Source organism: Astatotilapia calliptera, chromosome 15, assembly GCF_964374335.1.
Source record: "Astatotilapia calliptera chromosome 15, fAstCal68.1, whole genome shotgun sequence".
NCBI lineage: Eukaryota > Metazoa > Chordata > Actinopteri > Cichliformes > Cichlidae > Astatotilapia > Astatotilapia calliptera.
The window spans coordinates 13,445,524-13,733,881 of record NC_137436.1 but is presented as its reverse complement, the minus strand read 5'-3'; the positions used below and the strand labels follow the sequence as shown (position 1 = coordinate 13,733,881).

General features: G+C 40.8%; 9 protein-coding genes across 16 annotated transcripts; 5 read left to right on the top strand and 4 right to left on the bottom strand.

Moving 5' to 3' along the window:
- The first annotated feature begins 1,405 nt into the window (after nucleotides 1-1,405).
- Nucleotides 1,406-65,884, top strand: LOC113037170 (glutamate receptor ionotropic, kainate 2-like). Of its 2 annotated transcripts, none has more exons than XM_026193930.2 (16): nucleotides 1,406-2,062; nucleotides 19,367-19,534; nucleotides 20,513-20,776; nucleotides 23,202-23,383; nucleotides 24,318-24,371; nucleotides 25,827-26,000; nucleotides 42,605-42,748; nucleotides 43,605-43,712; nucleotides 46,611-46,724; nucleotides 46,848-47,054; nucleotides 49,332-49,555; nucleotides 52,947-53,065; nucleotides 54,015-54,232; nucleotides 55,956-56,181; nucleotides 59,448-59,698; nucleotides 64,520-65,884. In XM_026193930.2, the coding sequence occupies exons 1-16, from the start codon at nucleotides 1,939-1,941 to the stop codon at nucleotides 64,682-64,684; spliced, it is 2,742 nt and encodes a 913-aa protein (XP_026049715.1). In that variant the 5' UTR covers nucleotides 1,406-1,938; the 3' UTR covers nucleotides 64,685-65,884. The 2 variants fall into 2 exon arrangements, with proteins under 2 accessions (XP_026049715.1, XP_026049716.1); XM_026193931.2 differs by having other exon boundaries at nucleotides 1,515-2,062; nucleotides 20,513-20,770.
- A 16,998-nt stretch (nucleotides 65,885-82,882) lies between these two features.
- On the bottom strand, nucleotides 82,883-105,602 carry lin28b (lin-28 homolog B (C. elegans)). 2 transcript variants are annotated; one of them, XM_080289635.1, is made up of 4 exons: nucleotides 105,314-105,602; nucleotides 98,055-98,248; nucleotides 87,771-87,958; nucleotides 82,883-83,780 (listed from the first exon to the last, which is right to left on the bottom strand). In XM_080289635.1, exons 1-4 carry the CDS (start codon nucleotides 105,468-105,470, stop codon nucleotides 83,468-83,470), a joined length of 852 nt encoding a protein of 283 aa, XP_080145761.1. In that variant the 5' UTR covers nucleotides 105,471-105,602; the 3' UTR covers nucleotides 82,883-83,467. The 2 variants fall into 2 exon arrangements, with proteins under 2 accessions (XP_080145761.1, XP_025998761.2); XM_026142976.2 differs by lacking the exon at nucleotides 105,314-105,602 and adding an exon at nucleotides 99,018-99,211.
- A 2,884-nt stretch (nucleotides 105,603-108,486) lies between these two features.
- Nucleotides 108,487-118,837, bottom strand: prep (prolyl endopeptidase). The gene is made up of 14 exons (XM_026142737.2): nucleotides 118,615-118,837; nucleotides 118,215-118,289; nucleotides 116,746-116,879; nucleotides 116,499-116,629; nucleotides 116,024-116,233; nucleotides 114,330-114,451; nucleotides 114,105-114,210; nucleotides 113,789-113,980; nucleotides 113,470-113,667; nucleotides 113,079-113,182; nucleotides 111,641-111,872; nucleotides 111,114-111,245; nucleotides 110,855-111,011; nucleotides 108,487-109,523 (listed from the first exon to the last, which is right to left on the bottom strand). Exons 1-14 carry the CDS (start codon nucleotides 118,750-118,752, stop codon nucleotides 109,229-109,231), a joined length of 2,226 nt encoding a protein of 741 aa, XP_025998522.1. The 5' UTR covers nucleotides 118,753-118,837; the 3' UTR covers nucleotides 108,487-109,228.
- prdm1c (PR domain containing 1c, with ZNF domain) lies at nucleotides 118,304-140,419 on the top strand. Of its 5 annotated transcripts, none has more exons than XM_080289634.1 (8): nucleotides 131,862-132,087; nucleotides 133,691-133,942; nucleotides 135,244-135,363; nucleotides 136,351-136,603; nucleotides 138,020-138,118; nucleotides 138,593-139,035; nucleotides 139,196-139,324; nucleotides 139,512-140,419. In XM_080289634.1, exons 1-8 carry the CDS (start codon nucleotides 132,061-132,063, stop codon nucleotides 140,067-140,069), a joined length of 1,881 nt encoding a protein of 626 aa, XP_080145760.1. In that variant the 5' UTR covers nucleotides 131,862-132,060; the 3' UTR covers nucleotides 140,070-140,419. The 5 variants fall into 5 exon arrangements, with proteins under 5 accessions (XP_025998520.2, XP_080145760.1, XP_025998521.2 ...); XM_026142736.2 differs by having other exon boundaries at nucleotides 138,020-139,035; nucleotides 139,512-139,572; nucleotides 139,712-140,419; XM_026142735.2 differs by lacking the exon at nucleotides 131,862-132,087 and adding an exon at nucleotides 118,304-118,320 and having other exon boundaries at nucleotides 138,020-139,035.
- Nucleotides 140,420-142,023: 1,604 nt separating this feature from the next.
- On the top strand, nucleotides 142,024-147,626 carry xkr5a (XK related 5a). Its single transcript, XM_026143383.2, has 7 exons — nucleotides 142,024-142,297; nucleotides 143,236-143,419; nucleotides 143,615-143,799; nucleotides 143,897-144,109; nucleotides 144,444-144,613; nucleotides 144,841-144,952; nucleotides 145,449-147,626. The coding sequence occupies exons 1-7, from the start codon at nucleotides 142,165-142,167 to the stop codon at nucleotides 146,390-146,392; spliced, it is 1,941 nt and encodes a 646-aa protein (XP_025999168.1). The 5' UTR covers nucleotides 142,024-142,164; the 3' UTR covers nucleotides 146,393-147,626.
- Nucleotides 147,627-150,552: 2,926 nt separating this feature from the next.
- Nucleotides 150,553-157,974, top strand: tram2 (translocation associated membrane protein 2). Of its 2 annotated transcripts, none has more exons than XM_026142933.2 (11): nucleotides 150,553-150,776; nucleotides 152,619-152,682; nucleotides 152,882-152,991; nucleotides 153,961-154,077; nucleotides 154,212-154,270; nucleotides 155,240-155,324; nucleotides 155,504-155,574; nucleotides 155,994-156,098; nucleotides 156,399-156,539; nucleotides 156,866-157,023; nucleotides 157,226-157,974. In XM_026142933.2, exons 1-11 carry the CDS (start codon nucleotides 150,657-150,659, stop codon nucleotides 157,300-157,302), a joined length of 1,107 nt encoding a protein of 368 aa, XP_025998718.2. In that variant the 5' UTR covers nucleotides 150,553-150,656; the 3' UTR covers nucleotides 157,303-157,974. The 2 variants fall into 2 exon arrangements, with proteins under 2 accessions (XP_025998718.2, XP_080145758.1); XM_080289632.1 differs by lacking the exon at nucleotides 150,553-150,776 and adding an exon at nucleotides 151,973-152,104.
- A 233-nt stretch (nucleotides 157,975-158,207) lies between these two features.
- efhc1 (EF-hand domain (C-terminal) containing 1) lies at nucleotides 158,208-163,713 on the bottom strand. The gene is made up of 10 exons (XM_026142932.2): nucleotides 163,496-163,713; nucleotides 161,546-161,767; nucleotides 161,175-161,462; nucleotides 160,920-161,069; nucleotides 160,499-160,685; nucleotides 159,981-160,207; nucleotides 159,304-159,444; nucleotides 158,833-159,046; nucleotides 158,421-158,630; nucleotides 158,208-158,336 (listed from the first exon to the last, which is right to left on the bottom strand). The coding sequence occupies exons 1-9, from the start codon at nucleotides 163,559-163,561 to the stop codon at nucleotides 158,449-158,451; spliced, it is 1,677 nt and encodes a 558-aa protein (XP_025998717.1). The 5' UTR covers nucleotides 163,562-163,713; the 3' UTR covers nucleotides 158,208-158,336; nucleotides 158,421-158,448.
- Nucleotides 163,714-165,773: 2,060 nt separating this feature from the next.
- eva1aa (eva-1 homolog A, regulator of programmed cell death a) lies at nucleotides 165,774-235,934 on the bottom strand. Its single transcript, XM_026194528.2, has 8 exons — nucleotides 235,608-235,934; nucleotides 215,693-215,916; nucleotides 213,515-213,638; nucleotides 211,124-211,276; nucleotides 203,527-203,670; nucleotides 170,580-170,714; nucleotides 167,630-167,812; nucleotides 165,774-166,379 (listed from the first exon to the last, which is right to left on the bottom strand). The coding sequence occupies exons 1-8, from the start codon at nucleotides 235,714-235,716 to the stop codon at nucleotides 166,000-166,002; spliced, it is 1,452 nt and encodes a 483-aa protein (XP_026050313.1). The 5' UTR covers nucleotides 235,717-235,934; the 3' UTR covers nucleotides 165,774-165,999.
- Nucleotides 235,935-236,613: 679 nt separating this feature from the next.
- mrpl19 (mitochondrial ribosomal protein L19) lies at nucleotides 236,614-239,250 on the top strand. The gene is made up of 6 exons (XM_026194531.2): nucleotides 236,614-236,769; nucleotides 236,984-237,104; nucleotides 237,226-237,344; nucleotides 237,444-237,578; nucleotides 238,253-238,434; nucleotides 238,735-239,250. The coding sequence occupies exons 1-6, from the start codon at nucleotides 236,691-236,693 to the stop codon at nucleotides 238,954-238,956; spliced, it is 858 nt and encodes a 285-aa protein (XP_026050316.2). The 5' UTR covers nucleotides 236,614-236,690; the 3' UTR covers nucleotides 238,957-239,250.
- The last annotated feature ends 49,108 nt before the right edge of the window (nucleotides 239,251-288,358 follow it).

The following is a 288,358-nucleotide window of genomic DNA, read 5'->3' as shown; positions in this document are numbered from 1 at the left end:
ACAGGCCAGCCATTCACTCACTCGAGCCACACAATAACTGTGTTCATCCAGGCTTGGACTCTGGTGGCGCCCATCAAAGAGCTCCTTTCACATCTCCGTGGGGATTAAATGGGACCTCCACCCTTTCTGGGCGGCTGTGCGCCGTTCTACCTATACCTCCAGCTGATGCACTGGCCCATGAAGAACTGCCCATTTAGGGCGGATGCTGATAAGGTGCATGTAGTGTTAAATCAATAGCACAGGCCTATACGCAAGAGCGGCAGATATCCATCTTCTCGGTGCAATGCATAGCATAGGATAGAGGCTGTTTTTGAACCCGTTAATCAGATAGAAACGCGATATGCTCAGCAGATATTGGATGTCTTTCCCCGTGAAATTTAACCAGCGGTGGAGTCTTTGTGTGTATGACGCACACACCTTCACTTCGGAGGATGGCTCGCACTTGAGAACAGTCTGTTGCTGGAAGGCTTTCAAGTCTAAAGTGGAGTTATTTGCATAGGTTAAATATTCGTGCCTTTCAGCAGCTTCTGTCGATATTACGGATTTGCTGTTCTGCCAATTTTAATTCCTTTCATTCCACTCCTCCCACATTTCTGGAATGATGGTGAAAATTGTCGGAAGGTTGATGCTTGAAATCCCGTAAAAGAGCTTCTGAAAGGGAAGTCACGAATGACAAAACACAAAGTGGGCCCACATATCCCACTGGGGTGCAAAGGGGGAGGTGGGGGGGGGGGGGGGATCAGTGCAAAGCTATCCTGCTGACATCACATCGCTTGTGCACGGTGCATGGCCATTTAGAGCGGTGTATAAGCTTTACAGTGTTTTCTTTATCTGCCGAATTCAGCAAAAATACCTGAAGTGCTAAATCACTGCTGGTTGTTTGAACCCTGAGTGAGATTGCTGCTTATTTCTTTGACTAGACTGTCTCTGGCCGTGGTGCTGAAGAGAGATCAAGCGGAAACGTACTAATCGAGTGTTAAATAGAGTTAACATTTGCCCTTTATCACATGCCACTTCGGTTACAAGATAATTTAATTTGATCAGTGGCATAACTTTGTTTGATAATTATATAGTCCAGAGCCTCCTGTCTCAGATTTACTTTGCCTTCATGGGTGCATTCAAACCTGGTAGTGATTTGAACTGGTTGCAAAAGTTAGCTACCATTACCGTGTGCACTTTAACGATTGCACATTTATAGACACACCTATAAATGCCTGCGAACTTGGTGGGCAAGTTATGAGAGGAAACTGGGAAACAGCTTCCTAGAAACGTGGTACGAAGAGAGAATTAAAGTTTTACACTGCTAGCTTTCAATTATTTTTCTCCCTTATTCCGCCATTCCATCCCTCGCTCTATTTCTCTCCTCCCTGCTCGGCATGTCTCTCCGTCTTTCTATCTGTAGTCTATCTCCATCTCCCCTTTCTCCCCTTCTCTCTCAGTCGCGCTCACTCTCTCTCGCTCTCTGTTGCGCGTTCACAATACTAACCTTGGCTCGACGTCAGAGCCTGTGCAGCAGTGCAGTATAATGGGAGCGCAAGGAACCCAGAGCGCCTCATAGGGGGGTGCATATCGCTGCTGTATCCTCTGCTTGGCGCTGTCTAGCTCCTTTCCAACCCACTCCAGTTCCTCACCTATAGCCCATGCTTGGGCTCCCTCCTCCCCACTGGATCCGTACCCTTCGACATGGATGTCCCGCCGTCCCGCGACCCCGAGGATTGCTGTTTCTTGGCGCAGTGAAGAAGGAAGAGGAGAACGGGAAGGGGAAGGAATCATGCCGGGACTGCTAATGGATTTAGGGAAAGCGCAAGTGACCATGCCGTGATCTTGCGCATCCAGGGCCGCCGTTACCCTGCCTTGCCCAACAACCGTAGAAGAATTACGAGGGAATCGAACCCGCGCACCGAGGGGAATAACCACTGTGCATTTTTTTAAAACAACATGAAGATTACCTCCCATCATCTGATGATAACCAGTCTTGCTTTCAGGTCCAACCTCAGGCTGATCCCGCTTCTGCTGCTGTTTCTTGGTTACTCTCGCGGGATGCCACACGTTTTAAGATTTGGTAAGTAATCTGTTTATAACAATGTATCATCGACGTTACGATGTCTAATCACAACAACTACTCATAAGATTGGCCACAGCGGCACGACACATTGGCGGGATGCAGGCTGTGGAGATATTTTTGTCCCACTTTTGTCACGTTTTCCGTTAAGAGTTTGCAAATAATATCGTCTGCACTTTTAAAATAGCGTTTAGCCCGGCGAATATTTCATAGTGTGCCTTTATAATGTCACTGTATTTCGTAACAGTGTCTTCGTGGGGTTTTACTTAGTGCTTCATACGATCAGCGACGAATGACGCTTTCCAGTGAACTTGAAATCACCGTTACAGTAACTCTGGACGCTTAAAGGCAGGAGTAGTCTATGCAACAGTTCACGGCTATGAAGCTCACCACCAGAGCCGCCGCTTAAATCTCCTCACCCTGCATCCTGAATCATCCCGTAGGTCTTTTAAACTGCTGACTCTCCAGCACATCCTCTGCAGTGAATGTTTACATGTAACCATTAGCTTGCTTTCCGAGAGTGGATCAATTATTGATCTGTGAAAAGTGTCGATCAATGCGCCGGGCAACGGGCTGCTTTATATCCGAAATCAGAGCGAAGAGCTTCCCATCAGGGAATTCCCATGATTTTGCTTAATTCACACGGTTGTTGCCGTTTAAACAGATACTTGCTTGTTTCCAGTGCTCACTGGATGTGCCCTTACCCAACACTGTGTCTCAGATTAGCTGTGTAATTCGGTAGTCTAAAAGTTGAGGCACTCCTTTAAAAAATATCCTGGTGAGTTAATTAGACACTTTAAAAGGATTAAAGAAGTAATTCTTCAACACTTGCCACTACGGCGAATTTTCCCCGGTACATAACTTCAAAACAGTGCCATTAACGCCCGTGTTCCTGTCTGAAAGTCACTAAATCGCAGCCTCCCGTGGCTTCCTCTGATGCTTAATTAGATCCGTCTCAGGGTGGCTCTTTCTGCCGCTCTCTGTTGCATTTACAGAGAACATCTTGGAGTGACAGGGGAGCCGCCACGACAGCGGATGTCATCAAGTGTTGACAACACATCCTTACAATCCCCAGTTCTCCTGAGGGTCCTGTTTAAGAGTCAGGCCGCGTCCGCAAGAGCCGCCGCTATGGCAACGGGATGTGCTTGTCTTCCTGCTTCTTCCTCAGCAAGACGCGCGATTTCCCGTCTCGCGTGTTCCCTGACAGACGCCGGGCGTCTATTCAGTAATCCTCGGAGGACGGTAAAGTCCTTGCACTGGCTAATAGCAAAGTTTTCAAGGCGGCAAATGATATCGAACATTCCCAAGAGACAAAATCCAGATATCATTCTGACCATGGTTACCGCTTTATGCATATTTATTGTTCGTGTGTGCGTGTTTTATCAGTGCAAAGGTTAGACGTGTACCTCCCCATACCAAAGATGTCGCCTGTGCTAACAAGCTGGATCTGTAAGGCATCTGGTATCAGCAAGACAGACAGAACCATGTAAGATAAGAGGTGTTTCGTGTCACTGAGATCTTTTGCCCTGGGTGAACCCATGCTTGATATTTTCTCCTTCTTCTGGTGGAAGTGACAGTCAGAGCGCCTGGCACGCGTCTACGAGCCGGGGCTCTGTCCGTGGTCCTGAACAAGCGCTTGTTTAGTCGCACGGACTTGGCAGCACGGCCGCCTGTTGCTGAACAACTCTTCCTTTTCACAACACACTGATACACCTTCTATAAACGACTTAGTCTTTGTTTTTTGTTTTTTTGTTTGTTTTTTTATGCACTATAATATCTGTCATTCAAGCGCCACACACGCTCTATTGTAAAATGGCTCCATTTTCTGCACTGTAATTCATTCTCCTTAGAAAAATAAGTTCATGTGTCTGTATTTGCTTCTGAAAGAGCCGAGTTTCCTAAAGAGAAATATAGTTAAATTAGAGATTTATGTATCAGCTTATATAAAAAATAACACAACATGTCAGTCATGCATGCACACGGGAGAATTACAAATCCCTTTAAAGACATTAGAGTCCATCCAGTACATTTCTTGTCCTGGAGGATGTGCTTACTCAGCAGATAATCCCAGCTGCTCCTGCAGAAGGCTGGCTAAATGAGGAGGTCAGCTCCCCTGGGTCCGTCTGTTCCTTTCCTGCCCCAAGATCCCTTTTGCCCAGACAGGCGGCTCACATTGTAAAAACCACTGTTCTCCTGTCAGGCTGAGACCTCTACACAAAGACACACTGTAACACTACGGCATAGTCAACCTTTTGCATTCATAGCTCCAGTCTCACCATGTAGAGCGACAAGTGTCGGAGGAGAAAGGAAAAGAAAAACAGTGTTCAGGCCACCAGCTGCAGGCAAATATGCTGAGCCCATTCCCATACTGAGTTGAGTTATTATGTTCAGTGTTCCTCATTTATAAATCTTACAGGTAATTTATTTAGTTAGATGCAGAAAATAGAGCCAGCCCATACAAGTTGTAATAAAAAACCTCTTGAGAAAAGATTCTCTCTTCATTACTACTTCACATTTGCCTTCTGGGAGCACTGAATTACACTTTTTTTAGCTACTGATGTTGCTAAGGGTCTTTGGGATAGAGAACAAAATGTTTCTGTCGTTTAATTTTCTTTTCCCACCCTTACAATGAAGGCTGCACACATAAATATGCAAAATGCCCGTTTTGAATATAATCTGAAACACAACTGCTTAAAATACATAAAATTCCAATTGTGTAGAAACATCTGAACTAGCTTCCTGAAATAATTAAATAGCTTAGTGTCAGACGCTTCTAAAGCTCAGTTTTTCTCACTCACAGATGGCCTGTTAAAATTCAGTGAAGTGGAAATTCAATGTTTTCTTTCAAATCTGTCCCATAACCTGAAGGATCTCATTTTATTTTTTTATTTTTTCCATGCAAATAACATTTTGTGCATGATCCTATTTAGCTGCCCCCAAATGTTCTGTCACACAAGCAGTGAGTCATCACATCTGCTATTCCAACCCAGATGACTTTGACTTACAGACCCGCATGTTACTCTAAAAATAAAGAAATTCAGTTGGAGAAATATCAACAGTGAAACTGAGACCGCCTTTTAATTCTGATGTCCGTAGTCGGTCTGTGACTGTGAGGTTGAGTGATAACCTTATCACTGCCATTTGGAAGCAGCGCTGGCAGATGCAGTGTGTCCCTGGGCTGTCAACTCCTGCTGAAAGCATTGTTGACTCAGAGATACTCATTTCATTTGTTTATTTCCTGCTTATACTTATATTTCCCCAGTACAGACGTGTGGGAATATTTATGACTAAAACACAACATTCTTTTTCATTTTGGAAAGGAAATCAAGCTTTTTTTTCTCAGTCCACTGGCAAAAGACACAATCCCCTCGGGTAGAAGAGAAGTTTATCTAACTCCTTCCACAATGCTGTGCCAGAATATAGGCTCTCTTTTGGGTGTCTAATATTTAAACCGCTTTATCCCCTCGTGGTGGTAAAATTAGAAGGTTGTTGAAAACGAGCAAGGATAGAGGGAACACATTCAATGGGAGTTTGTGGTTAATTGACTTTATTTGCTTTTGCTTTCTGCCAGCCTGAATTATCAGCATGCTGGAGTTTAGTTTAGGATTGCAGGAATTATGGCTAACACCCTGTGCCCTGGCCCACTGCCAGCATGTTCACAGCAAACATATTTAAAATGGGCACAAAGCTGCTTAAAATATTCACGTGTCACTTGACCCAATCAAAGCTTATAGAAATATGAAACTATCTCTGCTCGCAAATGATTTCCATGGTATAAAAATACCCACCGTGGGTTTCAAGAACAAAGAGGAGATCTGTCTTACATTAGCATGCAGCACCACACATGGGCTTGAAGCAGAGAACTATCTAGATGGATTTCTAAAACATGTTTACAGTCCAGAGTCTTTGAAGGTCTTGCTGTCATGCCTCAGTTACAAAAGGCTCAATGGTGATTAATTCAGGGTACATATTTCTTGCCATTTTGAAATGGCAAATATCTTTGAGGTATGAAATTAGTTTTTTTTTTCTTAGCATTAAGTCTTTTTCTTTTCTTTTTTTCTTTTCTTTTTTTTTTTTTTTGAGGTTTACCAGCAACTTTTGAAAAGATTATTTACATTGAAGGAGGCTTTAGCTGATTGACCTTGTTTGCAATGTAATCCTTTCTTGCATAACAGACTCTTTTAACACAGTCTGCTTTTATTTATTTATTTTTTTGTTGAAAATCAAACAGAATAAATCTGAGACCTGTGCTCCTTTACTTCCCAGCGCAAGGCTTGCCTTATGTATCGGCTTTCATTATTCACAGTCTGTCACTCTTTGTCGTTGTCACTCAGGGATTTTGCCGGGTATCAAAAGGGTTAGAGGTTATATGTGCAATTGCTCTGTGAAACTGTCCCTTGAGAAGAGCCTACAGCACGTCTTGCTGCGTTGCTGCTGTGGCTCGGAGCCGACTGAAGGTCGGAGCTGAAAGCACTCACAGGGAATAATTTTTTTCTTTTCCTTTTTTCTTTTGCATCTTTTAATACATGTGGGACTGTCCTTCTCGCTATCTCACCAAGGGAGCTGGAAGTAAATTTGAAGTCACTGAGAGGTGTAAGAAAAACAAGAGTGTTTGTTAGAGAGGAAAAGAGAGAGAAAGAGAGAGTATGTGTAAAGTGTGAGTGAGATGAAAAAACAGTGAGTGTTGAGGCGTATACAGAGTAAAGATAGATTAGTTTGCCTCAGAGCGGTCCACTCTCAGCCCACTCTCAGTTGTGGTCTTTTATTACGGTTTTTTGATGGCTTCTATGAAGAGAGACGGAAAGGACAGTAGAGTATGTGGAAATGTAGTGGGAGGCCAGGAGTCATGCACTGCATCTCTGAATAAATGTCAGCAGTATCATATTAGCAAGTTGAAAATTTGCCTGGGACTGCAGATATGCATGAAATAGCTTTTATAGGAGTGAAAAACTGAAAATAGGTTGGTAACACAAATGTCCTTGTAGTTCCTTAGAAGAACTAAAACCCAAAATGTGTTTTCATTAGCCAGTCGTGTGGACATGTTGGGTTTGTCTCCACTTCAAATAGACTATAAAATAGTGTGAATCAATAAAAATCAGCATGCTGGGTTGCTTCGTTGAATATTGATAAAGGAAGGAAAACTGGCAGCATAGCAAATAAGGAGTGCCAAATCCCGGATGTCCCCTTTCCGTGTATCACAGGTTACCATCTGTGAGAATACAAACATGAATATTACAAAATAAAAAGCAAATGTGTGCTCAAAGCAGAATATGAGGGATTGTGCTAATATTGCATTGTGCTGTGAATTAATGACTTAAACAGCCACAAGCAGCAGCAGCTTGAGCAGGACCACATGGTTTTGAAGTGTTCCACACTTCTGAACTGGCTGTACTTCCAGTGTTGTCACAGGAGACCACTCAGGAGCAGGAACAACATGTCATGTTTTGTGTTTTACTGTAACAGGAGGTAAAAGGTGCAAGATCTTTAACTTTATACTAGCTCAAGTGCACTAATTGCCTTTTAAGTGATTGCTTAATAGAAAGAAAATAAAACCTGGCTTGTCACCTGTTTATTACGGTAAGATGGCAACGGGGCTAATTGTTAGTAAATGTTTACAGTGTATTTGTTGTATGATTAATGCATTAAGACAGTCTCTGATTGCTTTTGTTGGTCGTGGGTTGTTTTTTTTGTTTTTGTTTTTTGCTGAAGGGCTTGTTTACCAATATGTACTCATAGTTTTAGTGTTTTAAAGATGTGCCTTAAGTTGAGGCAGTCAGATGTGAATTTCAAACACACAGATCAGGTAAACATTTCTGAAGGCATATATGCCATAAACGATAGCATTGATGTCCAAACTACATGGGATTCTGAAGTCAATTGATTGCAGAAAGCCCTCCGGCTGTGTTGGCTATGATGCAAGGCACCGAACAGGTCAGGATGTGGTGATTCACCTTCATTTCCAGCCAGCTGAATAAAGGAATAAAAGAAGGAGCAGAGCTATGGGTTGAAGGAGAGAAAGCAAAATTCGGGCTCCCATTGACAGCATAGAATGTCAGATGTATGAACATTTCTCTGTGTGAACCAAGGACACAGGGGGAAATGGGCTCTGTGGGAGGACATATTGAGGCAGGCTTACTTAAAATCATGTTCTTTGAACCAGCATGACGCTCCATTGTCAAGGCTGCACAAGGGCTATGCAAAATGCCTCCCCCTGCAATGTTGAATTTATTTTTTCTCTGCTTTCACTCAGAGGGTTTGTAAGTGTTTGGGTAGCTTTCTGATGTTGTTTTGATGACAGTTTTGAATGAAAAGATGAGATTAGACATATGTGAGGGGGGGAAAAAACCGCAACAGTATAGGAAAGCCTAAGAATTATTAAATAAAGCAAAATAAACCACAGAGTTTGCAAAAGCATTTTTTGAAGCTTTAATAAGATAAGATAAGGCTTTAATGCTACCTGGCTTGGCTGCAGTAGGTTTTGATTGTGTTCTGCTGTTTGTCATCCACGCTCAGAGACAATCCAATTGAAATGACCTACTAAATCTGGCCCTTCTCCAAACATAACAGTGGACTGGAATAGGCTTGGTTTGATATTCCCATCTTGCACAATTTATTTTAAGAGCCTGAAGAGACATAATGAAGCCAATTGCTTCCATTTCTCTTACACAGCTTCCCATGAGATATACCCACAGCTTTTTAAAAATGACAAAGAACCCTGAATTTGCTACCCAACAGAGTTCGATTGAATGTGGGAAATGGTGAAATTACCTTAAAAAATAAGAAGCAGCAGATCAGGAGAAAGATTAAAGCAGGAGCCTTCATTTTTCACCCATTTCACCTCTTTAGCCTTTTTGCTTTTATCCTGAAAAGATGTTTTCTTATTTAGTTTGAAAAACTACACAACTGCACATATTGGAGGAGCTTTGCTTTTTAATCTGCTTTTTTTTATCACTTGCCCTCTGGCTATTTTCCTGCTAAAGTCAGTGTGCGAGTCTCTTTCATTTCTTTCTCTCTTTGCTACTGCGCAGCTGCCTGTGTTTGCAGAACAAGCAAGACAAATTGACACACCTTTGCAGCAAAGTGTACCTGTAGCTCTGATTATCAGCTAGCTTGTGTACAACAGTGGCTGATGGGAGGCTGATGAACCCAAACTAGGAGCTGACATTTTCCTGCCCTGTGGCTGAGGGAGAGAGGAGGGGTGCAGGTGTCCGTTCGGGTCTAATGCACCATCCATTCAGTCGTTTAATTGAGTGTCTTTTATCTGCCTCCGGTGACCTCTTTTATTCTCAATTTCTCCCTCTTCGTTTCCTTCCCTCATCTATTTTTTCTGTGCCCCACCCAGCTCTCTCTTCTTCTGTCTCTCTCTTTTCTTCCCAAGTCAAAATTCCTCTTTTTGCTTGTTTGACAGCACACCCATCTACCTGCATCTAGCTCTGACTTTAGACATAATGGCCTGCTGTTTTCTAAACCAATCTGATGGGCTGTGAGGAGACAGTATCATGCTGAGGTGCACTTTCAGCATCGAATTAATATCCAGAAAATAGACTTTTCTGTCCATTTTCCTCTTATTTTCTCCATTTCTTTGCCTTTGTCCTTCACTGCCCTTCCTCTCCATGTCGTCTTTGTTTCCCCTTTGGCTTTCAGCTTGTCTGCTTGTCATTCCTCTACTTTGTTCTGTCTCACTGCGATCAAACCTTACTTCTCCCTGTCTCCTGATCTCAGCGTCCTTGCACACAATGATGAAAATCCCCGTACTTTGGCATACAAAGTCGAAATCTCAATTTCAAAGCAAGGAATACCTTTTCAGTCGAATATTTTCATTTTCGTACACCCAGTCTGGAAAAGGAACATTGTATTTGGGCTTTTATCACCATTTAAATTGTGCCCAACATATAGAGCATATGCTATCATTATTACCTCTACACTCTCCATTTCATTTTCACAGCAGAAATAGCTCTGGTTAACTAATATAGATTTACTGCAGAGGAAAAACACTCTTGTTTTAACGCATTGCAACCCACTAGCTGTTAGTGCTGTTAATGCAATCTTATCCACTTATCCACTGCACATATGTTTTTCTTTCTTTTTTTCCCTCAATATCTTTTTGGCTTGTTAAAGTTTCCAGGCATCCATGTCATTATCTCCCTGAAAACAATAATGCCCTTCTTTGCAAAGATCTCTAAATTTATGAAGATTAAAAATTATTATAATTAGATTCAGTAAATCCAGCGAACGGGCTCATTTTTCTACCCTTCTCCATCGCCCTGTGAAAGCCCAACTGTTAGAATTAAAGAGCTGCCTCCTGAATTAATTCTTGACCTTTGCCTCTAACGGGAGATAACATCTGCCCTTCTACAAGAAAGAAAGTCTAATTTACTAGCCATTTTGTTCAAAATTACATTGGTAAGGGTGTAATACAGGGCCATTTTGATGAACAAGAGAACAGTGCGAATTAGAATGAGTGCAGCAAAAGGAGCAAGGAGGACAATAGACTCTCATATAATTTGCCGAGACTTAATTGCAGCATTATAAATTGAACTTCTTTTTGGCTCTGCACCAGGGCTGGATACATATGATAAATGTTATATGTGTTGTAAGTTAAGGCTATCCTGTTAAAATATTCTCCCTATATCGGAGTGTTTTTAGCGCCTGAAATGAAATGTTAAGAAATGGTGCGATAGTGAGATGAGTGTCTTAACACCCTGCTTTTTGGCAAGTATGCTGGAGACAGTTAGAAATCCCTATGCTTAACTTTTAAGACTGTGAGATTACTGTTAGTCAAGTTCTTATCTATATTTATTTTGTTGAGTGATACAGCTTGAGGGCTGAAGTATCCAGGGATGCTCAACACACCAAATCCATCCTGCATTACGCTTCCCAGTTGCGATGCCGTAAATGGCGATATTATCACAGTGGGGAAAATTAATATAAACCAAGGATGCACATGCATGGTCACAATGTTCTCCAGGCTGGACTCCTTTAGCCTGCAGTGGATAATTAGCATCTCTCACACGTGCTTAGGCTTGATTAAAACTCAGTTTACAGTGAGCAGTGCTGTGAGGTCGCCATCTGTCACCTGCCGAGGCCACCATGAGATGTACTCTAGTCTGAGGGAGTGAGAAAGACCCTGTGTGTGTGTTTGTGTGGGTTTGTTTCATAGAGTAGAGAAAAAGATGAGGCATACGAAGAGAAATGGCAAAGACAGGTGAGGCATGAAGCAGCAGGAAACATTCTATTAAATAAGTTGCGCTGCTCAGTCCCTATGGCCTGTATATTAGACACAAATCACATATTTTCTGTGTGGGCAGAAAAAGTGTCTGACTGCACTTTTGAGATTTGTATTATTTACGTGAACTGCATAACCTTGTGACTGCAGTTTTAGGAATGCTCATGTTTATACATGGAATTCAGATGGGAAGTCTGAGAGCTCTAAGGCTCATAAAACCTACAGTGTGTGAAAGCCACTGTATTTTTCCCCAAATGCATGTGCATTAGTCAAATAAGACTTTTTGTTTTACCCCCCTCTAAAATACAGAATAAAAATACAATGCTGCAGCTGTAATATAAAGTACATCACAACTGCAAAGTGTATATTTGTTCTGATGATGATGAACCAAAGACATTTACATACCTCACCACAAAATGTGGAAACAATGCACATAGACTTTTTTTTCCCCACAAATAAATAAATAAATCTTATTTCCATAGTATCGTGAATATTTCATGGTATACCCTGGAACAGTTGGGCAGGTGGGAAGAATGCATTAAAAAATCATGCTGCAGCAATGAGGGGGCCAAGCACCTCACCGAGACATAGTTTTCACAACCTTGGTAAGGGTTGCCGAGTCTGTACACCAAGTTTGGTGTTAACACACTTGCTGAGATATGATCTTCTTTCTTGGGATGTACTGCTCCGATTTTTTCCATTTCTGATACGATACAGAAACCTTGGCTTCAGGTAGCTGCTGATACCACGTACTGCTCCGGAACCAGTGTTAAATTAGTAAGCTTTTCTCCTCACTGTGAGGCCGGGAATCTTTTATATGTAAGGCAGCATCCGAGCTCAACGTGAAGATTGCTTTGCAAACTTTATAAAATATAATAAAATAAAATACGACAAATAAGTACGTCAAAGAATGTAAATTTACTGAATTGGTATTCATTAGTGAAATGCTAAATTACACAAGCCAATGAAAAGTTACAAAAGAAAATTACCAGTGTAATTAAAGCTTCTCATTGGTGCATCCCTACATATCTTTACAGATTTTGATTGGCTGTAATGCTTTGGTAATGTAATGTTTAAATCCAGATACTCCATTTAAAAAAAAAAAGGATTTGAAAAAAAAATCCTCTACTTGATCCAAGGAGACCAGTGACCATATTTTGTCAATTTAGCATAGGTAACCAAAGTTATGTGCATAAGTGCACCTCCAACTTTGGCTTGTTCATGGCCCTCAAAGCACAGACGTTAAGATAGTAGACAGTTCCCAGTCAGGATGGTGAGTTTCACAATGTTTTGCCATGACAGAACTGACTCCAATGGCAGAAAAAGAGGAAGATGTGATCATGTACATAAGAAAACGTAGAAGCCCAATTTAATCCAAAGCACTGTTGCCTGTCACCCAATAAACTCCCAGTTTCTGTATCTGTCACAGAGGCGAGAAAAAAAAAAGCCTTTCAATGTTCCCCACAGAGAAACAACATAAAGACAACTGAAAGCTATTTGCCTGCGAAGAGTGAAAATGACTCCTCTTCCCGAGGCACCACTGAATGATGCCTCAGCAAGAGCTCAAAGGTGTTACCACCTGTGTACATCTCATATTACAACAACCATAATGTCTTTTGTTGTGTACCTCTGATGATTTGTGTGTAGCAGAAGTGTCAGCAGATATTTTCTAAAATACCTCTCATCTAACCACCCCCATGGAAAATAGGGAATTGTCATTAGATTGTTTTAAACCATTTTTAATACGTTCTAATATACATACAGTTCTGATAATATATAAAATATTAATGTAGCCCAAAATGTAATTATCTCCACTTCTTCTGTAATGTTAATAAATCATTTTGGGGTAAAAAATGATTTCTCTGCATGCCTGTTTGGGAAGAGATTCTCACTGGGGGTGTGCAGTGTGCAATGTGGGAAACAGATTTGTGATACTAACTGAAATTTTAAAGCAATTTTAAAAAAATAAAGTAACCCTTATTAGTATTAAACTCCTTTGTGACCTTTTTATGGGTTTATAAGGAGCTTTTTAACAAGCTTTGTAGCATGTATCTATGTGAGCGTGTTTGGTCATACAGCAAAACAACCACAGAACGTGTTTCTTTAGGGAGGTTGTGCAATCTCAAGTGCAGGCACATATTTTCTGTGAATAGTCAGAATGTGTGTGTGCACCCTTATATGCCTATGTGTGCAGGCGAGTGTGAGCACTTAGTGCTTATACATCTTATTTTCACAGTAGTTGGTATTTCTTTTCAGTTGCTTTCACAATTCGAGAGCAGTGAAGAGGCTGGAAACCGCTAGCAGACAGAAGTCATTTAGGAATTCAGCAATTCAAGGCCTGTGGAAGTGTACTCACAGTTTGGCACAATTAGTACCAAAAGGGGTCCCTGCTTGACAAATTAGCACACAAAATGTCAGCCGGTAGTTTAGCACATCCACAATAAGCCCTTGCAAATTAGCACATACTTTGAGGAGGGAGCTGGCACATTATTATGAATAGAGAGAGCCTAGCAAATTAGCACATCTGTTGCCAGCGCCTGGAATTAATACATGTTATATGATCACTGGTTTCCCACTTGGAGCCGGGTCAGGGATGAGGGCCATGGCACACATTCTAATTGAAGACAGTATGTGCTCATTATAAGAGATTGATGAAATTGATCTTTTTGCAATGGATAAGCTCATTATTACTCTGAGTTCAGCTCAAGTTAGGCATCTTTAAATGCTGCAGGCGGGAGCTATAAATTCTCTCATCAGCCACATTTTCCTTGTACTCAGTGGATTCTTGCATGACAGCTTTGTTTAGTTTCAATCTTCGAAGTGCGTGATTGTGTCTGTTTGCACTTGTATGTTCAAGTGTGTGACTCACTCTGAGTCTTAGCATCCAGCAGTGGCAGGTGACAGTCCAGCCCAGTGTCAAGAGGCTTTAAGGTGACAGGAGTGATTCTATTCTGGAGAAAACAGCAACAAGCCAGACAAGCTAGATAAAAACTGTTGTTCACACACAATAGCTCCTATGGGTTTCATCTTCAGCTTCGAACGGGTTAGCTGATTATAGATTTGTTTTTTATTGATTGGTAGTACTTGTTTTTTTCCCTTATTTTTCATGCTGCATATCATATTCTGTTTTAACTATGCTTGGTACTTTTGCAGCAAATGTGCATTCCTGATTTTGTGCCACCAGTGACGAACGTCGCAGTTATTTTGATTCACCTAAACGTATTGACTTATCAATCTCTGGCAACCCCTCATCATCCAGTCCTTGATTCGGAGTTATATTTAGGAGCTGCTCATTAACAGCCCGTTAATTATCAGGTCGCTGCTGATTCCTTCCTCATTTGTTCCTCAGCTACATTTCACATGTTGCCTGCATCACACTCTAAAGTGCTACTCTTGGGCTCACTAGACACAACCAAAAATGTATTGAGCATCTTTCTAAACACAATATTGTTTTATTTGCTAGTTTTACAGTTTCCTCTGTCTTGCTCTTTCAGTATTAATGCTCATCAAGATAATAAGACCATAAAGGATGTAGTTGCCAAACAATGCATTGGCATGTATAGTCTTGGCTACAAAATGTTTAAACACAGCATGCATGTCTTATCGTGCACACAGACTAAAATAGTGAAGAATGTCACACCTCCAAAAGCAATGAATATTTACAAGAAGTATTTGACAAATAAGCCAACATCCTGCAGTGATCCAAATAGTTATAATTTTTGTACAGACTGCAGAAGATTTTTTGTATGATTGGCTGTCATAACACGAGAGCGCTTCCAGCAGAGTTTGAGCATCCTGTGTGCTGGTCAGATTTTCAGGGATCTTCAGGTCGAGATAGAATTGGCTCTTGTGTGGCATAGGAAGGTCAGTCATCAGCTCTAAGAAGGGGAGCTTCAGATTAACGACCAGGGGCGGCGAATCTCTGCAGGCCTTCATGCATCATGTCCCATTCACCGCCAAACATGTCAGGGTGCGCTCCCACTGGGAATTTCAGGGATATTTATGGAGCGTTTCCATCACTTTTGCCTCCTGCCTGTTGCACTGATCCTCTCTGGCTGAAAGATGGAGGAAGGAAGAAACGGGCCAGCGGGTTAGGGTGTGGTAGATGTTGGGGTGTGGTGGGTGGAGGTCTTGCAGCCAGACTGAAGGCTTTCATGCGCATACCTGGGCCATTTGCCTTAGCAACGCGGTTGCTCGCATGTTGCCATGGCAGCCACCCGACTGCCCACTGCCATCCTGCAGCTGCACTGCTGGTCATTAGTCACAGAGACAGGTCGTACACACTATCACAATGCCCTTCCTCCACCAATCAGCTCCTCACATGCCAAAAGTGCCGGTGCCTCTCAGCCATAGCATAGCTGCATGAGTCGCCATGGCAACATATCTAACTCCCATCTCTCATTGTACAAGAGCATCCTTCAGTAGAGAGAGCTAATTGTGCTAAATGTATTTTCATTCACAGTTTGCAATGCTTCGCAAGTGTTCACAATTCAACAAAGTAATAAAAAAAAAAGTCTTAGCTTTAATCTTTGTTCCAAACAGCATGTGATCAGCAGATAGACTTTACTGAATGTGATTTTCAAGGTTGTCTGTTACTAGTGTTTTTCAAGTATGCCCTTCAGAGATGTACTTTTTCTGTGTACAGAAGTTAATTTAGAACAAACTTAACTTCTGAGAGATATTAAGCCAGTGAGAAAGTTATTGCATGAATTGTAATCCAAAATACACTTCATTAACAGTGATAAAACATTAAAAGGGAGGAAAGTATACAGACACCCTCCCGCATTACGCTTTGGTCTTGACTTTCCGCTCAGTCTTTCTCTCTTTCTTTCAGTGACACACAGGCACACACATATCCAGGCACACTGAAACACTCCGATCAGCGGGCCCTGTTTTCTCGTCAGAGTGATTATCCAGCTCATAACTCACTCAGAGCTTTCATTTGCACCATAATTCAAACCAATCCCAGTGATGGAAGCTCTATAATTCTTACATGCACACACACACGCACACACACAGGCTGATTATCTCAGCTGCAACTCACACACCTGCAGTCACACGGACCACAAAAACAAGAGAAAGGAGAAGATAAATGCAAATATAATAGGTAGAGTGTTATTAGACTTTAAACAAGGTAAATATACATTAACTCGTATGGGTTTTAATGTCACTTATGTCTCTTGAAAGATGCATAACATCTACTTTGGGAAGGAGCACGAGATGGATTAGTCTCTATAATCAATAGTGCAAATGAAAACCAAGGATTCATGTAGCACATTAGATTCAAAGGAGCACTAACGCAAACGATAACCACTGCTATTCCATTTATTAGCATTTTGAAATTTAACTGTAAATATTTTATGTTATCCTCTGCAGACTTTTATTTAATGTTTCTTCTCTGAGTTCTTAAGGTACATGATTTCTATCAAACCAGCATGCCCAAGACATACAGCTTGCCAGGGAAATCAGATGTGCATAACCTAAAGTCCTTATGCTAATTTTCAACAGCCCAGTGGAGCTCAGCCTGCTCCCTCAGGGCTATACTGTAATAATTATCTATTAGGTCAGACTGACATGATTTCTATCATCTTTAATGGTGATTTTTGGGTATTCGCTCCTTTGAAGATTAATGTGTCATTTCAGTAAAATGAAAAGCCATGAATAGCAACATGTTCGCATCACATCGCTGTATAGGAGGAGGATTTACACATGAAAAAATCATTAACTCAGCTCACTGAGTGACACAGTGACGCTCAGAATGTGTGCTTCATTGCCTTCTTAACTTTGTACATATCTCTTATCACAAACTGCAATGCTGGACTGGGCTATATATAAATGAAAATTCCATAAAATAAAGTAAGAACCCCCAATATACGGCTGTACTGTGGTGACAGTGACAAAGCTCCCTTCCCCGGGTTAATGACATCTTCTTTGCCCTCCTGCTCTCATTTTCTATCACTGGCTGCCATGGCCAGATGCTATTTATAGCCGCTATCTGTTACTGTAAAGCCCTCTTTCTTTCTGTACTCTTTCAAAAAATGTGCCACTCTTTCAGTTTTACTTCCCCCTTTGCTCCGTATAATTGAATCAATAAACAGGCTTTAAAGTTTTTCATTTTGGATTCAGTCAAACTGACTCTCTGTCCTCCAAGAGGATGGGATCCATAGAAGGACTCGTGAACTCTGCTCTCGTCTTCTGGAGTGTTTCTCAGAGCTCCTTTCACAACACCCTTTCATCTTTCCCCCCTCATGCATTCTCTTTTAAGTTTGATTTTTGTATAGCCTTCATGGGATTTAGACCACTTTCAAAGGTGTATCAGCTGTTGAAATGTGTTGTCTTCCTATGTTTTTATTTTCATAGCTGAAAGTGGCTGATTAACTCCAAAGCTGTTTCACATTCAAATATTGTTGGTGTGATTTAATATATTAAGAAGAATAATAACTGTATATGTATAGCACTTAAAAAAACAACACACAGTGACAAAGTGCTTTGCAGTTGGGATAAAAACACATTAAAAGCAAGTGTCCATATTTATACATGCAAACACAGAGTAATATGCTACATAATGCTGCATATCAGACCCCCTTTCACGCGGTTTTACCTCATCCTGTTGATGGATGTGTGAAAATTCTCTCTGACCCCAGTTACACCTGAAATTGCATATGTGCTGAGTGGCTGGCTTGTGGATTAGATGATGTGAACACTGATATATTTTCATAAATGTTCCTAAAACCCATTAAAAACAAAACAAAACAGAACATGCAAATTTGGTGCAATTTTTTATACCCAATTCCAGGAAAACATTTTAAAACTTCCTATGATTCAAAGTTCAAAATGATCCTTTTTTATTCTCCTCTTTGGTGCATTCCCTTAGTTTATCCACTTTGTGAATCAAGCTCCTCTTCCTTTAAGCCAGCGTTCCTCGAAATGGCTTGCAAACAGAAGGTTGGGTCAAAGCCAGAGCAACTACTGTAGGGATAGCTGCTCTAATTGACATCCTAAAGATCCAAGACTTGTGTGAGATGGGTGTTTATAGCAGACTTGCATCACCTGTGGGACCATCTACAATTTCAAAAGGATCCCAAAGACAGAAAATAGGAGAAAGCATACCAAGTCCAGTGTAAATACATGCAGATAAATTATGCTTGACATAATCAGAAAACAAGACACATTTGTAGTGGCTCACTTTAAACATTGATATTCTTTGTCTCGGATCCTGAAGTGCATAAATAGACCAGCTGGAGCATTAATTGTCCCTGTTGTGCTCAGAATAACTGACAGTTCTGAAGGATGCTATTTTAAACTGACAACACCTTTCTTTGCAGCAGTAATTATAGTGTCTGGTTATGTAAAAGTTTTTATTTCATCAGTTACAGACACCAAAAAGGTAACAAGATTTGCCAGACAGCAACAGAACCAACCGAGTAAACAGTGAGATATACAGTTAGGTTCATATGTTTTTAATTAGTATTGTTAAAAATGCCCCAATGGCATCTTAATTTCTGATTTGATTGACCTTCTCGTTATCTGTCTTTCTGACTTGCCTCTATTTATACCCACTTTAAATATGTTTCTGATTTCCCCCGTGGCTCTTATTCTCTCGTCTACCTTTTCACTTTAATTTCCCTCTGCTCTTGCCCGGCTTTCTTTGCTCGCATCTCATTTGAGAATCATTTAAATCAATGGGACAACTGGTAGAGTGAACCTTTCTGTCAAGGCTGAGCGAGGGAGTTAAAGAAGGGCAACCACCCCTGAACTCACCTCCCAATGCAACTAATTGCCTATAATTACGCCGACGACTGCCACAGAATGCAAATCAGCAGGGATCCAAATGCCTACTCCGCATTGTAAATCTGTTTCATGTCAGCATGAAACTGAGCTGTGAAAAGCATTGAACACAGCAGCATCAATAATATGAGTACAAATACTTAAAAAATGATGCACTGCTTGAGCTGTAATTGCCTGCATCATATCCATCATTTACTTGAAGGTTTCTTGTGTTAAGGAATCTATGGCAATTATAGGAGGCTGGACTCGCCATTCAAACGTCTTGTTCTCTCCTGCTTTTTATCCCTCAGGAGGAATATTTGAATCCATTGAGAGCGGCCCCTCGGGAGCAGAGGAACTAGCCTTTAAATTTGCCTTGAACACAATCAACAGGAACCGCACATTGCTCCCCAACACCACGCTGACCTATGACATCCAGAGAATAAACATCTTTGACAGCTTTGAGGCTTCCCGGAAAGGTGAGTCAAGAGGAATGGAAAGGACGTTTAGCTGAATCTCACTGTGAGTGCTTTTTGTTCTTACATGAATTAGTATTTTACAGGTAGCCATTCAGACAAACGCTGCACACTTTACTTTCCTATTTGAGTGTCAAATCGATTCATGTTTTATCAGTTAAAAGGATAAAAGTAATGTCCATGTATAGCTTGTATTTTTATGCTGTAAAGCCCATGTGTAATGCATTAACCTTTTGTAAAGGAAACCTAAAACCTGCCCTGTTGGTCGCTGATGATGGACAAGCATTTGTGTTCATGGTGTCTGAAATCTCAATTTACTGCTCACAGTAAAGAAGATTATTGCATCATTATTATTATTATGAACGTGTAAACCGGGCAGTGATTCGAGATAAAACCACAGAGTACATCGTAGAATATTTTCTGTTATTCGCCCCATCTAACCACTAATGCAGTTTACATCCACAAACGACTTGACATTTATTTGTTAAAATGGGCTACTAATTGACAGAGTTTAAAGAGAGTTGAGCTAACGAAGGGGAGAAAAATGACCAAAGATACCTTGTGAAGTCCTCACAGTTGCGAGGCTTATTAATTTGCTTTTTTTTTCCCCGAGTGTTCCCATCTTATTTTTTCCCCCTCTCTTTGTTTGCCCACATCAATCACAACCACAGTGGAACAGTGTGAAAGATGTTCTCCTTCCTACTCAAACAGAGGTCCAGCTTGTATAAACAACGCTCCGAACCGCTAGCGGCTATAAAAGAAAATTCCACAGTCGGAATTAAGATTATCCGCTGGGCTGAGGAAATTATTAAGCACCGGTTCTGTTTATGTTTTGGTTGCTTCAGGTGACATGTGGACAAAAAAAAGAAAAAAATTGAGCAGAGAATATGAGATATAGTGAAACTTAAAAGCATAACCGAAACATGAAACTAACTGTCTTTTTGTTTTCTTTTGTTTTATTTTTCCTTGCTACCCCGTCAGCATGTGACCAGCTTTCCTTAGGTGTGGCGGCCATTTTTGGCCCCTCACACAGCTCGTCAGCTAACGCGGTCCAGTCCATCTGCAATGCTTTGGGAGTGCCCCACATCCAGACCAAGTGGAAGCATCAGGTGTCAGACAACAGGGACTCGTACTATGTCAGCCTATACCCTGACTTCTCCTCCCTTAGCAGAGCCATTCTCGACCTGGTGCACTTCTTCAAGTGGAGAACAGTCACCGTGGTCTATGACGACAGCACAGGTACAGGTACAGTCGGTGTCTGTCTTCATTTTCCACTGGTGCATGTTTTGTGTGATGATGGATGTGACAATTCTTAAAACCAACCAAAAAACAATGTCCAGTAAGAAAGAAGTACCAGGTGATCTACAAAAAGCAGCAGTGCTGCTCAGAGTTCAGAGAGTGCTTTGTAACCTGTCAAGTTAATTCAGAAATCAATAGCTTACTGTTCTGCCTTAGTCCTCCAGGTGCTGCCCATGTCAGTCTTCCAGGAGAGTGAGCAGCAGCACAGAAAAAAAACGAGAACCACATTACCCAGAATGACCCTGTGTCTCTTCAGATTAATGCAATGCAGAATTGTAGTATGTGGGCGCTGACAACAGCCATTAATAACACACAGAGACACTTGATCTCTGAGGGTGGCAATCAAATGAGTCTCTGAGCCATTTTGTCTATCCTGTGACTTTGCGGAGTGCCTCGTAACGTGCTTTTTAAAAGGCGAGTCGTATTTTAGCTGGAGTACAGTGAGAGTTTTACAAGGTAAAGTATAATCACTCTAGAGAAGATAACAATATTCAAATGCGTATTCACAAGTTATGAGCTTTTTGGCATGACGTGGTTGACAAGTAAATGTAAGTAAATTACAGAGCAGAGAGGAGGATTAAATTTTCAGGTTGCCTAATGAATTCAATTTCTTCTCTCCACCAGTCTATATAGTCTTGTAGTTGACATCCTATGCAGCGCCTCTAAATAGATACGAGAGCCCTTTTGTTCCTTTTGAAAGCATCACCTTTACAGCCATTTGACTTCTTCAAGTGTCTCTTCTTCCACATCTGTGATATATTGTAAATAGCCAATCCTGCAGCGTTCTAGCACTCATACATTAACCTCAGCTGATATCCCATTGGCTCGTCCCGCTTGCCACATTATTTTGACTCATCTCCTTGACCTCCCCTCTCTTCCTACCTTGGAGCTCAGTATGTTAACACCCTCACTCTCCTGCAAACTGTCCCGGAGAGATGCCAAACGGGGTGATCTCTCACCTCTCTCTGCATCAGATAGGAGCTGCTTGGGCCTCCTCTGTGGTACGTATAGGCTGTAACGCACCTGACGCCCTGAAAAGTGTGACAGCTGCACAGCCATGTTGTTTACCCCCTCCGTTTCCACCCGGTCTCAGGCTGTAATCACACAGCTTCATGCTCCAGAGCCCCGCGCTGCTGATTGGAGCCTATCTGACGGCTGACAGGAAAAACTATCAGAGGGGATAAAATATTCACACACAGCCGTTAGAAGATCCAGGGGGAAAGTCTGAAGGAATTAGCCAGAGCCCACAAACATCTACAATGACAGTGTTTCCCAAACGTTGAGCTCCCTTGACAGATTTTTTTTCCTAGCTTAACACCTCCCAAAGTGTCAGTTCGAACAAAAACAGGGAGACGCAGACATGCCCTAGAGTAGGGATCTATTGGGATTACCTGAGGAAAGCTGTATAGGTTCAGTATTCCTCCCTACAATGGTACTTTTCAAGGCGAGACCTGCATGTTCCTATTTCACACCAATCTTTCTATAGGCCTCAGGGAGACCCAGCCCCACTCACAGTAAGACCATTAAACTGCTCACACAGCACTTCATTTCAAAATAAAAAATAGGCTGAGCTATCTTAAAGTGGTTGAAAAAAAAATCCTATCTCTCTCCAGTTCCCTCTCAAACTATCCTTGCTGCTCCATCCATTTTTATACCCATGACAAGTAATCATCTCTCCCATCAATCCAGCCTCTTTCATCCCTGGACTCTGAAGTTCTTTACTGAGGGAGAAACTCATTGTAATCTCATCACAGTATCTCCCGGAGAGCTTTCTACCTGAGCGTGTGGTCGAGAAATGAAAGGTGAAGATTGTAGCTCAATGTGTGACGAAGGCGCCGGGCTCCCTGGGGGCAAGTACAAGCTGGGCAAACAGAGCCTCTCTCATCAGAACACGTCTGAAGTGTATGTGAGAGAGGCAGAAGAGGCAGGATTGACCACGGCTTTCCATCTGGATAAAAATTGAACCTATTCCGCGCTATTCTATGGTATCATGGAAGACAAGAGCAAATCACCATTTGGGAAGCTTCTTTCAGGATGGGACTTTCTGTAGGAGGTTGCAAAATGAGGCGCTCTCTGTATTGTGGTTTTTGTTATGAAAGAGTGCAATGTGCTGGCTTGGTGTAACATTCTCTTGATAAGTCTGTAGCTGTCTGTTTGCTTGCCAAGCATGAGTAGGAGGATCAATAGACTGCGGATTAGGAAGACATGCATATGAGCATATTTTTTCTGCTGAGAATACATGACTCCAATTGGTCTTCGTGGCCTCCTTCGAATCAGTGTTACTTCAAAATGGTGGCACATCAAACACACCATATTGCTGCATCTTTAAAATGGTCCTTTCACACTATATATGTATCCTCTTTGTCTGCAGGTCTCATTCGACTGCAGGAGCTGATCAAGGCACCTTCACGATACAACATTCGTTTGAAGATCCGACAGCTGCCCACAGAGACCAAGGACGCCAAGCCACTTCTGAAGGAGATGAAGAAGGCAAAGGAGTTCCATGTCATATTTGATTGTGGACATGAGATGGCTGCCTGGATCCTGAAACAGGTATCAACTCACCTTAATGAGCCCTGATACTCTCTTAGACTCACGGATGTCTGCAGCATTTGTGAACAGCATAAGTAATTTTATCACACTGTTTCCTGAATTTAGTTAAAAGTAAGTTAGCTACTGTATAAAATTTACATAATTTCCCCTTAAAGAAATTTTCACATGTTACTGAGTACCCAGACTCATATATATACACATATATGTGTGCTAAATAATCAACATAAGTCCATTCGTGATCCCTATCTTATTCTTTCTCTCTTTAAGAACTGCTGCAGATCTGTACATCTTTAATCCTTGTGTGTTAGATATCTACTCGTGGCCCGTCATAATGGATGCTTTCCATTGTACATATTTTTTTTCTTTTAAATTATAAAGTCTAATTCTGCTCACAGGCATGTTCAATTCATTTAGCAGAGGCGCATTATTAATGAGAACCGTGGGGGTTGTTGTTGAGCTCAAGTCTTCTCACAAGCATATTGCACAGTTGGAGTTCTCTCTATAGCTGTGTGTCAAAACTAATGATTCTTTATTGTGGCGCATATTTTGTTTGTTATTTATCGTTGCATGCACAATGCAGTGCCGAGCCCGCATGGACTTAGGATATAATGTACAACGTATTGGGAGAAACGTGAGCAATGTGGACGCATAGACTGATTTTTTCAAGCAAAATTACTGTCAGTGTCATGATACCGTCTCGGCTCTGAGTGTAATAATAACCGAATAAGTCTGTTCATCAGTCATCAGGACAATTAAAAATGCCTTGGCAGGCCCCCGCTTTCACATTTTTTCCAGTCTCAGGTGCCTTTCTGACAGGTGTCAGGGTGGCAATATGTATTAAATAACAGGTCAATTAGTAATTCTAATACCACAATTCATTAAGCTATTTGTAATTGACTTTTAGTTACTGCTTGCTTTTTATTTCTCCCTGTAGGCCCTGGCAATGGGTATGATGACGGAGTACTATCATTATATATTTACAACCCTGGTGAGTACCCTGGGACTTTTTTGTTGTTGACAAGATGTGATGATAGACTGTGTTTTGTTACTTTTTTTCTTTTTGCACAGCCCCGTCCACTTGATAACATGCTGTTTGGAGATATTTCGTCTTCTGAGCCTATTGTAGTGCAAACATTAATCTGTTTTTTTTTTTCCTTGTTGCAATGAAAAATTACCTGTCACTTTTTCATTTCTGAGAATACAATTTAATACCGCTAACCGAGAACTAGTCAAAGAAAAACATCCCATTATTTTCATTTTATGTGAGGCGTTTTGAACCCGAAGTGCAAGTTGACTTTGCGATCACAGAAACCGATGCCCTTGAAAGGCTGAGTCATTGTTATGCAGTCTATTATAAATATACCCTTTGCATTCCACTGCGTCTGCTGAGAAAGTTTAACTTGAATTTATTTTCTAAATTCTGAACAACCTTCTCACCTCACCTGGCTGACCACTACCCAGAGTTTAGGAAACAAAAGCAGTTGGAGGTATTTTATTCTCACTCCAGCAGCGATTGAAGTTTGCTAAATTTCTTTGATCTAGCCGCTACAAAGATTGCTTCTCACACTCCAGATGAAAAGCAGCACATCTTCACTGAGCCCAGAGAACAGAAGACTGAGAGCTTAGATAATAGCCCTGAGCAGATGAGACTGTCACCCATTTGGTCCATTATAGCTCTAACAAACAAATAGCCCGCTGTGTTGTTTGGAACACAGTTGGAAAGGGTGAAGAAAAGGTTAGAGAAAACTGACCTGAAAAGACATTTACCATTGCAGAGGACATGTAACTATCCCTAGTGCATCCACATACAGTAAGAACCTGACTAGATGAAAGGGGAGTGAGTGACAGCAGGTATGTCATTGGGAAAGGGAAGAGAATAGTGATTATAGGCCTCTTTCGGTGGCATGCTGTTTCTTGCCGGGATGGAAGCATGCCTACTTTAACATCAGTCAGTGTTTGGCAGAATTGGAAGCCAGTGTGCTGGCCCGAGATGCTGCACACTGGTACCAAGCCATTCATGCTGCTCTCGGAATAGGACAGCAAACATTGACCACGGCAGCCCCATTCTGCGTCCATCACCCGCTGTTTCTCTGTCAACTGTGTTGTTGCATCCCAGAGACATCTGCCTGGTGAGATGCCAGACATGCTGCATGCGGGACAATTGGGTCGTCCTTTTCCGTCCACATGATAGATGGCAGTCCACCAAAAGCATGCCGGTAACCTTGAAAGGCTTGCCTTTATCAAGGCTACTGTCTCAGCGTAAGATGAAATAGCTCCTGAAATCCCTTCAACTGCACCCTTTTGCGCTCCCTCATTTGGCAGTGGCTGCCGCTCAAACGTCGACTTGTAATTATGAAAATGAGCGATGTATAGCAGTGGAGGAGGGAAGATGAGGAAATCATGATTTTTTTTTTCAGTTACATTTTGATCTTTGTGCCTCTAGGACCTTTTCGCCCTTAACATGGAACCATATCGCTACAGTGGAGTCAACATGACCGGTTTCCGCATACTCAACACAGAAAACTCTCAGGTGTCGTCGATCATCGAGAAGTGGTCAATGGAGAGATTACAAGCCCCACCCAAGCCAGACTCGGGCCTGCTGGATGGATTCATGACGGTAGGCCCAAACCTTTTTATCTAAGATGTGTACATCTTACTGTCCACATAAAAATAAAAACTGCCCAAATAATTTGGATGCCATACATAAAGTTTTTTGTTTTTGTTTTTTGTTGGTTTTTTTTGATTGATGAAACAAAATGAGTGTTTTGAAATAGAGCGTAGCTGTGGAGGAAAAGAACTGTAACTGAGTACCAGTTGTCAATCACAAACTCAATTGTGAGGGGCTCCTGGGGTGGGTACCGCGTGGAGCTTTTGAGTTGGTGCTCCTGGGTCTAAATGCTCCGTAATGAGCTGGTGTGAATGGTAATAGCCGTTTATCTGCCCTCCTGCCTCTCACAACTCTCCTCTGGGAGCGTGGCCAAAATATGACAATCTGTCAGTGTTCATGCAGAGAGAGGGAGCAAATTGGATGGAAATTATGGCCCTGGTTTTTTAGGATGGCATCCAAAAAAGCATGGGATAAGGTGATTTGAAAGTGAAAACGGGAATGGAGCTCGTCATGGACATTCAAGGTCCCTTTCTGGGTCTGTTGTTGTAAACAGTCAATTTACTCCACCTCCCTCACAACACCTTCCTTTGAGACAAACACCTTTTTTTTTCTTCTTTTAGCCTGCCTCTCTTTGTTCTTGGCAGACTTAAGATATGGTTTCTAAAATCTGTGCAATGAAAGAAGAATCTTTTCATTAGAGACTTTAAAGACAAGCCTTTGAATTAGCCACAGTGCATGGTGTCTATTCATATCAATCACAGCCTTAATTCAAGCTTACACATGATCAAATATGAACACACACAGTTTGTGATGAATTTAAATGTGTGGGGTTTTTTTATGTATCTACATATATTACAGCCTAAGTTGTGTCAGAAACATTCAGCATGCACGGCTTTAAAACAGAAATGTAATATTCTATTTCCCTCAAGCATCGGCATGATGCACTTGATTTTTTTTTTGTTTTTTTACATCAATGGAAATTAATTGATTTCAGTGGAGATGGCTGAAGTGATTAATTAGCATTGCATGAATCATTTTGTCAGATTCTATCCTATGTATTGACGTATCTCATTGGATTAGAATCACTGGGCTGAATAATAAATAATGCATCCAATAGCATGCTTGACGGAGTGCATGCTAGTCTTGGGTATTTTCGTTTCACCTTAAGACAGGTCTTTGTAATGAGCGAATGCAGAGAGTGCAGCCTGAATGTACAAACACTGCCATTTTGATGTTATATTAAATACATAATGGAGAAACGGTTTTGCTGCTCATATAAAATGATTCTGTACTTAGACGGAATATGAACGCGTTTTAAATAACAATCTGCTTTTCCGTAACGCAAATACAATTCTTTTTTTCTTTTTTTTAAGTCATTCCATAGATTTTCCTGATACTTCAGCTATACCGCCTCGGGTTAAAGGTGACACCTATAAGGGTGTCATTAAATAAAGCGGTAGAGTGCTGCAGCGGCCAGCGTGTGACCTTCCACCCCCGACCTTGCCTCTAGCCTTTTATTTCTCCTCTCTGGTGCCGTGTTCCTTTTCTGTGCAGTACAGAAGCCTTGCTGGGCTCTGGGCTTGTTTGTGCTCGGTGACCAGGCAACAGTTGTGTAGAGATGGTTACCAGGACAACGCCATCTGTGTCACCTTGTGATTGACTGAGATGAGAGGAGGTAGGGAAGGGGAGGGGTGAGGTGAAATGGGTTGCGGCAAAAGGGGGTGGTGGTGGTGGGGGGGGGTTGATGAGGAGGAGGGGCGAGAGAAGATTGGACAGGAAAGATGGGGGAGAGGGTGTTACAAATATTGAGAGGTGCATCTGATGTTTGCTTACGCCACTAGCCCGGTGTTGCAGGGTAGTGAATAATCACACAGACACTTGGTGCTTTGGGTGAGGCCAAGTGTCTGAGGAAAGGACGCATAATGAGAAGCCCTTCCTCAGACTAGGCAAGCTCGAAGCCGCAGACACACTGAGCCCCTGCCTCCTAACCCTGTTTGGCAGAGGTATCTCTGACATGGAAGGACACATAATCAAAGTAGCAGGGCTAATTAGTCCAGTTATTTTTGCGTGCGTGTGTGCGTGCGCTGTTGATCTTGCTTGTTTGTGTTGACTCTTTGACAATATCCCCCAAGTAAAGTGAAGCTCAAGTTGTTTTAACCCTGCGTCGTGAGGTGAATTTACAGCAACTAAAGACCCGCAGCCCGTGTACTGAGAAATGCACCCAGCAGATTTATTAGATATCTCGTGTCTAATCTGATTATTATTTTGTCCCATCTGTTTCTAATTATTGCCTTCAGCTAATGAGATATTTGCTTTTAATGCTTTGTTTTAATTTGAATTATTTTAAATCCCCGATCGCTGAGCTAAGTATATACCAGGATTTAACTAAGGAGAAGGAAAAGAGGGAAAAAAAAGATCTTCCCAGTTGTACGCCTCGCTGAGGTTTTAGGCCTGGATATTTTCTGCATCTCCACCATTTCATTTATGTCTGCATTTCATTGAGCTATAATTACCACCACAGAGAGCTGGATGTTCTCCAGTGTCATCAAAACAATTGAAAATTCTGGTGTAATAGCTCATAATTATCACTCTCTTATTAGTAGAGAGCAGTTGTTTGGATAATATGTTGGCTATGACATGGGTGTTGCTGCTCCTTTCGATCACATGGGACAAAAATAAGACACATGGGTGAAATTAATTGAAAACAACAAACACTACACAGAAATGCTCCTCAACAAAGGCCACTGTAACCATTATAATAATAATAATAATAAGGATAAAGGTGTTAGAGTTAGATTTGTAATTAATATGCACAGAGTTGTTGGATAGCTACCTTTTAGGTAGGTAGTACACAAGAAAGTGCTAAATCTTTGGAAATCCTGAAGCTGTTCATATTTAACAGTGTATATGGTGATCATTTTTAGCTATTCAGTGTAATTGCATTGCATTACTGCTTTGATGTGTAATTGTTAGTGGCAGCCTGGTGTTCCCCCGTGGGATAAAAATTACACGCCTAACAGAAAACGTTACATGCATATACCGGGTCCCATTTGCCAGATTTGCAACTTGCAAGCTGTGATTTGCAATATGAGATGATCTCCTGCATCCTAATTTTAACACATTTCATTAGGCTAAACAAACGGCTCGCACGTCGTGCCTGAGCATGTGAGAGCCCTTTAGCACTCGCACATGTACTAGTGAGTAAAATTGACTTGTGAAACGCGGCGCTGCCAAGTGCACACACCAGTTGTTTTTGTAACACGTGCCTCTGGATGCTATTCTGAAAAGCAAATCTGGAGCACGCATGCGTTTAAACAATGCGAAATGCAACATTTAATCGTTTTCTTCATTAGACTTCTCTCTTAATGCCGCATGACACGATGAATCCTCTGTGCCCCAGTTCCAGTCGAGACGTGTTTGCTTTCTCCGGTGGTTAACGCGTTTAAACGAAATAATTGCATGCGTATTATTGGAATGATCTCGTCATTACCACCAGTAACTACCAGATCAACAACGACTCAAATTCTATCAGCGGATTTAAATGCAGTGTTTGTGTGTGTCACAGATTGTGCCTTTTAAAATAATTTGTGATAAGTATACTTCATTTCTGTTTGGGTTCAAATTAGGGATAATGGGAGCAGAAAATGAATTAGGAAGAGAAAGAGGAGGAAGCAGTTTTGCCCAGAAATGGTGCACAGGGGGTAAAGAGCAGCAGGGAGAGAGATGAGAACAGATACCTAGCTGCATTAACGAGCACTGCTGGGAGTAAAGTGGGAGACACCCACACAGCGAGAGCAGAATGAAGGAGCTTGCTAGGTGGCTGCTACATGCCATTAACAATGGGTTTACCATGGATGTTTACATTTAAATGTGTGTTTGTGGCGCACAGCATGTATGTTCGAAACACCTACAGGAGGATTCGGTTGCCTGTTCCAAGAGGGGAGGACTTGGCTCAGATTTGGCATCACTACTGGGTTTGATACAGAGCATGACTGCCTGGAAACTGACAATAGGAAGACAATATTGACACACGAATCCCTCTCCCAGTGAGCTTCATTCATACAATATTCCAGCCAAATGAAGGTCCTTGGTGTGGGTGTTGAGCCAAATGTGGTGCTCCCCAGTGAGAATACTATTGAATGCATACTGTAATTTTGCTTGATATGAGTCACACACAAAAAAAACTTGCTTGAAATTAAACTGAGCAGTTGAGGGAATCCTTTTATTTGTTCAAACTGACTTCTACCCCACAGCTGAAAGTTCAGCAGTAGCATAAATATTCACATATTTGTTTCATCATTTATTATTTAGTGGGATTTTTTTTAGAATTCTGTTTTGTACAGAATTCAGCTGATACATATTATTTTGAAATGTAAAATATCTCCTTCTTACCATCTCTGATAACAGCATTTATAGATTTTCTCAAACCACCTCCAGTATCAGTCATTTTCTAATCAGTCGTCATTACAACCTGGTCTGCTTTATATCGACAAACCGCTTTTCTTTGCGCGGAATCACAAGGCGCTTAGTTATTGTATTTGATATAGTACAGACAGAGCTAGCAGAACAAACGCCACATAGGTTCGCAGGTTGGTTGCGTCCATTAGAGCAATGTGATCCCCCTTCCTCTGATCCCGGTTGGCAGAGGAGAGAGCCTTTTAAAGACAGCGACTGTGGAGAGCAGACACTCGATGCCCTGTGCCGGGCACCACCAGCTGGGCTTGGCACAGTATCAACATTATTAGCACCAGTGCTCCCTTGGTCCATAGAAGCCTTTTGTGAGTGAGAACAGCCAGGGGGAATTAAAAGGCAGATTTATTATCCTGCTTTCCTTTGGTTTTACTTTCTCAAACACATTTTACTTCACTGTCTTGTTTGCTTGTTGTGTTTACCTTTGTGTTAATAAAGCAAATCAAATTAAGCACAGTACGGACACGTTTTTACCTTTATATACATGCGTAAAGATTAAACGCAGACCACACTACACATGCAAGGCAGAGATTCCTCTGCAGTAATGTAAGCACACCCCCGCTGGTGTTATGTATAGGACAATAAGGGAATTTGCAATCAGAGACTGCAACCATCATCAGATCCCTATCATCCAAATAGCCCCTGGAGGCCAGTGCAAGCAAAAGAAGCTGTGTATTATGGTTGCACTTAAGCTCAGGAATATTGGGTGGCCTTGGGATCACTTGGCAAGCTATCATCTTTCAAGAAGCCATCCCACCCACCTACACTCACAATCACAATCACATGGATACTCAATATACATATATACATAATTCTTTTGCAAAAATGTATAAATTGCCATTTCTTACTAATAACTATATTAAGGTAAAAATAAATATCCTAAAAAATAAGAGAGGAATCCAGTAATCTTCTATAAGCAAGAGCTTTCAGACACATAAACACACAAACATACACAGATGTATACAAATGAGATATTAAAGAAAAAAACTAAAGAAAAAACATCGACCACAGGTCACTGTAGCGTCAGCAATGATTCTGACACATAGCTGTTTATTTGGTTGACTACTAACAAAGAATATGATTCAGATCATTTTCATTCTAATCATAACATTCAAAGACCTCCTCAGGATAAAGCTGATCACTCAGATTTCGTATTGATTTGCAGTGACGCGAGAAAAATAACCCACAGCATTCTGGCAACCCCGAGTGCAGGGTAAGAACCTGAAAAAGGCTCAGGTTTTTTCTTTCATTAAATATGAACATATTTTGGATGTTGTGCTGTTTACTTCTACTTTACTTTATTTCCAAATACCAGTTACTAATTTAGTTTCTAATTTCCAATGTGCATAATTGGACAACTTTTAATGTTTGTCCAGACAATTAAAATTCTTGTGTAAATATAATGCGTGTGAAAACTTTTGATAAAAGTATGTCTCTCGTATGCACCCATGAAAACCAAGGAGTATTTCATGTCATTCTGCAAACCAGTTATTGCAGTTCATACACAAAAAAACTGCATCGCATAAACAACAGAGTTTCTTGTTGTTGTTGTTTTTTTTTAATTGATACCATCTTGCTACTCTGGTAATCTGGGGAAAGACCCCCTAACAGTAAAATGGCCACTGTTAGCATTAACCCAGATGTAATTAACACTGCCTGTGTTGTTTAGACAGTGGATCAAGTGTGGACTCCTACATCCTCCATTTTCACTCTTCTCTCCTCTCTGGGCATGCGAGTCCAACAGATGGTAGGGAATTAAGAAGGACTGTTCAGTCCTTTAACAACCCTCCTCTCCTCCTTCACCACACTGCCGTTTAGATCTAGCATTCTGTCATAGCTGAAGCGCAGCTTTAAATGACCCCCTCATTTAATCATAAAACATGTTTTTTCTTCTTTCCGAGAGGTTGAATAGTAAAAGCTTTGTCACTCTGGAAATTTTGGAAGGCATTTGACATGAACTGAGGGAGATAAAAATCTTCAGAACAGGCACCTACTAGCCTCTTTAGCAAAACCTGGCTGGATGCTGATTAAATACGAGAAAAGGCCATCATATTAAACAGGCACTTAATCAGGTGAGGGTTAGGCTGCATGGTGTTAATTAAGGCGGACTCTGAAATGGACCGTGCTGCCAGAAGCATGCTGTTGCCTGAAGGGTCTGGTGGGACACCACTGCTCTGAGCAATCACGGTCTCTTTTTGTCAGACTTGATAAAGTAGTCAGGCACGGCATCATATTTGATATTTCGTGCAGTCGCAAGCTGTGATATTTTTAACCATGCTCGTATCTTGGCTCCAGAGATGGCGGGCAGTGTGTCACTTGGCTGGTATGTCGCGTTGTGGTTTTGAGTGAACATTTTTTTGGATGGGACTGTCAGACATTTTTTGCTACAGTCATTTCCAATTTAGGTTCTTGGTCTTGTTATGTGCTGAATTTTTAAAAATGGAGGGGAAAGTAAAACAAATCTTTGTAGGTAAACCCTAGCATTCTGGCAGCAACACCAGTAGTTTGTTTGGAGCAAACAGAAGATGGACTAGATAGTTGGCACGCGCTGCCTGGGCATATTTGAACTGCTTCACCAATTTAGCTGTGTAAACCAACTGTTTACAAAATCTGACTGAGATATAAACCTCTTGCTCTCTCCCCTTCTGCCTTGAGATTACAATTCATCAGCATTAAAGGGTTAAACAAGAAAATAGCATGAGCGGAGGTTAGCAATAAAAGAAGTATTTGAAGCGAAAAGATCACTTAGACATTAATAAAAGCACTATGTAAGGTCAAAATGGAGGTTTTGTCAACATTAAAGCATCTGTCAATGTATGATAAGGGCACCTTAATAATTTTACATCAGTACTAAATCAATATATATAGACATCAAACAGAGTTCTGCTCGCATTCTCATGATTCCCAGTGGACCCTCTCTTTCAAACCAAAAACCTCTGCAGTGTAGTCCTTTATTCCCCTTTAAAGTGTGCTTAAATCTACAATAAAACCATGAATGTGCTTTCACATAAATCCAGCCACCATCAATGAATCAGTTACCCAGGGGTCCTTGTTGGAAGAAGCGAGTTTTACTTCCCTGTGACAAAAACCTCATTTAAAAAAAAAAAATTCCACACGGCTGCTGCTCTGTTGCTTCAGCATGTGGAAATGCAATGTGAGAAAGGGATTAAACCTCTAATGCACAAAAGAAAAAGGGGGAAAAAAATAGCAGTGACGGCACTGGCAAAGCCCTCATACATTCATACTCTGAGCAATACTCACACACGGCTCTGTGAAATACTTAAGAGAGCAACTGGGGAAGGCAGAGGGACGACAAAGGGGATGAAAGGGAGGAAGAGCCAGGCTGAAGGGGGGAGGGATCGGGGCAGAGAACAGGCAGGCAGAAAGCGAGGAAGAGACACGGAGTGGAAAAGTTACGGACGGAGAGAGCGACGGCAGTACACTGAGTCGCAGTCACCCAAGGGTTTTTTTTCCTTCCCAAAATGATGTGAATGCCTGCTCTTCCCTCTCTGCTAGGAAACCCAGAAAAGCCATAATATGCCCCATAAATCACATATGTCACATTTCTGTGTTTTTTCCACTCTAGTCTTTTTCTTTCAAGAACCGAACATTTGCACAATTCTCAGTGCAGTGACTTTCATCACCCAGGGTCTCATGTAAGACGCCACTGCAAGAAATACAGCACAGTGCAAAAGTTTTTGGCACCAACTTTTGGAAAGCTGGTTTCAAATGCTACTGGGATTTTTTCATATTCAAAAACACTAAACACTTACTCAGTGTTTTAGTGGCCACTGTTTCACAGGATCACCTTTCTCAAGTACACTTGCTGAGAATTTCTCACTGAACTTGGCATTTAGGTTGTTAATAGCAACTTACCACAGTTTCTTGTGGATTTAGGCAGCATTAGTGTCTTTTTTCCTCACTTCATGCAGTCTCACGCTGACTCAAAGATGCTGAAATCTGGGCTCTGTGGGACCCATACCATCTGCTCTGGGATTCCTTGTTATTCTTATTGCTGAAAATACTCCCATCAAGTCTGGCTGCATGTTTAGTGTTATAATATTAAATTAATATCAGGCGTCTACCTAATGGTAGCGCATGATGAATGAGAGCAGAACTGCAGCACATGCTATATTGCAATTTATTTGTCAGTGTACTAAAACTAGCAAAAACATGACAATGTAGACAGATTTTCTTAGGCATCAGAAACATCTGTAAACTGTTTTCTTCTTGGAAATGTTGGAATCGTCTGTTATTTGTCACTTGTTGGAATACATTTGCATTATTTTAACTCCAAAATCTGGCTAATGTGTCTCTGCTTTTGTGCAAAAACACAGAAAAAGAATTTGTAAAAACAAAAAAGTTTCTAATATGAAACTTTAGCTTTAACAGGGAGATCTAGTTAGCCCGTCTCCAGCATTATCTTCACACCAGCTCGTCAAAATATGACCAGTTGGTTATTTTTGTGCAAAACCACAGTTTTTATTACCTCTTCTATCTGCTAGCTGAATGCATCATAGGTGTTGGTGCCAGACGGGCTGGTCTGACTATTTTAGAAACTAATGATCTACTGGAATTTTCTCATACAACCATTTCTAGGAATGATAGAATAGTCTGAAAAAGAAAAAAATCCAGTAAGTGCCAGTTCTCTGGGCAAACATGAAAGCATGGATCCATTCTGCCTTGCCTCAGTGCTTCAGTCTGCTGCTGCTGCTGGTGGGGGGTATTTTCTTGGCAGAGTTTGGGCCCTTTAATACCAACTGAACAGTGGTTAAATGCCACAGCCTACCTGGGTGTTGTTGCTGACCACGTGCATCCCTTTACGACCACAGTGTACCCATCTTCAGATGACCGCTACCAGAAGGATAAAACGGCATGTCACAATGCTCGGATCATCTCAAACTGTGGCAGTGAGTTGACTGTACTCAAATGGCCTCCACAGTCACCAGATTTAAATCCAATAGGGCAGCTTTAGGTTGTGGTGGACCCACAATTCAATTCATGGATGTGCAGCTGACAAATCTGCAACAACTCTGTGATGCTGTCATATCAATATGGACAAGATTTCTTAGTAGCACCTTGCTGAATTTATGCCATGAAGAATTAATCTCCTCTGAAGGCACAAGAGGGATCAATCCAGTACAAAGTGTACCTTAAAAAAGCGCTTTGTATGTTTAAGCCACTAAGCATGAACATGTTGAAAGATTGTGGCTACGGGGTTTAACTGTGTGGTTCTGAGTAAACATGCCTAGAGGAGTCTCCTTTTGTGTCTTGTTTTCGAAAAGGAAAAGTGCTTGCTCCAGTGTTTCAATCAACAAACGGTGGAAAGTGGTATTGATCTTCTGAGTCTCATCAAGTAATTAAACATCGAGCAATTAAGTATATTTTTCTAAATTGTTATTCTAAGTAATGGAGCTGGAAGTGACAGAGATGCTCAGCCATTGTCAGTGAGCTCATATTTGTCTGAGCAGGCAGCTCGCTTTTGTTTTCCACACTGGTTGGAATTCAACGAACAATTATGTACAGACATTTCCCATCAGTGTCCATACTTTACACGAGAATTTAAATCTCGGCAGATTAAAAATAAATGCAATATCTCTGTGAGCGGGCCTGTGAGTGAGATCGCACGCCCTGATTGAAGTTTAAATTATAAACCATTCCGGGGATTTTTTTAATAACAAAAGAAAAATCAAGAGACGATGTGGAGACGTAATTGTTAAAAAGTTTAGAAATGCCGCCATTTATCTGACAGCAGAATCTGAGACTCTAATGCTTCCACAGACGGTGCAGTCAAGCAGCACAAATACATATAAAAAAATGAAAGAAATGAATAATTACCTCCTTCTTCTATCAAATCATCAAACCCCATGGGTCCGCGTGTGATCCGAGGGCAGAGTGACTTCAGCTCCAAGAAAACAAAGAGCTTCCCTCTCTCCTGCTGACATTGTGACTCTGATGCTGACGGCAATGCTGTGGGGATGTGTGTTTGTTGGGGTGCATATTTTTACATGTTGTGTGCGTGTGTGTTGTTGATCTGTACCTGGCATCTGCAGTGCAGTGATGCATGATAAATAACAGGTCATTCCAAATCTCATTAAGCCTAATCAGATGTATATGATATATATAAATAGTGGAGTTTCACTGTCCATAAGCAGCCGTGGTGATTGTGAGCACGTGTGTGTGTGTTTATGTGTGTTTTGTTTATAGGAATGCTGCAAAGAGGATAGCTGATAGCTGAGGTGAGAAGAGAAAGAGAGATGTCGTTTTTCATGGCGCTACATTATCAGAGGAATTATGGCATTATGCACAGGTGGAGAGCCGGTGTGAATACTGATGCAGCGAAAATGAATATATTTGTATAAACACACACACAGAGACAGACATGCACTCAGCAGCTTGCTCGGTGGAGTTTGCAGTCCACCTGATTGAAATGAGGAAACTGCATGAAACTACGGCAAACCAGGCTTGCCTGTAGGAAGCTTGCACATTGAGGTCGGTCACTGTCTGAGAGCGATCTCCTTCATGTGCGTGTATTCAGTGTCCGCACGTCTCACTAATTGGTTCTCACATGCATCTTAATATATTTGCATGTTACTCACGTATCAAGTTTATGAGAGGGGGGGATATGCAGAGATGAATTAAGATATAAAGGACTGGAAAGGAAGATGTACTGTGCAGAGGTAAAATGCAAGTTGTAAATTGAAAGACAATTGTTTCTGGACTGGTACATTTAGTGATGGTAATGAGCAGTGTTTGATTTCAAATGGTTATGTGGGTGTTTGAGTGAAAGAGAGCGAGAGAGAGAGGAGTGGGGAGAGAAAAGAGAAGGAGAAGGAAACAAAGGTTTTGGGCATCTTCTTTGAAACCCTTTCTCTGCTGTATCTGAGTGTCCCAGGGGTTTGAGATTGGTTCCACTTAAAGCACTTAAAACACCCCACAGGACCTGTGCTTGGCTCTGTAATAAATATCAAGATCGCTCTTGGATTGTTTTTAAATTGAATGCAATCTGCCAGAACTATGAGCCATCATTTCATATTTTTTCCTCCTTGATCTTTGCTTCCACTTGATGCCAGCCTCGTTTTGCTTCCATCATAAAGGGATTTTCAGGAATAGTTCTGTTTCAGAGTCAGAAAAAGATCTTTGACTTATAAATCATTTGAGCCAGAAAATATCTGATATATCACAGAGATCAAAAGTTAAGAGATGTGGGAAATATCTCCACAAATGATTTTAAGAATGCTACCCATTCATTAGGTACACCTATTCAACTGCTCATTAGTGCAAATACCTAATTAGCCAATCATCTGGCAGCAACTAAATACACTGAGGATTGTAGACATGGTCAAGATGACCTGTTAAAGTCCAAGCTAAAATAAAAAAGAGGAGGGGGCGATTAAAGTGACTTTGAACATGGCATAGTTGATGGTGCCAGATGGGCTTATCTGAGTATCTGCAGAACTACTGATCTAGTGGATTTTTTTCCCACACAACTATCTCCGGGGTTAACAGAGAATGGTCTAAAAAATAGAAGATATCCTGGAAGCAGCAGTTCTCACTGCTTGAAGGCAACAGCAACTTAAATAACCACTCATTACAACCAAGGTATGCAGAAGAGTTGAAGCACTGAAGCATTAATGGGCTACAGCAGCAGAAGATCACACTTAGGTGTCACTCTGGGCATTTAGGAGCTTTAAACTAAGGCTTCACACGGACCAAAACTAGATAACATGGGAAAAGAAATGTTGCCTGGTCTCAGTTTCTGCTGCAGCATTCGGATAGTAGCGTCAGAATTTGGTCTAAACAACATGAAAGCATCAATCCATCTTGAATCAACACTTCAGGCTGCTGGAGGTGGTGTAATAGTATGTTGAATATTTCCTTGGCTCAGGCCAATTGAGCACTGTTTAAACACCACAGCCTACATGAGTGTTGTTGCTTACTGTGTCCACCCCTTTATAACCACAGTGTATCTATATGTTGATGGCTGCCTGCAGCAGGATAATGTACCATGGCACAAAACTCTAATCATCTCAAACTGGTTTCTCGAACATGACAATGACTTCACTGTACTCAAATAGCCTCCACAGTCACCAGACCTAAATCCAACAGGGAAGAAGAACAAAAGATTCACGACACGGGTGTGCAGGGGACAAATCTGCAGCAACTGTGTGATGCTATCATGGCACTGACTGTTTCAAGCATTCTGTTGCCACAAAGAATTAAGGGAGTTCTGAAAGCAAAGGGGATCCAACTGGTACTAGAAAAAATCTACCTAATAAAGTGGTTCAAATAAAAGGGGTGGATGGAGAAGTCAAAAGTGCAAACACAGCAGTATGCAGAACTGTGTTTATACTATAATACATGAAATATCCCATTGTTACTTAAACAATACCTCATGTAGACAAACCTGTCTTCTGTGACCACAAATAAATACATGTTGCCGATAATGGGTTTTTTTTTTAATCTAATTTTGCCATGGATGTGTACAGACAGCTCATCATAAAGTAGTCTGGCATTTATTCTACTATCCTAGCTGCTGTTTGTCAATTGTACTCATACTACATGGATTTCACCGTAGCATGTCTTCCTTGCCACTCTATTATCACATTTACTTGTAAAGCAGACATAATAACATCACAAATAACAATCAAAAGCCCTATGTAAATTCAGAGGTCAGTCATAGTAATTATCATGTGAATGTGCGACTCCACTCGGCTGTGCGGAGCTTTATAGAGAGTTTCAGCTCAGTAAAACAGCAAAACAGAGCAACTGTACTCTTTTGGTTCAGTCTCACCCCCCTCGTCGCAGCATTGACTGACACTGCTGCTCTGTATCAGCAGGAGGTATAAAATGCAACTGTTTACTAAAGGTTTATGATATCAACTGGAAATGGGGCACAATTTCACAGCTCATTTCAGCTGCCCCGTAAGTCAGCAAAGAGTCTTTTACTGTTTATGCAGGTTTAAAACCTTTCATATTTCAAAGCTTAGAAAATATTTGCCGCTGAGGAAGATACCCTGCTTGTCTCCAGTGCATATTTATGTATTTGTGCTTAAGAAACTCTCCATATTTTTTTAAAAGGAAATAAATAATTTGGACGAGAATAAAATCTTTATGGGTAGCGCTTTCTAAGACAGCTTGGTAATCAGATGGACAGAAGGTAATAATAATGAAATAATGTGTTATTACCACTTAGTTACAAAGTACTAATAACCAAGTACTGTAATAGCTTGTATCGACAGTGGCTATTGTGGTTATATATGTCTAGCTGGGGGTTTTCTTGCGTGTTTGTTTGTTTGTTTGTTTGTTGGCTTGTTTTTAAATATACTGATTTTCAAGTGGTCGTAACCTGATGTGCTGCGATAGGTCTAGGCTGCTGAGGGCCTTCCCATGATGCATTGAGTGTTTCTTCTTCACTCACCTTTTGTAATCACTGTGTGCTTACACACCACTCTGCATTTAATCATTAGTTACTATTAATCTCTGGCTCTCTTCCAGGTCTGTTTTCCTTCCTTCCGTCACCCCCAACCGGTCATGGCAGATGGCTGCTTCTGCCAGAGGTTTCTTCCTGTTAAATGAGCCTTTTTTTTTCTTCCTATTGTCATCAAGTGCTTCCGCAAAGTTTAATTGTTGAAATGTTCTTTGTATAATTGTGGGATCTTTGCCTTACAATATAAAGCACCTTGAGGTAATTGCTGTTGTGATTTGGTGCTATTTAAATAAAATTTAATTAAATTGAATTTTATTGATCATTATTAAGCCTACTTTCTGGCCCTTATTGCACAGTTAAATATAGTCCAATGTTACTTAGCTATAACCATTGTTGAGTCAAGATGTCATTTGGTAATTATTTAGATATTACTTCATAATTTAGTGTTATAACATTCTGTTTCCATATAGTACCTTCTTGTGTCCTTAATTCAATATTACCACATTATTACCAAGCTCTAATAGAAAAGTCTTACTCTTTATGCTACAAATAGCTTAGGAATAAACAAACAGCTCAAAATCTGGCATTTCTTGAAGGTAAAGGCACAAGTTCATCTGTTAAGCTTTTCTAAAAATGAATCATCACTCTCCTGTCACACATCAAGCTTGTGCTTAAGCACTCCAATTTCACTTCACATGCAAAGCTATGAAAAGTGAACTAAAAATAGACTTCCAAGTAGAGAATTTTGATAGATTTTCGAAAACAAGATGTAAGGCTGTTATTCCCAGAAGTGTATTTCACAGAACATCTTTGTAGCCAAGACGATTAACTGAAAAGACAGTGCACACCGCAGTTTGACCCAAAAGAATAAAGAGTTTGTCAATGGAGGAGTTGGAATGTGATATTGACTGATTTTGGAATGGGGGAAAAAATCAAGTAGTTTAGAGGAAAGTTAAAAGGTCAGTGGCAAAATTTAAATGAAAAGGTATTTAAAAAAGAAATAGCAGGCTCGGAGATTTAATTTGAATTTCATAAATTCTGCAATGCCACAGCCAAACTAAAATCAATCAAAGAATATTATCCATGGAATAAATGCATTCAGAATGTGTTACATACTTTTGAAATTCAGTGCAGTGGACGGGGATTGAATGTGAATAATACTTATATAACTTCTTTTTATTTTTTACATAAATTGCTAAAATAACTTGATTCAGTCCAACAGCAAGTCTTAGTCGGCCAGCAAACGAATGATTGGACGTGACAAACTTTCCGTTCAAAGGAAAGAAAATAGTACTGACTGTGTTTAAAACTCCTCCTCGCTATTCAAGAAATAGAGTAGTGCAGTGACAGAGTCTTTTCCTAGTGAGTATTTGTCACGAACACCACACACACACACACACACACACACACACACACACACACACACACACACACGCACACTGCTGCCACTGGGAGAGCAGATATGGCCCTAGCTGTTCCCTTTTCCAGGAAAGCATTGGGGATGAAAGAGCGCAGAGATAGGTCTCCCATTCTCTGATCTACTGCTGCCTTTGACATCAGCAGTCATCAACTCCAAAAGAAGAGGAGAAAAGGGGGGAAAGAAAAAAATCATCAATCTTCCCTTCACTGCAACCACACATGAACTCCATCAACTCTGTCTATTTTTCATTCCGTTTCTGCTACCAGGAAACTCTCTCTCTCTTTTTTTTTTCTTTGCTGTTAGAAGTAAGATGCATTCCTTTACCTGACCTCTCATCATTTATAAGGCTTGGTATAAAGTGCACAGAGAGCACACGCTTTCTCCTGCTTCTTGCCCTCATGTATGAAGTGGATGCTTCACAGCGCCTATAGAGCAAATATAGGGAACCAGCAGCTCGGCAGCCTCCTGCTACGTGTCGAGCTGCACTGAAGGCCAGCTCATTTTCTCTGGCAGCAAGCACATTCACAAAGATTCTATAGCTGCAAATACTTTGCGGTCTCAGAGTAACTCCTCTCACTTCCTTGCAGTTTGGTCATCCACGACTTGTCAAATAAGATCACCATAGTGTATTTCAGCCTGTGTGGGACCGTGGAAAGTGGATCTGCGATGAGCTGAGCGTGGAGTGTGTCAAACTGTGTGGACTGACGGCATGAAAAGAATTCATGTGTGCCAACTGGAGCGGTGGAGATAAATCACAGCTTGTCAGTGTGTGAGAAATTTCAGCTCCAGCGTTTACGCCCTTTGATGACTTATTATGAGGGTTATATGCATAGCTGTCTTAGGTGTTTTTCAGTGCAACCCTTTGTCCTTTGTACTTAGCATGTTACACTGAGTGTGCCAGAGAGAGAGTCGTCCTGTCTGCACCGGTGCCCGTTTTGCGCTCCCTCTCTCTGGGGGAACAGGCACACCCATCAGCAACCATTAGTCTTCACACTGACGTGGCGCCCTTCCACTGAGAGACTTTCCCTGGCAGAGCTTTCTGATTGCCTCAGACAGTGGTTGGATATTTTTACTAACAAGCTGAGACACTGTGCCATTTGTGTGGGGCATTTACTGCTGGCTCTACTCCTAATTCATGTTGTAGTGACTTATGACTAAAGCAAGTCATCTGAGACTTCACACAGTTTCTTATGTCCCTGCACAGGTGAATTAATGGGGAGATGAAAGGTTGTGTGGACAGAAGTATCAAGTGGTCTTATAAAATGTCTAATAGTATTACCCTCCTGTTTGCAGACCGATGCAGCCCTGATGTATGATGCCGTGCATGTGGTGGCGGTGGCAGTGCAGCAGTCGCAGCAGATCACTGTGAGCTCTCTGCAGTGTAATCGCCACAAGCCGTGGCGCTTTGGAGGGCGTTTCATCAACCTTATCAAAGAGGTATAAGGTCACTGTTTTCAGTGTGCACTCCAGCTTGACCTTTGACCTGTGGGATCTACTGAACATTGTACCTTTCTTATTGTGTTATATGGATTAGCGCAGTCATGTTTGCAAGCATTTTATGTGTGCATCTCTGGAATTATTTAGTTAACACATGTGATACAGTTTCAGTGCAGCTTTCCAATCAGCCTTTATTGGTCCAGAAAGCTGTGGTCATTTATCACAGAAACCATATAAGCATCTTAAATAAGTTTATTATCTAATCATTAATTCTAAATAATCTTTATAAAAAAAATGAATCCGCAGCATTATCCACAGTAACTACATTTTTTGTTGTTTGTGCCATTGTCTTTCAACCACACTTTCTCAGTGCATATCTCCACCCGTGTTTATATCAAAGGCTCTGCATGCCTCCTTAACTCTAGTCAGGGTCAGCCATTTGCTTTGTTCTACAAAGCTCTTTCATTCTCTGGATGGTATCATTGCAGGTAATTTTCAGAATGAGCCATTGTAGTAGCTGGTGCTTCCTCCCCCTCCTGTGTCTGCTATCACTCCCCATGCCCGTCTGTTCCTCCAATGGCTTTGAAGTGAAACTTCAAGCACAATGAACCACATGCATAATGAACTCTTACCTGTCAAACCTGCTTCTGTTCTCGCTGCTTCATTGTTTCTTGTTATGTTGTTGAGATAGACAGTAAGGGGAGAGCCAGATGGAATTCATAATTGGGAAAGAAAAACTTTTATGGTTAGGGGTTGGATTGATATTGCTGAGAAAGGCAATGTCTTAAGGTTAATGGAATGACTGCGTTCAGAGCTGAGGATTTTAGTTCATCGTGCTGTGTATTTCTATCTTTAGGCACACTGGGATGGTTTGACAGGACGTGTCCTTTTTAACAAGACCAATGGACTGAGAACTGATTTTGACCTAGATGTCATCAGTCTGAAGGAGGAGGGGCTGGAAAAGGTGTGTCACTCGTTGGTGTAGCTCATGCTTGCAGTCATGGCAAAAATTAAGTAAGCCCTCTTTCGATTCTAAGGAATCGCGTTACAAAAAAATAACTTAAAAGTCTTAAAATGATACAACATCAGATGATCTACAAAACATTAAATATTACACAGTGTCATTATTTATTTTTAAAATTAAGCCAAAATGCAAAGGTGGTGTGTGAAAAACTAAGTACATTGTTACTGCTTCCACAGGGATTAAAAGGGTAAGGAGCAGCCAAGTGCTGATAATCAAATGGACTTGATTGATTGATCATCAGTAAGTGTGAGCACCTCTATAAAAGAAGAAGTTTTGGCTGTTTGCTGTTCTGGAGCTTTCGCCGTGAAGAAAAGACATTAGGAATAATCCTAACGAAGCAGTTGGTGCTGCCCATCAATCTGGGCCATTTCCAAACGATTTGGAGTCTATCATTCTTGAATGAGAGAGATTATTTGCAAGTGGAAAACATTCAAAACAGTTGCCAGTCTTCCCAGGAGTGAACGTTCCAACAAATCCACACAGAGAGATCGCGCCATGCAATGCTCAGAGAAAATAAAAAAACCCAAGAGCTACATCTCAGACTCTACACACCACAGTTATCATGTTAAATCCTAAAGTTCGTGACGTTACAATTAGAGAAAGACTAAACGGACTAAATGGCTTGGTTTAAAGGGATTTCAGGGGAAAGTCTCCTCTTTCTAAAATTAACATGGCAGCACAGCTTAGGTTTACAAAGTTGCATCTGAACAAACTGCAAGGTTTTTGGAGCGATGTCCTTCGGACGGATAAGATAAAAGTGGAGATGTCTGGCCATAATGTAGATCTCCATGTTTGTTGAAAACCAAACACAGCATATCAGCACAAACACCTCACACCAGCTGTCGAGTCCAGTAGCGGAGGGGTGATGATTTGGGCTTGTTTTGCAGCCACGGGACCTGGGCACTTTGCAGTCACTTAGTCGACCATGAGTTCCCTTGTGTATCAAATTATTCTAGAGTCAAATGTGAGGCCATCTGTCCAACAGCTAAAGCTTGGTTGAAATTGGGTCATCCAACAGGCCAATATCCCAAGCACAGCTGCAGATCTACACCAGAGTGGCTAAAAAAGAGAAGAACTGAGGTTTTGCAATAGCTCGGTCCTTTTTATATACAGGGAGTGCAGAATTATTAGGCAACTTGTATTTTTGAGGAATAATTTTATTATTGAACAACAACCATGTTCTCAATGAACCCAAAAAACTCATTAATATCAAAGCTGAATGTTTTTGGAAGTAGTTTTTAGTTTGTTTTTAGTTTTAGCTATTTTAGGGGGATATCTGTGTGTGCAGGTGACTATTACTGTGCATAATTATTAGGCAACTTAACAAAAAGCAAATATATACCCATTTCAATTACTTATTTTTACCAGTGAAACCAATATAACATCTCCACATTCACAAATATACATTTCTGTCATTCAAAAACAAAACAAAAACAAATCAGCGACCAATATAGCCACCTTTCTTTGCAAGGACACTCAAAAGCCTGCCATCCATGGATTCTGTCAGTGTTTTGATCTGTTCACCATCAACATTGCGTGCAGCAGCAACCACAGCCTCCCAGACACTGTTCAGAGAGGTGTACTGTTTTCCCTCCTTGTAAATCTCACATTTGATGATGGACCACAGGTTCTCAATGGGGTTCAGATCAGGTGAACAAGGAGGCCATGTCATTAGTTTTTCTTCTTTTATACCCTTTCTTGCCAGCCACGCTGTGGAGTACTTGGACGCGTGTGATGGAGCATTGTCCTGCATGAAAATCATGTTTTTCTTGAAGGATGCAGACTTCTTCTTGTACCACTGCTTGAAGAAGGTGTCTTCCAGAAACTGGCAGTAGGACTGGGAGTTGAGCTTGACTCCATCCTCAACCCGAAAAGGCCCCACAAGCTCATCTTTGATGATACCAGCCCAAACCAGTACTCCACCTCCACCTTGCTGGCGTCTGAGTCGGACTGGAGCTCTCTGCCCTTTACCAATCCAGCCACGGGCCCATCCATCTGGCCCATCAAGACTCTCTCTCATTTCATCAGTCCATAAAACCTTAGAAAAACCAGTCTTGAGATATTTCTTGGCCCAGTCTTGACGTTTCAGCTTGTGCGTCTTGTTCAGTGGTGGTCGTCTTTCAGCCTTTCTTACCTTGGCCATGTCTCTGAGTATTGCACACCTTGTGCTCTTGGGCACTCCAGTGATGTTGCAGCTCTGAAATATGGCCAAACTGGTGGCAAGTGGCATCTTGGCGGCTGCACGCTTGACTTTTCTCAGTTCATGGGCAGTTATTTTGCGCCTTGGTTTTTCCACACGCTTCTTGTGACCCTGTTGACTATTTTGAATGAAACGCTTGATTGTTCGATGATCACGCTTCAGAAGCTTTGCAATTTTGAGACTGCTGCATCCCTCTGCAAGATATCTCACTATTTTTGACTTTTCTGAGCCTGTCAAGTCCTTCTTTTGACCCATTTTGCCAAAGGAAAGGACATTGCCTAATAATTATGCACACCTGATATAGCGTGTTGATGTCATTAGACCACACCCCTTCTCATTACAGAGATGCACATCACCTAATATGCTTAATTGGTAGTAGGTTTTCGAGCCTATACAGCTTGGAGTAAGACAACATGCATGAAGAGGATGATGTGGACAAAATACTCATTTGCCTAATAATTCTGCACTCCCTGTATATATATATATATATATATTTTTTTAAAGTTAGAACTGAAAGAGGGTGTACTTTCTTTTTAGTATGACCTTAAGTATCAAATGTAAGTGGGGGTGATTTGAAGTGTTTCATTTCCCATCTGTAGACAAGAGGATATAAACTTGACTCTGAATTGTTTCAACAGATTGGAACATGGGATCCTCCCAGCGGTTTAAATATGACAGAGACTCACAAAAGCAAGACGTCCAACATCACTGATTCTCTGGCTAACAAATCCCTGCGTGTATCCACCATACTGGTAGACACGGCCGAATGAAAACACTAACAGCAGACATTCACAGTCTCAATTGCACCTGAAAAATATATAATACAAAAATCACAGACTTCTGCACTCCTACAGCAGTTTGTTTTCCCTGTACAGGAGGAGCCATATGTGATGTTTAAGAAGTCAGACAAGCCTCTATATGGGAACGATCGCTTTGAGGGCTACTGTATCGACCTGCTGAGGGAACTCTCCTCCATCCTAGGCTTCCGCTATGAGGTTCGATTAGTTGAAGATGGGAAGTACGGTGCGCTGGATGAGAGCACAGGCCAGTGGAACGGCATGGTGCGGGAGCTCATGGACCACGTGAGTCGGCACTCACCAGGGAGAAGACAACACTCAGTCATTAGAATAAAAAACTATTATAATAATTAAAGCGAAACACTTTCTGCTTTCTATTAATCATATTTTATAATGGTCCACTATTTTTTCTTTATGTATTTTAATAAAGCTACTCTACATTGCAAGCTGATTCAAAACAATAAGAATTGCATCTCTAAATGCTCAAATGGGACTTTTTTTTTTTTTTAATCTTCTCATTATTAAGTCATTTGTGTCTTCATCTGCTGGTACAGTCGGAATATTTTATTTCTAAAAGCCAAAATTTATTTTCCACTTAGGCAGAGCAGTCTGCCATATTCCTTCTTGTCCTTCTTTGTCTGAATGAATAAATCTTTGAAATTCTTCAATACCGAACTGAAATGGAAACAGGCTGAAATATTGCTACTGAACAAGCAAATGTCTTTAATATGAGATTACAGTGTTAACAAAAAAGGACCTCTTACTGTGTCGAGTTTCTTTGTGGCATCTGAAACTTTGAGAAACCAAATTATGTAGTCTTTCAGTTTCAAATATAAGGGTAAAAAAAAGGTTAACTCCTGGGTTTTGCTGGTGCTACAGCCTCAAGATTGATTTATACTTTTGCATCAAAGCTACAGCACAGCTTAAAATGCTTCTCCTCAGAAATGCAACTACGTGTTGCGTCGACACAGACCTCGACAACCGTGCTTGGTCTGCTTAGTGGAAAGACAGGATATTGATCAGATAAAGGCTCTGTGAAACAAAATGTAATAGGCTGTAAAAGCAAGTAACCTGCCAATGTAGCTATGTGCCGTTTTCTCGTTTTCGGAGTGCTGCCAATCCTTTTATAGACTCAGTTCGTATATCTTCTTTCCTTCCTGCCTTTCAGTAACTATCAATATTTATTAGCTCTAAGTTAAACATACTTAGAGCTGTTTAAGCACACAAAGTAGCTCAGCACAGTAAAAAGAAATGTCAGAGAAGCGAAGACGCACCAGCACACAAGTATGCTTCCAATGCTGTCTGCTCTTTGTGTAGGCTAGACAGTGGGAGTATAAAAAGATAAAGTTTTACTTGGCCTGATATGACCAGTAGCCTACAGTGGCTACCCTTAGGTCATATTCACAAGTTAACTGCTATTGTTTGATGAATAAACTTCTGGGTCCAGTGATCAATGTTTGCCGGCTTCCACTGCAGCCTGCAATAATTAGGAAAAGGGATAACTGATACCAGGGAATGTGCATTTTAATGCATTTTTAAAATCCAGCAATAGACTATGTCATTATCACCAGTGAGTTTAACATTTTATCAGGCAAGTCCTTTTGTTTGCCTTCATGCAGCCAAAGCAGGCTGGCTACAGCCAAAGCTGTGATTGGTCAGCGCTAATCGAACTACAAATGAACTACAAATGGAAACCAGAAGCCTTTTAGCGCCAAAAATTGTGCCTCTCACTTGTAGATTCTTTGTCCTCATATGCAAATATATCTGTGTTTACAGAGAAGCAATTTAGCAGTTGTTGGGGTTTAATTGACTTGCTTGATTTTCATTGTTTATTACGGTTTATTTATTTATTGTGACCGTTTGTATTATTTATTACAGTTCTGCTTCCACACTGTGTATTACCATAGAAAGCTATCTGACAATTATGACATTTGGTGCTGTATAGGAAGCTTTTCTAAGCCTCAGATATATAGATGACTTCTTATGAGGAAAAATTATAGCAAAAAGCCCTGAAATCTTTCCCCCTGCTGAGATTGGTCGCTTGCTAGTTTGCAAAAGCGACTTTGGCTGCTTGAAACAGAATCTTCAAAAAATCTAGAAACTGTAAAAAAAAAAAATATATATATATATATATATATATATATTTTTTTTTTTTTTTTTTTTTTTTTTTTACATCAAGTTACGGCTTGGAGCAATTATGCAAAAATACTACAGAGCAAGTGCTGAACTGTGCAGAAGGCTAATTTTCTATTCTGAGGCAACTTGAGGTTGAATTGTTGAAAATTAATCTAATCCTAAGATTGTTGCCCCTTATAAAAAAGGATCAGACATATAACCTGTAATTTCCAGTCCAACTCAGCCTCCCACCTAATAATCTAGTCGAAGTAATGATCCTAGCTACGTTTTTTTCCCTCATGTCATGTCTCTGCCTCCTGTACATATTGAGCAGAGCAGCTGCTGACAGAAATCAGATCTTAATTGAATTGGCTGGGATTTTTTTTTTCTACTGGTGAACAAACACCCATCCCCCTATTTGGCGTCGCCGCTGTTTTCTCATTGCAGAAAGCAGACCTTGCAGTTGCTCCTCTGGCCATCACTTACGTCAGAGAGAAGGTCATCGACTTCTCCAAGCCCTTCATGACGCTGGGGATAAGTATCCTGTACCGCAAGCCCAACGGCACCAATCCTGGGGTCTTCTCCTTCCTCAACCCCCTCTCGCCTGATATCTGGATGTATATTCTGCTGGCTTGCTTGGGTGTCAGTTGTGTACTGTTTGTCATAGCCAGGTAACATGTCAACCCCCCTGTTTGCTTCCGTTGCTTGACTTCACTCTCCCCCTCCTGCTTGCCTCCTTTGACTAACATGCAGCAGTTGATGACTTCTGTGATATGAAGATGTGTGCTGAAACAAAAGGATATGAAATCTGCAGTAAACATATAAGAAAGGACCATGGCAGCATTTTTGCCAACATTCGAATGTTTTGGAAAAGTTCACATTTTACCAAAATATAATTGCAATAATGGATTTAAACATGGTCCACATCCTACTATGGTCCTGATAAGTATAGAGCAATATTTCAGGCATATTTGCACAAGCATCAGCAACTGTAAAACCAGCAAACTGATATTTATTGTAAGAAATGTGCAGTAATCTAAGGTACACTGCTGATACTGTACAAATACATTTCCTACAATATTTTAATCGACCTATCCCCCGAAGAAAAAAAAAACCCAGATGCATGACCAACGCATTATGATGTGTGTGTGGGCTTTTCTTCTTCTTCTTTGATCCTGAGAGGTTTTGGTTTAACACACATTTCATCAAATGTTACTGGCAAAATGATCACATGAGAGGAAAGCAGCAACTGTCACCTAAGTTAGTTCAGAATATGCAAATTAAACCCATAGTTATTTGCTCCCACATTTATTCATGGTAAGTAAAAAGCATGCAATCCTATTGATATTATTCTGGTTGCGATAAAAATGACCTTGAGATCTGATATTTCTAATTTTGCTTCTATGAAATTATAATGCGTATATCTGCATCATGCCATTTTTGCACACAATAGCAATACAGAGTCCTTTGCGTCACTCTATGTGACAAAAATATCCAGCAAAGTTTAAATCTTAAGCACGGTGTTCTCTACAGCTTGCTGATCTGGTTCCCTCATAATTACAGTATTGATTGCGCGGCCACCGGATGATTGGCCGATCCTCCAAATGCAGAGTATATTATTTTCTTTCTCAAATATAGCAGGAGTTGTGAGCTTATGAAGTCCAAGTTTGCACAATAAAACACTAAACAGTACATCGTTGAACTGCATCCCACACGTTAACACACTTTTTTCTTTTTCCTAAATAAGCTATCGGATTTCAGGCTCCAGAGAAATACATATCACTCAGTGCATCCTCCCAGCTCTGTTTGCGGTTGAATTGATTTCTCCCTTTATTAACAAAACAAATGGTATTATTTCAGCTCGCAAAACCCTTTTTCATGGTAGAAAATGTCCACTTGCAAACAAGAATAGATTATATAAATTGTATTAGACCGTGTTTACATGAATTGCAGGCTCTTGTAATTTTACATTCCAACTTCCAGATGTCTGTGATTTTTTAAGACACCAAACACAACCTCTTCACTTGGCCTGAGACAAGAAAGGCAACAGATCTATAAAGCCGGGCAAAGTAATTGAATTGAACAGACAGCTAATGGAGGGCGTGCGTTTTGTGTTATTGTGGCCAGGGACAAGCGAAGGGGAAGAGGGACAGGAGTAGGGGAACGGAGAGGGAGAGAGAGGGAAAGCGTCTTTTTAGAATTCCGTGTGCAATTCGACATGTCCCCTGTGCTGGATGTGAGGAGGTGACCTTACGTCCTCGTGTTCCACATCCTCTTCCTCCTGCTGATCGGTGTGCAGAACACGGCCTGCAGGAATACGGGCCAGCTGCAGACAAAGGTCATACAGAGGAGCCATCAAACCTGGTACATACAGAATACACATGTAGACACTGGGAGAAACAAACACTGTCCAATCAAATCTGCACCAGCAACCTACATACATCTGTTGTGTTCTACGATCGGCTGCGGGCTACAGCAATTACGTGCATTGTCTGTGTACAAAAACATAACGAAATAATCAGAAAACACGTTTGACTTTGAGATGCAATCGGTGCAGCCAATGCAAATACCCAGTTGCTACCACATGAAAAACTCACCCACACAGATGTAAAGGCATATTTATGCGCCAGACGCTTGATGCACGCAGGCATAAGTGCATGCGACCACATAAAAACATGCGAGCGCGCTCACTGCATTCTGAACAGCTCTGCAAGGCCATTGTGTTGTTTCAGTTGCCTGTGATACCAAGGAGACAGAGCTCGTTGACATTCCAATAAATCAGGCATCCTGATGGTGTTGACATGAAGAATTATAGCGTGCCATCACAGCCATGTCCACACAGATGATTTTCACTGAACGGAAAATAACTGTAAAGGAAGGGCATTGTGACAAAAATGTTGCCATGTTCCCAGTGCTTGTAAAATAAGAACAGTAATTAGCGTGCTCCAAATGGCACTCATATGTACAGACGGAAAGCAAATTGTAGGAAAACCAAAGTCTTTGGCTGTTACAGTGGGATATTTTTTTGGCACAGTTTGGGTCCCCTGAGAGCATATGGTCACTTTAAATCTATACAAATCTGTTCTGACACATATACGATATATGCTATATAAACACATTTATTCCCTTTCTGTGTCTAAGAGGCACAGCTGACAAATGGCGTCACATGTTCACACAGTATAAAACCTTAAGACTCTGCCTACAGGCTTATTAGCATGCAGTATATCTGGGAAAGGCTTCTCAACACCATTACCTGTCAGGCCCCTCAACTCTGCATAAGCAATGTTCCCTCTATCAGCCACTTCAGCACAAACTCAATCAGTTCCTGATGCTTAACACTAACCCAATCACCTTGTGCTAATGCCATGCCACTTTTGCTTAGGATAATAAATGAGAAATGTCCACAAGTGACCCGAAGACACTGACAATCAGCCAAGGCGGGCAGCGTGTTCAGCAGGAGGAGGTTCATGGGGGAAGCAAAACAATCTGGAGGAAAAAAAATGAAGCGTGGGTTGCTGGGAAGAGAATGGTATAGGAGGATGTGAGGGGATGTGATGTGGGGGATTGCGAGAAAAAGGGAAAAGGAGAAGAACAGAGATTGCTGTTGGGAAACCAGAAGAAAAAAAGGAGAGCACAAGTCCCACGTTGGGGTGTTAAAATAAAATGGTATCCGCAGAGTAACGATAATTGTAGCTGCTGGGGGAAACACTTAAAGGCTCCTGACTAAGTGAATTGAAATGAGCTCCAAAGATCATTACACACAGGGACATTATCACCAGTGACAGTGTTATTCCAGTCTATTGATCCATTCTTACAATAAACTGATACCACTTGAATATGCCAATAAGTCTCAGCAAAATCTCAGCAAAAGCTGAAACGATTTGCTTTCGTCTCCGCAGAAGCGCTGATCCACAAAACAGGTTTTCTACACATTCACACTCCTTCTTCCTGCTGATAATGTTTTCAGATTCATGTCTTATCAGCCATTTAATCTGTACCACTGAAAACACTGTTCTGTCCTTTTGTGCTGACATGTGTGTCTTTCTGCTCTTTCCCTTATAGGTTTAGTCCTTATGAGTGGTACAACCCGCATCCATGCAACCCTGACTCAGATGTAGTGGAAAACAATTTTACGCTGCTCAATAGTTTCTGGTTTGGAGTTGGGGCACTCATGCAGCAAGGTAGTTGCCTCAGCCTGTGGCTACAGTTGCTTTGTGGAGCTGGAGCTCTCTACACCCCACTGTCCCTAAGGGTTGGGTTTGTTTTTTTTTAACTAAGCCAGAGGCAATAGAGAGAGACCTCTAAAAGACCACACAGAAATTAGAATAAATGTGCATATATTTTAAAATAAATGTAACAGACTTAGGCTCATGGGAGCATGGGCTAAACCCGAATATGTAAACTAGGAACATGTTTCTAAAAACAACAGTTTTACAGCCTTTAGTCCACTTGAGTTAAATTAATGAGAGTGAGAGTGATTCTTGTATAAAATGCATAAAGCGATTCTGTTTGCGAACAGACGTGTTGTTGAGCTCATTAGCTGAAAAAGACTTAAAAATAACATTCGCTTAAAAGTAAAGCTATTTTTGTTACTGTAGCAATGCCACTAATATCCGAGTGTCCTCTTCTCTTGCCTCTGGCCTATCAGCACCTAGAGATCAGTGGGGTGTGGAGTCAGGATGTGAGGTTACCTTGGGTACATGACTCTCTGGCCTAACCAGCCTGTTACCTCTCCACACAGTACTGCACCATCGATGTTGATGTGTTTAATTTGATATATGAGATTTATGCAAACACCTTGTTCTCTTTGAATGGCACTTTCCGGTAACTCTTGCATTATTTAAAGCACTCCCTTGTGACTGAGACGAGATAATTTCACTTGTTTGAGATCCAACAATCTGCTTGTTTTGAGAGCTCTCTCGAGTGATTTAATCTTGATGCGAGTGGCACATCTGCCTGCGCTGAGAACTTGATGAGTTCTCGAAACAAGCCCGTTTCTAAAGGCGTTAGTCCTCTCTGGTTTTTGCATGTTAAAAATAAACGTAATGAGAAGATTGGAATGATAATGACTTGTTGAAATGAATGCATCTTGCTGTTTAACTTTCATTCTTGCCGCCTCCTTCACCCCAGGGTCAGAGCTCATGCCCAAGGCCCTGTCGACTCGAATAGTGGGAGGCATCTGGTGGTTCTTCACCCTCATCATCATTTCCTCCTATACAGCCAATTTGGCTGCTTTTCTCACTGTGGAGAGGATGGAATCGCCCATAGATTCAGCCGATGACCTGGCCAAACAAACTAAAATCCCATATGGGGTGGTGGAGGACGGTGCCACAATGACATTCTTCAAGGTAGCTGGATCTACGACGATGTTTGTGCAGTGGCTCTGTGAATAATGTTATTTTCTCACACATCAAATTTATAATCCTTTTAAGATTTCTCTCCTGGTTGATTTTCCAACACCTGTGTTTGCTGTGCAAATAGCAAACACTCCATGTGCAGTTAATTTGTCAGAAAAATGCAGAAGAGCAACTGGTGTTGAAAGTGCAGCCATTTTTTTTTTTAAAGTAGTCAAAGTAATCCACTGAATATTGCACCTGCAAACATCATGCATGGGTTGCAACTGCAGAGAACAGTGGAGTTTATTGTCTTCCTAAGAAGTAGTGCCACATTTATAACTGATTTGCTGGTAAAAATGCAGGAAAATTACTTTCCTAGCCATACAGTTTGTCGTTGCAAACATTTGTGAAAGAATGGTCCGTTCTAAGAGCTCACTGAATTCGACTGTGGTAGTGTAATAGGATGTCACCTTTAGTAGCCTTTGTGAAATTTCTTTTCTCCTAGACATTCAGCATTCAACTGTAAGTGGCATTATTGCAAAGTGGAAGCACTCTGGAACCACAGCAACTCAGCCACAAAGTGTTAGACCACATAAAGTTACAGCTCGCAGAGTGCTAAGACGCATAGTGCTTAAAAGTTGCCAACACCCTGCTGACTCAGTAATGGCAGAGCTCCATACCTCCTGTGGCAATAACATCAGTACAAAAACTGTGTGCCGGTAGCTTCTTGACATGGGTTTCCAAGGCTGAGCCATTGCAGTAGGTAACATGTAGTTGGCCCAGTCCTTGTGCCCATTTCGTACATATATCTGTTTTAAATTATAAATGCAACATTCATCAAAAAGATGTGACTGCTTCACAGCAAAAAAACATACAGTAATTCCCTGGTTGAAAGCGCCTGATGCAGCAGCATTAGGAAGTGTCTGGTAACAATAAATTAAACATAAACCAGATTATATGAATTGCCTCCAGTGAATCATTTGTGCAAAGCTAGGCAATTTCAATTTAGCATGAAGAGCCTCCACCATTAAAAAAAAAACACTCTGAAAGGTACTTATATAATGTGAGAATGACAAATACAAGCTATAAAAAACAGAGCTTGATTTATAACAAAAGAAAAGTCGTATTTATGGCTCATCTAAATCACCAGGATTTAAACTTTGAGTTCTTTTCATCATAGAAATATTAATATCATCATTTCATCATATCGTTTTTCAGACATTAAAATGGACCTATGATGCTTTTCCTGAGTTTCTGTGACAGTGTTGGATGATCATTGTAACATGGCCAAAATTGTACACAAACAGCTAAAAAGCTCAAGGTTCATGCTTTGCTACAGACAGGGGTTTTTTTTTTTTATCTTGGACATGCGTAATGTCTCAGAGAAGAGATACCCTTGATGGTCATTTCAGGCACCCGGCTTCGAGCACAGCAGCCTCATCAATTTGCAGTCTTCTGTTTGTGACGGGAAGCCAATAAAAACCTTAAACAGAAGGTGGCCGTAAAAGGGGAGGACCGTAAGAACTTAGCAGCTCCTCAAAGCCTCAGAAGAAAATAAATAGGGTTTATTTTTGAACTGTGAGTCATGCAAAGCTATTATAGTCTAGGAATAAGAAAAAATGTGCAGCTGAAAATGAACATAATAGGTCCCAAACACTGTGCAAACGATGATATGATATTTTCTCCTAATACTTCTTAGATTCTCATTCAGATCCCACTCTCTGGTTACTTGCAGAAGACAAAAATCTCTACCTATGACAAGATGTGGGAGTTTATGAACAGCAGGAGGCAATCTGTGATGGTAAAGAACGTGGAGGAAGGCATCCAGCGTGTCCTTACCTCAGATTATGCCTTCCTCATGGAGTCCACTACCATTGAGTTTGTCACCCAGCGCAACTGCAACCTCACGCAGATTGGAGGCCTCATAGATTCCAGAGCCTACGGCGTGGGAACACCTATGGGTAAACGACCTCTGCATCCCTCTGTGTTATAAGCCACTCGGATTAAGTCTGCAGATACTGCAGATACTGTGTGACGCATTAAGGTGTGTTGTGGGAATGATGGAAAGCTTTGAAAAGGGAAAGGTTGATCTTTATCAGCGAGGTCACGGGTATAATGGTTAGACACAGTGAGGTGTAAAAGGTGTAGCTTAATGAAAAGTGAAATGCCTAGAAGGTTGAGTTTATGGATGAGGTTAAAATGACTCACTGCTTCGGCAAGATCTTTCTATTCATGGTGATTTTCTCACAAGATTGTTTCAGAGGCAGGAATGGTGTATCAAACTCTCTTCACAAATACTTTTAATGGTCTGTTTTCATTTTATTTTATGTTCACGTAAGGCAACACTGTGAGTGTCGGTTCAGTGCAATTCCCTTTGACTTACTTGACACCGGCATTAATTTCAGCACTAAACCACAACTAAAAAGCACTTCAGAGAGTATAAAACAAACTCTAGGAGCTTGTTTTCAGAAGCCGCTTTGACCCAGCTCCCATCAAAAATTTTGTATACTGACATTTTATACCATCATTATCCAGGAATGAGGCAGATGAGCTAAAAGTATCACAAAAACAAGTACAATCATAAGAGGTTTGGTGCATTAAAAGCATTGTTTGTCAGGGTTAATCAATGCACAGCTCACAGCTCTAGCGTTCCCAGGGACCCTGACTGAAAGCCGTTGATGGTTCCCATTCAAGTGTCACAGAGGTTAGAGTGGTCCTGACGAGGCCACAGAGAACTCTGCTACCAGCTGTAATGGTCACATCTATCATGAATGATATGAAGGCCATCAAAATACGGAGGATTAATTTTGGCCATCCGCATCTGGACCGGGCTGCCGCTGATGAGTATGGGGCGGTTATGAATCTGCAGGGATGCCGTGATTGCCGTGGCTATAACAAAGCTGAGGGGCTGCTGTGAAATATAGGCCCACTGTGGCTCCCTAAGTGCTGAAGTACTTAGACTGATGTCCTTGAAATGGACACATAGAGACTGGAGCATGGATCACTTCTTTTTTATTTTTTATTCACGCAGTAGTATACTTTATATTTTATATATCATATATATATAGATAGAGAGATAGATAGATAGATGGATAGATATATAAAATAGGAACACATCACTTTAATTCAGCAATAAATGGTTCTGCATTTATATAGAGATAAATATTCACTCTGAAGAATATTACTTCCCACTTTCTTCTTTCTGTCTAATCCTTATATTATTTGCTCAGAAGCCGATTATGGCCTGCAAAAAGATCTTGAGATCGGAATCTCGATGACTTTATTAGTTCAGAAGTAATTTTGGCAGAATATAAAAATTAGTATTTTTTTTTTATTATTATTTTTGATGGTGGCCCTCTCCTTGTGTCCTTTTTCAAAACCATGTGAGCTCTTCAGCTATCACGTTAGCCACCGGCTCATACCTTTTGGCCTCCTGAACAATGTTTAGCAGCTTATTCCCTATAGGGCTTTTACAGCAATAAAGCAGAGCAAGACATAATAACATTTTAACCTTTTAGTGCTAGATGGTTTCCCAAATCACAAATGCTTCATCCACTGCTATCGACTTAAACTGTGATCGCATTAATACTTGAGGCCAGACAGTGTAGGAGTGATGGATGATCTCTGGTGTTGAACATCTGTCAGGTAGTTGTGTATGCACAGTGTGTCAAGCACGGCGCTTTTCCCATTCGCCCAGGCCCCGCTCTCCATATCCTCCTCTCTAAGGACCCATCCTATTAGCATTTATCCAAGGCCTGTTTTGTTAAGCCATCATTAATCATTTGAAATATGAGAGGAGCCTGAATCAGGGGACCCAGATACTAGAGAGATCTCTGATTTTTCAAATGAAGCAGGCATATGTTTCCCACATACATAGTCAATTGCATCTAAGGGGCTGTGCTTTACACGCTTTGCATATCGACTGTATGAAATGCACGGAATATACCGTGTGTTGCAAGTCTGCTCTGGTTTATCATGTCAGTGTACTCATAAGCTCAGCACGGGGAGAAAAACACAAGGTTACAAAATAAGAGAAGAAAAAAAAAACAGATGCTGCTCCAAAGTCAGTGGCATTGTGTAATTTTCAGTTTTCTAGTAATGTCTCTTTTGTTAGTCTAAACACAGAGATTTGGAGATGAAAGGATGATGGATGGCATTAGATTAATGATAGATGAGACAGAGGAAGACTCAACTAACGGGGCTGACAGGCAAAACTGTATGAGATCAACAAACAGCATGATGGTACTTGTTACCTGGAGCCTGACTCCGTTCATTTCCTTTGGAGTTCTGGCACAAAATGTTCTCTTCCTTTTTAAAACCATTTCTATTATCCTTGAATTATTTTTTTATTTTTTTTTATTTTTTTAACATTTCTTTTGTTTCTTTTAAGTCACTCTTAATTTGCACACGAGGCAAATGCCTGAAATGAATATGTGCACCCAGGCTTCATTATGCATGAGTCCCATAATCGCATAAATACACTAACAAGCTCTTAAAGCAGTGAAAACATGAAACATGAAGGCTCACAGTAAGAATTAATCTTTCTTGGCCCGGTTGAAGCAAAGTGTGTGTGCGCTGCTCCTGGATCAACCCAGCCGTGTGTTGTGGCGCACACGCTGTGGATGGGAGAGGAACATGACCCCACTCGGCTACCCTGCAACGATTATTCCCGCTTTGATCAGGCCAGCGCCCGCTGCGCCTTAATGCCTCGTCGCTAATTCTGGCGCCTTCCTACTTTCTGTGGATTTGAGTTTGCTCAACATGCATCAAAAAACAGCAATGCAGAAACCCAATCATCAATATACACGTATAATCCCAAACACATATGCATCCATATAATGTACCCCTCACTGGGCTCCTCTGTTCATAGGGACTATTTCTGTCATATGAAAGCGTGTGCAAACAGCAGCTAAATTGTGAGAATCGACAGCAGCTCTGCTCCCCCAAGCCAAGTTATTGTTGCCAACTCCCTGTGCATTATAATAAACACACTGCAGAGAGGAGTGAGAATTTTGGAATAGCTCTGTGAATATGGCGGATTAGTGGGATTTGAAGAAGGACTTACAAAAAAACTCTCTCTAAGCGGCTAACAATAACATGACAGGTTATATGATCACATGCAAGCCTGAATGTGTTTCTTACACCCACTAACACAACAATGACGATCCTAGGCACATGAGTATTATCTGTGTTTTCCAGTTTCACGATACGCTTTTTGTATTCGCAGGATCTCCATACAGAGACAAGATCACGATAGCTATTCTGCAGCTGCAAGAGGAAGGCAAGCTGCACATGATGAAGGAGAAGTGGTGGAGAGGCAACGGGTGTCCCGAGGAGGAGAGCAAAGAGGCCAGCGCTCTGGGAGTACAGAACATCGGTGGGATCTTCATCGTGCTGGCTGCGGGACTTGTGCTGTCAGTGTTTGTGGCTGTGGGGGAGGTCCTTTACAAGTCTAAGCAGAACGCCCAGCTGGAAAAGGTACAGGCGCTATTAGAGAAGAGATTTTAGGCTTCTGCTGTAGCGTGTTTGTGTCAAGGTATGGCTGTGTGGCAGGCAGGATGGGGATCTAAATGAAGGACTCGGGGAGTCATAAGTGATCTCAAAACACAGTCTTAATGCTGGTAATTTACAAAGAAAGAGAAGAAGATCCAAATCTCATGGAACACAGAGCCAAGGAAACGCACAAGCATGAGGGGTGACGCAAAAACGAACAGAGGGAGGCTCAGACAATATCAACATACGCCAGAAGAATAGAAATGGGGAACGGGTGGAAACAGAGCTGAGGACAACTAACACTTAAAAGGAAGTAAAACTGAAAAATAGAGCACATGAGACAAAAGATTAACGAATTAAAAACAGGAGGTAACACATGCAGAAACACAAGGGAGGCAGGAATACACAGGAACTCACAGAATTAAATACGACCCAAATAATAACCACGAACAGAAGTAGATAGGAAACTAAAACCTGAGAATCTAAATATAAAGAAAAATTTAAGAAAAATACAAAACCAAAACTCAAAAGCGGTCTACCTCTCTTGCTCTGCCATTTTAGAAATCAAACTGTAAAAACAAGACACCAAACCCAAGAGACATCAAATGAAAGTGAAATGAAAATTTGTCTTATAGCCCTAAAGTGCATTTTTACAGACCAAGCTTGTTTTTATTTTAACAATTGGCTACTTAAATTGCTTTCACTTTTCATAATGGCTATAGACCTGTGGTGTGGAGACAGAAATCCCCCAGTGCTTTAACCTGTGTGAGTTTTTAGCAGTCAATATTTGCTAAACCAAGCAAGCATTTTCCGAAACTAACTTCTGTCTACGCATGGATAATTTTCTTGCTGATTTTAAATGGGGAAAAATGTTTTACTTGTTTGTTGTTTTTTAGTCATATATTATATTGAATCATCATTTCAATAAATTAACAATTACAGCAACTCCTTCATCACAAACACCAGCATAATAGTATTATACAAATACAAATCTATTTTAATTCACCATGTATACATAGAGTGCACTGTATCCACAGCTTCTTTATCCCCCTGGTTACGTTTCTGAATATTTTTCAGGCTGTTCTGTTTGTGCTCTATTTTCGTACTGAGCGCACATGATTCATCACACAGTGTGGAGTATGTATTTTAGTGCACTTTAACTCGTGCAGTGATGTTTCCCAATAATTGTGAGAGTCCTTTTGATAGCGTCTGTTAATTATTTACGTCTATAGAATTAGCACAGCGCAGCAGCGTGTTACTTTATTGCAACAGTAATTAGTTTCTTGCTTTTTTTAAGGGCTGCAAAAGTTTCACAGCACATCTTAGCTATCATTAATCAAGAGCTGCAAGACTGGGTCACAATATTCAGATAATTTGCAAATGCCAGAGTCTCTAGGCTGACAAGGTGCTAGTAATTTGCATGCTGACAGCAAGCCTCTCCTTTTTTTACTCCCTGCCAGAGTCCTCCACCCTAACATCACGAGCTTTTTCTCTCTCTCTTTTTTTTAAAACCCTCCTTCTCATTGTTTTTCAAAATTTATTTTCTGTTATCCTTCTTGCCTGTCTGCTTTTGTAATCAGTCTTCCTTCAGACTCTAGAAAATATTTCATTCATATGGCAGACAAATATATGTAAAAAAATGTTGCTAAAAAAAAAACACACCCTAAGCCACCTACAGATATCCATCTCGCACACCTACACACATACACAAACAGAAAAATAATAGCTTCATACTTTAATGCTCCCCCTCCTCTTTTTATCTTCTCCCCTCCTACACTCTTTGAATTTGAATTACATTTTGCATAATCAGAAAAGGAATGTATGAGAATTTGACTTGGCAAAGTTGGTGCCCGGGCATATTGACATTTTATAGGATTTTACACCACATACATAATGCAGGGACAACAGAAGCTCACATTACACAAGTTGCATAAGACTGTGATGTTTTAAAGTGGGTAGCAGTATATTTGGATTTAATCTGCCGAAGTGGATGCTTTGTCCTTTATGCTGTCTCTTTAGGTTTTTCACTTTCATGCCAAATTACAAGTGTTTAATGTTTCTCCCAGAATCCCGTTCTTGGCAGGGTGCAAATGGCTGTGAAACGCTATTTAGACGTTTGTGTGACAGTGACGATTTAAAGGGGGAATCTAGGACATATCAAACCCTTTAAATGAAGGCTTGTTTTCTCAAAATATTCTGTCGAAAAAAGCAAATGAATAGATGCTTCATGTTCTGTAGCTGTTGCGCAGTTACACGATATCAACTGACTCAATGGTTTATTTTATCGCATGTACACATAAAATAAAACTGAACACGTTGACCTTTGTTTTCCCAGAATAGTACCACGAGATCCTTTTTTATTATTTATTTATAACCTTACAAATTATGTTACAGTACTGTGCAAAAGTCATGAGTCCCCCCTTATTTTATATAGTTTGCTTCTAAGAAGCCAGACTTTCATGTGGCTTCCAAGTAATCTTGAACAATAGCACTCTGGGCTTTCTGAAGGTCTTTCAAGTTTTTCTTTCGACAGTGGTTGCTTTTTCACTTAACACTGACTTATGAATCCTACAAGCAGAAAAGAGGCACCTAACCAGTGTTGTGTCTACATATAACAGATAACTTAGCAAAGAACCAAATTTAAATTGCATCTTTAGGCACTTTGGCATTTCTATAGTTGAATTTATGAAAAATACAAAACGTAACACAGTCTGACAGGCATAAAATAGTATTTTTGCACCAATGAGGTTATTCCCAAAGAACTGTTAGCTGAAAACTTGGCATATCAAAGGAAGGTCCAAAGGAAAAAGGACAAAATCTACACCAGTACCTAAGAGATGTATGTGGCACTAAATCCTCATCAGAAATGGTCACAGTAAATGGGCAGCTGTCAAGAAGCCATTCTTAAAGAAGAAAAACAAGGAGAAAAGGTTGAGGTTTGCCAAATTACACACAATGCGACTGAAAATCAGTGGCAACGGGTCTTACAGAGTGATGAATACAAATTTGAAATTTTTGGTTCAGACATCAGTAGGTAGAGAGAGAACAATAACAGTCTACACGGTGAAAAAGAATGTCCTTCAAGAGGCTATATACATGAAGACTGCATAAAGAAATTACAAAACAGCTTGCCTAAGAGAGTTCAGGCTGTGTGAAGAATAACGGTGATCATACCAAATATTGACTTTCACATTTTTCAATACATCACCGCACCTATTTCCCATTTTCGTAGCAAACTTTGAAGAAATGAGGGGCAGCTTGAGACTTTTGCGCAGTACTGTACATACATATGCTTGTCGTAAAACCAACATAAAGCCAATAAATACAAAAGAAGGAGGAGAAACTGTTCAGTTTGGCTAATTTTTTCAAGCTTAAAATAGAATAGAGAAGCTCAGCAATTCCCCTTTGAGTGTATGTGGTGACAGTGGAAAGGAAAAAAAAGAGAAAAAATGAACACTGAGAAACAACCAATAATAACAATTGCTGCTTGGTGGGTTTAGTAACCCCAGATCCAAAATCTGAATGCCAGAGACAGATGGCGAAGGATACAGAGACAGAGAGGAGAGCGGGTAAACTACCAGGGCAAAAAGACACACAGTTGATCACACGCAGTTGTCATCTATATGCATGGGGAGTTAAAGTGAAAGGAGGAGTTCAGTAGATGATGGAAGAGCAGCCTGGGGTCTGCAGCAGTATAACTAAGCGAGGGTCACCTGACCCAACCCCACCTATAAGCTTTATCAAGGAGGACCTGTTTTTTTTAATCGTGTAAAAAGGCTGTGTGACTTTGAACTCAAACTGGAAGCTGGTTTTACATCTGAAGGTCAGACCTCCTGCTGTACTTTTGGAACCACAAGTAAGAAAAAGGCAGAAAAGGAAACATATTGTACAGCATATAAAAAAGTATTTTCATGTTACACAACATATTAAGGTGAGAGGATGCGCATGGTAAAGCAGTGAAATTGAATTTATGTAGACATCGACTGATTCTGGTAGAATTAAAGTCACTAAATTTAGAATATCCCAGTGATGGTGCCACCTGGTGGTGAAAAAAGGACACTGTGGCAATTACCCAAGAATACTGAAATGTAATGGACAGGTCCATTACAAAAACATGAGTGGAAAATAAAAAACAACAACAATACCTTGGAGATACTCAGAAAGGACCTCATGGGCAGGGATAGCTCAGTAGGTAAAGTGGTCGCCCCATGATCGGAAGGTCGGCGGTTCGAATCCACTTAACGGCTACCCTGAGGTACCCCTGAGCAAGGTACCGTCCCTACACACTGCTCCCCGGGCGCCTGCTTAGTGGGCTACCCACTGCTTCACTGAGTGAATGGGTCAAATGCAGAGAAAAACAAGTAATATCCCCATGGGGATCAATAAAGTATCCATTATTATTATTATTATGCCACCATTAAGAAGACACTGGTTAAAAGAGAATACGCGGCACAAAAACCATCACCAGCCCTCCCTCATTAAACAACCCTGTAGGTCATTTGTGCAAGCTGTTAAAATGACCTGCAGCTGCACTTTAAAGTTAACTAACCTCTGTCGCCCATGTAAATAAATGCATGTAAAATGTGCACTGGTGTCATCAGCGTTTTGCCACACCAGGCTTACGCTCAAGTCTCCTGGCTAAAAGCCAGCGGTTTCATTGTGCCAAAACCACTCTGCCCGCCTCCTAATGCAAATACTTTCCCCTTTCTTTTAGACAGTAAGAACAAATGATCCACTATGACTGTATATCTCAAGAATGTGTTGAACTTTTTTTTTTCCTTCTTCTTTTCTATTTCCTTCTCGCAGCGATCATTCTGCAGTGCCATGATGGACGAGCTGCGCGTGTCTCTAAAGTGCCAACGCCGTCTCAAACAAAAGCCTCAGCCACCTGTCATCGTTAAGACAGAGGAGGTTATTAACATGCACACGTTTAACGACAGGAGACTCCCAGGAAAGGAAACCATGGCATGAACACTGAATACACCTGGACTACACCCCTCAGTAAAAACCACGAGTGGGGAGACAGGGTTGAATTAATGCTGGCTTAGTTACAGACTGAGTTTAGCAGGGGGGGGGGGACAAAAATTTAAAAAAAATACAAAGAAACAAACAGGATTCCTTTCGAACCCACTTGCTTATGTAGACAGATGTTTCCTGTGGAAATATAGATACCTGAGCAGTGTCACCTCACTGTGACATTCACTTTTTGAAGGGAGATGTAATCGAAGGACTTACTTACGGGTTTGGTTGGTGATATATGTAAAATGACAGAAGAGCCGAGCAATTTTATGACACAACATTTGACTAGTCCACAGTAGAAGTGGACTTAAACATACGCATACACACAAAAAAAACTAATGAAAAAAAATGTATGCACACACACTGACACACACTGACACACACACACTCTCATCTGACACACTTGACAACTGTGCAGAAGGGAAAACTATTGTGACACTTACACCAGATGTAGTTTTTCTGTTGATGTCAATACCCTTTCGTCTTACCTCCATGTGTGTGTGACCCGATCGGTCCCCTCTCCTCGGTGGCTTGAGTTTCTCTCAGATAATTTGAACAAACACTAATCTTACACCAACAAAGGGAACAGTAGTCAGTGCCAAATGGTTTGTTATGAACTGATGTATAAAAGTGATATTTAGTTTTGAGAACCATCTATGCCGACTTTGTCAAATATCCATCGTTTTCTTCTATAATGCCTTTCTCGTGCCAAAGTTCTGCCATTGTAAAGAACTTTCTGCCATGCCTATTATTATGTTCAAAGCCTCTACAAGAAATGTATACTGTCAGAGTCCTTATCCATGTCGGTCCTTGCGCACAGTCTGCAGTTTTCACTCTGTATCAGTTGTTGTTTAAAATGCAGGATTTCTACAAAAATGTTTGTTTTTGTACAAGAACAAAAAGTTTTGTAGTACTTTGTATCATGGTAGCCCCTTCTGTGGACAAAATATGTAGCAGATACCAACTCAGCCCTCAAACTCTGACAACTGGTGGCTATGGGGCTTCAAACTCTGCTGTGTAGGGTTCATCATTCTCATCTTTCAGAGATTCAGTCTTTTGTCTTGCCAGTCTCACGGGGCCAGCTGTATATACTATCTGGAGACGATGTAGTGGATTTTGGCAGGTAAGAAACAATAAAACCAGAAAATGCAACCGTTCTGCTGTCAGTGAGAGTTGGGTAGTCACCATAATGAGTCACCATGAAAGACGTAGTAAAACATGCAAATGCTCTACGTCTAGAAGGTGTTCATAACTGTGGTTGTGTAGCACCAATATACAGCAAAATTGTTATTTTTATTATGAGTTGTTTAATTTTTGTTTGTTTTGTTTTTCCTTTTACCAGAATCAAGTCCTAAAAGTATTATTTCAAAACTAGGGGAAATATTTACAGCCAAAAGTAACACAGATATTGATCTTGAAGAGCCAAAGGAAAAAATACCCTGCAGTAATTTCTTTAACATAAACAAACAAGCTTGATATTGATCTCTTGGATGTGTACACTAACCGAGGCATTTTACAGTTGAAAATTCCACTTTTCTTTGCTGTCTGGTAGACATGCAGTATAATGTGGAATGACTGTTCCTAAATTACCTCACACTGACTATAGCTTTTTTTTTCCCCCTCCCTGCGAATCCTTGCAGCTTATCAGTATGGATCCATACTGGTAAATCTGCTACAAACCTGATTGAGTTGGCCTGATTGATTGATTGATTGATTGATTGATTGATTGATTGATTGATTGATTGATTGCTCTATAAATAATCTGACACTGCGTGAATGACATTCTCAGTCTCAGTATGGCCATGTTTCCAATTCGTTCCAAGGGTTTGTTAATATTTCATGTTGGTATCAGTAAGTTTGATTTATTAATGCATATTCCTGCACCAGAAGGTGAAAAAAATATTGAAATGAGTCCATTTGCATTTTGAAACTGGTCGAAGTAATCTCACGGCACTGTTGGATATTTTTCAGTGCTTTCAGAAAATATTACTTTTAGGACTCGCTAACAGACAAAGATGACCTCAGTCAAAGGGGAACCTCACTGATGGGCAGCTTTTGAATGTATAAAACTGTGCATTTGCAGTAATTCTGATGTTGGCGTAATTAGAGCTTTGAGACACTCGTGTGCTACATAGTAAATCTCTCACCTCTGCTCAAATGCCAGGTGTTGCTTCACTCACGGTGCCTAAAAGGGACTTGATCAACCTTGGGGCGCAATTTTCGAGGATAACTCGTGGGCCGAGCGAATCATTTATCCACTAATTGTCTCCAGATGCGTGTTCTCTTCGCCAAGCGACACATCACATTTGGCCCCACAACACTTCTGTGTCTGTTAACTCTGTTCCGTGTTGTGAAATGACAAGCATATCTGATAGGTTACTCCACCAGTGCCCCTGTCTTCCTACACTATTCGGTTAATCATCTGATCTGATATTCCAGGGATGATTTCAAAGACAAAAAAATGAAAAAAAAAAATCAAATACGCCCACACACCTGTGTTGTACACGAGTGGCTCCCCTATATTTAATGACTTCTTTAAAACAACCGCATCTACGCTTTTATGAGAAATGACAGGGAAGACATGCTCCTTTAACTTGTCAGCTATCTACCAGTGTGGCTTGTCATTTTTTTTCCTTTTTTTTTTTTCTACACACGGCTAAATCTAGCAGTGTGAGCTCAAGTGGTTGAATAGTTTGGGAACATTGCTGTGGGAAACTGATGTGTGCTCGTGGAATCTGACATCCATGCAAGGTTTTACAAATAATGTCATTAAAAATGGTCATAATTGTAGATTTGCCTCTTAGTTTTACTCCAGACTTTGCAGTTCTTTTCCACCCAAATGAGGAAGCAACAGGATATGCCAAGTGAACCAGATGCCATCTAGCCCAGTGTGTCTCTAGCCATGTCTTGTATTGTTATAAAACATCTGAATATAAAATATGAAAAGGGTTGATTTATGTAATCAAATCAAATCAAAGCAAGGACTGTAGGGAGGCTTAACCAATTATTTTTCCAGCTTGCTCACCAGCTATTACTGCATCCGCCTGTCTGTTTACAATTTTCTCTGACTACTAGTTTCTAAAATATCTCCAGCTTATGAGGAGGCTGCACAGTCTAACAAAATAGCCCAGGAATGTTCCACTGCACACACTCTGGTTTTTTATTGTTTATTGTTATTTCCTTCCCACAGGCAGCAGTGGACAGTGAGGCCGCTCTGGATTTCAGACAAGGGTTTTTTTTTTTTTTTTTGGGGGGGGGGGGGGGTTTGGGGGGGGGGGGGGGTAATGATGAAAACTGTTTCTGCAGCCTGAGCTCTACCATAACAACATAAATGGCCACCCTGTCTGCCCTCCAGATTGACAGGGAAGGTCAGAGCATGCATCAATGCGTTCAGCACGAACCATTTAGTCTGTCACACTTATTCCATCATATTAAGTCCTCTTCCTCCTTTTCCTAAGTGCTCATTGGAAAGGTATCCTTGAATAACATCTTGTTCATTAGCCAATTAATGGCCAAGATTGCATTGTGAACAGAAAATTGCTTTCTGAATGTGACTTTGGTTTGTCGTGCAGATATTATGACCTAACAGAGCCTGCCAAGGAAGGTTTTTTTAAGGTAGGGAATATTCTTCACCTCATTTCCAAGTGATTTTTAATAATTCAGGATCCCAGATTAGGAATCATTAAAAATCTTTTTTTTTTAACTAGCAGCACATGTATGTGTAAAGTTATTAGATATGGTGGGCGTGGGGCAACAAGATGTTCGGAATATGCCCTCTGTCAGAGAGATAATTAAATAGATTGTTTACACTGAGCATGGGTGCATTAGGCAACTGTGTGCAATGGTACAAGCCAAAAATAGCATTGCATCATGTTAAAATGAGATTTTTCTAAAGAAGTTTTCACTAGGGTAATGCAGTAGTAATGCATTCATAGTTTTATTAGCTAATTAGAGAGCGGCTCCAGGGGTGGTAGTGTTGTCAGACAGCCTAGTCGGTCCAGATTTAAATATCTCATCAACTGTTACATGGTTCGTCTGTAAATATGGACTTCTCATCATGGCTCCCAGATGATTTCTTTTCCTCGAGTGCCACCACAGGTTTAACATTTGTGGTTATGATATACACTCACCGGTCACTGCTTGCTAATGCAACTATCTAACCAGCCCATCATATGGCAGCAGTTTAATACATTTAGGAATGTGCACATACTCATGATGACCTGCTAAAGTTCAAATCAACCATTAGAATAGGGAAGAAATGAGATTTTAGTAACTCTGAATGTGACATGGTTGTTGGTGCCAGATGAGCTGAGTATTTTCGAAACTGCTGATCTACTGGGATTTTCCCACATAACCATCTCTAGGTTTTACGGAGAACAGTCTGAAAAAGAGAAAATAGCGAGTGGCACTTCTGTGGGTGTAAAATGCTTTGTTGGTCAGAGAGGAATGGCGAGACTTCATAGAAAGGCAACCACTCATTATAATCAAGGTATGCATCTCTGAATGTCGAAGACCACACTGGGGGCCAATCCTGTCAGCTAAGAACAGGAAACTTAGGCTACAATTCACCAGAATTGGACAATAGAAGACTGGAAAAATGTTGCCTCGTCTGATGAGTAAACAACCTTAAAGCATCGATCCATTCTGCCTTGTATCAATTGTTTAGGCTGCTGTTGGTCTAATGGGAGATATTTTCTTGACAGACTTTGGTCCCTTTAGTATATCCCGAACATTGTTTAAACACCACAGTCTACTTGGGCATTGTTGCTGGCCATGTCCATCCCTTTATGGCCACAGTGTGCCCATTTTCTCATGATTGCTTCCAGCAAGATAATGCACCATGTCCCAGAGCTCAAATAATCTTAAACTGGTTTGACAATCAGTTCGCTGTACTCAAATGCCATCGACAGTCACCAGATCTCAAGCCAGCAAAGCACCTTTGGGATGCGGTGGAACAGGAGATTTGCATCATTGATGTGCAGTCGACAAATCTGTTGCAACTGTGTGATGCTAACACATCAATACTGCCCAAAATATCTGAGGAAAATTTCCAGCACCTTGTAGAATCTGTATTAAAGCAGTTCTGAAAACAAAAGGGGAATCAACATGGTACTAGTTGGGTTAACTGATCAAGTGTCTGGTGAGTGCATGTTCCATGGATTTCCATAATATTTGGCACCACATTTATGCTTCACTCCAGACTTTTGTATATACTTTACTTTTCATTTCTCCACACTACTGGGTAGAGCTCTGACCTACTTTAAAGACCAAATACCTGCAAAACTAAAAGCATCCTCGTGAGTCTTGGCTGTACTTTGTGTTGAGTGCTTATGAGTGAAGATAAAATGTTGGTGAAAGTGCTAAACATGTTTACACTGAGCTCCAAGTGCCGCTGCGTCTGCCTCACAAAGCTCCAACAATAGGGTCTTTGAGCGAATGTTTAAAGTAAAAATGAATCAACGTTTAATGCTGCTCTCATGTGAAAAAATACCCCCAAAAGATCAATCATTTCACATCGTTTTATTTCCCTTTCCTCCAATGTCAAATCATCCCTCGTTCTCCATCTGTGTAAGTAATTTAATGATTTGTTACCATGTGACTCATATCAACAAAGCTAGTGGCAATTTTTGTTGCAATATTTGGTCTGCAGTGAATGATTCCATTTCAGGTCTAGAAATGAGCTTTGACTCCTTTCTGTGGAGTTCAGCATGTACAATATGAAATCCTGGGGAATGCAATAAAAGGGGAATTGCAGCAGCTAGAGTTGGGCAGGCGTTGTTGGTAGAAAAGTGATATTTGATGTGCATTAAGACCAGCCAGTGGCATGTGTCTGCCCAGAGACAGCACCTGGGCAGCGAGCTGGAAGACCCACTAGCCTCACACAAAGAATGCTCTTGCCTTAAAAAAAAAGAAGGTATATTTTCTTTGTGAGAAAGTGTGTGTTTGTATGTAGCCTCCACTTTTGCCACCTTTGTGTGGGTTTCTGCAGTCACACACGTGCGCCCTGGGGGGATGAACCCCGTTTTGACTCCAAATGAATTTCAATTTAAAGAAGTGATCTTTTGTGTCATGTAGCAATTCGTTTGGATGCGGTTTTCTATCTGAGTGTTTTTTTCCCAGTGGCAGATGTGTTGCGGTGGGTGGCAGCTGCAGAATGGAGGAGCACAGCTTGCTAAGTGATTCACCCTGCTCCTGGCATCTCTGTTACCCCATGAGTCTTTTCCCTGACAATGTTTTCATTTCTATTTGCTTTATCTGTAACTGGGATGGTGGGCTAGATGCTTTGACAGCTCTGTCAGAAAAATGACAGTGCTGGTTGCCTGCTCGAGAAAGGGTGAGAGAAACTAATGGGACGTTTGGAGGTTACTTCCTCTTCGTGACCTCTTCTACAGGAAAAAACGGGGGGGAGGGGGGGGAGGTGGGGTTGGGGAATGTGGTGTGGGGGCAGAGGGGAGCTGTGGCTGAATGTACCACCAAATCACACTTTGAGATGGATGCGTTGATGGCGCTCGGTCTGATAAAATCCCTAGATTGATACTGCAAATGAGCTCTCTATCTGATGACATCTGCTGCATTTTTATGCACGCACCCGGAAATAACAGTGTCGAGTGTTGAACCAGTCACATCTCCTGACGGGGGAATCATGTTTTGTTCGCTGCTGTCAAATAGTACTTTCATTCCTCTCCAAAATCCCCCATTAGGTTCTCTCAGACAAATGTCCCCCCAACTCCCCCCTCTTTTTCTCTGCCTTTGAGTAATTCATACTGTTGATTCCACCTCTGGAGGAATACATCAGGCATAACGTCTTTTTCTTTCATCAAGGCAGCGGCTTTAAAGTAATTTTCCTCCTCTCATAGGGAGCCAAATGGAGACGAGAAGATGTCGATTCTCTCATCTCTTTGTCTGTCCCCTTTGATCTCTTTCAACATGAATTCCCAATGCACAGAAAGTAAATGGGATTTTTTTTTCTTTTCTATTTTTTGTCTTTCTCTGGAGCATGGTTGATCATACAAAATTGACCAGAAATGACTTCTAATGACCCCTGTGTTTTACTCAGTAAAAAGAATACCCAAAAAACACACTCATAGCTATCATTACTCATAGTGCATTTTAATAAAGGATGAATAATTTAGGGTGTGCTTGTAGATGTAATAGTCCAGAGCACTGATGCTGTGAACATCTTCATGGAGGAATTACCAGCTGTGTGTGTGTGTGTGTGTGTGTGTAGGGACAAGGAGGACTTTGTGAGAAGGGACAAAGGTTTCAACAGTGCCTGCGTGCAAGTGTGTATTGTTGTCTGTTGCATTAACAGACAGCAGTTGTGATTTATCTTGTATTCCCAATGTAGTAGCCCCCTCTATCTAACTGGAAAGGTTAAAGCATACAGCCTGGAGGCAGTACTACAAAGGTCAACATCCAGTTTAAGAATGAGGAATAGAGAGAAAGACAGACAAGATATGTACTCTTCTCCTCTCTTCGACCTGCATACTGCATCTGACATCCTGAAAACATTCGCTATAGTGTCTGCAGCAAAGGCCCAGCAGTATTTATCCTTTGGTTCGCTCCATCCTTGCTCCCCTGGCTTCTTCTTCGTCTTATCATCGCCTTGCCGTGATACCTCCAGTACTGCACGCCATAAAAATAGCTGACCTTGACAAAGCCATCTCTAGAGATAGTGTTTGAAAAAGGGGAGCTGTGTAGGAAAATGATGGTGGTAACAAAGAGAAACTGTAAACAAAGACAATTCATTTAATGGACCCCCTCAAGCCTGGATGTGCTTAGTAGAGAGAAAGCGAATGAGACGGATGGTTATAAAAAAGCAAGGCGCGAGACCATTAAAGAAGAGCAGCAGAATAGAGAGAGGGCTGTGAAGAAACACCAGTCTCTTTGGTGAGTCAGATGTGTTGAGGTGATTAATCTGCTTTGGCTGTCCTTCAGGCCTGAGGGGGAACAAGGATACAGCAGCACTGGGTTGCCCCCTTGTGGAGACCTAGGTGAACTGGTAGAATAAAGAAACTCATTTTCTTTCACATAAAACTTTGTCATCACTGACCCTCACTTTCAGTGCCTTGTGCAATCTGTGATTTATGGCTCTTAAATGTTTCTCCTGTCAGATAACGGAAGAACTATAAACGAGTGACTTTATTCAAGGTCAAAAATTTTAGGAAGTAAGAAAGTGGATGGGGGGAAAAAGCTTGTAAGAGCACACAGGCAGTGCAGGAACTCACTTTTAAGAGGTGCATATAATATGTTCTTTCACTACCAATTAATTATCCTCAACTCCTGTTAATTTTATTATCATTATTATATTTATTATTAATAATTATTTCCAGACAATCCATTGTCCATATATACAGTTCAGGATCACTCTAGGGCTGGAGCCTATCCCAACGATTATAAGGTGAGATGCACAGTATACACTGGACAGGTCACCAGGCTAACACAAGACAACCATTTAAACCCATCAGTTAGACTAACCTAGAGTGCTGTGAAAAGGCATTTGCACTCTTCCTGATTTCTTGATTGTTTGACTATTTGACATCATTATAACCAAATTAAATATATAATGCAGTTTTTACATTTAAATTTTTGTTTTTTGTTATATCACGAGTTAACTGTGATTAACACATTCTTTTGAAAAGCTTATTTCAATTTCATTAGTCACACCTAAAATCACTCCAAGAGCACATCAACGACTCAGCCAGATGGTCACAAAAGAACTCAGAACGACATCTAAAGAACTGCAGACCTCCCTTTCCTTAGCGAAGGACCATGTTCATGAGTTAACAGTAAGGAAGACTAGGCAAAAATAGCATCGAAGGGAGATCTCTAAGGAGAAAACCATGCTGACCAAAACCAACACAAAGGCTCATTTCCACAAGATTTGGGGGGAAATATTCTGAGGACTGAGGAGACAAAAGTTTAACTTTTTGGAAGGTTTGAGTTCATGTAAAAGTATCACACTATTATAAACTGCAGTTAAACATGGTGGAGGTAATGTGACGGTCTGGAGCTGCTTTGCTCAATCGGGACCCTGGACGACTTGCAGTAATTGATGGAACCATGAATTCTGTCCTCTACCAGAAAATCCTGAGAGAAAATGTTTGTATCCTGAAGCTCAAGCAGACTCAGGTTATGGAGCAGGACAACGATCCAAAACACAAAAGCCGACCTCTGAATCCTGTTGCTTTCACAAGACCTTGAACAGGCCATTCATGTTGAGAAACCCTGTAATGTGGCTGACTTAAAACAATTCCGCAAAGAAGAGTGTGCCAAAATTCCTCTACAGCGATGTAAAAGACTCATTGCTGCAAATGCTTGGTTGCAGCCCAGTGGATTCAACCCCAGGATCTTCTTGCTGTGAGATAACAGTGTTAACCTCTGGTCCACCCCAAACCTTGTTGTGAATTATTAATTTCTCCTCTCTACTGTATCATGTGCTATAACTGTAGAATATCTAGCTAGTTATTGAGCATGTCATCTTATTTTCTATTCCCCTCCTCTAAATGGATAGCCAGTCTATCTATTGTGCATTGTTGGTCACAGTCCCCAGGGTTCCCTTTGGTTTCTATTGATCTAACACTTGAAATCTTTGGTTTGCATCTCAAGTTTGGATTCCTATTTTGATTTTATGCTCACTCCAGTAATGTTAAACCTTAGTTCTTGTGGTATTATTTGGTTACTGTTCAGTTTTTATTGAAGCTTTGTTGCCTGTTTGGATTGCTTTACTATTCCTGTGTTTAAGTTTTCGATTCTTGGCTTTTATTTGAGCTTTGGTTCAGATTCAGTTTTTGGTTTCAGTTTTTACGTCCTGCCTCTGTGATTGTCTCCGTCTGTTTTGTGGCTTTGTGTACCACACCCTTTCTGTTTTTATTCCTCAGTCAGCTCTCAGCGTTTATATGGTCTCATCTTCCCATTGTCCATTGTCAAGAAATGTATTATGCTTCCATTGTGTGCTCTGTGTCAATTGTGTTAATTAGAATTTGGTTTTGTGTTTTATTTTTGGACTCAGTTCATCCTATGATATTTTTGCCAGCAGCCAATACAGGCTAAGCTTCTTGTTATTCTTGTGGCATACATTTGAGGCCCCTTTAAACACAACACATTACTGCTGTCTCTATTCTATTCTATTGTGAAAACTTAAGACATAATAGCCATGACATACTGTCATCCATCCAGCTTTTTAATCCCAAACCTAAGATTTTCAATTTACAAAACAATCCAAAAGCAGCTAACCTCTGATTTGTAGATCGTGGGCATTTATTCATTTCATCATCCTGCATTAAAAAGACCTAAATGGTTTTCAGAATTGTTGGAGACATACACATTATAACACACTCACTGTATTTCATTAATCAACTTATGGAGATACAGAAAGTTCGTTTACTTTTAAAATGCTTTGGCCACATAACCACTTTTTATTTCTCTATAACCTTACTGGAGACCAGCTTACCCTGGATTATGTTTAGCTACATAGTATTCAGCAGTGTGGCTGCTTATATCTTTTATGTTGTCACTCATTTTCTCTAGCATTCACCCATTTCATCTAAAGTTCAACTAATGTATTTGGTCTGGTTTAAAATTGGCAGGATGGACGCAAACCAATGATTGATTGATTATGCCTTTAATTTTCACTTGCAACGTTACACGTACATGTTACCTGCAGCGAAACGGGACCCCTTCGGACCATACATACATTACACAAAGACCCCCTTTTGGAAGACAGGTCAGAGAGAGGTAGGATGGTAAGAGAAACAATGAAATACACAATACATGAGGGGAGAGGAGGAGAAAAAAAAACTCTACCCAGACTGAGCTCCTGACAGAAGAGCAGTTTGAGAACCGAGGAAAAAAAACACCTCAGCACAAAAGCACATGAATCGTCACACCATACAACATAAAAACACGTGACTTGCAACGCATCGGTATCGGGTATGAGAGTGAGCCGATGTAGACAACAGCCATCCGGTCCTGCATGACTGTAGAAACAATGCAGGACTCTGACTTAAAAAGTTCAACAGGTGTATTTGCAGACAGTCAGAATCCAAACACAAAGCCGCTGTTAAGGAAGTTCGAGAAGGCAGGGAACTCCACAGATATAAAATATTCTCGAAAAAACTCAAGTTTCAGCTCACCACACACCAAACAAACAATACACTTGGGAATACTGTGCAGATGGAAACACTGGGTAAATAATTCACATGAAATCAAGCAGCCAGACTTTACTAACCAAGTTAATTCAACATTTCAAAGAAGACTGAAGCACTACCTTAAGAAGAGGTGGTAACGAGCTTATCAGGAACAAGTGCGTGGATCACTTCCGGGCGCGTGAAGCCTGAATGAGTCCCGCCCCTGAACACAGGTAAAATCCAACCACACACAGACAGCGGAGAAGAAACACAAACACTAAGGTGGAGAGAGAGAGAGAAAAGTGAGACAGCGTGGAGAGGACTGAGGGACTGTGGCAAAGGCAAGCAGTGAAAATGTCATAAAGCTTTCAAAATTAAATACATTTTTCTAGTAATTATTTTAGAACCAATGTTTAAAGTCTACAGAGATTTTCCCGAAGCACGAACTACTAGTTGGGATTGAGAAGCTACCAGTTCACTCAGTAAGCTAGCTGACGGTTGACTTGATCTTAATAATATTACATTTGCTGTTTAATACATATCCGGTTGAAAATTTTCCTTTAACATACAAAGATCAAAGTCAGGGAAGTACAATCAGAGGTATCCTGATATGCGATACTTAATTTGGATCAGGCTTTAAAAGTAGCAGATTCTGTTCTGTCCTTGTTTTTTCTTTTGAACACAGCTGTTACCTTCACGTGGGTTTACTTATCAGCCTAGCCAAATATACTATCATCAACCACTTCATTAGGTACACCATTAGGTATTAAATGTTAAATCTTCATACCATAGGTCCAACAAGGTGCTGAAAACACTCCTTATTTATTTATTTTTATCCATGTTGACATGACAGCATCACACAGTTGCTATAGATTTGTTGGCTGAACATTCATGTTGTGAATCCCCCACACATCACCAGCTCTACTGGACCAACTGGTGCCTCTGGAGGCCATTTAAGTTCTTTATATCATGTTCAGGAAACTAGTCTGAGGTCATTTGAGCTTTCTGAAATGGCACGTTATCCAACTGGTAGTAGCTATCAGAAGATTTAGGTACATTTAGGTTATATATGTATGTAGGTTATGGTGTTTAAACAATATTCAGGTTGTACTAAGAGCCCCAAAAAGTATCCCCCACACCATTACACCACTGGCTGGTTTACAAGATAGGATGTATCACTACTTTTATGTTGTCTACACCTAAAGTTTGGCCTATCATCTAATTATCGCAGTGGAAATTGAGGCCCATCAGTCCAGGAAATGTTTTTCTAATCTTCTATTGTCTAATTTTAGTGAGCGTCTGTTTCCTGTTTCTAACTGACAGGACAAGCACCTGGTGTGCTCCTCTACCGCTGTAGCCCATCTGCTACAAGGTTCAACATGTTGTAATGAGTGATTTTTGAGCTACTGTGTCATAATCGGGCATCAACATGACATTTTCACCCAGAGAAGTGACATTCACTGGATATTTTCTCTTTGTCAGACCATTCTCTGTAAGCCCTGGGGATGGTTGTGTGGAAAACTCTCAATAGAATCAACACTTTCTGAAATACTTAAATCTACATTCATCCCCATTCTGATGTGATGCCATTCAAAAGTTTGAACTTCAGCAGGTCATCTTGACCATGTCTACATGCCTAAAAGCACTGAGGCGCTGCCATGTGACTGGCTGATTGGATGTTTGCATTACCGAGCAGTTAAACAGGTGTACTTAATGAAATGGCTGTGTTTTCCATGTTTGTAGCTCAGTTACCCAATTGGTATATCCCTGGTGCTGAGCTCTCTGTGCGTGAAAAACAGCTGGATTTTGTAAAGATGTGGTGGAGCTGTGAGGCAAAGCCTGCTTTTTGCATAAAATAATTGAAAACATAATTACATTAGAATATTTAAATATTTTATATATTTTTAAAGTATGTGTATGACAAACACAAGTGTCCTGTATGAAATATAATGGGTTGTAATTTTATCTAGTTTGTAATGGAAGTTTTTGTCAATTGTTTTGTTAAACTTACCTTTTTGCTAAGCCACAGCTCATTCACTGTGTAAGTGTGGATTTTACATATAAGAATATTCAAACATTAAATCACCACAGTATCAAGTAAAAATTATACATATTTTAATGCCAATATAATACGTTTATTTTCAAATCAAGTGAAACATTTAAGACATATTTAAAAATCCAATCCAAGATTCACAGAAATAAAAATAAAAAAAGGCAGTACACTTACAGTATATTGGGGCTACAATAATGAGTGATATGCGCATAAAATGTTTTTTTCCCCATTCAAAAGCTATCAGTGCACGGCTCTCTAGGTGCTCCAGAGAAAAGAGCACAGAAGACTCCCCTGGCCACGATGTAAAATGAAAAAGCACAAACAGATTTGTGTAATGTTACATTAGCTATCAGTACAACTACATTAAACTGCCTTGGTTGAATTCATAGGTCCTTGAGTGGTTCAATCTGTCAGTATGACATGATACAGTTCAGTAAAAAAAAATCATTATTAATGATATCTTCCCCTACAGCACATTGTTTCTCCTGTCAAGGCAAAGCACAGAGCAGCCTTCAAAGGCAGCATGAGGTATGTGAACTTCATTCTGTCATCAGTAACCTCCATACGAGAATCACCATATGAGAACCGAGGTTTCTGCTGAGGTTTCCCTGCCTAGGATCATGGCATACATCCAATATTTCTTCAGTGATTTCTGATGCATTATTAATAATAATTCACCTTGCAGCCTAGGCTGTATGGATTTAATGGAGCAGTTTAGGCTATAAACTTCTTGGTTTTCAGATCGATCTTAGAGCCATGTGAGTAAAAGGAGGTCTCTTTTAAGTCATTTTATCATATCATCACTCTTTACTTTTTCTTCGATTATACTGAATTAGCTTGGCCTATTCTGTTCTGAATTAGCAGCAAGGTGCCATTAAATCTCCAAATTGTGTAATTTCTAACTTCACATTCCAATAAAGAAGGGAAAAAGCTAATAAACCCCTGTAAAAGTCATTTGGGTTAGTTTGAAAGTATAGTACCTTAAAGCTGAAAGCAGATGTTAAGCATTTTAAGAAATAGTCTTTTCTAGGGCAGCTCCATACACAAAATAGTGTGTGGAACCTAACTGGTTTCACTATGAATTTTGCAGAGTGGACAGAGGGGTAGGCACATTTTAGTCTGTGCATGGCCACTCCCAGTTAGCCTTTGGCTCTAACCCTGGGCTAGGAAGATTGGGGTTTTTTTTGCTAGCTACAACTAGATATTGAAGGGACAAACATGATCTTGTTATTCTTTCATTGAGTAAGCTAGACAGCTCTCAGCAAATTAGGGATTCTCAAGAATGATAAACAAAACTTTGAGATTCAGTTTTCACAGTAAAGCAGTCCAATTTTTACTATAGGCTACTCGAACTGAAGTCTCCGCAGAGTTGTTTTGACTTAAGGCAAAAAAAAAAAATGTAACCATAAAGATTTAAGGCAACAATTTTTCCTTTAGCTCCCAGAATCCTTATTTAACATGTCAATCTTTGTTATCACCATATTAGCCTTCTGTACAAGCCATTAAGGACACATGCTGCTCATGTGACATTTGTGTTATTTACTTCCGCCACTGTGGGGCACACTTGGGCAACTTTGAGATGGATTTACATTCAAATTATAATGGGATCTGTCAGATTTATTACGAAATTTCTTTATTTTGGTTTTCACTTTCCTCTGTGGTATAAAACTGCATCTGATAAAACCATGTTACTCAAACTAAGCACCTTCCAGGTACTAACTGTCTAGTGTTTTTGATGATTGCATGGAAGCCTTTCTTGCTTTTGTTTAAATGTTCATGTGATTTAAAATGGAAGAGGGTTTATTATACCACTTAACAAATTGTTTTTCTCGATGCAGCCTTGACAAACCTTCAAACAGCCATTTGATTATTACTACCGCAGCAAGATTTGCCTCTCATAGAAAAGGGTTTGTTGGCTGTGTCAAATACTGAACAGTACACAAGAGAATAATCAGTAGTTACATTGATTGGAAGAAAACACAAAGCTAATAACAACAATAATATCACAATATTATTCCAGGGTTATGCATTTTGATAATAACTATGTAGGCCCACTGCAACATAGTGATTCCCTCAGATGAGTATGAACTATAATACTGCAGTTATTTGAAACATCAGTCTTAAACCCTCAAGGGTTAGGTATAGAAAACAAACATTTTTTCCTTGTCATTAATGAAATTTCACCATTACCAAAAAAAAAAATCTACAAATTTTTATCTTAACTGTTACCCGCCGCTCTATACCACAAAAGCAATTTGCAAAAAGGACATGATAACACACAACTTCTGATTGGGCTGTAAAAATGGCTAACCAAAGCCATGACCTCACTGCTATGAAGCCCCAAAATAAGATGTTATCTACCGGTATTTGGTTTTAGGTCAAACGTACACAAAAAGAAAACTAGGCACTCCTTTCTTTGAGTACAATCCTTTTCCTTCTTAAAACAATCATCAAGTGGTTTCCAAAATGGTTATGACGAAATACAACCAAACAAAAAAACAACAGTTGATGGGGTTTTTACAGAGACAGTGAAATATATTTTGCTATTAAACACCTCTATAGCCAGTCCAACAAACTGAGGTAAACTCTCTGGCTGTTTGCACACAGATCTGGCAGAAAAACTTCACCCTGGATGCGTGAGACAAAATGCCCAATCTGACGACATGTGTAAAGGCGTCAAGAAAAGGGCTTTGATTGTAGGATAATATATTTGGAGTCACAAGTGATGTGCCGCTAGGGCTGATTTGCCGAAAATGCTGTGTGACTCTAGTGCGACAAGTGGCATTTTAACTAAGAAAAAAAAACTGCATGGAGGAGGTAGAGGACTTGGGAGGAGGTAAGGAGTTTGTGGAGGAACAGCGTTTATGAGGTAGCCTTTTGCTGTAAACAAAAAAAAAACTTTTGCGGTAAAAGAAAAACTCATTAAAACTGGGAAGGAAGACCAGGAAGTCTGTGGCAACATTAGGGAACGTCTTGCACAACACCTCAGTATAACAGAGATCTAAAGTTGAGGTCATCAAAAAAGAAAAAGAAAAAGAAATAAAATAAAATTATGTATATACAAACAAAAAGAAATGCACAGCTATGTATAACTCAAGAGGTAGTTGCTAATAGTACATCAATCGGTTACATATGTTTCTTCGTCATTGCTTAACAGAGTTTGTTGAGAAAGTCAGTGGATGATTCCCAAAAGAATAAAATACACTTTTTTGGTTAATTCCCTGAGAACAGTTCATCATCCTGAGAGAAATTGTGTGTAAAAATGTAAAAATACATCATATAAAAAGATGTTTCCATAGAGTTTCGAGCATGGGCTGTGCTCCTTCTGTGGTTTGGTCATTCACTTCTTCTTTTTTTATCTCTGTCATGCTGCATTGTTGAGATTTGATCTTTAACGCACGCACACATTCAAATACACTGTACATTAAATAAAAAAAATAAAATAACAACAACAACAACAACTGCTCTAATGCGCTTTCAGCAATAAGTTCCTCTTATTTGAAAGAGCGAGGATAGCAAGCACTTCAGCAAGTCTTAACATTAAATGCCTTCAAAAACAAAATAAAGCCACACTCTTTGGTATGGAAATATACCAAAAAATGTTGCTTGTCTACTTAGAGCTTTTAAAAACACACACGCTAGTTTGATATAATCGTACAAAGTTATTTGATTTGTCAGAACATTAAGATACAACTCCAAAGCGACTCAACTTGAATTGTGTGAGGAGTCGACTTCAGATAAGCTCTTTTCACATTCAGTATGGTCAGAGAAGAGTTGTTAGGTCACAAATAAGTGCCACTAAAGCCATGCTTGGGATTCAAGTTATACCAAAAGCAGCACTCTTATTCTCTCTCTCTCTCTCTCTCTCTCTCTCTCTCTCTCTCTCTCTCTCCTTTTTTTTTGTTTCAGTGAGTTTGAAGCAGCAGCAGTGATGTCACCTCATCCCAAAGAGGACTGCGCATTAACCTGGCTGGTGCTGGCTAACAAATGGTAGGCACAGATGGAAGAGGAACAGGTGGTTCGATCTTACTGTAACACGGCTGGGAGAGCAAACAGCTTGACATTCATTTTTCAAGAAGGATAGTTAGTGAGGTATTAAATAAATAAGATACAAAGATAGTATAATGGTCTGGTACTACACCTGTAACAAAACGGTGAGCTTTTGTGCTGTATCAAAGGCGATTTCTGAGTATCTGATTTAGCAAATAAGGGAAAATATGGAGTTTGGGTTTTTTTTTAAAGTCAGTTTGATTTGTCATGAATGAAAATGGTTAAATAGAGAGAGAGTTTTCACACACCAACAAAGCATCTCATGCAATATACACCTATAGATCAGAGCTAATTCCTTATAAATGCATTACTTAAAGTTAATAGAATTTTAATTATATCTTGTGACTTTATATATATATATATATATATATATATATATATATATATATATATATATAAATATATATATATATATATATATATATATATATATATATATATAAATGACTTATACTATAATTTATAAACTGTGATGTTATTTTCAACTAATTATGCCGCAACCAAAATGGAAATCTAATGATCGGTTCATTACTTTGAATCTAAACTATGATCTAGATGGATTATATGATGTCTTACATAGACTGTGTCTATCTATGATAATAGGAAACATAAGGGTTAATAGTGTTGACTCACACCTGAGGAAGAGGTGCTTCAGTCTGACAGTTTTGCTTTCTGTTCGAGCATGCATAACACGCACAGGACACGCGCTTTCTCTCAGTCTTGCACATGTTTGACGTCTGACAATCAGTTGGTCCGGTCTATATCATATAAGAGGTATGCATGTATGTATGTGAGTGTTTAAGAAGTATAGAGTGTGATCTAGCAGCTGGCTGTCTTTTTAAAAAAATTCCCTCTGGGATCCATAAAGTTTCCCTAAAGATCTTTAGAAGCCAAGCTAACGGTCCTGCGGGTCTGGATTATCGCTTAGAGGGTCTTGAGGTCTTGAGGTCTTCTTCTAATCCTTCTTAAGATGAGCTACTGTGTGTGCTAAAAGGATGCATCATGATTTTTCAGAATGATTAGGCCTACAGGATATTTTGTGGCTTTAAATCTGCAAGATAGTCGTGTAGAGAAAAAGCATTCATAATGGCCAACACTTAGGTCCAAGGGTACAAAGGCAAAAACAATCATCAAGACTAGACTTATACAGTGTTTTTTGTTTTTTTTCTCACTCTCGTGCTGCAGAGACTGAAACAAGAGTGATCCCCTGCAGTCACCATTCCAGCCGTGGTTGCCATAGCTGCACCAAATGACTGCAAGTCAGTCACACACATTCTTGCCCATCACGTACCCCACTGATCGTTGCCATAGCTGCGCTGGTTAGAAATTGTAAAAAAAAAAAAAAACAACAACAAAAAAAAACAAACAATAAAAGTAAAGGAATAAAGACCTCCCATTTTTCACAGGTGTGAGGTAGATGAGGGGAGCTTCAGGTAACCTTGATTGAGAGGAGACATGAGGTGTCAGAGGCTAGCGGTGAAAGATTCACCCCTATGGACTATTTCAGGATTTCCTCCACCTCTGGGTCCGAGAGCCACGTTGTGTATGGGGCTCCTCGGGGGAAGAGGAGGAGCCCTCCAGAGGAGACGAGCCAGAGCGCTCCTCTTCCTCTGGGAGAGAGAGGTAAGGCCCGGTCCCTGGGCTAGAGGCCGAGGTAGACGCATGTTGGTCCTGAGAGCCTGTGGCGGGCGCCAGCGCCTTGTGGGGACACTGAGCCACCATGTGCGTGATGCTCTGGCAGTAGTGGCATTTCTTTGGCTGGGGGGGCAGGCCACACTCCTTGGCATGGTGATCCAGACCTCCACAGTTATAACAGCTGCAGGGGACAGAGGAGAAAAGAACAGAAAGCATGAACAGGATCTTTGTTTTTAGCTTTTCCTTTTCTTTTTCTTAAAACAGAAAACAGACTTTGTAGTTTTGAATCTGCAAGCACTTTGCGGCTAAAATACAGTTAGTTCCATAATTTGTTGGACAAAGACACAACTGTATAGGAGTTATAGCAGTTGATACAGCCTTCCATTTGCAAAGGCCCAAAGATAATTAGAGAAACTAGAATAATTTTAAATAGAAGGACTGTTTTTGACAATCCTTTGCAGATGGCAGTCCTGAAGCCTAGAACTCAATGACATCACCAAAGGCTGTGTGTCTTCCCTTCAGATGCTCTGCTAGGTTTGTTCGTGGCTCTTTCTGCATTCACTTTTGTTTTCAGTAAGTGAAAAGCATGTTCAGTTAGGTTGAGATCAGGTTAGGTTGAGACTTGGCCACTGAAGAATACGCCATTTCTTAGCATAGGGAAAGTCTTGGTTTGCAGTATTCGATGGAGCGTTAACCATTTGCACTTTGAAGCGCTCTCCAATCAGTTTACCAACATTTGGCTAATTTTAAACAAAAGAGTATAGCTGTGTACATGTCACAATTCATTCTGCTACTTCTATCAGTGGTCACATCATCAGTAAACACTAGTGGTTGGTAGCCGTACATGCTCATGCCATAATATTTCCTTCATGTCTGGCAAGGATCATGGTATGCTTCATATCATGAGCTGTTCTCTCCTTTCTCCATACGTTTCTCTTTCGATCATTATGACACGAGCTAATCTTGTTTTCAAGAATCTTTTTTTAGAGCTGTGCAGGCTCGTTAAGGTGTTTTCTTGTAATGTCTAATCTGGCCTCTGTAATTACCCTCATGAAGGCATCTCTTGATTGTAGACTTTGGCAGAGTGTTAGATGTTGTGAGGTTGTTTTCTTTCACTATGAAAGTAATTCTGTCGTCGTGCACATTAGTTGTCTCCTTTGGTTTTTCTGATCTCTTGATGTTGCTGAATTACCCGGTGCATTCATTTGTTTTTAGAATATTTGGCGTCCCTCACTTGCACTGACATTTCTCTGTGCCTCACATTTAAAATCACAGTGAAAAATACAAATTCAACACATGGAACCAACTTCAGATATGTCTGCTTTATTGGTCATGAAATAATGAAGCAACAGATCTGACCGGGACATTAAAATGCTTTATTTTTAAACAATTAATACAGTGTTATATATAATAATTTAAATAACAAATGGAAGTATTTTTAAAATACTGAAATTCTTAAGCAGTTAATGCAAACTTTTTTTGAACCCTTTGAATTAAAGCTGAAAATCGGCACACTTGATTGATTTAAAAAGGCAAAACTACAACAAATATGGCCCTACTAATAACTATCATTTCTAACATGGTAATTATAATAATAATAACAATAAGAAGAAGAAGAAGAATTTTTAAAAAAAGAAGAATAAAGATTTTATTTCACTCTTGTCCATCATCGGCACTACGGAGTAGAAATGTCGGCTCCAACTAAAATTCCCCACTAGATGGGAGTGTTGTATATGATTTTGGTCTGGTGTGGCCGCTGTGGCATGCCAAACTGCATTATATTATTAGCTCTGAAAAGAATGCCAGCAATGAAATGGCAACAATAAAAGCATGAAGAGAAATTAGACCAAAATGTTAGCCCATCATGATGCCATCAGTTCTCTTTGCACTGCATTAAATAATAAATATTTTTTGTCATATTTTCTTTTTTCTTTTTTTTAAGGCTTTATGTCACGTACAAGTCACCGTTCAGGTTTTTAATAATGTCCTGGTGTAAAAAGCTTAATATCTCTTGGGCAATGATGTCTAGAACAAATGATTCTGGATTCATCAGTCTGTGTTAAATTTCTGCTGCAGCAGTGCAAAACTCAACCACTTATCATTATGAAATAACTGCTTACTGCACACATTTTAAGGTGCATCTGATTTGATTGCCAATTAACAAAATAAGAATTGACAAGTAGACCCAACTGCAAATTGTGGCCACTAAATAAGAAATTGAACCATGACGGCCTTTTCTATGGAACCAGATAAATTATCTTTACTTAACCTGTTCTTTGCATCCAATAAAATAACAACTGGCTGTTTGAATTAAATAAGAAAAATTTAATGCAATGTTTAATTGTTCTTTGTAAAGAAAAAGTATTATTTTTCTACAATAAATAAACCATAAAGAATATAATAGAGACTACAGATAAGACTGCTACCTCACTAAAAGCTGTGACATTAATTAAGAAAGACTTAAAGGTAGGTTTTAAGAGGTAATTAGTAAGTGTCCTCAAAACCTGGATTCATACAAGTACAGTGATCTGATAAATTAATTCGTGCAATTAAATAATTATATTTATATACTAATTATAGTTCAAATCCCGAGGTAGCATGAAAATCCATCAATTTATTGGAGAATTTAGGTTTTAAAGTTTAAAATATTCACTCATGTAATTCAGATTTCTTGTATGTCTCAGGTCATGCACTCATTTAGTGTAATGAAAGCACAGTTTAATCTCAGCTAATTTGATTCAAATGCGTGCAACACAAAGAGAAAACATTGAAAAACTAAATTTCATATCAAACTGGGAAAAACCTGGATGAAGACAAAACAGCTCAAAATATTTGGATGTCCTTTAAGTTTAATATTGAAGAATGTTTTTATCACATATTAAGACTAATGAGCTTTAAATGCTAATGGAAATTTTTTTTTTCAGGGAAATGGTTACAGATGAGTGCTTAATTAGTTTAAAGAAAATTCTGCAACAGCTGATGAACATTTCTCAACAATTACTGTTAAACATCGACTTCTCTGCTAATTTCTGTTTGATAAAAAATCAGCACTGTCATCACTAAAGTTTTTAGCCACTATTTCCACAACCGATGAATTGTTTACTCAATTTTTAAACTGAACAGTTTTACACAACGTGATCTGAGCAGCTCTAGAGAAAAGAAAGAAATGATCCGTTGCATAGCAGAATAACCCGCAGCGTAACCCACCAGTAGCTGCTCCCACTGACCAGCATTCACAAAGACAGAAACACACATCTACCTGCCATCACTAAATCCAAAACCACCTTGCTACCACATTAGCAGAAGACAGACACTTGACCTAACACTGGATCAATTATCCAAAATAAGCTGAATTATTCAGCTGTGTAAACCAATCAGGGAGCCTTCTCTGTCAGATACAGTTTCTTCCTTTCTAACAAATGCTTTTCTTTACCACTATTAAAAAAAAAAAAAAAAAACACAATAGTGCTGCATTGGAGCACTGAAGCAACAGTGATGCAGCAACATAAAGGGTGCCAGCGCTACACTTTCTCATGTAAATGTAGCCTTGAAATCATGTGATACCTTCCCACAACAGATACAGTACTTAGACTCTACCTGGCAGGATTTGCCGCACATCAAATGAGGGCACTTTCTTTCAGTAGGAGGACAGGAGGACTCTGCTTAGCGTTTTCAAGGCACTCCCTATGGCTCCCACTGCAGATTTCAGCAAAGCTCCCTTCAGGATTCAACTGAGGACAAAACAATTGATTTGGCTACCGCTGCATTGAGATGCATATAGGTCCAATCTACCCCCATGCTAATATAGTCTCTAATGTAAAAGCTGGCAAATTGATTTAAAATAGCGGCAATGGCAAGCGAAGTGCCCTATTCAATTCCTTATTATGGTGCACAATAACCATAGCAACAGGCATGTACCGAGGCGGATTGAATAGATTTAATCTATAATCTCAGCCCACTCAGAAGCCACTCACTGCGGGTAGCTGTACGTATAGAATATGTTTCCTATTGCTACAGCGTAGTCTTGCTTTCTCAAAGCTAACCACAGGCACCTATACGCATTCACGTATTTCACATTTTCAGGAAAACCATGCATACGTGTGATTACATTCATGCAGACGCAAAACATACACATACATTTTTTTTGTTTCAAAAATGAATAAAAACCTACCGGTCTCCCTTTGGTTTGCGTTTCTGCAATGGGACCTTCCCTTTGGGTCTCCTCTCACTGCCTGCACAGGGTCCCCCACCAGGTCCGGTCACCCGCAGGGACTCTAGGCCCTTAGAGGACTTCTTATAGGTGAACTCCACCTGCTCACCCTCCTTTAAGCTGCGGAAGCCCTCCATCACTAGTTTGCTCTGTTGGAAGAATAAAAAAGGGCAATTATCCCTTTAAAAGAGGCAGATGCTTATTGCCAAATGCAAGACACAAGAGTGTGTAGGTAGGATAACGCCCTGTGTGTTATAAGCGAGAGTATCAGACACGTTAGGGCTCATGTTTGTTGAAATTGCTTTAAATTTAATGTCAAAGCATTTGTTTCCCTTAGGTTAAAATATTATAATTGCAAGCCTATACAAACATAAATCTTTAAAGGTTAATTTATAGGACGTTAGATTTTGTAAGAGCAAAACTGTTCCAGGAAAATGTAAATCTGATTCTTTTATAATAGTAAACCACGTCACTGAATAAGGTAGCTCGTTAAAGGCAACTGAAAGATCTCTATTATGTTAGCTTTAAAGGCTTTTTATACAGCAGTATCAGGGTGCGTTTTACCTTTGTTGGTTATATTGAATATTTTTTTAACCCCTGATGATTCATGGAAACTGACAAAGGCTATTACACTTTAATAGCCTTCAGTATGCAGCTAGACATAAAGACAGCCCCCTTCTTAGGCAGAAAATGCAATCTTTCAGTGAAAATGGATTAGTTCCTCTTTCTGTCTGCATAAGATAAAGCATTAATGTTACGCAAGCCCACACCCATTAGGTTAAATCTACACATTGAGCAGTTGCCAGATATATTATTACGTCTGCACACAAAAAGTTCCCCAATCAACTCCTTTTATTTCCACATAGCTCAAGAATCAACATTTACTTTATTAACACGGGCAAGTCCACGAGGTGGGCTTTTACACACTGCCACATGCAGCGAACACAACAAGTATTAGCAGACAATGAACATCGAGAGGCAAATACATTACTTCAAACATGGTGGATTGACTATATGTGGTTTGTACCAACTGCCGTGAAGGTTGCTCCACAGAGCGACTTATCTCACATGATATGTCCTTGGTTTACTCTCTTTATCTACTTTTCGCAGAGACACCACTTCCTTTTCTGCAGGCTTAAAAGACAAGAATGTTACACCTATACAATCTTTTTTTTTTCTTAAAGCATCCACCATCCATCTTATCTACATGATCGGAAATATTGATTTAGTTACTACATAACCACTGGACAATGATTTATGTCTTGTTGATCGCACAGCGCGGACGGCTGATAGGCACAGAATCCGTGACCTTCATGAATCGCAGCAAGCCCTGCGGCTCTTATAGGTAAACACACGCCCACATGGGCATGCAGTGTGCAGAGCAAACCTACTACCTACTATACATCAAGACCTATAAATAACACACAGGCTATCTGTAAAAGCAGTGCATGCTGTAGAGTCAGATATGTAGGAGACAAAGGAAGAGAAAGGCACAAATGATCAGATGATATAGATGTGAAACTATAGAAGAAGGAGAGAAATTGTGCACAGCAGCATTTTTCTGCAGCGACTGAGGTTACAGGAAGCTGAAGGCACTCTATAGGTGGTTTGTAGATAGAGATGAAAACCTAAGAGAGAGGAAAGACGTACAGAGGATGTGGGAATTAATTACAAACTAAGAATAGTGTTTGAACTCACTGCACTCGGATAATTGTCCATGTGAAAACCACTGTACAATAAATGACCACTGGGATACCACGTGGATTAAATGGAAGTGAAACGAAATACATTTAATATGTCTCTGTTTCCTTCAGGAAAACAAGTATGAAAAAAAGGAAAACATTTAACCTTGTTTCACACAGCGGAAAAAACTTCAAAACCTACCGCAAACACAAAGAATATCTCAATGTAAGAATATGCAATCAAATACATTTTCTTGGGATCTGTTAGGTCGCCTTTAAAAATTCAGGTAACACAAACTGTCGTTATTACAACACCCAGTTATTCAAAAAATCATTTTAAAAATGCTTAATAAAATGTATTCTAAAGGCACTCACATATCACAGCACTCGGTAAATGAGGGTCACGCCAAGACTTTCTTAGGATTAAAGAAAAACTTTCAAATAGATAAGAAAAAATAAAATATCCACTCTACATTAAATAAATCAGTTTATGTTCGTTTCTTTCTGTTTTTAAAGTAATTTTTGTGCATTTTTAAAAAATTATATATATATAATTTAGACAATTTAAGTAAGTTGCATTTTTTTTATATTTTCCCTTTTCTTATCTTTACCTCCCTTTACTTGAACTTTATTCCTTAAAAGAATGATATCAAAGACAAACTTTGACATCATGAAAAAAAAATAACTTCAGTTTCAAATAATAAAGGTTATTAGTTGTTGTTTTGTTTTTGTTTTTAGGGTTTTTTTAGAATTGGTATTTTTACAACTTATAGTTCAGTACAAAAAAAGTTTTAGAAAGCCATCAAATTTCTTAAACTTGAACAATGCTGATATATAATTATGTTATTTCCCTGCGTTTTAATCTTTTTTTTCATTAGAGATTTTTGGATTTTGATTTTTTTCATATATATTAAACACAAATTAGTACATATGAAACATAAACTTTTACCAAATAGCTATTAATCTGGATTCCAAAGGCCTCTCTCACAATGAGTAATAATACACAATTTTTTTCTTTACTTTTTTTATATAATAAAACAATAAATAGGTTTTCAGTTTAGTCCTCAGAAAATATAGATATATACACGGAAGAGTTGTGACTTCATATTTAACCTTTTTTAAACAATTCTTTCTTTTTTTCCCCACATTTGAACATTTCAACAATTTATTCGAAAGAGAAAATCGCCTTTTTTAGCATTAAAAGCAAAATGTCCAAAATTCACTCATTCATTCTTCCTCTGATGTCCTGCTTGATTCCCCCACTGCAGTAAGTGAGACTTACAGCCAAGGCCACTCTGCTTCTAGTCGATTTGTGATGGAAGACTCATCCATTTTGGGCATTCAGCTATTGGATTTGGCTTTGAGGAATAGATGAGAATCAGGGAATGGAAATGAGCAAGAGGAAAGATTATGCACCACAGATGCAAAAAAGGGAATAACACAGAAGGGACGGTGAGGAGAGTCACAAACTAAGCAAGCAGCATCATGATCAATCTCAGAACATTATGTTACAAAATAATAATAGTAATAATGTTAAGATTCCATATTCATTAACCTATTCTTTTATCAAAGTTCTCTGCTCATACCAGCAAAATAATCAACCAAATGAGAAGCTACAGCCGAGCTATATCCTGGTCATTCAAATGGAAACACCAATTGATTTTATAATTGCCATCATTAGACCATCTGAATGGCTAAAAGGCATTTGTTCAGCAGATATCAGTAAAAAGACAACAAAAGGTTGTGCCCATCCCCCATGAAACACAATATATTCAGAATAATGATAAATAAACATCAGCTGGTCTCTAGACTATGGCACACGAGCCCTTCCTCTTCCTCTCCTGTCTTCAGTCCAGAAGCAGCTTGTCTCTCCAGGTCAAAGTTGAGTGGTTTGTCTCAGCACTCTACCCCCCCCCCTCTCCAACTCACTCAATTCCCACAATGCACCAGTGAGGAAACCACACATCCCCTTTTGTTCTGTAGAAATGCAGGAAAACGAACATAGACACACACACACTAAAATCTCCTCCATATAGTTTATGGCATCATGTTTGTGTCAGATACGTTCTGACGCGTTCACTCGCAACAGCTCAGTCTCTGCAATTACGTAATAAACTGCAGCATATGGATCTGTATATACATGTGTGCCTCCGAGCTGCTCTATGCATGTGTAAGCGTGTGTGTGTGTGTGTGTGTGTGTGCGAAAACTTCGCAAATCAGAACCTGCAACCTGAGTCCCCTCCTCTCAAGTGACCTGGCGGGTGTCCTGACCCGTTTCAGTTTACGCAAAGAGGTCAGGAGAGGGCACGGCTAAGGTGAGGGAATGAAAGAATGCCAAGCAGAACGAAAAAGAGAGAAGGAGAGCAAGAGAGACTCTAACACAAAATGGGGGAGTGGCTTAGCACAGGGAGGTGGATATGGGTGGGAATCTGGAGGAAGAGGAGGACAAGGGTGGGGGGTGGGGGTTCATGGAACTACCTCCACCGCATTCTGTTCAGCTCCAATGGAGGAGCAACTCCTCATCAGTGGCTGGAATTGGGGGAGGCCAGGAACAAAACCACCATTTGATCAGGAACCCCACAGGTCAGCAGGAGAAATCCTGAGGTCAGTGGTATAACCATCGTAGCACCACCCCCAGCCTGCTGGGAAGACCACACCACCACTCTGTGCTTAAACTTAAGGGTCACCAGCAGCCAGCACCATGCCTTAAACGGAAGAAACCTATCCAACAAAAAGATCGAAAGATACTCTAAAAGGGCTTGATTATGCTTGCAAGCTTCCTTATGTGTAATAAATATCTTTAGGTCTTCATGCATGTTACCGTACATATATATATATGTGTGTGTGTGTGTGTGTGTGTGTGTGTGTGTGTGTGTGTGTGTGTGTGTGTGTGTGTGTGTGTGTGTGTGTGTAGGAAAGAGCCAGAGATCAATATCGACACTGACATCCTAGATAGAAATAGCCCTCCTTTTCATCAGCCGGCCCTCGTCATCACCAGACCCAGCAATCAATACAGGAAGCTGTAATGTGAGGGGATGGGGAAGCAAGAGAGAGGAGAGCCACCATCCTCCACCAGCCTCTCTCCGAGGCGACCACCAGCTATGGAATGGCTAATTATGGGATGCCTTAAATCAGAGGTGGAGAAGGGTATTGTGCTCGTTTCTAAGAGGAACGGGAATGTGCAGAGGTGAGTGAGTAGAGGGAGATGGTGGTCAACATGTGGCTTGGTGTCACTGAGTAGCTTTTAATACACAGGAAATGCTAAGTGGATAAAGCTGGGCTAGATCAGCTCAGATGGACATAACCCAACAGGATATATATAAACCAAAGAAGAAAGGGAGAGGAAACACACACACACACACACAAACATGCCAGTGAAAACCACCAACAGAGCCGCTCTTATGTCGGTGACACCGCAGCCCTCCTCAACACATTGTCATTAGTGGCTCTGACCTTTGAACCTCGCCCAGCCCCCATCAAACAGTTAAAAGCCTTCATGTTTCCCCTGCTTCAAATTAACAACATCCAACACCCCCGATTATGACTGGGCCAAATATTTGATCTGGGGAAGGAAGCACTAGATCATCCTGGTACATTTATCAGCATGAGAGGGGGAAATGAACCTCACTGAGGTGACTGGTGATAAAGCACACAGCCTGCTAATAACTGCACCTATTCAAAACAGAAACAGTCCAGTGTCACTGCAAAGATTCACTGCCAGCCATTTAAAGAGGTGTCACTTTCACAAAAGAACAAATGATGGAATATATCATAAATTTAAAATGACAGAAATCAATTTTAAAAGGTTTGAATTTTTCACGTTTTCTTTTAGGAAAAATGATGGATCAATGCAAACCTTTCAAACCTTACACGTGTACATTGGTAGTGCATACAATTTGAGTTGCAATCATTATTTAATTGGTTTTACAGTTGAATCCATTTACAGAGGCAAAAAACAGCAGCTGTCTTTTTTTTTTCTTTGTATGCCTTGGCACTGAACTCACCCAATCTAACAAAGTAGACAGATGATGATGTAATGCGTGACAAACATGACACAAAAATGAGTGCTGGTTATTAGCTCGGATCTGATGAATTCTAACATGAATACAAAGAGATGAACATGAGATAAATGTAGTCAGATGTTTAATTGAGGGATTTTATACATTTTATTTACTATAATAGCTCTAATCTTTATCTTTATTTTTTTATTTGAGCCTTTGCAACAACTGTGTTTTTACATATAAATTGCTTTCATCTGTCTCTCTAGCAATTTTTAATAGAAATTTGACTATAGATTATCGCAAATTAAAACCGTTTCAGGCAAATCTCTCCAAAAGAAAAGCTTTTAAACGTCTGTTTACACATGTTGTGTCTAAATCTAACTTTTCTCTATCCTTCGGAAATGTAACAGTTGTTTTATTAATTAATTAGGTCTTTGATGATTATTATTTTTTTCATTTTTGATGCTTTTCTTTGTCATTTTTTAGGACAAAATGATCAATGGAGAAACAAAGTGCTAATAAATAAAAACAAATTGCAGACTGTAGCCCTTAAAATCTATCAAGCATTGCATAGAAGAACTGAGCAGCCAAGAACATTAAATATTAAAGAAAGAACTAGAAAGAGCCTCCTGGAATTTTTCATTCCTGGTAATTAAAAAAAAAATAGATTAATTAAATGCTTAAATCCTTAATCAGCTCATACTGACATGACCAGCGGAACTGCTGCTCTTTTTTTTATTGTAGCCCTTCTGTGTCTACTCCATCACCCTTCCAATTACCAATCAAACATCCGCTATATGCGACCAGCTCCTCAAAAGGAAGTCACATGACTTGTCTTTCTTCTTCTTTTGCTTTATTTGATGTAAAGACGGGAAGGGTGGCGGTGGTGTGGGTGAGTGGAGTGGTGTGGCTGCAGGAGACACAAAGCCTGATACTGGCTATCTGCAGGCAGAGATGGGTGGGGCCTGCATGCCAAACGGTGACACGGACCAGAGGTTAATCTCACTAGGGGCCCACTTTAACCTCACTACACAAAACACACACACTCTCTCTCTCTCTCTCGAGTGCGCACATGCATGATCAAAAACCTAGAACATTTTTCAACGGATCACACGTAGGCATCGACAACCTGGTGGCTGAAAGCAGAAAGTAAGAAGTGCTCACACACACACTCACACACACACATTCGTAAGGGATTCATAAACTCATGGGGTTTCAGGAGAATAGCAACAGCAAACTGTTCAACATTTCAAACTGATTACCGACAAAGGGCAGGCAGCACCCCCAACCCACTAAACCCCTCGCCTACCCTCTTGCCTTTTTGTCTTTAAGAAATTCCTCTTTTTAAAGAATGCCCAAGGAGAGACCCCCCCCCCCCCAACACACACACAGACACACACACACACATAGTAAAAAACACTCAGCCCAGGTAGAGAAGTGGTTGACACACAGAGATAATGTAATAGTGGAATCACTAAGGAGAGAGTGAAGATGCTTAATTACTCTCTCACACCTTCCGAAAGGAAGCGATCAGATAGGAGCCGTGATGAAGAGGCCTCCCAGGAAGAGGCCTTGTGCTCTGGGGGGTGGGGGGGCTCACACTAACTCTCTCTTTCACACACACACACACACACACAAGCGCACACCCTCCCTCCTTTACCTCCCGCTCCACCACTCGCTCGTCTTTTTCCAACCTCTCACTCATGTTTTCCTCTTGGACTACCGCCGTCCCCAGCCCAGCACCCCCACCCCTCACCCACACTTTTTTTTTTCCCACATCCCTCCTCTTTCCCTCTCTTAAGGAAACTCCTCCTCTCTTCCCCCCTTCCTCCTGTCCTCATGCTCCCTCTTCCCCTCCCTATCTTTCTTACCTCAGCTTTTATCATGCGGATAGGGTCAATGTTGTGCAAGAATAAATCGGCATCCTTTCTGATAGTTTTATTTCAACAACGACCCTTTTACCACAAACGTGTAAAATAATTCATAACCTTTGTTTTAAGTTGGTTTGATTGTGAGCTTGCCACTGATTAAAAATGACAAAATGCATCCTAAAACAATTATTATGGCTTTAAGACTTTTAAATAATTTTCTACTTAAGATATAACAGGCCAGATCTGTATTCAATATTTCCAAATCTGAACATTTCTTTTAAACCTGGAAATAACATCAATATATTCAAATAGCTCCAGGCTGCTAGCAGAGAGACAGAGAGGGTGGAACAATCAGAGAGAATGAGTGACCGATTTAATACGAATGCACGAGTGTGAATCCTTCCAAAGAAATCACGGGGTTGTTTGCATTTATTATGACAGCGTGTTTATGAGTGCACGATGTCTTCCCCTTTGTGCTAAATGACAGTCGTGTCACTGTGAGCGCGTACAGCTGCCAGAAACACTGGGACACAAATGATCGAGTGTAAACATATGATTCACTGAATGCTATAATTTAACAAAAAGCTATATTAGGAACAATTTGGTCCCCACCATCCTCCCAAAATATGAAAAAACGAATGAATGAAACAGAGCAGCTCTGCAAACATTTTCATCTATACACCGCCATCATCACAGTACCTAATGAGCCTTTCTTGCATTGTGGATCTAAATATTTTTCCTATGTAAAGCAACAGTATACCGCACAAGCCTTTTCTGCCTTATAGGCTACAAACTACTGAGACACACAGTGTTTTGTTAGACTCCTGCTCAGCTCTTAAGACTGTTTCCCAGAGCACACCTTTATTCACCCTTGATGGCCTGATCCACTCCTAAAACATCTCTGAGCAGCAGGGAAGACAGGAGTCTGGAGTGTATGGACAGATGCAGTGCTTTCAGTCGATGAAGCCACAATGTGAACGTATCAATCAGAATCTGATAACATAGTGCTGTAGTCATCCACTTTCCCGAGCTTGGGCTTGTTTCATGCAGGCGCAGTAAGAGCGCATGAAAACATCCACATACATGTAAATGTTAACCAAAAAATGTAGAAATACATGTCAGGCTATATTATTACGTGCATATGAAGATGCGCATGAAGCAAAGCTCAACATATTGTTGTTAGTCACTGAATGTTTTTACTCCAGGATTTTAATCCAGATATTTTTATAACTCTCGATTATCACGTTTATAGCCAAACTAAATGCACTAAACAACCAGCTTTACCGCTGTCAGAATTCAATGGCAGTGAACACATTTGGTCAATCAAATACTGCGGACAATTTGAAATGTACATATATCTATTTTTTTTTTATTTGTATTTATTTATTTATTTTTCCATAAAAACTGAGCTGAATGCAGCATAGCTCAGAGAGGTGGAAACTACCCTGCTGGTGCAGAACACACTCAAATGCCATTCAAAAAGACATTGGATAGCAAACCATGTGAAACTGTGGTCCCACTTTCTATTTTTAGTCTGGCATGCAGCTTGAAAAAAACATACTGTAAGTGTTTGAGTTACATTATATATATTTTTTTTTTACCTAAATAAACTAATCCCTTTATGCAACTATAATCCATATTTCCCAGTGCTACTAATTTGCCTTATAGTAATCAGTGGAGTCATCTTTTCTACAATGAAGTGAGAGAGTGTGTCAAATGAAATGGCAACAAAAATGCCTCTCTTCGTCGTCTGTCGTTCCTCGAGAATTTTAAAGGCACTTTATAGGACCGTAAAAAAGGGCGATTTAACGGAGGGAAAGGGGAGCTAAAACAAGGGAGGACTTCACTGCTCTTTGTTTTCTGTAGCAGTCAAAAACAAGGCCTCTGAAATGAACTCCATGCACAATAAATCAGCAGTACACGCGGAGGGAGTGGGAGGGGGACACACAGGCTTGCTTCACGTCACCATTCGGTATGAAAGTAAAAGGATGTTTCTATAAACTGCACATACGGTTCAAGTACATCAAGCAAACAACAGCACTGAGCAAAATCCACCTTCCCAGAACAGAGCCCAGCAGTGAGTTAAAAAAAAACACGCTCTCCGACATGTTAGCTGGCTGGATATCAAGCAAGCTCTGCTGTCCATTACAGGGCCAAGTGTGAAACTAACCGTGTCATATCCACACGACATTTCTTTCCTTTCCCTTCACAGGGAGAAGCAAAGGGAGAGCTAAACGTGTGCCTCAGAGGAAAACTTTGTGTGTGTGTGTGTGTGTGTGTGTGTGTGTGTGTGTGTGTGTGTGTGTGTGTGTGTGTGTGTGTGTGTGTGTGTGTGTGTGTGTGTGTGTGTCGTTTGTTTGTTTTGGTTTGGTTTTTCCTGTCCCTTAAGCATGTGGACAGCATGTTGTTACACAGTAACGTGTCGGGCAAGGCGAAACATCCGGATGATACAGTGTAACTATCGCTGTGAAGAAGAATTAAAAAGGGGCCCGAGGACAGCAAGATGGGATCTGAGGTAACAGTAGCATTTTTTTGGCAGAGGAAATAAAAAGTATTCAATCATTCGTCGCTTTTCCACGCTTCTTTTTTTTTTTTAAAGAAAGGAAAATCCGGATGAGGCCATGCCCACCACATCACCACGACGCAAACGCGTATTCCTCGGTGCTTGTGTGTACGTTTTCATCAACTTACTTGGTGGACGAAAACATCCAGAGGGGGGTCAACGGGGCTCCCTTCGCTGTTGGTCATTGAGATAAATCCAAATCCCATCCGGACGTTGAACCATTTGCAGAAGCCCGATCCCGACAGGACCTGAGGTCGAGTGCGGTCCTCCTCCTGCTCGGCGGACTTGGCGGGGTCTTCTCCGCCACCTTTACCCGACCCTCCTGTAGAACGAGCGGGCAGTACAAGAGGCGAGTTAGAACATTTTGTTTGTGCTCGCAGACACGCCGCTCAACACTCACCGCCCTGCGTGCATACACGTTTATATAAGTTTAATGAGCTTTGTTGCGTAAAAAAAAAAGAAAAGAAATAAAGAAAACTTCTCCAAGAAGCGTGAGGGGAATCCCCTCCACTTCAAGTACAGGCTATGCGAAGTTCAGGGCCGGTAGAAATTTCCTATACTATTTTTCACATGTCACATAAGCGAAGAGGGACGCGTGGTGCTGTGAACCGATGTGCGTCAACCAGACATTCCCTCAACCAAAAAAAGGGGGGGAAAAGTTGTTACTCCATGACAGATGAATGCCTCTGATTCGTGCACAGGCATGCTCAGTGGTGTAACTTGTGGAGGGTTTTCCTCGTGCATCTACAGCCCGCTCCTGATGTGGAGTTGCATGCTATAAGGAAAAAAGGGCAGGTGTACACATGGTTCCTCGAGCTTTACTACTGGCTTGAAAAGCATATACGCTCTAACAGTGGATCTATCTTAATGCTGCCAGACGTGGTTAGATGTGGTGCTCGGCAGTGTGGCGGTTCAGGCTTTATTTTTTATTTTATTTTATTTTTTTAGGTTTGGAACAATAATCACGCTGCACCTTGCCTCCTTCTCCCTTCTCGCGCGAGCTCACGTGGAGCAAATATATGTATATATATATATATAAAACAACAACAAAAAAACTAAGAGCAGAAAATAGAAAATAATTGCAGAATAACCTTCGGCCATGTTTCCCCGCGGACCCTCTGCGCCCAAGTTGCAATAGAGAAGCTTCCTCTGCGAAAACGGGCTGCGGTAGTCACCATTAATCCGACATCCTCGATCCCATCGGTCACCAGTTTAGCTCGCATGGTACGGCGTGCTTTCTGCCTTTTGATATTTTTGTCATGTCTTTCTCTCTTCCCTTCAATCCCTTCCTCACTCACACCACCTCTGTAGCCTACTGCTCTACCCCTCTCTCTCTCTCTCGGTCGCTGCCTCTCTCACTCCCTCTCTCGCTCTCGTCTTCGCTCTCATTCGCTCTCGAGCTGGCTGTGCCCGTTCCCGTAGTGAGAACACGTGACTTTGTCAATTACATGCTTTCTTGCTTCTCATTTCTGTCCCAAGATTCAAAGAGGAAAATGGATGTGTGTTGTGGGGGGGAAACTGGACTCGGAACCATCAACAGCACGCGCCCAATAGTTGTGTAGATCATAAAACAACCCACGTCCACTGTGGGAAGCTGCAAGCTGTAACGTGTGCTATATGATATGCTATGCGCTGCAGTGCACTGCTTGCAATGTGTTTTGTTGAGGTCCTGTATCAAAAGGGGTTGGTGTAGCTACATAAGGCTATTATGCACTGAGATTAGATTAGATGATTGGATGGGATTAAATTACATTTTAATGAACTCTGCGGAATAATAGGGTGGCCATGACAACAGCAAAAACACACACAAAAAAACAAGGAAATAATGAATCAACCAATTACAATCAAAAGCAAATGATGAAGTTAGGCCCCTAATGGGTGTAGCTGATTAACCTACAGATTTGCAGGCTTGTTTTCATAGATCTTCCCATCATCACGTGGAAGTACAGCAGTGTGTCCTGTGTGGCTTTTGTTTGTTTTTTTACTTTGAGTATTTTGACTCATAAAAATTAAGTAAATTCAAAGAAAATCGTACATGTTTAAAATATGTTAGTCTACTGTTGGTTTGTTTAGACCTCCACGGGGTGACAAAATAGTGTTAAATGGGTGAAAATTCACACATAAAGCATCACTTAACAAAGAAAATTCATCAAAAAATGTTTCTTAATTTATTTTATTTTACTGCTTGTTTTTTGTCGATTTCTATTACTGTTTGCTTGTTTGAATCTCTTCTCCAGACCCTACTATTACCAAAGCCAAACTCTAAAAGATTTTCAAGACAGGGTTAACTTTTCTACATTTTATACAAAGTAAACACAGCACCATTAAAATACGTAAGCTTATTACAGCCTTTGTTTGCATTGCACAGCTCACTTCAGACTTTCACACCAGTGTATATTCAAAAGGGTGAAATGCAGCTGTGGCTTTAACAGAAATAACATCCAGCTATGCTAAGAAACCTAAACCTGTTTTGCTGGAAACTAGAACTTGTGAATTTTACAAAACAGTGCAAATGATCATTTCCCACTTTCATGCATGGACATGTGTTTGTGCTCATGCTCCTAACTCACAACCAGTTACCTCCCAGTATCATAGTGGGCACCAGAGGAGAGCTGAACTCACAGCTTTGGAATGTGACTGGAAAACTGACAGAAAGCAAAGCAGATATTTGTAAGTCTTGAGCCTCGTTTGTCATGAGGATACGTTCCTTACCAAGATTAGTTCTGTCTGTTTCTTTTTCTTTTTCAGCGGGGGAGGGTCATTTCTTTTTGTTTTGTTTTTTGTTTATTTTTTTTTGGGGGGGGGGGGGGGGGGTTAGAAATGCTTTTAGAAATACTATGAAGCTGTCAGTAAAGTTTGGAGCTGAAATTGTTAAGTCTTGTTTTTCCTTCTTCTTCTTACAAAATAACTTAGTTTGAGTCTTAAAGTTCCACTTTTATTCAAACTTAAAGAGATTTTTGTGGCATTACTAAGCTTCCTTAAAGAGAACTTTAACACAGGTGGCTTGTATCAATTCAATATGCTTTTTTAAAATGGTACTGTTAAAACACAGTATGTTTAAAACCACAAAACAAACACAAAAGCTGGATTAAATCAAGTTTGAGCACATTTAAATTCCACTACACGTCTTACTTCCTATTCTGGACATGGTTTACGTCCAACAGCATAGATCACTTAAGAGAAGAATAGCCCACGGAGCAGATCAACAACAAGAACAAGCCCAATGAGAAACTTTCCATCTTATCTCACTTCTGCCTTGGTGGGACGTTTCTCGAGGGGTTATTCGCGAGTATGAGGAAAGAGGAAAAACACGTTGGAGGAATGAAACAACAACAAGCCTGTCTCCACCCACCGACGCTCAAGAGCCCACCCTCCGGAATTCGCAAGCTTTGCCCCTACCCCCAATCCGTCCAACCCAGCCCCCGCGCACAAGGCCTGTTTTTGAAGATGCTTGTAGTGGAGGCCTCCTCAGCAGCCATAGAATTACTGTGTGGGTCACAGGATTGGATACCACTGTCAGATGTTATCCACTCATTCATATCCTGGCAGGACCTTTCTGATTAGGACAAGTCAGCGGAAAATACCGCAGTGCAGCTTACCGAAGTGTGCAAAAGAATGACAAGGAATGATTTAGATATAGGAGGCTCTGGTGTGCCTGTCGGTCAAAAGAGGGAACTGAAAGAGCAAAATGGTTGTTAGTGAAGATTTTATGGTGTGCTTTAAACCTGTGAAAAACAAATTGATTCATGAAATGCTTGTGAAACAGCCTTAACGATTGTAATGGTACAGAGGCACAGAAAAACCCGTGAAAGTAAAGCTTTGCAGATGTTCTAAGTAGTTTGTTTTCATAAACGACACAAACTAGAATTCTTCACATATAGTTGGTTTTCAACTGGTTTTAAACCCATGTCCATCTCTTTTATACTTTTCTTTATGCAGATTTATGATTTATGAAAATTCAGATTTTTCTCAGTTTGATCGGTTGCCTTCAAGCTTCAGCAGAGGAAAGTTTTCAACATTTTGTTTTTTCTCGACGTCCTTCTGATGGAGAAGTTAGAAGGCAGCTTCTCATTTGACAGCGTGACAAAACAAAACAAACAACAACAACAAAAAACCTTAAAGTTCCTACATCTGAAAAAGTGACATGGCCCAACTTCAAACTTTGTTTCTTTGCATTAGATGTTTGTTTTATAGCTGCCACAGATCCACAGTTACGCCTTTTGTTTGCACTTATGCAACAAGATAAGACTGTTTTGAAGCCTCTTTTACTTTCAAACCTTTTCATTATATTTGTGGCGATAAAAAAAGAGAAGAACACTTTTCAACTGAGACTTTGCAAAGACATCTACAAACTGACGTATGTTTTTCTTTTCTTTTTTGAAGATTGTTTTTAAGCCGAACATAAAACTTGTAACAATCTCTGCACTAGTTTTGTCATGCTACAGAATAAGATACATTTTTCACACTCATTTACATTTATATAAGGATCTGTACTTTTTCCACTTCTATTCATGAAGATGAGCACTGAAAATATTTCACATATTAAGTTCTACAAAAGGATCTTCATGTCACATCTGTAATATTGCTAGGAAATGATCTGTTTCTGAAATGAGCCGAGCAGCTCCTTGTTTGCAGACGACCTTCGTTTTAAAACCAACATCACTGTTTGTGGGTTTTTTTTAGTTTAATATCATTTCTTATGATATGATCTAATTTTAGTACCTCCCTACATTTATTATTTGTTTGAATGCAAAGCAGGAGCAACACTTTAACCCATTTGTATGTCTTTTTACTCTCTCTATTTCCATAGCTTTTTCCATACATGCTGTATCTTTATATCGATCTAATCCCCACCTGTTCTGTGGAGCGCTTTGTTGAACTGCCCTATTTTTAAGATGTGTGAGTTGCTGAATGGTTTTTATTCTTTCATCACAACTAGCGATGAGAGGGGTGATGTAAAAATTTGCCTCATATAAAAATAAGCTGTTTTGGAGAAGTGCATCTAAGGTTTTTGTTCCAATTTGAATGTCACAATAGTCTCTGTGAGACAATGCAACATCATACAAATGAGGCTTCATTTATTTTCAGTACAGTCCAATTCAATATGGTACAATTTATATATGATGTTCAGCACTACGAGTACAAATTTATCATGAGAGCAGAAAAAAAATGGCATAATATGAATCTCTGTAAGGCCTGCAATAATTTCAGGTGTAGAATTGAGAAGCTGTGTCTTGGGTTTGTTTTATTTGGCTTATTGATAAGATTTGCATAGATATATTTAATAAAACAAATGTAATATTTTTAATGGATTAGGCTTGTTTGATTTATTGTTCTTGTTGCTTTATTTTCTCAGTTAATAGCTCTAATCAGTGGAAAGAAATGTGTGCATCCAAGCTGCAAACGATAGGATCTTAAGAGCATTTTGTTTTCTTTTTTAAATAAAGAGAGATTTTTTTTCATTTAATTGTGTTTTGGGGGTTTAGTGGAAACCAAGTGGAAGTCACATACCAGTACATATTCTGTTTAAATGCATCTTTTATAAGCCATCTTTTAAAACCTGTTCAAATGTTAATTCATCTGTATTGCTCTTTATTTTTAAGCCTGCAAGGAAAGATCAGTGCAGTGGCTCATTTAGATCTTCAGTTGTCTTAGATGAACTATATATTTATGAGCACATGCAGATTCCTGAGTTGTTTGAATACCAACTTTCTGTGCAGACTTTGAACTCCCTCTCCCCAGCTAACCTCACCCAACCCCCACTCTTCACCAAGTAGGCTCCCAGAGGAAACTTGCATTTTACCATGCATTGCTGTCAATGCAGTTCAAAGGGTTCATTGAGTCCCTCTCTCTTTTCTCTTTTTCTTTTTATGTGAGGAGGGGGTTGTTTTTTGTCGTTTACCTCATGCATTCCAGCTACCAATCCTTCACTTTTCTCTATCGTTTACAAGGATGGATAAACAGTGTTGGCAGAGCGGGGCCATCTCCCCTCAGGGTTATTTTTAGGACCAGAAGACTATATGCTTATGGAGTGTTTTAAGAGAAGAAGAAAAAACACGCCAAGAAATGACTTTTTTTTTCTAATTTTTTCATCTAGTTTCAAATTCGAAGCACAGCTCACTTTAATTTCCATCCCTGGATGTTGGTGACTCTCTGCAGACAAAGAAGAATTGATATTTTTTTTCTCATCCATTCATCGAATATTTTCCTCTGTTTTCTTCACAGATTTCGTTAACAAATATTTAGACTCAACGAAAAAAAACATTCACACAGCACAGAAAAGCACACGCGTATTGTGTGGTTCATACTTGACCACAGGGGCAACTCAAAAACTTTCCCTTCGTTTTTCATGCTTCAAATCGTAAAATACGATTTTTTTAAAAACCCCGTTCCATTTAAATTAGGATTGGATATTTGTTCACTGGAGGCATTTTAGTGCGACTTTCAATTTGATACACTTCCAACAGCCATATTTTTTTTCTTTTACCTTTTGGTCTCAGGAGATGAATTTCCCGTTTACTTCTGAGGGAGGAAGAGAAAGAAAAGCGACGAAAGTAAACTTTATGGGCGGTAAATCACGTAGTGGTAGTCTAACTATCCGGCCAAGGCTCCTGCACCGGGAGTAAACAGGGTGAAAATATCTGAATGAAATATCAGTGACGTCAGAGAGAGCGAGAGGAGAGGGGGGAGGTTAGAGAAGAAGCGCTTGTACCGCCGATGCGCCAAAAACTGCGCACAATGGGGCCACGCATCTATATCGCATTCTTCCAATTTATTTTTGGATTATTTTGTCGTGTTGTTCTGCGGGGCTTCAGCGGGTCAGTATGACTGTTTTTTCTTGCTCCTGGATTCACTGAACCTTCTGAAGTTTTAGTCAAACAAATGGAGAAGCTGAGCATCCACCCACAATGTAATCGATAGATCTGCTAAACCAACGCTAATACTCCTTAAATATCATAATATAAAGCTTAAAGTGGTTAACAGAGATCCTGTGATGATGGATCTTGTTTGCTTAATTGCTGTTTTCCGGTTTCCCCCGTGTATTGAGGAAAGTTCCCTTTAAAGACTTCCAGTTGTTGTTATACAAATAACTGTGTAATGCGTAATTTCCCTTAAAACAAAACGATAAGCAATCTTTTGGGTGCATTTGTGCGCATCTTTAGCGTCAAATCGGTTTTGATTACGTTTGATTAAAGAACCAATCCATCAAGTCTTCACGGTGGGTAACGTCGGTCATTTCAGGTCAGGGAATGGTAGTGGGAGGGGGGGGGGGGGGGGGGGGGGTCAGCATATAGGTGAGCCAGTCTCAATCAAGGCTTTTCTTGAGGAGGGTGGATTTAAGCTGGAGGAAATAGGGCAAAATGTTGGTAAAATTCAGCGCACTCACCTGTAAAAGAGGTAGAGGAGGAAGTGGACATGCTCCCTTTTTTCTCTCCCTCTCTCGCCGTGAATGAATGAGATGGCACAGGCAGACCAAGCGTTTCTCCCGGTGTTCCTTTGATAGAGCAAATGTAGGGTGAAGCAGAGATCAGCCTGCTGGACATCAGGTCTCCCGACGCTCTAGTTTGAGTTACATGTTTCAACTGACTTTAACCTGCATGGCGCATGAAGCCAAGTGACCGTCTGGAATCAAAGAGATTTTCCATGGATGAATATTTTATAGTGACTCTGTAACATAAGCTGCAGCAGCGTGAGAGACAGACTGATTTGTTTTAAACTGAACCAACAGATTCCTTTGAGGCTGTGGCACAGATCCGAAAAAAACATCCTCTGAACTGCTCCAAAGGTGATTTCTCTCTCTCTCTCTCACTTCATTTCCCAACTTCTCACAAACGGTTGCTCAAGCTCAAAGGCACTGACGGCTCAATCTCATATCTACCCTCCACAAACCAGGTCTAAAAATTGAATTAGTGCTAGCATTTTAGCTGCAAATGTGGGGTTTCCCCATAAACAAGTCTTCCAGTAGAAAAGATGCAGATGCGTCGTTGGTATCTTCTGAGCTTTATCACTGCTCTTCTAACCATGCGGCATCTATGACCTCCCCCCAACATGCTCGCAACCATCCCCACCTCTCTCCCTCTCTTTCTCTTGTTGATGAAGATCCATACTTAACATCCCCCACCCAGCCCGTTTAAAAGACCTACCCACCACTCAGTAAGCTCAAATTAATTTTCCTTACAAGATTACCATAAATATTCACTCAAATCACCCGTGAAGCGATCACACAGAAGAAACCCCAAAATTTTTATTAGCCTACTATAATGTATCCTCTCCTTCAGGCACCCCAAACTTTCCTCACTGATCTGATGTCTGCTGTTGACTCTTTCAGCTTCATATCCTTGTTGAATAGCGCAGCTTGGCTGGTTCCAGATCAGCGACTGGTAACTGAGAAGTGGGGGGTGGGATTGAATAAATAGCGCCATCCATCGGTTTGATAAAGGCAGTCAACTTCACTGTTATTAATGTACCTCACACTGAGAGAGAGACAAAATGATAGATAGATAGATAGATAGATAGATAGATAGATAGATAGATAGATAGATAGATAGATAGATAGATAGATAGATAGATAGATAGATAGATAGATAGATAGATAGATAGATACAAAAAGCTACATTCGCAACTATTAAATTATTACATGTGATTATAAGCGTTAATGCTTATAACCACAGGTGTGTGTTCATCGGGCGCGTTATAATGTCTTCGAATGTGTCAGCCAATCAGAAATGAGGATCTTTTTCACCGCTTTCATTAGACATAAGTTGATAAGATTATTGCCACATGTGATGGTTATTTCCACCTAAAGCCAACTTATAATAGGATGTTTTAACATAATATTATAATGTAGGTCATGCATGGGCTAATCCTATAAACCACTTTCTTTGTGTGTGATGACCCGCCAGCTTCAGCACAGACAAGTGAAACAGTGAGGGTGTTTTTTTCTTTTGTGAAGTTTACCACTAGGATCAGTTCACTGACACACCAGTCTACATGTAGGCAGGCAGCAGGATTTCACGGGGTTTTATGCGCCATCTGGTGGTCCAGTATCCTCTGATTTCCCACGCGGGTGTATGTGGACGCGTGCGCATTCAATCTAAATTGGCTGGGAGGTGATTAAAAGCGGGGGTGGCAAACCTTAGATGAGGCATTGAGTGCTGACAAAGTTATTTGTAACGACTGGGATTTATTTATTTTTAACATTTTTGATAAGTTTGGTCAACTAGCTCGTTTGATTCTATTGCGCATGGCCTATATCTGGCTCTGGTTGTTATTCAGTCAATGTAGCTGTTCATTCTTCCAGTTATTTAACCTAAAGTTAAATAGGTTAAATAGAAATGCAGAGGCACTAGCCGATCTTTGTCACCCAAAGTTGTTGGGGAGCTGGAACAGATGTTAAAGTATTAAGACAGGCAGTATAATTTGGTTTTAAGTAAAGCGACTCAGTGTTGTGTCAGAAAACATTCTCAAAACTTAAAAGAAAAATTGAATCTTCTTGGCGTCAGATTTCACGACTGTTTTAGTTTCATAACATGACGAGTAATTTGGTTTTGCTGGAACACTGAGCACGTTCAAAATGATCTGAATCTGAAACCATGAGTATTTTCATGTCCATCTTTAATGTTTATTGGGTGTTTTAAATAATAGAAATGAAACATATAAACTGTCATTTTTTCTGTCTTCAGATTATGTTTATCTAATTTATGTTTATCTGAAATTGACATTTTTGCAAAGCATTTGAATTTAATTTTTTTTTAACTTCACTTCTAATAGACGTTTTTCTAATTTGATATCAGTTTATTTGAATGTTGTGAAAAATGTAATGTAATGGTGCACACCAGTTTGAATTTAGATAAAAGAAATTTGGAAATTTGTGCATGTTTTCATACTAACTCATATGCATTTAAACATTTAAAAAATAAAAATATAACCCATAAATGATGAAAGAGTCATCATGAAGCTCAACTTCTTGCTATTTTGTAATGTATTGTTCATTAAAGGCGCGGTCACAGACTGGAGTGTTTGAGATGATTATAAAAGTTTCAGGTGTGACTGATTATGCTTATGAAAACCAAAAGTGGGACATCGGAGAGGCTTTTGAACATGAAACATGTACGTTTATTAATCCTCATGGCTTCCTCTGTGAGACCACCCTCATTTTGTGCTTGCTGCTATACCCGTTGTTCACTTTCAGCGTGACTGCCCCCTGGTGGAAGACCACACATGAACTCAAGATTAGATCTAGACGCCCTGACTTGCTCTTTGTCTGTGAAAGGGAACAACAGACCGATTCATATCCCAGCTTATTATTTCATTATATTTTTTAATAGAAAGCAAAATATTTCTGTCTTTGTCCAAGATTATCTCAAATAAAATATTTTTTTTATTCACTGCCTTCATTTGTTTCACTCAAACTTGCCACTTTGGATCGGAGAATTATTCCTCAATTTGGACAATCAAATTTCATATTTTTATCCTGAGCTGTTACCCTAGTGTAATTTTATTTACTACATGAAGGTGCATAGCTGTTAACATACACAAATAATAAAAGATCCCGATGAGTCACTGTTGAAAAAGTTATTTATTGTATTTGTGGCATTGTGTTTTGTTCCCTTTGAAAAGGAAAACAATCAGCACAAGTCAAGAGGTAGAAATCATCAGTCTGAAATTAATGTAAGGACTGACATTTACTTACACACACACACACACACACACACACACACACTTTCCCATGGAAACAACCGATTTTTTTTTTGCATTTGTTTTCATTTCATCCACCAGCAGTACCATCATCCGTGTAATACTGTCACTAACATTTGTATGTACTGATTTCATCTGACATCAAACAGACTCCATTCTGCGCACAATCCAGAAATAAATTACATACACACACATCACGTTGCAGCACCCAAAGGGAGCAGGAACAATCTTGAAATGAACTTTTTGCTATTTTCACCTCATGACTTTAACGGCTGATTGGCTGATTACTGCATCATCCTTGAAAAGAGCCCCCTGTGACTACACAAAACAAACAACACATTAGGTGTGAGAGATGCATGTTGGCTTATATTTGTGCAGAGCCTGATGACTCTGTGATCTAATCTGCTCACACAGGGGGAGGGACAAAAACAGATCAGCACAAAAAAAAAAAGAGGGGGGGGGAAGGTAGCAGTGCTATAAACAATGTGTCAACATCTGGTATTAACGGTATTCTGGTATTAACGGTATTCTAAATATGGTTTGACCAAAGGATTTAAAAAAAGAAAAAAAAGAAACCCCACACACTTTAAAAGGTAGATGCAGGTTATTTGACCCAAGAGATGTTGAGACAGCGAGCGATGAAGGCGTAAGTGTCAGCCACCTCCTGAATGACTTTGCTGGTGGGCTTTCCAGCACCGTGGCCTGACTTTGTGTCCACAAGGATGAAAAGGGGATTTGTCTGCTTGGGGCTGCGACCTACAATGTGCTGCAGAGTGGCGATGTACTTGAGGGAATGCAGAGGCACTACCCGGTCATCGTGGTCGCCTGTCAGCAAAAGCACAGCGGGGTACTGGACCCCATTGCCTTCTGGTACACGGATGTTATGAAGCGGGGAGTATCTGCGAGAGAGGACCAGTGGGATCTTTGTTAGGACTGCAACCGTTTAAATATTAAGTAAACAGCAGAATCCCTCTATAAAAATGTCAGAGCAATGATAATGTTGGAGTACAAAATGTATTTTGTTTAACCTTAAAATATTCACACTGCTATCCTACATCACAAACGAAACAATCGGGTAATTTTGTTTGTTCTGAATTTCTTTGTGAGCTTCAGTTCTCAAATCAAGACTCAAGGATAACTCCTGGAATTAGATATTTCATTAAAATACAGTACTGTGCCAGAGTCTTGAGCCAATCCTTATTTCTTTATATTTTGCAAAAAAAATTACCACACAGATTAAGTTATTTATTAAAATGGGCAAACGAACACAAGGGAATACAGTATACAAGCTAAAAGCTGAGACTGTACAATTCTAATAAGCATGAAAGTCGATATTTGGTATGACCACCTTTATTCCTCAACACAGCCTGAACTCTCTTAGGAAAGATTTCTTGTCATGTTTTGGTAGTCCTCGGGATTCTTCAAAGATCTTCTTTGGATGTTGGGTACCCTTTGATCTGTTCTCTGTCAAGATGATCTCACACTGCTTCAGTAATGCTAAAGTCTGGGTTCTGGGGAGACCCATCCATGACTGACAGTGTTTCATGGTGTATTTTTATTTTTCTATTTGTGTATGCTTTTACTGCATTAACTGTGTGTTGAGGATCATTGTAATGCTAAAAAAAAAATGAAGCTGCTGTCAATCACATGCTTTCCAAACTGTATTGCCTGGTGGATTAAAATCTGAGAGTGTTTTCCAAATTCATAATTCCTTAAAATTTGACAAGATCACCAACACCACTGGCTGAGATGTAGCTCAAAACCACTACATCTCAGCCTCTGTATATATTCATCACACCATAAAGACCTGTTACCACTGATCTTCAATCCAGTCTTTGTGTAATTTGGCATAACTCAGCCTCCTCCCTGTTTCTCTTCCTTAGCAATGGCTTCTTGACAACTGGACTTTTTAAATCCCCATTCCTCAAGGAAATGACCTTCAGACACTTTATCTGCTACAGACAGGGTTTTAGGCCTGGAATTTTTTCTTTTGTCCTCCACTTGTCCAGTTTCCTCAATTCTTTAAAGGACATGTTGCACACCATGCTGAAATATGCCAGGCTTTCAGCTAATAGCTACTTGGGACTGGAAACACATTTTTTTATGTCCATGTAGCCAATGTAATCAGTGAAGCTCAGATTAAAATGTATAAAGAAAGGCAGCTGATGTAAATGCAGCCTACAGTATATAATACACATTAAAATCTACACTGTGGTCAGAGAGCACCTACTTGATCAGCCATTCAAACTGCTCTTTGTCTTCTGAACAGCCAAAGTCCGTGGTCCAGGCGTGCCCGATTGTGAACTTGTGGAACTTCAGCATGTCCATGACGCCCACCTGAGCTACTGCACATCCAAACAGCTCAGGCCGCTCGTTTACACAGGCCGCTGAGACAGGACACCAAGGATTCAGAAACATCATCATCTATATCCATTTGCTGCGATTATATTGTTTTAGTGTATCTTGTTCTTTAGTGGAAGCATACATACCTACAAGCAGGCCACCATTAGAGCCTCCATTTATAGTCAGTTTGGAGGGAGAAGTGTATCCCTCCTTGATTAGATATTCAGCTGCACACTGGAAGTCTGTGAAGCAGTTCTGTTTATTTGCCAGCATGCCAGCTGGAAAAAAAAAGAATACAAAGTATGTAAATGAGGACTTTGCGCTGGTAATATTTAAAAGATTCCCTCCAGGCACGTTTGAAAAGATCTAAAATTATTCTGCTTTGAATAATAATGTGTGTCTGATATGTTTTTTTATGCTTGTCAGGTTAGAAATTCTTAAAAACAACATTTATGCCTCCTCAGCCACAGAAAACTCCAGAATCTCTCAATATGCAAATATATTCATTTCAAACTTTTAGCTAAAGATGTCATTATTGAAAGACAAGACACAATCTACTGTATGTGCTACAAACACACACAAACACAGGCGTTTTCTAACAGGGCAAACTGGACATGCCCTTGCGATTGAGCTCTGTAGTCATGTTTATAATTACGTGTCAAAAGCTCCTCACCTTTGTGCCAGGTCTCCCCATATTCTCCTCCTCCTCTGATGTTGGCGACAGCTAAAACTCCTCCCAGATGTCTGACAAAGATGAGTCTGGACACGCTGTAGCTTGGCGTGATGGAGATGTTAAAGCCCCCGTAGCCATATAAAAAACCTGGATGGGAGCCGTCCATTTTGATGCCCTTCTTGTGAACAATGAACATGGGTATCTGAGTGCCATCCTTTGAGGGAAAAAAGATCTGAGACAACAAGAGAGAGAAAAAAAAATAAAAGATTGTCAGGGAAACAAAAGGAGATGGGAAGTGAATTACGAAAAGGTAAAGAACAGTAAAGCTTACATCACCAGTCTATCCTTGTTTCTGAGTCAGAAGACAAGAGAAGACAGGAGCTCTTTTAAAATCCTGTCTGCATCGTGAACATTTTACACTTACAGAGCTATTTTCGAGGCCACTGTTTTCAGCAGAAGTATATAAATATATCTAACTCTGGGACACTATATGTACAGAGGAAGTAAAAAGAATTTGAAACATGGTCTGGCCAAGGCTAGACTATCTAAAGGACAATTTACTGCAAGTTTCTCAGGAATCTGAACCACTTAAATATAAAATCAGCTATGTCAGGTCATCCATTCCTGGCCCATAATCATTTCCCAGGGACACTGACAACATCTATCATAACATAAAAGCTTCAAATCTTATGACTAATTGCAAAATTTCTTTCTCTTTCATTTCTCTCCACAGGTGACCAGCTTCCAACTCCATCTGGCAATCAATCTTTTTTTTTTTTTAATAAATCAGAATTAATGGCTGTTACTTTGGCTACATTTAAAGAGAAAGGGCTCATGTCTCCTATGACGGCCGAGCAATCCTTCCCGTTATACTTCAGTCAGAAAAAGTTGCTTATTTGCCACAACAAGGTGAACTGACATGTGACAGTTACTACTGTGAACACACCCATGCTGACTTGGTTTATAGCCTCATGTTTAGAAACATACAACATCTAAAAATCACAAAATTAAACTAAGAAACAAATATCTGATGATTTGACTATTAGGGTACAGTTCTAGTTAAAAAAACTACTTTGAAAGCTCAGTTTGAGTGCTGCTTACGTTAATAAATGCTACCAATACCTGATTTAGCCCACCTTTTCTACAACAACCCTAAGCCGATAGTTTGCCCTCAGTTTGCCGTTTTCGAGCCAGACAATTGATAAAACCCTTCATTTTGTTTGTCAGGGTACAAACTGGCCTGTACACCACCGTTTTATGTCTGTCATTTTGGATAAATGCTGGGTCAGTACTTTAAAAACTAGGTTAAAGTTGGGCATTTATGCATAATTAACTGTTGAGATATCTTTTAATAAATGTGTTTACCGCAGCCTATTTTTAAAGAGAAATGAAACACACCTATTTAAACACTGGTAATCCCAGTCTAGGCTCTAGTTACCTGTGTGGTCTGGTAGTCGGAGGGGTTGAAGCCTTTGACAGTGACCTCTCTGAAGATATGGGGCTGCAGGGGCTCCTTGGTTAGGTCACAGTGGTAAATGATGGCTAGATGAAAAGAAAGTAAAAGTTTCATTTTCTTTACTATTTTGAAATCACTTCACAATCAGTGAATTCTTAAAGACAGTACAAATGTACTTAATGAAATAATACGTGGAACTTAGAAATGAGAACAAAATTGCATTACTTGTTTCTTATTTATACAAACTTAACATAAAGGTTGACTTATTTCACTTAAACAACAATATTTGCACAGGTAGAAATTGCGAGACAAGGCATCTGATAAACAAAATAGCTTTTTTTGATTAAAAATAATAACTTTTGCATTATATTACCTGGCGATAGGAAAGAAGTGAAATAATAGAAGATTTCAGAGTCTCGCTTTCGTCCTGTGAACCCTACTATGGATCCAACATCAAGAGGGAAGGTCCTCAGCTCCTCTCCTGAGCTCAGACGATACATTTTCAACACATTCTTCACATCATGGAGGAAGCACACGAACAAATAGCTGGAGTATGTACAGGTGGCAAACACTGCAAGGAAGACATGGCAAAAGAATGAATGACATTGAAATGTACCTTTAATGACAGGGCTAAACTGCTAACGCTTCATATTTTATAGGGAAAAGGTCATGCACGTGTTGCAGAACCTCACCAATGACATCCTTCTCATGTTGAGGCAGGAGCTCCTTCCAGCTGCTCTGCTCCGGAGAGGCAAAGTCGATGTTGATTAGTCTGTAACGAGGGGCGTCTAAGTTGGTCTTGAAGGTGAACAATGTGCCCTCGTTCGTCACGTATTCGTACTCGGCGTCAAAGTTGTCGATTAATTTTACCCATGGCAAAAGTCCTGAGCAAACAAGGATTTCAGTTCTAAAATCAAACTGTTAAGCGAGTAAGACTACAAGAAGAACAATATTTGTCTTAAAGTACCAAAATACTTTGAGAAATAAAGAGAAACAAGTACAGAATACCTGTAATACCCTGAGGAGTGGTCTTGAGGTCACAATACCACAGTCTGTTGACAGGATCACAACCTTCTCTGATAGACAGCAGCACGTAGCGCCCATCTTCTGATACCTACAGTACATCTGCAATCATTAAACTGCACCTGAATGCCAACTAAAACACGCATTCTGTCCAAGTTTGATGACATGACACTAGAGGGGAAAAAAACAAACAAACAACTTCACACATACTTCTGCTCCACTCATCCATTTGGGGTGATCAGGAAACTCTGCACATAGGACATCCTCAGACTGTGGAGTCCCCAGAACATGATAGTATAACTTCTGATGCAAGTTAGTGGAGGTCTCAGTGCCTGAAAGCAAAAAACAAAATCGAATACAAAAAGACGAAGAGTGTTACGAGTAGGTGCAAATTTTATAATACTAGATAACAAAAGGTTTCAAAACAATAAACAGAAAATAACAAATATTGACAAATGACAAACATTTCGCCTTATGACATTAAATACATTGTCCAGTGGCTCAAAAGTAATTGGACATACAAACGTAACTTTACATGGATGAAAATCATTTACAATCTTTGACTGTCTAAAACCGGCAAACATCACCAAATGCTGTGGTTCACCTCCCTGGAGATGCTCTGCTAGGCCTTCATTTGGTGCTTGTTTGTGAGTCTTTCTGCATTTGTGCACTTTGCTCTATTGGAATGACAACAGCTTACTGACTTGACCACTGAAGAACATCCAATTTCTTTGCCTTGAGTAACTCTTTGGTTGCTTTGGCAGTATGCTTTGGGATAATATTCATTTGCACTGTTTAAGCAATGAGTTTTGTAGCATTTGGCTGAAACCGAGCGAGTATAAACCTGTACACTTCACAACTCATACTGCTATTTCTTTCAACACTTACATCATTAATAAAGACCAGTGATCCATTTCCACTGACATTATAAGTCATGTCTGACTGGTAACGTGGCACGCTTCTCCATACTTTTCTCTTGTCATCATCTGGTAAAAAGTTCAAATTTGTTTGTTTTTTATTTCCTTCCCAGAACAATGCAGATTCTTTTAGATGATTTCTGGTAACATCTAATCTGGTCTTCCTGTTCTTGACTGTAATGAGCAGTTTTCACTTTACAGCAAAGTGCAAACTGCTGCATTTCCTGCTGTACCTTGACAATTTGTCATGTTCTTGTCGTGTTAGTGTAAACAAACTTTTCTAAACCATGAAAATAATTTTGTCATCATCCAACTTTGTTGTCTAAAGCTCCCGGATCTCTTTATTTTTGGTTTTTAGTTTTTTAGTCTAATGATGACAGTGAAAAGCTGTTACAAATGTTACAAAAAAAATCAGCACTTTGACTCATTTGTCATGAAATAACAATGGAACAGGCCTCACCTGGCCATTGAAATGCTTGTCAGTCGGTTAGCAATTTCAGTCTATGAAAACGGAGGTCTGTGTATGAAAATGTCTGTAATTCCTGTTTTTTTATTCTTAATTCAAGGTTGTTGTTTTTTTTAAAAATTATAATAATACATTAATGCTGTCTTTGATCAAGTTTTATTTTCCACTCACGTTTGAGCAGACATTGCTGCTGCATGCAGTTTAACAGTCTATGTAGACTGCATTTGGAGATATATACATTTGAAACCGCTAGCAATTATCTAATGACAATTTAGCTTTTCATTAGCTTTTTTAAATGGTAACTGGCCAGTGCACAGAAAAGCGAGTCCTTAAGCAGATATCCATTAATCCATTTTCTTCTGTCCTGGCAGAGAGCCCTGTCCCATGAGGCTAGGTAGGCAGACTGAGTTCCAAAAATGTCAATTATCTTACAAGTATTTCATATTTTGAAGGTAATTTACTGCAGCCAAATGAAGGTTTAGTATTTGAGAATGTTTGAATCCTGTCCAACACAGTCTTACCATCACTTTTGCCCTCCTGGTCAGGATACGAGTTGTAAAAAAGCCCCTTCCCATCGTGGGTCCAGGACATGCAGCTAAACTTGACTCGCTCCAGGCGGTCCTCTAAAGGCACGGCGCCCTCAACGCGCAGAAAGCGGATCTCCACCCAGTCAGACCCACTGGCACTAGTGCCATATGCCAAGTACTCTCCATCCTCAGAGAATGCATAGCCTTGAAGAAATCAGAGAAACATAAATAGAATGTTAACAAGGAAACTTAACAAAATTTAGACATCAGAGAGGACACTACATTTGTAGAGATTTTTATTCAAAACTGAGTAAAAACTACCACATGAAGCAACTATTACTTGAAAGGCAATTTTGAACTAAATGTATTACTAAAATTAAAAAGAGCACACGATCCAGAAATGCAGGCAACATATTTTTTCATATCAGTAAAATGGGTACTTTGCTTTTATAATAGCCACGACTGATACCTCGCAGAGCAACTGTCCCATCCTCAGAAAATGTGTTTGGATCTAAGAAGACTGTGGGCTCGGCATCTAGGTTCTCTTGCACATACATCACACTCTGGTTTTGGAGGCCCGTGTTGTAAAAGTGAAAGTACCTAAAAAACAAAGAGAAAAGCTACTGGAATGTCACATAATCACTCTGTCATCTAACACTAAAGCTGAAATCCAACATCAAAAATATTATTATGGAATCAGTTGCAGCAAGCTTTACCTGCTTCCTCTCTTGAAGGGACAGCTATACTTGGGATAGTCATACAGCTCAGTCATGCGCTCTTTGAACAGCTCTCGCACCTCACAGTGCTCTAAAAATGGCAAAGTGAGCTTGTTCTGGGCACTGACAAAGGCCTAATGGAAGAAAGCATAATACAACCATGCTTTACATTTTACCATTATCATTTCAACAGACTGCTCAAAAGAGCAAATAATTATTTAGCAGATATCTTTGCTGTGGAAAAAGTATCCACCTCTTCCTGAGTTCTTTTTTTGGCATATTTGTCATGATTAAATGTTTTAGATCAAACTTTAATATCAACGATAACCTGAATAAATACAAAATACAGTTTTTAAATAAAGATCTTATTTTTTCCCAAGGGAAAAAAGCTATCCAAACCTCCAAACAAGCTAGGTTTTGTAGATCATACTAATTAGAGAAGATAATTTTGTTAAACATTTGCATATTTTTCATTTCTCATGTCTCATGATCTATTGAACTGAAGGAGTCTGTTAATTTAGGTTAAGTTTAAAATATACCAAGAGACACTAAAAACATACAGACCCAACAACTACTGATTCTTTGTGCATGAAAATAGAACAAAACAACTATGAGTAATGAGTAAGGGATTAGAAAGTAGTCTTGCAAGGCCAAGTTGCCATATCCGCCTGACCCGAAAACCCCCCCGAAACTGACCCTAACCCCAATTCCACAACTGCCACAGGTAAGCAGGGATCAGGCGATCGGCATCCTAACTCCTACGGAGAAAAATATGATTTACAAATGTGTACAGTACTTTGTGTGTAACATTTGAGGACTCACAGATGCATGTTCCAATCCACATACAAATCGATTTGACCACACATAAAACTATTTTAAAAAACACGTACATCCAAACCTGAATAAATAGTGATTATTTATGCACAATTTATTAAGTTCACCTTCACGAGTTGGACATAACTGAATAACATCCCTCTCACTCACAAAACCTTTAACGCCGGTGCACCAATTGTCTGATATGCACAGATTACAATGCATGCTAACGTGTCCTCAAAACGTACACGTACATGATTGTACATAATTTTTAATCTTAGTTTATGCTTTTTAAGCAAGTGTCTCTCCACAGAAATCCATAATGAATATGGAAGAACTGAAATATATAAATGAAAATCCAATATTGTTGTTCTATAATGCCTCTGATAGGCTAAGCATTTTATATGTACTGGGGTTATACTAATATTAAAAGGTGCTTCATCTGAAACACGTAAGTATGACAAATATGCAAAAAAAAGAAAGAAAGAAATCAAAAGATGCTACGCTTTAAATGCGCCCGTGACTTTTAATACCAACACTTAACTATCAAATCACATGCCCACATTTCTTAATTACAAAACGCGACACAACAACTAAATATGGCAGTAAAAAAATACAGAATTCGCTGGTGATTTGAGTGGTAACGGGGAGTTTACCTGTGTCTTTTCACTGTCAGGGTCCTCCAGCCAGCTGTAAGGGTCAGGCACTTTGCAGCCATGATAGTCATCCACCTGAGACCAGCCACAGAGGAATGATTAAAAGGTGAAGTAGCTAAGCAAAACAGAGTTGAGCAATCGGGGTTATAAACCCAGAGTGTTTAGTAAAGTTAATCACGTAGCATCTTGAAAGGCTAAAATTGGACTTGTAGTTAAGTTATGGCTATCTCTGAAATGCATGCATTTTTGTCAACATAGCCAATCTCGGTTTACCAGTGATGGCTAAGCTAACTAGCATGCTAACAAAGCGAACGCTCTTTTCAATGAATGAAAGCGCGTGATGATTAAGCATCCCGGCTTATTAGCACGCTAGGCTAGTTAGCAACCCACATTTACTTACAACTGACTCGTCGCGGTAAGCCTGGGGATACTGAAAGGACATTTTGGACGTCAGTTTTCGGGAATTTCGTAACCAAAAAAGCTGCCGCAGAGATTGGAAAGGTGCTTTTGAAATGACTCTCGCGGCCCTGTAAAACATAAACTTAAACCGCAGAAGCTTTTGTGTGGAAAAGATACCGCTGCTTGTACACAGCCAACAAGCGCTTTCATGAGAATTCACTGACTGTCAACCAATGTTTTACAGCGCCCTCTGTTGGCCAATAGCGAGAAGACGATTCTTGGAACCTGATTTAACCAACCACTTAAGATAAATTTAATAACCTCAATTAAAAGGTTTTAATGTGAAATCATTTATGTAGTCTATTACGTGCAATAAAAAAAATAAAATGGAGATTACGTGGTTCAGTACTTTCCCCTGTAGGCCTACACACTTCTTTAAAGAAGCAACATAACTGACAAAGAAATGAAATGCAATAGTTTAAATAGTCTGTACCTAACTGTAGCTAAATCAGGGATTCATGCAAGCATAAAGTGTTTAATGGCAAGGTCTAAGCTAAGCTTTGAAACACTTCTTGAAAAAACTGCTACAGTAAATTTAAAAGGAATTCAAAACAATGTCAGATGCTTATCAGCATCTACAGTTTCGAATTCTGTGTTTGCTATTGACCTTTGTAGTTTTTATTCAGTCTACTTGCAAAAATAGACTAATACAGCTTGATAAAGCTGGAATTCCAGTAGAAGTCATTTCAATTTAGAAATGAATACACAATATGTATAGACCTGTAAACAGTGTTTATCTTATTTTTTCTTTTCTTTTTTGATAGGTTAGCAGTCCACTCTAAACAGAGCAGCTTTGTTAAATAGTGACATTATTGGTAAAGGTTATCTGAGTCCACTGGGAATCTCCATCACTAGCCTTATCTATCTGACAGCACAAGAGGACGGTCAACTCTTCCCTCTTTTTGCTTCCTGCTCATCATCGTCCCCTCCCTTCCTTCCACTTCTTGCTTAATCAATCAGCGCTGATTTGACCATTATTATCTCTGGCACCTACTCTTACACAATGACTGATAGCGCAGGATAAGGCTCACCGAGGCAGCTCATAGCTTGAGGAAATGAGCGGAACTAAGTGATTAATTATAAGATACAGTGTGTTTCTTAGAGAACTGATGGGCTTTAGTTTTATTTGGCTTATTATGTGTATTTTTAAATGGAATTAAATGTATTTCCAGCAGTGATCTAGCTTGTTTTATATAAGTTTATTTATCTGTGACGCAACATTTTGACTTCATGTCATTCGTGAGGTATGCAGATAAGAGGCTTGTGACAGCTTTAATTATGTAGTTGCGTTTGCATCAAAAAGGAAACACATTGTTGGGATACCGCTGGCGATCAGATGTGCAGATGTCTGCAGGGAGATTGGAAAGTGTTTTTACTTTTAGACTTGGCTTGAAGCATTTCCCGGCTGTCACATGGTCAAACCGGGTGGAATGCTTTGAAAAGTTCAAACTGTAAAAGATTCTTAATCAGTGAGATCTTTTCATGGGTGAATTTACAATGAAAGTAAAGAATGAGAGAAGCTAAGTGCAGGTGATGGAAAAGCAAGAAGTGTTTCACCTGTGTTGTCTTTTCCTCTGTTGAGAAAATATAGTTGCGAGCGGGATATATTTCAGGTTGTGTCATTGCTGTGTTCGGGTTGTTGCATTGTTCCTGGGCGGATAGATATGATCTCTTTAGATGGATTTTTTTTTTAGGTCGGAAATGTTTGTGGTGGTGTTTTGAGGTCAAAGTGCTGTCGCTGCGCTCACCCACCCCCACAGCCCCTCTCACCTCCAGCCCTCTTCCCTTTTTAAGCTGGACTCAGGAATACCCTTCTGTGTGAAGGGGATCTCTTCCTGTTTGCCGATTGTCAGGCCATTGTCCTCTGACGCCTCTGTTTCCCTGACAAACTGAGGAGAAAAAAAAAACACTCAACAGTTTGAATGAGCATGTTTGTGTTTACCTTGCAATGCGGACTATTTTATGCTCATAGAGTAGTTGGGTTCATGCACTTGTATATTTGACATAGAGCTGGGATGGGCCAGGAGCTGCCCATGCATGAATTACCCCCCCATGCCCAATTTCCACCATTGTCCAAAGCCTGTCCGGAGATCCACGCAACCCACCCACCCCCACTCTAGCCCTCATTGTCGGAAGCACCTGTCTCTGTCGCAGGGGTTTAAGAAGGATGACCACCTGTTGTGTCACCGTGTAGAGTTACCACAAATTTATCTCATTCAAAAAACCTCCACTCAGGCTGGCTCCTGTGATGCACTGCATTTCATTGCATGTGTGAAGCTCTTTTTGGTTTTGGTTTGACTAAAATGCGAACCAAAAAGAAAACGAACAAATCAGTAAAGCATAAAGAAAGCTGCCGATGATGCCCATCTAAGGAGAAGAGATGACACTGATATCAGCACCTGACTGGAAAAACCAGTTTAATGTACCAAGATGAACTGTGCTAAACAGATCTAAGTTTTGTACGGATTGTGAAATCTGTACATCGCTTAGTCATTATAAGAGCTATGTAAGTAAGTAGATCTCTTCTTCAGCTCTGTCTTTAAGCTTTTCTTCAGCATCTACAGATAGATTGATACTGTATTGATGCCATAAGGGAAATTATCATGCTGCAGCAGCAGGATAATGAATAAAAATAGTACAGTCTACAATAAATAAACAGCATAGTTAAAATAAGTAAGTAAAAATGCAACAAAGCGCAAAGTGAGGGCCTTATGCTGTGAGACAGTGTACAAATGTATATATGCAAAAGTGACTAAAAAAGTAGAAATAGGTTTAAGTTAAAGAGTAAAAGTAAGATCAACATTGTGCAAAATATTATGTATGCTATAAATCTTTTATCATGGGACAGGCTGACTAGTTTTCATGTAATCTGTCAGTGCAGTTAGTTGTGACATTTTTTTATTTTTCATCTCAGATGCTGTCACTGTGCATTTTCCTTTTATGAAGTGTTTCCCGAAGATTCTTGGTGTCACAGTCGAGTCCCAGTAATTCGATTTAATAATAGTAGTCCAAAGGGATCCACACACAACAAAACAATACCCAGGCAATAATAAGGATGCTTTTAATCACAGAGATCACAGGGGACAGCTTCCTGGCTGGCTGTCATTAGCCAGGGCTGGGATAACAGTGTGTGACGATGCGGTGGTGGTGGGGTCAGTAAAATCTGTCCCCTCAGATATCCTCAGACAACAGGATGTTATTGAGTATCCAGCCGAGGGAAATTACAGCACACATGGAAGAAGGATGCGACCAGTGCAAAAATTATAGGAAATGCTAAATGCCTTTGTCATGGTGTTCAGACGTGCTACTGTGCCATTTTCATTGACTCTCGGGCTAAGGCAAGATGCCATGACTTATGCCGTATGTTGACAAGTGACAAAACAGCCATTATAAAATTGGGTTTGAGCTGTGACAACAAGCCCAATGTTGTCCACTAGTGATCTCACGTCTGTGTATTTCGGGATAACGCAGCTAATTAAGGTCCTGTCAGCATCTATTCAGACATACAGCCGAGATTTCATTCAGCAGAAAAGCATAAAATAAGAACCGCAATAAGACCAAGTCAATCACCCCGAGGAGAAAAGACGTTTGCCATTGTTTGTACCGATCATGTTGAAAAGGGAAAGAGAGCACTCAGGTTACCCAAAGGCAACGCGGTGAAAGAGCTGAGAATAAAAGGGCAGGTTTAAAACAACACAACTTTCAGGTGCCAAGGGTTTTTGATTGCTTGTTTGTGCTCCTTGTCGTATTCACGCACCCAGAAGTAATGGCAGCGAAAAGAAACGATGATGTCACTGTCTGAAAATAGATCTTCATCTTTCAGTTGAAGCAATTTGTTTTCCTTTATGCTCCGTCTTTCCTCCCGGTCAAACTTGTCTGTGCACTTCTTCCCGCTACACTGAATCAAGTCTTGCCAATGTCTGGCACTCATGTTTTCAAACAGCGATGCTTTCATCACACGCATCTGCAGTGGCTTTGTGGTCTTTATTAGTTAGAAAAAGGGGGAGCTAAGTGGTAGAACAAAACTGAGATATCATGATACTTCGACCTCAGTTAAAGAAGTGGTTTGTAATCACTGTGGTGAAGTCCACAGTAACCGGAGAATCATTAGGGAAATGATAAGTTTCCCTATGTCATATGTCCATCAGCTCAACCTGTCTCCTGTCTTTATCTCCTTTCCTTTGTTTTGTCTTTGAACCTTACCTGCTTTGTTTTCTGGGTTTGTCACAAAGAGAAGAGGAGGAGCTATCAGGAGGAAAATGAACGTATTGCTTGCGTGCAGACAGATATTACCCTTTCAAAATACACAACAAATATGTGTTTGTGCGTGCCCTGTAATTTTGCAGTTGACATGTGCACTTAGAGTGGGGCTCTGGGACCCTTTTAATGACCGGGACGGGCAACGCTGGAGACAGGTGGAAGACAGCGCTGTCTGACTGGTCTGAAGCGCGTGCGTGTGTGTGTGCGTGCATGTGTCTTTGTATTGGTTTCTAAGTAGTCGCACATACTCAGATGTGCCGACAGACATGCTGGCACCCGATGATGTCACTGGTGTTGTCACTGAATAACTGTAAGCTTCCTCTTTTTGTGACAAAAAAAAAATGAAGTCGCACCATTTGTGCTCACTTGCTCAAACAGGACGTTACAATAATAGCAGCACTCTCATTAGCACAGAGTTCATCAGTGCCAAAAAAAGTTTTTGTTTTTTGTATTTCTCAGTATTACTCTCTTGTTTGCCCATTGAAAGTGAAGTTGTACAAACTTACACAGATAGCTTTGTATGAGAAAAACTGTGGTCCTAGCACAAAGGGAAAAATACTATAAAGTACAAGCCTGCACATGTAGTGTTTCTTGTTTGAGTCAAGAGATGACCTAGCATATTGTTTTTGTTTTGTTTTGCTTTGTTTTTGGTGTAGTTGGTAGAGTCTCTGCACTCTACTTCCTCTGTTCCATTCTCTATGCTAATCTAAGCTAACTGTTAGGCTAAAAAAATAAAGCTAGCACTCAAGCAATAGATTTTACAGTTCCTTAAATGGCCACTTGGGGCTGGCTACAAGAAGAGCAGAAGAAGTGAAAAACCTGACCAAGACAGCAGGAAATGAAACAGATACAATTGCAAAGTGGGCAAAAAAGAAAATAAATAAAATAAATGTGGTTTAACAGGAACCAAAAACCACAGAACATGTGCTCCATCTTGGTAGGTATTTTTTTCTTTGCTATGTTACTTGGAACTAATGCGCAGATATGTGTATATTTGTTTTTTTGGTTTTTTTTTTTTGGTTTTTTTTTTTTTTTTTTGGCCTGTCCCGTTTGGCTCTTTTGCCATCAGAATTGTTGTCTAAAGGCAAAGAAAGATGCCCAACGGATTTACTTTACCAAACTGACCATCCCAGCCTTGCCGTAATGGTCCATTTGATTCACCTTTTATTGTTTATTTTATTTTCACTTACTGAATACGGGACAGACTTGACTGGGGGAAAGAAGGGGAGAAAGAAAGAGGGAAAGAGAAACAGCTGAGAAGAGGGACGGGGGAGAAGGGCAAAAGACAAAAACCAACAGAACGGGCAGAGAAAAAAAATGCATATATCAATCACCTGGATCACCTGCTGAGAAAGAAAAAAGAAAACAAGCAGAAGAGAACAAGAGTAATAGAATAAACAACATCACAATGATATATGGGAATATGACAGTAAATACTAAATGTTAAACATTATTGTGCAGCACATAAGATCAACAGAACACAGTGTGCTTTGAGGTAGGAGCCAAAAAGGGTGTAGTTTGTGGGTGTGATCACCCGTGTGTACACCTGTGAGCATGGACGCGCTTGTTTTTTGTTTTTTTAAAAGGTTCCTTCATGTAATAATCTGCTAGAGGGTGTGGGGGGGCCACAGCCCCGTCCTCCAGGGCGTGAAGCAGGTGTGGAGGAGATCAAAACTCCAGACATCCAGAGGCCCCAGAGCACAAGAGACCAAGGAAGACCAACAGAGGGGCAGCTGCGCCACTGTCCCGGAAAGAGCTGAGGAGAGTCCCAGATGAGGGCTCACTCAGCAACCGCGGAGCAGAAGCCAGGGGGAGTTGCAGTGACGCGACGGTGGGCTCCGCCGGCAGCCAGCTGCGCCTGAGTGACCGAGCCCCAGGCCAAGAGGCCGGGGGCACCCCACCTCCGAAGCGGCCCGAGCGAGCCCCAGGCTCCAGGCCCCGATAAGCGGCCGCCAAGGAGTGAGCCGGTGTGTACCTGGACGCCCATCCCCGGACACAAAGAACCACCAACGCACCGATGTCTGAGGGGGTCCACCACTGGCAGGGGAAGTGGTGGTAGGGGGAGATAGGCCTCCAAACCTTGGAGGGCCTGAGATGTCCCCAGAGAGGTGGCGCCTGACACCCAACCTGACATATAGACACAGACATACAGGCACACACAGATACAAACATCCATTCCCACCCTCATGCTCTCATATGCACTTACTCCACACTCAACCAACGTGGAGACAGACATAAAGAGACGTTGTACACACGATCACACTCCCCAAGCATACTCTACAAACCGGGTCTAGGTGCCCTCGCCCCTGGAGGGGGGAACTGCACCCAGACCCAGGTGGTGTTTCCCTTTTCCCTGCGGTGGGGGGAGGCAGACCGCCCCGACTCCGCAGCAGCAGGAAGGCTCCACACTCCAGACCGCAGTCGGACGGCCAACTCCTCCTCCTAGCCCCCCTGCTCCAGCAGGTCGCAGAGAACGGGGGTGAGAGAAGACTCCAAACCTCCCTCCACCCGCTCATTGTAATGTTGATGCATGTGTGTTCTAAGGTGCATTTAAAACCCAGGAGGGCATGGAGCTACCTGCCAGAGAGCAGCAGGTAAGCGCATGGTCCCTCCTGCTAGCCCTCAATGTCTACGTGTATTTAAAATTGAGAGGTGGGCAACGATGCCAGGGGTGGGGTGTACACCCTGATGGTACTTTGGACTCCGTGTATCGTGCCCACCCCCAAGATCCTATATGTATGTGTAATGAGAGTGTGAGTAATGTGAATGTCTAAGTTGTGGGATAAAATTGAGGCAGAGGCAGCCAGAAGGGGACAGAGGGGGGGTAGCCTCCTCTGCACCCTGGTGACATACCCCTACTCCAAGGCCCTGCATGTGTGGGTGGTTGTGGTGGAGCGGGAAGAGGGAGGCAGCTGGAGATGGAGATGTGTATATTTGTTATGCACGGATACAGTTTGCTAGCTAAGTTTTCTAGCTTAGATGATAACTTCACTTCACCGTCTTATCTAGACCTAAATAACATCAGTTACCTAATTGTTAAGTGATAAAGTAGCTGTTTGCAGGTTGTAGACGCTATTGCATCAGACAAAACTCCACTGCTTACATTTCCCCATCCCCTTAAACAAAGCAGTCTTTTTAGTTTTTTTTTTTTCTTTTATTTGATCTTCTTCCTATATTATTACAGCATTTGTCATCATGTGGTATTGATTTAATTTTTAAATTTTTCTAACAATTTAACCCTCATCCGGCACATTACCTTGATTAATACAGTTTATATTAGCCTGATACAACTATAGCTAGCTAGCTGAAGACAAAAGAACACTGTATTTAAACTGGTTTTTCACTAATATTGTTAATATTTAGGATTTGTTTCGATTAACTCATTTATGTCTTATTTTAATACTCCTTGTATTGACAGTTATCAGTGTTTTCAAGTAACTCCAAGATACCCATTTGCTGTATTTAAACAATTTAAGTGCTCATCAAGTGCCTGCAAACTCATTTTCTTTTGTGATTCATAGAGCGATGCTCCTTTGGTGAAGGTATTTCATTTGATACTTTGTTTTAAAAACCATCACACACAAGAAGTGTATTTTGGTCAGCACTGCTAATAATTAAAGAATTGTCAAGGTGAGATTCAAAGGATTATTATTTCCTGTGTAAGGAACTGATTGCACTCACTGAAGAGGGCACTTACAAAGTAAGCAAGGGGTAAGCATGAATACGTATACAGCTAAGCACATTGCATCAGCTCAGGGGTCACAGTCGGGCTTCCTGTGGATCTTTGTTCAAAATATAAAAGGAAGTTAAGCATGTATGTGTGTGGGTGTATGAGAAAGAAATAGTGAGGGGAAATTCTACAAGTGGCTAAAAAAATGACTGCATGGATCAGGTTGGCCTCATGGATGGCTACTTGTTCAACAGCCATCCAAAATATGAGGAGGCTGCTCCTTAGAGACAAAAAATATGATAGATATAGACATAGACAAACAGATATATATATACACAAACACACATAAAGACATGTCAAAAAGAGAGTTTTTATGGGATTCTCTAGAGTCCTGTGAAAATCTTCATACACACTATCTACTTCCATAGGAATCAAAAACGTAAATAGCGTGCAGTTGCTGCAAATTTAAATTCAAGTGGTTTTTTGATGATCAAAAAGAGTGAGCATCTCTATAAAAGCATACATTTTGGTAGTTTGTTGGTTTGGAGAATTCAAGTGTAAAATCCTACAATCTTCCCAGGAGTGGATGTCCCAAAAAACCCAAGAGTCAAATTTCAGACTCTTTAGGCCCCAGTTAGCAAGCTAAATGCTAAAGTTGGAGCATGACTTAAGTTCCATATGTACAAACCAATTCTGGAAAAATGTCTAGAACAGACCAAAGTAGATATGTTTGACCATTGGTGGAAACCAAACCAAAGACAGGATATCAGCGCAGACATCTCTTATCAAATGTGAAGCACAGTGATGAAGGGTTGAGGATTTGGCTTATTAAGGATTCACAGGACATGGGAACCTTACTGTCATGAACCCCTCTGTATGCCAAATTCTAGAGTGAAATGTGAGGCCATCTGTCCGACAGTGACAGTGGCAAACCTACAAGACAGTGGCTGAAAAAGAGAATAACCTAGGTGTTGCAATGGCTTGGTCAAAGTCCAGACCTAAAACTCAATGAAATGCTGTGGTGAAAGCTGTGCATAAACAAATGCAAACCTCAATGAATTGACGTAATGTTGTAAAGAAGAGCGGGCTAAAATTCCTCCCCAGCAATGTGAGAGAATGACGTACTGAAAGTCATACAGTAAATGATGACTTCAAGTTATAGCTTCTAAAGGTGGTTAGCTAAAAGAATCTTGGTGCGCACTAAGTTTTTCAGAGGATTGTGGAAACTGTTTTTCACATGACTTTATAACACTACTGTGTATATTTAAGAGATTCTGACTACATACCATTTTCTTTGGGGTTGGGCAGATAGGTTGAAAAAGAGAGTGTGTGTGTTTGCGTGAGTATGTGTAATAGTTTGTGTGCATCCTTCCCGGATGACAGGCCCCTCTGTTGGTCATTATTACAGTCTGGCTTAGTAATCAAGAGGAAGACAAAACAATGTGAAAAGGCTTTTGATACAGGCAGGTGTGGCTCCTGGGGGTCTGACACTTCCTTGCTTGTACAACTGTCTGTCTAAAGATGTCTGTAAGCACCCCCCTTGTTTTCCCACTCAATGCTTCAAGTGAAATTTAATGCAGCAACTGCTTCTTCTTTCTTTCTTTCTTTTTTTTTTAGATCAGAAACAAATGCTGTGGCTATTTTAGAGTAATAGTCGGACCTTAAATAGAGTCAAAACGTTTCCTAATTATTAGTAATGGTGATAAAGAGGCATGATACAACTAAAGAGTGAGAAAAAGTACACCTCATTTCAGACAAAATACTCAGGAAGGACTTTGAGGGGTCAACCACAATGCTTTGGTTCTCAGAGCAGCATGTTAGTTTCCATTATCAACCATCAGGTTACTGTAAACTCATGTGATGCTGTGTGGAAGCATGTGCAATAAAATAAACAGTGAATCGAATTTTTTAAAACCCCCAAAAACTGTTTTTACAGAGAACTAAGGATTGCTATATGCATGACAAGACTGGCATGACATTCTGATGCCAGTTAGGATAAGAACATACAGACACCTATAATTTCTACTATCCAGCCTGTTAAGAACATCTTTTGTGGGTCAGCTGAGTACAGTGATACATTTTTTTCTTCCTGTTCCCCTCATCTCTGTGGGTGGCTTTGTCAGGATCTGAAAAGACATCTGTTGTGAAGTGCAGTAGCATTCCTGGCCCTGAAACCATGATAATAACCCTTGGCCTGTCAACAGGAGATCATCCAGCAATTGAAGGGAGATTGCTGGACTGGGTGGGTGGTGGCTGTGGCGCAGCGCTATCAGGTTTTGTTTTGTTTTTTTCAGATTAACAAATGAAATGGATCAGAGGAAAGAAAAAAAGATGGAGAAAGACGGCGTGCATCAGTGTATTTCTAATTTAATAAAATAAACCCAAGTCATTCATTGCGTTCACATTGCTACCACCGCCATGTAGATGTAGCTTATCTTGCCTCAATCAACTGTCAAAGACCGGATGAAATGCACGTGAGAGTAAATGTTTCCTCAACCACAAGCTGTCGAGAGTATAGGGTATTTCGAGGTAAAGGAAATCACTTAAAGTAACATGAAATGGATGAGGAGGCTGTCATGGCTGACACGCTGATAACACCACAGTAAGGCAGGGTGACATAGGTCAGAGTAGGGGACAGTGACAGCAAGATAGCTGTGATAAAATTCTAAATATTTCTCCTTGAGTCAGCCGTAAAACTTCAGAAAAAAAGCCAGAGGGGGAGGCTCTGTTGAACAATTGAGGGGTAATGGGTTATAAAATGGGCTTAGTCTTAGCCATCTCTGCCAAAGTGCATTGTCCTCATTCTTGCAGGAGGTGACAAGGAAGGAGTGGTCACCTTTGGTTCTCCTGCGAGACATAACCCAAGGCAGATTGCAGATGGAAATTATAGAGCAACCCATGCCATTAATGGAGCCTTCCCCCACAGGTATTCTTGGCTTGTGTTAAAGCAGGTTTATAATCATAAAATAGTTTTTACATGTACCGCAGGAGATTTAATCAATTCGATGATTAAAGAGAAAAATTCTCAAAATGTGAAAAAATGGGTAGATGCTGTGGTCTATTTTGGTTTAATTAACCCCTTCAGCAGAAAAGCTGAACGTATCTAATGTGCAAAGCAAAATTTAGAGCTGGTGCTATTTCATGTAAGGGCAATGCAAAGGCAGAACGATCCAAGTTTTCCCAGGAGGGTGCAAATTGAAACCTGCTGCTCATTGTGAGCTAGCTAAGAGCTAATGCCTGTACAGTTGGCACACTGACTTCTGTTTGGCAAAGCCAAATTCATGCAAATGATGAAAGTAAAACATTTGCTTCACTTTCTGCCTGAAAGCACTTTTAATCCCAGTCTGCTCAGCGTTTATTGTGATAATGTAAATCTAAGGGTGGCTGTTCTTTAGCCAAATACTCATTGCCCTGGTTTGGGTTCATGACGTGTCTACTTTCACTTCCTACAGCACATCCTAAACCGGTTAAAGTCAGTCAGTGATCTTGTTATTGTTAGTCTACTTGTATGCAGCTTACATTTCATTACACTTCCTGCTCACTGACTTCATTCTAAGAATGCCATCTTAATTATCAGATGATCTAAACCAAGTTATAACCAGCTACACGGGCATATGTACAACCATACTCAAAAACCTCCACACGTACGTGTAAGTTTGTCTCCAGGGCCTGTACACAACTCAGACTAGAAGTCCATGCTGTCATTATGAGAATTACTCACACATACCTATGAGTAATAGACATAGTGTAGAGAAGGTCCAGATAAAGAGGCATTAGAGAGGAAGAGGAGGAGGTGGAGGAGAGGAGAGCTGAATAGAAGGTGATGAATGAGATGACTGAAGGCAAAGAAAGAGAACGAAAGAGTGAGAGACAGAAGTGGATTTTAAATTACATGGTGGCTCATGTCAGCAGTCCTAATTAGTAGCTTGGTCAGGTGTGGTGAGTGGGCAGGAAGCATGAAAAGGACAAAACACCACAAAAACAAAGAAGAGTCTACAAGCGCCAGAATCCACTTGACATATGCCAGTTCATTATGAACCTCCCCAAATTGAAAGTGAATGTGATCAGTGTAGATGTTTAATGTGCCGTGTGGAATTAGGTTTACAGATAGGTGTACGGCGTGACGGTTCAGAGCGTGGCGCGTGTCTAGCGCGTGGGTGACGAGAAAGAAAATTCTGACAGTTCCTGAGCTGGCTGGAAGCCGGCCAAATCAAATGTTGTGTTTGGAGAGAAGTCAAGAAGAGGAGGGAGCGGAGGTGGAGGTGAAAACAGGGCTGTAGATCTCAATCTTACCTGGGCATTAACAAATTCTGGACCTCCCCCCCAGTGAAGTAGTGTGTAGTGGCTGATTATAAATGTACATGCACCAGAACACACCCTCAAGAGTTTTCCAGTTATTTGTCTTTATCGCAGCTTATAAAGATTTCTAAGGTGTGACACTGCTTCTTGTTGCACCAGCTTGCATTTTAATTTCAAATAAGGTGTGCATGCACAATATAACCCAGAAACTGTTGTTGTGTATTTGTTTTCAGGATTCTCATTAGAAGTACCTATTTCATCATTCTTAGTATTACAGTGACATAATACCATAACAAGAATTGTGATTAATCTCATGGGTTTGTGTATCTAAAGCTCTGAAGCATCAAGTATCAATATGAATGAGTCAACCAAGCAAAGCAGACATATTTCTACTTACAGCTGTTTATTTAGTGATTTTTAATTTCTTGGTATGTAATAAAAATCATCTTGGTGCATTTATTGTGTATGTTTTTTTAACTGATGATCTTATGTAGCTACAGAACCTAGAGAACAATTGCTTCGTTTAAAAGACTATTACAGACGATGAAGTTTTACAGGTTGTTAAATCTCTATGTTGCTGCAACATTCTTCATGTAAGATGTCCTTATTACACGACTACATGAATTACGACTAATCTGACTAACTTTAAACCTACAATTTACAAATAAATGATCTAATTTCCTCTGCGCGTCCTTGACTCGCTAACATAACACAGGTATGCCCTCTTCCAATCCACAACAGACTGAAAATGAAGATGCATTTGTTTGATCCGGACATAGCTGTGTGACAGCCTCCCTGGAGAAAGCCTCTTGCCTCGGGGCAAGAGTGTGACACACACACATGCACATGCACACACACACAAACACGCTCCAAGGAGGAGTCATGGGGCAAAGGGGAGAGAGGGGGAGGGAGCATGAGAGGAAAGGGAGTGTATCTCTCTCTCTCTCTTACACTGTCAAACACACACACACGGTGTATGTGAGCAAGACTCACATACACTGACTGCTCGGTTGCGCAGTCAGTATACTGAGGTCTGCTCAGAGAGAGAGAGAGAGAGAGAGAGAGAGAGAGAGAGAGGAAGAGAAGACAAGAGGCAGAGAACAGCCACTGGTTGCTTCTAGACACTCAAGCTCAAGAAGGGCACAGACAGCCTGACCTATGTGTGGCTCCTCACAAGGCTTTACAGTAAGTCTGCAACATCTGTCTCAGATCATCTTCTTAATTTTTACAGGAATAATATCGATTGTTCTATATTTTCAGCATGTTTAAGAAGAGTTAGACGTTTTTGGCTCGACTTTTCTTTTCTGCATTACGACACTCTCCCACGAAGTGCAATCTCAAAGTGTGCTTTCTAGAGACAGCCCGTTACATGTCGCCCCCGAGCCACAGCTGTGTGCTCTTGACTCATGTCTTGATTTTTCAAAATATATTTTCTGCTGTGTCACTTGGTTCAATGGTTTCGGAGTGAGCTGTCACACTTGTGACAGTCATTCCGAGTCAGCTGTGGTGACACTTCAGAGAAAAAAATATAAGGTGTAACATCATATATAAATCTCGTCTCTTTGAACTTTTATTTGCATTTGAGAATCCGTTGACATTCTTTTGTTATTGCTGCATATATGCCACTGAGTACAGTTTCTACCACTAGTGCTGAAAACAACAAAAAGATGAGCGGTGGGCTTTTTTATCGCAGCTTACTGACTGTAGATTTATTTATACATAAATGGGGAGAATTTAGAATTTCTATTCCTTGCAGTCGTTCCCTCAGGAGTGAAGTTTTGACTTGACTTTTTATCTCTCATCAGTAAGGAACGTAAGTCACATGAGTGTTTACCATATATTAGCAAGAACCAGGCTTATCTACCACTATCTCAGAGGCAAACTGATGAGTCTACAAAGGAAGAAGTTCTCAGACAACACATCTGAGCGTTGCCTTTTAATCACGAGCCTGCCATCCGCTTTTTCACTCTTCTTTATTTCAGTCTGGGAGCCGTATCTTTTGTCGCGGCTGAGTTGCCTGACAATCGCAATGTCGTGAGAAGGGAAAGAGTGAAAATAAGGGACAGAAAGAAAAGGAAACAGAGAGTAGAGTGGCACTTCTTTTCTTTGTTTCGACAAGTAAGAGCAGTTGTTTAGGAAAGGGAGCCACTTCGGGGCTGGCAATCAATGAGCAGACGTACTGCTTTTGTGCTTTTGATCAATTGGTGGTTTTTTTGTTTTTCTTTCTTTACATGTGTCTTCATATTATGGGGTTTTTGTGGACTGAAATCAGGCATATCTCACTCTAGCAGCCCTTCTGTGGCTTTTTAATACGGTAAATAGTCAGTATAGAGTGTTAAGACCTGGCCGACAGCCAAGTCTCAGTCAGTTCGGAGGAAGTCTGGTTGATTCCCTGGTAGTGCGGGTTTCCTTGTGAAAGTGGTCCTGCTTCGGGGCTGACGTGCACAGGAACCTCTGTTATAGCCCCGGGGTTGTATTCTGAGTCACAGGATGTAAAGGACAGAGGGGGGCAAACTTGAAGGTTCCACTTTGAAGTTTGTTTGTCCGGTGTTGGCAGTAGACGGGAAGGTTAGTTTCTCTACAGCATCACAACTGCCTCCTTCTCTATATCACACTTCACAATCTGGGACCTACTTTTAGATTCATTCAAAACTCAACTCGATTCTGCATCTGCTGTTTTATGAAAGAAAGGTTTTCCTTCCACCCTGTATAACCAAAATAGCGTTTAATAATAAAATCAGATATAGAATCATATGGATTTAAGAGCATTTTTCTTTATTTTCCATAGGCCGCCTCTTCATGTACCTCAATCATGTTAACCTCAGAGAAGTCAGCTCAAACTGTGGGTGCCACTGCAGCGATGCCAGGAAAACACGATGTTGATATGACATCATGGAGCGAGGCAGACTTTGAGGAGAACTGCACTTACATCGTGAAGGACCAACCTCTGGAAGGCGAGTCCGAAAACAATTGCAAGACACGAGCTGAGAGATCGTTGCCCAGGAACCTGGCCCTGAAACACTGCCACGACTCAGCAGAGGTAACCAAGGCCTTCCGTGTTTGTTCTTTTACAAACAGGCAAGACATTAATGAAGACAAATAGTCCCAGTCCAAATATATCAAAGCAGCTATGTGATGTTTTTAGTAAATGACAATTCTTTGCGTCACTCCAACATCCTTCCATCCTCTCATCTATCCTCCGGTGGGAAGTACTTGACATATTGTTGTCTAATTTGAGCTTTTCCTCTCTGCTATGTGTATGTTGAAGCAAACACAGACACAATAGCCAAGCCTCTGGGCACTCAGCCTGAGGGCTCTATGATTAGTAGTTATCTTAGATTCCCATCCCTTTGTTCCAGCAGAAAATTACACCATTAGGCAAAAGCCCATAATATACATAATACCCTAAATGTTCTTCCAGGTAAAATATGTGTCATCTAGCATGGAGAATTATTTCCATCCTCTCATCTATAAATAAGTGAGTGGATAAGGAACTGACAATCATATAGTGTGGTAAATGCATGATAAAAGGTTAACCGCAAAGAACTAGTCATGAAAAGGAAACACTAAATTTCCTCTACAAAAAGTGTAGGGAAGGGAGATCAGAGGAAGTATCCCTGACATCTGCAGTAAAATACCTGCATTTACCACTTTGACCTTCTTATAAGAAATGTCTGGTTGACGCTAAAGAACAGGATACATGACAGTAATCTGTGACACAAGGGCAAGTCAAATGATGCCTTTAGACAAAGTCATTGAATGCAAGGACAAAAATATCTGGATAAACTAAAGACAAAACTGTAGGCCTGAGTCTACAGTGTAAAGATGAAAGAGAAATACACTACCATCGCTTTAGGGCTTTTGCTTTTTTAACATGGAGCTCAAGGTGCTAGCTGGGGTGTGACCATGACACCTTATCCACTCTCCCCCACCCTGGAGGACTGAGACAGAGGACTGAGTTTCACACCTGGTAGTAGCAGAACAAGACTAGTAGTGAAATTTTAATATGGGAGAGAAACTAAAGATAACTTGGTCGATTGGCTTATTAAATATTTAACATGTGAAGGAGAGAAAACATTCAGTCACAGCCTCTGAAAATCCTCTCAGCCTGTATATTATAAAATAAGGACAACCTGCTTAATTGCCTTTTTCCACATAAGTGTCTCCAGGGGACAAAAATATTCAGTGAATTGACCAGATTCTTTGGAGGCTGTATTCCAAAGAATCTCATCTATCTTAGGATGTTTTAACAACTAAACGTGCCTGTAACTGCTCGCTCAGATCTTCTGTTTTATTAACTGACCTGCTGTTTGACGATTATGTGCTCTCTTTGTTTAACAGGTGCTTGGGGTGATGACTAAGGAGATCATTCCGAAGGGAACACGCTTTGGCCCTTTGGTGGGTGAGAGCTACACCAACGAAACTCTGCCGAAAGACGCCGACAGGAAGTACTTTTGGAGGGTAAGCAAGCCTCATGTGAGACTCTGCAAACTTAAATGTTAAATTCAACGATGTGCCTTTCAGAACTGTTCACATCCTGTATCTCTGACTGACTGGAGATGCTGCTTTGGCTATGTCGTGGCACGAGTTAGCAAATGTGGTCAACGTCTGACATCCTGTCAATGTATGAGTCAAATTTGTCAATGGTCTGGTGTTTTTAAATGCCATTTGCCTTGATAGCTTTCAAAAGTGCATGCACCATATATGTCAGTGTGTTTGCCCGTTCTGTGCGCTTCTGTCTGAGGTCTTTCTCTCTCTCTCTCTGTCTCTCTCTCTCTCTCTCTCTCACACACACACGCACAAGCACACACAGCTGTTTGGTTTCAGTGACGCAGCGGTTCTCCTGTGTCTTCGCTTCTCACAGTAGTGGTATCACTGCCAGTAAATACACCATACACATGTCCGCACTTCTCCAAACTAACAAACTCTCACACTGACTAAGCAAGGAAGTGGCTTCAAGCCTGAGAACTGTTTATGTTACACATTCAGCAGCATCAGGGCATCTTCCATTGCACACATGCTCCTGAGTAATTCTATAGCATACACTCAGCAACCTTGACATCATGCAACTCCAACCAAAATTTTGCAACAGTCTGACAATTTGTTAATAATACAGCCATGACTCAAGCAACAGCACAGAAAGAACACTTTTGTACAATCGCAGAGGAAGGGAGGAGGTGAATAACTTCACCGTGAATGTAACAGGTGAGAGTAAGGAGTGGGTGAAACAGTATACCCAATACTACAATCCAGTCATACAGAGAAATTCTTTTTGAGTGTTCCCTTTGTAACTCATATTGTGTGCTGCAAAGACTTGCGCCTATCCAACATGAAAGAAATTACAGCATTTACCATAAAGGCGCAAGGAAACTGTGACTTCATGGTTTCAGGTTCACTTCTAATAATCAAGTGAACTATTTCTGATCTCTTGTTCTGCTCACGCTATAGGTCTTCTCAGAGGGGCGCTTACACCACATTCTGGATGGGCTGCATGAAGAGCGGAGCAACTGGATGCGTTACGTCAATCCAGCATGCTCTGTGGAAGAGCAGAACCTGGTTGCATGCCAGAGTGGCTTGGACATCTTTTTCTACACCACCAAACGACTTCAGCCAGGCCAGGAGCTTCTGGTGTGGTACTGCTCTGAGTTTGCCCAGCGTTGTAACTACCCTCCACTGGGACAGCTGGCTATTGACAAAAACGGTGAGTGCGTGTGTTTTTGTGTGTGTTGTCAATTTAGGAATGCGCAAGGACCGAGTGCTGCTGAAGTCAACAGAAACTAACACGGTGCCCACGCATCGAGACGTATCTGGTTTGTTCTGTCATTGTGAAGTAAGGCCCCCAGTCAAAACGCCAGCCGACTGACACACTCTTTGTGTACGTGTTTAAGAACTTACTCCGTCACACCCATAGCTCCTTTGTTGACGCAGAAGACAAAGGAGGATAGTGGAGACTTGAAAGCAGAGAAGAGCTGTCTCCAGGTGCAGCAGCAGTACTGGCGTAAGATGAGACCAATTTCAGGATTTTAAGCAATGTTTCAGTTTCCCTTTTAAACTCCCACATAGAAGGCTGCCGGCAGCTCATTCAGCCAGACAGCATTTGGCATTCATTCACAAACAGTAGGAATGTGCATGCTAGCAGAAAGACCACGCAGAAAAATACTAATTCAAACACAGTCACAAAAAGAGGCCGCTAGAGGTGCTGATGGCACTCTGGCACGACACCCTTTATTTATTTGGTTCTTAAGGAGGAAGCGAGGTAGGAATTTCTCTACTGACTACTTGAACTTCCTGACAAGGTGACCTGCTGACAGATTGATATCTCACTCAGTGTTGGCTGTTTGTTTGCTGAGAGCTGGCCTCCCTGGAGTGGGGGCAGGGTAACCTGGGAGTGAACAAAAGATAAGAGATGTGCTGTTTGTGTGGGTTGTGGGTTAATTGTGTCTAAAAGTAGGTGAAATGTACATGCAAACCAATGTATTTGGTCTTCCTCTCTGTTGTCGGTTTGAGTCCCTTGCTTATTCTGTGGTAAAGTCAGTGAAGCAGTACCTTTTTACCTAGATGAAATGCAAATTTCAATCCAGATTTTCAATCCAATTTATAAAATCGTTTCTATCTGTTTGGGAGCTGTAGTTTATTTGTCACTTCCAAATGACAAGTTGATTTTTGTCTCCTGTACACTGTGTATCCTGTCTGTCTTGTGACAGAAAATACACCTTCAACTGCCCAGCCCTCTAATGCAAATAGCACACTGTATCCACTCACTCTTGCTCTCTGTGCTATCTGTATCATGATCAGATCCCCATTGTTTCATTTCTGGTGTCCACTTTAACAGAGTGCAAAGGTCAGGGACATTCAAACAGTCGCATCTGATAAAAAAAAAAGTGCATCTCCTGAAGTTTAAAGTAAATTGTTTGGCTAGCGTAGGTACTTTTGAAAGCAAACGTGCATAGTGATTAAGAAAGAAAACATACAACACGTGTGCTTGATAAGACGAATATGTGCTTGTATGGCTGCATGTGTCAGTTAGTTGAACGATGATAATGTTACATCTAGTCTATGTTAAGAAATGAGTTTCATGTCTCTGATGATCTTTCTCTATTGCTTATCTGTCTAACAGAACAGAGTCCAGCGAAGAAGACAACAAGGAAACGAGGTCATACGGTCTCTGAAATCCTACAAGATGACCTCTCCAAATCCCCTTCTACCTGCATCAGACGTGTGGACAGTTTTTTGCCTCAGACAAATGTCTCAGCAGATTTTCCTTTATGTCCCAGTGTTGTCTACCCACCTCAGCCTATCTCCAAATCTATGCATGCTAATAGATATGCATTTCTACCACCTCTGCCATCCTGTAGCCCTCCAGCTGCCAAAAGGCCAGCACTAAGCATTCCTGTCCCTACTAATGTCCACTTTGCCTTTCAGCACAGTCAAGGCCCTCCCGTAGCAAAGCCTTACCAAGATCCCTGTATGCCCGATATTGCTAATTCTACTCTAATGCACGGCCCCTATCTACTGCCCCACTACTCACTTGGCCTTCTACCTCATTCATATCCATTCTATCGTGAACAACTGAAACCTCACTTGGCAGTCTCACCCCATGTATCGCCCTTTCACAACTATGCACATTTTCAATCGCCTTTAACCAGTGGTTGCAAAGACTTGACACGTGCACTTTCTGATTCCAAACCAGACCTCTTTCTTTCACCAATCCGTGAGCACAGAGACAACAAGGACCTCATATCCAAAAGAAGAGCCTACCTCAGCATACCCTCACACGACCTCAGAGATTTCAAACACTCCCCTCCCACCAACGTTCACACAGACCTCGCTGTGCCTGCCACATCCACCGCCTCATCTATGGTCACTAAAATCCGTGAAGCACAGCCGTCTCTCACACCTGGAGGATGCTCGCCGCAAGAGGGAATGGCAGCCTCCTCAAACTGCCTCCCTTCCAATTTTACCTCTGCCACTCAAAGTGAAGCTGAGGATACAATGGACCTAAGCAAGACAAAGCAAAGTGGGCAGACAATTGGCTACAAGACCCTGTCTTACCCTCTGATGAGGCAGAATGGAAAGATCCGATATGAATGCAACATCTGTGGAAAGGTCTTTGGGCAGCTGTCTAACCTTAAGGTTAGTTGCTCTTCAACACATTAAAGCAGTGCGAAAGAAAATGACAACCACCAGTTGAATACAGTGACTGGAGTATAGTATAATTGAATTAACCAGTTCCTCTGATTTCCTGCGTTTGATCGATAACAAATAAATTATCATATCTCCGACATCTTCTCAGGTTCATCTGCGAGTACACAGCGGGGAGCGTCCCTTCAGGTGTCAGACCTGCAATAAGAACTTCACGCAGCTAGCACACTTGCAGAAACACTACCTGGTTCACACAGGAGAAAAGCCCCATGAATGCAAGGTAAGGCTGCAGCTGTCGGAAATTGCTGGAAAGCATTAGACGCCTTATATCACTCTCGTAATAAATACGTAGGTGGACTAAAGGTTTGTACGTCAGAAACAAAACATTGAAACATCGCAGAGGTTATGTGACTAAGAACAAAATAAAGACTCATACAGAGATTCCCTTCTGCTGTGTTTTTACATAGGTGTGCCACAAGCGATTCAGCAGCACTAGTAACTTGAAGACCCACCAGCGGCTACACTCAGGTGAGAAGCCTTACCATTGCAAGCTCTGCCCTGCTCGCTTTACTCAGTTCATCCACCTCAAACTCCACAAGCGCCTCCACACTGGCGAGCGACCACACCGCTGTCCTCACTGCCCCTGTTCCTATCTCCATTACTGCAGCCTCCAAGTGCACCTCCAAGGCTTCTGCCCACTCTTGCCCCTGGCCTCACACAGATACTCGTCAGAGGAGCTATGTCGAGTTAACTCTGAGATTGAGAGGTTTGACATGAGTGAGGCGGCAGAGGAGCTTGAAGCCATGGCTGCAGAGGTTGATATGGACAAGGGGAATGTTACCGACCTAATACAGAAGATAGAGACCCGTGTCTCGGGCCACCGGGATGCTGACAGAAGGGAGGCTGAGAGAACCAACTACAAATCAGCAAAAGAGCGCTCGGGTGTTCAGCTGCATCACAGCAGTCCTGTACCTCTTCATCCAGCCAGCATCAAGCTGGAGTCAAGCTGCATATCAGAGCCCTAAGACAGTCCTGCTAATCCATCCATATAATCCTTACAGGTCAACTCAGCAGCTGTCTGTTTCTGCCCTATTTGAAGTAAAGCCTTATCTCAATCATGGATTTCCTAGCCTATACTCTACGTAGACCGCAGCATGTGAAAAATCTAGACTTAACCAGCCTGGCCTGGAAAAAGTGACTTTTTTTTATTAAATGTATAGATCTTTGATAATTTATTCAATTACTTTTAATCTAAAATGTACAAAAAAACAACACATTTTTTTGATATTTTGATTTTTATATCTCTGGAATGTCTTGATGGAACAACTACACATGTGATTATGCATTAAAAATAACAAAGATGCTTGCTTTAAAATGTGTTTTTTAGCATGAGACTGAATGTTTCTGTTTGTGTATGTATGCGTAATTGTGTCCCGTGATTCACGTAACTATTACTGTACAAGCATGACTTCATATGTAAGTGGGTTAAGCACTGAAATGACAGCAAAAAGAAACCTCAACTTGCCTTTTGGGTGAGTATACAGTTCTGAATCGGAGTTGCAGATAAACATCCTGTTATGAGTCTTGGGATACTCACAACCAGTAAATACCAACCCGTCATCATGGAAGGAAAAAAAACAAAACACACACACACACACAAAATTGAACAAGATTATCTTCATGATCAATATCCTGTGAATAATTTTATACACGTATATCTATATTTGAGTTTTGGTATTAGGCAGTTGTCAGACATTTCACTCACACTGTGTGACTCCACAGTTTTAGTAAGACATATAAATAAATTAAAACTCAAACAAAGAGAACAAAACAGACTTAAGATGACTACTTTTATTCACAATGAACGCTGATTCATACAGCGCAGGCTTGTGAATAAAACTGCAACCATATCTCTATATTAACACAGCTATACTTGCTATACTCAAGAATTATTACAGGATTTTCTATCCAGTATCCTTCTGTGGTTCTTTTACTACAACCTAAAATAGTGTAGTTGTGGAAAGGGTTAAAAACAAAGTGCCAATTTATGCGAGTGATGATGAGGTAATGGGGCTCTTGTAAACTGCTCTGGAGCTTTTTCTCCATTTAAGAAAGTAAATTAAAGAAGTGGTGGGTCAAGTAGGTCTCATTAATGGCTTTCAAAATGACACAATCGTGACACAGTCCTCGAAATATGGGGCGTAGAACTACTGTAAGTGGTGCATGAACCATTAAAGAAAGACTCCAGCTGTTGTCATGACCTTCAATTAATTGAAATTAAATCTTCCTTTTTATTCAGTGTTTATTATTTAAAACTTGATTTTACCAGAAAGCCCCATTAGATTAAAACCTGTTGGGTTTTTTTTCAAAATGACAAAAAATTGTTAAAACAAATATAACATGAAAGCACATAAAGTAGAAAATAAATAAATTAATAAATAAAGCAAGTCAGAGTCAACAAGTAACACAAGTCCTGCTTATGAATAGCAACTGCAGTCTTCTTCCACAGAAGTGGTTATCTTAGGGCTAAACATTCGGATTTGGTGTACTCTTAAGGTTAAGTCACGATCAAGTGCCAAAATAGAAAACACTATTCGGCCTAGACAGCGTTAACACACATAATATGGGAGCTTTTTCTGCTTTTGGCCCCTTGAAACCCGATTATAAAGGACACAGAGATGTGCACCGGTGTGATGTGGGGGATGAACTTTATTTATTGTTCTAAAGTCGGGCATGGCAGACAAAAAACGCACCAGAACCACAGCTGTAAACAGCGCTCACCATGACCTGCGACCTCCACATGCGAGGAAATTCACGCTCAGATCAGTCTGCCGTCTATCACCAGTCTACCAAGTAAGATGCAGCACTATGGAGTCACAAAAGATTTGAAGAAATAGACCGTGATGCAGAAGAGGTTTCCACGGTGGAGGGAGGAGAGGCTCGCTAAACTGATGCACCTTTAAACCGTGCTGTGACGTCAGATATTTTGACAGGGGGCAGGCAGCGGGAGAAGAAGAAGAAGAAGAGGAGGAGGAGGAGGAGAGCGGATGTACCAAGCGGGGGCCAAAGGATGCCCAGGATAATGTCATCGGTGTGTCCTCCTTCCCACCTATCCGCATCATGATAAACGCCGCAGGAGCGGTCGCCCGCAGGATACCGTCGGCGGCGCGGCGGAGCGGGTGCTGGATAGCGTGGTGCCAGGCGGTCCTGCTCGCCGTGTCGGGGCTGGTTATTGTGGCCGAACGGAGCGCTCGTAAGTGGGGATTCCAAGCGCTAGCGTGCTGCTAGCTTGCTTGCCGTGTTGAAACTCAACCTCGTGGAAAATAGATGTTGGGCTTTCTTTTTCTTTTCTTTTGCCGTAATGTGATTGAAAATGATGCTACGTGCTGGAGCCGTCTCAGCTGCGGCCGTACTTCACGTTAGAAGAAGCACATTTGGGAGATGCTATGGCACAGCCGTTAGTACTCAACGGGAAAACATAGCTGAATTCCGTGTGCACTGCAATCCAATATCGGCGTTGGTTAGTCCACCTTTGTTGGCCAAACTGGGCCCCCCGAGACCTCCTGTGATCGTAAAACAGGATAACACAGCCTATTAGTTATTGAATTTAACTAGTGACTTTAATTAAGTGTTACTAAATTGCCGTCGCTGATCAATATTCGCATAATGCCCAACTTTTAAATTATAATTCTCCACCTTACACCTCCCCCAAAATATGATTGAACACAATAAACACTTGTTTTTCCCAAGTCATTTTTTGCACATCTAGGATCTGTATTGAAAACAAGGTGCAGCACAGCGTTATGATTTCCTGACTGTGCAGATCAATGGGGCAAGGTCAGGACACCAGGAGGATACCTGGATGCGTACAGTGTGACTTTGTCTTCAGCAAGTATACCATTACCAGAAGATAAAAATACTGTGCTGCTGCCTGAGATTCACACTTGAGACATTCTGCCATAATTAAACATTTAAAAAGTGAATGCGTGCATAAATGAATGGCTATTTAGATTATCAGTAGAGTGGCACATTGATAAAGCTGTACCAGTGAAGCTAAGAAACAGCTAATGGCTGTTTTAAAGTGGTGTGGAATGACTCTGGTGTCTTTTCTGTGAGCTTGCGCCATCCCATTAGAAGATATCATTGTGCATCTGGGTGTTTGTTCTTTTTCTGTGTGTGTTTGTGTGTCAGTGATCTACTGTATAGGGTTTTACCTTTGGAATGAGGAGACACAGTGGGCAGGCCTCACACTTGGCCTCTTTCTACCGGGGACAGCAGTTCAGCTGCTAAGTGTGAAGTGGTACTATGATGATGGTGATGACAGGCGATGCTACCTCTCTGTTATACACATCCTGCACTTGGGCATTTTCAAAAGGTAAGCTCGTTTTTTCCATTCGATGTGCTTTACGTAGATACATTACAAAAGCAGACTATGTTGTTAGAATGTAATAATTTTTAGTTTTTGTTAAAGTACAGGGCAAAAAAAAAAAAAAATTCACATCACTCTGAAACCTTACTGAGTCGGTTATATTTTATGCCTCCTCTGGTTTTTGTCTCCATCTTCTGGCAGGTTGTGGGACTGCATGAGGTCTGTGCTGCGCATGCAGGGCTCAGTGGCTGATCTGGGAGCTGCTGTTATGCAGCAGGCAGATGTTGCTGCCCTTTGGCTGCTGGAAGCCCTTGTCCTCACGCTGCCTCAGAGCCTGCTGCAGGCGTACATCGTGGTGTCTACTGATGTGGGCATCGCATCACCAGGTAATTTTATGTTCAGTTGAATCACGGGATCCGTGTGATGTTTATGGCCTGTAACTTGTTATATTACATTTTTTTTTTATGCATGTTTTATCTACAGTGGCGTATTGCTGTGGCTTGTGTGTGCTGTCTATTGCGTGGGCCCTGGTGCTGTACAGCCGAGCCTGCTGTCTGATAAGACCAGGCCACCTGGCCATGCCTCCAGCAGCCCTGCTGTGCCAGCTGGTGTGGAGGGCATGCATGCTGGGTGCCAGGGTGACCTGCCTCACATTCTTTGCCAGGGTTTTTAATTGGTGGGTTTGTGGAGTAGCAGGTGAGCACTGAGAAGCGACTTTTATTTTGTTAAGACACTTGAAAGCCGGAGAAAGTGCACAGTTATATTAAACTAGTACATTACATTAAAGGGTACAGGAGACTCAATGACTAGTACACGCACAGATTTTCATGTGAAATTCCTTTGAGCTTAAAAAAACCCATTTTCTATTAACTCACATTTAACCACTGAGTTATGTAATTATCCTCAGAGCACTGTGACATGTCCTCTTGATCCAGTTTTCTGTTTCGCCTCTGCATCAGCGTTGCACACTGTATATGGATCCTGTGTTGCACTTGTAGACCTTCTATTCTATTTTTATGTTGACCTTCAGGTTTTCACTGGCTCACGGCCTCCTTTTGGCTGGTATCACAGCAACCAGACATCTGCACCGGCCCCTGGTGTTGGCGTGCTTTTAATGGCGTCATGGGGCTCATCCACGTCTTCCTCTTCCTCAACATCAAAGATGGACCCTCGCGCTTCCGCATGGCCAGTTTTTATGCAGTACGTCACGAGTTAAAGTTATTATTCTTCAACTTTTCTTTTTTTTTTCTGTTTTCATTATGTTGTTTTGTGCAGCTTTGTCTCATCTGCCTACTCACAGGGCAGCAGGGACAAACAGATATAGATACATAAGTTTGCAGTGTCATCCTCACCTCTGTGTGCTAAGCCCACAGTGACGTAAAGCTGTCTACAGATGACTGATGGTGCGACCTTCTCTCCTTCTTCAGTTCATGCTTGTAGAGAACGCCACTCTGCTGCTGGCCGCCTCTGACTTCCTGAGCGAAGCATCATGGGACAGCATGACCCTTCCCACCACTGTGCTGTGTGGCTTTCTCCTCGGTGAGTCATTTGTTTCTAGAGAATTTGCTGTTTGTATTGGGAGATTAGTCATAGTTAGAATTATGTCACACTGTTTATTAGTTTCTGTCATACCCAAGTGATAAATCCCCCCGTGTTTATTCACAAATTCTTAGAGGTATTGTTGTACAACAAACATAGCTACCGATATGCTGCCCTACTTGCAATACTCTTTATATGTGAGATTTTACTGTGCAGGATATTGTAAATCTCTTTATCTGAATACGTAAGAGTGGAGATGGGACCGTAAGAGTGGAGATGGGACCGTAAGAAGGCAAAAAATAAATGTAACCTTGAATTTTTTGTGTGAGGTTGATATGCACGATAGAATTAATATAGTAACAGCCAGAGTGGCTGCTGTGATCTCTGCTGCAGCCTCCCTCTGTGATTCAGACTGTGCAGTCAGCTAATTGCTTGTGAAAGACCAAAACATACCTGGGCCACTAAAATCAATATTTCCTATTCCTTTGCTTCTTAGGTGCTACCTCTCTTGTCCTATACTACCGGTTCCTGCACCCCAAGTCCACAGAGATCTCCCAGGGAACAAACCACAACCACATGGGCAGTACATGCATAGAACAAGGGGAGTCCTCCTTCTCTCTTGGGGACAAAAGTTTGCCAGCTCATTCTATTCAAAACCATGGCAGCTTCTCCCTCTCAGGTGTTGCTGGTTCTCTGCTGGAGCATCCAGGGAACTGCGGGGGCAGGCCTAACAGCTCCTGTCCGTGTTACCACCACCACTGGCTCTTGATCCGCCTTGCTCTGAAAACAGGAGATCTTGGTAAAATCAACAGGGCGTATGGGGCTGGGGGAGCAGCGGCCGTACTAGACATAGAGGAGTACAACCAAGAATTTAAAAGTAACGAGGGCATCACAATTACAGCTGGAGGAAGCTGTGAGGGTGTCTCCACCTCCGAGTCTCAGGGGAAAGGTCTGGCACCCCTCTCGGACTGTAAAGATGAGTTCCAGAGCGTAAGCGAACCCACGTCGACTGAACAACCGGAAGAAGACGACAGTCTGGAGATGGAGAGCCCGATGGAGTCGCCCACATCGGATTTCAAACGCAGCTCACCAGAGGGTAAATCAATGTTTGGAGACAGCCCAGAGCCCTATTTCTGCCCTACAGAATCAAGTTCAACCTTATACTTCAGCGCCGATCCCCAATCTCCAAGCAGCGCCAGTAACCCCCGTTTGGACCGGGACCTTGGGGCTCTGGAGCAAGGCGTTCGCCTCAACTCAATCCCTAGTGATCCAGCCCTTCACAGAGATGTCCGTGGACTCATGGGCCGGGTTGGACCACGATGTATTTCCACCCCTAAATTGGACTCAGGGGTGTTAGACTCCCCTTCCAGTGTCCCTCATCTTAAAGGTCCAAGAAAGCAGCTCATATTATCCCGAAGGGATGAGGATGAAAACTTTTAGCTTACATGTGACAGAATCAGGGAAGAAGTAAAAACGGATCCAACATTAAAGGAGTACACCAGCTTTTAAAGGGAGTGCTTTTTCAGCAGTCCAGCATTGTAGAATTAGAAAGCTGGCAGTAATTTCTCCTTTTGTGTATACACATATATTTAGTACACTGTGGGGCGTATGCAACAATTGTGGAATAATCCTCTCAAAGCATAAACGATTTTTCTACAAAAGCATTCCTTTGCCCAAAAGCCAGACACAGAGTAATGCCTTCAGTAGAGCTCATTTACCACAAAGGTTGTGTGTAGAGCTCAGACACACCTTCTGCCTGATGTTCAGCTGGCATTTTCATTCTTTTGGTCACAGTGAACTTAAGCCTCAAGAATAATAACAATTATACTGTGCAACAAAATGAACACCGGTCGGTCAAGACCGAAACTACGTAATAAGGAAGTAGGCATTAGTTGTATCAATAAACATCATCAAGTACGCAGATGCTTCATGATCTTAAAAAGGGGGATGATCTCTTTAATACGCACTAAAACTGCTGTTACTCATGTCAGTTGCCAGCAGCTATGAAAATAGAGAAACTAATCCTGTATCTTTCAATGTGTCTGACCTCTGAATCATAACCATCTCACTATAAGCCAGAGCCTTTTGGCTTCCTAAAAGCACAAATATCTTCTGTATCATATGTCTGTTGCTGTGATGCTGTGATTTTTTTTTTCTTCTTCTTCTTTTTTTATCAAAAAAAACAAAACAAAAAACTGACACTTTGACTCTCAGATAGGTTATCTTTTGTATGATGTTAACAGGCATCGCTTTGAGCAGGGCTGGTGTGTGGGCCTAGGGAAACTGTTTGATGTGTTGATTTACATGTTGACCATGTAATTGCGGAACTGTTTTTGCAATTTACGTTTTGTTGGAAATGAAACAATGTCTCAGGCACTAACGTCTCAAAGCTTTCATATGTTCTGCAACAAAGTGAAAAGATGCTTATGAGATATTTGTGGTGATTTTTTTTTTTTTTGTATGTGCTCTTGATTACTATTGGCAGGGGCCAAATGTACTTTGCCCCTTATTGTGTTCTGTAACAGGATTAAAGTCCACTAACAAAGCAGTGAAATTATGCTGGGTTTTCTCTCATGCCCAGCTGACTGCCTATATGACATTTTGAACTGTGAAGTGTAAAGCCACTGGTGGCTCTGGATAAGCAATAAATACAGTACATGTTTAGGTGAGTGGAGTGAAGATGTGTCGAGTGTTTTATTCTTTTGAGCAAAGTACGGTGATGTGCAGTCTTGACCCAACCATCACTTAGTATTTATTGAAACATGCAAACATCCATGGAAATATAGTATATAAAGTGGGGAAAGAACTCGTTTTTTTACAGTTCTAATCACCTTTGAAGTTAACATTTGAGCTGGCCAGCTATCTAGGGAAGCTTTCTTGGAATTTAGGTTCCTGAAGGAGACTTCAGAAATAATTCTCCGGGCTTCTTGAAGGACATTCAAAGCTCTTCTTTGGATGTTGGCTGCCTTTTGATCCGTTTTATGTCAAGATGATCCCACACTGCTAGTGTTTTATTGTGTTTTTTTCTGTCCAGTTATGCTTTTATTGCACTGAAAGTGTGTTTGAGATCATTGTCATGCTGAAAAATTAAGCTCTTGCCAATCAGATGCTTTCTAGGATTGCATAGTAAATCATTATCGGTATTTTTCTGTGTTCAAAATTCTTTTGACAGGATCTCCAACACCACTAAGTAAAATACAGCCCGAAATCATGACAGAACCTCCACCATGTTTTACAAATGGCTGTAGACACTGTAGGCTGTAGGCTTCAAGTAAGTAATTCTTTATTTAAAAAGCCATCCCTCGACACAGCTGTTTAGCTAATTATAGGCCAATCACCAAGCTTCCTTTTATCTCAAAAGTTCTTGAGTCAGCGAACTGAAAGGAATGGTTTATTTGAAGAGTTTCAGTCAGGTTTCAGAATGCCTCACAGTACAAAAACAGCATTAGTGAAGGTAACAAAATATCTTATGGTCCCCGACAGTGGACCTCATCTTTGTGCTTGTCCTGGTAGATCTCAGTGCTGCATTCGATACAGCTGACCTTAATATTTTATTACAGTGATTAGAGCATGCTTTAGGTATTAAAGTGGTTAGAATCATATCTATCTAATAGTCTCCAATTTGTTCATGTAAATGGAGAGTCATCTTTACACAATGACGTATATGTTTCTGTAGGCAGTATCACTAGAAGGCATAGCATATGTTTTTACTTCTATGCATATGATAGCCAACTTTATCTATCCACGAAGCCAGATAACACACATAGATTACTTAAACTGCAGGAATGTCTTAAAGACATAAATACCTGGAGAAAAAAAACCCCAAAACATTGGCCTCAAGTAACACTGAGGACTCGGAGTCACTGTTGACCAGAATTTCCATTTGCTCAGTATCTCTAGAACTAGAACCATCCTGTCTCAGACTGATGCTGAAAAACTAGTTCATGCATTTATTACTTCTACGCTGGGCTACTGTAATTCATTATTATCAGGATGACCTAAAAAATCATCAAAAAGCCTTCAGTTGATTGAAAATGCTGTAGCAATAGTAATGCAAGGAACTTGAGAGAGAGAGAGAAAGAGAGAGAGAGCATATTTCTCTCATACTGACTTCTTTTCATTGGCTCTCTGTCAAAATCCAGAATCGAACTCAAAATCCTTCTTATCACATACAAGACCTTGTATAATCAGGTCCCATTTTATCTTAAAGACCACACAGCACTTTGCGCTCAGACTCCTGGTTTACTTGTGGTTAAAAGTAGAATGGGGGCAGAATGCAAAGGCACTGCCTTCAGCTTCCAGTCGCCTCGTCTGTGGGACCAGCTCCAGTTTGGATTCAGGAGAAAGACACTCTCTACTTTTAAGATTTGGCTTATAACTTTCCTTTTTGATCAAGCATATAGTTAGGGCTGGATCAGGTGATCCTGAATCCTCCCTTTGTTGTGCTGCAATAGGTCTCAGCTGCAGGGGCTTGACATAATGCATGATGAGTGTTTCTTCTTCACTCACCCTTTTTTCACTCACTATGTGTTTATACACCACTCTGCATGTAATCAATAGTTATTATTAATCTCTGGCTCCATTCCACAGCATGTCTTTCTTATAATTACAGGCACTTTACTTCACAATATAAAGTGCCTTGAGGCAACTGAACTGAACTGAATTGTAGATGGATCCGCTGAAGGGCCTGATTAATCTCTTAAGTCCTGTGTTGAATTCCACCCCACCTCTTAAGGGCATAACATTCAGATACACTTCATCTGCTGGAGATTCTTTTGTCCTGTATTTGTCCTCAGATTTATTTAAGAACATACTGCACATAAATCAAGATGTGCCAAAGCCAACACTAATAAGGCTTTGGGAATCATGTTGGTGCTGCAAAAATACAATTTTGTCCACTATGTTGTCGTTGCCTTTTTTTTTTTTTTTTTTTTTTAGATTTAAACTAAAGAAACTAAAGGAGCAAATTACGCAGGCTGCTAGTAACAAAGTCCCTAAAGATACAATTTAAACTAGGTTCTTTGCTTAGTTTTCTGTTATCTACATTCCTCTGAAAACAGTTTGATAATGAAAATGAGTGAAAAACTTTAAAGACCTTCAGAGAACACGGAAAAACTATTGCTCAAGAGTTGGGAGTTCGCCTTGTAATCGGAAGGTTGCCGATTCGAGCCCCGGCTTGGACAGTCTCGGTCGTTGTGTCCTTGGGCGAGACACTTCACCCGTTGCCTACTGGTGGTGGCGCCAGTGTCCGGCAGCCTCTGTCAGTGCGCCCCAGGGTGGCTGTGGCTACAATGTAGCTTGCCATCACCAGTGTGTGAATGGGTGGATGACTGGTTGTGTGAAGCGCTTTGGGGTACTTAGGGACTAGTAAAGCGCTATACAAATACAGGCCATTTACCATTTACCAAATGATGCAAGAAAATATGGCTCCTTGGAAGCAAAATACAAAGAAAACAGGGATAGCTCAAGACTTTTGCACAACATTTTATGCCTATTCTGCATGCAGCTGCAAAAGTGGTTATAATGAGTCTGACAAGGCAGACTGAATCTAACTTTGTGTAAATCGACCCAAAGAAGGTATTTATGGCTCTGGCCCTTTAAGACGACGCGCATGCGTACGTCGCCGAGAAAGTTAACTCACTGAACTTCGTAGTCAGAAAAATTCTGATTTTTAAAACAGAAGGGAAAAGTCCATTGTGTTGACATGGCATTTCGCCGAAGAAATAAGAGCTATCCTTTCTTCAGCCAGGAGTTCTTAATTCAAAACCATGCTGACATCGTATTCGGTTTGGTGATTTTCATTCTGATTGGACTGATGTTTGAGGTGAGATGAACTCACATTCCTTTTTTCCTTCTCTCGTCTCCCTCAGCTGTTTTAAGATGGCAAAGCCTGCGGCAAACTCTAAGCTCTAACTTGAAATCCCACTTAAAGCGATTCCCGCTTTGTAGAAACGGTTGCTCATAAGATTGCCTGTTAATTTAGCTGTTATCAGTTTCGCGGGTTTGTCGTTCGTGCTGTTTTTGTGTTTTAAATTTTACAAGTTTGAGGAAGGAAAAAAATGTTGCTCTGGTCGCAGTCAAAGTAACAATCTATGCGTTGCTCTTAAGGTAGGAGGAAACGGGTTAAAAAAAGCAGCTGTGCACAAACTACAGCGTTTTCGTATTATTGCTTTACATGTTGAAAGTTTCCTTTTGTCTTGTCTTTAAGTTTCTAGAATCTGGGTAAAACCTAAACACTTGACTTGGGTAGCAAAGCTACATGACCGTTTAATCGCATGACAGTGTCTTTCACAGCAAAAACTCTTTGCAAGCAATTGTTTTTGCAATTGTCAGTTACCAGACATTTCTAAAATAAAATGGGTGTTAAAGCCTTTCCTGTATTCAAATTAAAAGCAACGACTTTCCTTCCTATGAGTTCCAACAAACTTCCGCTGCCAGCCGTTTTATTTTGAAAGTCGTGAACGGAAGCTGTCTGACTATTTGTCAGTGTCTTGACGCCACTAGTTAACTGCCACGTCTCAATATTTGCTGCTGTGACCCGGGGGGGTCAGCTGCTCTTAACACGCTTTGACCTGAAGGGATTTCACCGCTGACCTTTAGTGAAATAATTAAATAGATTATTCGTGTAGTAGTTCTTCCTTCTGCGTGAGCACAAACACTCCCAGGCAGCCACCGCCTGGACATTTAGTAAAGTTTCAAAACGGAACCCTGGCTGTGATTACACAGCTGATCGAAGAGGGGAAAAAAATAGGGGATTTCCTTTATTTTTTTCATTACTGGAAAAAAAGAGAACGAGAGTGCTCTACATGTAGTCAGTTATGTTAAATTTTGATGACATGTCACCAGTAGCCTCCATCCACAGGGAATAACTGGCGACTTGTTTCACTGTGGCGCCCAAACTGGTATCAGGGGACCAACAAGGTCTCTTGGGGTGAGGGGTAGGAGGGGGGCTGTGGTTTCATTTTTTTTCACTTTGCTTAATCATATGTGTTAAGGTCAGAATTAGGGTTAGGGGTTAGGGTTAGGGTTAGGGGTTAGTGACAGGAATAATCAAAAGTATTTGCTGTATGCATGTTGAAATCTGGATCATCTGAATATAACAATCGGATCCTGGATCACACTCAGCAACCTGTAACAGGTGCTTGCAGGCAGGTATGGCTTTGTTTTGAAATAAGGTTTATACTGGGTTAAAACAAAAACCTCTGCCATTCTATTTTTTTAATTATTTTTTTTTAGAAGGACATCTTAGAAATCAGTTCTCATGAGGAAGTTATGACACCAGATGTGTGACTGTGTGACAGCTCTGCTATACTGATAAGGCTATTTCCTTAATCTCACACACCCACTTGCTAGCTATATATATATATATATATATATATATATATATATATATATATATATATATATATATATATATATATATATATAGCAAGTTTATTGACTATATGTTAAACTGATATGGCTATTGTACTTCAGTAAATGACAACCCGATTAAGAAAAAAAGGTGTTACAACACTGCAAGGGGATGTGGGTGGGGGTTGTCAAAAATCCTTTATGAAGGAAAGACTGACTTGTGTTTGCTCTACTTGGAAGCCCACATTCTTGAGGTTGCACTCAGGCAGGTTCGCTGAACTATGCTGCTGCTGACGTCTCGTCTAATTTCCAGGCAACAGCAAAGACGGCCATACTGTTCATTCAGCCTCAGTACAACGTCACCACGTTGTCGTCAGGTACGAAGAGCCAGATTTTGATTACGTGCTTACTTTCATTCAGCCTCTATTAACCTTTGACTCATGGAGTTTCACTTCTTCCGTACCTTTTCCTCTGCGTCACGGTATTATTGAAGCTGGATGTTCTTCCAGGATGTTTAACACACCCCTGATAAATAACATCCTATGTGTGTTTCATATCTCCTGTGTGTGTTTTTAGAGGGAGAGGTGACGTTGTACCATTACGGATGGAAGGACTGTGCCACCATCCTGTTCTATTTCTTCATCGCCATCATCCTCCACGCAGTAGTGCAGGAATATCTTCTGGATGTAAGCATCTTTTTACTGTTTTACAATGCCTCAGCTTTTTGGTGTGTTTCTTTTGTCTGAAACATATGCTGATTATTTCCAGCAGACAGATTTAAAAAAGATTAAAAAATGAGTAGGTAATTAAAATGAGGGAAAATGTTTTTGTTCTGGGTATGTAAATTCTTAATAATTTAGTAGAAAGGTTTTTGGAAAGGAAGCGCCATAAGGTACCCATTGCCACAAAAGCACTGCCCCAATAAAACCCACATAAAGATTCATTAACCACTATATACACATTCTACTCATTGGTTAAATGAAGGAGAACACTACAGGTTATGACCAGGTTGTACCAAGTTACATAAATCTTTCCAAGACCATAAAGAAGCTTTAAAATAATCAGAATATTACTGTTTTCAGTGTAGTCATCCAGGCTTTGAACTGATTAGCTTAAAAAAACCCTTCAGTGCACAGTATTAGCCTCTTTACTGTTTCAAAAACATGATATTATAATGAGGAAGATGCGTGCCATATACTGAAACCAGGATATGTGCTGTTTCATCTCATGGTGTTTGCATCCAAATGCTCTCATTGTGTCAGTTTAAAAGAAACCACATGAAAAAAAAAAAAAAACACACATGCCAGTTATGAATATTTTAAACAAAAGAGCTTAAACAGATTGATGTGGGGGGATGGCGGGAGAGCCAGGTTAGTATTTGGTCATTGTTTAGAAATAGGCCAGCGAAAAGGATCGGGTGTTATTTTCGCAACATCACCACGGTTTCCAGCGTGTCTTGAAAGGAATACTTCTTCAGGCAAGTGTTTAAAGTAGCAGCCATAAATAGCTTCTGTCATTTTTTTTTTTTTTTGTCCTCCTTACGGTAATCCTGTAACACTTCCTTGTGCATGACAAACGCCAGAGTCAACATGCCACCCGTTATTGCCGGGATCTAACCTCATTCACGCGTCCTGTTGTTATGGTTCATGTTGCAGAAAGTGAACAGACGTCTTCACCTCTCCAAGAGCAAGAACACCAAGTTTAATGAGTCGGGTCAACTTTGCGTGTTTCACTTGGTGTCTAGTGTGTGGAGTTTCTACATCCTCATTACAGTGAGTGAGACTGCATTCAAGCGACAACTTCCTAGTGAAGGAAATGCCGCACATATTCTTAAAACAGGCGCTCACACGCGCACATTAATAGATAATAGTATTAATAGTATAAGTGTTCTAATTTCTTCACACAGGAAGGATATCTCCTGCATCCCAGCACCCTTTGGGAGAACTATCCTCATGTACATCTCAGGTATATATATTTATATATATTAATTTAACCATAAAACACTAACTGTAGCTAACAAATGTCATGTTTATTAGGAGTGAGACACAATACCAATACAGCAATCTATCATAACCTTTCCTCTTCTGATACTCTTATCTTGATGCTGCTGCCAGATTTTGATTATTTTGGGGTTTGGTTTTTGGCCTGGGTGTGGACCTGAGTGCAAATGATCTTCAGATGGTTAAGGCAAATTGACAGAATGAGTTTGTGCATCACGTTATATTTAATTTTGGCTGTTAAATAAATAAAGTGTATTAAAGCTATTTAATCTAAGCCCACTTAATATTTCAAATTATTTTGAAACTCTGATTCTCCAACCAGTTTTACTTGGTGGAGTCTCTGCTGCCTGACTTTTTGTGGTGGCATTTATCAAAATAACCAGGGAGAATAAGAATAAGAGGTTATTAGCTATAATCATTATTAAAATATGATAATGGTAGTATACAAATGTGTACTGTAAACCAACGCATACAGATCAATATTTAAGGTTTGACTCTCAACATCCAGTGGAACACAAACTGGGTGTCATCAGGACGCTACAACACAGAGTGAACACCATGCCCACAGATACAGTGGCCAGGAAAACAGAAGAACATATCAAGAAGGCCCTGAGTTTATGTGGTTATCACAGCTGGACGTTTTTCAAAGATGGGAAGGCACCTAGTAAAAAGCTCCAGGAGAGAAAGAGCATTATGCATTTGTGCAAAGTAGGAGCCTTTTAGGGTTTCTTTTTCAGAAGTGGGGATCATCAATTTTGCTGCAGAAACACGATAAGTTGGCTGTCTACAAGCTTGTTGTTTTTTTTGTTTTGTTTTTTTGACCATAGTCCTAATTATATAATAAAACTAAGACGAAACAATCAGTGAGGCAGGATGTAGATTATGTGCTTCTCCCTCTGTCTTACCCATGCCTGTCTGTGTGTGTCTGGTCCAGGTTTCAGGTGAAGTTTTTCTACCTCACTCAGCTTGCCTACTGGCTCCATGCCTTGCCAGAGCTCTACTTCCAGAAAGTCCGCAAGGTCAGTTGGAGAGTCCTTGAAACTGGAGGAGTTCTAAAGTGTGATTAGATAAGCTCTGTTTATACTTGGGCTCATGTATATTCTGCATGTGCATTAGACAAAGTTGGAAAAGGACGGAGAGGTGGAGAAAGGTGTCAAGCTTTAAAATCATTTGCAAATAAAGGCTGTTTGTTTTCCAGGAGGAGATTTCTCGCCAGCTCCAGTACATCTGCCTGTATTTGCTCCACATCTCTGCAGCCTATTTGTTAAAGTAAGAATCCCTTTGAAGTTGGCCAGTAAAATCCAAAGGTGTGAGTAGAGAAGACTCACTAAATGCTTGGTATTTGAGTCATTTCGAGGTCTTTTAAATTCTTTGCAGCAGCAATTTTCACTCTGCTGCTCAACTTAGTGTTTCTTTTGTCAGCAGGGATGTAAGGGAGAAACGTGGCACTCAAAGAACCTTGATTTGAAATCTGTGAGGGAAAAACATAAAGATTTTTAGATATTTCAGGGTTAAGTCAGATCAAACTGTACTGGTGATTCAGTTATTTTAGATAATGGCTCAAAATAAGTGTCCAGCTGCACTTCACGGTGACTCCCGAGTTGCAAGTTGCAAGATGCTCGGGCTGCTTAGATGATTTCCTTTTATCACCTAATCTCTCGACTTTGTGTCTCCTCTTTCCTGCCTAGTTTAAGTCGTGTGGGTCTGGTACTCCTCTTCCTGCAGTACGTGTCAGAGTTGGGCTTCCACATCGCCAGACTCCTGTATTTCACTGATGAGAACCACCAGAAAATGTAAGCTATCTTACCTGCGAAGAGGCTTCAGCAGGTTTTACTTGATAAAGGAATAAGATAGAAGTAGATCAAGCCCAACAGTGCGACCTTTTAAAAATAAACTTCAGTGTTTTTGTTCGTAAGCAACAGCATCATGTGTTTTCAGCGTTGTTCACCTTTTGACTCGGATAGTTTTACAGTACACAATAATATTACAGTGTTCTTATGATAACCACTACCTTGAACTGATCATCTCAGCAGCTTTTTTTTTTTTTCCTTTTCCTTTCTCTGGGCCCAACCTCGCTGTGTGTCCTCCCCCAGGTTTGATCTGTGGGCGGTCAGCTTCGTGTTTACGCGGATGTCTACGCTGACCCTGATGTTCCTGGCAGTGGGGTTTGGTTTGGCTCGTGAGTATCAGGGGCTGGACCTGGAGATGGGGAACTTCAACACTGTGTTGATAAGGTGAGTTATATTGAGAGAGGGGAAAAAAAGAGCAATGTCCAACATCTGTGGATAATGATTTATTTTCTGGTACTGTAAGAACTGTTTAGAGCTACAGAAACAACATAAAAGTATAATTACATTGTGCCCTTCTAGTGTTCAGTTTTGTATTGTTTGGCATCATTCATTTTGAGGAGGATGTATAGGAGCCAGGAAGGAATTTAGATATTTTATTTAGGCTATTAAAAATATCATACATTAGCATCATATGTTTTAACATTTTGCAACACAATCGCCCATTTTTACGAGCACACGTTTGTTTTTGTTCTTTCCTTTGGCCCTTTCAGGATGACCGTTCTACTGTTGGTATGTTTAACTCAATCGTGGCTACTCTGGAAGTTTATTCGCTTCCAGCTGAGGCGCTGGAGGGAGTTCAGACACGAGCAGGCTGTTCGCAAGAAGTCTGCTGCAAAACAACCCCTAAGGCCACTAAAAAGAGATTCACGTGAGTTTAAACACCTGCTCTGCTGGCTTTCATATTTCACGTGCATTACCTGTTAAATACTTGCAAAAGAAAAAGGAAATGAGACTTAACATTTGTCTCTTCTCTGCTGTCATTTCTGCTTTCTTCATTTATCTTTATCACACCGATTCCTACATGTGCTGCATTAACAGAGGTACTGATTTCTCCCTTCTCTGCCTGGCAGTTGGTCACCATGAAAATGGAGTTCTTAAAGCTGAGAACGGAGCCTCTCCTCGGACAAAGAAACTCAAATCCCCTTAAGATAACAAACTGACTGGCCTAAACAGGAGACCTTAGCCCTGGCCAAGGCTTCTCATCAGCACCGCAGCGAAGCTGATAGCCACTGGTCATCAAGCTTCTGGATGTGTATTTCCTGAGATGCCACGGGGACTCAGTCGCTACAGACTTAGGCTTGAATGCTGGAAAATGAAATCCAAGGAAACCCCTTGAGCCCCAACAGACATTTTCTCTTCTCATCATATCAGTATTTTTTTTATTTTATTTTTTTTATATACATCCACAAAGCCTGTGATCCCACCCTGAAGCACACCATTGAATGCAGAGGGAATTCAAAAGTAAAGTGAATGCAGTGTGTGGCACATTTTAATGTGTATGTCCATGCTGAACGTGTTGATTAGTCCTCATACACAAGTACTGTATTGGTTGTAGCATTGTGAGATATTGCAGCTCTTGCCATTGAGCCGGCTTTGCTTGTTTTCTATTCTGGTCCGCTGGAGCAGAAAAGCGTTACTGATGATAAAGTATGATATGAGCTTACTGTCGAAATCATGCAACTGTCACTGGTCACTTAACAAATATGCATTAAATATGTATGTTGGATATTACCGCATGCTATTTCATGTTTTCTTTTTTTTTTTTTTTTTTCCTTTTTTTGTTTTTAATTTCTTTATTAAATAATGAGATTTTTTCTGATATAAGTTTTGCATCTGAGGTCTTTTCAGCTGGTTTACATTTTATGCACCACATGTGTTTAAAACAAAACTACAAAAAAAAAAAAAAAGAATAATCACTTGTTGGAATTTATGGTGTGTGAATGGACAAATTTGAAGTCTCCTCATTAGAGACGCCATAAGGTTCATTTTAAAGCAACAACAAAAGGTCGCTGTATTTATCATTTGTCTCACTGTAAGGTATCACTTGAAAGGTGTCATGTTGATTGTTTAATTGTCAAGGAAATTTTAGTAAAGGCTTTGATTTACAGTAGATTTATTGCAGAAGAAGAACTCTGAAATAAGGAATGTCTTCACATCAAAGAAACGGCTCTGTTGCTTCACCTGCCAATGAGAAAGGAGGGGGGGGTTGGCAATTAAGATGAGCATGAACTAATTAGCATTTATTTTTTCCAAAGAGATACCTACCTGCACAAAGGTATCATTGACAAATAATTTAGTCTAAATGGCTGGTATAGTCTTTCCCATCTTGGTCAGGTGGCTGGGTAGTTAGAATTTCCACACCCAGCTTCTGCCGCAAAGAATCCAGCGTCTTGGAAGGGATGTCACTCCAGTTAGACTCCAAGTATTTGAGCACATAGTGGTCGGCATCAGTCAACACAAAGCGGTGACCAAAAACTGAAAGCGGGCAAAGGTAAATTTTATAATCTTGATATTATACTAAAGATAACATTTAAAATGTCATAACTGAGAAATGTTACTGTATAAAAAAGGAATATATAATCATTTTCAATTTAAGTCAGAAACACGCTTAAAAGAAGTTGGGATAGTGGCATGTTTGTTTTCCCAGTCCTGATTAACATAGGATTTCAGCTGTTACCTTCCACAGTGGCCCCGATAGCGAAGTCTGCAGGTGAGTAGTACGCAGGTTTGTCTACAGTAGAGCCTGGCTTGGGGACACGAGACTTTTCCAGAAATTTTCCACCAATGACACCAGAGTTGCGTGTGGTCTTTTCAAAAATGCTGATCATGTCATTGGACAGGAAGTAGGACAGGATGAAACGGCGGTCTTCATCTTCAGGATTCTGGGAGTCCTGGAATGCAACATAGGTGGGCTTAACCAAGGTGTAAAAATAAAAAATAGCTTTTTGCATAATCACCCCTTTTTTAACTAAATTTTTACTGAGGAGTAAAAATGTCTCTAATCAGTGTTTCTGAGCAAACCCTGTCCATTGCAGAATGAGGAGCAAGGCTGGGCTTTTTTAATCTCATTAGAATGGTCTACTTTTGGTAACTTTCAGTGATTCAGTTCTTTTGAACTGCTACAAATGCTCTGCTAAATGTTGCTCACCAGTCTGGCACTGTAGCGCAACACTTTATGGTCGTTCTCTAGCATCTTTACCACGTTCACTTTGGGAGGCTCGGGAATCAGACGCAAACAATTCTGAAGAGAATCCTCAAGTGAACCAAAACCATTGTAGGGAGGAACTATCTGTAAGGATGGACAGCATGGAGAAAGAGAGAAGGAAATAGACACAAATGTACAAAAACATATACACTTCTGCTGCTGTAGTCCATCTGCTTAACTGAGCTACTATTGCCTTCCTATCACTTTGAATTGGTCTGGCTTAAAGCGGTATAAAGCATGCCTCCTCAGTGATACAGTCTAGCTCTGACAGCATGGCTGGAATTGCTTTTTACCTTCTGAATCTGTCTGTGTGTATGCAATCATGGCAAAATTAGGTCCTTGAGACACTTACTATAGCAGAAACTACCTCAAAGGTAGTTTTTAGAGCTTTATCGGGTGTTTATATGACTATCTGCAGACAGATTCTGTCAGTATGATGCGTCATCACTGTATAAGATGTGTGTGTATCGCTGACATTATAATGAACGTCAAATTCACAGATGGATGTAGTTTATAATTGTTTTGTCTGGTGTAATCCCATTCCAAGATGGGCTTCAGTTTAAATTAAAATTGTTCCAACATAAAAAACAAAAATAGGTTAAATATACAGTTCAATTTACCTTCTTCCAGTCTTGAGGCATATCAACCTTCTTTGGTATCTCTATGGACTTCATCTCCATTTCCGGGTGGTTCTTCTGGTAATATTCTTTAGTGAAGCCATCACAGTCATAAAGCAGGAAGTTGCGCCCCAGTAGTTTCATCCTTTGACCCACCTGGAAGTCTTTTGGGGAGTAATACTCATCCACCTCTTGCTTTGAGACCTCCATCACTGCGCTGGGGAAGTTCTCTACAAATAAACAAGAGTACAACAATGTCAAAATTAAATATACAAAATATTATCACAGTCTCTGTGTATTTTTGATGTATCTAGAAAACCGAGTACTTTGTAGAAGCCAGTGTAATTAATCTTTTTACATAACATGTCATCATTTTTGTCATCATTGCATAAAGTCGTTTATGTCATACATAAAGTAGGCAAGAAAAAAAACATAACTGATGACATAACTCGCTTTACTGCACTGTATCAAATCAAATCTGTTAAATGCACATTTAACCAACACACAGTACTGCATCAAACCTGATTTGATCTTTTTGGGTAGTCTCTGCCTCCGCATCAGGATGGGGAAGGGATCCAGGCCGCTGTTCGGTTGGTGGACCTCTGCGACCTCCACTGTATCATCCACCAGGTAATAGTGAATGGTAACAGGCCTGGACTCCCCATACAGAGAGTCAGCATCATCCCACAGAGTGAAGAAGCGTAACACCTAACCAAAAAAGTGTAGAAGAATGAAACTACAAATACAGGCATGCCTCTATTATATCTGCCATTTATTTTATGGCAGGGATACCCCATGAAGGAATTTAATTTCTAGCACTTATTAGAACTCTAACACAAATCAAGATCGGTGGATTCAAACCTTGGACGTTGCTGTGATGTGACAGTGCTAAACGTGATAAATGTTACACAGTCAGCTTGTAAAGGACTGAATTTCATTCACCTTGCGGTCCATGTTGAGAAACTTGTGCAAATTATCAAATGTGGAAGGTGTAGTGTGACACGGTGGAGGGTTTTCACGACGGATGATGTAAGGATCCGCTGGCATTGGCTCAGGGTCATTTACAATCATGCCTTCACTTTCCATGAATTCCTGTATGAAGAATGAGAGATCAGAACACACAGGAAGTGTATTTATAACAGCAGACTTCTAATGCATAGTTTCATTTCCACAGCATTCAAACACATAAGGTTGTACCTTAGTAAAGGTATCACACTGGGTGATGCGGTATTTGACCCCATACACGTCCAGGTCCATACCAAGGTTGAGATCTTTCCAATGGTAATGCTCTCCACGTTCATTCTTGGGCAACTGGTGGCGTTTGATCCGCTTTCCCTGTGGTATCCCAGAGTTCTCTACTGTGGGCTCGATGATGCAAATGCTGTCATCCTCTAGGTAATAGTAAATTACCACAGGGCGCACACGGTACTGCTCTTCAGGAGAATACAAGATAGCCTCCATAAAATATCCATAGTAGCGCAGCGCCTGCAAGACAGGTGGTAGTGATGAATAACAGATGAGGAATCTTTATGTTTTTATGAGTTTTACAACTATAGGTGTTACCAGACCTTCTTGTCAAGGGCCACATGAGCAGGGATGAAGTCTTCATGTACTCTTTTACCAAAGGCGCAATAAGTAAGGTCAGGTGTCTCGAAGGCTAACTCACTAATCTCTTGTTGAGTGAGCTGCTCTGATAAAAGAGGGTCGTTGCCAATGCCCACAGTGGGACGTCGGGGCAGAGCATAGCCATTCCTATAGCTCAGAGTTTGGGGTCGATGGAAGGCTGACTTCTGCAAACACAGAGGAAGAAATAAATTAGCTCAGGTAAATACAGACAGAAACGTAATTACATGAAGCACTTATCACTAATTGATGCAGTTTACACTTAAATACCAATATGGGAGTGTTCTGTCCAATGTTACAGTAGTCTGTGCAAGTCTTGAGCCACCCATTGTGTATATTTTGTTCCAAGTAGCCAATAATTCTCCAGGCTTTCTTAAGGTCTTTTCACATTGTTCTTTTGGCTGCTTTTTCAAGGATTTTAATTCAAGTCCTTGTTCCTGACCATTTTTAGAGGAATTCTTTAATTGTTAACCCACTTGACATTGACCTATGAATGACTGAAGCATTAAAAAAGACACCTACTTCAAGCAATGACCTTGTGTTGTCTACACATAGCAGAAAACTGTACAACATACCGATCTAAAAATATATCTCTAGTTATCTTACTAGTATACCGTCACAAAAACACATCATCTGTTCCCATAATACAGTAACACAGTTTATTAGGCACCCATGAGTAAATCGCAGTGGAGGTCTGTCGTGGTTAGGGGCTGAATTTCAGACAGCGGTGTCAAAATTAATTGAATTATGAACCGATTTTGATCAATCATGTCAATCCATAAAATTGCCGAAACCTTTTTTTTCTTTTTTCTTTTTGCCAAAACACACTTCCAATGCGGTGAAGGCATAACTGGATAGAAAAACACACAAGGTAGCACAATCTGTGATAGACTGGCCTCCCCAGAGTCCAGACCTAAGTGTTCTGATAATTTTTTAAATGGCATTTTTCTATTCCCTACAATCCAACATCATCCACCCAAGTGCTTTCTATAAACCAATCACTCACATTGGAGAGCTACTTGGGGTTAGTATCTTACCCAAGGATATTTGGCCATACTTGTAGCCGGGGATCAAACCACTAACTGTCCAATTAGTAGATGACTTGCACTACCTCCTGAGCTACCACCCCTGTTAATGTAACAAAAGGCAGCTAGAATCCAAAGAAGATTTTTAAATGTCGTCCAAGAGGCCTGGGGAACTATTCACGAAGACTACTTAAAGAAATGACAAGCATTGTTGCCTAAGAGTTCTGTTTGTGTTGAAGAATAAAGGTGCTCAGACCAAATATTGACTTTCAAGGTGATTAGAATTGTACAAACTCTGTTTTTGCCTTCAGTACTGTATTCCCATGTATGTTTGCACGTGTTCCAATACATTCTTGCACCCATTTTTCATTTCCGAGGGGTGGCTCAAGACTACTGAACAGTACTGTAGATCAAGTATGCCTGTAGGAAAACAAAATAACAATAACATCCCTAAAGTAAAGCAAGAATAAATAAATAAATACAGATAAATTCTCTCTGTGTTAACTGTCAACAGTGAATTTGTTAATTTTATAAAAAAATAATAATTATGTGTTATTATGATTCAAAGCATTGCTGTTCATTTTTATTAGGGCTTGGTAAAATAAAATAACTTTATCAAAGACTCTTTAGAGAACATTTAGAGATGTTTTAAAGGTCACTCGAGAGCTGGCTAGTACCTTAGCAACACAACCTAACAAGTGGAGGAATGTAAGAAGACACCTGCATTATTAAAAAAATAATCGACAAATACCCCCCCCCCCCCCCCCACCACCACCTTCAAAAAAAAAAAAAAAAAATTAAAATTCTGTCAATCGTTAATGTTTCAAACTACTAAGCAAACCCTATAGTTTTGTTTAATCATATTCTTACCGTCACATCTCGAAATGTATATCCCGGTAAAAATGGTAGTCCGTGGCTGTTCCCGGTATAAGACATTTCCAGTCTGGATATTTTTTATTTTTTTTTAAAAAGATTTCCTCCTCTGCACAAGATGTTAGCAGTGGGAATTGTGTAATTTGTGGATTTAACAGCCGTTTTCGTTGGTGTGTAAAATTGCACGAGAGCTCTCACGGTGGTAAGTTTATAGTATCCATGGTAACGACAGGAGCGTCTCAGTGGAAACAAAGCAAATATTTCCTAAAACAGATTTAATTTCGCGGTAAAAACCCCATGGAAATACTGAAATTCACAGCGGCAAACACAAACACAAAGGAATAAACACGGCAAACATAAAATACAATATAATAACATGATATTAAGTTGTTATAGTTTCTATTTTTTTAATTTGCGTTTTTATTTTAAGTATTTTTTTATGTTATATCCAATAAAACAATGCATTTATCTATATAGTTGTGCTGACTTTGTATAGCTAGCCAAAGTGATTTGCAGTCATAACTTCACTCCTTATGTGCTGCATTAAAACACACTGTAGAGATCTATCTTCATCACAAGGTGGCGCTCAATAACAAATCTTACAGATCCAGTGAGCCGCTGGCTCACAAGTTCTCCTTCATGCTGTCTATGACCTCCTTGTGTAAATCCGTATTATGTATGAACTCACTGTATTCTCAGTACTGGAATTGGGCTAAAGCGTCTTCTTTCTCCTGACACTCACAATATAGTCTTAAATTCAAAAATATAGGTCAGTGTACACAGTTGCAGCGTGTTTTTTTCAGAAGAAAGTGCAGAAGGAAAAAAAAAAAGACATGTTATTTTTTTTTTAACACAGTTTATTCCAAGCACAGGAGTCATATTTTGGTCTCTCACATCACCAGTTATTGGCACATTTTAATCCCATTCAAAATTAAACACAACAAATATCCTTGTTAGAAAACAAACAAAAAAACAAAAAAACAGGAGAAGTGCAGGGTGTACTGTATGTATGGTGGAGGGAGTGTTGTGAAAATGACCTTAATATGTCCTGTTTACTCTTTAATTACGCTCACAAAAATACCAAACTGATTTATGAAAACTAACTCTACGCTTGAAGTCAGGGAAGCACGAGCAGAACTGGACTGACAACTGGTTATAAGATTAAAGTGGCGACATAATTCGCCACTTTCTGCAGCGCTGGTTTCCACGGGCATCTGTTTAGCATCTTTGAAATGAATACACAGATGGCGCAAGACCTGAAATTCACACATCTGTCACGAGACAAGACCATAAAAATATTTTGTAGCAAAGTCACTGATAGAAATTGGCACTTACTGGTAATGCACATTTACATCTGGGGAGAAGTGCAATGTTTAACAGACACATTCAGCTTTTACACATGGTCCACCTCAGCAAAGGGAATATGCATACAACGAGATGAATGTATGATTTCCAATCAATAAATAATTTGACCAGTTACAGAGAGCCTCATCAGCTTCATTTCTGACAAAGAGATGTAACAGTTGGAAAAGGCACTGCACTGTGAGTTAAACATACTGTATCAAAAATAAGGTTTAAAAATCACTAAAACCTCTTTGAGGCTCTTTATATGATTTTTCTAGTTCTTCTCTTTAAATGCTGGCACAGCGGTTTAAATGGGCCGATCCCCTTCTTAATAGCCAAAAAACAACCAAAACAAACATCAACCAAACACAGAAACACTAGGATTGCATCCCTGAGGTGCTAGACCAGACAACCTTCGCCAAGTATAAAAATATCTCATAATAAACCATACTTGACAACAAAAATACGCAACATTAATAAACTATTAAATATTTTAAAATATATTTCAGAAGGGCTGAGATGAATTCCCACAAAAATATTTTTTGGTTTTATAAAGCTCAAAAGGCAGCATGGTTATTCACTGTGGAAAGATTATCTTACATTGTCAAGTGCACTTGCTTTAAGCTACCCCTCTGCTAAAGTTCACACTTGAATACTGGAGGGTACAGAGCATAAAGCTGTAAGTGTCACAGTCTCTTCCAGCTGCCTGGGGTTCTGTATAAACAGACCTGTCTGAGGCCTTGGTCCTTCAGTCACCATGTAGTCTCTGCAGGCCTATGTATGTCTAAGGCAGCTAACCCATAAATCCCCACTTCAAAAAGGCCTGCGGAGGTCATGGGCAAGGCAGTGCAGCCTTTCACCTCTTGCTTCCTCCAGCCAAGAGGTAAGCTTACCATACAGAAAGGGAGCTTATTGTTTTACTCAAAAGGGGAATAGCTTATGATACCCAGAGGAATATGCAAATCAGCAGAGAAGGAGGACTTTCTTTAAAAGTCTGCAGTACCTTCCACTTTTCTCATCAGTAAGAGTCCAGCTGCTTTTGCATTCATGCTTATAAAGCTTCATCGAGGCCTTGTCCCTTTCCACTCCAACCCAAGTGTGTTCTAAATTTTTGTTTGAGTCAAGTAAGCCGCCTATCAATCATCCCTCTGCAGTCCTCAGTAATACCGATTGAGGCTCCGTGTCCCTGGGATGTCCGGCTGTCCGTTCATCCAGATCTCCCGGATGATTCGCTCCCTTTCCTCAAGCCTCTGCGCTCTTTCCAGCTCCTCCGCCGACGTGAACACGTTCATGTTGAGCGTACGCTCAAAGCGCCGGTGTCTCCGCGCCGACAGATCTGAGGTGGTGTCCCAGTCTGAGTCCGAGTCGCTGGAATCGGAGGATGAGTCGGGAGGACGCGGTCGTTTCTTGGCGGGAGGCCGCTGGCGGGGCTGGCAGTCGGTGCGACAGGAGATCTGTACTACCAGGGCGAAGAGGGTGAGGAAGAGGCCCAAACACACACCACAGACAAAGAATAGTGCAGCCCTCTCTGGGTGATCTGTTGTACAAGAGAAATTGGAAATTGTTAGTTGACTTTATGAGGAAAATGTGTCAAACACTAAGCTGAGTCTTTCTCACTGGGTTTCTTATTTTTTCCTGACCTGTTTAGTCAGATGCATTTCACTCAGTGTAATGAACATTGTCTGCACAGCAAGTGTTCACGTGGCTTGGTTTAGTTAAGATGTCTTACAGATTCTGCTACTCCTGGTTTTCATCTTCAGCAGATGTCACAGCTCTGATGGGGTCTGTGTTTCCCCACTGAAAAAACCAAAGTGACTCTAGCTCCATTAGTACGAGACGAGAACGGCTCTCCCTTTTCAATGAATGAATGCCATTTTCAGCTTTGAATCCTTCATGTCTTCCTTGCATTTTGCATGCAGGTACTTTGCATTTGCATTTTGAATGCATCCAGCTCAACTGCAGACACTTCTGTTTATATTATTGTTCATTAATATAATCAATTTCATTTCTCTTTTACCATTAAGACGTTGAGAATTTTTCTTGAAATCCTAACATGCAACCTTTTTTGCATTCTGAGGAAACCTTTAGAGAAAGCTAAAAGCTAAGTGATCTAAGTAACCACCTGAGCTCATGTTCACTGCATGCCTTGTGTATTTATCTGACCTTCTGTGCTGCACATTTCACTATGTATAAACTGTTTATAGCAGGAAACAGGCAAACTATTTCAGTGACTGTTTTAGCAGCTGCTTAGAGCTGGTGACCCACACTGTGTAATGTATAGAGACATTATCGCTGCTTACATCCTCTGGCCCACATTTACCCACCTATTAGTGAGAAGAAATGGGAAACGGGGATTTTACACACATCAATCCATGCAGTGCAATCCCGTGGTCACTAATCTCATGGGCCAAGAAGCAACCAGGAGCTGATAATGCTCTTGAACACAGAGATCCAGCCTTATTGTTTGCTAACAGAGCAACAAGAATCCCTGCGGTGGAACTGTATCTCTTTCCCAAAGAGATCAAGTTTCTTTCGTCCGCCCCTTTATTTCCCGAGGGGCCGCCACAGCGGTTGGATCTGCATATTTCGATTCGGCACAGATTTTACGCCGGATACCCTTCCTGGTGCACCCCTCCCATTTATCCAGGCTGCAAGGTGAATGCATTAACCTTTACACTGTGTGGCTACTCCCTAAGCAGATGCAGTTAAGATCTCTAAAAGTCTAACTGCCAGAGATTACGCTACACATGTGATGTTACAGTAGATTTCAGAACAATGTTACCCGACCTGATATGTAAGTGTAGGCTGCCAATGCGTTACTAATGAGGGCCATGTTGCCACTCGATGTTGAGTTGATGATGGGATTCATGTCCGGGGGACGCAATGGACTTTCTTCTCTTTCTTCTCCTCCTTTTCCGTTTTCAAAAGACTTTTCCTCGTCGGCGTTGGTCTCCCTGGGTTTCTTCCTTTCTGGAAAAAAATGTAAATTAACAGGACATGAGTACACAATGAGTAGTTTACAGCAGCTACATGTACAGTTACATTATGATGGTGATGCTTTTACAGTAAATCCAGAATCTGCTGTTGCTGATTCATTGTAATGACATCAGTCTCAGTCGCCTACAGTCTCACAGTGGTTTGGGGGAGATTTTATCGCATAAATTTTCTAAAAAGATGCGTCACGCATAAGACACACATACACGCACACACGTACACATTCACAGGGAGCTTTGTGATTCAGAAGATAACACGACATCCTTTTCTGTAATTCATTCTGACTCAGGTCATTAAGAAACAGAGAACCACATGGAAAAGTTTGTACTCTGGAGACATTTCAAAAGCTTCCCAAAATCTTAGAAAAAATGTTTCTATTTATAGATGGGAACGACTACTTCCTGCTCTAGATTTTTCTTTTTTTTTTTTACTTCTTTCAGTGTTTACCAGCTGGGTTTTGTTGTGCACTCACTGCAAAGAGAGTGTGTGAAAGAGAGAGAAAACAGGAGCACCATGAATTAATTATGGGGATTCATACTCATGTTACAGCTGCCTTTAGTTTACCTGACGTAGTTGTTTATGGGGTAGCGTGGAACTACTGCAAGTTTAGCTCCACTGAAAAAAAGCAACCAAACCTTAGACAGTCAAAATAAACAGAAGCATTTAGTTTAGTGACCTGAGCTCTCTCTCTCTCTGTGTGTGGTTGCATAGTCATTTTTACATGCTTTATTTCTTTTGTCAATGAAGGTAAGCATACTCTGGTGATTTGTCACACGCAGGAATGACCTCTAATTGTAGAGTCTCTAAGGTGTGTCGGGCTCTCTTTATCTGATAAATGCAGTTTATACTGGAAGTGCTCGCTGATGAGGTAAATGCTTCCACCTGGACCTACGGCTATGTTGCACACATGAGCTAACGTTCAACCGCAATCTGTCTCAACTCACAGAAAACAGACAACTTTTGTCACATTATCAATGAAAATATAAAATACGTTGTTGTTATACTGTTGTCTCTACGAAACAATACATTTGTGTTCAGAGGACTAGCATTCCTGTGGGAAACTAAAGACACCCTTCTTACTTCCTTAGGCAATAAGAGCATACATACCAGCCAGATATTGCTAATCAAATGCACTTCATTAACTGACAGTCAGCAAGTGTTAGCACCTCTATAAAAACAAAAGTGTTGTCAGTTCATTGGTCCAGTGTGTTCAGGTGTGTGTTAACACGACATCCCAGTGAATTCAACCTAAGATCATGTCGTGCAATGCACAAAGAAAGAGCTTGACTTCAATGAAATAAATGGAAAAAGAAAAGTCAAGTAATCTGTGTGAACTGCACAGCAGCAATGCCACATCAAGAAGCAGCTGGAACCAAAGATGGAGACAATAAAAAGTTCAGTGTTTGTGTTTGTGCCATATGATGTTTACAAAGCTGTATTTTAACTTGTACACATAAAACCAATTTTGCAAGGATAGGAAATAAACAAGACTGCATTCGAAATCCATGTTTATATATATAATGGTATTCCTCTAAAAGCTATGATATCATGGTCTTAAGCATCACATAGTTTTGCTGAATTATAGTAACAAGCACATAAGTGTACAGAGTGAGGAATATGTGATAACAGCGATAGAAAAGGCATAATTTATCAAGGCAGTAGTACAACACACAAAGCTTTTAAAATCTGAGAAATCAAAATTGAATGAGAAAATTAATATTTATATTAATCCATGTATGATTAATATAAATATCCTTATTAGCTTATGATGGGAAGCAAATGGATACAAGTAGTTTATTAGTGGTGCATTAGTCTAAAAGTTCAAATCTGCCTCTTCAATTATGCATGTACTCACTTGTGTTATATAGTAAATACAGTAAGTAGTGTTTTTATGGTATGCCACTTCCTGGACTATTTTTTGGCAGAGGGCAGTGACTTCCTGGAGCCTTTGCTGTCTGCATGGCTACCTTTGGTGATCAAGCAAAAAGATTCAATCTATGTCAACATACCCATCATTTTGTGCAGTCTAACATTAACTAAAGAGAAATGCTAAAGTAAGAAGAACAAGGCACCTGAATTTACAGTGAATCACATCTTTATTTGGTTGAATATTTCTTTTGAAAACCTCGTCTTCGCCCTGTTTTATCTGCTATCACACAATCTCACAAAAAAGGTTATTCCAGAGTTAGTTTTTGAGCAGTGCGTACATTCGTGGCAATAAGGAGGAGAAATTCATGCATCAGGAACCGTCAGCGCTACAGCACACGTCTTCTGTCCTCTACCTCTCTTAACTGCTCATTCATTCTTCTATCCTCCTAATCAGCACAATGCCAGTAGCCTAGCAGAGTAATTGTGCAGGCCACCATTGCTCATGAATAAAGCTTTGTTTAAGTTTCTTTCTTGCTGGCGTCTATTCTTTTTCATTCTCTCATTCCGTTGTTCTTGGTCATTCATTCTCTGGGAATTTGAAAGCCTGACTTAGGTTGTTGTACATGCAGTGCAATCATTGGTTGTTGGGAAGGAGTATATTGTGAGTACCATCAATCAGAAAGGATCCATATGGAAACAGTTGAACTTGTGTTACTTTGAAAACGCACACAACCACGCTCTGACTTAAGACCTGAATTAGATCAAGGTCTGATGCTCAAGAGGCCTCAAACCTGTTTAGCGTTAACTACATTTCATGGGGGGGTGGGGGGTGAGAGTGTATGAGCTTATACACTATAGTTGTCATTTGTCTCACCTGGAACAGTGTCAGGGCTTTTGACTGAGCTCCCCTCAGGAGGGCTGTCTCCCACTATGTTAGGGTCATGGGCGCTGGGTGCTGGGTGGTAGGCTGGTGGTCTGGGGCCCTGCTCGTGGAGCAACTTCTTTGGGACTACAAAGAGAAGGAAGTAAAGCAAGGAAGGGGTGTTTAGGGAAAAGAAAGACAGAACAGAGCATAATTAGACAATGCAGTATTGGAGTATTTGTAGGTAAAGGAGGTAAAGGGCAATGCAGTATTTGTAAAGCAATATACTGGATTATATTTTCAAAGCAACCAGTTTTTGATCAGAACTATCTTCTTCTCTACCCTCTAGTGCACACAGCTGTGCAGTCTGTCGTATTTGTTGCTGTTGTTGATAAGGATTAAGACTCACATCAACTGCTGATTCATTTCATTAGGAGTCAAACAAAGGTAAACATACTCAAGAGTATGCTGTCACCGACGGTGTCAGACAGCGTTGTGGCCATGATTCACACACTCTTCCGGACCATGCATGCAAGTTCCCAAAAGTTACGCTGCCCCCGCCATCACAACCCCCCAACCTAACAGTGTCCTGTTAGTCAAGGAAGTTTCACCCAGACACAAACCTACTGGGCTATACATTCCTGCCGGCTCACATGTGGTTTCGGAGGCCGAGCCGTGCTCCGGTCACCGTGTTTGTCCGCTCTGTCAGACTGGCTGACCATTCACAGCTGAACAGATGACTGTCTGTCCAGCTGTTGGTCATTCTTGCATTTTCACTGCTGTTTGCGAACAACGGCCACAAAGACAAATCTGCTGCTTTTTCCCCCCGGGAGATCATCAGTACTAATAGTAAAATTATGACATGAAAATTGGGGTAAAAATTCAGCATTTGCTTAAAGGACGACGATAAACACGCTGATCAAATTACCAGAGACGTATTTTGGCAGTGATCCAAGAGCCAATCAAAGCACAGGAAGGAGCAGAGCAGGCCACACTCCCCCGTTGCACTGGATGCTGCTTTCGGCTTGTGCACATTTTTCCAGTTGTAGGCAATGATGAAAAGATTGCATGATACAATTTGTGTAATTATACTGTGACATTTTGCCTTTATCGGATATTGGACAGTACTGTCTGATAAGAAATGCTGGTGGCCACAGTTACATGATCTTCGTACTAAACCTGTTCTTCCACAACAGGACAATTAAGCAGACAAAGAGCTCTCTTTGAAGAAGCAATAAATAAAGATGGAGGATATGGCTGCTTAAGTAAACCAGTATGTTGCCTCTACTTTGCAGGATGCATTTATGGTGTTTAAGACCAAATTAATATGCAAACCATTTTCTTAAGGTTGACTTGGTAGATTTTTGTGCCGTGCATCAAAGAAGAATGAGACAACACGGAAAAAATGTGAGTCTTAACACGGAAATGTGGTCAGAAACTTGTAAATAACTCATGAAAGAATAAAGTTACATTGAATCCAAGCACTCCATTGTTTTTCTTGTGACATTACCAATAAGTTTGATGTGTCACATGGCCCTCTTCCTATTTAAAAAACAAATGTATCCAAGATGGCCGACTTCTAAATGGCCACCATGGTCACCACCCATCTTGCCCCCTCACATATACTAATGTGCCACAAACAGGACTTTAATATCACCAGCCATTCCCATGTTATTACGGTGTATCCATATAAATGGCCCACCCTGTACAATCAATACCATTTTAACTTCTGACAATTAAACAGAGAGAGCAATAGACATGAAAAAGACGTTTTTCTTACAGCAGTTTAAAGACTGCACTTAAAGTAGTTTCAACAGCTCTTGTTCCTGGAGGACTTGGATCTAACAGGTCTGACTTTAACCTCCTCAACATCAAGTAACAACCAGTATATGATTTCTGATCTTTGTTTCAGTTTAAAGAAGACCATTAGCAATGTAGTTTCTCACCAGTTGTATAAACATACATGTATATTTGTATTTTTACATATTCTTGGGCAAAATACTGAAATCAGTGCTGCTCCTGATGTGTGAATGTTAGATAGAAAGCATTTGTATAAATTTGTGTGTGAATGATGAATGAAAAATGTTATTTAAAGCACTTTGAATGCTTGAGTAGAAAAGTGAAAATAAGATTTTCATATCTGTAAAAAACTTTATATAATTGTGTTATCTCGTGTGTGATCTGTCAACAGAAAAGATTTTTAAAAATCAGACTTAGAAGCCCAAACTAACCTGGTTTGGTTGGGTCAAACTGAGAGGATATAAAAAAAAAAAGCAAAATTAAGAAGTGAGATTTGGCCTGGCAGGTTCCCTTGTTCCTTCTCATCAGTCTGACACACTAATCACAGGGCTTTACAACTCCCCCACTGCCATGTTGCCGTGGTGCCATGCCACGCCCTTATTATAGGCTTCTGATTGGTCCTAATTGGCTGCACATGTGGACCAGAGTCATAGCTGAAGAGGGGACAATGTGGCTTATACACACTGTGAAACATGCATTTTCCTCACTAACAAAAGACTATGTAATCGGATGCATTACCTGGCCAATGCACATGCACACACAGTCCATCAATCATCCAAAACAATAGTCTGCCAAGTTTTTCTGTACACTTTATTTGCTAACAAAAAACGGTACAGTATAGTATAGTATATTGACTGCTGCCTTTCTAAAAATAAGTGTCAAAAAGCTAAAACCCCTCAAAATAAGCGACCGCAAACCACGCTTAAGGAGCCAAGCATTTAAACTAAATCAGTAAAAGAGAGACAGAGGAGTGCAAGGGAGCGAAACCCAGCACATAAATCACACTCTCCAGCCTTCGTTATAATGACATGGTCACATAAATGTGGAGCAAATGAGTCCTCGAACTTCTTAATATAACTCTGTTACATGGGATCTGTCCCAGAACTGTACCTCTCAGAGCCCTGGATCGCCACAGGGAGCGAAGATACGAGGCGGGAAAGAGTGCCCTTAACAATGGGCTGTGTTTACACTGGCAGAGCCCAGCTTTGTTTTCACTGGGCTCTGCAGGCCAGAGAGTGTGTGCATGTCTGTATGTGTCTGTGTTTGTGAGCCATATGCTGACCATTGCAGAACACAGTTGGGACAAAGCCCTATAAGCCAGAAGGGATATAATGAAATATTAAACCATAGTAAATCTCAAAGACCTCGGCCAATAATTTGCACATACTTTTGCCTTTATGGGTTTAGACGGGAGACTGCTGAAGACTAGATGTTTGAGGTATTGTTTAAGGGCATCCTTGATGGTTGGTCAGCTTCAGCCGCCTAAAATTTGACCCCAAAAATGAGCGCAAGAAACTGTAAAATAGACATGGAGACACTGCATAGAGATGGGAGTCGTTTCCCGTGTCAGAAACTTCCAGAGTTTGTTTCAAATGAGATATTTATCATTTCAAAAATAGCTTGACTCTTTAATCTGTTGTATAATGGATAATAAACACGGTTAGATGGCAAAACACATAACAGATTGGGTAATACATTTTTCTTAAATGGACTCTTCAAAAGAACCAGTCGACTGACACAATGTGCACGCACACGTGTGCATGTGTGTAGGAAGTCTGAGCAAAAACGTCTGGTTTTCATCAGCACACAGCCAGTGCCAACTTAATCTACGACATTAAAGTGCTGGTTAAGGCTCCACTTTCACTTGATACACAAATAAAGGCAGTGCCTCAAAAAACTCAATGTTTATGGACACTCAGATTCACAAAATGCTTTTAATGTTCTATTATGTCCTTTCAAGTCTCTGCTTCCCACACAGGCAGGCATGTAGACAGACATCTGCATGCACATACTCATGAAGCCATCCACCAACCCGTACACATACACACACACAGTCATTTTTCACTTAGCTAATGGCATTCCTGCAAAATAACATGCAAGGTGAATAGGGCAGAAGCTGAAGGTGTTGAGATTGCATTCCACCTCTCCCTCCCTTTGCTCTTTCTCTCCAACCCACAGCGTAACACTCTAACACCATCCAGCTGACAGCAGCTTATTGAGCTTGGGTATCACTGTGTGTGTGTGTGTGTGTGTGTGTGTGTGTGTGTGTGTGTGTGTGTGTGTGTGTGTGTGTGTGTGTGTGTGTGTGTGAATGAGAGAGAGCACATTTAATAGCAGTGTGGGAGGCTGCCAGTATTCAATAAGCAGCATGATTTTGCATTTTCCAGATAAGAATGGTATAAAACAACATAAGTGCATAAGTGTAATACAAAGCTGGGGTCTTACAGCCATGTTTGTACTACTTCGACCTCACACTGTGAAAATTTATGTTTTTTTTTCTAAATATCCCCGTGCTTGCATGATTGAGAGCGCGTGTGTCGGTGAGCATGATTAACACACTCACTCTCGTCTTATTTATACAAAGTAGACCAGCTTTTGGACCAGTAATGTGAACTCTACCAAGGGACTGGTGGTCTACACCGAAGACCTTTCCTGGTTCTGCTTCCATTTTTATGTGAGTTTGAGGAATCCAAATTTCTTATATTACTCCATTAGGTTCAGTAGCAGTGTACATGCATGTGTGTACAAAAATACTGCACAATGAGACTGTGGTATCCATAAAGGAGAATGCCAGTGGTTTTAGTTCATTAAATATAAATGGTATCAAATTTACACAACTTGACTGTTTTATGATGCATGCTGTAAGTCTTACATTTACTTTCTAGATCAGGATAGCTGTAAATTTACATTTTTATGCTACATTAGCTCAAAGACATGCTAAAAGGTCCGTTTTCACAAAACTACCACTTTTTGCCTCCCACACCTGTAAAATACAGAACCTAAAGATGTTAAACTTTACTTTGTGCTCAAAATAATTCTTGAGTCTTTCTAAATGTCTTTCAAAGTTTTTCTTTGGACATTGGCTGCTTTTTCACTCATTTTCAATCTAGTCCTTCTATGTGACTTGGGTATTTTATTTGTTTGTAAGGCCACCTAACATGACCTATGAATCATTCAAGCATAAAAGGCACCTAACTCAAGAGATACACACTGGAGGCTCTGTCATGGTTTGGGGCTGAATTTCAGCCAATGCTTTTGGGGATCTTGCCAAAACTCATTGAAAAGTGCTGTCAGATTTCGATCCAACATGCGGCATCATTTGGAAAGCATCTAAATGGCAATGACTCAATTTCTGAGCATGACAAACATCCTCAAACATATTGCTGTAAAAGCATACGTGCATAGGAAAACACACAGTCGAACACTATCAATCATGGATTACCCTCCTGAGTTCCCAGACCCTGACATTGAGTAAGCAGTATGGGATCATCTTTATAGGGAATGCGACAAAGGGCAGGCGACATCCAGAGAAGAGCTTTTATTGTCCCTCGGGAAGCTTGTTAGAATTTTGCCTCATGTACTTTATTTCCATGTATGCTTTCAGATGTTTCAATAAATTACTGCATGTATTTCCCCTTCTCCTAGAAAAACATTAAAAAAAAACCAGATTAAGAATTTGAAAAAACTTTGAGAAAATTTGAGAATCAAACCTCACATCTTGGAGGGGCGGAGAAACCTTTTCTGCTTTATGTTTTGGCTCAGATGCTTAAATGAATAATGCAAAAAGTTGCGTCAAGTTATCTTGTCAGTGTGGATTGTTAAAGCTCGAAATAAAAGAAGGCCATGTCCTGATGAAGCTTTTCTAATATGCAATAATGCAGGTATGCAGTCTGTGTAAGACCCATTATGAAGGTGATAGAGTCTAAAAGCATCCAGAGTCAGGATACTGTGGGTTGGGAATGCATTCCAGAATGGAGAGAGTGGAACAGCTCAAAACCCCAAACCCTGCGTAGAATTTTTCCCCACTTACTCTAATGGATAACACACAACCCTCTGCTGTGAGATACCCACAAATGCTAATGTATGCAAACACACATACACACAGACGCCCCGGCATGGGACCTCAACATGAACACTCTCACTTCACCACAACCATTGGTTAAACTTCCAAATCCCAGCCGTGTGGGATATTTAAACAGTCCACACACACAGTTGGCATCATCCACACAGATTCAGAGATAGAAATAGATGCTCTGTTGACAGCGCGGGGGTCATAACAATCAGTGAGAAAATCACTCAGCTGTGGAGCTATCCCCTCAGACCCCACACAGACACATGCTAGAGTTTATATCTTCACCCATGACCTCACTCCGAGTTTTAAGCATGCATAAAAAAGTAGGCACTGAACAGATCCACTCAGCCTACATATGAACCAATCTCCTGCTATGTTAACATGACATATTTCTCCATTTATAACACCTATCCAGGACACACTTTTAATGCTGGAAGTGTACTTAAATGACCATCTCTTCCACCCACTTTCTTTACATACCTAACACTCTGCTACTCCCAAATCTTTATTGGCTGGATGTGGGAGAGTCGGGCCACACTAGAGATCAGCAAAAGCTCAGCATTATCTGATGTTCCACTGGGCAAACAAGGATGAGACCAGCGCTGAATCATCAAATCAAGCCACCCGCCTAAACGCACTCCTTCATGTCAGTGTTGTGAAGTAATGGGATACTGAGTTTTTAGTGTGCAGAGGGCTGATGAGACCAGCAAATGACGTAGTCCTTTTGCATACAGGACAGAGGGCGTGAGTTACTGAAACAAAGCAGAGAGGGAAAAAATAGTTGTGAAATAGTCGTGCCGTCTAAAATCCACACGTGACAGAAATAAAGGCAACAGCTTTCAACAAGCATGTTCCAACATATGTCAAGGATGATCTAAACAATGGTGCTATCTTTAGCTGCAAGCAACAACTGGCTGTGCAAGGCAGTTAATAAAATCAACACTTGGCAACATGAAGTCTACTGGGGACCTGCTACTTCAATGAAAGATAAACTGTGATGCTACTGTGAAAAATTATGATAATTTTTTATCATTTTTTGTCATATACAAATGAATGTAAGTCTTTGTGTACTGTTTAGTCAACTTTATTAAAGGTTGGCAGTTACTAAGCATGTTGGCAGTCCACATTCTTTCATTCTCGCTCAGTCTCTTGCACGCCTGAACAAAAGACTTCGTTAAGCTTTAAATTAGCAGTGACAGACGAAGCTCTAAAGTGACAAAAAGACAAGTTAATGCCAATATCATTCATACTGACGTGAAATGCTCAATTAAATTACTTTAATTTTCCACTTCAGCTCCCTCCTTGCCATCTGTTCATGGAGGAATGATCTGTAAGCCTGCCTTAACAGAATATATGCCATCAGTACTAAGCCAACGTTTTTGTCAGTGATATAATAGGATCAACAACAAATGAGTGGATAATGATGATGAGCTCCTCTCTATTTAAGGGTACCCTCCATATAAGTCAGCTTTCTTCTGATTGGCTCCCCTTTGCAAACAAAAGGACCGGCGAGCAGGTGTGTGGAGCTGTCTGAAACAGAGCATTTAGAACAACCTTAAGCCTGAGCTTTTGGATGACCTAATATAATAAAAATGTAACACTATAACTGATACAAGCCACTTTATTAGGTACACCTGCGCCTCAAAACAAATAGGCAATCAGTGAATTTTGGCATGTAGACAAGGTCAAGGCAACCTGCTGAAGTTCTAGCTGAGCATTAGAGTGTTGTAGCAACATGTTTTATGAGACTTTGAATGTGCCATTGTTGTTGGTGCCAGATGGGCTCATCTGATATACTAGGATTTTCTCATACAGCCATCTCTAGGGTTTAAAGGGAATGGTCCAAAAAAGAGAAAATATCCAGTGAGCAGGTTTCCTCTGTGCAAAAATGCTTTGTTGACGCCCCAGGTCAGAGGAAAATGGCCAAACTGCTTCTATCTGATAGGAAAGCAACAGTAACTCAAACCACTCATCACAGCATTGCTGAGCTACAGCAGCAGAAGACTATACCATGGGCCACTCTTGTCAGCTAAGACCAGGAAACTAAAGCTACAATTCATTTTTCCAGTCCAAAATTGGACCAAGAGTGGTAAAACTTTGCTTGAAGAGATGAGTCTGATTTCTGCACTGACATTTGGATGGTAGGGTCACGTAGTTGGTGTAAATGAATCAGTCCTGCGCTCTATCAACAGATTCAGCCAGTTTTGGTGGTTCAGTGATGTGGATGATATTTTCTTGGCACGCCCCTTAATAACAGTTGAGCATTGTTTGAATACTAGAGTGTACCCATCTTCTGTTGGATGCTTCCATAAAAAACATAATGCACCATATCACAAAGCTCAAATCAACAGACTTGTTTCCTGCACATGACAATGACTTCACTGTACTCAAACGGCTTCCAGAGTCACCAGATTTCAGTCCAAATCTGCAACAACTCTGTGATTCTATCAAATATCGATGAGCAATGCTTCTATCATCTTGTTGAATCTATGCCATGAAGTATGAAGTCAGTTTTGAAGGCAAAAGGTGTTCAAACCTGGTTCTAGCAAGATGTACCTAGTGAAGTGTCTGGTCAGTGTATATATGACACAATGCATAAGAGGTTAATTTTAAATTAAGGAATTTAAAAATCAGGAATAATAAAAGTGGATGAGATGCAAGTGTCGTATAGTAAAAGTTAGAAAGACACTGCTTCACACCAAAGATGAATTCTCAAAGATTGACTGAAGTCGGCACTGAATGAGTCTCATTGAACTCCATTAAACTAAGGAGCAAACAGACAGCAGTGAGTACAAAGATAGTATGGTTCTGTCATTAATGCTTTAAAGGTATGATCCAATTGTGTGCTGCTGTTAATCCAAACTGTGGTCACACTTTTTCTCAACAGAGTAATAGATTAATGCTTTTCTTGAGTATAAAATCAGTGCAAAGCCTCAGCTTCAGAGTAGAAGAACTATACAATTTAGCAAGTTAACGTAGCAATTGTGAGAAAAGACCATTAGGACCCTGTGACAGTATAACCTCACAGTCCAATGCAGTGTTTAAGACCTTTGTATAACACACAGTCTTTTCAGTAAACACTAGAATGGACTAAATTACATTACAGCCCGTTGTTCTAAACAATAGAATACACACTCATAACAGCATAACACAAAAGTTTCAGCATCTGTGTTTCATTACATGCTCTGTGATTTGATTCTTCCCTCTTTATCATTCTGGTTAAACACTACCACCTGCCTCATATAGCACTTGTCTATCATATGTGCTCCTGTGCCCTGTCATTGTCAGGTAATTACACAAACCCAAAGTGAGAGTGAATCATAACTGACAGCTTTCAGACTAAGTAATAGCCTTCTGTATTCCAGAGACAAAAACCTAATGATAACTTAAGCACCATCGTGCTTAAATTGAAGTGTGGGAGTTGACTTGCTCTTGTGTATTTAAATACGTATTTTTTTCTCCATGTGCTGACAGAGCGCTGGGCTATATTAGTGGTCAGGCCTGCACAGTGATAATAACAGTGAGGTCTGGGTCAGCCGTCATCGGTCTTATCATGACAAATACACACTGCACACACAAATGGATGAGACTACACACGGTTCGTTTAGTCTACTACCAAAACGCAGGGTGTGAGCTGGGTATTGTTTGAAATTTTTTTGAAAGCAGTTCTCAAACATTACACAGAAGCCAATTAGAAATGTTGCTATCATAAAATACTGTCTAGAACTGGCTACGGACACCTTTTTAAATAGGTACATGGGCGAATTTTGGTTAATACCAAAAAGTAGAGGCTCTATACCCCACCCATACACTTGCCAAATGTCTCCCACCTAAGGGGAGTTTTGACACTATTTTAATATGGACTATTATTAGAATCAGTTCCAAAAATAGATTTTAGGAGGCAACTTCTATCGCAGACTGCCCTCAACAGTTGCTTGTGATCAAGAGGAGGGAGGACAGACGAGATAGGAAAAGATGAGCAGAACTGCTAAAAACATTTCATTTATCTGCTTGTTTTTAGTTTTCTTGGCATTTTCACAGGGGAGCACATGCATTACTCCAATTGGAGTATTCAATCTCAAATTCAGTTGATGCAAACGTGTCCTATGAGGCCTCAAAGCTTTGGCATTCCATCCCCATTGCAGATGCTTTTTGAGTACAGTTGGTTATCTATTTGTGTTGCTGCCTGCATTTGTGTGTGTGTCTCCTGACTCGTTTTGCCTGTGTCAACCTAGATCACGGTCTTTAAAAGCAGATGCATATACATGGCCTCAGGGGTAAGAGAGAGCAGACAGACAGAGAACAAGAGGCCATCAGAGAGAGAGGAGTGACAGACACAGAGGCAGCCAGAGACACTTTTACAACAGTCTTTAAAATAAACACCTGCTGCCGTGGTTGAAGTGCCTGGTGGATGTTAGAGATCCAGCATGTAGCCAGCATGTGCTTAGATGATGAAAGGGAGCTGAATCCTTGTCTCTCTCTCTCTCTCTTAGACATACTCTTTATAAAGACAAACGCACACACAATTCAAATGTGCATTCAGGCCTGTGGAGGAGGGTAAATGCACATAAAACTCTGTTGAGACACCAATCAAATTCTACAGCACAAATATGGATCTGAATAGTTTACACAGAGTAACAGAGGAAGGAGTTCCTGAAGGTTCTATCTGCCCTAGGAGGCAATGTACACTGACCTTTGTAGTTGGCAAATTACTGAGTACATTCAAGCAAAGTACCCCTCTGTACTGTAGTGTACAGTCAAGCTAGCAAGCATCATTTATTGATATAGCATTTCACACAGGAGTCACAAAGTGCTTTACAGAAAAGCATTTACGAAAATACCAAAATGACAGAGAGAATTGAAGAGGACAGAAGATAAAAGACTACAAATGTAAAACAACACAGAAAAACTCTACAGGGCAAAAACTGCACAAGAAATGAAACAGAGTTCAGAGTAGTACAAGAATTAAAGCACAGAATCTCCATTGATTAGAACTCGTACATTTAAAGACACTGCCAGAGTATACGCATACGTCTTATGGAAGGCTTTTGACAGTGAGTTGTGGAAGTCAATACAAGATGAAATAAATGCATAAACGAATCTCCAGCTCCACTATAGAGAATATGGATCTGAATTCACTAATATTTCTAAGACGTAATAAAATTAGGTTAAAAGAGCTGTTTTTACATGGGCGCTGAAGGGCAGGAACTGATTGAAAATACCCTTTAGATTAAGGTTATTTAATCTAACAGTTAGTAGATTAAATACTGACCAAATTAAATAAAGGAATAGTACAGAGGGTGTCTTTACTATTCCTGATTAAGAGAGGTACATTGTCTGGGCCAGCATCAAGAAACTCTATTGCACTGAGCTGTATTTTTATTTCACTGATAGCCTTCAGGCAGCTCATTAGTCATATAAATAATTAACTTATTAACCACATATGGTCTGAAGGACAAATAAAGCTGGACATCATGGTGAATAAGTGATATCTAATGTTAAAACTGTCTTCAATGTATCTGTCTTAAACGTAACAGATATAAAATGAACTACAGGGGTCCCAGAACCACACCCTGTGGGGCACCACAGATCACAAATTTGACATTAGAGTCCAATACAGGCAGAAATCCATGTGGCCTCTTAATTAGTGCTTGATGTTTAATAATAAAACAGAGAAATCACCTGCACCCAAGGGCACTGCAGGTCATTTAACACTCTCAGAAGTAGTTTAACTGCTCTGACTGAGAGCAGTGGTAGAAACTGTGTCTCTATAGTAAACAGTATATCCTTAACAGAACTTAGATTAAAAAGGGATTTAAAATATAGATATTACAGACAGTAGGATCTAGGTTTGGTTTCTTCAAAATGGGGTACATTGTAAGTCATCCAAAAGACAAATTAGTATTTTTAATAGCTACAGTAGAGCCAATAGTTGGCAAGACTCCTAACACACTGGGGGCTGGAGGATATCTTTATATTTTAAATCACAAACATCAGTTCTTGTAAGCTAATGTAGAAAGTCCAGAACAGTAAGCACAGGAGGTGAGCTAAGTTTCAATAAATTCTGGCACTGATGTTCACTGCTTTAATAAAAAAGAGAAGAAAGGGAAGTTATTACAATTATTATTTTATCAGTCATCTCCCCAATAGGGTCTGAGGTTTTTACTAAAAAAAGTTGTGTCAGTATTTGGGTGGAAATATATTAGTTATGAAACATCAATTTTCTCTTTATTTCAAAACGAGCTTTGTTATGAGTTTAAAGTTACTAGCAAAAAGCAGTTGACCTAACTTACAGTACGAAATACTAGGACTGAAAACAATATTTCAGCTCCTTGTCCGAGATGAGAAGATCTGTGCATTTTAATTCACACTGTGTTATGAATCTTTCCTGTAACAAAAGGTTGTAGAACCGCTAAAAAGAAGCTGTGGCTTATAGAGTTAGAAAATGCACTGTGACCAGTAAGATGTGTATCAACAAAACAGGGATTCTGCAGGGGGTGTGATGCTAACACAAGGGAGACACAAACATATCCTGACACATGGGTCAAAACCTAACACTAACTCATACACACACAATGAAGAACATCCTTTGAGCACACTGAGCTGTTGACCTTTAAGAACAGCAGAGACAGAAAAGCAAGAAGAGAAAAGAAACTGATCATTTCTCATACATTATGCTAATGAGTTAGCTTTGTAGGTAGGTGAGTCAAAAGAGTTATTTTGACTGGTTTCCTGTCTTTATACCACACTAGCATTCTCACCGCTCTGTAAGCATATTTAAAGAGCAGATGTGAGAAGGATTTCAACTATTGCTTAAATGTAAGTAAGCATATGCTAATGAGTTTATCTGAATTCATTTAAAGTGAGTAATAATGTTTTTTTTCTTATTCTTAATTTTACAGCCTTGACAAATTTTAAGTAACATTTTATGATTTAGACATTTTAATGTAGACGTTTGTTAAATGTTCTTGTAGCGTTAGCTACCAGCAGTATGAGAAGCCAAAGTTTAGATTTAAAAGGATTCTTAGGCAGTAGAAGACCACCCACGAGCTCACCAGCCCTGACCTTTATAGGGCAACTGTCATATTAACAGTGCCAGAGCAGAAATCTTGTGATCAAAACACAGAACGTGGCTGTCTATAAGAATTTTAAAGAGGCTCTGTCATTTTTTAATGCATTTTTATGTTTCTCTCAATGTATTTTTTTACTGTTGTATCTACATAATAGAACATTATTTCATTCATTTATCAACACATCCTGGTGCTTTTCTGTCTCCACCGCTTTACCAAATTGATCACCGGCTTCTTTACAGTCAATCAACTTCTTGACACTTCTGAATTGGTACTTCACTCTATTTTAACCCTCTCAGGCTCAAATTAAACTTTTTGTTGCTAATGCACAACCAAGTCCTGCAGTGGTACTTCTGAGTAAAAAAACTCATAAAATATGTATGTGGGGTTGTTGCAAATTGGCAACGCCTGCCTTGAGAGGGTTAATGTGTCAAGGACTATGACAACAGAGACCTGATGAGTGTTTCCCTCTATTAGCCCAGCTACGAAAATCTTGGATTATATAAAGGAGCATCCCACAGTCTGTCTGGTTTGGGGAAGGCTATAACTAGACCTACGGAGCCCTGAATCCAGTGCATCCACTGTGGCCTTGCCAAACACAACTTGGAGGTATGACTTGGCCTTAGCTGACGGACGTCTTTATGTGCGTCAATTAAAAACAAACACAGTAGGAGAGCGGAGCATCCAGCTTTTCAGTGCGGGCCTAAGGGTGGAAAATCCCCATCAGACAGGGTTAGACAGAGAAAAACCAGTGAAAAAGGGAAAGACATGCAACAAAAAGGGAAGGGTACTTTGAGCTGATGTACAAGATGTCCATTTGATACATTTTCACTTTCCCAGTTTTGCTGCCATAGAGGGTGAAGAAGAACAGAGTGGGGATTATCTCGGCTAATCCACACAGCTCTGTTACTGTTATAAGAGCCAAGATCCAAACACTGGCCAGATTAAGAAAACAGCCATTTTAGCCACAGCATATACCTGAATGACAGCTCAAAATGTGCATTTCTTTTCTGCACAGAGTGCTCAGTGTACTGATATTTTTATCTGAAGAACATTCTCACTTTTTAATGAAAACAAGCATGAAAAGAGTAGAATAATGCATTACCACAATATATCAGCCACTGAGCATGCTCAATACGATTCAGTGACAGAAGTCAGAGGTTCCCACACATTTTTAGCGATGCTATTATATCACACTTGGATCACATGCAACCACATGGGCCAGTTTGTACCAACATAAATGACTAGGTGTATGGCAGCCAATCATAATCCCTCCAATAGCACACGCGCGCACACACACACACACACACCTCAAGAGTAGCAGAACCTAATCGGGCACTGGTGTCATGTTGCAGACAGGAAACAGATGGGCTGCTGGGAAAAGAGGAGAAAAAAAGCATGCCAAAGAAGGCCAGAAAGAGAATGCCTCCCTCCCTCTTTTTCTCTCACCATCCCTCCTTCCATCATCCCTTCATCCTCAGCTGGAAGGGAAAGGAAGAGTGAGGCCATGGTGGTGTTTGGAGCGTAGATCAGCGGGTTCTGGCTCAAGATCAGAGTGCTGGAGTTCTGTGGCAGATTTTTAAATAACAGCGCAGCATGGTTCTACTGTACTGGGCTAGGCTGAGCCTCAGAGCCTGTAGGCTATTTAAGAAAGACTTTGGGATACGTCCCAAATAGTGAAAATATATTTTAAGCCTACAAGCAATAATATTGCTGTCAAGTGTTGCATCTAAAATCAACCCCATTATCCTTTATTTATTCATATGAAAGTGTGATTGAGATTAAAATCTATTCTTGAAGAGGCACCAGAAGTTAAATAAATGGTAAAGAAAATGAATTTGAAATGGCAATCAAAGGTGTAAGTTAATACTACATCTCACAGAGCACTGGATGAAGGTATCAACACCACTCTCACCTTTAGATGGTCATCACTTACCTGAAACAAGGAACCCTAGGTTAGGCGAAAGACTGGATTTCACCAGTCTGGCTTATTTGGTACAGTCAAAAACACCACTGAGGCTCAGTAATTAACTTTAATTTCTTTTTCTTTTCTTTTTACAAACAACAGAAATGCACCTTTTTCTTCCCAAGGACGAACCAACTGTAACCAGTATTGTAGCTCCATGTTTTTAAATTGCTGGTGTAATTATGCCTATTTTAGGAGTGGGCAGGAGAGGCTGTAAAAACTATACTTTCTTTTCTTGAAATAATACTGAAAGCTAGTGCAACAGAAATGCTGCCACAGATCTGGACACAAGCAACAATGGCTACCATGTGGATTTATTAACACTATACTCAGCCCAGCTTTGTGTTGCTGATGCATTCATTCTGATTAAAGTTATCAGTATTATGTTAATAGACAAAAATGATGACGACACAAACTACAAAAATAAAAAGCAAAAACCTGAACTACCCTGTGATTCAGACGTATTTATTATACTGCTCTGTAAACAGTAGACAGAAAAGAAGTTGGACGTCTGGAGAATAACGACACCTGAATTCCTTGAGACGTATTCTGTTAAGATTATTTCCTTCAGCATATCCTTATACTGTGTGTGACAGCAGCTGATAAGAGATAACCTTTGACCCTGAAAACAACAATTAAAGGTCAATATTGTTTACAGCAGAGCCACCCTCCACACAGGACAAGTGATAAGTGGACTGACCCCGGCTGTTTGAGGCATCGCATTTCTACTTGAGCTCTGTGTCCTGCAGATTGTTTCAGATAATTATCACAGCAATTCTCTCATGCCAGAACTAGGACAGCTCATATGATGTCCGTGCTATTTGAAAAGATTTTTCAATGCAATCTCTGAGCAGATTTGTGGCATAAATAGTGTCCTGATGTCAGGTTGAGAACATCATGCTAAACTCAAAGGTTATAGACTTCAATGCAAGGCCAGAAAAAATGTTTGCTTTTTAATACGTACTAATGCAATATGATTGTATAAACAGTCCTCACACGGGATGACCGAATTTAAAAAAAATTATAAAATGCACTATAACTCCAACATTATTATATTTTTTGTTACTTGTTAAATATTTCCAACAAATCTTACAGTTCATCCAGAAATACCATAAAAAAATTAGCCCCAAAGTTCAGGCGTTATCTTAAATTACAAGCACACATTTATGTAGCAGCAGATGTTCTCCAGTCTAAGAAAACCTAAAACACATCTGTAGATAGTCATTCAATGCTTCATTTGAAAACCCTGGGCTGTAAAATCTCAAGGCATCATTAAGCATGTCTGCTAATTTCTAAAACCTGAACTACAACAGCGATAAAACTACCAAGGCAACACAATCCACAACACATGTTTACTGTATATTGAAACCTATCACATGTGTCCTGAGTTAAAACACATGTTTAGATAAAACAAACTTCATCTTAAATTCTCTTCACTGAGATGCTGGGTCTTCATTAAATCTGTTCCCTGTAATCCTGCTGCATATTTTAACCTTGATTGGAGGTCTCAGTAGATTTCTGAGGAGCGTTTGGGCTTTTTGAAAGTCTGCTGACATCTAATAAGGACTTAACCAGGCACAAAACATAAAAGAACATATAAGAAAACAAAATAAAAGTTAAAACATATAAGAGTTAGATCATAAGAAGTACTGTAACTTTGCAAAACCTTACAGAGCACACACCACACGCTCAAACTACATTTTTGATTAACTGTTTAAAAAGCATTTGTGATAGTGCCTTTTATTTGGCCCATCTTCAAGCAGTTATTTTTTTCTTTTCTTTTTACTTCTCTTCTTCTTCTTCTTCTTTTTTTTTTTTTACAGTGTTACCACTAAACTTTCTAAAATACATTTCCCTGCATCGCTTTGCTCATGCAGCACATGCTTCTGGGCTCAAAGTGATCCTCAAGTCTCAGAACAAATTGAGTTTAATGGGGATGAGGCGGGGTGAGGTGGGGTGAGGCAGGGTGAGCTGGGGATGGGGGGGGTAGACGAAGAAAGAGCTATCATTGGCAGATATTGGCTGACCCACGTCTTGTATACACGTAAAACACTGACATGAGTAGACAAAGCTAACAGTACAATGCTCTTCATTTCTCCAGTCTACTATGAACGTGGCCAACATATTTAGGGACACATTCTCGCTGTGAAGTGCAGTGTCCTTGATCTTTACCAGATTCCCCTCTAGAGTATATTAATTTGGGTAAGCGTGACCTGCTAAAGGTCAACTAAAAGGCAAAAAGCTCTGCTGAATTAATTCTTTCAAGAGGTTCTCTGCCATGACATTGTTAAGAGTTACTTTAGTTAGATCAGCAAGTGTGACACTTTCTACACCAATTAGTATGAACGGGTAAACTTAAATATCTAAATGAACTAACAAAAGAGTGTTTAAACAATATAAAAGTGAATGGGAATAGAATAAATGCTCATCTTACTTTGTTTCTCTTGCACCGTGACCAGTGCATCACTCTCATTGCTGCATGTTCACACGGCAATAGACTACAAGTGCATGTGTCTTGGTGTGTTTCAGATCTTCAAGTGTTAACTTCTGTGCGCCCAAGTGCACCGGGCTAGGGCGCTTTTTTTCCTTTTCTCACCTTGTTGACCTTTTAATTCTGCCACGATCCCGAGGACTTACCCTCACAATCTCAGTGGGAAATAAATTACTCTCAAAAGCTATGAGCTCCTCAAATCCCTTTATCCTGGACCAGTCCAGGCAATAACCTGGACATCAGAGGAGTGATAAAACACTATTCCCCCAGGAGAAGACTAAAGAAGTCTGCTACAACTGCCACTGATTTCATAGTACAAAGAACTGGCCCGAGACAAAAGAAAAGATTCTTGTACCTTTTGGAAGCAGAACTATCAAACCTTTAACATGATTATTAGTTTGTAAAGTCAGCTTGTTATCAGTGAAACTGTAGTATATAAAATTTGAGAGTGGGGGTCCCCGGTATTTAGATTTGAAGTATGGGTTAAGTCATGGCAGATGCTCTGGACTCTGGAGATAATAAAAAATAGAAAATAAAAGTGAGAAGCAGCTTGAGCTAAGGCTACACAGTTAACGTGATGATGATATATAGACCAAGATGCTGGTGGGGAAGTATTGGGTGGGATGTGGGGGGCAGAAGAACCCCAGCCTGGCCTGCAAGCAGCTGCACGTTGGTGCTGAAGAATGTCAGGAACTTTTTTTGTTTTGGGGTTGAGTGGGGCATCTGCTTTGGCAATCAGAGGACCTCCTCACCCCCCTTCAAATGTCTTTCACTTTTTTTTCAAGCCTCATCCTGGAAGGAAAGAGGGAAGGAAGGAAGGTCAGTAGGAAGGAAGGGGGGGAAAAAATGAAAACATCTCTCTAGGAGAGCTGAAGCCATTAGGAATGCATGCTGAGTTTCAAAAACAGAGAACAGGGAGAAAGGGATAAAAATCAAATCAAGTGTAAAAAAAAGAAGATGAGGTTGGAAAGGGCTTTGCTATTTTGTGAAAAGAAGGACCAGGCCAAAGCATAATACTGTGCCAGGTTCCATTCAGACTAGACAAAGTAAATATAACCACTTGATGAAAAAGAGACAAGGGGGGTGAACGGATGGTGGAAAGAGTGCTCCAGGCAGCTCAGTATGAAGCTGTATATATGAAACTATGAAGATGAAGAGAAGGCTTTATGTATGCACTGTTTTTACAACTGAGCCGCCAGCCTTATCTGATGGCTGGACACAGATTTAAAAAGATTACCACGGCATTGTCAAACGTGAAGTCACATCTGTGGGCGCAAAAGACACACAAAGAAAAGCAGAGGGAAAGAGACAGAGAAGCCCATTCATTTTCTTCTCCATTAATCATGTCTACTGTCATCTTGAGCTTTCCTTCTTTCTATGCAGGACTTCCAAAGTAATAATTTGGAATAATAAACAAAATCGGGTTAGCATTGAGCTAATCAAGTAGACCTGCTGCCGTTCCTGTGCCTTAGCCTCTGGCCTGCCCTCTCTTCTCGTAACCCAAACCACACACTAATTCATAAATTACAAACAAAGAGTCCCTTGTGGTTTGGGAGGGACCAGGACGGCACTGCAAACTGGCGCTACGGGGGAACAGCAATGCGTCAATTAGAGGGAAACTTGACTGGCAGGGAGAGGTGTGGACACAGCACACACTCACAGGCTAACACATTTAAAGTAGCTCAAACATGGAGGAATGAGCGCAAATTGCTGCATACACGTGGTCACAACAGACAGTAAAACACACACAAACACATATACACAAACACACAGAGACACACACACCGACAATTTGGAAGCCAGCTAAACAGTCTGGTCATTTTGGCATCCAGGAACTGACTGCACCATTGTGTGCTCTTAGCAGCTCGCTGGTTTTCTCAGGCCTGTTTCCGAAGGGTGACGTGTGCGTTCGGGTGTTGTGCACGCACTGCTGGGAGTTAAACCCACATTTGTGTTGAAAGCAGGCTTCTGTAAAAACACACGGGTTGAAGTGCAGGAAGACTTGCTTAAATTGTACCAGTGGTTTAAACATTAAACATGTTTTCTAGTTTATCATTAAAGAAATGTAAGAAAAATGTGACAAGACTGAAAATTCTGGTCCAGCTTTGCTTTCAGGTTCCTATTGTCACACAGTGTGTCTTTATTTTCCATGCTAAGGAAACTAATGAGAAGTTTGCCATCTGCTGTTTTGCCTTTTAGCCCCCTTTTTAAAAGTTTTGTTGGTTAATGTTCTTCAAGATGATTGAAAATGAAGGTAAAGGAGTATCTTTTGTGGCTAGCTCTTTCCGGCCATGCGGTAAACTATGATGTGAAATGGTTGCTGACTAAGTGTCATTAGATGACATAGGAGTGAGTGTTGGATTACAGTAGTTGGAGTCTTTATAATAGTGCTGGAGACTGCTGAGTCATTATCATACTTATCAAACCATTCAGTGACCCTGGTTCCCTATAGAGAAATTATTAGCAATTTCCATCAGGTTGGAAATATTTTATCACTGGATAAAATAGATCACTTAAAAAATCTTTTGCAGTGACCATAAGAGAGCCAACCAGCCCTCTCACTATACTGGTTCATGTTTTTCTATTAGTTAAACCGACTTACGGGAGAAATACACAAAAGATTACTGATAAAATGACTTATTTTCTACACGATCAGCAGAAAATTATGCTGTTAATAGGTTTACAAATGTTAAAGCTTGGTCCCTTTATCTTAATTTGATCTGAACACATCATCTAGTCATAACCTCAAGGCAAGCCCTGTTTGCTAGGCATTCCCCATTAGTCGATGAGCAATTGCTGGAGATCACTTTGCTTGCTAGTACATTAAGATGGCATAGTTTGTATGAAAGAAGCTGACTTGCCAGCAAACACTCACCAGCTACTTGCAACTGCTGGTGAAACTCTAAAATGTGAGACGCAACAGAAACAGAAATAGAACAGAAACGCAGAGGGTTTATTTTTAAAGTAAATGTTGTGTGAACACTTATTGGCTTCAGCTTTAAAGCTTGTGAGTAGATGGCAAGAGTTTACATACAAATTAGTGACTTCAGTGCAAACTATGTGTGACTGTGGCAATCTGCCACAGCAAAAGGAAGCTTTTGATGCAACATACTTTTCTTGACTGGTTTCACCCAACAATAGACCAAAATCTGCAGCAGCCACCCGGCAACCATTTGGGGATACATCATTTTCCTAGCAACCTGAGTTTGCCTGGTTGTTGCCAACCAGTCTCTAACCAAACTTATCAATTAATACATAAAAATGATCTTTCAAATGGAAAATAACTGTTAGCTACATGCATGAGAAAGAAAGTGATCTTATAGAGTTTTGGAGTTAAGGTGGCCTATGTTTGGGGAGTTCATGCCACTACCCACTCTGAGTCAGCAGTAACCTTTTGGCATGTGTAACAACAAGTCAGTACTTTCTTTACAGTATTATGCATCCTGTGCTTAATTACAGTGGAGTCTAACTGCTAACAGATCCTGTTCATTGACGAAAACACTGACCGTCCATAGAAACCCACACACAAAAGGAAAACCTGAATACAGAGTTTCAGTCCCTCTATTAAAGGTACCAGTACAGACTGAGACACACGTATTTTATAACTAAGTGATCTTATGATGTTTATCTAAGCTTATGTCTACAAATCTAATCTAGCTAACTTGTTTCTTCACATTTCACAGCCATCTTAAGACAGACTGCTGTCTTAAGTTCCAAATGCTTGGCACTCAGTCTCACACTATTGTATCCCTTCATACATTCTCAAATCCTTAACTGCAAGAGCTAAAACAGCAATAACATTCCTCTGCAAAAGGCAAAAGCAAAATAAGCAGACACAAAAGGACATAAAACATTTGAAGTTCAGAATGTAAAACTTTAACACAGATGAGGATTTGGAAGCCACAGGGAGTCCAAGGGATATGTAACACATGATATGCTGTGGATGTGAAACATAACCACTATTTACTTTGGTTTAGAGTTCAGTACAGTACACTTTAAAACTCTTTAACTATTACAAATTGCATCTCAGATCACATGCTTGTTTCCAAGTCTGAGGCAAAAGTGACCAGAGTACAGCGAAGAGATTTAAAAGCGTGTTCAGACAGGAGACCAGGTGACACTTACACACACATCGCTGAACGGAAAATCCTTTGCGGGTCCAAGCGGCAGCTTTCTCTTTGAGCGTATGTCTCTGTCAAACACTCCCCCCCCCCCTAATCCGCCTCCTCTCTGTCCCGGCAAAAGAACTAGAACTGGCTTTGCCGTAAAAACAAGCGCTCACGTGAATAGTCCGCTGTGGGTCTAAACAGAATGAGAGAGCATGGCCCAAAAAAGGCAAAGAAAGGAAGGAGGGAGGAAAAAAAATAGCCCCTTTAAGAAGGTATGCTTCTTTTGGGTGACTCCCCCTTTTTAAGCCAAATGGAGTATGAAGAGAGTTTCCTCGTCTTTTCTTCTTCTCATCCGGAAAGACTAAGGCTCTGCTAATGCCTGGGCTCTTTTTGGTTTAGCCTTCCTTCCTACACTCAGTGAGAAAGAAAGTTAAACCTGGCTTTAGACAACTGGAATGTGACAGCAGGAGAGAGCAAGAGAGAGAATGAGGTGGTGAGGGAGGGAGAGAGAGAGTGTGTGCCTCAGAGAGGGAAGGAGAGAAAGACAAGGGACATGTGTAGTGTCCACCTACACAGCCCACTGCTGTGTGAGCGAGCAGTCAGAGAAGAGGTACAAAGGGGAGGGAAGGAGCAGGCAGGAGAGGAGGAGGGCTGTCTGAGAACGAGAGAAAGTAAGAGAAGCAATGAAAAGTTCGAGTGAGGCTCCGGGGAATGAGCTGAAAATTTCATTCAACTTAGGCTGGAAAACTGGGAATGCGGTGTGCCAGAGATGGAAGATGCGGCTCCAGGCTGCATGTAAACAGACATGCACGGCTGCAGGGCTGGGCAGTAAGATCATACGTTCCATTAGACAAGATAGATTTGTCAGCGGTTTGTCCATACTGATCATTTGTGTAACATGAAAGCATTTTTTCCCATTATTTTGGTTTCCTGACAGGAAGTTGTACCAACTAAGCAGCTTGTTGCTGAGATTTGGAAAGCAGATCACTGTGCTCATTCATAACCTCTCAGGAGAAACATTAGAAGATTCATGATCTTTAGAAAAAAGATCCTTTTGACAGAAACCAATATAATGAGTGTGTTTAAGAAAAACTTCTCTTTAAACTTAACTGATAATAATATCTCTAAATCCTTGGGTGCATCTTTGAACTCTAAGAACTGTGGGGCATGCATTTGCTTCTTAAGAAATCTAATGTCCTTCTTGAAGGACATTCAAAGCTCGTCATTGCATGTTGGCTTGTTTTTGTTCTGTTCTCTGTCAAGTCAAGATGACCCTACACTGCTTCAGTAACGTTGAGATGCAGGCTCTGGGGAGGCCAATCCATGACTGATAGCGATCCATTGTGTGTTTTTCTATTCAGGCTAACACTATGCCAAGTTTTTGGCTAAAAGCTCTTTGGGAATTACCGTGTTGACAAAAAATGAGGGGAAAAGCAACCAATGTCCAAGGGCAACTTTGAAAGACCTTGACAGCCTGGCTCTTTGGAAGGAAAATATAAAGAAATGATGGGTGACTGAGGACTTTTGGATGTAGTTTTACATAGTACTGGACAAAAACTTGACAAGATATGATAATCATATTCTCAAAATACTAGCAAACCAAAAAATATGAAAGTAAATATGCATTAACTAGAAAATACATTTGAATTTTAATTTGTTTCTTGTAAACATTTGAATTTACACTTTATTTCCAGCTTAAGATATCCTGGGAATTACTCTCTTTGAATCCCCCCACCCAAGACTGCCCCCTCCGTTTACAAATATTCTGCCTTCTCTCTCTTCTTCTCTGTCTTTGTCCACCACAGAAAGAAAACTGAAACCAGCCACAGACTGGAAAGCATTAGCCTGCTCCCCCCCCAACACATCTGATTCAACCCTCCTCACACAAATGAAAACAAGAAGTATGGATCTCACAGAAAAAGCAGAGAGTAGTTTTTGCCATGGGCACACAATGACACGAAAACAGTAGTGTGCACCATTTAACGAATGTGTGAAGCCGACAAAGTTGGCAGCAAATTCTCGTCCGGAGCTTTGCTTATTTTGCAGTTTCCAGCCCAACAAAGAAGCAGTTGCTCATTTGTGAACACCAAGCAAAAAGACCACAGGAAGGGGGCAGACGTTTGTGTTAGTGTGTACAGTTTTGTATATTTTATCTGAATTTGTCCTTACATCCATGCAAATGTGTGACTGTATGAATGTTAACTTCACTGCATGCTTCGATTTTCCTTCATTTGTAAAGGAGGTAAACAGCCCGCAGCTAAATGCAAAACATTCCTTCACTCTGGAAAGAGCTTCATATGTTTGGGGGCTGGAACAGTTACAGGGACATAAGTGGCAGCGGAGCGACAGACCCCAAAATGCTCATCAGAAAAACCCCTTATAACTAAATCGAATAGTCACGACTTTTATGTGACCAATTTGTATGAAACTGGTATAAAAATCTGGTTTAGGATAAACTTGTAATGTAAAAGTCTGAACAATGAAGCTAAATGGGCAAAACATCATATAGAGAAAAGGATTACCATTAATCATTACTAGAATCTAGTAATAAAACAGTCAATATACAGTCTTACATACCTCTGAGGTAATGCTTTGTTTCACATGAAGAATCTTTCTGAAGTAGTGACTATGTGTATGTTTCCCTCTGATTCTGGGCCTAATCAATGCCCTACAAACTACATCACAGAAACAATGCACAGTATTATCACCGTTTGGGTTTATCTTGTGTTTGGGTTAACAGATCATTACGCATATACAGACATGTGCAAACAGAGCTGTTGAATGCCTCAGAGGTTACAAAAGAGTTAACCTGACCCGGTGAGCGCTAACTGTAAGGTCTATCAAGTCACCTGTGCTATCTCTGTCTGTATCTTGCTTCTTCCCCGCCATGTTTACTAAGCAGTCTGTAGTGGGATCAAAGCGTCTGGCTGGCTCACAGTCCAGCTTCCGCTTTGCTACTTTTTTTTTCTCCTTCTGTTTTAATTTAAGGGGCTTTTTTGGTACCAGCCATAGTGAATAGCTTTGGATAGAAAACACTGCAGCACTGAGGGGAAAAACATAATGGCTGAGCTCTGACAATGCTCTTAATTTGCCTCGGTCATGGATGTTGGTCTCAGATACAAAGTTTTGCGTCATAAAGGATTCTTTTTCTTTTTACAGTTTTAAGCGACACAGTGAAAGAACAAAGGCGTTTTCGCTCTTTTTCACTTCTGACTGTAACCGGGCAAATTTGTGGGTTAGTGAAGTTTAGCTTTGCTTAAGTGCATTTCGCCTGGCAGACTGGGTGCTTTCTTAATATCTAGTTTAAGACACTTTATAAGTGCCACATCAGTTGCTGTAATGACTCCTGTTTATTCATGGTTTTCTTTAATAATCTTGCTTTTTAATTAAAAAAAAGGCTGTTTCTCTCTGTTTTAGTTTTTTCTTTTTATCTTGCATCGGATAAATTAAAGGCTCTAGAGTTTAAGTAGCAATTGACTTTTCCTTTAAACACATTCTGATTATGTGGCATGCAGCTTCGGTAATATGACATATTCTGGGCAGAAAAACAATGTTTACAGCTGAAGCTTGTGGCAGTTCAGTTGATTGCTTTTGAATACTTTGAATATAGCGTAAATCAAGCATTCCCAAAGTCAAAATTCATATTTCTTCTACGGATTGTATACAAAAGATGGTTGCTGCCAACACTTGAAACCTTGAATTAAGCATTGTGGTCATGTTCTTTTTTTAAACTGAATGTGTTTGTGCTTGACAGGCTCAAAAGGTACTTCTCAATCACAAGTCGGACTCGCCCTAAAGAATACACCCGCTTCATTGTTGATTTGACTTTAAATAAGACCGTCATTTACAGAGTGCACATTAGAAAGATTTAAAAATAGCAAAAAAAACAAAACCATAGACCATACAAAGGTCTATGGGGTTTGTTTCCTCACAGACTCTTGTAGAGTTGGGTTTCAGGGTTTTGTTTTTTTTGAAGGCCCTTGTACTTTGGCTTCAGTTTTCAGACCTCCATGAGATGTCCATCTTTTAGAAGTTACAATTTTTTCACAAAGAGACACTCTGTAACCTCTTATGGTAATAAAAGGTAGATGTACATAACATGGGTCTAGTGCCTTAAACCTGCATTCTAGCCACTAGGGGTTCTAGAAAAGTCTATAGGACAACAGCACTTCTGGCTTGACCATTAAACACTTTAATGGCTCAGTCACTCATTTTGGTGAAATTTTGGTTATTCTAAGTTTCTGAAAGGTGGGTTATCCAGTGCATGCTCATTAGTTGACATTAGCCAATAAGCATGCAATGTCATAGTCAGAGCCACCTCTTGCTTGTCACATCTTATTTGAAATGGTGGCTCATGGTGGCGACTGCCAAAAACAGAGGCCTTGAGGCTTTGAAAAGCAATGAGGGTGGCAGAAATGTGGGAATATGACAAAGGAAAGAGGGAAAAGACACTGACAGTGCCAGACATACCCAGTGAAAGTGCTTGATTGTTTTCTTTGAGTTGTTGAAACATCTGTGACTGGTGAGAGGGAACGAAACCAAAGGCAAAAGGGGGAAAGAAAAGTCATAGAAACTATGAGAACTTTAACAGAAAATGTAACACCTTTTCTTCATGTGTGCTCAGATGTGTGTGTCGATGTTTATTTATCACGGATTGGCCTCCCCAGAGAGCTGTGGGACCATCTTGACGGAAAACGGTACAAAAGGCAGCCGACATCCAAACAAGAGCTTTGAATGTCCTTCCAAAAGTCTGGAGTCCTGAAGACTACTTGAAGACATTAGAAGAAAGTCTGCCTAAGAGAGGTTGTATTGTGTTGAAGAATAAAGATGGTCGTGCCAAACTGACTTTCAAGCTTGTCCGAAATGAAAAAAATTCTGGTTTTGCCCCACTTATCGTCTTTTCATGTATGTTTGCACTGCTAGTTTCCATTTCCTAGCAAAATATAAAGATATGAACAATGGCTCAAGACTTTTGCACAGTACTGTATACCTGGTAAATCACATACATCGTTCAATGCTTGTGCGTTCTAGAGTGACAGCAGACACCAGATGCTGTGAGTCAGAAAGACATGGTGTAAGCCAGACATCAGCTGACTGAACATGTTGGCAAAACATGAAACCCGCAAGCTCTAGTGTCAGCAGACTACAAGAAACTCCTCACATGTTCTTCATCCTCTTCCAAAGAATACTTTTTACATTAGTCTGTGACTTCACCAAGCTACTGTAGATTAGTGGTGTGTTGAAGGGACAAAAAAGGTCAGCAAAGATGATGTTATACTAGTCAAAACCAATGCCATATATGGCTATTGGCTAAACCCACAACAACTACTATTAAGGCAACACACCCACACCGGTCAGGCCAGGTCACGTGCTTTGTGTTTTCTCGCTGCAGTGTTCATGAGTGTGCCAATTGTGGCAGTTATCACGGGGTTTCTGCAGAGTCAGGCTTGTGTTACAAGGCTGGGGAGCATTTAGAGCTGCCTCTACGGCCTTTGTGCTCACTTCTCCGCTCACTAAACTCAGACGCAATACAGATCACATTTTCCAGGTTTACTGGTTGTATTACCCTCATAAAATACTCAATGTGTGGGGTTAGTTATAAGGTGTAAAATGGCATAATCGTGCAATAAGAGCCAGAGTCGTCTGACGTTACCTAGGAGGTATTTAAGGGTAAAGTTAGGTCGTGGATAAGTTGTTGATGCCGTACTTGGTACATTTGCATTAGGCCAGCTGTAGCAGAGCACACCTCTGCTGGAAGTGCATTCAGGTGAATACATAGTCAAGGAATTCTTTGTTTCCTTAAGCCATGAATATACAGTGTGGACACACTATGGAACCTACTTAAGTGGAATAATAAAATATTTGTACAACTCCAGCTTACAGGAAATTTGCTTTCATTTTTGCATCCTGAAAGCTCCTTTGTTCAAACTAATAATGAAGTCACAAGCTGATGCTGAGTCATTCATAATAAAACCAAACAGGATGAAAGAAAATTTAATAACGGTGATGGTTATTTCCAGAAAATGTATAAATAAGTCCTTAAGAGCAAAACCTAGCAACTTGTGCCTTCATACTCAGACGAGCCAACAGTAAATATATTTATTTGAAGATAAATAATCTTTTGATCATCGCATTCACCATGATCATATTTTACAAATGACTTTTTCTTTTTTTAAGATGCCTTAAAAACACCTGAATTAAAAAACTAGCAAGACTGTTATTGATGCTAAAGATTAAGAATTTAGGTGAATACTCAGATACTAAGCAATATTAAAAATTTCTATCAGATTAGATAGTCATTTAAAACAGTATTGATAGCAACAGCTCCATATTCGCCATATGCCCCTTCCCTCACTAGCAGCTGAAATGACTGACATTCACAGCACTGAATAACAATTTATGAGGAATTGAAATATTACATTTCACAGTTATCATTAATCTTAATTTGGATAGCACACATGCTACCATTAGCCATTTAGCTATTAGCAATTTCTCAACAGCCACATTAGCTGCTGTTATCACTGTGGCCAATAATAAAATTACAGTGTTAATGTTGGAGCTAGGCAGCAAACATGATCAGTCCTGCTCGTCTGAAATGTTAATAGACATGATTAGTTTAACAAGATAATGCAATTATATTCATCTTAAAAGTTTTATGTTTGTTTTAAAGCCCCAGATAGAAAAGAAAAGCCTACAATAACTAAATAGAAATAGTGGTAGCTCATATTACCAGCTCCATTTGATCAACAATGGAAATGTAGTCCGAAGTGATTAGAGGCACAGCACGATCTCAGAGAGCCTTAAAACACTGATGTCTTTTTTGCACTTTCTAAGAGAGTCTTATATATACCTTACAATTATGTTACTTTATTTTGTAAGACAACTTAAAAACAAAAAAAATAAAAATACTTCTAAGTTTCACGTTTTTTCCCCCTTGTATTTTCCTGGGTAACTGTACTGAGTTTGAAATTCTAGTGTCTTGATAACCCTAGTATGCATGTCAGGTTACACATGCTGAATAAAGGTGAATACCATACTTTGGTATATTTTGGGACATATGACCACCAGTCATACAGCTCTAGGATACGCTCTAAGGGGGAATGATGGGGCCCAGCAGCAACTACTGGCTGCCCAGCTGGACTGCAGCTCTATGCATGAGAGCCTAAATAAACATCAACCTCAGTCTCTTTGCTGACAGGACATGAATGTGTGTGGGGCAGCCAGAGGAGTTTGTGGCTACCAGCGGTCGCATGTGTTCCTCAAGTATCTATGTCCATGTGTATTTGTACGTATGTGCGCGTGAGTGTTCGTGTCCACATAACCAACTTGGAGAATTCAAACCCTCAAGTTTCTGAATTACATCTTTATCTTCCTCTCTTTCCCCCAGTTACATCTAAATCAGCCCCCGCTGAGCTATGTCTGGCAGCCACGGCCTCCACTGCCCGTCCTTTGTCCGTTAAAAATACCATCGGTGCACTCCAGTGACCACACCTCCATATATCTCTGTATTTCCGCATCACACTAAAGTTCAAATACTACAAGAAAAAAGATTAAGAAACAAATGTTGAAAACATAATCACTGGTTTCTTTTATTCTGTGGCTGTTCATAAAGTTAGACTGCAAAATAATTGTACAAGTGAACTACAAAATCACTATGGAGTGTACATGTTTTTGGCACATGTAACTGGCGTGATAGACAGCACGGCGGCTTATTTTTGACTGTGAGGGGCACTATGAAACCACATATACTCGACTTTTATTACTCGACTTTTTATTCCACTGCTAAAGAGGAAACGATTTGTGTTTTTAGCACCATTTACATGTCTGTGCACCTTTGTATGAGCAACATTATGCAAAAAACTACCCATCGGAATTTCATAAAACTCGGTGAAGAGGTGGGGCATGAGCAAACAAAGACTTCTGAAATGACTTATTGTCTTTTAAAATCGCATGATAGGACACCAGGCTTGGTGCAGGATCCACGCTGAGTGAAGTATTTACAAAGTCTACATTAGAAAACAAATAGAAAATAATGTTTATCTGAGCATCTACATTTTGACCAGCTCTAAGAAAATGACACTAAGCCATGAACTGAGATAAACTTAGCTCATTAGCTCTACTTCATTGCTTCACTTCCATGTTTGGTCCAAAGGCCAGAGAAGTGGTGGAAGTTCTTTATATCAAGAACACATAAACTATATTAATGCACTCATTATACTTTCATTAGGATTTTTGAGGGATCCTATGTCCATTATGTGGTTTCAACCTCAGGGTTAGAACAGGGCATTTTCACAGAGCTCCCAGTGCAGGAAGACCAGACCAGCTAAATGCCATAATCGATCAATTTCCTACTCAGCAATTAGACCTGGTCCTCAAGCTTTCCATAACCTTTTATCCCCCTAAAGCCTGTGCTACATGGTTCAAAAGAGGCTGTGTGGCCTGATCAGCATGACCCATTATAACACACCTTTGAGATCTGAAGCTTTAATAACTCTCAGGCAAGGAGAATAACTGTGCACTGGGTAGGAACTGGGAGACCCTTGACACTTGAAAGAGAAAGATTCATCCAGATACGATCGGATTAGCATGGGGGATCCATAAATCATGTTTTTGCAATAATTCAAAGACAACACCGTGTTTGATGGTATAAAGACATGCACATACAGAAACAGGATGCCTTCAGGCTGTCTGGAAAAAGAGAGTTATTGGCAAGATGGAAGAATTATGTTGCAGAGCTACAGGACAGGCATATTGAGCTCTTCTAACTATACATTGCCAAAATATTTCCACCTACTCTGTATTAAATATACATATAGATAACTGTTGAGTGAGGCAGTTTTTCATTCCAACATCAAACATCTTGACAAAGTAACTAATGAGTCATAAAGGAAGATTGTTCAAAGCAGTCGCAGCGGAACTTTGCTTTCTGCAGAAAGCAGACTCATTCATCAATCTTCAGGAGGAGAGAGGCAAATACTTTCAAGCTTAGCCTATGAATAATTTGGAATACAGGAAGCATTCTTACACATATATTTTAAACATCATCTCCTTAAAATATTCAAATGTTAAATGAACTGCACTCAGTTGGACTCCTGGAGAGAAAATAAAGCTTAGGGATGATGTAAATGATGCTTGACGTAGTGGCTGTGCAGAGTGTGTATGTGTGATCTACTGGTAGACTGATGGCAGGTTCCAGGCCATTTGCTGCTGTTTAATTCCTAAAGAGTAGATCACCCCTGGGGTTGTATGATGAAGAAGCTGGAGCTTGGACCCTGATGGAATTATAAATCAGAGGCAAGCTGAGGGGGATAACGAAGGGTGGATGACTGTGTGTGTCTGTGTGCGAGGGAGAGAGAGAGTAGACACGAGTACAGAGGTGTCATGACTTTTCTTTTTTTTTCTTTTTTATCTGAATTTTGACTGAAACTGAGAATTCTGACTTTTTCCCCTCAGACGTCTAACAGTCTATTTCTGACTAATCTGTAGCTCCTAGGGTAGTGGTTGTAAATGGTGCTTGACAGTGGCGTGTGTGTGTGTGTGTGTGTGTGTGTGTGTGTGTGTGTGTGTGTGTGTGTGTGTGTGTGTGTGTGTGTGTGCGTGAGAGAGAGAGAGAGAGATCTACTGATAGACTGATGGCAGGTTCCAGGTCATTTGCTGCTGTGTTATTCAGAAGGCATTCCAGAGGGCACCCCTGGGGTTGTATAGAAATTCTGACTTTTTGTTTCTAAAAACTGTGAAAAAATCCGCATTTTCCAAAAAATGTCATAATTCTGGGATTTCTTTTTAAAGTCATGACCAAAAACATCTATTCCGTGGCCCTAATCCTTGTCTTACTTTTAGAATGGTTCAAAAGCATGAAAATAGCAGTTTATAGTCCATTAAAGGTTCTCAACACAGGGCATAGAGAATCACAAACCTGAATACTCAAAGTTAAACATCTAACACATTGTAGATTTTAAAACATAAGTGCAAAAAGTAAATTCTGAACTATAATAAACCTAAGATCAATAAAATATTTGCTAATAACAGGTATTTATTTGAAAAGGCATTAAAGGTGCGATTTCTTTCCGGTGATCATGTGCTCTCAGTCAGTTTGTAAGTCAGTGCCAGTTGGAACAAAGCACACCACCACACTCACACATGCACATAAATACCACCAATCATGAGCGGACAGACAGCCTTCATCCCCTACTCTGACAAAAATGGGGTCAGTTCTGCACACATTCAACCACCAACGAAAGAGGATCCCCCAAAATTATCACTCTGAGAGAGCCTGAAGAAACCAGTGACTTCATGTCTACTGCAGTTATACTGATTTACTCACGTTCAACCCTCTCAACTCCCACCGCAGCCCAGAAGACCTCCCTCTCCCGCTTCCCCATCCCCCTCTGTGTGTGTTAGCATCTTACATCCGTCCTCTATCTCATTTGTCTCTGAGGCCCTACAGACACTCACACATTTACCAGCCAAACTCAGCACCAGAGCTGTAAGGATAATACACTGTGCTATCAGTGACAGATAAGAGAGGTCAGACACAGATTCATTCCAAACGATTCCATAAACACAGTTGAACAGTCTCCGTATTCTTGTCTGCAATGACTAGCTCACAGTTGACGGTTCTTGGAGATTCAGCATGGAGGATCTCCAAAACCAGACTATAAACAAGCTGTAAACTCTCATGACAACATCAAGATACAGATTATCCCCTGAAGCAAGAAATGACAAGAACTGTATAGCAGAAAGGCAGCAGAAAATTACTTACACCACACACAAAAAAATCTCAAAATCTATAAAATAAATTCAGAATTCAGATTGAAATGCCAAGGCAAACAACAGAACGAATGTTACTTTGGGTGTTTGGGCAAATGGATTTTATGGATTTAAGAGATTCCCGGGCATGGTGCTGATTGATCCCTTCCTGTCTGTGTATGTATACTTTTGTGCATGTCTAAAGCATGTGGTTAATTAATTACAGTCTTGACATGTCCAGATTAGCTCTTGGGAGGGGAACTGATAAAGGAAGAAGATCATTAATCTCATCCTTCCGCACAGACATAAGGTCTAAACACAATATCCAGTGCTTAATGTAGTTTTCTTCACTAAAGATCTGAGGTGGAAAATACATGTAGAAGCATTTAAATCCTCGAATAGTTTCCTCATTTCAGTAAAAAACTATTTCCGAAATTATTTTATTGTTTCAGTTTCCTTTCAAAGTAAAAATTATAAGCCTAACAAATTATCCCCCTGTTACCCATATTTATTCACCATAATCACGATCATCGCAGATGATAATCATATTTCTGCAACTACAGCAGAACCCCTTTTAGTGTCCCTCATCCTGAAACTGGGGTCCAACATGATGGGCAGGAGTGCAGCTGATAAATTAGCAAACATCACCCCCTGGTGGCAGGCAAAAATGAAACCATGAGTATTGGTTTCTTGGGGACTCACCACAGGTGTAGATGACGCTGAGGTACTTCCTGGTGCCAGCGTAACACGGATCTCCAAACTCTCTCGTGGAAGCTCGGATGAGACAGGTTTTCTTTCCCTGGCAGCGGTTGGTCAAAACCTGCAGAGCCACGGACGACTGGCACTCTGGAATAAAAACAGAGATGGGGAAACATATGTAATACTCTGTTGTAAAACCCACATCTCAGTAATGTCTATTCCACTGGATCATCAACTATAGTCTACAGAAAAATTCCACTAGCATTGTAAAATGTGGATTTCTGTTAAAAATACAGGCAAACGCATTTTTAAAAAAATGAAGATTTCTGTTAACATATTTTCTATATAAATGGACTGAAAGTCCAAACTACTTCCCCAATAACTATTATCAATTTACATTTCTTATGCTCTGTGTTCTTAGATGGCGTGACACTTACAAAGACACACATACACACACATCTCAGATCCCATGATGGAGTTTGTGTCCACATCAGACCCACATAGAGAACCTTCCGCAGGCCTTACATTGTCTAAAGGATATCTGATCCAATACATGTGGGTGTGTGAGTGTTTGTGTATGGAGACCAGTCAAAGTAATGGATACGCCTCTCATACATCATCGCTAAGCACCAGCCAACTCCTCTCCTCGTTTTTTGGCTTTGATTTCATTCCTTTATTCCATAATTGTAACACAGCTGCAGAAGATGACATGGCACTTCTAAGCCAATAATCTGCAAATGAGTTAAGCAGCAAAGGAAATATAAAAGTACTCAAAGGTGCAGTCCCAGTGGAATTCCCATTCTACATATCTCCACATGACTCCAGTGACACTAAGGATAAAGGTGTGAGAAGCACTAATCAACTCCTGTTGTGGTCTTGTGGGAATGTGGAGGGCCCTTGGTTCCACATGGATGCTTCCCGGGCCCCCCACGGGCCATCTAACCCCTAAAAACAACACAAGGAAATGAGCCTTTGAAAATGGACACTCGGCTGTCTTGGTGGCCCACGCAGAAGGAGAAGTGCAGAAAAAAGCTATCGAGGGCATGCTGGCTAAGACTTGGTTCAAGTGTCAGCAAGCCTCAACAAATTATGGCTAAAGGTCAAATGTCATAGCCTGGAAGTGTTTGAGGGTAATCTAGCGGTCATGCATAATATCAAAATTGGGAATTCCTTGGATGGCCTGTAACCGTGCAGGCCTGTCTTATAAGCAGGAGACTTATTTTACAGTTTATGTTATATAACTAAATTGCGGGGAAATCTGTTCCATAAATCTTGTGTGGTTACAGGTCACAGCATATGCAAAGCATTAAGCTTCTCAATGAAGTAAGCCTGAATCACTGTTGGTTCAACTGGACACAGATCAAACGGGTACACCCCCAGCTGGAGCTGACATAGTGGAATTCCCAACCAGGATGTAGTGAGGTGAAAGCCTGTGGAAACCAGTGAGAGTAACTGGATATGAAGGACCATAACTCAAAGGTGGAATAATTCCTGCTGTCACTTAAAACATGTGGAGTAATGTAAAAAAAAAAAAGTTCATTTGAATTCTGCCATCAGTCTTAAACTTATGGGAAAAACTTGGTTTCTAATTTGTTTATAATTTTTTTTAAATTATGAAACTGGCAACTCAACTTTGTTTTGATTTAGTAAATTACTAATTTTCTTACCTTACCGTTAAATTTGCAGTGCCAGACTTTACATGTTGAGCTGCATCCTGAGGACAGGACAGAAGTAGGACTATGGTACAAGTCATTAAGTACATTTGACGTGCAGGTACATCTAAGTACAACCGCACAACAGATGAAAAAAGTTGCACGGTCACACGAGCCTTGATTTCTACTGCAGCATTCAGAGGAAGCGTCAGAATGTGCTTAATCTGTGCGTCAGAATTCACCCTGGCTCGTATCTAAGGTTCAGCCAGCTGATGGTGGCATAATGGTGTGAGGGATATTTTCTTGGCACATTTTGGACACCCTAGTACTAGTTGAGCATCATTTCAATGCCACACCCTTCCTGAATATTGTTGCTGACGATATCCATCCCTTTTATGACCGCACAGTAACCATCTTAATATGGCTGGTTCCAGCAGAATAACTCACCATGTCTCAAAGCTTAGATCATCTCAAACTGGTTTCTTGAACATGTACTCAGTTGGCCTCCTCAATCCCCACTTCTCAATCAAAAAGGGACGTGGTGAAATGAGAGATTTGCATCATAGAACAAATCTGCAGCAACTGTGTGATGCTATCATGTTAATATGGAACAGAATCTCAGAGGAATCTATGCCGAAATAACACAGGTCTGAAAGCAAAAGGGGGTTCAACCCAGTATTACCAAGGTGTACATAATAAAGTGGTGAGGAGGCGTTTAATGTGAAAGTTTATTATCCATATTAGCAGTTTATTATCTGTTTATGTAAGACAAACTGATAAGCAGTCTGTGTCTATGACAGAGATCAATGTTGTAACTATTGGCTTTTATTTCCTTTATTAATCACATTATATTTTTCTACAATATGTACATTTGTACTAGTTAATTTTATGATCACTGTTTATAGCAATATATAAATATATTACCGCCGTTACATAATTACATAATTTCCTTAGGGCTTAATAAAGTATTCTGATTCTGATTCAGTTCAATAACCTCCTGCTCTGACGAATGTGCCTCAATTTTCTCTGCCGCTCTTTTTTCCTGTCCGGAGGGCCTGACAAGCCAAGTCCACTGACAGACAGACCCCCATTAGCTGCACCTTAGATTCGCTGACTGGGTGATTAGCTGAGCACAGAGCTCACAGAAAATGGGGTGGGACTTAGAGGTTCAGGAGCTGATAGAGAGGATGGAGACACACATGTATTCTTTGTTCACCAGCTCAGCCACACACAGAATTTCTATGTAGTTTAAAAGAACACTCCCAAGGGCCTGACCTCCTCTGGCTCTCATTAGTGGTCTTAACACAGAGAGACAAGCATACAACAGTTCCCCTCTCTCTCACACACACACACACACATACACACGGCATGAATAACCCCTGTTACCTCTAACCTTTACCCTCTCCAATTTTCCAAGCTTGGGCCACCACCCCTCTATCCTCCACACACCCAACAAGGACAGGACTATAGCTCAGAAGAGTAGGCCCATAGTCAAGAGAAGCAGCATATGAGGAAAGGGAGGAGCTTCCTGGATACACACACACATGCACACAGATTCACATGCATACACAAACAAACACACACTTACTCTCAATGATGACTAATTACAGCAGGAAACATAAACTGAGGTCACACACAGAAAAGCACCTACAAGTACTTTTCTTAAAAGGAATTACACAGTTCGAAAAGTTACTGAGCTGATTTCCTAATACAATGAAAGGGCGATTCTGGGTGGAGAAACCACCTAAAGCTGTGTGATGTGGCATTTCATGTCATTCAATTGTTTTAAAAGAAAAAAAGATAATAATTTATCCAGTAGAAAGCCACATCTTGAGTTTCACTCATCACAGAGCACATGTATTAAGCCTGATGTCCTGTAAGGTTAGTGCATTTTCACTGTCATACATTCTGAGGTTGGTGTACAGCAACTGTGTGTTTTCAAATAAACGCAACACACCTCAGAGCACATACATATCCAAACACACAAATGAACACACACGTGCAAAGAGTACAGCAACCTTTCCTAGTGAATTGTCACTACAACCACCATAACAGTCCAAGTTTTCCACCCACGCACACCTTTCCTGGAATTTCAAGACAATGGATGGAAAACACTCGACTCCTCTTTCGTTCTGACTCATCGGCAATACGTATCATTTAATAGGGAGGTTTAACTCATTGTTGTGGGATTTAAACTCTTTGTGTAATAGAAGAGCGACTTTCAGATATGGTGATAAGGTGAAAGGATCTGCACACGCCAAATGCTTTCAGTAGATGTCAATGATACATTGACAGACAACCTTTTACCCAAGGTAACACCACACGCATTTACCCCAAAATGTTCTTTCACTTCTCTGGAAACATATTTTACAGCCAGACATAAACAATACTTTTCAAAAGTCTTGAGCCACCCCTCATATCATCACTTTTTGCTTGCAAGGAGCAGGAACTTGAGTTTTTTTTTAAGTCATCTTTAGCTATAGTAGTTTTTCTTTAAACATTGGCTGCTTTTTCACTCATTTTAATTCCAGTCCTCGTCCCTGACCATTTTCAGATGACTCTTTTGTTGGTTAAGCCAATTAACACCAACCTTTGAATCATTCATGCATAAAAAAGGCACCTAATTCAAGGGATGAACCAGCATTGTGTCTACACTTAACAAACAACTTAAAATGTATCTTTAGGCACTTTGTTACAAGCAGCCTGTCACAAAAACACAAAGTTTGTGTCCATTACTTTAGCTGAATCTGCGATCAGAAGACTATTTAAAGAAATTATAAGAAATTTTGCCTAAAGGAGTTCGGGCTCTGTTTAAGAATAAAGGTGGTCATATTGAATACAAACTCTATTTTTGCCACATATGCTGTACTCCTATGCATGTTTCCAGAAATAACTCCAATTGTTTGTTATATTCTTAGTAAAATACAAAGGGCTTGATGACTTTTGCACAGTACTGTACAGAGGATTTTGCTTGTGTGGGTTTGTAAGGCGATAGCAAGTTATGTCACAATCATTCCAGCAAATCAGAGAATTTGGTATGTGTGCTATGTGTGTTATCACCTTAACCCTGCATGAGCTTGTTATCATAGAAAACATGCAGCCTGAGAAATTCATGATAGCCAGTATACAAATGTCATTGATGATATTTTTGCAAACTTTAGGAAAAACAGTCAACCAGTAACAATTTGTTGACAGAAATCTGTCAACTCAGGTCTTTCAGGACTGATTTAAATAGACAGACCTGCACATTTAACATAAATCTATATCTATATCAGCAAAGTCCAAAACAGCATAAACATGCTACTTATCTGCTCTGCATCTATTAGTGTCTGCAATAAATACAGACAGAGTTACAGTGAAGTATCTCACACCCTAAAAATGGAACAAGCAGTCCAAAATGGAAGTATTAAAGTGTGCAGCTGTGCACAATAATCTAGTATCCAACCTGCAAATAGACTAAAGTCTGAACCATCGTTTTCAAAGCACACACTCAAAAGGGAAAGCACAGTGGCCTTCCTTTTATTTTAGAAAAAAAAAACACACTCTAAGATCCTGCATGCCAAGCATGGGGGGCTATTTAGATGTCAAGAGGTATGTATCGTGGTAATGGGGCAGATGAGAGAGGAGGGCTGAAGCAGGCCCCTTTACTTTGAGGATTCTTCATCGCCGCCAAAAGCCGTCCAACTCCGCCACTCCCACCCAGAAGACAAGATCAAAGAATCCTTGTGTTGTGAGTACATGTCTATGTACATACTTGTTTTTTCCTGCTATACTTTTCCAGGACTTTTGCATTCAAAAGGAAAGCAGACAGTGGTTTTCCATGGCATAAATTCCTTGCGGCAAATCTAATTAAGTTAAATAAGTTGACTAGAAAATTACCTCCAGAAGACATTTGTTTGTTAGACAACAGCTAGCACAAGTTATCACAAAAAATTTCTGTCTATTTGGCAGGTGGCTAGTGTTAAATTGTCTAAATTTGTGCATCTAACAGTGTACAAGCAAAGCACTGTAATATTCCTTAACATTACACTATGCACATCATACCTGGGCCGTGCAGTCAGCTGTGTGAGTTCAGCGGTTGATCCCACACCTCAGGCTGCAACTTTGCCAGGAAGGTTTGAGAGATTACCATAACCTATTCCGTTTAGCACATTTGAACCTGCATTTAAGGAAACTTAAATTCAAAACAGACACAAAACCAACTTGCGTTTACAGCGACTGCCAACCTCAAGATTAATTCAGACATGCAGAACCACAAATACACACATGCAGCTGAGGCTCCACGCTGCTTCGGGAGGGTAAAAAAAGAAGGGGGAAAGCATTTAGAAATAATTAACAGTGTTTGTCTAAGCTGTCACTTAAGACACCCTCACTTCCTGCTCCAGGTGACATGAGAGCCACATTAAAGATAGAGATGACAGGGGAAATCCCACTACAGCACCACCAGACTGTCTGGAACAGCTCAGGGGGTGGTTGTGGGTGAGTGCAGTGTTTACATGCACACACATGTGTGTATGTGATGGAGAGAGGAAAACTCATTCTATAAAGTGGGCGAACAGCCGTTTGTGTGTATCTGAGTCTCCAGTCGACATAAACACACTAATGGTGAATATGTGATTTTTCAGTAAACACCACGTCTCCCCTGCTTCAATTAGATTTTTGATCAATACTCAGAGCTACTGTATTTAACCCCAGAGTCTGAAACCATATCTGAAACCAGCCCTGTCTCACCTGCTACACCTACTTGCCACGTCTGGTCCAATGCTTCCTCCTTGTACAGAGGAAAAGACTACCTGACAAAAGGGTCAAGGCCACCACAACAGCACCTGTGGTTAAACTAATACTAATAGTTGCCACGGATCCAAGTTTAAAGTCATTAACATTCCTCTAAACAAGGCCAGGGGTACATTTGGGTATCCCATGCACTCACACATGCACATAACAAACATGCATACTTGGAGGGAACTCAATATGTTCCTTTTCAACAGTCCAAACTCAGTGCTTTTGATGACAGGGACATCTGATCTACATTCCTCCTCATTCCCCTGGCAATGTGTGCACGTTAGTGTGTGTCTACCTGATGCTCAGTGGTGGTTTTCTTTATCTCAAAATGCTCCGAGAACAAGATGATGAAATGACAAAAGGTAAATTGCTTCTAAAAGTGAAATTATCAACCAGTGATTGTGGAAGAAGTGCAAAGAGGTTTGAATAGATGACATCAGGGATGGGTGTGACAGACCAGTGTTTGCTCTAGAGCCTCTCAGTCAAAGAAAGTGGAGGAAATGAAGGAATGAAGGTTTCCAAACCACAACAGCATCTCAAGGCAATATCGCCCACGTCAAAGACATTTCATGAAGGGGGGATTCAGCAGGTGTTTTGAACCTGACTGTATTTGTAGTTCTCTTTGTGGTTCACTGGAGTTCGAGTCCAGGCGTGTAACGCTCATTATTAAAACCTTTTCATTTTTCACATCTGCTCAATGTAATGACACCTGAATGTTTAGATTATGTCTTCGCTGCAAGGCATTTTTGTCTTTTAGCAAAAAAACGGTGACCTGAAGTTGCACTCTTCCCATTCATTAATATGTATAAGAGCATTAGCACGACAAGGAGACTCTTTTTAACTTCATGCAAACACATGTAGGCCTGATTTGCAAGCCAAGCTAGTGTCTTGTTTTATGACTCCTTACTTATTACTCCTCCCCTGACCTCGGACTGACCCCTAAATTGATTATATGAGGAATGATACAAATGTGCAAAAAGTGCCACCTTTCATGAAAATACATGACACAATCACACGATCGAGGCACCTTTGTAAAAAAGGAAGTCATTGAATGATCACGAACTATTAAAAAAAACTGCCAAAAAATACAGCTTTCAAGAGCGAAGTAGATTTTTAAACACTGCATACTTGAAGTGACAGAAAAGGAAAACAAGAAGGTTTCTCACCCACTGATGGAGACCTCCTGTGGAGAAGGGGACACTCGAGGGTGCCCTGCAGAGTTCGGCCGAACATGGCGGAGTAGACGGCGATCTGCATTCCCTGTTTGCAGCTTAGCCTCATCTTATCTTCCTCACAGACCACCTTACTCTTATACTCATCTGTGGATACAGAGAGAGAAAGAAGAAAGCTTGTCAACCAAAAAAAAATTATTTAATAATATTTGATATAAGTTTTCATTTCCTGGATATTTGCTGATTAGATACAAATTAGAACCACTAAATTAGAACCTCTGCTTAGCAGTTTATCATATGCGCAGAGCACAGACTCCATTTTTCATTCAGAGTAATGGGCATGAGACAGAGGGAGGACAGATTGGTGGACATGTAGAGCCATGCAGAGGCATTCCTCTGACACATCCACCCAAAGTGACCTGTGACAGCAAGAAGTAGCTCCACTGGCCTGCAACTAAAAACACAACAGCAGAGTGTTTCTATATCCATGTGGGAAGTGGAACAGGAATGCAGAAAAGAAAAGTGAGAGAGAAAGCAAAGAAAATGTTCAGGACTAGTTTGTTATACTTCTTTGTGATGGACTCACTCTTGTTCTGTCTCAGACCCTCCCTGTTCTCCTTCACTAACACCATCCTCTAGCCACCTCTCTTTTCAGAGGCAGTGACACCTGCCCGTTGCACCTCACTAACACCCCATGCAGCCTTTCTCTCTTCCCCCCCGAGAAGTCATTGGTTAAGTGACAGTGAACAAAGAGCTGCTGATTGGTCCTGGGGTCCAGTGGAGAAAGGAACAAGTAGGAAAGGCAGGGGGATCAGTGGATTAATGCTGAGTTGTGGGCACTCTTGTGTGAACTTTTGCACAGCTCAGTGCGGCTCGGCTCAGCACAGGACTGAGCGACGAATGAATACTAGAATCAGGGTGGGATTACTGCACTGCTGTGGCTCCCCTCCGGAGTGATACTCTTAACTTCCTGGATCACAAGGGGAACGATGGACAAGGATAAACAGCGAGGCACGCAAAAAGCGGGGGTTTTTTCAGATAAAAGAAGCAGCACAGAGGGAAGTTACACGGATACTGATGCCTAAATTAATGCAGACTTTATAGAAAAATTATAGGAAAGGTTTTCCCTACAAAAAGTAGTTAAATGAGAAATACATTTAAATACTCTTGCCAGGTCTGACCCCCTTATGCTCAAGAGTATTGTTTGGGATTTCCATCTGAAACAAAAAGCTTAAATTTAGTCAGTAGCAAATGCAAAAGTGTGAGGCTAGAGTGAAACAGCGTCAATATATGAATGAGATATACTTAAGAACATTTTGACCAGCATTAAAGCTATGTGTCTACCTGCTGCAAAGTATATAAACGGGATAAGCAAAGTCACAGCATGTTTTTCCAGTTGAAGACCAAACGTTACTATTAACAGGCTGCCATATAACGGTCAAGCTGCTGAAACAGCAAAATGCTCCTTACTGCATGCTACCATGAATGTCATCCAAGCCAAGCCATACCAACTTTATTTATAACACACTTTAAAAACAGCAACCACTGACCAAAGTGCCGAACATACGAATAGAAATACATGCTAATAAAAATAACAGAAAATAAGAGAATTAAATTCAATCAGAAATGACAGATTAAGATGAAAGATGGCCTCTATAGTTATAACATATTATAGAAGGTCTCCAGTCACAGCTGGAGAGGTGTTAGCTAGCTCCTTCCATCTGAGGTTTTTTATAACAGATACAGATTAGACAGCCACGATCACAACAGATATAGTCTCTTCATCCAGTGAGTATGAGGCTATAACATATGGTTGTCAGTGTCCAGTACTGATTGATGCAGATTCAGTATTGCCTGTGCAGCCAGCCTTATTCCTCAATTGTTGCCAATATACTTGATTTCAAATATATAGCATGTCCACTAATTGACATAGTGCTTTATCATGACAAACAATGGCACTTTGGCTTTTGGGTTAGCTACACATACCACATCCTGATGCTAGATAAAGTAAAGAGTCAGTAAAGAGTCCAGCTGTGTTGGAAAAACCTATTATGAGCATCTACTCTACGGGCATGTACCTCACAGAATGATGAAAAAGCATAATCATCACCTGTAATATATTAAAAAGTATAGCTCAGCCCCAATTTCTATTTCAAATTCAGATATTTATAAGTGGCTACAGGGGAGAGCCTTGGTACACAATTTTAAAGGTTGATTTGGGATTTCCTTTGATTGTTAGTGTACTAGTTTGGTTTTGACCTGACACCACCCTTGTGTATTGTGTATTGGCGTTGTGAGGGGGGGAAACAAAGAAAGAATGGTTCAAGCACAGGGAGGGACAGAGATTTTTGTCACTGTCACAACGCGGGGCGACGAGGGACTTACTCGGTCTGCATTTGTACCAGACAATTAGGTATTTACTGCTCCCAGGACACTGGTCCGTCCCAAACACGCGGCTGTTGACAAGGACTTGACAGCTCCTTCTGTCTTGGCACTCGTCCTGCATTTTCTGAAGCAAAGTGACACAAAACGGGAGAAGAACAAAGGCACGTTTAGAGGGAAAACAACAAGCCAATGATAGTGAGACCAGCAGCAAAAAAACCCTAAAACCACTTCAAACAGGTTGCTTATAGCTATTAGGGTATATGGCATCAGTTCACCCACTTCGTTTTCTCATGTTTTAGCCTGCTATAAGCCCAGTGACCAATCCAACACACAGGAATAGCTGAAAGGTTTCAGTTCAGAGCCTCCCTTAAATTAAATATTAAAAGAGTTGCATTAGTTATGAAAAAGCACGGAAAGAGACATGAATTACCACTGAAATAGTGCCGGGGTAAGATAACAAACGTAATTTGTGGACTTCCACCTAAAAACACACTAAATAGACAAGAAGGTCCTCACTGTGGTGCCAATTAAGACTAATACGTCTGGAAATATACTTTTTGTTGTCAGCAGATCTAACAAGAAAACCAAATCGAATAATGAAACAATAAGCACTGAATGAGAAGTCTTATTCTTCTGTGTACGTCCACTGTATTACATAAACAAAAAAACACAGTAAACCACTGAATTGAATTAGCTGTTACATTAATAACATGCACATGGCTGGGTACTGATCCATGCTTGCAAACAGGCAGTAAATGCAATATTTGATCCTGTTTGTTACAAAGTATATTTAAGTTTGTGTTTTTTAAAGAGCGATATCTTTAGGAGAAACGACCACATGTGTTCGTGCTGAAGAATTAATTATGTTGCAAAGTGATGGCCATTGTTGGTCTCTTTTATCAGACTGCTTCAGCTCCGTTTAATCCACATAGCAACAAATTAAAGTCTTTTCACAGCTTTTCAAATAGGAAATAAATAAGATCACGCTCATTTTTGAGAGGATCTCCCCGCCACACACCAAAATTCCCCTTTTGAGCATGAATCTGGTGACAATAAGTAACCTTAGAAGGCTCAGTGAAGGTGTTCATCTTCCCAGACAAGTTTCAGTGCCAACTGTGTTGACAGTCAGAAAGAATACAAAATAAGACAAAGCTTTTTACTGAATACACCAAAGAATGACTCTACATATCACAGATTAAGCACACAGCAAAGGCTGAATTTTCACATCCATCAGACTACATGCTGAAAATCTAAAAAAAAAGATATTATTGAATGCTATTGCCAAAATTTCACTGTGAGAAAGTTATGTTATGTTAATTAAACAATTATGAACTCAGTTACTGGCAGACAGAAATGAATTGATTAATCTGCCTTTTTACAGCAAAAATTCTAAATATTTGCTACTTGCAAAATCTCTATGGTGTAAAGTTTGATTGCACAAAAAGTAATGAATCAGTATAAATGGGATTTGAAAATAATTAGGTTAAAAGATAAGGACAAATGTCACTTGGTCAACCTGAGGCATCACTAAACAAGCATTAGTAGATGGAGGCATTCTTTCTGTAAGGCCAGCAAACCAAAGGTCACGAACAGGTGGTGCTCATGTGGGTGGCACGGCAGTCATTCTCTCACTTCGACACAATGCAGCCTCTGTGTCTGTGCATTCATGGAAGCCCTATCTATTATGGAAACGGAGGGTGTTTGATGCTAAAAGGCAGGGGAGCCTAAGAATAAACCGAACAACTGAATGAATGCCGAACAGGATGTGTTTGTGCGTGTTTGTGTTGGTGCTGCAAAGCGGGTCTCCTTGTCCAGCCGCATCCCAATTTGGGAGAGGATGCTAAAGCAAAGACCCCATGAAATCGCTTTGTGTCACAGGAACATACAAGCCTGCTTCCTCTTTAGAGAGTGTAATTTGCCGGAAAACGTTCCCACAAAGCATTACATAATCGTTGGTTCTCCAGAGTTTAACCCTTGGCTAATTTGAACCTTTTACAGAACACTTTCTCTCAACCCAAAAAAGAAAGGCAGTGCATTAAGAAGTGACTTACAGAAGGCGGGATGCCAAATGTGGGAGGAGATTCTTTATTCTTAGGAAAAGTCTGGTAAATACCAACTCAATACAGTTGTGAATAATGATGATGTAATAGCGCAAAAGGAATGAGCCTGGCTATTTACCTGTAGTGCAGTGGACACAGAGCAATATCGATCATCCTCCCGAGCTTTATAGGAGCTTAGGAGGGCCTGGTAGGTCTGAGGGCACTGCTGGGGATCAGAAGCACCTCTTCTTCCATAGAAAGCTGACTGGATGGTGATGGTGGCACGCGAAGGGCAGCGCACCGTCAGGAAGTCTCCGTCACAAGCCCTCGCTGTGTAGTTCCTCAACACTTTGGACAGATAGCCTGTGAGAAAGCAAGAAAGCAGAACCGCAGACATTCATTTATTGCACATTAAACAGTACCATCTGTTGATAATTAATTTCTTGATACTTAACAATTTTAAGCATTCTCGAGTTGTATAATTTTATGATGCACTACTTAATCTCTTATTCCATCCCATTTCCATATGCAGAGAGTTGTAACCATGCTAGCCTAGCCTTCATTTAAAGAACTACATCACTGCTTCCAGCTCAAAGATGCCTTTAAAGCCTTGACTAGTGCAGCAAAAAAGAAAGTAAAGATTTATCTTATTCAGCTGTAAGTTTTAGCCCTTTTGTTATCGCTACAGAACAAACTGCTGTGTTTTATATTATAAAAACATGTGCAAAGTATGATTTTTAAAACATGAAACTATTATTCTTTTATAGAAAGATTTTGCACCGGAATTGAACTGAATTAATATTGATCCAAGAACAATTCTGAAACAAAGTCTTTCTGGAATGACCTGTCGTCTCTTATTCGTAAACCTTTAATGTCCAACTCCACATGTTCGATATCTATTAGCATCTCATTTGTTTGCTGGAAACCATGTTTTCTTGCACTATGCAAGGCAGTTCATGTGAATAGACATGTTATATAACCATTTCATGAAACAAGGAACTCAGATGCTGCTTCAAATTAAAGAAAAGGTTTCTTTCTTCCATTAAGAGTCTTTGAGAGCTGCCACTCGGCTGTCAGTCACTCCAGAGGACTCCTCACAAAGCCACCATTAACATTCCAGTCTGTGAGAAGGAAACAGATAAAGAAGAGAGCTGATCCCTTGGCCGCTGCCATATAATGTCTTTCTCGACCGTCTGGCTCATTTATGAGCTGGCTGCCAAAGAACACTTTGCTTCTTCCATTTGAAAAACTGGCTGGAATTGTAAAATCCAAAATTTAAGGACTGAGTTAATCTCTTTTCTCTGAAGTTATAAAGGTCTGCCATATCTAAAAGGAAACGCAGCCACTTTTTGTTAATCCAGGTGGTAAAATATGTTAAAGAGCTACTTTTCAACAAAAGAAAACACATTCCAACGTAAGCTCAGCCTTCTTTCTGCAGTTAATGCTCTGCAAACATGTTTACAGAGGAGTAAAGTCACACATGTTCACACACAAAGTGGACGCACTCTCATTCAATTACCTTTATTTGGTTAGGGTTTGGTAGAAAAGAGGAAATAACACCAAGACAGCGTTCATTAACACACACATTAGCAGATGTGGACTTGCAGAACATACACACAAAACACACACATTGTGCCCTTATCACCATGGCCACAGATAAAGAGGCAGAGGGGAAACAGGAGACAGTCTTGGGTGTAGAAAGGTCAGCCTCGCTCTAAATAGAGATGGTTATTAAACCACCATTTCTCACAGTAACCGGTTTCCACCTGTGGCTGTGATGTGATAAAGGAGAAAAGGTAGATGTGCCATAATACTGCGATGGTATAGATCACTTTTAAATTTACTACTGTAACAGCTGTATATATTACCTGCATGCATTTGGGTGATTCTATCTTTGTGAGATACTAAGTTGTTGGGCTGTGGTTAAAAGAAAAAAACACAAAACATCCTGAATAATGAGCACGTAAGCATTTGGATTTGCATGTGGGGGACTTTTTGCCTAAATTTACAATTCAGAGGCTCTATAAGACATTGTTGAAGTGCTAGGTTATGTATGGTTAGCCAGAGTATAGGTGGAATGATCAACTTAGCTGTTAAAATAACTAAAAGAACTGAACTGATCTGAGTTTTCAGAATTTAGGTTAATAAGCTGTTGAAATTTGGGACTTAAGAAAGATAATGGGCAAAAACAGAACAAAAATAGACCCAGCTTGTTTTACATATATGTAAAAAGCATTAATGGTATAGATAACTGAGGAAAAAGTTTATAATTGATATCGCTGAAATATAGCAACTAGCTAAACTCATGAATAAGATATTAAAAGACAATACGTTTGAATAAAAAGCTGGAAATGTTTCTAAATATATGGGACAATGAAGGTAAAAAAAAATAGTTCTTGGTATGATAAGCATGATTTAATATAAAAGTATGGATAATCTAGTTAAGTTGTCATCGAAGACCACAAACAAAACTGTTACCTAACCATAATGGTTAAATAGTTAATAAATTATTAAAAATACCTATAGTATGGCTAACAGTTTAAAATGCTTATCTGGATTATAAACTGTCATTATTTTCACAAAGAGTATAACAGACTGTTGGCAAACAGTATAAATTAACAATTGATGAAAACAAGGAAAAGGAATTACATTGTTTTCTAATACAAACAAAATTGTTAGCTAACCATAATGGATTAATATGTGAAATTAGTCACAAATTGTCATGTAATTACAAGTAGACAAATAGTACAAATGGTAAGGTAATAGGTAGAATAATTGAAATGTTTAATAGCTGAGAAATGGTGAGATATAGTGGTCTGATACAGGATGATACCGGAACTAGAATTCAGGCTGTATTTTTTTAAAGGGCGTTTAATGCTTTTAGTCTGAAAACTATCTGCATTCACGTGTAAACCCCCCACAAACAAAGCCTACAAACAGTAACCGCACGGTCTGATGTCAGTACAGGAGATAGGCACACACCTGTGACTTACAAGACAAAATCTTTGTTTTATTTGCTCACACACAGATGCAGAAACAGAGTTTATGAAATCTTCACAGTGCAAGGAGTTTTTCAGTGACCCAAACGGCTAAAAAACACACACACAGAAAAAGCTGATAGTAGCTGCAGCTGTCAGATAAATTAGAATTAGGTGTGTTTTATAAATTACACTTTTCACATCATTATTGCCCTTGATTCTTTTAATTCTTTGGTCTTAGCTCTAATCTCCTGCTTCCACACACACACACACACACACACACACACACACACACACACACACACACACACACACACACACACACACACACACACACACAACCACACAGGTCTGCTTTGCATGCCACATTCCACACAGGGTGAGAGGGAACTTGGCATTCCCCAAGCAGTTGGACCACACACACATAAATACACACACACACACACACATGCATGCAAAACGTCAACACAAACAACGTGGTAGGAACAAGCCCTGCTGTTTGGATCCTGAAACCAGGGTGTGGGTGATGGTGTAACAGTATCACATTATTAGGAACTGGTTCTTGGCAAAGTGCCGTGACAGACCACGATTTTGCGCGGCCCTCCAGCTACCCAGGCCTTGGCTGGGGTTGTGTAGCCATGGAAACATCCGAGGTTACGAAAGGGGTAAATGAGAGGGGACTGAGGATAGATAAGTGAATTTGAACGGACCACTCGCAGGAGGAGTTTCTTGAGAGAGCGATCCTTGAGCAACAGTCTGAGCACCGCAAACACATCGATACGCCTTCCTCCACCCGACAAAAGGAGGACTGTGAGTAAAAGGCAAACAGATTATCTCACACAAAACCCTCAGGTGCCTTCTAAAGAATCCATTTTTTCCTCCACCACTACACCCTCCCTCCACTCTGCCTCGCTCTCTTCTTCAAGATCGTCATCATTGTTTCCATTACCTGTTGACTGAAGCCTCATTTTAAGGACAACAAATCAGACGGCGTTAAGGCACCTGTGTGAACTGCCCAGCCAATGACAGGTGTCCCTCAAAGGCACAAGGCTCGACAATGCTGCAGGAACACCCAGGCGTCTTTCCTCCTCCCTTTTCCCCTGTGTTCTTTTTCATGTGGGGGGCAGACTCCCTATTTAACTAGCTCTCTGCCCTTTTTCTTGACAAAAGCGCTGCACTATTATGTCTACTGGTTTGTTTATTCTCTCATTAAAAGACAGGAGGCTGTGGCTCTGATGCTTCACGTGTAAAAACAGCTCAACTCTTGTCATGAACTGAATTGAAAGGCTAATTTAACGCCTGCACAAGTACACACGGGGATTTGTTAACAGCACCTGTCTTTTTATTGTCCTACACGAATAGGATTTTGTCACATTATGCAATTTATCCCGGTAGCAGGAAATAATGTCCACTGTCACAGCCAGTCATGAAGCATAAAAACAGAGGCTCTTGCGATTATTAGCCCCCTATATCTGGTCATGTGATGACCCTTAAGTCTGACCCAGGGTTGGAGCAGGTCACGTATGATGGAGATTAGTGGTGGTCTGCTGTGTTGTGTCAACATCACATAACAAAAACCCCAGCTGGCATAGTGGTTCTCTCAAGGGATCAGTACTAGTACGCAAACTAGTGCATATCAAATGCCTTTGCTAATTTACACCTGGGTGTGGGTAAACAAGCTTAAAAGATTGCCTTCATGTCTTGTACAAACTGATGAAAAGCTTATATAAAGTGCTCTCACACAAGCTGGAGCCTCAGCTGAAATCTTACCTGTCTCACCTTTCAGGTCAGCCTAAGAGGAAGCTAACTAATTCACTTTTGGTACACTAAGCTGGGGTGTTCAGTGTCTGCTAAGAATGAGCACGACAGGTACTTCTGACATGAACTGAGGGGAAGGTGGAGGTGAATAAAAGAGAGGGGGAGCGGTTCGACTACAAAGTCTGTCAGTTACTAATGCTCAGGGCTTTCCCCGGTTTTTGAAAGACGCCGCTTTTTCCTATTGGCCAGGCCTGAAGAAAGACAGAAGTATTGCAAATGCTACCAACGTGTTATAATACCATTAATGCTGCTTCTTTTTTAGCTGCTTACTCCTTTAAGTCAGTGTTATGGTGCTTGTGCAGTAATGTAAATCCTCTTGTACTGGGCGAGTATGTATAACATTGCAGAAAATTGTGAGATTACAGCTTAGCCTAATGCCACAAAAGTGATTGCTTAAACTGTACTTTAGAGATAATTGACAGGCTGTAACTATAAGCTAAAAGTGCAAGAACATTCACATATGATAAAGTATATTTGTAACAAGACCTCAAAAAAACATTCCACAGAAACTAAATAATAAAGACATTCCCGAGCGCTACAGCATGAAAGGCTGTATTGCGTTTCATCTTGGTGCATTAGGCATTTATTTGCCGCTTCATAAATTTATTGGTGTTATTTTAAGCAAATTATAGCTATCAAACCATCAAATGTTCAAAGATGGAGGGCTGCAGGCTCGCTTGCTGGAAAAGGAATTCCCTTTAAGTGGTAATTTTGGGGAAGAGATGAGGTTTGCCTCAAAGACACGGGCCACACTCCAGCACTGCTCTGGAGAAGTCTGGTACTTGAAAAGAGGAAGAAGAGAATGAAGAGGGGGGGAAGCAAAGAATAAGATGAATGCTGGAGAAGGAGCTTAATAATTTAATGCTTTATGGTGGTTTAAATAAACAAGAACAGAAAAACAATGACCGTTTTTTTTTTTGCTGAGGAAGAAAGCTGTATGGAGAGAGGAAGACAGAGCTTCTAAAAGCCACCACTCACAGGATGTGGCAGCAGAGGTCCAAAGGCCAATGCTGGTGGCTTTAGGCCCTGTAGTAATTACATTTCCTAAACGACAGATGAGATGCAAAGGCCCGGAGCAGAGCATGACTTTGAAATACCGCTCCTCTTGAAAATAGTTGGGAAACAGAATGCCTTTTTGACTGATAAGCCTAGAAATGATCAAATATTGACACCTTTTCATTGGTTGTTGGAAGCTGTGTTTTTCTTTAAAGTCATATTCAAAAATGTTGGAATGAGCTCATATCTGTGTTGCATCACCTCTTCTTTTAACAACACGCCATAAGAAGGAGACAAACTGCTGTTTTAAAAGTGAAATGTTTGATATGAAGTTTCAGCTGCTGAACTATTTCTTTTGTCCTACTTTTCATTTTCATGATGCAGTAAATGTCTTGCGGACTTGTGACAAGTCCAGACTGCAGGAAAACCAGTATGTATGTGCATAAAGTGTCTTGCCTTATGAGTCTCTAAATGCACTACTTGGCATTCAAAGATGTGCAAATTTCTCATCAAATCCATCACAGAGTCTGCTTTTAAACTGTGCATTGACAACAACCCAGATAGTCCCGCTCTTCCTGCTACTTGAATTATGACCATGCAACATGCGACAATTTGCAAAACGAGCACAGGACAGTTACAATTTCTACTTGGATTACAAAGATTTCTCCAGATTCTTGCTTTAACTGTGTTATGAACAACTAAAGACAAACCCTCCAAATTCTTGACTTATGTTGTTTTACTTCAAGTCTTTCGCAAATCGATGGTCATTCTCAAGAAAGTCCTACTATCTCCAGTCTTGTAATTGTATTCTATTGAAAATGTATCTGATTTATAGTAAGATTCTCTGCCAGGTTTATTTACATTGCTTAACTCTTTCTCCCATAAAGACGAGAGTTATTGACCACCCCTGTACCCTTAATGACGAGTCTTGTCACCTCAGTGTATATCGTTAAAGACGTGGTTTAATGACCATTGGAAGAGGGTTTTTTTTAGGTTTTTTCAATGGTAGACAGTAGATAGACAAAGACCACCTTCACTAACTACTGATGCACACCCAGTCGCTTTGTTCTACAAGCACACCTATATTATGACATATACCCCTCAGTTCAGAAAAGCCCTTCAAGGATTACTCGTAGTAGAGTTTCAAAGGCTAAAATATTTAACTTATCTCAACATTTTTTTAAATATCAAAGTAAAAAAAATTAAAAATGTATATGCAAAACAACATTGCATTTTTTAGTTCATATTTTAATTCTTTTTAAGCAGAGTCGTAAAACAACCATTAGTTGTAAATCACATCTTCAGGCCATCTTCTGCTACTACAGCTGGGTAAGGCAAACTAAGTTACTAAATTATATCAAAAACAACCTAGATAAATGAGCAAATGTTCACATGGATGCTACTAAAAACACACACATAATGGCATCCGCACCACAAAAATATAATGTCAAGGAAAAGTGCCGAACTGCTTTTGTAAACATGCCATGTACAGTCCTCACTGCTAAACTGTTCTGATTTGGATTTTAAAAAATGCATTCCTCAATTAATCTGCTATGAATCAAACCAATCCCAAAGAGGTTTTTGCAGCCACATCCTCTTTGCAACACATTTAACTAGCCAGCTGCTCCCATTGTTCCCTAGCAACTGGCTGTCGCAAAGGGGCCGCCGACCAGTCTCAAGGTCTGTGTGACTGAGGTCTAACCGGTGCAGTGTTGCCTTTCCTGAGCATGTTAACAGACATGCACTTTACATACGCTGTGTGCACTACATTTAGTTTTGCTGTTTGACTGATCAAACAATAGCTAATGAAATTGGAGAACGTGTGGCAAAAAGAGAAAGAAAACCTAAGGAGAGAGAAAATAAAGAGTGGGTAAACTGATGTTAGAAGACAAGCTGAGGGTTTTGCTGCATTAAGATTTATAAGCATGACATTCAACTGTGGGTATGCTTGTGTGTGTTTCTTACTTGTCTTTTACACAGTGGCAAAACTGTGAGCATATGGGTAAATGCAACACTGATTCTAACATTTTAGACAGATGTGAAAAAAAAGCAAACAAAAAAATTCCTGTGCTTTGATCAGTTTCACTGGTGCACAAAATTCTCTGGTTTGGAATCCAGAGGGAAGAAAAGGTCTGTGTGCTAACTTGTTTATCCCACTTTTTAAAAATAACAGCACGGGTTGGCCTCATGGTGTGTATCAATACCCTCGGGCAATGGTCGCCTTATTTTGAAAATCGGAGTTGCTTACACATCTACCCTTCCTCCCCTCAAACGAGAGAGAGAGAGAAAGAGAGAGAGACCAGAAACCAAGCAGCTGAAGTCATTAAAACCAGACACACAAACACAAACACTCTGTTCTCCTGGTCCTTTCCTCCTCCCGGTGATAGCTTATCTTTTTAACACCTTCACACACAAACAAGCAGCCACACACACACACGCACACTCACATTTAAACCAACAGACTCATGTATAAGTAAACAAACGAACGTCTACAGCCCGCTCTGCCCCCAGCCTTTCCGAACACAGCTCATTTATTTGTTCACAGCATGATGTATGAATCCAAAAGCAGCACACTGGCAGGCTTATAATGATGTGTCTACGTTTTACGGCCTGAAACTCTGCAAGTCGCTTAAACTCTAATAGAGGCATGAATCCCACTCTTCCAGGGGTGCATAAAATGCTACTAAAATGAATGATCTAGCGAGGAATGTCACATGCTAAGTCATGCACATGCCAGGAGGGACAAGGAGTTTGCAACAACTTCTTTTTCTTGCTTGTTTATCACAATAAGGGAAAGAAAAAACCCCACACTGGACAGTCTGCTTTATATGAAAGCACAGGAGGAGCGTGCCCTGACAGCTAAAGTCATCTTAGCAACGAGGTCACGCTTGATATTTTAGATTGTTGACAAGAGCCGACCCCTGCAGACAATCAGAGGACGTCCACCTGTGGGTCTGCTGTCTAAAGATGTCCCGAGGGTGCTGAATGGGTATAAATCTCTCAGCTTGGGGATGTCCTCACGGCATGACAGTGGCCGCTAAGTCTGCCTTAGGGAATCATCAAAACCCAAATACTGGACACTCCCATGACCTCTGTCAGCACGTGCCTCTTTTTGTGACCTCAGAGGGTCAAAGGGCACAAGGCAGGAGGACACTTCCACTCCAAGCTTCAGAGCATGTGTGTTTCTTTTTAAACGGTGGGATGGAATATGGGGTTGAAGGGTGAAGGAGTGAGGGGCACTGGGGTTCCGGGAATATCTCTGGCTTTTGCATGCAGATGGAGAAAAATATGGACAGACAGAACCAGAGGAGGGCAGATCTGTCATTTTAACGGTCACTTTTACGGTCTGGAAGAGTTGGGTGGCAGTCACAGTGCATATCCCTAATCACCAGACAGATGCATCAGTGTGTAAGCTTCATCGTCACAAAGTGAACGACAGATGTATCCTTCCTCAGTCACCATCATCACAGCAGATTGGATTTAAGTGACTGCTGGTTGGAGCAGTTGTAGCCTGAGGCTTGGACAAGTGAGCTTTTGACAGTGAGGTCACCACTGAGACAATTCATTGCACTCATTTAAACTGCCAGAGAGAAGGCTAGACAGAGACACTTATGACAATTTGTAACAATTGGCTATACAGCGTGGAAACTTCAAAGAAACGTGTCCAAATTTCAACAGAGCAGCAAAACTATCGCTCTTCAAAAATACGAACGTCAATATTAACACTTGAATTAGCATACACTTAGAAGGTTAGGAGTCCTCAGGGAAACTTTATCAGTAGGCCAATGCTCTCATGGTAATGGACTCATGGTCATCATGGTAATGGACATAATTAAGCTTTTTTGTTATCCAAAAAACTAAAAGAAAGAAAGAAATAGAAAGCAAGAATTTTTGTTTTTACAGCTCTAGAATCAAACCATACATTAAAGTCATGTTTAAGAAGATTTTTTTCAGTCTTATTCATTAAATATTATTTAAGTTAGAAAAATTGTCTCCTGGATGGGGCCTTTACATATCATACTATACATGACAAAGGTAAAATATATTAATGCATTATTAAAAACCTTCTCATGATAGGATGTAGTGATGTTTTTCTGCAGAACAACAACACAAGCCCAGGCATGTCTGAGAGCAAGAGCAGAGTGTCAGCCTGTGTAGTACCTAAAAAGAGAGCTACTTGGATAATATGAAAGTGGTTTGGCTACAAAAAATTAGACATCTAAAAAAAACAAAAGAGTCCAGTACGTGCTTACTTGTAAAATCTGCAAGAAAATGGTTTCAATGCATGATATCAAAACACACTTTCCAGTACAATTTACTAGTGATGCGCAATACCACTGATTTCCTTTCCGATCCGAACTTGAAGCAAGTAGTTTCAAAGCTCAGCCTGAGATACATCTAATTCTTTTCAATTTCAATTTTACTATACAACAATAGTGTGCAGACTGCTGAAGAGTTACAATGTCATGTTACTTTAAACTACACTTTTAACCAGTTACGGTATTACCAACAAAATGATATTTTTGTTATCTGCTTAAGATTTATTGAGCTCAGCTCTGACTGAGTCAATAAACAGTGTTATTACAACAAAATAGAAACTGAAACACAGCAGCCAAATTAATGAAGTTAATTAAGCTTTACTTTTATTTTTGAGTGAAGTTTCACATCTTTCTTGACATTAGTAAAAAAAAATTTATTTTAAATGATAGTACGTTATAATAGTCATCCTAAAATGAGAATGAAATGTACAGTCAAAATTCTCCTTCTAAGCCTTCTTTCCATCAACTAGTTTCCTAACGCTGTCTAAGCTGAAAATACTCTTGCATTAAAAATAACAAACCCTTTTGCAACACCATCAAAACAGCCTGGCTGTCTGGCAGGCTGTAATCCTGCAAATTGCTGTATTACATTCATCCTTCTTTATTTTTCTCAAAAGCCCACAAAACTCCCTCCAAAAGCAATCGTCAGTCTTAATGCATTAACAGCAAGACCACATACCTCTATCACAGTTCAGGCATGTGCTTGGCAAAAAAGAGAAATATTTCCCTTAAAAAAAGGGAAAAAAAGAAAAAAGCATAGGAGTGGGTGGGCACTGAAAGGCTGAGCTTTTTGGAGGGAATTAACAAGCTTATCTGGTGGGGTGTTCTGTGAAAACAAGCAACAGAACAACTTCAGAAGAACTGCGAAAGTAAAAACCATCTGCAGGATGTCCACTGGCACTTAGGAAGGAGATCCCTTTCCCTTTACAAAAAAGTCAGACAGATCTGCAGGGACAGACTGAAGGTGAAACCTACTTTGTTTTAGTTATAAAGAGCTTCAGTTACAAATGCCATTGAATGCTATTGAAGAAAATCCAGTCTGTACTTTACACATATTTTTGTTTCTTTTTTTATTATCGTGATGAAATTGTGCTGAAAGAGCAACAAACACAATCTAGGTTTGGGTGGTAAAAATTTATTTGGCTTAGGGGAAAACGCGTGGAATCTGTCTCCTCCCGTCTCTGGTTCCCTCCCCCTTTACCTGAGCTGGCCAGAGGGGCAGTAAGCAACAGATTAGCAGTGCTTTGGGGAGCAGGCTGCTGTAGCGTGCTGTAATGCAGACTGTCAGTCCAACACAGTTGGGGGGCTACACAATGCCTCCTTGTTCTGACTGGCCCTTCGGTGCCCCACCTCTCTACCTCTCCATCGCTCTGTGCCCTCTGTTTCTCTCTTAGCCTCCAAGGGTTTCAAACTATAAAAGGAAGAAATGCTGCTCAAATTGTTTCCTTTTCTCTACTATAGCAACCTGCTCATGGGTGGATGGATGGAACGAGATATCAACTCTTGAGCCAAGCACAAATCAGCACCCAGGGAACAGACTTAAAGACAGAGGAGGCATCAATGCATGGCTAACATTTTTCAAGTCACAGAAATAATAAAGAGTGACAGGGTTTTTTTTGTCTTGTATCTTTTTGCATGTGAGCATGTCTTCCTGCTTGTTTAGAGCATAATAATAGCCAGTGCCAACACCCTTCAGCCTTTTCCTCCCCACATGCTGCTGTTTATTTACAGCTCAATGTAAACTGTCCAACCCTATGTACTAGCAGCAGAAGACACAACTCAAAAGACTTTTTCTGTAAAACAGCCTGTGGCTGTATTGGAAATATGAATTATTATTGTTAATTTATTGTTTAATTAGAGCTTAAATAGACACAGAGATCTGTAGATAGTTTTGTAAGTGCAGCTGCATACAGCAACGCCAGGGTGCCACTCAAGAATCTTCTTCACAAGTTTCTGTGTGTTTTCTTTGGATCTTCTAACTCTCCCTAATGCAAGAAAGGGCAAGTAGAAACGCACACCTGCAATGTGTATATATACATCTTTTCAGCTAAATGGAATTAGACCCTCTCTTCTCTCCCCAATAACAGTTATTACTATAACACCATCCAGCTCAGCGTCTGATTGGGCCATTTGGGTGTTTTTACGTACTGAGAGAAATCTATACAAAATAACGATTATGGTGCAGTATTCACAGCTGACTGGACGAGAAGTTCTCTCCTGATAAAAAACCTCGATTCTCAGCTGCTAGTCAGACTTCCTTCTCGGCCAACATTAGTAATTTAAAATTCAGCCCGGATTTAATTATGAAGTTCAGCCTAAAATCAGGATTGAGACAGGCGTTGTTTGAAAAAGCAACACCAACATGGTAAAATTATAGTGTTTTTCTTCTTCTTCTTTTTTCGTCAGCAGCCAATATAAGCCCTCAGTCAACACACAGATAACAGTCCGTCACAGTATTTTGCTGAGTTTGCTTTCACACAGCTTTGGCTCTTTTGATTCAGACCCCAGAGAAAAACGTGTGATGTTCATCATCACTACTCGAATCTACCTGCAAAACTCAAAGAGCCCAAAAAGGAAAAAGTATGACCATTATTTGTGTTATTAAGCCCCCTTCATTCACAGAATAACTAACACTGCGGGCTTCAGTCATCTATTAAAGTCAAAGTCAGCAACTACGTCACTATGAAGGAATTTCTGTTTCAAATCCACGAGTTTCTGGCTCTGCACATGCGATTGCAAAAGATTTGCAACAGATGTCAACAGATTTACAATTTTTACCAGTTTATCACAGTTAATCACCATATTATCACAAACAGACTGCATTTAATTGCCAAGTTGACCCACTGAGTCCCAAACACAAGCAGACTGATGGCTGTGCCATTTTGTTGCCATCTTAAAACAGCAAATTTCCTTTGAAAACAGCAAATGACAAGAAACCATTTTAAAAGATAACAAGACTGCAAGTTCGCTGCACAATTATTTTGTTCATGCAGGGATTTACTAGTTTTTCCTAGTGTGACAGTAGTGTAAGATGACCATACTAAAGATATCTGCTCTCACCAACATCACACAGAAAGAAACTGAACATTTAGAGCATTCCGAGTCTTTTTGTATTAAAATTAGGGCTGCCACAAACGATTATTTTGATAGTCGACTAGTCATCGATACTAATCAGATCATGCATCCATTGAAGGTAAAACGTACAGCTTATTGCACCAGCATGCATCTGCTCTTATATAACTATCATTAGCTTACAGCTTTAAGTGTTAGGGTGTTTGGGTGTTAACTAAAAATAAAGGCAAGATGATAGTTTATGAAATTTTAATGAAATTTGCAGATTGTTTCGGTGAAGTTTAATAAACTCCTTGCTATCTAAAATATAACGGGACACTGGAGTATATTCTCCAGCATCTCACACTTCTGATAATCAGTTGTCTGCTTGACATTTATTCAGCTGTGTAAAAACTATAACTTTAATCTCAGCCAAACTGACTTACTCAGGAATAAATGAAATACTATAAAGAAGCCAAACAATAACATTTTTAAGTTATCTAAGTGACTTATATATGTTTAACCTGAGTAGCGACAGACGCGGTGGGTTTGAAAACAATTTGCCCGGAGTTCGGGGTTCTCACGGGCTCTAGTGAGCTTTGCCCCCGGCTAGCTATCGAGCTAGTGGGTAACAGACATCGGAGCGCTTTTCAAAATATGTGGTGTCTTGATAAACTGAGCAGATATTTGAGGTTTACACAGTTACATTCTCGCTTGAAAATATGTTAAACGTTTATTTTTTGACCCAGACGCCATTGTTGGAAACTGAGCTGGGCTGCGCTATGAATTCTGGGACAGAGCTACTTCTTCTTCTTCGGGGTTTAACGGCAGCTGACATCCTTGTACATGCAGTGCTGCCATCTTCTGTTTCAGTCCATTATTACACTCTTAAATACTACTACTTATTCCTGCGTCTTTTGTGATCTTACAAAGCTTCAAACGACGCGTCGACTATTAAATCAGTCGTTGACGATTTTGATAGTCGACGTAATCGTGACTAGTCGACTAATCGTGGCAGCCCTAATTAAAATGATTAATTAATATGAACATTCATGTCCCGTTATACGTATAACAGAAAAAAGGAAAAGGAAAATAATTCCTGTCACTAGGAGGCCCGTGACCTCTAAACATAATGCGCAGCGCTTTTAACCCAGCTGTGTTATGTGGGTAATGTCAAGTCAAATATGAAATTCCCACCCACTCCATGACATGTTGGTCAGTCACAGGAGCTCGTTCAGTGAGAGACTGAGATTACCGAAAAGCACCACTGAACGACACAGGAAATCATTCCTGCCTGTGGCCATCTCCCTGTACAACGCATCCACTTAACACACTGTTTGCTGCTACAGCTACACATGTTTCTTTTCCAACTATTTATTTATAAGTGACTTATGTATGTATGTATGTATATATATGTATATATTGTACTATTCTTAGTTAGCGTATTGTCTGTCTTGTCTTAATGTTGGTTTAAAATGGAGCACTGTAACAAAAAATAATTTCCCCCAGGGATCAATAAAGTATTCTGATTCTGATTCTGAAATTCTAAAGTGTTTTACTAAACTGCCTTCTGACTCGTTTGGACCCAGGAACTGCAAAACCAGCCCGAGCCCTTCCAGACTCTTTATATCTTGAAGTTCCTGGGAGCATATGACAAATGCAGAATATATACTTACAGGTGCGGGTGTGATCTGATGTTTGAAAGATAAGTTGATTTAAGCAGTTAGAGAGTAGGTAAATTTTCTTAATTACATCCCACTCTCAAGGGTAGAATAAGCACTGCTGAAGTTAATCTTGTAATTAATTGTTGCTTAACTGTTATATCCTGTAGTTGGAGGAGCTCCTGAATATATTAGCAGGATATACACATCCTCTGGAAAGCTCATGTGTGTCTGGACATGCTGGTGATTAGGCCACAGTAGTTGTACTGCAAGGGGCCCTACCTTATGTATTACTGCTCCACCGCTCAGCAATTCATCATATTGTCATTCAGTAACACTGACAGTGATGGAGAAAGCCACAGTTCGTACAAGATATTGAGCATCAGTGTAAATGACTTACTGTCAGTGTCAACTCTAGCAAAGGAAAACTATAGTTCTGAATTCTAAAATCTCCCAATATGTTCTCTGTTTTTGTGTGTGTGCACCGCTGTGCTGCTGAATAAGCTTCACTCCTTCACATGTCAGTGTTTTGTGTTTTTGGTTTCCTAAGTTCTGCTGATTATTAACTGTCTTCAGTTTCATTCTTATTTCATTGTGTTTTCAGCCATGTGCCATTTGTTCCAGTTCCAAGTGAAATTTTTAAACAGATTACTGAGATAAAATGTCATTGTGTGCTTCTGCTGTGTAAAAGAAAAAAGGTTGCCCAGAAATAAATGCAATCATTAATTCTAGTCAGACCTGGTGAGAATGCCGTCACCACTGTTGCTTACTGTGTGTCTGTTCTTTGGGTGGTACCACAACATTACTAACACTCCATCCTCTACTACTTAATTTAGCATAACATTACCTCAAAAGGTGCCAAAACATTTATTACACATTACCTCACTCAGGATACGATCGCTTCCAATGCATCTTTTGGCAATGACACAATAACTCATTTTTACTGGATCGTGTTAATGAGCCCATATGCCACTACTTGACTAACGCAAAGCTCACCTTTAAGGCTATTCGTCCTGTGAGCACACATAGAAACATTAATCATGTCAGCACTTTATTTTAATTCATTGCTTTGTCTTTTCTTTTCATTTGAAAACACCTTCAGGGGATTGTGGGTTTAAAAAAAAAAGCTGATAAGGAATTTGATTTATGCAAAAAGAAAAGCTTAAAGTCTTATTTACATCTCAACAAGCCACTTTTAATCACAGCCACAGCAAAACAGAACAGAGTTTTCTCAGTTTGTTGCACTGCGATGTGGTAAAATTTAATTTCCTCATGCCAGTCTTAAATTAGCGGAGGAGAAGATTTGCTTCCTGTTGTAAACAGCCATCTCTCATCTCCAGCTCCACTTTGTTGTTCCCCTGTGTGATGTCAAGCTCTGCCTTATGCGTGTGTTTGTTTATGTACTGATTGTATCCCGGGGGAGGAACTTACATGGTAGGTCATGTCTTTCATCACATCCATGTTGCGCCAGGCCAGACTTCCATCTTAAATTACACACACACCCCACGCACTCTGCCATAAATGCATACAGGGGCAGAAGTTATCTACATTATATCCCCAAGATTTCTGCACCCACTTTAGTTTCCTATTTCCTAAAACTGTGACTGTGGTGTATGTGGATTTGCAGCCAACATTTTATGCTTCTCATATATGAACATATTCTCTGTGTCAGAGCTGCGTCAGGACCTAAACTAAATGTAAAACAACCAGCTTTAGTTTTGAATGTTTGCTTGTGATTTTAAAAGACCGAAAAAGGATTTGGATCCTATAAGTAGACTCAAAGCATCATTCAGATGTGATAACGTGCTATAAACCCAGTCATATCCCTATTCAACCACTCGACATATAAGTGGATTTAAAAGATGAAATCAAGAGAGGACTTTGGTTTAAACTTTTGTGTGTGTGAGCTCCCTGTACTTGAGTCGCTCCTTTGGGAAAATCATTCACAGAAACCATTCTTCTGAAGAGACGTGTAACCTCTCGCTATTCAGCTCGAGAGAAAAGCGGCCTTATGCCAGGTCCTTGCTGTCCGCCTAGCTGCCTGCCTCCACCGCAGTAGACAAAACAAGTGGGAGGCAGGATTTGTTTAGACAGAGCTCACCTGGCACACACGCAGACACAGAAACAGTGATCAGGCAAGCCCAAGGGAGGAGTAGAGGCAGCAAAGAGGCGGGGAGGAGAAGCAGTGGTGGTGGAGGTATGATGAGCCTATGGAGAGGGGGAAGGGGCTTGGAGAGGAGAGCATGGGGTTCAGCATGCCACCCATATCCAGGACCATTAAAAAAATCAAAGCAGATTAAGAATTAAGGGACCTTGATTGGCTTTCAAAGAAAGAATGCTCTTTTCTCCTTGTTAAATAAGGCATTTGTTATTTTACAAACTTAAAAGTCGACATCACAGTTAGAGTCCCAGTTAAAAGCCTTAAATGCAAGTCGAATGGATCACACAAGCCAGAAATGACCCTTTAAAATGACCTAAAACACAGTGCTGCGGTGACTTTCTCGCTACCTTGCTCATCTTTGAAAAACATGTGAGGTGAGGTTCGACAGGGGAACAAAGCACAAGATGGATGGCAGGTCCCTCTAACCACACACTGATGGTTACTATAGGATGACCTCAGTTGACCCTTTGGCCCCTCAACAGCCTCACTTCCCTTTGAGTAAGGTTAAATAAGGGATGCCTGGGTGGGGGGTTAAGACATAAAAAGAGAAAGAAAGTGGCTTGACTGTAACTCTTTGGCAACATCATCAGTAAAATCTCATTAACAATGGTAGCGGCTCTAGAACATTCTGCAGTTAAAAGAAGCATACGCTATTGTATGCGAGTGTTTTGCTGGAAATGCTTACAGATAAAGCGAGCAACCGTCAGGCCAAAAGGCACGGCTGCAGCAAAAGCTTTATTCCTGTTATTGTTTTGACCTTTTTCCAAACAGCCTGGCATTCATCACTTTCCTTTAGCATCACAACTACGTGTTGACAGAAATGATAATCTGTCCTACGTCAGCTGGTAATGGCACCGAGACAGAAACACAGAAATAACAGCCAGTAATCATGTGGTCCTCAGGTTCCAGAAAATGGGCACTAAAACGACTGTGGTTAGTATTTGCACAAAGAAAGCGTTTTTGGAAAGAGAGGCTTGGCAGTTAGATGTTACATTACAAGCTGAGTGCTCAGTCCATAGCGTGAACAAAGATGGGGAGACAAGGTTTTACAGTGAATTCTGTGAACTTTCAATTTAGATAAAGTAGCTAGGCTGACACCATTGTTAGCCTATAGGCTCTTAAGTGTTGCATGGCTCACTCTGTGCCTCTAATTAGCTGCTCAGATTGCTGTACTGTAATAGAAAATGATTACAGGGCAGGAGAAGAATTAAATAACCCACCAACATAGTTTTTGTTCCTCCATTTCACCAGTGCTCTCAATGGCATTGATGAAATATGAAACTATGGCTTAGTTGTTAACAACAAATTCAAATGCAAATGAAATAAACTTCTACTGCCACAAATGGTCACTTGAAAAGATTCATTAAAAGCAGAGACAGAGGTCCACTGAAGTGAGCAGATTGCTCACCATCATTGGTTCAACCATCTGACTGATAAAGGTCTGATTGACAGATGGTAGATCAAAACTTCTGTCACCCTGCAGGGTGGCAGCACCTGTCAATCAAAAAGGTCTGCACGGTGTCCAAGAACAATCCAGCTAGTCAAGAATGTGAGGCTTGAAGGTTTTCTTTGTCACTGAGGTATTCTGAAAAAAGTCTCTTTCTCATCGTATCCACAGGAAAGACTGGTCAGCATTTCTGTGCGTCTGGGGAGTCAGCAACGATGACTCTACGGGGCAGAGTCTAAAAACTGATCAGAGGTCAGTGGTCTCACTGGGGGCAGAGGAATTACAGGTTTCAGAATCAAGAGGAAGTGAATTTGCACCAAAGTTGAGAGTTCAGCAAATGAACTCCTGCCAGACATGCTTTTCGTTTATATTTGCATAATTGCGTGTAAGCCTGCAGCAGAACTCGAGATGGAATCAGCTGCTTGTTTGGTTTTTACTTGCTGGCTGATTAACCACCATGTAATCCGTTCAGTCTTATTACTTGTGACAAAATTAACATCCATCACATGTATGTGTGTACATGTTAATTACAGAAATGAAAGCTTGTTAACAGCCTTCACTAGACCAGGGTCTTTCACAGCTAATTAGGCAGCAACATGGACACATGCACACAGAATCATACACGGGGGACGCGTTACATGCATCTGCTCTTTAGCACCTTTCCCCGTAGCGTTAGTCTGCTGATTCCAATCATTAGACCCATTAGAGGCCAATTAACACCATCACAAAGCTCCCTTTCTGTTTTATAGCACCATAAACAAAACCTGCAGACTTGCCTTGGGCCCAGCAGAGCTCAACAGACTAATGCAACACAGAATAATTTAATTCAGTAATATACTACCTTTTAGGAGCAGACACAAAGGCTTACAGCCTCCATCACACTGGCTTATGTATAAATTTTGACTCTTTCCTGAGGTCTAAGCACTGATATTCACTTTTATCTTTGAAGCTGATTGCAGCTTATATGAAGTACAGAAAAGCCATAAAATTTCCTCTGTAGTCGGCTTTTGCTTTATTCTTTGGGTTGTAAATCTATAAAGAAGGGCAGCATCTGGCCTAGACCACAGTTCCCATCCAGTAACACATTAACCATTATTCCATTTATCTCAACTGCATCATCAATGGTGTGTGTGTGTAGCAGGTTTATGCTGTGCTGATAAACCAGCCTCCAGACTAATCCATACAGTCGGATCGGTTTAGTAAAAGAGAACCTGTTTGAAGTGCCTTATGTGGGTCAAACTGTGGCAGAATAGGCCTTAAAGATAAGCATAAGGGTGTTTTCCGCATGTTTAAGTCGTGCCCTATAGTGGGTTTGCGCAAACATTTGAGTGTGCATGCTGCAGCACGCCACAGGCACGGGCCGTCCCGAGAGGAGAATTTGATGCGAAACAGCACTGAAATCAGTTATAGTGGCAGTCGTGCTCAGCAGTTATTCGTGATGTGTTTCATTTCCCAAGGGGGCAAAAATAAACTCTGCACACAACACGCTCAAGTTTCAAATGAGCGCAAGTGCAGTCACGCAGTATAAAAGCAAGTTCTAAGAAAAGAACGTGCCGCTTTGTAAAGTCTAGAAAACAAGATTGTATTTCGTGTGTATTGCAAAACAAATAACAAAATCACAACCTGAAAGGTCTGGAGAGCCCACGGTGAGATCGCAGAGTACGGTCAGACACGTTATTCCCAAGAGGAGCGTAAAACTGACGGCTGAGAGAGTCCCATCTGAGAAGAACATCCTTGAAGCCTCGCGTTTTTAAATTGTCTCCGAATCATTAGAAAGTCCAGCAGCATCAGCAGCAGCGGAAACATCGAGGTTCAGACTGTGAGATGAATTCAGGAGATGTGCGCGTCCATGTCTCTAGCCTTCTCCTCAGCCTCCCACCACACCGCTGTGAGACTGAGACTGGGATTACTCAAGACTGGAGCCGTACACAGATCTCTGACTACACTTCCAACTGCGTGTTGTGGAGGATGGCCACCACCTGCGGGATCGACGCTCCCCTGCATGGTCTCAAAGAGCCAGAGTTAGCTTAGGAAGTCTTTTTCCTTCTTCTTAAATGTGCAATGTTTGAGTCCTAATTGACAGAGGTGTCTATGTTACTTATGTATATTATATCTATTTTCCACTTTATATCTACTTTCGTCTACTTTCGTAATCTGACAGCTACAACGACCAATCTGATAAAATACGATTTAAAACAGAGTAATAACAGACTATAGCGACAGCCTATAGGTTATACCTGTAACAAGAAGCTCCAACATAATGAGAAAGACCATACAAATGCTACATACTTCTGACTTAATTATTATTATTTTTAACCACTGCTCTTCTATATAAAATAATTGAGGTGGGATTTTTATCAGTACGGTGTGCCCTGTGCCATGCTATTTTGGACACATTTTGCTATTGCTAAAGTTTTACTTAAGCAAAAACTGAAATAGCTAGAAAGCTAACTGTCAGCACGTGAAGCACTTAGCGCCTTAATAATGTCGTCACCATCTCAGCACATATTATTATTATTATTATTATTATTATTATTATTATTATTATTATTATTGCACGTCAGGACCAACCGATATCAAATGAAGGAAGAGTTTCACCATCTTGTGGGCAACTTGCCGCATTACAGCTTGGAGAATTCGCGTTTCAAGTACGTTTGACCCACACGGCTTCCGTACAGTCTCACACGCGACAACAGAAGGTCAATCATGGCAGCCTGCACTAAAAGGCTGGACAGATTTATAATCTCACTGAGGTTACTGCGAAACTTGCAGCTCCAAAATGAGCGTAAGTAAATGGATTTACTTTTTTAAATCTTCTGTATTATTATATAACTGTGTATTTTCCTGACATGTCGTTGGACGCGCCGTACTTGTGTCCACTCTGAGCTAACGGAGCTAACGCTAGAAACAACCTCTCCAAAAAAAATAACATGCGTAACCCTTATGTTTACAACTAACTGATGAGAAACAAGACGGTCTTAGTTTCTTCTCGATTTCAGGGTTTCTGTCTACATCTCCGTGTCTTCGTGTTGCTGGGAATGACAGCGAATCGCCGAAATTCGTCCCTCCATCGAAACCTGTCATTGTAGACAAGACACAGACTGTGGCATCTCTCCGAAAGTATGAGGCTCATTTGCAGAGCAGACACCGCAAAATTTCAGTGACATTGTGTAAAGTGTGTATGAGGGCGTAAATAAGACTTTTTTTTGTAACATGTCCCCCCCTGCTCCTCTTTCCTTAGGTTCTTGAGCCCAGAGTTTATCCCTCCTAGACAGAGAACAGATCCTTTAAAGTTTTCTATTGAGAGGAAAGACATGATTCGCAGAAGAAAAGTGCTCAACATTCCTGAATTTTATGTTGGTAAGAACCTAAACTGTCAGGTGTAGTACCACTGCATGTTGAGACATTTGAATATTTTGACCTGAATGTAGAGATTTATAACAGTTTTGTTGGTTTCAGGGAGTATTCTAGCTGTGATTATGGCTGATCCAAATGCCAGTGGGAAAAGCAACCGCTTCGTTGGCATCTGCATCCAGAGAGGAGGAAAAGGGCTGGGAGCCACATTTGTCCTGAGGAACATCATTAATAACCAAGGTGAGGTTTGTTTGTTTTGTAAGAAATGTCTTCTGAATGCAGAGGATCAGGGGTACTGCATGAGGAAATTAGGAGCAGCAGAGAAATATGTGAGCATGGTCCAGGACATGCACAAGGACAGGAAGACAGCAGCGTTCTGGGATTATATCACGGATTGTTGAGAGATGAGATTAGGCAGGAATCTCTGTGAACTGTGTTGTTCGCAGACGGCATTATGATTTGTAGTAAGAGTAAGGAGCAGGTGGAAGAGAAGAGGAATGAAAATCTGTAGAATCAAGACAAAATACGCATGTGAATGAGAGGGAGACTGGTGGAAAGGTGAGGTAGAGAGATAGTGAGGATAGATGAGTTTAGATACCTAGGGTCAAACAGCCAAACAAGAAGAAGAGAGTGCAAACAGGGTGGATATGAGTTCCTTTTTAGTCTCACTTTTTAGCAGTGAGACTTAAAAGGAAGCTTTACAAGATAGATATTGAGACCTGCTGTGATTTGAGATACTAATAAAAAGTTAAGAGGATGAGCTGAAGATGTTAAGGGTTTTATTTGGAGTGCCTAGGATGGTTTTTGCTTTATTCTTTGGGTTGTAAATCTATAAAAAAGGTGTTGCAGATCACCAGCCAGGTGATCAGGGATAACCCATGTTTTAATAATGTACGCCTGTGTTTTTGACCTAGGTGTGGAGATCTGCTATGAGCTGTACAACCCTCGTATTCAGAAGATTGAGGTGCTGAAGCTGGAGAAAAGACTAGACGATAATCTGATGTACCTGAGAGACGCTCTGCCCGAGTACAGCACTGTGGACCCTGAAATGAAGCCGGTGCCTTTCTCACCTACTGGAGAGGTGCCTGTCAACAAGGTGAGAGAACTTAAAGGTGAACTGAAACAACTGGATCAAGTTGGGCTTCTCCAAAGCAAACTCATCTAATACACTCAAATGTTTTTTTTAAATATTTTTGATGAACCTTTATTTATTATTACTGATATTACTACAGGTCTTATTTGTAGCAGTGCTGAAATAAATAGGCCAAATGTGTGGGATTTGATAAGTGTTGAGCCCAGTCCAGTTCAGTCTATTTATTTAACAGACCTAAGATGCAAGAATAAAACTGCAGCATTTTGAACCAAAAACAATTACTTGTTTTTATCTGTCCTCCAGATCAAGGTAAGGATGCGTCCAAAGCCATGGTCTAAACGCTGGGAACGGCCTAAGTTCAACATCCAGGGCATCCGCTTCGACCTCTCCCTGACCCCAGAACAGATGGAGCATGCCCAGAAGTGGGCACAGCCGTGGCTGGAGTATGACATGCTAAAAGAGTACGACACATCCAAACTGGAGGAGCAAATCATCAAAGAAGTCCAGCAGGAGATGAGCAAGTGAAACAAACAACTTTTTTTCTTATTACCATCAGTGCAGACTTTTCAAAATTGGAAGATGAGGCGGTCATGGATGTGGAGCAAATCAAGTCTTATTCCAAGTGGTTTACAACAGCCACACCTCTTTATGTAACAAGAAGTGAAAATGGATATTGATGTTCTATTTGTAAAAGCATTGTCTTCTTCATGTCTGCGTATCAGTCTGCTGAGGAGTTCTTCCAGTGTCACTAATTTTAGCTGTGACATTCACAGTATGCGATGAAGTATCGTCTGTAATAAAGCTAATTAATCCTGCAAAGCATTACAACTGAATTTCATTGCCTTGTTATGGTCTGTGTTCTTTGTTTGGAGTTGTGACACCAGGTGGCGGTGTTTCTCTACTCAAGTCGCCTCCCGTAGCAGTTACATAACTCCCGCACTGTTTTGAGGAGAAACCACTGCCGTGCTAAATAAACAAATAATGTTTTATTTAAACTAATGATGACAGGACCATTCCAAACAAGCAGGTTAACTGAGATGTTTTTTTGGGTCGATTTTTCCATCCGTTCATGTTCTAAGGGGTTTATGGGCTAAACCTGGCAGCCGTAACTCAGAACCTTGGTATTGAAGGAGCACACACACCAAAGACACCCGGTAGTGTTTTACTGTTGTGGATGGAAAATTGTGGTGTTGAGATGGTATGTTAGAGCGTCAGTTGGGTAGTATAAAAACTCTTGGACTCCTTATGTTATGTCTGCTCACTGTGAGTGTGTGTGTGCGCGTGTGTGTGTGTGTGTCTGTGTGTATAAACATGCTCAATGAGTCCCTGCACTCTAATTTCTCCATATTACAGGATGAGATGTGGAGAAAATGGTCTCTAATACAGGAGTAGCAGATGTTTGCTGAGCTCATTATGGACCACACAGATTCCCTGTGTGGAGATAAAGCGGAATAAAGGGAGTGAGGACTCGTGTTACATTTAGGGTCATGGAGTGGAAGAAAGCCTTTAACTGTGATATACAGCAATTCACAGTGTATCTGCTAAAGTTAATGGTTTGTAATTGTTTTAGTCGAATTGCCAAATCTTCTGCACCTGTTGAACAAATAGGTTTCCACATCGGTGCAGTGTTATACACACTGTGTTTACTCCGGCTAATTTATTCTCTGCCTAATTAGATGTGACCTGCAGCAAAGAAAACCAACTCCATGTGCTTCTGTATACAGTTGACTGAGAGCCTGTCCTGCGTGTCGTCATTATGCTACCTACTGAACCTGCAGGCCCTTTCACCTTTTTCGGTATTTCTCTTTGAGGCTGAAGTTCCCATGTGGAGGCGGCAACAGAAATGTTTACGTTGCAGCATATTACCGAGTCTTTAGGAGCATTCCACGGCGACACCACTGAACTGGTAAACCACAAAGTTACACAGTCCGTGTTACTGCTGTAGGGAAACGTTGCCGGTGTGTGTATGTGTGTGTGATTTAAACTGTATGTGCCTCCCCTGCCCTCAGGTTGACTGCTGCACCTGGAGTGCAGTTGAAGCCCTTTGGCTGGGAAAGAAGATCAAACACCAGGTTTTTTTCTGTCTCTGTGTCTTGCTCACACACACAGACACATACAGTAACTTGCAGACAGGCTATCATACCAGCCCTCCCTAACAGACAGACGCTCTAAACAGTGCCAACTGTAAATGTCTGGGGCAACCTGTCTGTCAATCCTCATGCTGAAACTAGATACACTCCATTCACGGTTGCTGTGAAATCGAGGTGTGGCATAAGGGTTTGTGGAGACATAACCTCACCCCCTCAATAACATCCAACTGCAAAGGATGGAGGCCTGATGATAGTTACAGTGCCACACACCACACTATAGGAATGCAGGGAGGGACATGCTCTTCTAATCTGTCTTCCTCCCTTTCCCTGGTACTCCCATGACCTTCATCTCTTTTTCTCTCTAAGGTGGGATAGCTCTTGAAAAGCAGGCAGGTTGATGAATTGGAGAGGATGTGAGGGTGTGCAGCAACTCCCACAGATTGAGATTTTGAGGTAATGTCTTCCACTGGGCCAATATAGCACAGTCTCACTCTACTGGATCAGAGTGCTGATCTCTTAACATCTCTGTCATCGTGTGATTTCTTATTCTCCTGTCTGCAGGCCTGGGGAAATTAGTTTCAGTCTCTCTATCTCTGTCAGCGTGTGTGAACTGTGTTTGAGCTGTCTGTGTGTATGACAAGTGCAATGGGATACTGGGCCACCCATAGGCCCCAGGTAAATTACACCCTCTCACTGTGTGCATGTGTGCTTACACATGTGTGTATGTGCTCCTTGGGGCCACCCATAGTCCTAGGTAAATTACACACTTGAGTTTCACCATATGTTTCCAGTGAAACGACACAACCGTCTGCTCCTCTCCGACTGTCCCACGGGACACACATGTGCTCTTGCTGCCATCACTCTCTTTGTTACGCACACACACACACACACAGACAATCTGACAGTGTGACAGCTGTTAGGAAACATTACATTGCAAGCAGCTGATAGCTGAAGTTGAACAGGCACATATCAAAGTCTTTTTAATAGTGTGATCCTGTGTGGAGTGGATCTGGCAGTGCTACTGGGGTCAAGGGTTCACTTCCAGTTGGGGCCAAGTATCTCATCCCACAAGTGTTTGGATAAAAGCGTCCATCAAATGGAATGTGTTGGACAGTAGTTTTAGGATTATTCATTTAATGCCAGGAGAAGGATGATGATACAGCGCAGGAGGAGAATGGAATCAGAAATTTCAGTGGCCAATCAGTTTCATCGGAACTACTTGTCAGATGGCAAATATATAAAAATTTCTCATCTCGGGGGATTACGTTTTTCTTTTTGACTGGATCCCACTAATACAAATATTGTCTGTGCTGGCAATGACTGATTAAGTATTAACAATGCATTTAGGCATGTAAACATGTTGAGGTTCAAACTGAGTATGAGTAGTTCAAACAGAATGGGAAAGAAAGGAAATTCAAAGTAAACTTTGATTGTGGTGTATTGTGATCTCCTGGGATTTTCCCACACAATTATCTCTAGGGTTTACAGAGGATGGTCTGAAACAGAAAATATCCCGTGAGCAACAGTTCTCAGGGCATAAATGCATCACTGATGCCAGAGGTCACAGGAAAATGGCTGGACTGCTTCAAACTGATAGGAAGGCAACAGTAACTAAAATAACTACTCATTCCAACTAGGGCATGAAGAAAAGCTTCAAGTGCACAACACGTTGAGCCTTGAAGCAGATGGGCTAAAGCATCCGAAGACCAAAGCATCAGAAATTGGATTTGCCTAAGAACAGGAAACTAAAAAGGCTGCAGTTCACACAGGATCACCAAAACTGGACAATAGAAGGTTGGAAAAACATATGAGCAGGTACTCTTGGTGAAACGGTGCGGGGGATATTTGGGCTCCTAGTGAGCTTTGTTACTAGGCCACATCCTACTCGAGTGTTGTTGTTGACCATGTCCATCCTTTTAGTTTACCCATCATCTGATGGCTGCTTCTAACAGGGTAACTTGCTCAAATCATCTCAAAGTGGTTTCTTGAATATAGTCAACAGATATGAATCCAATAGAGCAGCTTTGAGATTTTGTTGGACTGGAAGATTCCTGAAGCCATCAAATCTGCTGCAACTGTGTGATGCTATCACGTCAACATAAACCAAGATCCCTGAGGAATGTTTCCAGCAGCTTGTTGAATCTGTGACACAAAGAATTACGGCAGCTCAGAAGGCAGAAAGGGTCCAACGTGCTGCTAAAAAGATCTATCTAACAAAGTGGCTGCTGAAAATACTTTATTGAGGACCACTCTGCAAATGTCAATAGTTACACTCCCAACATCTAGCTATTTTTTATACTTAGTATGTGCTTAAGGTTTTTCCGGGAAAAAAATTAAGGACATACGTGAACACATCTCAAGATTTCTTCAAAAGGATCATATTGTCCTGGAATGCTAGTGACGGCTTGAAGTCGTGATTAATAATGAGAGTCACAAGAAACGTACTATTGGTTCATTCCGGGCCACAACAGTAAAACTGAGGAAAGTTTTCCAGCTTCACACCGCAGACTAAAGTCCCCCTCAGTCATATGAGGAACACCGTGGCCAGAACTGAGCTGAAAATAACACTTAAACCTTTTGTTTGGAGACAGCCCCAGATATCAAATAATCACACATTTCTTTAAAAACACTAATCATTTTTGGCATGACTCGAAATATTTTGAAGGCATGATAAGTCAGGAAAATAAAGCGGGGAGTATAACTTGTACTTCATTGATTTTATGTCCTGAGGATAGAAACATAAAGATGAAAGGGAAAACAACTCAAACAGCAGCATGAACAATACATGCTTCACAGCCATTCACTCACTTATGAATTGACATATGATATTTTTGCCAACCTGAACAGCATTCCTGTCTATGCACGCAGGACGCAGCTGTCTTGAGTTTGACCTTGGTTGGTTGTGTGCCCTTTTCAGCAATATCTTGAGTGTTTTCTGCTTTTAGGATGTCACTGTCAACATGCAGTCCGAGGAAGGAGCGCCCAAGGCTCTTTGGTGCATTCTTTACATTTTGTTGGTATTACTGTTTGTTCTTGCCAAAGCTAGCTTGTACTCACTTGTGGTTTATTGCTGGGGACGTGAACCAGGTCATAACAGAATAATATTCCTCATGACGAGTTTTCTTCCTCTCTGGTCATGATAACCCTGCCCTTGTACTTTTTTAAAACAGTCATGAGCGCTGACTCAAAGCGTGCTTCTGCTTTGAAGTGAGGAAAAATTACTGGGGCGGAAATATTAGCAGTTTGACTTCCTTCCCTCTGGGAGGCGCCCTTTGTCTTCTTGCTACACCTGTATGCAGCTCTCAGTTCGGTCCCCCTGCACAGCTGGTCTTCTTCTCTCCTGAGCTGTAATTGCAGCTCTGTCCTGGGAAAAAGAGGGAGGAAATCCCAGAGCTTTTGCTTCGCAACAATGACAATAAAAAGAGGTGAGGAAAAGAGGAAGAAAGCATTTCAGCTGAGATAAAAGAGGGAGGGAGGCTTAGGAGGAAAAAGGGAGGTGGAGGAGTGCTGGCTCAGGAGTGCAGGGAGAGGTGGAGGTAGAGATGAAGGAAGAAGGAGTTAGGAGGTGGTGGAGGGATGGCGTTGGTGATGGTAGTAAAGTCTTGAGTTTATTAACCTCATTTAGTTTAAAGGGGGCCGAGAGCAAGGGGAAGGGGAGAAATGGTGTGTTCATACTGTGAACGCAAGGCTGGCGTTTACTAATGAGGGCTGAGAGTGTACACACACACACCAACACAGTCTTACTTTACTTAGCTCATTCCCTTGCTCATGCCTGATTCACCTTGATCTAACGCCAAGTATGCAGGCAGAACACAGATTCACAGGACTGGGTAGCAGTCAGATCCGTTTTTTTCACTCATATCTAGCAGCAGCTGAAAGGCTGTTGATATAAATAGAGAGAGAGAGCTGCCGAGGCACATAATCACCGATTCCCAGACGCACCACACTGCTTTAGATTATGACATTCTGGACCTTATAATTTCTCATGCATTGCCAATGTATTATACATGAAAACACAGACTAAAAGACAGACACGGAGTCTTTCTTTCTTCAGCATCCCTTTAATGCTGGTCTTTTGTATGTGGGAGGGAACCAAAGGATTTAGAACAAAACCCAGCCAAGCTCTACACTGCGAGGCCCTGGGTCAATAAGGTTAACAAACAAATAAGTGATTTATATAAGGTCTTGTGAGGTAACATGGCTAACCCTGTTTGCTAAGGTTAAAGCAGACTCAAGACAAATGTTCTCAACAACAAAGTTCTAAAAAGCTCTAAAAAAAAGGAATTTTTCCCATTGAATAAAACAAATGTATAAGTGTGCAATAAAAGTTAAGATCTAACTGCATTTTTACAGACTTTACACTAAGAAAAAGTCGACTTTAGGTGTAGGAGCGTGTATTTGGCAGCTCAATGTATAAAGAGCCTTCTGCTGTTAAGTTTTGTACATATGTCATCATGCACAGTGGAGCTCAAGCATGCATATGAAATAATCGTGTTACAGCCATTGCAATTAGCACTGTTATAATCTTTCTTCGTGAAGCAATGCTTTGTCCTCACTACCATGATACACGTGTATGACATTGCTGATTTGCAATAAGTATGCAATCGCAGCAGCCACAGGCACCGATAAAGGAACTGATAAGCATAGACGCGTACGACTCTGATGCTTTGGAAAACTTGGAACCGGTGTTCAAGAGGCATCGAAGTTTTCGATTTCCCTCCCTTTCAGTGACAGGATTTCATATATCAAAATCAATCTTATATTGCTGATACCACCGATATAAAACTAGAGCAGTTAGTGTTTGTGTACATTGATGTTCGCGGATCAAAGGGCTGTTTTAACACTATTGTGGAAAGTTGTACATTTAGTTTGAGGCAATAAGACAGACCCCAACCCATTCATCCATTATGCACGGCGAGCACTAATGGACACAAAGAATGCACACTTAAGATGCTTGCTGAAGATGAATGAATGAAGATGCACTCTGAACTATTGACAAATGGCGTGAAACATACACACACCACCGACACACACACAGAATTCACCGCAAAGATGGATGATGGCACAGGGAAGATGCTCCCCGAACTGAACTGTAGCTGACAAATGAGCTGACACCTCAGTGCATGTACTGACCCCCTGCTATGGCTGACGATGGGTGGGTTATTTTGTGATTTGACAAGGGGTTAAGAGACCATTTCTTCACCTTCATTCTTCTGCTGATTGTTATAGCCAGAGATAAACTATGCACCCCCTTTTTAATCACTATTCAGTCATTTTCTTTAGGCGATGTCAGGTCAGTTTTATCAATCAATCACAAATTTGCATACATAAAACACAATTTATGTATGTAGAGTCTGATTCTAGTGTTTCGATTGGTGTTTTTGCAGTAAAAAACATGCCGTAAGTAAATATATATTAAATACATCAAAGGTCTCTATGCTCTTCATCTCTGCTCATGATAAAAAACATAACACTGTGAAGCAATATTTGCATTTTTTTTAATTCAACTATTTGGAGAACTGAATGAGTGGTTAAATGTCAACTCTGTGAGCGAAAACCAAATACTCTTTGATCTGATACAGTAAACCCTCTACCATCTGGATCTTTGAGCAGGTAAAGTAAAACTAATTAGCAAATATTTGACCCGATAACAAAAAAATCCTCTAGAAAAGAGCAGATTCCACAGTCTCGAGGCCTCGTTTGAACTGGCAACCCCAAACCCATCAGTCGGGCACTCAAAGTTTGATCTTAAAGAGCTGTGACCGGCCATTCAAGGCAGCTTTGAACCGTTTGTCTGCGTGTCAATACACTGCCCATTCACCATGTTTCACACACACGCTATCATTAAACTTTTGACCCTGCCGCGTCTGTCACTCCTTGACAAAACTCTGTTCTTTGAGCTCTGTGACTACTGTTTAAGCAGCGGACAGCTCTGTCACATTAGGTTTACTTATCTCGTCTTTATTGTTTGCTTGTCATTATCTCTCTTTTTAGGCCACACACCTAAGGGTGCAGGTCAGCTGTTGTACGTTGTGATTGTATGATAAATCCTAAAATTCATGGTAAAGACTTTGATTGTTGTGTAGCGTCCCTGCAAAAGTCTCAAGAAGTCCCACATTTCTTTATAGTTTACTAGGAAAATGGGTAATAGAATGATAAATACATTGTTTAGTCCATATTTGAGAATCTTTTAAACAATAACAATAACAAAGAAGTATGAAAATAAAATAAGTGGGGTATTTTATTGAAGCGTGTACAAAAATTTATCGAAATACCGTATATAAAGCAGTCTTCTAACAAGCTTGAAAGTCAATATTTGTTATGACTGCCTTATTTTCTTCAGCTGAGCATGGCTACATTTCTTGTAATTTCTTCAAGTAGTCTTCAGGAATACTTCTGCATGTTTCTTGAAGGAGATTTAAAGCTCTTTTTTGGATGTAGACTGACTTGTTCTGTTTTTTGTTGAGATGATCCTACAGTGCTTTAATAATGCTGAGATCTGAATGCTGGGGAGGCCAGTCCATGACTCATAGTGTATTTTTCTATCCAGGTATGTTTTACTCACTCTATAATCACTCTATAAGATCTGTGGCTGCTGATTTTCAGTCCAGTTCTTGTGTAATTTAGCATACCTGGATCTTTTTCCCTGTTTGCCTTCCTTAAGAATCACTTTGTGACAGCCACCATTTCTGATGATAATTGGGTGAACAGCATTATTAAGGTCCTGTGTCAGATGTTCTTTTTTTGTCCTCCACTTGTTAACGTTTCCTCAGATATTTTAAGGGCACACAATACCGAGATATGACATGTTTTTGGCTAACAGGTCTGTCAAACTCTTATCTTTGAGATTTTTCACAGATTCAACTAAAAAAATGCGAACAAAGTATGTGTTTTTGTCAGGCTGCTACAAAGCTACAGATACAATTTTAGATAAAATTTTTCTAGACATACCAATGGTTCATTCCAATGAAGTTGGTGTCTTTTAAGCTTGAATGGCTCAGGTCAGTGTTTAGTAGCTTAATAAAGAAACTTAACAAACTAAAAAAACAAAAAAACATTTCTTGGAAATGGTCAGGAACAAGGGCTGGACTGAAAATGAGTGAAAAACCATTCATTGTCCATAGAAAAACTTCTATGACCTGCAGATTGCCCGGAAAACCGTAGCTAAAGACCACTTAAAAATTATTTTAAAAAGTCTGGCTCCTTGGAAGCAAAATGTGAAGAAACAAGGGATGACTCAAGATTTTGTTGTGAGCAACCATGTCAAAATTATGCTCCATTAACCTGTAATATCCCACAGTAACAAATGACTGAGAGCTGCTTCACAGCTCATTGCCAAGCAATAATGTAAGACAGTTTAGTTGTTTTATTGCTTAACCTTCAATGTAACAACCCACCTTATATAATTGTAGGCAGTGAAATATCATATACTCTGAGAAAGTCACACCTGTGGGGGGCTTGACATTGTATGTTGGGTGTGGAATGGCTATTTCCGTGGTTTTGCTACAGCTTAGCCAGCTGATCACTCTGATAACAATGTAGTATCCATTACTCGATGCTCAATCCAGCCACCCAGACAAGTAACCTGGAGGTCACGGCCTCTCAGCCATTCAGCCACTATCCCAAGCCAACCGCTGGCCAATACCACTCAATACCCCAGGTCCAGTTTCCCCATCTGTATCAACCCCCATCCCTCTGATCTCCACCACGGTCCCAATAGTAATGTCTGGATGGGGGTCTGTTGGCGCCTAACCAGCAGCAGATGTGGCTCCGCACAGAACACCGGCCCTCATTAACTTCAATGGATTTCCTAATGCGACAGCTACCATATTTCATTTACCGCGCACACAGACCCCAGCGGACCTGACGGAGCTAACTGATACTTCCATTCTCCTGCATTGCAGAGTGGTCGTAGGGGTTTAGGGACTGGGGGGAGAATGGTACACTGAGAGTCAGGCGGTGAGGAGATGGGGAGTGTGAGGGGAGGGAAGAGTAAGGGATGTCAGGAACCAGAGACGTGACCCCTCTTACTGAGAGGAAATCAATTAATTCAAGTTTTTTGCAGAGCTGTGCCTGAGAGGAGTGGCTGCAGCCAACTCAGCAATCTGAGGCAGACGTTAAATTTAACAGTAAGAGCTTGCAACACCTGCATTAAATCAAAAAGAGAGGAAGGGATAAAATAGGAGTGTCATTGTTGGTGCGGAAGAGAGAAGGAAAAGGATAGCGGAAGAGATTAAATGCGCAAAACATGGATGCTAGGGGAGACTTATGCGGAGCGAGAGACAGAATGAGGGAATTTATGGTCCTGGGTCTCATTGTTCCTGTACACGTGAGAGTGCACAGCTGGGGGAAAAGAGGGAAATGGGGTACAGATGTACTGTATCCAACACAGAGCTCTGAACTTCAATAGATACATTATGATGTGCTCCCCTGCTGCACTCCTTTTCCAAACATCAAAACCTCCTACCTTTCTCACCCTTGTAGCTACTGCTCCTCCCTCCCCCTTCCTCCTCCCAGCACACACACCCGATTACCCCTTTTTAATACACCAATATCCGCTGCTTTTTTTTCTTTCTCTCTGGCAGTAGGTTGTATTAATTTCACTTTCATTTTATTCTCCTTATTTAACAGACGCAGCGGGTATCGCCAAGCTGTGGCCTCCTTTGAACTACTTGTTTTAAAAGCTACCTAAACGCGCATACAGATGTAAGCTGTAGCAATGTCCAGCCTTAATGACATGGGTATATTATCATGCCCCAGACGACAGTTCATCACAGCTGTTCACACTTTCCCCCACCTCTTACTTCCACATTCCTTTAACACGCGCATACAAATCATTATGAGAGAACATATGGAAGTAGAAGAAGGAAGCATGGGAGGGTGGGAGAGAACCATGCCCCCTGAATCTTCAGGATTTACCCTCTTTCAGGATTCCCGGGGAGCTGGCTGAACTAATGCGGAGCAGGGGTATCAGTGGAGGCTCTGAAAGTGGGACTGGCCATGACCCTCTTCTCCTTTAACTAAAGAGCGAGACAGGGAGGGAGAGAGTGAGAGCAAGCTTCCCTAAGGAGCGGAGAGAGCTGAGACGCTTGATAATTCCCGGTGCTTTCCCGGTGCCTATAGAGGAAGGGGGCCCCTCTGGATTTGTCAGTTGTGGCTGCAGCTGTCTCCGGGCAAAATGGACCACAGTGGACTTGACATTTGATCTCTCTTCTCTCTCATTCTCTGTGCCTTTTTCTTGTCCCTTTATCTCGCTCTCTTGCACTAACTCTCCGTCTTGCACTATCATTCCTTTCACTGTCTTCACTTTCTGTCTGTGCCTCTCTGTTTCTTTCTTGTTTTCCCAAGAGTGTTTCCACACAGAGTTGGAACAATTAATTTAAAATGTACATTTTTTTAATCCCATACTTGCTTTTTGGTTCTCTTATTCTTTGTCACCCAAAACCCAGAAGAAGAAGTTGTTGAAAAAAGATCTGCAGAAACAAAAAATAATCTGGAAATACTGTTACAGTCGTATTAAGACGCCCCGCTTTTCGTCACCTCCTGTCAATTAAGTCAGTATGAAGCGAATTAGTCACTTTTCTATGGTTCAGGGATTTGAACTGGGACAGGTGTTTTCACAGAAACAATGTACATTAGACTCTTTCCTTTGTCTTGACCCAGGAAATAGTCTAATGCACCCTATGGGTTAAACTGAAATTTGACTAATGGAAGAGTAATGAGACCAGAATGTCGTTGATCAGTCTAGTCTCCGCTTATCTACACCGTCTTCACAGCTGTTCTCACAGTAATGAGTACATCTGACGTCATTACTTTGATCACTATCACCATAACCTTCATAGTTTTTCAGAGCTTCCTTATTGTTCTTATTATTATTGTCTTGTGTATATGTATAAAAATGTTGCTTGTTGTTGTATATAAAAAGTCAAGTTGTAAAGGCAATTATTCCATTAGATTACAAGCATTTTTTCTTAAACTATGACAGACAACATATCAGCTTCCTTAATTTCTCAACTTCCTTCCACAGCATAGTTATGGCGAGTCTGCTGTATTCAACAATTTAACAACGACCCTGAAGATGAACACTCGAGGGATGTCATAAATTGCTGCAGGACACTCGGTCACTGTGGCCCGTTCCGACGTTCACATTGTTCTTGGTCAAACAAACAGTGGAAATGACATCATTCGCAACAATCAAAGTGTGATATAAAATCGGATACAGCCATTACAACTATAATAAATTATACAAATCATGTAGTGTAGCTTGCTGCTAATATTTTTTATAAAATGTGTCAGTATTTGCAATATCTGAAAACAGTCATGAAAAAGAAACGATTTACCTCCTGGATGGCTTGATCAGAATTTTGCATCATTGAGGTTGAATCATTGCCCTCTCTTCTTTAAAAGATTACCTAAGTCTATTGATTTTTGTGGGTATTCATGTGTGTACGGCTCTCTTAAGAGAGGTAAATTTCAGCTGAGTTTAGTTGTCAGACAGATGGCTTCACATTTGACTCTTTGGGTATGCAGAGGAGTTCGCGGTGACTACAAGGTTCCCGGGTCATTTGGCTGTAAAACAAACCCAAATCATCACCCCACCACCACCGTGCTTGACATTTTTCATGAGGTGTTTGCGCTCATATGTTAAATTTGGTTTTCTCCAAATCAAGTACTGTGAATTATGGGCTTTCATCTGTTCAAAGAACATTGGGCCAGATGGCTTGTCAGATGCAACTTTGCAAATTCTACTTTGTGTGTTTACTGAGAAGAGGCTTTCGCCTGGTAACCTTTACAAAAAAAAGTCATAGATGCCATAGTTTTAAAAATAAACTAATTTTACCATAATAAACTTTGACATTTAACTTACTAAATGATTCCAGTAAAGTCTGAGATGTGTTTTAGAGTTTCTTTGTGCACTGCACGGTCTGCCTGTGGAAGCAGTAATGTTGCACTTAGTTTTTCACAGGACTGCACAGTATTCTGTGAAAACCTTTTCCCCCCCACTTGACTGTATATTCACAAACAGCGGCACATTACTGTTAAACATTTCCTGTATTTTTACGGTAATTTGTTACAGTGAACACAACAGGCAAATTAGCCGAATGAAAATGTGTTTTGTGGGAGACCGACTTGCTGTTTTATGTGAGTATTCTTCTTTGCTTTGAGTAAAATTTAACTGACATATTAGTGCCTTTACCTGAGAAAAGCATTCCAGTGCTCTTTCATTCTCAAGTAATTGACCCACTTTGTCCATATAACACATCTGGCTCCCAGAGCCGCCCTGTAAGGCTCTGAGTCTCTATAAAGTGAAACACCATCCATAAAATCTCCATTAGAGCAGTGCTGCCTGGGGGTCAGCGCTCCACTGTAATGCCTTCACACGTGGGGTTAGAGGTTAGTGCTGTTGACATTCCTTCCATGACTGTCTGATATCAGAGTGATTGATAAGCCCGAGAGAAGCTCTGGGAGGTACACACCCTCTCAGCTCCTGAACTTAAACATTTACGTTTAAGATCTGCGCCTTTCAGCCTATCCGCCCTTGCCTCTTCTTCTCCGCCTGTGCATCTTGTTCCCCCTCTGTCACCTGGGTGTCTGGTGGATCTCCAGTGAGGCTTAAATGTCACACGGGGATTGACCTTGGAGACATCGTAGCAGAGAGTGTTTATCTGGCTTTCCTCTTAGCTAAACCAGATAAAAGAAGAGAGCTGTGATTGATCGCCCACTCTTCTCCTGAGCCTTCATAGGTTTTCTGTTAGCGCTTCCATGTGAATGTGAGCTACAGTAGAAGGCTGTGAGTTACTGTCAAATTCCACACCTTCTGAGTGCTGTCGGCCTTGGAGGCATGGTAAAGACTCCTACCTGTGGACAAGTACATGAGTGGCAAATTTCTTTATCTTTTGATACATTTCAAGGTTTTACTGCTGACAAAAATGGGTGGGAATGATGACATGCAGAATGTGTTTTAGCCTCCTCCCCTATCAAAACACAAGTTAACAGGCTCTTATTGACAAATTGCAAAAGCAGATAAGAGTCACTGATCAGTTCCAAAACAGGGCTCTTGGAAAATACTTACCAGTAGCTAGGTGGAATGAGTCAGTGTGTACCCGAGGTGCTTTCAGATATCTCTTAGCATCAAGATGGACTTTTGTTTGAAAACAGACATGAGAGAGAACAAAGGGTTTTTCTTTAATCTTTATGCAGGCTGTGTAAAATGAGGATACAATTACAGCTTTTATAGATACTTGTGACTTACAGTAAGAAGACAAATGAACAAAGCACACCCAGATTTCCCGTAGGCCAGTCAGTCATTAGGGCCCACTCAGAGTCCAGCTTATCTTTCCTAATCAAATACTCTAGCCCCACAAAATCACATGTAATTAGAGGTTCTCCATTTTTTCCAGTTCCTCTCGGTCTAAGCTCTGTGACGATAACCTTCCTTGCTGCTGTTGTCTCTGGTGTCTTTGAGTAAACAAATAAACAAACAAAGTTGGAAACAGACGGGCAGCAGCAGGGCGGGCTGGTCAGGGTTCAGTCGCCAGGGCAACGGGATCCTGCCTGTTAGTTTTCCCCCTGGGAGGTGTGTATGTGTTGTGGTGGGGTGACTTGTTGTTTATTACTGTAATTTGTCTGAGTGGCTCTGGAGAGATTTCAGAGTTCTTTGAAGAGGGGCGGGATGAAGCCTGGAGCGTGCCATGCTGTGTCCGGGATTTGGGCCCAGTGTTCAGTTCATCTAACCCCTGCCTACAACCAGCCTTCACCCGGCCTCCACCCATTCTCTAATCTTCCTTCGCAATGCTTTACACTTTATCCCAAATCCTTCTGGTCCTTCAGGCTCTCAGAAATAGAGAATTCTTTCCTGAATTCAATCGCAAATTGCAAAGCTGGCAATTGTTCTGCTGCAGGAGTATCGGCGTGTTAGGTTATATTCTGAAACTGATTGGAGTGGTCTTGTTTTAGACGTAAAGGCTAATTCACGCGGTAAACCCCCAATTGCTGTGTGGCAACAGCTCACCAACCCTCAAATGTTAATTCAATTCAATTCAATTTTATTTACAAAGCACCAAATCACAACAAAAGTCGCCTCAAGGCGCTTCATAGATACAGAGAAAAACCCAACAATCATATGACCCCCTATGAGCAAGCACTTTGGCGACAGTGGGAAGGAAAAACTCCCTTTTTACAGGAAGAAACCTCTGGCAGAACCAGGCTCAGGGAGGGGCGGCCATCTGATGCTGTGGAAGAGAGACAGAGGTTAATAACAGATATGATTCAATGCAGAGAGGTCTGTTAACACATAGTGAGTGAGAAAGGTGACTGGAAAGGAAAAACTCAATGCATCATGGGAATCCCCCGGCAGCCTACATCTATTGCAGCAACACTAAGGGAGGATTCAGGGTCACCTGGTCCAGCCCTAACTATATGCTTTAGCAAAAAGGAAAGTTTTAAGCCTAATCTTGAAAGTAGAGATAGTTTCTGTCTCCCGAATCCAAACTGGAAGCTGGTTCCACAGAAGAGGGGCCTGAAAACTGAAGGCTCTCCCTCCCATTCTACTTTTAAATACTCTAGGAACAACAAGTAGGCCTGCAGAGCGAGAGCGAAGTGCTCTAATAGGGTGATATGGTACTACAAGGTCATTAAGATAAGATGGGGCCTGATTATTTAAGACCTTGTATGTGAGGAGCAGGATTAATGAAACACTGGCATGTCAAGCTCCAAAGGTTTAATATTAAAATGTCTGAGAAGAACTTTAAACATCAATTTGTCAATGATAAAATGTGCATCTGCTGTCACTTTATATACTGGTCTAAAAATTTTGATCACATGACCATCACACTTTAACACAAAGTCAGTTAAACTACAAGGAACCCAGTTTGTCCAGATAGAAAGCATAAGCGATTGGAACTCGACTTCACCTGCTTTGGCGCAAATGGCAGTGATAACAAGTGCACTAGAGAGCCAACAACAAGAGAACCTCTCCAAAAGGAAATAGTTTTGCATGTAGTGGCTTCTGACCGTTGCTCTCCCCTTATTCCTCTGGGAAGAGTTTTGCTTTTTGTTCGTTTTTGTTTTCACTACTGGTAGCATGAGATGGCAGCCCATTCAGGTATCACAGGTAGTTCAGCTTCTACAGGATGGCACAATCATTATATGATGTCACAAGAAAGTTTGCTGTGTCTCTCAGCACAGTCTCAAGAGTGTAGACAAGATAACAGAAGATAGGCTGTGTTATAAAGTTTGACAAGCTGTAGAAGGGTATCAACCCAGCAGTGGGATCAGTATCTGCTCCCTTCTGTGAGGAGGAACAGGAAGAGAACTACTCGTGTGTGTCTGACTAAATATTCAGAAACAGGGACCATAAGGGTATCATAAGGGCCTGATATCCTTTTAGTGGGACCTCTCCTCAGAGACCAGCTCCATGCAGCTTGGATGGGATTCATCAGTGAACAGCAGAACCGGTGCCTAGTTCTCTTCACAGATCAGAGCAGGTTCATACTACGCACATGTAGTAGAGAAGAAAGACTCTAGTGAGTGTTATGCCATCAGTAACAAAGGCTGTAATGCCACTGACTGGCCCTCATGTTCCCCAGACCTGATTCCAATTGAAAACCTCTGGGACTAGTGCATGTCATGCTCCCAAAGAGCTCCACAGACTGTCAAAATGCTCATTCATTCCTTTAATCCAGGTCTGGGAGAAGATCCCCCAGGACACCATCTGCTGTCTCATCAGGAACATGCCCAGACGATGTTAGGAATGCATACAGGCACGTGGGAGCCATAAGAAGGACTTGGCTGTATTATGACACAAGCTGGATCAATCTGAGATTTCACTTTTAAGTGTTAATTATTGATATGATTTTAAATCCAGTCCGAAAAGGGTTGATTATTTTGGTTTCCACTGATTGTTCTTGTGTTATTTGGTTCTTAACATATTACACAATTCTTGTTGGTAACTTGAATATTTCATTCATCATGATCCATTGTGTGATTTAATTGTTCCTTGAGAGTTTTTTTTTTCTTCAGTTTTTATGTAAACAAAAAAAAATTCTGTTTTCAGTGCAAGTTTAAGTGTCAGAAGATCTAAAAATATCTGGCTGGTGGCTGTCTGCATGTTTAGTGTGTTTGTGTTCTGACATAGGAAGCCGTCTTATGCAGCCCAAAGCCATCAAAGTGCATGGCCGTCTGTCTCCTGTGTCCACCGTGGGTGGGTGGGGGTCACTTAGTCCCAGACTAAGTTTAATTGGTGTCAAGCAGGCCACAGTGAAAAGCCATCAGAAGTAGGGAAGCTCAGTGAGACAGGAAACCTTTTATAAGGGGACTTCCTCCATCTGCATGACTCTGTCCCTTTCTGTCCTATTGTCTCTGCTCTATATCCCTGGCTCTTAAAATCTCTCACCACCACTCAGCTTCCATCTGCTCTCTTCCTCTCCCACTCACTCTCCACTGGCTTCAAACATTCACTATTTACCACCTCCAGTCCCACCCTCAATGCTCACTCTCTCTTTCTCCCACTGTGGTATTGTTTTTATGTCTGAAGGCTGTCCTTGGGTAACTGAAGAAGTTTGTCTCTGGGGGAAACCCGTGACCACAGAACCAAACCGAGCCAGAGGGCCTAATGATGAGAGGACTTCCTGACAGCTTCTACTACAATACACACAAACACACATAACTAGTCATAACATGAAGCTGATGCACTAGACTATATTTTTACGTGATTATTCTCAATGCATTATGTAGCAGACATTCAGACAGCTTTCTTGTAATCAAGCTTATGTGTAAGTTCATTAAGGAATGTCTGGGTTCCTGGGTGTTCGGCTACTTTTCTGTTTACACGTCTACCGCTTCCCACGCTGTCAGTCTCAATACTGACATCACAACTCTAGTCCAATCATCTTCTCGCCAGCCTTCTTTGAGCTAATCAGCCTCCGCTTTGCGTGGTTTAAATATTTGCTCTCTGTCATTCTCCCTTTCAGACTGTCTTTTATGCATTCCACCTCCTCCCCATCTCCACCTCAGACACATCAGCCAGAGCTCTATTCAATCCTCAGTCTTCATCTTCACTACCATCACCAGCGTCTAGACTCCAGGAGGTCCTGTCCTAAGTCCTGTCACTGCTGGGATTCCATCTAATCTTAAAATACATTTCTCTGTCTCAATAAATCATGTTCAGTTCTTCCAAGATGACTCTCCTTGATGAAATTTCCCTAAGTAGTCTTCAGGAATAGTTCTCCGGGCTTCTTGAATGACATTCAAAGCTCTTCTTTGGATGTTGGCTGTTTTCTCTTGTTGAGGTTCAGGCTCTGTGGAGGCCTACTTATGACTATCCAGGTATGTTTCCACTGACTGGATGTTTGTTTGGGATCATTCTCATGGTGAAAGAGGGAATCTGTTGCCAGTCAGAAACTTTCCATATTATATTGCGCAGTGGGTCAAAATCTGATGGTACTTTTTTGCATTCATAATTACATCAATTTTGACTATGCAGCTGCAAACCATGTCAGGGGTTGACAAACAAACAGATGAATATAGCCACTCATTATTGCACTGTTTTCCTGACCTCAACTATACCTACTGATGATGAAAAAATTTGACTTCATCACGTCATAAGAAATCAGAGCCATGTCATTCCCACTGGTTTTCAGTACAGCTGAAGGGCAATCATCTCTCAGGTCTTGTGTTAGGTCTTTGCCGAATTTAAGATAAGATAAGATAGAACTTTATTAATCCCTCGGGTGGGTTCCTCTGGGAAATTCGATTTCCAAAAAAGCACAGCACCGACAGAAGTTACAGAGTTATACACACACACATATATAAATACAGAGACAATATAAATAAAATATACGAAGGGGATAAATAGAATAAATAGGAATAAAAATAAAAATACAAGTGAATTGCACATTTCAAGTATTGAGTCTATTGCACCGTTGACTATTTACAAAAGTATTGCACAAAAGGTATTGCACAGTGAGGTGAAGAGGCACTACAGCTTAGTTGTTCCCTCCTTTGTCCTCCTGTTTCCCCTCCCTCTCCCCTCCAGAGAGGAATTTGTCCTCTTTCTTAGTAACATGACTTTCAGATACTGTGCATCTGCCATAGAAAGGTTTTCAGGCTTGCCTCTTCTTCTTTTGTCCTCCACTTGTCCAATTTCCTCAAACATATGCCATGATTTTGTTAAGAGCTCTTTGGGAATCACATTGTTGGTGCAAAACACTATTTTATGCCTGTCATCCTGTAGTATCTTTGGCATTTTTTGTAGATTCAATTAAAGAAATGGAAACAAATTGTGTTTTTCGGTGTTAGGCTGCTAGTAGCAAATTGCCTAAAGATACAATTTCAGTTGACTATTATGTATAGACACAACACTACTTCATCGCTTGAGTTAGGTCCCTTTTCTGCTTGAACGATCGATAGGTCAGTGATTCATAGTTTTCATAATGTTGAGTGCTTAACAAACACAACATTTGTCTTAAAAATGTCCAGGTACATGGATTGGACTGAAACGGTCTGACACCTTGGGAACAAAATATAAAGGAATGAGGGGTTCTTCAAAACTTTTACACATGTAAAGTTCAAAACTTTAAGTTTCAGTATGATATGAGAGTTTATGTTAAAGCGATTCAGCATTAATGGTTAAACGGTCTTATCAGCAATGCATCTTTTATTTCTTTTCAGCACAAACACTTTTGCTTATATGTACACAAACCCATGCACACAAATAAAGATAATGAAGCAGCTGCATTTCCCAAGTGCTGGCTGCTGTGTTTTGTCAGCAACTTTAACTGTAACCGTAACCCTAACTGTAATTACTGTTGCACAAGAGCAACCAGTCAAAGAAAACACCTAACTGCAGTGTAGACAGCTTTTCTTTTTATGCAAATGCTTATCTACACAAGCACACCTGGGCACACCTGCCCTTCAAGTATGTGTATATATATATATATATATATATATATATATATATATATATATATATATATATATATTTAATACAGTCCTCTTACTGTTTTTATGCTGTGATTTTACTTTCAGTATCAAGCATGGATGTGGTACACAAAGAGATACTTTCTTTTTGTCTTTGTTAATGGACCTGTGCCAAAAATGTTATAGGGAAGTCTCTGCCACCCTTTCGGAGAAATACCTATGAGGGTGTCAAAGACCATGGGAGAACATTCCATTCTGTGCTGGTAAAGGTACGTCACAGCACGCCGAAGCGCTGGAAAAACCATATTTGTCGCAGGAACCAGGAAGCAAAGAGTGGGAGCAAGTACAAACTCATCCTGACAGCTAAGCAGCAACGGTGGACGCCTAACTGCCATTGTGATGAAAGTATGCACAAAGTTCGTTTCTTGTTTCATGACAAGACAAGCTCACACACTTCCAGTGAAACTATCTGAATGATCTGCTTAACTGACGGACAGAAGATACCTTTAAAAAAAAATCCAGCAGGTTTTCTTGGCCTTGTTTCTGTAACAGCTATTTCAATGAAAAAAGAAAGCATCCCTCTGTTTATCTTTGAACCAGACACTCTGCAATCAGCCGTTCTACCAACCTGTGTCTCTTCTATCTTTGTTCCCTTTCACTCTCATTTTCTTTTATCAGACTCTTCTTTTTTTCTTTCAGCGTCTCCTCCTCCTCTGCACCTCTCTTTCTGAACACCCCCACTCCCACCATCCTTCCCCTTTTCTCTTTCTCTCTCTTTCATTTCATTATTTCTGAATGCAAACCTTTTTTCTAAGTCCCCCCTTTTTTTCTTTCTGACCCCCACCACCACCACCACTTTTTCTCCGCCCCTCTCTTGTTCGATCCCTGACTCAACTTTCACATTCCTGGAGCATTCCTGTAGGATTAGCCTTTAGCACTCTCAGGCTATGCAGAGGCCACAGCCCCCCCACTGTGATGGTGGCAGGCACTAACGGACAACAGAGAAAAGTGTGTGTGCAGGCAACTGTGTGTGTGTGTGTGTGTGTGTGCGTGTGTGTGTGTGTGTGCGTGCGTGTGTTTGTGCACTATCCTCTCACTTTCTTTCATCCCTTCCTCTGCCCGGCCTACTGCCCCGATTCCACCAAGCTCAGTTTCCATCACAGATAGCAGCCTTCAGGTCCCATTCCCAGTGTCCTAAGAGCCTTCATTCAATAAATGATCAAAATTCAAAAGTGCTAGTGACATTACTATTTATTTTGTGTACAAAAAAAATGTTGTGAAAAAAAACTGCAGGTCTCTTCTTTGACTCAGACATTTATCTGAATTTGAAAGGATACAAATGCTATGCTATCAGTTTTCAGGGTGGACATTTGTTAAACAGGAAAAGCATAGGTGTCAGGCTCTTGCACAGAAGAACAGACACTTTAACAGATTACTGTTATAGCAACTTAAATGCCTCCTTTGGAAGTGCTGTTTCCAGATTAAATACTCTTTCTGGCCACCAGGGACACCTAACTCAATTTAGTGCACTTTTAGGTAAAGATGACCTGCTGAAGTTCAAACTGAGCATCAGAATTGGGAAGAAAGGTGATTTAAGTGACTTTGAACATGGTAGTAGTGGCTGGTGCCAGATGGGTTTATTTTCCCACACAACCATCTCTTGGGTTTATAGAGAATGATCTGAAAGAGAGAAAATAACCAGAGGGCAGCAGTTCTCTGGCATAAATGTCTTGTTGATGCCACAGATCAGAGAAGAATGGACAGAGTACTGTGAGCAGTGTTGGTCAAGTTACTTGAAAAAAGTAATCAGTAACTAATTACTGATTACTTACCCAAAAAGTAATCCCGCTACTTTACTGATTACTTATTTTCAAAAGTAATTAATTACTTAGTTACTTAGTTACTTTTTAAAAACACGATTTACAACTTGAATAGGTAATAAAGCGATAGATCTGTCTGGCCAATTCTACTTTTTCTGCATAATCCATCATACAAAATGTAATCAAATGGAAAAGTCTCTTTTTAGAACTTGTTTTATCAGTTTTAATCTTTTTACTTTATGCATCAAGCAAAAATTTAATTATATATGCAACATTCTCTGACTGGAAGAAATTTGTTTAACATTTAAACCTATTTTCTGCAAATTCCAGCACATAAAATATTTTTTTGTGTGTGTTTACACTCACTCTTTCAAATAGATGCAAGTAAAACACAGCAGAAAATAAATAAAGTCAAAGACTAGCAGTCCTGTTGCTCTATTTTCACCTGTAAAGCAGGAGTAGGGTAGGCAGAGGTTTACCCTGGTGCAGGTGTGCCGCAGCGGTCAGTGGAAGAATCCGCGAGTTTCTCTGTGAATTTCCCATTACGTTATAGCGCACTCGGTGCTTGCTTGGAAGTTTAGGGGTTTTTTTTTCGCTGTAAAAAGAAGTTTTCTTCCCAGGCACAACGGACGCTAATGTTTTTGTCACTTTTTATGGAATCAAACTCAAAGTAAGGTCAGAACTTCCACGCTTTAAACGCTGCACGCTCATACTCTCTCCCGCACTCGATATATTATCCATTGTTGATCTGCACACAGCTGTTGTCACGAACGGCGCACTTGCTTACGTCACTGTCATGAGACATTCTTGCAAAAAAATCACGGTTTTTGTAACGCAGTAACGCAGCGTTCCTACGGGAAAGTAACGGTAATCTACTTACCGTTTTTGCAATAGTAATCCCTTGTAACGCGTTACAAGTAAAGCATTTCAAACCTTGAAGCAGACGGGTTACAGCAGCATTTTGGGTGCCACTCCTGTCAACTATAGTTCACAAAGGCTCACCGAAACTGACCAACAGATGGTTGGAAAAATGTTGCTTGGTCTGATGAGTCTTAATTTCTGCTGTAACATGACATTCAAAATGATGGCTAAGAATTTGGCACATGAACATGAAATTGTGAATCCATCTTGCCTTCTGTGAACAGTTCAGGCACCTGGCGTGGGTGCAATGGTGTGGGGCATTTTTTTTTGACACATTTAATAGTTTAAAAGCCACAACTTAAATGAGTATTGTTACTGAAGGATATCTTCTGGTGGCTGCTACCAGAGGGATAATGTACCACGTCACAAAGCTCAAATCAACTCGAAAAAGTTTCTTGATTTGACTATCGTGACTTCACTGTACTCAAATGACCTCCACACTCAATAGCTCTCAATTCAATAAAGCACCTTTGAGATGTGATGGAAAAGAAGATTTGCATCATGACTGTTTAGCGGGGAAATCTGCAGCAACTGTGTGATGCTATCGTGTCAATATGGACCAAAATCTGAGGAATGTTTCCAGTGTCTTGTTGAATCTATGCCACCAAGAAATAAGGCAGAGTTCCAAGCTGGAATTATAGAGAGCTTTTCTTGTTCTTCCAATTCTGACAAAATGAAATATAACAAGCATGAAAATATTAAGTCATCTCAAGGAAATACACATGTTCTAAATAGGACAAGTGGCTGCAGACATTTCGCCACAGTAAGAAAATCAGTACATTCTGTTTTTTATCAGGATGTGTGGTAGTGGCTTCACCTTGTAAGGTTATTTTTTTTGTGTGTGTCAATGTTGCAAAATGTGGTCCTCAAAACTACTACTATTGCAGGAACTACCTGAAAGGTGCTCTTGAATACTGCAGCTGCGTTATGAAAATGTAGGCCAAGTTAGAAATTGATGGGTAGATGTGCCTGTTCCACACTCATTTTACGTTTTCATATATTTGTAACCTCACGTATGACATACCATCAAGTGGTGGGCAAACATATAATATTTACTGGCAATGATAGCGTAGCTCGTAATGTTTTCACATTATGAGACTGTGCGTGTGTGTGTATTCGGCAAAATGTGGTGCTGGGGACACGAACTATATGGGGAATAACACAAAGATGGTTTTGTCTGCTTCGTCAGGAGTTTATACGCTGTTTGTCTGTCTGTGGACAGATTTTCTCAACATCAGAGTGTCACAACAAAGCCATCAAAATAAAGGCTGAGGACAGCAATGGGTGTGGTCTGAAAACTTATTGGCATTGTGGCTGGTTTGATCACATCACAAGAGGATTTCTGGTTCCTTTTTTAAATTGAAGCAGATCTTAAAATGTCTTTTCTAAAAAACTGCACAAAATCCACACAAAGCATCTTGCAATAGAATTACAAAGTAACTGGAAATAAATATCTCACTGTCAAAAAAACATTCCAGTCTAAACAAAGCCGTGCTGTCCCGAACAGAAAAGAGAAACTGAACTCCTCACGCATCCTTTCTGTCAGTGTTCATTAAACTGCAGCTGCTAGCGGATTGATATTACTGTTATTTGAGTCATGCTAATGATCCTTAGGAACAAAGATGATATCTTTAGATTTTTTTTTTTTAAAGTGGATGTCTGGACCGAAGAAAAAAGGATCACTAAGATAACATGAATTAAAATACTGTGGCATATTCAGGGACACTCTGACCTGTCTCTGCTCTCCTTCTCACCGCTTCTTTTTCTTGTTAATCCGAGCCTTCAAGTTAAAAGTGAAGTGCTATGAGGTAATCATTCCCTCTTTCCTGTTTGTTCTTGTGTTTCTATAAGGGGGCTTTGTGTTGAGTCAGTGTTACATGCCAAACTGGTAGCACTGGCCTACCACATGTGGAAACACTCACTTCACCTCCCGGGATGAAAAACTTGGCATGGACGAATGGGAGGAGGGGTGGGAGAAATAGAGAAGGAGTGTGTGTGTGTGTGGGGGTGAGAGAGGCAGGAAGAAATAGATAGAGGGAGAGAGAGAGAGAGAGAGAGAGAGAGAGACTCTTTTTGCTCAGTATCACCTTACTTCAGCCAAAATAAAAGTATGATCAGAGCCAAAGACGCACCCCAAAATCTCTCAGCTGTTTCCCCTTGCACTGCTGTGAACATGACTCATTTTTATCTGTGCTCCCCCCTCCCTCACTTCCATTTACTCTACCCTTTTCTGTCATACTCACAGTCTAACTCAGATGCCTATTCAAAAATGTTTGCACCTAATTCAGTGCTTCTTGCTTTTATATATTTCCTGCTTTTGCTAAATCCATTGGTTTTCTTACATATTTACTCTTTTCTTTTTCTTTTTGGTCCCTGGCTCAGTCATTTTTTGGGCTGCATACCTCCACTCTTTTTGCTCACTTTTCAGCTAGTTTCTCTCCTTATCCATCCCTATATCTTAATCTCTGCCCTGGCTCATATTGCAGTTCTTTCTGTAAATGTACAGTGCAGTATTCTGTTCCCCGACATCAAGCTGATTGCTTTCTGTCAGACTGTACTGCTGTAAGGGTCCCCGGGGAGACCCGGTCCCTCACATCTAAACATCTGTCCATCCCATTACTGTAGCTCTAGCCGAACCTGAGCCCCTTTTACCCATGCTGACAGCAACACTGGCGAGAATGGGAATGATATCCAGGGGAATGCCGCTGTTCCCGGGTGTCTCCTCAAAGCTCCTGATTATGTGAGGCAGCTGGTTGAGAGACATGAGGGGTCGCCAGGCGACGTTCCACTAAGGTCCCGGATGTTTTCATAGTATGGGTATGGTTTGAAGCATGTATGCGGATCAGTGTGAGGATGGGAATGCACGTCCTGCACCGGGCATCAGTCGGCTGGGTCGTTTGGCAGGAATGTGAGTCAGGAAACCCATAATGGGACAGACTGTGTGCGCTGTCTGGATGACTGTTGTTTTTTAGCACTGCGAGGTACAGAGGAAAAGGATACGGCTAGACGTCATGGTATCGACATTGATGATGATGATGATGATGATGATGATGATGATGATGATGATGATGAAGATATAAAAAAGAACAAAGACTTTTCAACTAAAGCAGAAACAGCTAGGGAGCATAATCCCTACATCTCTTATATCTTTAAATTAGTGGTTTGCGACATCAAATATATTTTGATGTGAATTTCATGGATGACATTTGATTTTATGTCAAGATATTAGGGGAAAAATTTTAATGGTTACCATGAAATATGATACTAAACACATCTCTAAATGCATTTATTAAAAGAGCTTTTATTTTTTGGCTATGCTTAAGTGCTCATACAGCGTGTAGAGTCATATCACATTTGGACTCACAGCAGACTTTTAAAAGAGCTGTATTGATGCAGCAGAAAGAGCGATAGCTTCTGTTTTTATTCTTCACTTTCTTTTCATTAAAAACTGGTACCTGCATTACCCGCAACATACCTCAGCTACTAACAGTCCTGGTGGATGTTTTGATTTATCATGCTCGAACCTCTACCCTCTTTTGAAAGATGGGGAAAGCCAAGGTGCCAGACTTGGGGCTTCAAAGCGGTAGCAGACAAATTAATAGGGGCTATCAGGGTGGCTACATCCATCTTTTCTATAGTCTGTGGTTAATGCACAGCATGTCACAAACTGCAGCAAAACTGTATTTTCTTTTTTTTTTTTCTTTTTTTTTTTTTGCCTGTCCCGTTTGGCTCTTTTGCCATCAGAATTGTTGTCTAAAGGCAAAGAAAGATGCCCAACGGATTTACTTTACCAAATTGACCATCCCAGCCTTGCCGTAATGGTCCATTTGATTCACCTTTTATTGTTTATTTTATTTTCACTTACTGAATACGGGACAGACTTGACTGGGGGAAAGAAGGGGAGAAAGAAAGAGGGAAAGAGAAACAGCTGAGAAGAGGGACGGGGGAGAAGGGCAAAAGACAAAAACCAACAGAACGGGCAGAAGAAACAAAAAAGAAAGAAAAGAAAAAAATGCATATATCGATTACCTGGATCACCTGCTGAGAAAGAAAAAAGAAAACAAGCAGAAGAGAACAAGAGTAATAGAATAAACAACATCACAATGATATATGGGAATATGACAGTAAATACTAAATATTAAACATTATTGTGCAGCACATAAGATCAACAGAACACAGTGTGCTTTGAGGTAGGAGCCAAAAAGGGTGTAGTTTGTGGGTGTGATCACCCGTGTGTACACCTGTGAGCATGGACGCGCTTGTTTTTTTTAAAAAAAAGGTTCCTTCATGTAATGATCTGCTAGAGGGTGTGGGGGGGCCACAGCCCTGTCCTCCAGGGCATGAAGCAGGTATGGAGGAGATCAAAACTCCAGACATCCAGAGGCCCCCAGAACACAAGAGACCAAGGAAGACTAACAGAGGGGCAGCCGCGCCACTGTTCCAGAAAGAGCTGAGGAGAGTCCCAGATGAGGGCTCACTCAGCAGCCGCGGAGCAGAAGCCAGGGGGGGTTGCAGTGACGCGCCCGTGAGCTCCGCCGGCAGCCAGCCGTGCCTGAGTGACCGAGCCCCAGGCCGAGAGGCCGGGGGCACCCCACCTCCGAAGTGGCCCGAGCAAGCCCCAGGCTCCAGGCCCCGATAAGCGGCCGCCAAGGAGTGAGCCGGTGTGTACCTGGACGCCCATCCCCGGACACAAAGAACCACCAACGCACCGATATCTGAGGGAGTCCACCACTGGCAGGGGAAGTGGTGGTGGGGGGAGATAGACCTCCAAACCTTGGAGGGCCTGAGATGTCCCCAGAGAGGTGGCGTCTGATACCCAACCTGACATATAGACACAGAAATACAGGCACACACAGATACAAACATCCATTCCCACCCTCATGCTCTCATATGCACTTACTCCACACTCAACCAACGTGGAGACAGACATAAAGAGACGCTGTACACACGATCACACTCCCCAAGCGTACTCTACAAACCGGGTCTAGGTACCCTTGCCCCTGGAGGGGGGAACTGCACCCAGACCCAGGTGGTGTTACCCTTTTCCCTGCGGTGGGGGGAGGCAGACCGCCCCGACTCCGCAGCAGCAGGGAGGCCCCACACTCCAGACCGCAGTCGGACGGCCAACTCCTCCTCCTAGCCCCCCCGCTCCAGCAGGTCGCAGAGAATGGGGGTGAGAGAAGACTCCAAACCTCCCTCCACCCGCTCATTGTAGTGTTGATGCATGTGTGTTCTAAGGTGCATTTAAAACCCAGGAGGGCATGGAGCTACCTGCCAGAGAGCAGCAGGTAAGCGCATGGTCCCTCCTGCTGGCCCTCAATGTCTACGTGTATTTAAAATTGAGAGGTGGGCAACGACGCCAGGGGTGGGGTGTACACCCTGATGGTACTTTGGATTCCGTGTATCGTGCCCACCCCCAAGATCCTATATGTATGCGTAATGAGAGTGTGAGTAATGTGAATGTCTAAGTTGTGGGATAAAATTGAGGCAGAGGCAGCCAGAAGGGGGACGGGGGGGACGGGGGGGGGGGGGGGACGGGGGGTGGGGGAGGGGGGGGTAGCCTCCTCTGCACCCTGGTGACATACCCCTACTCCAAGGTCCTGCATGTGTGGGTGGTTGTGGTGGAGCGGGAAGAGGGAGGCAGCTGGAGATGGGGAGGGAAGAAAGGGAGGGGCAAGTGACCCCTCCCTGTGGCCAGCTCCCCCGCTGACCCCAGTAGGCACTCCGCGACCCGCCAGGGAAAGGGGGCCCAGGCACATCCAGACCGGAGCCCAGTGCAGCAGCGCCTCCCGGCCCCACAGAGCCCGGGACAGTCCACCCAACCCCACCACAGAGAAAACTGCACCCACCCCACCTTCCACTCATCTTCCAGACTACATGAGACAATAGACGCCCAGGCTGAGATCTTCCTCCACCTCTTCTGCAAAACTGTATTTTCAAGTGGCATTGAGCTGCCTCTGCTCTGGTGGGGAAGTCGATAGCAATTCCAGGGTGATGCTGGGATTTGGATTAACAAGTGAGAGAGAGACAGAGAGAAACGGCCAAAGTCACATCCATCATGACCAGCCATAGTTAGCAAACCAGAAGCTTTTCCTGAATAATAACTCAAGGCAGGAATGTTTCAGCTATGTCTGTATACTTCACTGTGATGTCTATGGCACATTTTCTTCTCTTCTGCCTTTGTTTCGGTCCCCACTGGGACACGTGAGTCGGTCCCCAGCAGTTAGTCTCTCAGATAAACTAAACAGAATCCTACTGTGGCTTTGGCCTGTGGTCAAAGATCAGATAAGAGCTACAGGTAAACACAAACACGGTTTGGAGGAAAAACAAAGATCAGATGATAAATGATGCACACACGCTTGGAAGCACATACCCACAAGTGCAACTCTAACTGTGGCTCATTGAGCAATGAGAACTTATTTGCATCAGCTAAATATTTTTAGCTTGTAGATGGCTTAGTACCAGAGCCATAACCACACCCTTACACAGAAGTATATACAGATAATCTCTTGAACATACGCAATAACAGACATGTCCACAGACACACACAGTTTTATATACACAGTAATACATAAACACTAATAGGGAAATACTCATGAATGCAAATGTGCAGATGCCTCTTTGTTTATCCACACAGGACCCATCTCACACACACACACACACACACACACACACACACACACACACACACACTATGAACTTGTCTCGTGTAAGTGAGATGTCTTCTATTTCAACAATGTGTGTAGTGTGTGCTGCCTGCCTTTTATTCCCCTGGCAGAGTTACCCAATCTCCTGACACGCATTCTGCATGGATGACGGCGAACTCTTCTCATGACGCCGCCGGAGCCACCCGTTTAGTTCCGCCTTGGCTCTGTACACGCACAGTTCATAGGGTCAGAGGGCCAAGAGGGGTGCCGCCTTTCTGTGTGAGCATGAATGAAAAAACCCAGAGCAAAAGGAACAGCTTTGATCTGCTCAGCTTGCCTTTGTCCAGAGATGCAATGTCTGAATTGGACTCTCTTATATACAACTATAGTACAGTGCCAAGCAGTGCGGACTAAAAGAAATAAAGCTGACACTTGCTATGACCTCTGAAGTCCAGCCCATATGAATTCAAATGACTGAAAGCACCAACAACTATGTGTTGACCTTGCTGGAAACGAGCAGAGTGCATTCATGTATTTGCATGAGTGTTTGCATTTGTGTGCTCTTGCCTGTGGCTATTCCCTCACCTCCACTGACCCCCAAGAAAGGGCTCAATGGCACAGAGGCGGTGCTCTCTGACCTTTGACAGAATCCAAGCCAAATTAGAAAACTCCGCTCATTTATTATTGCAGGTCATGGCGTTCCACGGATAACATGGGAATGTGCTCCAAAATCAACGACCGGGTCAAGACCTGCCTGTTTACATGTCGCCGATTATCATTCCTCATTTATTTACACCTGATTTATTCAGTTAGCAGAGTGGTTTTGTCAGATCACACAGACGATAATTTACACCATCACTTTGATGGTTTTATAAAAGAATGAGTCAGCGATTTTGGCCAATTGATTATGACACAAACCTCTAGTTTGCATGTTGTGACCTATTTCACTGGAGCCACCGCTCTCAAGGGTTTTACAGGCTGACATCATGAGAGAACGAAGTGAGAAATTTGAACTGAAACTAAATTAAATCTCAACCATTTGTCCATAATTGCTGGCTTTTTTTGCGCAAGCTTCTGCATGTAGCTGCTGATCCAGCAACACCCCAGAGCCTCTCCCCAGATGATTCCCAGAGAAAACAAGTTGTGTGTCTGTGAGACTTTCAATTAAGACACACTGAGCTGTTTATACCGAGCTTGAGGTCTGGCATGCAGCTCCCTTACTCACTCACTTTTTATGATGCTCTCAAATCTATAAACTCACTTATGATATAAACATATTCCAGAGGCCATAAAACAGCGGCTTGTTTTTGGCTTATGAAGACACATTAGGGTGTGTGCTTGTGTACAGAGGTGTGTATGACCGAACAGATTATGCAGAGAGTGTGGAAATAAGTAATTGCTTTTGGGCCCCCCCCCAAACCCTCCCCACATGCACTTTATATGCATGTAATTAGCAGCAAACACAACTGAATGTAGTTGAGAGCACAATATATGTCCATACTGTAGGCTGGAGGGATCGTACTGCTGCCTAAAAGGTTGGCACATTGCAGTGAAACTGGCACAAGGTCGCATGTGACGCTGAATGTTGCGTAAAAGCAGGGAGAAGCACGCTATTGGAGCCACAACACACTGAGAGAGTGAAAAAGGGTGCAGCAGCATGAGGGAGTGAGAAACATACAAAAGATGCTTTCACACACTCTGGTGCTAATGGGACTGATGCTGGAATGTCAGTGCAGCTGAGTGAATGCTGAGGTATATGGTAAGCGTTTGCTTCAGTTCCATGTACAAAATCTTACCTATATGTAAAGATTTTTTCAGGAACCCCCTCTCCCCGTCACATTTTGCTGTCATTAAGGTAACGTGAAGGTAACATTAAGAGAGTTAAGGACACCCCAGTGTTTAATTTCACAGAATTTAGAAAAGAATGAGAGAAGCAGGGAAAGTATTTCTATAATGGTTGACTCATTTGAAAATGTGTTTCTTTACTGTTAACTCAGAATTAAGTCACAAATAAGCAAAAATAGCTTGTTGTTTGCACACCCTATGATATATTTGCTCTCCCTGTAGGATGAGATGTAAAGTTCTGCTAGTGGTATGCGATGTAGACTTCAACAGAATATAGTACTGTGCAAAAACCGTCTAACAAAATTGAAAATCAATATTTGGTATAAATGCGATAATTCTGAACTCTCTTAAGCAAGCTGTCTTGTAATTTTCCTGAGTAGTCTTCAGGAATAGTTCTCCGGGCTTGTTGAAGAACATTCAAAACTCTTCTTTGGATGTTTGCTGCCTCAATAATATTGAGGTCTGTGCTCTGGGAAGGCCAATCAATGACTGATAGTGTTACACTGTGATTTATCTTTCCTTCCCAGGTATGCTTTTGCTGCATTGGCATTGTGTTTGGGATCCTTGTCACATTGAAAACAAAGCTACCGCCAATCAGATGCTTTCTACATGGTATTGCACGGTGGATCAAAATGTGATCATACTTTTCTTCATTCGTTATTTGTCAGTTTTGACTGACGTGTAGCCCAAATCATGACACAGCCTCCACCATGCTTTTCCAGTTTCCTCAAAAGTTTTAGGTTTCCATTGAGCACCATGCCAGATACATTATGCAAATAGTTCTTTGGAAATCAGCTTGTTGGTACAAAAATGTTCTTTAATGCATATCACACTATGTTGATATTGGCATTCTCCATAGCATCAACAAAAGAAATACAAAGTGCATCCTTAGTTTCACCTAGCCTTAATGTTTTATAGAAAGTAAAGATGGATGTTCAAATATCTCCAATCAAATTAAAAAAAACAAAAAAAACAAAAAATATTTAAAAGAGTTTGCAGTTTAATTTATTACCATAGGGATACGTATAAACATATATTGTTTAAAGAATGGAAATGAATATATAAGAAGTTGATAAAGACACTTTCTTTAACCTTAATAACAATAATGGCAAATGAAACAATCTATTCGGGACTTCCCTGACACATCCTGTCCCTCATATGCTTTGCAGAACCTACACTTCCTTCCAGGGTTACAGCCCAGGCCTTGGCCTTTCACCGGGTGGCTCCTGGTGGGTCACCAGCCTTTCACATCCCACCCTGTCAGGGACACAAGACCACCTAAACTTACTGTGTGCAGTTCCCTTTGAGGCCCTTCCATTATTTAATCTGGCTATGTGATTAATCTTGATTTTGATGCGCCATTCCTACACCGCACCCTTTTGAGCATGCTGTGTAGGAAATAACAAAACATTAATGTTCCAGTCATTCTTGGCTCACACTTGGGATGTTTCCATTACATATTCAGCAGCTAGGTCTTCCTGTCTCTGTATTGTCACCTCCACTCACTTCCACACTCATCATGAGCCCACAGGGTATATATATATATATGTTTGCATATTTTTGTGCACGACAACGTGGGGACTTGGTTGAAAATGATTGCGTGCTCCATCTCCTTGAACGTCTGCATAACGACTGGAACAAGTTCATTTCCACGCCTCTGTTTACTTTGTTTTAGCTGTTGTCTATCTTTGTGTGTGTGTGTGTGTGTGTGTGTGTGTGTGTGTGTGTGTGTGTGTGTGTGTGTGTGTGTGTGTGTGTGTGTGTGTTAATAAAAGGGGAAAAAGCACAGCGGATGTGCAATTGGGACTCCTGGTCCAGACACCTCAATAACAATCAGAGAGTCTCTGCTCAGCTTCCTGTTTGACTTTTTATTGGCTTTGCACTCATCACCACAGCGAAACAGAGAGGAAGCGCTACACTGCTGCATGATGGACAAATGGACAGGAAGATTGAAAACATGAGTAGAGAATGTGCGGATACACTCCCTAATGTATTTTGGGATTTCCAAACGCACACACCGTCACACTAAGAATGCTTTGCCATCAGTGAGTCAGGTCATCTGGCTTTATTATTATTATTATTATTATTATTATTATTATTATGAATATTGCAAACAACATCAAGTCTGTTTTGTGGTTATACGATATGAGGAATCATATAATGCAATGTCAGTTCCCTCGCACTTTAATAAAAGCATCCAAGGAGTAGTATGCAATTAAATGCAAGCTGCATATTCTACAATGAAACATTTAGTTTGTAAGGGATATGCAGATGTTAGCAAAATGTACCTAGATGTGGCTGCTTGCATGAAATTATTGAATCAGCTCATTGATCTATAGTGCTGCTTCCCCTACATGTAGAGGCTTATATAGTAGATTTATAGTTCAGCTTTTCTGGGCTCTTGAAATGTTTTAGGTGAATAAATAAATAAGTTTGTAGACCCCAAAAGTTTATGAATTATGAAAGTTTAATATTTATTAAACTTTTTTTCTGTTTACCTGGGCTGTGATTGGAATCTAGGGTGCTCTTAATTGCCTCGAAGACCAGTAGCGCACATATTCTTTCATTTAGCCGTACTTCACTGGTTACTTTCCTTTTTCTAAGTGGGTGTGTCTGTTCCGCCTCCTCCATACCAACTTCCCATCTTCCATTCCTTTTCCCAGCGGAGTTCCAAATAATCAGCGCTCTTTTGATGGGGAGGCAGTGCAACGAGAGGCGCAAAGGATTATGTCTGCTAACCAGCGTCGACGTTTTCTAAAGCAGCACAACAGCAATCAGGGAATTTTTCCACTGAATCATAGAAAAACTGATCAAAGGGAACATTGCTCACACATGTATTCACAGAAAACCCTATGTGCTATATAGTGTGTGTGCACTTTTATGTGCAAAGGAAAGCATGGGGTAACACAGACATATAGGCAGAAGAAATACAGTAATCACCTGAGTGTGGCAAAATTACTGTGGTAAGTTAGTACATTTCTTTTAGTGGTTCACCCCCCACCCACTCCGCTAACAAATATGGGCTAAACACTTTTATTGTACACACATATTTCACCCCTGGCTGCTTATGAAAAAAACTGACAAATATTTAAACAACATCAGAGCCTTGACACAAGTTTGAAACTGTCATAAGATTAATGGATCAGCTTAGTTATTGTCAGGTTCACACTGATTACAAAAAAGATTTTGTCATTCTGTAATTTTCCTTGTAACCAGCTGCCTTTATATCTGTATAAGCTAATCATTCACAGTGTCTCAGACAATTTGCAAACACAAACGTTAGGCAATTTTCCCTCCCTCTTGTTTTATCCCATTTTATTATCATAAGCTCTTAGCGACTATTCCTATCGAAGCTCCTATTAAGAAACATCCCCATCAGGGATGAGTTATAATAGACCACTTTACTGCGTATTCATTTTAAGCTCTTTAATTCCCCAGAAGAGTTCATCTTTGATATTGCTGTGTTGGTGTGAGCTGGGTATTCCATTACATCATGACCTTCTTTCAGGGCCTCATTAGCTAGCTTATTATCTCATTAGCAAATTGAGTGGACCTCGTTAGCACCTGCAAGCACCGGCAGGATGGTGCTGGCACTGCGCTGTTTGTTAATGAGATGGAGTTTTTAGGTACATTAGTGCTCCAGTTTTTCTTGAACCACTCTGGGTGAATTTCTACTCTCAAATAAATCTGTCTGAAAAGGGCTGGGGCTGGAAAATCATTTTATCACCACGGACGACATCAGCCAAGGCCAGAGCTTCGGGTGTATCATCCTACCAACTTAAAGCTGGAGCGTGCAGCCATAAATTTTGACCACAGGCTTGAGTCACCCGCTGAACGCTGCTGTTTGGATGAGTGAGAGCAATGTTTAACTTAATAGATAGCAGTCTCCTCTTCTGTGTTGGCAACAACAAACACACAAATAAATTAAAAATAGCATAGAGAGAGATTTTCCTTAAAAAAAAAGGCAAAAAAAAAAAAAAAGGAAACTGCCCCCCCAACAAACCCAAGCAAACAACAGGCCAGCATATTCTTTTCAAAGGCTTGTTTGAATTACTCCTTTATTTGTGCTAAAGTGCCAGAGTATTTCTAGAAGTGGACAGCCTGAGGAAAAGACGGGGGTTGGGGTGAGGGTGGAAGATGGAGCGTGTCCTGTGGGTTAATTTGGGACTATTTTGTTGGTGGTCATGTCGAAACTTTGCATCGCCCAAAGGGACATACTGTTTAGGTGGGGTGGTGGGAGGTGGTGGGAGTCTCTCCTTTTCAGTGGGGGGACACAAATGCGCAGAGGAAACACTGGTAGCACTTAAGAAAAGCCAAATAAACAGTTTGAATCATAATGATTCACAGGTGTGGGCAGTCGGGACTGCCATCTGTAGTGGGGCCGATGGTGGCACTTCTCCTTCTGCTGCGGTGGCACTGCAATACAGCATCGGGACGATTATGTAATCTGTTTCAGCTGTTGTCACATCTCTAACCAAACGGCAGACAAAAAGAAAGATGGGAGCTGTTGACTTTTTGGTGTTGTATCACTTTGTGATCAAGAATAACTGTGTGTGTGTGTGTGTGTGTGTGCGTGTAGATGTTTGGCATTCTTGGGGTTCCGTCTGTTCAGAGTTCTCACATCCCCTGTGTGTTTTAGGGATCTACTGTGAGCACACTGTTCTCGACAACTGGTAAGTGGATGTTTCACAACACCTCTTTCTCTGCAAGTGAGCTACGATGGCTGCTGGACTCTGTTTGGAGCACATTTTCCTGACTTCTGACGCAGAGCCCCCAAAAATGCTGAAATATACAATTATACTTTTTAGACTGAAAACAAAAAATCGCATCAAAATCAAGCACTTCTGCGAATTGAAACTCACTGAGCACAGTGCGGTTCATTAATGTTTAAATCAGGTGCTGAACACAAACGCACAGTTCAGCTTTTTTGAACAACCCTCCTTTCAGTGATGGCCACAGCAGTCAAAGCCTTTACTTGATTAGCGGGATAAACATCAGCTCAAAAGCATTAGTGCGGTATGGTAAAACGGTGACCTCACTGATAATGCACACACACACTTAGCAAGCACTAAAACTAAGCTCGGCGTGGGCAGCTGCCAAGGCCAGTCAAAGCCCTCTGTACATCCTGGGAGCAGCTGTCTCGTCCAATCATAGCTGCACGTGTGTCATCTGCCTTTCAGTTGGAAATGAAGTTCAGAATAGCACTGTGTGAAACCAGCAGTGTGACTCTTTGGTTGCATGTGTCTTCTTGTACAACAGGACTTATTTATTAACCCCAAAAGCATCACTTGGATTAAACAGAACGGTAAATCCAAGAATAAAACTAAACTCTACAGCTTCAAAAAAGTACAGCCGATTTACTTTCCAGCACAGATTTAAATCTAAACATCCTTTGACTAAAAACTAACCCAGATCCTTACTTTTAATTATTAAGAAAAGTCTGGATCTGTGTTTTCTTACTTCCTCTGTAATTCCTCTAATAACAGCCTTGATAGTCAACTTTCCCAGCAGGTGACGGAGGCTGGGACTCCCACCATTTTACCTACCATTACATTCCCTAATAAGCCATCAAAGTCCTATCAGTGCACACAAGGATCCAGGCAGAGTAAGGCGACCTCAGGTGACCTCTGCGCGGGTGAGTTCCTGTGCCCAGGGGCGCTCTGTGGCTTGTGACTGGCCAAAGGTCATGGCAAGGGGGGGTGCAGAGAATGTTGGGGAAAAAAAGATTTTTTTAAAAGGATGGTAGTTGCCTGCAACCAACATGGACACAGAGCACAGAAGGATAACCAACTGGGGTGTAAGTGTTCTCCAAAGGGGGGACTGGGATAGAGAGAAGCCCTGTTTCCTCTGTGTCTGAGCACAAAGTGTGTCTGTGGTGAGGTCAGCTGGTGACAGCTGAATGCTCCAAATCCGTACACCTCAGCCAGCCACTGTTTTACATACTTACTGAAAGGCTGATTCATGCATTCATCCCGGTAGCAAAATGATTCACAGCTCACTCACAGACACACATGCTACACAAACATTTGGACCCCAAGAAGGGGCTGAGAGGTCTTAACACAATCACCTTTTCTTCTTTGTTGGAAAGCAGGAAAAACAGTGGTGCGACAAGGCGGCTTCTCTGCCCATGTGGAAAGACTCATGGGAGATTATCATAGTGCAGCCGAAGCCTCGGCCGAACAAGGGCCCAGCTGTTAAACAGGAAGTCACCTCCAGCGCGGCTCTCCGCCACCAGCAATCCTCCTTACTGAGGAAGGAAAGTCAAAACTGACACTGATACAACAAAGTCTATGGGCTCAAAAAAAGAGGGAGAAAAAAAATCTCCCTGTCCGCTCAGATTGTGTGTGTAAATCTGAAAGCGGTGGAGAGAGACATGGGGAGCATTTAGAGGGAGAGATGGAGAGGGACATTTGAAAATATGGGAGAAGTGAATGCATGAAGGGGAGGATATGGTCAAGAATGATTGGGAACCTTTCTCAGGTTGAGTAAATCCGGTGGAGTTCCTATGAACTTGTGGTGGGAGTAGACTATGACTTTACAAGGAGGTGTTTAATACCAAGGTGGAATCTGAACCTGAAGGGAAATCAAGCTGCACATCTGAGAAAGTACAACAAAGTGTCCCACAGCTGCAGCTCACACAGTGAAAACTGTACTGCTTTTCTCTGCACGATGAATATCTAATGGAACAACCATAAAGACGTGCTGTAAGTGATCTTTCAATTCACTACCAAGATTGTGCAACATTCTGCGCTCAGCTGAGACATACGGCTTCTTTTGACGTCTAGAGCTTTGATGCAGCTTAAGTTGTGCTGCCTACGCATCTGCACGAAAAAAAGAAATCTGCAGACAGGGCTGTATAGAGAAAATGCAACCTCTCTCTGCCAGGGAGAAACACACTCAGCCAGTCATTAGCATTGCAGATGCTAGCGATAGGAAATGAGAAAAGGCCTCATGCATACAGCCTGAATCCGAGCATTGTCCAAGGACTACGCAGCAGTTTTACTGTATGCTGCAGTGTGGGAGTGGAGTTAGAATCCAGTGGTTGGAATTCACTGTGGATATGTGTGGGATTCAAGGCTTTCCTCTTATCACAGCCAAATGTCAAAGTGAGGATGTAGTGGCGCGGAAACAGAATAAAGCATAGCAGGAATGCTTCTCAGGCTGTGTCAGCGGCGTGCTTCACATTCAGTAACACACTCAAGTAACGCGCTCTCTCATTTCAGCTCAAGTGCTGATATAACAGGAATAAAGTGATGTGGGTTTAAAATAGGCCTTCTCAGTTTCTTTCAATACCCAAATATTTGTGCACTGAGTCTTGATTGCTGTCGTGTGTAACTCACCCCCAGTTATTAGATACTGATTATTCAGCTTAACCACTCCAGATACTTCCATCGTCCACAGTCTAATCATTTGCAGGGTTTAAGCTAGATGATGCAAAAGGTGAAGAAATCACTAGGAACCTGTTGACAGGACAGACAACCTTTGTAGTTCGAATTATCTCCTGTAACCTCCGTGATCTCCGATCCAACGTGATCAAATGTCTAACAATGTTAGCTGTGCCCTAACTACAACCTAAACTCCCCGATGACCCCCATTAACCAAATACGTCTGTCCGCTGTATGGGCCGTCAGTTCTGTTTGAAGTGTGTGTGCGTGTCACTGTCGCCTCCAGCTCTGTGACAGATGACCCGCTGACCTTGTCCTTCAAACAAAGGAGGATCAATAAACACAAAGGTTCCTCCTGCCATCATCAAACAGCTCCAATCTATGTGTTTGAATACACAAGTGTGGCAGCGTGGACATCTAGCATGTGCAAAGTCTGCTTCTTTTAAAGCTGGTGCAATTCCGAGTCTAGGGACTGAGAATCAATATGGCGGGTGACTGTAGCAGATGATTAGAATTAAACATGTTCATTGATTAGAGAGTTTGGGGTGAATATTCCCTGGTGCATCGGTGTTCGAGTACATGAAAAACGAATCTATAAATCTATAAGAGTATTTAGGAATTAGGGTACAAATATTTGCATGTATTCGATTAGCTGCTACTTTTATATAAAATAACTCACAGAAAATGAGTGCTTAAAATACAGTACTGTGCAAAAGTCTTTTCTTTATATTAATTTCTTTATATTTTATTAGTAAAATGGGAAATAGGCGCAGTGATTTTTGAAATTTGCAAAAACACATGATAATACAGCATATATAAAACAAAAATAGAGTTTGTACAATTGTAATAAGCTGAAAGTCAATTTTTGGTATGACCTCCTTTTTTCTTTAAGTTGTCTTCAAGAACACCGTAGTTTTCGGGCCATAAGGAGTATAAGGAGTATAAGGCGCACTGTCGATGAACGGGTCTGTTTTCATACATAAGGTGCACCAGATTACAAGGCACATTAAGCAAAACAAAACAGTCAGATAAGTCAAACTTTACTCAGCTCATTGTTTTTGTTTCCTCCACTTCCGTACCATTGATTCATTAATGTTGAATTCTCTTGCAGCTGCTCTATTCCCATGTTGTTGCAGTATATTAATGACTAACCTCATATTGTGGATGGATTATGCGATCGTGGCTCAAGAGTTGGCCGTTCGTCTTGTAATCAGAAGGTTGCCGGTTCGAGCCCCGGCTCCGACAATCTCGGTCGTTGTGTCCTTGGGCAAGACACTTCACCCGTTGCCTACTGGTGGTGGTCAGTGGGCCTGGTGGCGCCAGTGTCCGGCAGCCTCGCCTCTGTCAGTGCGCCCCAGGGCGGCTGTGGCTACACTGTAGCTTGCCATCATCAGTGTGTATGAATGTGTGTGTGAATGGGTGGATGACTGTATAGTGTAAAGCGCTTTGGGGTCCTTAGGGCCAAGTAAAGCGCTTTACAAATACAGGCCATTTACCATTATCTCAGTTGTTCTCCTGATTGAAGTTTGGCACTTGAGGCCTGGAGTTGCCTACCCCTGACGTAGCACATCATTATATACCAGCTAGCCCAACTTCAGTAACCCTACAAACGTCACTGCTGTTTAGTTTTCTGTCTTCGTTTATGTTGGAAGTGATAGCAGAGCTGTACGTTCAGTCAGAACATGCTATATCATGTTTAGGTAACTAGCGAGCTAACTTCCTGCTAACTTCTAACTCTGTTAAATTTAATAAATTCTGTTTTCATGGATGCATGGATGTTAAACTTAATCGTTACACCTGGTAAAGCAGCATTTAAAACTGATCATTTTATTAAAGATGAAAGAATTTAGACAGTTTTTAACTCTCAGTGATGCCGCAGTGTAAGTTTGACTTTGGGACCTGAAGCGGACGGAGTTTTGGACCCAGATTACTCCACGAGGCTCCTGACTATGGTAGCCGTAATGCTCTGACAATCCATCAAGCAGTACGGCTTCGTAGCTTACCAAAGTCATACAAAAACATTTTTGACAGATTTTGGAGCGCCGTGTACCACATAAAATCGGTTCAAGATCAGTAAGCACAACCAAAATTCATACATAAGGCGCACCAGATTATAAGGCGCACTGTCAATTTTTTAGAAAATTAAAGGATTTTAAGTGCACCTTATAGTGTGGGAAAACAAATACGGTAATTTTCCCTCTTGAAGGACATTGAAACCTCTTCTTTGGATGTTGGCTATCTTTTGTTCTGGTTTCTGTTAAGATTGTGATCCCACACTGCTTCAATACTGTTGAGGTCTGAAGTCTGGGGAGGCAAATCCATGACTCAAAGTCTTCTAATGTGTGTGTGTGTATTTTTTTTTTGAGGTATGGTTTTCTAATATTGACAGTGTGTTGAAAATTATTCTCATATTGAAAAACTAGATAACATTCCAGAAAGTGGATGCATGGTGGATGGTAAACTAATAAACTGTACTTTTCTGGTTCATAATTCTATCAATTTTGACAAGGATGCAATGCAGCCCCAACCCATATTTAAAATTTGGATTAATTACTCCATAAGTGCTGTTGCTACTGGTTTTCAGTCCAGTTTTGTGTCCAATTTGGCGTCCTTCTGTCATATAGACAGAAGGACGCAAATAGATGAGGGAAAACTAGGAGACAGGGTTAGGAGTCACAGAGGAAAGGTCAAAGGCACAGAATTTTCAACCAGACAATTTTTAACATAGATTTTCTCACCATATTTGTGTTTATTACAATCAAAATTAAATGAAAAGTAGTCCTAGACACAGTATAAAGCATACTTGCAGCCATATATAGAACTCTCACTCAAACACCCTTTCAATCCAAGGAGCAGTTCCAAAGCAATATGTAATAGGAACCGTCTCAGTTCTTTCCTGCAATACATCAAATGATAGGAGGATGCGAGATGCGATTATTCACATCTTCTATTTTTCTATGTTTGAAGAATAGAGCTTGATATTGATGTCTTTGGGAAATGCCGAGCACTGCAGTGACAGTAAAAATGTCATCTCCACCTTTAAGAATGCCTCACTGTGTATTTTTTTTTACTTCCACTGACCTCAAATATGCAGTCTAAATTGAACAGTTACAGCAGCTCCCTGAGAGTTTGGTCAGGCTGCATAACTTGAGGTGAAGACGTGTGTATTTTCCATACTCGCACAGTGTGGAGGCAGATTCGCCTTCACGTCTCACGGCAATCTGTCAGAGAGCCACAAGCAGCACGCTGACACACCAAAACAGGGGCTCCATTCTCCTCAAATGGTTCTCAACCTAGATGAGTCACAGAGAAACTGGCACTGCTTGAAACAAGCATGTCGGCCATTCGGTTCCTTGCGGCCAGGGCTGAGAGGATAATAAGAGAGCTGGTAGGAATCAGGGGCCTTTCTAATCCTAACCTCCTCATAGACAGTACTATTATCAGCCTTGTGTTTAAGTCAGATTACATGCTGCAATTAAAAGAGGCATCAGCGGGCTCCTTTATGGGAACCACTAAAGCGAGCCAAAGGCAAATGGTTTGGCGTTTCAGAGAAAAGGCCTTGTTTATGGAGCACAGAGGCTTACACACTGTCCTGGTGGTAGCTGTGGAATGGTTTAGTCATGAACATATGCTAAACGTGGGTGGGGATGCATAAACAGAGGGATATTTTCATATTCAACAGGAGCAGCATTTAGAGAAAGTGTTCATAAACATTTTATACTCTGCAAATAGGCAGATGTTGCGTCGCGCCAAAAGTATGCTGCTCAGCCTTTAGTCCAGACTTTTGAAAATGTAAAGATGCAGATTTACAGGAGCTTTTGCATTTCCAGAAAATGAGCTGGTTATAAATCATGTGTTTTGTGTTATTGGGCAATTGACAGATGAGTAAATTAGAGGGGGTAAGCAGATTCTGGCTATGTGGAGGTCGGTTAACTATAAGACATCCTTACACCATTGCAGCTACTTCAATATATAAAATGTGTACATCCATACACAGTGACACATGGGAAAAAAGATCTGTCACAAAGCAGGTGACAGCTGGATCAAAGCAAAGGCGGCAGTAAATCAGGACATGAATAAACAAATGTGTAAATGAAGAAGCAAAAAGACAAGTGAATGCATAATTGTGTAAGGCTGACTGCACACAGTGTGTGTGTGTGTTTGTGTGCGTGGGGTACTGATGAGAAGCCAATGGGGAAATCAGTGGAGACGCTTTAAATGCCTTAATGCAGTCAAATTGTTTTCAGATTTCCCACTGACGGACAGTTTCCTTTCAACCATTTCATTATCGTCACATATGCACACACACTCTTTCAAATCACTGGTCAGTTGCTCAAAGTCTGGACATTGTTATAACGTTCTTTGCTCGACCTTTACCCTCTGACCTGTGATCCCCGAGTGCTGTTGCATGAAACGCTGAGGTGGGCAGGATGGTGAACTAATCTGAAACAGGAAGTCACGGCCGGAAGACAAGAGGAGGCTAGTGAAGGCTGACTGATATATAGCCAAATAAACTAATACAGATCAAAGACATTGATAAGTCTTTCATATCTGCACACGCTTTTTTTCTCTCCCCCTTTTTTCCCCCTCCTCCTTCTCACAGAAGCAGAAGTCACAAAGTGTGAGGGATACTTGAAACACCAGTGGCATCCGGTTTCTGCCCAGACGTGTGGTTTACACCTGATTAGTTACAGGAGCTGTTCAGATGAGTACAGATGAAATGAGATGGAACACGAAAGGAAAGGAAAGGAAAGCCAGTGTAAAGCAAACTACGCTTATCTGGCTGGTCACCCTGATATGACACTGCATTTTTTATTGCTGTTTAATTAGGGGTACAAATTTACTGACAAAGAAAACTGACAAGAAAAAGAAAATGAAAGAACACTTCTAAATTCCACAAATGTCTCTTTTTCCTGACCAACACTCAGAGAGACATTAAACTTGAAGTTAAAAGCAGAAAATGAGAGAATATGTAAATCTGAGGAGTTGAAACAAGAGAAATGTTTCCTTTTTTTGCCTATTAATAATAATAAGTTATGAAAATACTTGCAAGTTAATTAGATATCAGTCTAATATTCAAGTAAACCAAATATCATTTTAATAGTTTTCAACCATTTTTGTTAGTGTCTGAATTAATTGAATTTATTCAGATTTTAATTGTATTTCATGTATTGTGCTTAACAATACCAATAGATCAATAGAGAGGCAAGAATGAATGAACAGAAAATTAATCTGCTGATTGGTTTCCTTACTTACATTCTGCTAAACCTGACATGAGCTGAAACTTAAACTGTTGCAGTATTATACAGACGTCAAGCTCCTGAGTTAGCCTGCTGTTTGTGAACTCTTTTTGTTTCCCAACTAAAGACTTCTCATCCGTTTTGCCTTAACAACTGGCATTTTTGTGTCTAATTTATTCTTTTTTTTAAGGTATTACAGTGTGTATACTGAAAACAGAGCCAGTTTACAGTAGGCACACATTCCTCGCCACCCCCCTTTATCTCTGAAGTTTCATTCCAATAATCACTGAAATAATCTTAGTCATGCCGGCTCTCGTCTTTGACTCTGACAGGCTGAGTCGTGTTCAAAGATGTGTTAGAATAACTACATAAACAATCACGGTGCTTCTTCTTGTAATGTGTGTGTTGGTGTGCCTGTATTTAACAAAATAAAATGACCAAAGACTATAACATAAGTTCACTGCTACTTATTCCATTGTTGCTCCTCACCATGACTTTTTTTTTAATGACATTGCATGTTTTGAAATATAACCCACCATTTATTTATTTTTATTCTTCCTGTTCTTTACTCTTCCCTCTTGTTCTGGCAATAAATTGAGACTTCAAGCAAAACACACTTATCCAACAAAAAGGTTTTCCAAGAGTGGTAACATGCTATGACCCATGAAGTGCATATAAGCCTTTCGGTCTCTCTACCTCACGGAACACACACACACACACACAAACATCTGTGTGCAAACAACACATATGGCAACATCTGCATGTGATGAAATGGTCAGCACTCCAGTAAAACTGGATGAGACTTTAAAGACATTCCTCCATTTTACGGCTAGGTGAGAGAGGGACGGCCGGAGGTAATGAGGAGGCAAACGGCTCAAGTGTCATCGGCACAACACCACCTTCTTGATTTCTATCACAGCTTTCGGGCGGGGGCAAACAAACAGCAACAGTCAACACAAAGCTGAGGTAATTGACATTCCTTATGAGGTGGAACATAATCCCCAATAGGTTTGTATTTATGCTCTTTTGTGTGTTTGTATGCATAGTCCGTGCAGTCCCTCGGTGCAGTATAGAAATCATGTTATCAGTCAAAAGGCTCACTAGATGTCCAGTATGACCAGTTAAAGAAAATTCCTTTAGCTGCACCAAGTGGGAATACATGATTTAAAGTTTGGTTATTTAGCACAGCTTTGTCAGTGCATTACTATACCCAGCTGTTCAATTATATAAAATGCAATCATTTTCCAACAATAATTTTGTGAAGCGATGGGGATGTGGAAGAAGCAAAAAAGAAGCCTATATAAGTTATCCTGCACAGAACACCAGCAAGAATGAAAAAAGGTTTAGCTGCATGAAGACAGCCGTTACCTCATGCTTGCAATGACAGCCTGCTCTCACTCTCGTCTCGTCACACACAGACAGGTTAGGACCAATAAATTGCACTGGACACTCTTTTAGCGTCATTTTTCATCAAACGTCTCTGAACTGCTGAAATAATCTTACTGAAACTAGGGAAATGTTCTCTGCTGCTGTCATCATTGTCACAGGAAGTAGTCTGTTGCAAATATGGAAGTTGGCTACCCTTGGAAAAACCCTTCTATTTATTCTAATGGTCATCCAAGCATGTCTTTACTGATATATATAGAGGAGTCAGAGCTTGTCATAAAGGGTACAGGGGAGGTGATCAAGTGTTGTTTTTATGGGGGAAAGTGCTAAGGGCCAACCGCATTTTAGTGAGACTGAAGTCTAGACTTAGGCTGCAAAACAAGCCGCAATCATCACCTCTCCACCACCGCGCTTGGCGGTTGTTGCGAGGTTTTTGTGTTGATATCTCCACTTTGGTCTTGACATTGTTCCTGAACTCTTGAGGTTTGTTCAGCTCCAACCTTTCAAACCTAAGCTGCATTTTTAGAGGGATGCAAATGCTTCCAAACAAACCACATTTTAAATGCTAGCTAAGGCCTTTAGAGTATGAGATGTAGGTCTTGGACTTTTTGCAATTTCTCCGAGCATTGCACAGTTGGGGGTTGAATCAGATGAAGTATCTGCTCCTGGGAAGATTGTAGCATTTTGTTAACACACACCTCGATGCTTTAGACCAGCAAACAGTCAAAAGTTACGCTTTTGCAAAGGTGGTCATACTCGCTGATGATCACTTAATCAGGTGCATTTGAGTAAAAGCACCTGTCTGCTACTTACCCTCTAAATTCTTATGGAAGCAGTAAGGGTGTCTTGTGAAAACCTTCTTTTTTGCATGGCTGTATTCGAGGTACGTTTTGTGTGGCATTATTAGAGAACTTACAGGATAGCAGAAAGTAACAAAACAAGAACCAAAGCAAGTGCATACAAATACTTTAGAGTTTTTCTTTAAGTCTGAGGTATGTACACTACTAAATATATCACTTAATATAAACTGTCTCTGTTCTCCTATAGTTTGTGATTTTCTCTTTTCATTTTAAGTAGCCTCTCTATATTCTTCTTTTCTTTCTTCTATTTTCTTCCTGCGTCCTGCCCATCTTGAGCTTGGTTCTGCTGGAGATCTGTTCCACCCCTGCCAAATGCATGTTCATGGGGATCCTCTGTAAAAAACAAAAAAAGAACTATTTTTTGAGCTGACTGATGCAAAAATTGTAGAAAGTTGCAGTAACTGTGTAGCTATATCCTGTTCATATCTTACAATTTTGTTAGTAGCAATCTAGAAGAAAGAATAATTAATCTGTGGGACTTATCACTAAACTGTTCTTAACAAAACTATTTTCAACAAAACTATTGATCATGCTCAATCAATAAAGCAGATGTCAATAATGGATTAATTTGAATACAGATTGCACTCATGGGATCCACTGTTAAATAAAGCATTTATATTCACATGAAAATTCTTAGGATGTGTTGTAGCGCACTTAGAAACAGATGAAATAAATAAAACTAAAAACACTGACAGATTGACAGCTCTCTGTTGTGCCACATTCCTCTTGCGTTGAGTCATGCCATGCTGCAGATCAGACACCACCTTCCCGGCTGCCTCTCAGTGAGTGGGTAATCTGGAGTGTCACACACCCTCTCCAATCCCAGGCCAAGCTATCCAAACAGTTCTGGTGAGCAGGGGGAGGAAATTGAATTTCCCCCCTCAAAGACAGGCCTCCAAATCCCCATCAACAGGAGCTTAGGGAGCCTGCAGTCCATCAAGTTTCATCTGCTACGGTGGTCCAGCCAATCAGGTTTCTCCTTTTTTGCACACATGCAAACATCGGCGGATGCACACACAAAAACTAACACGCTCACACACGCATGCACAGAGGCACTTGTGTCACATGCACAAATAGAAACATATACACACAATCAAACAAACGCAAACTTGCACACACACACGCACAATCCTACCCCTCCTCACAGCACCAGCATTAGGATCAACAATCAACAATCTGAGGCATTGTGGAGCCTGTGATCCTGTGACCTTTGACCTGTGGAGTTAACCCTAGAGCAGGCAGTGCTGAGAGGTGAACCAGGCAGCTCATTGAAGGGAGGGGAAGTTCCCATGAGAACAGGAACAGGGGCGGTTCAGTGATCCAAGACCCTGACGATGATGGCGAAGAAGGGCTTGAAGTGGACTTCAGTGTTCTGACATGCCGGTGGGCTTGGCTGGGGCGTAAGATGTTCAACACGGAAAAACCTCAGAAAATGTGGCTAAGATTGTTATGCAAACACAATCCCCTCAAACTGCTCTGGGGGTGTCTGGCATTATTTTTCTGCCGGATTAATGTTACTCGTAATCAAACGTTCTTAAGTAAAGCAAAGCAGATACTAATGTAAAATGAGAACAAACTTCAACCAAAACTCCTTGTGCCTGATTTAAACCCCCCCCCCCCCCCCCCCCACACACACACACACACACACCCTCCACCCCTCCCTTTTCATTACTGTGTTGACAGTCTAACACACAACAGCTGCTCCCACCAGCACCAGCATCTTCTCTAGAGTAAAGCTCCAGCTGCAACACCTCTTTCTGGGCATCCAGGTCAGCAATCCAACTCCCCGCTGGAGAGAAGAGGGCCTTGCATGTAAGGGGCCAAAATGGCCTTTCAGTAAATTGAAACAATTAATTACTGGATAAATTACTGGATAGCAATTTGGTGACAAAAGATTCAAATTCACAACATATCAATACAATTTTTATTTTATTTTATTTTTTAACAATAGCTGTCTTGATATCAGCAGATTGGCAGGTACATCTGTATCTGAAGCTCACATGACCATGTCATAGTTAAGTTACAAAAATGACACTAAATAACTCTATAACATATAGCCAAATGTTGAAAACCTTCTGGTCTTCAATGAGGAAAGGTCCCTTACAGTTTTATCCCACTACATTCAGAAATTTCTAGAAATTAAGCAACCGTTCATATTAGCTTCAAACAAGCGATACTCTAAACGCTAACCTAAATGTGCTGCTTCCAGCAGCTGTTTTTAAAAAAGAACACTTTCAGAAATTGAAAGGTAATTATGGCGTTTGAAGTCTCCATTAACAGTTTGATTATCTTGCTTGCTGTGTTTAATGTATTAACTTGCTGATTGCTCATTACTGCTTCATTTAACACTGACTGGTTCCAACAATGAGAAAAGGTGATATGAATCATTTAGTAAAACAATGCTCATTTGCTAGGTGACTACATGAATATGAATGCTAGACCCCCTTATTTATTTAATCTGTTTATTTGTCTCTATAGGGACAATATTTAATTTGGCTACTTCCAGGTTGGACTATTTTAAGTCCATATGATGATGCAATACTTTCAGTTAGTGTAATATGCAAGAGCAAAAGTACTAAATGCCTTTTGTCTAAGTGTCTCTTAAATTCTAAATTCCTATTTAAACACTTCTCCTCACATACAAAGTCCAGAGTCCTGATGCGACCCCATCGTATCTAAAATACATCAGAGCACTCTTTTATCTAAATATAGCACTTTGTTCTCGGAGATTCCTAGACTACCTAAAAGTAGAATGGGAGGCAGAGTCTTCAGCTGTTAGTTCCTCTCCTGTTGAACCAGGTTCCAAGTTGGGTTCAGCAGACAGACACCGCCTCTAATTTTAGGCTTAAAACGTTCCTCTCTGAAAAAGGCAGGTTTTGAATATGGTGACATTAGGACGGGATCAGCTGATCCTAGAGCAAATCTTGGTTGCACTGCAATAGACTCATGCTGCTGGGGGTTTTCTGTGATGGACTGAGCACTTCTTCACTCAGCTCTTTTCATTACTGATGCCTTTACATGCCACTATTAATGGTGATTATCTACAATTTCTCCCATAGTTTTCCTTTTTCTATTTTTATTGTTGGTGGCCTCTCTATGTTCCTCTTTTTATTCTTCTCTTTCCTCTTAAGCCCAAACTGGCCACGGCGGTTTCCTGCCCCCTCTTGAGCCTGGATCTGATGGAGACTCTCTCGACCACTGCAGGGTTAGCTGGCACCAAAAACTTTAGAAGATTCTGTGTAGTTATATCTGTTTTATTTGTTACAGTTTTGATAGTAGCAGTTTGACTTATAGAAGACAAAAGAGGCTCCTGGATACTGAATGACCACATCAACAACTCAAACAAGTTCAAAGACTGACAAAAATCATGGAAATCCATTCAAACAGGCTGCAGATTGGCGAAAACTGCAATAAAAGGCCTCAGCTTTTTTGATCACGTCCTATATGATCCTGTGTAACACACGCGCAAACACAGACACACTTTCTAACAGTGGGCTATATCCTGTTAGGCGGTCCTCCAGCAACTTCCAAACAATGTATCTTTTAGATAAGGATCTGATCGCTGTGTGTGTTGAGTGTGTGGGTGTGTATGTATCCGTGTGTGCGTGCGATGCTGGCTATAACCGGCAGTATTCATGCTGCACCGGGCTCTCAACATTTCTACAGCTGTCGCCTCTTGTACTCTCTGACCTCTACCAACAGGTCCTGAGGCCATAAGTCCTCATGGCAGCTACTCAAACTCTCCACTCTGTGAGTGGATCTGCAGAGCCAAGGACAAGTTCTTCAACAGCAGGACGCGTAGAAGCATTTCACA

Excerpts from the sequence above, each read along its gene's own strand:
- prep (XM_026142737.2), bottom strand. The coding sequence starts at position 118,752 with ATGTTTTACAGGGCCGCGAGAGTCATTTCAAAAGCACCTTTCCAATCT. Across the intron at positions 116,880-118,214 it reads CTGACAGTGAAAAGACACAG|GCCTTTGTCAGTGCCCAGAA; the intron begins GTAAACTCCCCG and ends TTCTTCCATTAG. Across the intron at positions 111,873-113,078 it reads CCGACTACCAGACCACACAG|ATCTTTTTTCCCTCAAAGGA; the intron begins GTAACTAGAGCC and ends TTGTTGTCTCAG.
- prdm1c (XM_026142734.2), top strand. The coding sequence starts at position 132,061 with ATGTGTGGCTCCTCACAAGGCTTTACA. Across the intron at positions 133,943-135,243 it reads ACTGCCACGACTCAGCAGAG|GTGCTTGGGGTGATGACTAA; the intron begins GTAACCAAGGCC and ends TTTGTTTAACAG. Across the intron at positions 139,036-139,195 it reads GGCAGCTGTCTAACCTTAAG|GTTCATCTGCGAGTACACAG; the intron begins GTTAGTTGCTCT and ends ACATCTTCTCAG.
- xkr5a (XM_026143383.2), top strand. The coding sequence starts at position 142,165 with ATGATAAACGCCGCAGGAGCGGTCGCCCGCAGGATACCGTCGGCGGCG. Across the intron at positions 144,614-144,840 it reads GCATGGCCAGTTTTTATGCA|TTCATGCTTGTAGAGAACGC; the intron begins GTACGTCACGAG and ends CTCCTTCTTCAG. Across the intron at positions 144,953-145,448 it reads GCTGTGTGGCTTTCTCCTCG|GTGCTACCTCTCTTGTCCTA; the intron begins GTGAGTCATTTG and ends TTTGCTTCTTAG.
- eva1aa (XM_026194528.2), bottom strand. The coding sequence starts at position 235,716 with ATGTTCTTCTCAGATGGGACTCTCTCAGCCGTCAGTTTTACGCTCCTC. Across the intron at positions 213,639-215,692 it reads CTGTGTCCACTGCACTACAG|AAAATGCAGGACGAGTGCCA; the intron begins GTAAATAGCCAG and ends ACTTTGCTTCAG. Across the intron at positions 170,715-203,526 it reads CAGCGTCATCTACACCTGTG|TCCCAAAGAAGTTGCTCCAC; the intron begins GTGAGTCCCCAA and ends TTCTCTTTGTAG.
- tram2 (XM_026142933.2), top strand. The coding sequence starts at position 150,657 with ATGGCATTTCGCCGAAGAAATAAGAGCTATCCTTTCTTCAGCCAGGAG. Across the intron at positions 155,325-155,503 it reads ACTTCCAGAAAGTCCGCAAG|GAGGAGATTTCTCGCCAGCT; the intron begins GTCAGTTGGAGA and ends TTTGTTTTCCAG. Across the intron at positions 155,575-155,993 it reads TCTGCAGCCTATTTGTTAAA|TTTAAGTCGTGTGGGTCTGG; the intron begins GTAAGAATCCCT and ends TTTCCTGCCTAG.
- mrpl19 (XM_026194531.2), top strand. The coding sequence starts at position 236,691 with ATGGCAGCCTGCACTAAAAGGCTGGACAGATTTATAATCTCACTGAGG. Across the intron at positions 237,579-238,252 it reads GAACATCATTAATAACCAAG|GTGTGGAGATCTGCTATGAG; the intron begins GTGAGGTTTGTT and ends TTTTTGACCTAG. Across the intron at positions 238,435-238,734 it reads GAGAGGTGCCTGTCAACAAG|ATCAAGGTAAGGATGCGTCC; the intron begins GTGAGAGAACTT and ends TCTGTCCTCCAG.
- LOC113037170 (XM_026193930.2), top strand. The coding sequence starts at position 1,939 with ATGAAGATTACCTCCCATCATCTGATGATAACCAGTCTTGCTTTCAGG. Across the intron at positions 23,384-24,317 it reads CTGCCTGGATCCTGAAACAG|GCCCTGGCAATGGGTATGAT; the intron begins GTATCAACTCAC and ends TTCTCCCTGTAG. Across the intron at positions 49,556-52,946 it reads GTACTGTTTGTCATAGCCAG|GTTTAGTCCTTATGAGTGGT; the intron begins GTAACATGTCAA and ends TTTCCCTTATAG.
- lin28b (XM_080289635.1), bottom strand. The coding sequence starts at position 105,470 with ATGTCCAGCAGGCTGATCTCTGCTTCACCCTACATTTGCTCTATCAAA. Across the intron at positions 98,249-105,313 it reads CTCCTCTACCTCTTTTACAG|GAGGGTCGGGTAAAGGTGGC; the intron begins GTGAGTGCGCTG and ends CTCGTTCTACAG. Across the intron at positions 87,959-98,054 it reads TGGATGTTTTCGTCCACCAA|AGCAAACTAGTGATGGAGGG; the intron begins GTAAGTTGATGA and ends TTCTTCCAACAG.
- efhc1 (XM_026142932.2), bottom strand. The coding sequence starts at position 163,561 with ATGTCTTATACCGGGAACAGCCACGGACTACCATTTTTACCGGGATAT. Across the intron at positions 161,463-161,545 it reads ATGTGGCCCTTGACAAGAAG|GCGCTGCGCTACTATGGATA; the intron begins GTCTGGTAACAC and ends CCTGTCTTGCAG. Across the intron at positions 161,070-161,174 it reads AGTGTGATACCTTTACTAAG|GAATTCATGGAAAGTGAAGG; the intron begins GTACAACCTTAT and ends TTCTTCATACAG.